The sequence below is a fragment of the Talaromyces proteolyticus genome, assembly GCF_021365285.1.
Source record: "Talaromyces proteolyticus strain PMI_201 chromosome Unknown BGW36scaffold_5, whole genome shotgun sequence".
NCBI classification, from domain to species: Eukaryota; Fungi; Ascomycota; class Eurotiomycetes; order Eurotiales; family Trichocomaceae; genus Talaromyces; species Talaromyces proteolyticus.
Window position 1 is genome coordinate 2579075 of NW_025764281.1, and position 264526 is coordinate 2843600.

Consider the following 264526-nt stretch of genomic DNA (forward strand, 5'->3'; position numbering starts at 1 on the left):
GGGTTCGAAGAAAACATTAGCGTTGGTGGAATCGGCAAATAGTACCTTTTCAGTTAAGGACTGTGGTAAGGTGAATTGAAAGGATGTCATGACTGCAGATTATTATTTGTTATTAATCGCAAACAATAATATGGTGAATACAATGATAATTTCGATTAGATTGAGCAGGTTGACAAGATTGGATGAATAATGTAGAATCGTACAGGCACCAAGGTTACATTGCTTATAGTTGCTTGTTGCTGCCTTGACATGGAAAGCTCATGTAAGCCGAGGAAAATGAATGACGGGCCGGCCAACTATGCGATGTAGTTAGCCCAGGTAGTAAATTGTTTCTTTATTACAGGTAAATTTAAATTGAGCTGAAAATCTTCAATAAATTGAATCACGCTGATACATCGAGGTACTTGAAAGGTCATTCAAAAATAAGAAACGAAAAGAGAAGAAAAATAACAACAGAAAGCTCCACGTTCATTCATCCATCGTATCCACATATAGCTCGTAACGTGAAGTTCCTTCGAATGGAACGTATCTACATATGTACTGAATGGATTATCTCGGGCGCAAATACTATAGCTCCGAGTATGCTGGCAATTCTTCCATTCGTTCGAATTCTTGCATTGAAATGTCATAGCCCAAATGACGCTTGAGCAGTTCATGGGTGACAAATCGTTCTGGACAGTTTCCCTGCGCATCTACAAAGGAAACGTGGTGATTGAAATCACTGATCCTTTGAAGCTCGTTGGCATGCCTATGGTGATGAGGGCATCCATCAACGCCGATGAGAAAGATGGTAACATGTGCCCACGAGAGGCCGAGAAGGTCTAGTTCAAACTCGTCCATATCGGTGGCCTCTCCATCAAGTAAGAGTAGTAGTCTGAGAATCGGGGTCTCAGGTCCGGCTTGCCATCCATAAACAGGGTGGTGAATAGCCGACTCGGAGTGGTTCTGGAAATGGAGTTCCTTCACCTTCTGCCATCCAGTCATGACGCGAGTTCCTCCGCCAAAACGAACATTGTTACACCACATCGAGTCGAAATTCATATGACTAATTTTACCGATATAATGAGACGTGTTTGCAAATGTGACCAAGTCGTAGCCCTCATGTTGATGGTCGTGATTTGCCATTGCGTCCGCAAATCTGCGGATGATTGACCTTGCTACGTCTATATATGGTCAGTAAATAAAAGACATGTTACCATTTTTGAATTCGCCTTACCTCCATTTTTAGGCTGTGTTGATCTACTAAATCCCGTTATCAGATATTGATCATAGATTGGCCGAACGGGATCAAAGTCCATAGATCCAGAGACATCAAGGAGGATCATAGTATGATCCGTCGGTCTTTCAGGCCGATCATACGGTTGGAAAGGAGCAGGCATAACCTGTTTGCTGTACCCAGACGATGTGTGCTGAAGATGGCAGGTGTCATTAGCCGAATAATACAGCGGGGGGGGCTCAACCGCTCTGGCCATTCTTGCTTGAGCCATGTTCATTTCAGATATGAAATCAGGTTTCATTCTCGTTCCGGCGCTTCCTTCTCGGTGGTTCAGCACCCAGTAAAGTCGCTCTTCTGCAAGATCTTCAAACCCTCTCCAGCTGGGAGTAATTCCCCTCCACCCCGATGCAGCTTCAATACTGAATTTTAAAGGGTTGGATATTTGGTTTGCCCATGCGATAGGAATTGGCTCGAAATAGCCTGCTCTTAGGAGATGGAGGTATTGAATAGGTCGAGTAGCTCGAAGCTCCGCAATCTTTTTGGTCATACCGACTTTGTGCTGATATGCTGCTACGATATAGCGCCACTCTTCGTCTGGCCATCGCCCACGCTCTTCTGACAGAATCTTTTCGCGGAGAGATATGGCTTTTTCGATAGCCTTTTCTTCCGATGATCTGATGCCGACGGCCTTTTTTAGGCCTGAGAAGCTTAGGCCGGTTTTTAACTTGGAACTATTGGATTGAGTACGGTTGTGTGATCGTTTATCAGTTATATCTTCCGGTACTGTTTGGTTTGAAGCCTTGATATCTCGGGCAGGTGGGCTCTTATCTGCTATTGTCATACTTTCCATGGAGACGGATAAGTTGTTGTTCTCCCAGATGCTCTGCCTCGGCTCTTGTGCATCAATTTTGGCCTGGGCTTCAGAATTAAGCTGTGCGTTTAGCGCGATAGTTTCGCGTATCGACCGCGCGTGGAATAAGGGAATGGGCCTTTGCGGAGCCCAAAGACCTTGTTGCCCGTATCCGTATGGAGAGACAACCCGAAATGTATAAGGGTTTCCAAAAACCCCTAAGCCGTTTTGTATGTCATTGTAGTGTCTCTCTCCTGCGAACGAAAATCAGTATTTTTCGTTGTGGGTGTCAACTTGCACATGGATGTATGTTTCCGAACTCTCTTTTCAGTACCTTACTTACCTGGATACATGATGGCTTTTGACCACATCTCTTGAACCCCGCGCCGATTCCATTTGCGTTGTTGATACTGGTGTATTGGACAAGAGCACCAATAGTCCGCTTCATGCTCAGGCTCAATATCGCTGTTATAAATGCGATACTGATATTGGAGACCCTGTAGCATCTGCTGCATTTGTTGCTGTAGAGCAGTCAGCTACCAGAATCACCAGTCTTGAGCCGCAACTACGGCCACTTGAAAACGTACTTCGTCTTTTGCTCGCCATTTACCAGCTTCAATAACAGAGTTCGTGTAATGATATGGCTCGGAATTGGACCTGCTACTCGTGGTCCGTGGAGTATATGATGGTGGTGGATTTGATGGGGTTGTGGAATTATCAACGTTGTCCACATGGTCCCGGAATGATGCCGACGACGGCTTACTGTCCAGTTTTTTGGCCTGGTGATTCCCAGGCTCTTTGCGCCGCTCAAGAAAGGAGGTGATAAATTCTAGCGACTGCGGAGATTCGCCTAGTAAATTTCCCAAGTGCGTGGCGGCTTCAGCGTCGTGCAGGTTGTTAGTATACGATAGAACCTGCAGAAGCTCGGCGTCGTTCAAAGGCAGAAGCGCTCTCAAGCGGGGTAGCGCCCAATCATCCATGTCGGCTGTATTCTGTGAGTTTGTATATTCAATATCACACAGATCACCCTTCGGAACACATGGGTTGAGCTGCTCTCTATGATGAGAATGACAAGTGGGCAAGTCCAGAGCACGACATGTCAATCTACTCCAAAGATATGCATGTACGTGCGTGGTCATTGCGTCTTAGCGGTGGATTTGGTGTGTGGACTGCGGCCAGGCCCAGCCAATAATGCTCGCGGACCCGGGGCTAAGCCTTGCTAAGCCTCACAGTGATCTCTATGTCGGCGTCCCGCGACATGCCTAAATAGTAAAATGATAATCGCGACCAATCAAACACATTTCTTGTCGAAGCTTATCAGTAGTATTGGGCTGGGGCCGCTGAGCGAGTAGTTATGGGTACATTAAATAAGCCTGAGAAGGCTTATGGCTTTGGATTTTTTTATTTTAATTAGTAATAGGAAATCGATAGTTAATACATAACTACGGTTAAAGTATGGACTTCTCATACCGTTTTGTTTAGGTACCGCTCAGGTCTATCAAGCGAAAAGCCGAATCTTCGTCAGCTTCCGGGCGAAAATCATAAGTAATTATTAGACAATCCTGGCTCCTTTCTCCCGTCTAGCTGTAGTAGACTCCTTATGAGACGAGTCCAGGTTTTCAGACTCTCACTAGTGGATGTCTCGTTTCGCAATGAACGATTGCCAGTGTTTGAGGACTGGCTAGTGGCGACAGACGTTAAAGGAACCCAAAGCTTGTTGTGGCGACATGAAGCCATGGTTGCATGTTAGATAGGCAAGCCGCAGTAATGCCCACCGCAGGCTCGATACACGTCCATACCGAGCTTTGGACTTGGTTATCTGAGATTTCATTAGTACTGGCTATAGAAGTGGAACAGCAACACTTCTGGACGCTCTATCAATATAATTAAAACCGGACCGCAAATTTTGATAGAATGACTGCAAAACATGTAGCTGTGATTAATACATATCGTAGGTATCAGTCTCGCCATTGGGCTAAAGGACACACTGATATAGACGTTCGGATTTACGAGGCACTCGGATATCCAGATATCGGAGCGGGAATGGCTTTGCATAAAAACGCAATCGATGCCATGGAGCTTCTAGCCACAGGCATGGAGAGGCATATCTTTCGCGCGCCAATCTCATGGCCAGCGATGAAAGCATTGAATTATCAACGCAGGTCATTCTGGCCCAGGGGCTACACCAAGTTATGTATTCGGTCGTCTTGACTAAGCTAGAGGAAGAAAGACCAGATCGAGATCCGATTTGATCGATACCTGGAAGGAATTGCTCCCAGACAATTGAATCGTGCACGGAAAGAGATTTTCAGGTATTAAACAGCATGATGGCAAGATTAAACTACAATTTGGAGATGGAAGCACCGAGGAAGCTGACAGTTTGACAGAGCCGAAGGAGTTGGTAGCGTTAGAAGGAAGTATCGCTTGGGTGAACAGCGCCTTGCAACAGCACAAAAGAACCACGATGGATGGCATGTCTATTCAAGACAAGTTCCTATGTATGAGGCTCGTGAGGTCATCAGTGAAGAATGGACGAGAAATTTCCAATCCTTTGTGGACCAAAAGGGTACATGTGTTCATTGCCAATTCGAAAGGGGAAAAACTCTCAGTTGCACTTTTTCAAGCCCCAGGAGCCCTTCTAGACTGCCAGCCAGCATCGTTTTCGAGTGAGCAGTTATAAGATTATAGCGAAGACGCCCGCGTGATTGCTAGAGTATGTTTTAGATGACATATCATTAGCATTGAAAATAACGAGTATGCTAACAGCCTCAACAGTTGATAAGTGTCGACCCGCAACAAAGCTGGACAATATATGACCATGATTCAGCTCATTGTTATTTTGATGGTTCTATTGTAATTATTGGCGATGCGGCACACGCAATGGATCCATTTGCTGGTAACGGAGCTGGTCAGGCAATCTAGGATGCTGCTGTGCTGAACGCTCTATTCTCTAAGATCAAGGATGTCAGCCAGATACCGGTAGCTTTTCTGCATACGATGAGGGGCGAAGGGGTAGATCTCAGAAAGCGGTAGAAATTTCCAGGAATTTTGGCCGTTTATACGCTTATTCCCTCCAAGAAGTCGGAACAGACCCTCAAGCTATGACTGGTCATATTCGCGAAATGGGATCGTTTCTCAACAACGTTGATTTGCAGGGACAAAATGTTCAAGCCATTGATATATTTGAAAAATTCACACGCAGACTCAATTAGATATTAGATGAAAAAAGGCTATTTACACCTAGTTATCAGAGAGCTGCATTCATGTTGCAATAGGTTTCTACGGTTTCCTGTCCACACCGAGGGATGAAAGCGTTCTACTACAAATTTAATAAGGCTGGAAATGTGTTTCGTACAATCAATATTAAAAAATGGCGCTCTTCATTCTGTCCATTTTTAATATGGAAATTCGCGAAAGGGAAAGGAAAAGGAAATCAACCTGCTCATCCCGATTCCCGATAAACTCTCGGGAATCTATTGCCGAAATTGACGTACTTATTTCCGATCAAATTCCAAGTCTTTATTATCATCCCTTGCGATTTTTAATTAATAAGATAAATTGACTATCTCTTTTGTCTACCTTAGTTACCTATTTCTTGACCTAAACCCAATAATATTCTTGATGTCACTTTGGGTTATCTTTCTTCTACCCCCAATTTGCTCCAAAATCAGTTCTTCCCACTCATAGTGCTGAGCCGCTATATCCATTACACTGATTTGAATTTATCTCCCACACTATGCCGTCATCTGAAGCTTGCTCTGGGCAGTCCATTTTAAGGTACAGCTTTGTGGACGATTATAGCGAGGGAGCACATCCCCTGATTCTGGACTCTCTTCTGCGAAACAATTACACACAACAGAGGTCTTATGGAGAAGACGAGTACTGTATTCGTGCCCGAGAACTCATCCGACAACACCTCGACTGCAGAGAAGATGATGTCGCGATTTATTTCGTCCCAAGCGGAACTTCAGCAAATTTGATATCTATAGCCAGCTGTCTACGGCCTTTTGAAGCAGTCATTGCTGTCGACTCGGGCCATATTGTGTGTAAAGAAGCCGGGGCAATAGAAGCAACCGGGCACAAAATAATTCAAGTACCAGCCGTGGCGGGAAAATTGACCCCGGTGACTCTCGAAAAGGCATTCAAACTGAATCAATTCTCACCTCATATGGCCAAACCTCGCCTCGTATATATTTCTAACGCTTCCGAGATCGGCACGGTTTATACCAAATCAGAGCTTACACAGATTTCAGATACATGCAAGAGACTTGGTCTTTGGTTGCTAATGGATGGTGCCCGGATTGGAGCTGCCCTGTCTTCGCATAAAAACGATATGAGTTGGAGAGATATCGTAGACTTGACGGATATCTTCTGGATCGGTGGTACAAAAGTGGGCGCCCTACTGGGTGAGGCGATTGTGATTAAAAACACTCAAATCAGACAAGACTTTATCTACCATATCAAACAACATGGCGCCCTACTTGCAAAGGGGCGAGTGATAGGAATTCAATTTTCAGAATTTTTCGGCTCCAACTTATTCCTTGATCTGGCATCGCATGCGAATAACATGGCACAGAAAATCGCAAGAAATATTACCTCGCTCGGCTATCCATTGATTGCTGAGACGGAAACGAACCAGGTATTTGCGAAACTACCACTCTCACTTATAGAGTATTTGCGCGAAAGATACGATTTTTACATTTGGGAAGAAAGTGGAGATGGTGATGCGGTGATAAGGCTCGTCACATCTTGGGCCACTGAAGCGCTCCAGGTTGACAAGTTTAATGCCTGTATATATCAATGGTCTAAAAAGTTCCATTTGAATGACTCGTGACGTGTTGACTTGCCGGACAAAGTTGACGAGATAGAATGTCCGGACGCGTGACCAAGTGCGAGTCTGATATGAGCAAATTTGATTTTTAATTGCGTTAACAGATCATATATGCGTGTTCATATCGAAATACTTCTAGATAGCAGGCAAGATTGAAATTATTGGGCTTTTCGTGCTGCTATTGGCATATACAGAGTAACATTGGACCTCAACCAGGACAATTTGAGAAAGGCCGGGCTTCTTGTAGTCAGTCGTCAATACACCTTCGCCACTGGACTGATAAGCGGTGGATTGGTTCATAGCATATCGCTATCATAATAAGTAGTCTTTTATTGATGTCTGACATTAGGCATGATAGTATGTACGTTCTATGATAGATTAATAACAATGAGTTCGATATGGTTGAGCCCCACATTATTTAATTGGCCACCATAAGTCGATTTCCGATGCTGCACATTTTTCTTACATTGTCAACCACCGGCCATGTTATCTCAAGTATTATGTCCTTATCTATAATTATGCTATTCGCTTCCCGAAGAGATTTCCCAAACACAAAGCATTAGTTGAAACAAGCCGGGAGAAACATATGATTAAACATGCGCCTTTCGATATCTTGCGAGCGTTGTCGGTGAGCACTTCATCTCAACTCCAAGTCCCAGGAGGTGGAGGCAGTTTTTTCAAATTCCAATGGTCTTGAAGACAAGTAACTTATATCTATATTAGACGGGCCAAAGTGAAATGCATTCATCAAGGGCAGCCTCCTTGCCAGCGTTGTCAAAAAGGTAATATCCAAGGATGTATTCTCACCAGTCCTCGTTCCTCTTCCGGAAAGATGAAAAGTGCAACGGGGAAACATAACGTGAAAAAGATCTCAAATACTCGATCATCTTCTGTAATATCAGACACATCACTGAATGCAGCTATACCTGTACAAATACAAACCGCGAATACACAAGATCTGCGAACAAATCCAGTTTCAGGCATATCGCAATCCACTATTATTAGTGCTTGTGATGTTTATAGAAAACGATTCCCGGTTGCAAACTTCCTCCACTACCCATCGTTAGTGGCCGATATTTCCTCGAACAGGTCAAATGTCGACCCCGTCTTTATTGCATCACTGTTATCAATGTGCGCACGTTTCATGCCTGATCATGAAGTCCAAAACGAAGAAGTCTATGCTCAATACGTTCGATCCGAGCTAGCTCAGCGTGCATTTGAAGCCCCTTCTCTTGATATTGCCCAATCATTGGTGATAATATCTTTCTATGAATGGGGGTGTGGTAATTCATATAAAGCTTGGATGTATATTGGTAATTTCTTCACTGAGACCCCTACTCTCGTGACTGCGAAATTTTAGAGTGTGAAATACTGATCAAGCTCTAGGGATGGCTATGTATATGATCCAATCTTTGCTGAGAACAGCAGATGACACCATGGAGCAGAGTCCACAAGACTTTCCTGCGTTTCAAACACAATATGAGAAGCTAGTTCGCACCTACTGGGTGTGCTTCTCTCAAGATTGTGAACTTAGCTCCGGGGCAAGGCAACACTTTGCGCTGGCTTTCCACTCCATTTCAGTGCCATTGCCGATCAGTGACCATCAGTTCATATTCAATCAATCCGCGAAAGAACGTCTAATGCCTAGGAATCTAAGCCTGGACTGCCTTGGCTCGCGAAGGCTTGGAATTGACTATGGTCCAGCGATAATTGCACGTGGTTTTGATATTTTCGTACGAATTCTAAGATTCGCAAACGCAAATCGCCGAAATGATCCTGTATCGTCCTGTTTTGCGCCTCGCCTATCGGTCAATGCAACATGGCAGGGTTTGAAAAAGGAACTGGACGAATGGCGACAGCTTCAAGACATCACGGTTCACTTTCCAATAACTGGTGTTCAGGCGCATGTGGCATTTGGGTATGGTGAAGTATTCACCTATATAAACCTCATATTTTTTATGAGGTGCGTATTTTTCATTGCTATCGCATTGTTCATTGAAATATTAGAATGAGTCGAGAAGGACCCTACGGGCTGACAATACAATAGTGTCCTTTTCCTTTATCGCGACCGATTTTTATCTGGCTTGAAACGCTACTCAGAATTGTTTGAGAATAGCAATAAAGATTCTAATAACGGCACAGATTATAGTAACGATGACGACGAGAACAATATCATTTTTAATATATTCGAGGCAGCGAAGAATGTTAGCGAGATTCTGTGGGAAGTGGAAGCCTCACAATCGCCAGTCATCACTCCATATTCCGGATTCAGTGTTTTTGTCACTGCTCATGTCAATATGTATGCTACTATAGTCCCTCATCATTACCCCGGAGGGCTACAGGCCGCAGAGGCAGAAAAGAAAAGGAATATGGTATACCTCGAGCGCCTGACTCGGTTCTGGCCCGTTGGAAACCAGTGGGTGAGTTTTTCCCATCTTAATTGCTTATATGAAGCATATGAAGGAATTACCTAGAATGTCACTACTAAGGAGAAATTAGTGGAAAGCAGTTCAGGAAGCGGATAAGTTTTACGTAGCCGCAAAAGAAAACGAATCTCTTGAGGTTCGACCAGGCCATTTCGCCCTTGCCAGCACACTGGATGAATATGGAGACATTCGCCACCAACGTCCCAGGAATGACCGACAAAGGAAGGCCACCACTGCGAAAACCGCAAGTATAGATTCTTCTTACTCTCAGGGTCATCATAGGACAAGAAGGAGTGACATAGACCGAGCGGGTTCGGATGAAGTTGTCAACAATCCCACGTTAAACGAGGTTGAAAACGGCAATATTTTATCCCATAGCTTGGAAAGCGAACTTTTACAATGGCCATTCATAGATGAGACTTGGACTACCAACCTTGATTACAGGTGGTTCACTTGACTGTCATGTTTGGCACTGTTGAAATAATGGTTCCGAATTAGTGGAAAATAATGCCTCTTATAGTCTGATAGGAGAATGTTACAGTCAAAGTATAATATTTATATATTAGCTCCCAAGAAGAAACTATACGTAAATAGTAACTATTTGTATAGATCCCCCCTAGTTTCAGCTGGCCTTGCGAGTGTGAGGTGCCTTGCAACTGAATGCCCAACGCAAAACCTTCTATTTATGCTTGATACATCAATAAATTCAAATAGTATGTTTAGTATTGCTTAGTTAAATGATTTGAATGACAACAAAGCTGGTGTACGATAAATATTGATAGCCCGATTTTTCAAGTCAGTGAATAATCCAGTTACGGCATTTTTGATTGGCCCATCTCTCTTGTTAGAGTGGATCTAATACCTGCCTCTAATTGGCCAAGTGCACAGTCAAGCCTATCAAGGAGCTAGTGGTGGGCCCCATGGGTCGCTAAATTCCCGACCCACTATTGAATGATGGAATGTCTGGCAGAAATTGTTAACAGCATCAATTGATCTATACGACGGCACAATTCCTCTCCGCCCGGCCGAGTTCACGACAAAATCAGCCTATCTAAAATGACGGTCATAAGTCTAGGTCTACTGTCAAATTTTACACAGGCGCGATATGTCATCCATCTTTCAAACGGCAAGCGATTAGTGTTGTTCCGTTTGCTGACCATTGACAAGTCCCAGCAGAAGGCCAACGAGAGCCTCGATGGATGGTCTTACTACGCTATGGAGGCCGAGTGCCCTCATGCGGGAGGACCGATGGCAGAATCGAATGTCGACATTGAAGACTCGTCCTATGTGGTGTCATGCCCGTGGCATGCATACGACTTCAACGTAGAGACAGGCGAGTCTAGCGTAGGTATTACTACGTGCACATTTCCCATTGAGATTAGAAGAGAACAAGTGATATTGCGTTATCCGCTTAATGGTACCACAGGAATAACACTTACAAAGCTAGACCCCGTCAGCGAGAAAGTGAAATTCAAGCGCGATAGGGAACTTGTGTCTGTCAAAGCTAGCGTTGGAGACGTATCAATTCCTGGTCATCTAGATGAAAATACGACCGTGTGTGATTGGGCAGTGCATATCCTGAATACACCAAACCCGGAGAGGAAAATCGAACTTGCGACTAATTTGTTTTCCTGTTTTTCATCGAAGGAAGCCTCCTCTTCTCCCATGGAATTGGGTAGAGGAACCGTCTCTCCTCCTGATAACCCACCACGTGAGAATTTGATAGAGGTAAGCCCATGGTCAGTGCCAAACAAAGGAAAAGGTGGCTCTACAAAGAGCAGAATTTCGATTCTACATGCTCTTGCAAACATAGAGCTATGGGCAATTGATCTAGCCATCGATATCTGCGTCCGATTTGCAACTTTTCAAACCGAAGGAAATGGCAAAAAATTACCGCGGACCTTTTTCCATGACTGGTTAAAGGTAGCCAGTGATGAAGCAAAGCACTTTTCATTGCTTCGGGCTAGGATTGAAGAGATGGGATCTTATTTTGGTGCCCTCCCCGTACACCATGGCTTGTGGGCCTCAGCATTGGAGACAGCTCATGATCTCAGATCGCGAATCAGTATAATCGCGTTAGTGCACGAGGCTCGTGGACTAGACGTCAATCCAATGACAATTGAAAAGTTTCGCAAGGCAGGTGATATGGAAAGTGTGCCTGTGTTGGAGGTGATTCATAACGATGAAATTACCCATGTCACCACCGGCCATCGGTGGTTGACTTGGATTTGCGAAGAGGAAGGAACCGATCCTATCCAAGTTTTTCGCAATAATGTCCAAAAACATTTCCGAGGTTCAATTAGAGGGCCATTCAATGACGACGCCCGGCTTCAGGCTGGCATGGATAGACGTTGGTACGAAACTCCCGACAGCAATACTAGTATGGTGGCTACGTCCTAGGGAAAAAGAAATACATTGGCCCGGGAAATCGTTTATTGATATTCCCTGCAATAATCTAAGCTTTATTTCGGCAATATCCATCCGGATACAGCACACTAAAACAAGTCTCTTAACAACCAATCCATGGTAAATCAAAGGAAAGAAACTTTATTTTGTTTTAGGACTAATATTAGCCTCAGGATGCTATACAAACGATACATTTGGTTCTTGGATAACGATATTCATCGCCAAAAACTGTTTGCTTATAACTGCTTCGCTTGGCTCATTTCCATTTTTGTCGGGGATAACCAGTGTTTCCAGCAATACAGGCACGTTTTAAACCCAATATGGAACTTCTTCCAATCTTATTTCCTGAGCTTTCTACCTCGATGTTGTCGGTTATAATGATGGCTAGGATACCCCTTGGTATATCTCTCTCGAGTAGGCGATTGATGGCGTCGACCAAAATAATGCGGTAGAATAACTAGGATGGCATAGCGTCTTGGATCCTTGTCCTGGGGATCTGGAATATCATTGACTGCTCATGATAGCTCGTTGAAGAATTGCTCAATTTCCGATCGAAGTCTTGCGGAATAACCGATGACTAAAAATTCATACATTCGATACAAGGATGTTGCTGGCTTGTTACCTTTAGTCAGCCACTTCTTTCCCTGTCTTTCCTTTCGGTAATTTAGGAGCCATGTGACATTGGGGGTACAAAATTCCTTGGCTGGGTTTTTATTCTCCTTTAGGCGTATCATTGGAATCAGCTCCAAGAACCGAGGCGTATGGGGACATTTTTGTGCTATTATTAATGCTATTTGATGATTGTGATCTCAGAAATGTGAACACCGACGAACAAAGCATAGATACTTTGTGATTGTCCACTAGGAGAAATGTAGATTTAATTATATAATTGGTCTTTACTTGGTGGCAAGTCTACTTTGCAGCCAGACGTAATCTGATCTAGGAAGAAGGAAGAGATCTGGCTTATCCGCCCATTGATCTTTAAGCCATGACGCATGATTTAGCTTACATTGGCGTTGTTGCGATATCTAGCCAGTCATAAGAAATTATTTACGACGTTTTATCTGTTTGGATGTATCAGTTTGGGGACCAACTGCATGATGCTACTCATACAAAGTTTGGTTTATAGCAACAATATATCATCCGTGGCAAACATCTAATTGAGAAAGCTGAACTTGTATACCGATTCCAGACCCAAATTTCGCCAGCCTCCTGTGTTTTAGCGTTTTTCCCTTCCAACAATATGCTACTGGTACTAGAAGTCACTTGTTGAGTATAGTTTATACACAATTAGCTTTTCGGTATCTATTTTCTGTCGAAACTTCTAAGTTTGAGAGTCAGGAATGACTCTGTATGTTCTCTTTCAAATTTATTATCCATAAAAAACTCTACTTGAGTTATTCGATGTCGAACTATTTAGAAGATTTATTCTCACTCATTTTTTTGTGGTCCTCTGCCAACGCATACTGCAACCTGGGTTCCTTCATTCTGTCTCATAGTTAAGGGAAGGGATAAGAATGTTTCTTAATAATTCACAATAATAAATGAACTGCAGTTATATGCCTAGGTCTTTATTTGATACGGATTTTACAATATTTAGAATTATTAGCAAGATCATATCACAGGCAGACATAGTGTAGACAACCGTTAAGGTTCTGTGCACCATTCGGTAAACAGTCAATTACTTTCATTGAACTTTGGATTTCCCACCTTCTAAGATTGGGAATGTCACAATAATCCCATTAAAGGAAGGAATTTTGACTATGTTCCTTCCTGGGCCGGAGACGGTTACTGATTTACCTTGAGTGGTCGACAAGATGAGAACGCCACTCGTACCAAGGACCGTTTCAAAATTTCCACCAATTCCCGCTGAGTTTTGCGACCATGAAGTCGAAAACTGTCCTGTTGGGCTTTTAAAACCTGCTTCGACGCTTTATAAGCCACCAAGTTCAGGCGCGTGAGCCAGGTTTTACCTCCAGCACCGGTCAACTGAATTCCCGCCTCTCAGGAAGTAAGTGTAAATGCTGGGTCTGTGGCCCAACATTGTTCACGGCTGACTCGTGGATCATTACTGTACGGGGCATAACGAAGACTGCCATTTGTAGAATGGCCCTCAATTAAAAATCTATTGGTCATACAAGGGCCTTCTAGCATGGAATCACCTCTCTCTGCTGAACCATGTGTTCCATATTGAGTATTTATAAGGGCATAATATTCATGTTCTTTTGTTACAAACTCTCCTTTTTGTGCAATCTGTTGAATCTTGAAATCACAAAGCGGGCGAGAAATAATATGAATGCCTTAGTTACTTGATATTTCTCTTATATTCGTTGTGTGTAGTGCTTAGCGTTAATGATATCATGGATTCACATTAGATTGAAGTTATTAGCATTTGAAATTCTCAAGAAGAATGTACCCTCTGTCAATGTGCTCCACCCAGCCATACTTGATTGTAATGTATGGCTAAGAGTAATAACTCCGGAACGAAACCTGTCAAATAATCACACCTGCTATACATATAGAGCTTCATTAGAGGTACCCAATAATGAGAAACATCATTTGGGACTGAACTTGTATTTTTCAACCATCATATCACCTCGATATGAGTTTTGATATACCGCATAGAAATTTTATAAGGCTTAGTTGCAACATGAATAGGCTCATGTAAATTCCTGGGGATAATTGAATATCAACTAGTCGTTAAAGTGTTGGAGAACGGAGTGGAGTCTGTCTTCCATCTCCTGGGAAAGATTCTGATATTGCAAAGATGCGGAACCTATATATTATTGTTAGGCAGCATTCTGTTCTGTATGACTGTAGTCTGGAAGGGACGAAACTGAAAAAAGCAAAAGAAGTCACCTACCCATCGGTGTGGGTGCATGATCCTCTGAGTTTTGACCAATTAATGTATCGCTAAGTGTCATGCATGCTGGTGGAACTCCGTCGATTCTTAGTGTTCCACTACTGGGCGAGGTGAACACAACTTGGGACTGGTTCAATTCACTCTTGCATAAGCTACCAGCTGGTTGAGGAAAGCTTGCAAATGCCTACCATGATGACGTTACCACGTTTGAAAATTGTAAACCATGGAAGGATTGACTCACATCTTCATCGCGCATCTCAATTTCTATATGATTCCGCCTTTGCAACGTTTTGAGAGTAATCAATACGCCTGCAGGAAATGCTCCACTTGTGTTGATTATATTTAATCAGTCAAAACGATCGCACTATTTCCATAGCATTATAAGGACACACGCGGCACCTAATAGGACTCCTTCCAGTATAGCAGGAGGTGCCGGACAAAATTGAACCATGAACATAATCATAGCAACAACCAGTGCGCCTAGATAGGTTGGGGGCTTCATTGTGTCAATCAAGAGCCTAACCAATCTAGTTAGGCGTTTAAAAGTTTGAAGATGAATACGTCGACTGTAAAGTAGAGGAAACATTGAAGATTACCAACCACACACATTCCAGTGGTTACATATATATAGCGAGACTCAGACTGTTCCCATGTTCATAGATTTCCGAAAGTCATATGTGCAATAGTCAGAACAAAGATTGCAAATATGTTTCGCAATGCTACCTTTTATTCAAATAGAATAGGGAAGCCTAAGACAAAATTAATGGATGACGAGAATGGCATAACAAAAGGTTTACTCCATTCCGTAGAAAGATTGAATCTTGGTGAAAGAGTCTACTCATATTAAATAAAAGGTATACCATTAAATAAGAATCCCGAACAAAAACTAATTCCGGGTTTGGGTATGAATAAGGCTCTAACAAAGTACTGTCAAAGCCACTAGTCTATTGTCGACCTGAATAATTAGCTAGCGAGAGCGGGACTCGACCTAATTATTTCCCTGGAGTACATCTATAATAATTCCGATGGACTGTATGATGTCTTTCCAGCTAATCACAACGCGCCCTAGTCTTTCTATAGACCGTACAAGGTACTTAACCAATCTCCGAATAATAGGTGAGTTTATATGTATTATATAATAACGTATAAGGCTCTGGTATATCATGAGAACAATAAATATCATATCTGAACCTCTGGAGCTTGAGGAGTTGAATTTATTAGAGGCATGTCTTGAAAAGCTCAATGTGTTTCATGCCAATGCATTAACATATAAATTTGGAAATTTTTATTTCTACAATAAAATATCAAGTTATCACAATCGAAGTATTCTCCTTAAATTCCAATACAAAATAGTTGAAAACGACCTTTTTCAAGAATTCTGTAGCATAGATTTATCATGAACCTCCGTCTTTGGTAGATTAAACTTATCCTTGCTCCAAAGATATATGGCAAATCTTACAGACCTAATCAATGTGTAGGAAAGTAGACCTGGAGAAACGATATTACGTTAACTGGAATCAACTTTACCCCAAGAAGTTTGGGGTTGAAAAAGATGCAAAGGATGACTCTAGTAGTGCTAGTAAAATTTGATGATAAAATAATAAAATTTATGTAACGTCCTGATTTCTCAACCATGTCGTCAATAGCATCACCGGTGATTGAAAAGCTTCTCATTCTAACTGGGCCAGCACGCTAGCAGACGGTGCAAAGAAGACTGTACCAGTCACTGGTGTAGAAAAGTCCAAAATGCGATCATGTAGCCCAGGCGGTGATCCAATAAACATTCGCTCGAGCATTTTCTCGATGACCCAGAGTCGTCTTGAATATCCAATGAAGTAGGTACCAAACTGACCTGATCCAGGTGATCCAAAGGGCATGTTATCACGAAGGATGCTATACTCATTGTCATCTTCATCTGTAATGGTAGCTAAAGACTTATGTGATTGTTGCTGGTCAGCCGCCGCATCATCCAGTTCTATGTTGTCGATCTTAGTTCGGCCAACTATTGCCTCTTGTTTTTCACTCGAAAGCCCTTTCCATGCATTCAGGTCATGTAAGTACTTCTGTACAACCACATAGCTCCCACCAACGTGTGCTGAATCGTCATCCTCTTGAGCAACGAGTGTTGCAGGATGCACTGATGACCCTACAGGATTCGCCGTGCCATCGACGAAGCCAAGCAGGTCTCGCGTGTCGAAGTACCGGAAACCAGTAGTCTCGTCAACTACCGCAACCGAGTTACCGAGTAGATCAAGGAGCTGCCGTTCGAATTCAAAACACAGGTCTTGCCGTTCTGCGCGAATATGGAATAACAAGTCCCCCGGCGTTGAGACCGCGACATGGGTTTTCCCCTTGATAACGGGGAAAGGGTGCAGTTCCGCCGGCCGTGGCAAACCTGTCAACCGATCCCAGACACCACTACCAATAGCAGCAACACATGTAAAGCCCGCACCTGGGTCGCGTATTGCAACATTCTTCGACAGGTCTTCAATGCTTGCTAGAGCCGATCGCACCGTATTAGTGGCGTTATCAGTTTCGGCCACAGATAGCACGAGAAACGTTGCCGATGCAGTAAGCGGCGCGTCAACGCGTTGTGTAGACACAGACATGCTGGTATTTCTGTTGCTATTTGTTGTGTAAAACTTGATTGGTGTAGGACTCACAGACCACGTATGCGATACGTGAGTTTTACCGAGCGCCAGCAAGTTCGGATTCGAATATATTGATTGCAGTGAAGGCAAATGACACCAGGCCCTGTTCCAAAATATTCGATGCGGGGCAGAAGTACGCCACGATTTTTCGAGGATAGTTCTGTAATTATTCATCTCTCAGCCAGTCGTAATCTGACGAGGATATTTTAGTGAATAGCGGGTAAGCGATTATTAATAACACAGCTCTTCGCGCAGGGTGAGTAATAGACTATTGGAAACTCAAAATATATTTACTGCTCCATCGCTCGATGCCGTTTATGGACCATTGCATATGGAGCGGACGAATAGACTGTGTTTCATGCTAGAGAAGCCGGGTCTGTTGCGGGGCAAGTCATGAGGTCAGACATAGAAATCGATAAATGCATTCATCCCTTGACAGGAAAAGCGACTGCTGATTGGTGATACCTTATCACCGCTATCAGCTCTACCCAAGCGTACCAATTGATATAGCCATGCGGATAATACAGTAGTAATGTAATTGCCAGTACATGTTTTCAGTTGAGTTGAAGAGTACATTACACGAACACAGAATCTGGGTTGGAACAAGTGAATTAATTTCACCAAAAGTTAATACAATATACTATTTTAGGAACAAATCGTAGTGAATTATTCCAACGGGCTAGCCAGAGGAATTTGTCCCGATAAAGCATCTGATTGGTCATCTACTATTACCGGAATCAGACCCAATGGATCTTGAGATTCCAATGGAATCTACATGGTAATAATTTGATTTGACAAAAATTCAAGAAAAGAAAAATTCGAGGCGCAGAATACTGAGCACTTCATATCTACCATAACTGTCATTAAGCCCTAACTATGTCGATCTGTCTATAAAGATTGACAGTCGCAAAGTAAAATTGGTATGTTAGATATTTTCGGAGAATGATATTTAATTTCTAATAATGCTGTTAATCGGTTTAGAATGGCAATTAATTTATGTCAGCATGAGATCGGCACGTTGAATGAGCTACATATGGTGTGTTACTCGGTATGTACACGGAGAAGTGATGTTCAAGAGGGAGTTATATGGGAAAGTCAGGGTTTAGATTGACTTAAATGCCTGGATTCTTCCATTAAAATCTGAAGTATCGTTTTATGTACATTGGAAATTTTGATATTATGTTTGGGTAGAAGAGTAGTCATACAAGAGGAGACTGAGCATTAATCCTCTCTAGCGTCGCTGGGATTAGACAGGGGAAGCATGAGTTTTGAGGATGCGATTGGACCAAAAATTGAAAATGTCGTGCTGGGATAGCGAGGCCTCCCATACTTTTTGTTTGACAGCACTTGCCACTTCTGGCCGTTATAATATGCCGTCAGAGCTTTTATAGCTCATTTCATCTCTCAGCAATTGAAGGAATGTATGAAAAGACGTTCCGTCGCTGTCACTACTGACTGACGGTGGTGATGGGATTGAAGGTGAATCACGGCCCAGTTCAGTGATTCCTTCAGTTGCGGATATAAACTGCGCTTCGCCTTTACCAGGAGAAGCTATTTTCGCCTAGTTAGCTATTGCATATGTATTATACATGAGTTTTTCTAGTCTTGAAAAACGTTGTGGGATCATTATGATTACCTTGTACGCGAGGGTCAGCGTCAAAATAATCGAGGTTGACCTGGAGAGAAGCAGTGTGCCGTTTCTTCTTTGCAGGAGATTTTAAAAGTGAACGTGAAATGGCACAATTATCATCTTCTGATCTTAGATCTTTTTCATTGGTTTCCAATATACCCAGCTCGTTCTGAGGGTTATGACTCTCATCCTTACACGGCGCATTGGTGTCGTCATTGCCATTGAGGTGACTATATTCGTCATCCGTTATAGGATGTAGGCCAAACACGAGGTCCATTTCGTTCGTCTCAAGGCCTAGGATGTCATTTTGTGAGTGTCCAATAAGAGCGGAATTTGTGGGAGAAGAGACGAGTGTCCAAGGAACTCTAGTCCCTAAGACGATTGAAGGTACGTGACGAACTTGTTCAGGAAGAGCAGTTTCGTTTGGAAGTCTGCCAAGTGAAAGGCCGTATTCGACAGATTTGGAAATGTAAAGATACGCACGAGGATATCGCAAATATGCTTCATTCCAAGTGGTAGCTCGCGGCTTGAAGGATGAACGTCGCAATATGGATTTCCTAGATCCCGAAATATATTATGTTATTCGAAATACCATATCGATATCGTAGATATGACATACCCTTTTCTTCGAAGAAAAAGCTCCTTTATAATGGCGTACGCCAACTGGAGAATCTGGTTGGTACCCGCTGCGACGAGGTCAGTCACCTCGTAAAGTGATCGAGACTGCCGAATAATCTCCGCAAACTTATTAAGGCGATTTCTCCTCACAAGCATTTGCGAATATGAAGGGGATAGTTTTAGGTCGATTGCAGAAAGTATGAGGGGCATTCCTACATAAGCCAGTCTGCGGGAGTCTTGTTAGAAAGATCAAGCTTAACAACATCTCACACAGGCTAGCCTTACACGCTCAGTGGTAACAGTCCGCCCCCTCTTCGCGCGTTGAAATAATCGATAACCAAAATAAGGCCATCGATGGCCCTACGTAAATCTCGTGCAATTTCCTGTATCCGAGTAGTGTAGTTTATCTTGATATCCCAATCTTCATTCTCGGCGAGTAGAGCCTCGTGGTGAGCAATTGATATTTGAGCCGTGCTGGATCATTTAATATTAGGTAGGAAAATTGAAGCAAGGAAGGGGTTTCATTTACAAGTAGTACATAGACGTAACCTGAGTTAACAGTATGACCGATTCATGAAGTGCGGAGGTTGATTCGGGGTGAAAAAACGTTGATTGTTGACTCCATTGGATCAGTCGATGCTTTACCGCTTGGAGGACAGACATTGATCCATTCATATTCGTGGATGAATAGGTTTGAGGCAAGGGGCCGGGCGGAGGGAAAATAATGGACAATCCATCATTCAAAAGCACAGCCAGCTGGCACTGTTCCTGAAGAGCCGCAAATAGTTGACGTTTGACGTCTTCAGAAAAAACGTGTGAGTTTCTAATTTCGTCCTCAAACTCTTTCTCTACAAGGCGATTCGAATCTGCCATGAAATTGACGGCTGTTACTTGAGGATGTCGCCGCAACCCCAGACACAAGCTACGGTCACGAAGAATGATTGACCACCACAGCCGCTTGGTCATTGATTTATCGATTTCGTCACCTGGTAACATTGGATGAGAGTCCAATGTCATCGCAATTCGAATTCCAACAGCCAGCCAGATGCTTGCTGCTTGTGGGTCTTCAGCAGAGCTGTGGTGAGAAAGCAGAACAGCCCCCTGTGCCTTAGCTAGGCTAGAATCTTCTGCATTAAGATCAAACAAAGTCTGTTCAGGATAATTAATTGCCAATGAATTTTGAGCTTTGACTCAGGTTGTGCTTGCCTTTGCCCTTTTGTATAGCTCTCGCCTTGCAGCACGCTTGTCATTGAAACCGCAGGCACGCAGCGTTTCTAGGGACACAAACTACACGGGTTATAAAGTTTTGATCAGTGTTATCCGTGGAGAAAGATAAATCATGAGTCGTACCGCGCAGCAAGAAAATAACATAGCCTGAAAGACGAATAAGGACAGCTTTTTCACGTTTCCATGGCCCAAATACAGACGCCAGAACTCGGCCTCGTCGATCATTGGAACAAATGGGTGTACTACGGTGAAATACTGCTTCACAAAATCGTCGAGGGAATCTTTGAGCGGGACATGTAGACACCGCTTTAAAACGAGGTAGTCAACATCATCCTTCGGAAGAGATGAAAGACGGTTGACATCCAGGAACCCGTAAGACGAGTATATTATGTTACCATCTGCAGGAGCATTATCGAAGATATCGCTGCTCGGGTCATGTGAGTTGTGAATTGTATCTATCGTATGAATATCACCTGAAATATTTTCCAGAGATGCCGGAATACCCAGTTGGTCAGGTCTTGGTTGATTTTCATTTTGTGTAATTTCATCTAAAGCTGTGCTAGATGCGTCTGGTGTATCTAGTGGGTTAGTGGCGTCGTCGGTCGCAGCAGCTTTTAATCTATTTGCAATATTCAGTATGTACAAGGTTCCATCGAAACAGACTCAAAAATCAAAAGTGGCAGAATCTGTTTCATACCCATTGGAGTTTTTGGAACGAAGTGCGCAGTCATCCCGGCCATCCATACGGCAATTTGTGCAGGGCAATCCATGAATTAATGCATCGCATCTGACCTTCCTTTTGTGACATGTGTAACATGCTGCAGCCGCACGGCGAGTTCGCCGAAGTATGGGTTGGTTCCGTGGTCGGTAATCAAGCATCATTGACCTTCTGCCCTCTCAGGAGGAGGGAAATTGCGCAGCTGGTAAAATGAGCCTGGTGTGCGTGAGCGTGAGAGAGAGATGGGCATATGCAATGCGTCTAACCCAACCCGTTCCCCCGCTAGGCTCGGCCTCAAGGTGGCTAAGTTGGCACTGAACTGCCCCGAAAAAATAAATCCCAGCAAAGTTGGGGTAAGCAGATACAAATCAGACAGTCCCTACACTTCGCTAATGATGTTTTTTGATTATTGTCTGGGAAAAATATTATTCCTAATTGCTAGACAGTGGGCTAACCATGGAGTGTCTTATCCGATGCAATCTAATACATCGGCAAGTTGGCTGTATGAAGCCAAGTTCCCGCGCAAAACGCATATAGCCTATTCCGCGAAGTAGCCTTTTTGCGCCAAGTCGAAACAGTAACACCGTAAGCAACGAGCCCTCTTTCCCTTCAATCATGAAGGGGCGGTATAGCAATGACAAGGAAGAAAGAAGGTAGAAAGAAGGAAGTAAGAGATAATGAGAAAAAGAGAGGAAAGACAAATAAGACAACATTTGAAAAGAGCCTCTGTATATTATAAATGCCATATGATGCTGCACAATTCGTAATCTATCTTGAAACCAGTGGAAGAGAAATAGCAACTTCTATCTTCACGTTCGTACTATGAGATGACTATTCTCGGTACTGGTAGAAAGGCATATTCATCTAACAGGCAGCGTAGCAATTTTAATGCTAAGACTTGTGGCCATTTTTAAAATTATAAACAATAATACTATTAAGTATTATTGTAACCCGGGCTTTGGCTTCTGCAAAATACCCCGCAACAGTTGGATGGAAAAGGGAAGGCGATGCGGAAGGTAGAGTTCCTCGGGATCTCGGTTGCAAGCCTATTTCTCCACTTCCAACTAGTCTACGTAGCTCTTTATTTTGTTACACATAGCTAGAGACGGAGCTCACTTTGGTGCAAGTGTGTGCTTGGCTGTCATCCACGTGGTGATGTCAGCTTTCGACTGTTATTGCTGTGGAGGGAGACCTTGTGAGGGGTAACCTGTAATATACCCTGTGCAAGAGGTATATAATCAAATGACTATATTTTTCACTATTATACCAAGCATACCCACGCTAGCTGTTTTGTGTAGACTACGAATTAAAAAAATATAATGTAGATGTGGCAAGAAATTAATTGATAGTGCACTAACCAAGGGCTGAAACATATCGTTCTATTTAATTTGCCAATCGACGTCGCATATCTTTCAAGTAATACCGCTTGGGATACGTGCGAATGAACCTTGGTAATGCTGGGTAGATTGCACGGGTGATCCCTAGCGTTATTTTGTAGCCAACTCTGCGAGACCTACTAGTTTTCAGCCCAAACTCCTCACGAAACCGCTTCGGCAGCATCTCCGCTGTAACCAGACGAACGAAAGGAAGAGTAGCACGGACTTGCAACGGTGCGGTTTTGTTATAGAGCAAACCCTTGGCTACATTCTTGGCATTCTGACTGATTTGCAAGGTCTGGATTTGCTCATCCCAGTATTGCCAAAATGATTTTCGGTCCTTGGGCCACATCGACGGTGGAACACGTAACGAAACAGCTAGAATGGCGTATTCTCTGTAGATTTTTTCAGATGTCTCTTCATCTAGATCTCCAAATATTCTTTGATACAAGTCGATTCCCACTGCATAGAGTGTCGCAGCAACCCATGTCTGCAGAACAGGGTCGTTGGCAGAGTAGTCTGATCCTTGAACAGGGGCATGGGCTTTGTTGACTAGATCAATGATGGCGGCTTTCTCCTGCTTGGTGCCATAAACCATACAATATATGTATGTCATAGTGGTCCGTAGCCGGTCCAATGGACGGTATGCGAAGTTGCTATGCTCATCAACTCCTTTCGCCACCCCAGGGTTGGCCACTTGGAGAAGAATTGCGACTGCCCCGCCCGCAAGAATAAGCCCCTCTTGCACAATTTTGAGGATTTCCTCGGGCCTTTCCAAGGCCTCGAGAAGCTTTTCGTCGACTGCTGAGCTATCATCTACCGCGTTTGAAGTTTGGTGGGTAATTGCATCTGAAGCCGACTCATTTTGCGATTCTGGTTTTTCCTTTAAAACGCTCATTTTCACCAAGTTCGTTATATGTCTAGACAGTGATAAATGGCGCGTTCTTTCTACCGTAAAATTAACTGGCTTAGAGTCTAGACAGAAGAATATGAAGAATTAAATGTCTGGATGATCATATATAGCGATTGATGCAGTTCCTGATACAGCAATGGATTGACGTAGGTATCAGAGGTAATTAGAGCAGGCCGAGGAATGTGGTACACATCATCGTGTAACCCGCTCCGATTTGAACGCCCCGGTGCATATCTTCAAGATGGTGTACAAATACACCCCTTACCTCGGACTGTTCTACCGCGGTTCGTTACAGCACAGCGAAAATCACAAACTTTCTCAGTTGATTGATTGGCTGCTCTCACAAAGTCATATGTTAATAATATCCCCATTATGCTCCTCCTCTATTTAGCGAGCATCTGTTCGAGCGACTAATGCCTTGCGACTTCCACTCGTATAGTTCTCCGCACTTTCTATAGTCAATCTCAAAGTCGAATCAAGTAGTTTTTAGGGTAATCAATATGAAAATTAAACTGTGCAACGATGGTGGTTCATATAAATTAACTTTATGACCTTCAAACTGAACCAGCCGGGCTAAGATGTTGTAAACTCCAATATTTGCCCGTTATATACCCGTAATACTTTTCAGTATCGGTCAGGGACCTCTGACAGAGGTAAACAGTGCAATCCTTTGAAGATGGCTAGGGACGTCGGAAGCAGCAATACGGTGTCGAAGAAGTGGCTCCAAGACAATAAATATACCATTGGTTTCAAACAGACATCTCAATATCAAGCGGCGGTACTCAAATCTAAAGGGAGTTTGCATAATACAACTGGGTCATTGGAAGAGGGTAAAGAAATTGAGCATATTGAGAAAGTCGAAAATATAAGGGCTAGTAACACAAATTCAAAGTGGAAAATTTTCAAAAGACATTGGAGGAGGTTTTGGTGTTGCTACGTTGTTGCTGGCGTGGTTGGTCTGGCAATATTTTTGCCCCTTTTGTAAGCTTTCATCAACACGTCATCGAGAAAGATAATAAATAGGTTGACATGAACCAGCTTTATATATGCCTTCCCAGCCATTGCACAGTTGATGGTAAATAACGCTGATCTTCCAATCTATTCGGTTATGATCATGTCACCTCGACCGGATAATGTGATAGTGTCATTGCAGGCAGGGTTAACTGTACCAGCAGGCATCTCTGTCAATCTTGAATCGATTACTCTCAGTCTATTCAATCGCAATGTTACGCCCTTTCAACCCTATGTGGCTGTCAACGTGCCGGGCCAGCATTTGAAAGGCAGGTCGCATGTCGACATCTCTAATCAAACAGTTACTATATTGAACAAAAGCCAATTCGTTGCCTTCTTAAGAGAGGTAGTGTATAGCAAATGCTTTACATTGTCAGCAAAGGGCTCTACAACCGCTCATATTGGGGCACTGAAGGTTCCCCTAACACTCAACAAAGATGTACAGCTTAATGGTTAGTATTATCCAAATCCAGGATTGGAGATAAACATGAAAAATGACATAGTGTCAGGGCTGGATGCCCTGTCAGGATTTTCCATACAAGAAGCTAAACTAGTTCGACGTGAGAGCGACGGGACAAATTTCCGTGGGGTGGCAGTTATACCAAATTATTCCATTGTTTCATTTGCTTTGGTAATTCCGAGTCCAATGTTAATTTTCAAGGTACATCTTCTGACACCCAACAGGGAAATGTCACTCTGAATTTGAAAGCGGCAGATTTTGTCCTCGGACAAGGAGTGATAGAAAATGTTGTGCTCAAGCCAGGAAATAACACTGTTGATATCAAGGGTTCGCTATCCATCGCCACAGTGCTTGATAACTTGATATCCATTGCAGCAGCGGAGAAGTCAGCAATTTTGAAAGGTAACTTGGAGCTGTCCGCGTCTGGTAACGCCACCATCTATGAGGGTGTTCATATTACATACTACGAATCCGTACTCAATAGTTTAGTTATGACGGCTGATGTCCCCATCCTGGAAGTACTCTCCGATACAATAAGTGGCCTTGTGGGCTCCAATACTACTCTTTCCGCGTTGCTGAATGGAACAAACAGTACTCTTTCTAGACTGCTTAATGGAACACTCGAGTCTGTCGGCCAAAGTGAAGTCTATGGGGCATTGACGAAGTTGGGCACAATACTGGGTTCATAATGAAACATATGTCATTTTATCTCATGCTCCAAAAACATCACAATAAGATTACACCATAACATCTTATGTCGACAATGGTGGTTTGTGTTGGAATTATCTCACTGTAGCATGGGTGCTATGGCTCGGGGCTCAGGCACCAGGTAAATAGATGCTCGTGGCCCTTAGGCTTCCTTTATTTACTCACCAAACAAGCAACCTAGTTAATACACACGTTCAATATCTGTTATTATGTGCCCTCGTAATGTATTTTTAATATTTCAGTTCCAAGATTCTGCTGAGCCAAGACTTCATACGGGGCTAAGTATGTGCAATATTGGTTGACTAGATTGAAGGATTTTCTGCGATAAACTGTATTTTTTAATTACCTTTTCTAGTATCTATTATATTTGCCAATATAACTAGTAAAGTCCTCTCTGCCTGTATATAGATAAATAAAAGAGTTACTGTGGACATCCAACATCTACAGCTTGGGCGTAATCTGGCCGGCGTAATAGTCTTTCTTACTGTCCTCCCTCAAAAGCCTCTTCAATATTTTTCCACTCGCATTTTTAGCTATCGTATCCACAAATTTCACCCCCCCTGTCAGAGATTTGTATTTCGCAAGACGGGTGGATAGGTACTCCTTCACTTCTGATTCAGTCAGCTGGGAGCCTGCTGGGCCCGGCCTACGCACTACATAAGCACGAGGCAACTCGCCATCAGCTCCAGGGATACTTAATCCAATGACTGCGGCATCGACAATCTGAGGGTGTGAAAGCAGAACAGCTTCAAGCTCTGGAGGAGCTACTTGAAAACCGCGTACTTTGATAAGTTCTTTTTTGCGGTCCACAATATACCATTTCCGCGTTACCTGGTCGCAGTATCCAATATCGCCTGTTTTGAACCAACCATCAACATCAAAGCCCTCAGAGTTGGCCTTTGGATTGCCGAAATACCCCGGTGTTACCGTTGGGCCACGGACACAGATCTCTCCGCGAACTCCGTAGGCGGAAATATCGTGGCCCTCATCATCCACAAGCCTGGAATTATACAGTTAGTATACGTCCAAATATTATCACCAAGTTATGAGCATACTTGAGTTCAACATTGGGAATTATCCGGCCAATTGAACCTGAATCATCACGTTCATCGTGAGGAAACATGGTAGCGATACAAGATGTTTCTGTCATTCCCCAAACTTGATTGAATGTAGCTCCCTCGCCCATCAATTGGAGAACTTTGGCCTGCAAATCTTTATCAAGGGGGGCAGCTCCGCACGAAGCGTGTCGGACGGACTTCAAAAAGGGCCTTGTTCTCGTATAGGGCGACATTAGAATGGCAATGACAAGAGGCGGCACCAACGCCATTTCAGTCACCTGGTATTTCTCAAACGTTTGGAGGAACAACTGCAGCTCAAACCGACGCATCATGTAGATGACCTCCCCCCCAGAAAGTGCACCAACGTGTGTTGACGGAGCTGCGGCAGCATGAAAGATCGGGATAGCAACAACGCGCGATACCTGTGGAATAACAAAGTATGGTCACTAAGCTTACCAGAATATAGGGACTTGAAAAACTTAGACAGGGATATTCCTACACTGTGGGGTCGCGGATGAGCTTTGGATGTCAACTCTTGTTGTGCAATTAAATTCAGGTGCGTGATTGTCACTGCTTTGGGCAGACCAGTAGTACCACTGCTAAAAAGTCGTGCTGCTGCAGTATTGCGCGAGGCATTCGCGTCCTCAAAACGGACCCAGTCTTGTTCGCCGTGATTCAGCAAGCCTTTCCACGACCGACTACCAGGTGGAAGTGTTTGTCCTTGGGTGTCAAATATCCATATGTTCGCCTCTGAGATTTTTCTTTCTTTGGCAGCTACAAGAAGGGGAGCTAGAATCTCAGGTTCTGATATGAGAAACTTGGCTTTAGAAGTTTTTATGTGATGAGCAAGCTCTGCAGCTGTGTAAGACGGATTAGTTCCTGTGAACACACCACCTGCACCGATGATGGCGAGGACTAGCATGCAATAGTAAATCTGTTCAAAATATCAGTTTCAATGGCAATATGTGCCTATATCTATTACTGCTCAGGTCTTACATCGTTGAATGAGTGGATGGCGATGCAATCCCCTTGCTGGACTCCCGCAGCTCGCAGGCCAGCGATGAGCTGGCGAACGATCTTCCGCGCCTGGTTGCAAGAAATAGATCGTGATGTACTGTGAACATCGATGTATATCTGGCTTGGTTAGTTTTACTGGCCGTAGATTTTATCAGGGGCTTCAGTAATTAACGCACTGGCTTGTCCTGGTCGTAGTTAGGGTTGTCGAAAATATAGGAGAGAATATCCTTAGTCGGAAGATCGAGCTGTCTATCTGCTTGAAACATAGCGACGAATTGACTGTCCAATGTGAAAATATGGTTATTCCAATGACCTTTGAAAGGCCTTGACAAGTATGTACTTCAAGAAAGAATGCGGAGAGGAAGGTTCGTATGAGAAAACCTGGTTTATGCAAGTAGGCGCCAATGACGGTCCAACGGTCCGAGGACGCGTCTTGGGGCCAGGCTCCTCGACGGGTCGGCAGCTCGGGAAGCCTATTAGTTTGGGCCAGAGGCGGGGGTTGCGGGGGTTGCGGGGGTGTGCTGAATGTGGTTCGATCACCAATTGGACTCGTCTTACGTGCCACTAAGGTCACCAAACATGGTTAGCACGCAACTGGAGGATTGTGATTCAACAGATTGCTGGCAAAGCTATCTTGTTGGTTTATCCTGCATGTAACCTGGTTATCTCCGCTGTTTTCGACCGGACCACTCGGCTCCAAGTACTTACGAGTCGAAAAGCCGATCAGATTGGCCAATTAAAAAAAAGGGGGAAAGGTAGGAAAGGAAGAAGAGGAAGGAATGCAGCACAGGAGAGGTGAAAAGTGAAAATGCAGAGTGCGAAAGTGTCGGCATGGAAAAGCATAAAACGGCCCTCTTCTTTGCTTCTCCCCTCCCTTCCACAATTTCCTCGGCACTTAAATACGTAGTCTCTCGGTCTATTTTGGCAGCTGTCAGTCGATATCAGTCTTATATCTCAATTGTTGCTGGTAACTTTTCACGTATATCAATCCCATTTTGCTTTATTGGTTATCGTAGACTAGTGCAGCAGCCTTTGGCCCCGATCCTACAGGATGGCCGCTTATACATCGGACGAAGAGGTCGACAAGTCATATACTAGACTGCGTGCCACTTTTCTCTCTGGGAAAACAAAGTCTATCGCTTGGCGCAAATGGCAATTAAAGCAGGTCTGGTGGCTGGTAAATGACAACAAGCAGCAACTGCTAGATGCACTGCATACCGATCTAAATAAACATAACTATGAGTCGTTCTTTACGGAGTGCACAGGAGTTCTCAATGACGTTTTGGATCATCTTGAGCATATAGAGGTGTGGACGAAGCCCAAGCATCCAGAAGGGTCCTTGGTCATGAACTATCTCATGGGTGCTACTCTCAGCCCAGAGCCACGAGGTTTAGTGTTGATAATTGGTCCATGGAACTTCCCAATATCGCTTATTCTACAGCCGCTGGTTGCTGCCATTACAGCGGGCTGCACTGTACTACTTAAACCATCAGAAATGGCTAGGGCAAGTCAGGCTTGCTTGGAAGAGCTCATACCACGGTACTTAGATAACGATGCCATTCGCGTGATTACAGGTGGCCCAGCGGAAACAACGAGGCTTTTACAGAGACAATATGACCATATCTTTTTCACAGGCTCACCAGGAGTTGGACGCCACATTGCACTTGCTGCCGCCAAGCATCTGACGCCGACGGTGCTCGAACTCGGTGGACAAGGTCCATCAGTTGTTACTGCATCGGCAGACATTGATTTTGCAGCGAAGAGTATTGTGTCAACAAAATACATCAATGCTGGCCAGATATGCCTTGCCGTTAACCATGTATTGGCCCATCCTTCCATCGCAGCAAAACTTGTCGAGCGTATGCAGTATCATCTCAAACAATTCGACTTGGACGGGTCCAAAGCAATGACAAAAATAATCAACAGAAAGAACTTTGATCGCTTGAAGTCTGCTATTGAAGCAAGTAACGGAACCGTTGTCTACGGAGGAGTGGCAGATGCCGAAGCGCTGAACATTCGACCAACTATCCTGACAGATGTAAAGGCTACTGGTCTGGCTTCCTTTCTTTTGGTTTCCTTCCTTCCCTTAACACTGGAACCTTTCTCTAAACAAACCGTAAAATTGCGCTGACTCTAGCATGTATCTTGCTATGTGCTGATTTTTGATGCGATAGATCCGATCATGAATGATGAGATTTTTGGCCCTATATGCCCCATTTTGATTGCCACAACTGCGGAGGCCATTCAGTCCATCAATAGGTAAGAAGACAGCATAATCTAACATCAACTCACGGCCCTGACACTCATAGCAAACCGCATCCGCTTGCTATTTACATTTTTAGCCATAATCAGAAAGAAATTGACGAAAGTATTTGCGCCTCAATTGAATGACTAACAGCATCGGCATGCTAATAAGATTTCGCAGTAATTGCGTCAACTATATCCGGTGGTGTCACCGTCAACGATACGTTACTTCATTCTGCTGTCCCTGGTGCCCCATTTGGTGGTGTTGGGGAGTCAGGCTACGGAGCCTATCATGGAGCATACGGCTTCACGGAATTCTCCCACATACGCATTATTTCACAGCCGGGCCGTCTTGTTAGGTCCTTTTTCTCCCTTCGTTTCCCGCCGTATTCAAAACAAGATTTAAACAAAATTGATATTAAAAACCGTCTAGGTTTCAAACGGGGTGAAACAATGGCAGATCAGACAATACGGCTTGAGCAGGCCCTTTGGAATAAGGGTGGCCAAATTTTGCGGTGGACAATTGTATTTTGTTTTGTTGTTCTAGCAGATAAGTGGTCCGGAAGTTGGCTTGGTCTGTGGTGGTTGACGACTCAGGCTGGTCGATTAGCTAAACAGCTGGAGCTTTCAAACGCAAGTATCTTAAGTTTTCATCGGCGAATATGGACTTAGTTTACACATCCTTTATGTTTTAGTTGCTAGAGGGCAAATATATATATATCAATTGATTGGATAGAACATTGAAAACCATCTAAATCATTTAAGGAGATTATTTCAAAGTCTTATCCAAGATATAATTATCTACACGTAGTTTTGGATGTTCCATAGAATTAAATAGGCTTAAATACATGTGTTTCAAACAAGGATTCCATGTTTAGAGTATCCTTGATTGCCGCTGTATTTGAGCTTTCTCGGATCTAACCACAAATCGCAAAATCAACATCGCTACTACCGCTGAATCTTATCAAGCAATCTTGAATAAGCCATACCTCCATACGACATTGTCCTCGGAAAAACTTTTCAAAGTAGTTAGGTTTCAGAAAGGACAACCTCCCTTTCTATTCCTCCTTAAAGTTGCCATGGTCTCTTCCATTTGTGATACACCCTTACCTTCAAAAACTCTCGGGCCAACGCTCCAGCTTTGATATCCTTGCGGACAATATTTGTCACCGTCGTCACCAGGTAGAGGCAAACCAGTCAGCCGTCTACCCCAAGCGCCGATACCCCATCGATTCCATAACGTGGGCTTAACATAGTATGGAAATGCGTCCCATATCTTGAGGAAATTTCGACCCTGATCATTTGGTCTTTCAGTGAAAACGTCGTAGCGCATAAAAAAGGGTCGTGGAAGAGCTAGATGACGGAGGAAAGCCCTTCTTATGGCCAGCATCGTTGAGAAAATAATTTTATAAATGCGATGTGGGGGTTTGTACCTATACAGATGAAATTAGCGCAGTCAATAAAACAAACCGAAGCACTCACATCATGGCATTTCGCAATCTGTCATCCATTATGAAAGAAACAAATGCGACACCTGTCGGCTCCAAGAAGTGCGGTAACGTGAAAACCAAAACATCGGTAGTCTTATCAGCAACTTCTTTGTTTTTCGCATGGGGTTTCATATTGGCAACTTCATATGCATCGCTCCACGCACCAATCTCCTCCAGCCAGTGCAGCCCATCACGAAATGTGTCTGACTTTTCTTTCTTTCCCGACGGGAGACACTCGTAACTGATTCCAAGGGCATCACCCAGGCTCTTCCAGTATGTACCAAGAGCGCATCTCTCAAGTTCAGTCAACTCACGCCATTCGTAATTCTTGATAAAACGGATAGGCTCGAGTGCAAAGAGACTGAGTGTATAAAGCATATCCTCTTCGAGAATCTTGCCACTATTTCTATATCCAGTGTGCAGAAATTTGGTACGAGCAATAGCTTCGTGCGTGCGGAGAGATGATGGTTCAAATGCCATGAACTCGCCGATCAAGATAGCGGTATCAGCATAGCGCTTGAAAGATGTCGCTGTGCTCGAAAGCTCCGTTGTCCTGGCTAGCAAACTCGATATCGTCGGGATGCCGTATGTCTGTGTCACTATTAGCTCGAAGAACTCCAAAAAAATCGTAAAGGAGCGAATATGTACCCGGAATAGCGCGAATTGTAAAGATTTCAAACTGGTAAAAGGGAATTCAAGCTGCAGAATTGCTTTTTGGATTTCCCATGCGTCATGGTCTGTCATTCTCCAGAAAGTATCCCGTGTATAAGGGTATTTCTTTTGCAAGTACCGAACTCTGGAATAGCGAAGAGAGGCTACGATAAGAAGGTATAAAACAGCACATGATATCCCATATATGAGAAACTCTTTTGAAGAATGTAATTGAATGTTTTGAAACTGGCTCATAATCAAACTTGCTAGTTCACCAGGGGTTGGGTCGTTGATCTGGGTTATTTGCGGCATCGTAGACGTGGTTTAAACAGCAAATATGGGTTGGTTGATAGGTCTAGAGGTTTCTACAACGTCTCTTCGTTGCTTTAATTGTTTTTTTATTGACTGAGGGTTCCTTAAATATTATCTAACATTAAATACTGCCGTTATAAATGTCTATGCTCTTAGATGGTTTATATTCACGATTATAGAGGCCGAGGTCAAAAAATGAGACATAAATTCGACTTCTTGCATTTTTCTGGAAACCAACGTCCCAATAAGCCTAATTGAGGTCATAAAAGTATCCGGCCATCCGGATAGACAACTTCGCAGCATATGAGAGTGCGGAGATACTACCGTGATACCGACAAACCGAGGAACCGCAGCCATACATTGGTCTAAGAACAATTAAGCCGTAACCGATACACAAACGTTTCATCGAACATGTTTGAACGGGTTGCATAATTATTAAGCCAAATAAACTTTGCAGCGCCGTAATAATTTGGATATGTGGCGGTCCTATATGAAATATGGTGATTTTGATTCGCCTGAGACCGAATATAGATCGTTGTTGGTAAACCGAGGTTGGAAATAAGTATGCATCAATGACCTGCGAAAGTTAAAGCTCGTCGTTGTGGGTGCTTCGGATGAGTACTTTCCGGATCGCATGATAGGGTTCATACTCCTCAGGATCCCCGGATCTCATTAAGGGCCAAATATTAAGGGTGAGCAGGGCAGTCTGACTTTGGTCATAGGTGGGACTCCAGTTGACAGTGCAGGTGCGGGGTAAAAAACGCTATGAATATCTCCTCTATCACAATATTGTGGGGGCCAATATCATAATGCCAGCGGCGTTTTAATTTTAATTTTTGTGAATTTCAACAGCCATTTTAATCTTGATTTACTCATCTCTATCTACGAAAATCTACCTCATAACAGGTCTCGCGCCTAAAAATTGTAATGGGACCCATATGTCGGTACGATTTCATTCAACACGTTAGTCATCTCTCGGTTAGAATGCTATATCCATCGAAATACAGAGAATAGCAATACAAAAATAATAATATTACAGATGAATGCTAAAAGAAGGTAACGGCTACATTCCACTCAGCATTCTGAGGTAGCGGGTCAAAGTCGGTGAGCTACTTAAATAGGCTGTTTTATTCGAAAGAGTTGTGACAACCTTCCCACTATTTCAATGTTACCATCCAATTGTCACAATCTATGGGATTCCTTCACAGTGGATCCATTCTATGCTATGGATAGATGCTCTTTACGTTATCTGGATACCTTCGGCTATATATTAGAGCCCTAGATCTTTCATAGCACCAAAATGCACACGTTCCTTAATCGTTATATCAATTGAATTAAAATTGTAATGACCATTCGATGGTGAATATGTAGCACTTGAGGTGAAGACAAGCTCTAGATGCATTATTTATAACCAGTGATTGAATTTGTTGAGAGCAGCCTTTGGATTATATTGATATACTGACAATATCTCTCACCTAATAAATACATTTAATGACATTGTCATAGTTCCAGATGGAACCCTTCAAACTTAGCAGTAGTCTCGATTGTATCAAGGAGCACCACCAATTAAACGAAGTAGGCATGATCTGAGAACCGCAATGAACCGCAAAAGCAGAAGTATTTCGTGCCACGAGGGTAACAATACGCGTATCATTTAAGATTGTCCCAGGATGGCGGCCGCAGCCAGCGGAACAAGACAAATAAGGAACAAAATTACAACGCAAAAGCCACCAGCTCCGCTGAGGTTAGGATCAGCGTGAGAAAACGATTTCATTAGCGATGATCTTGGCCGGACACGAGCAAGCCATCTTATCAGATTGATCATTTATAGCATGCCCACCGGTATCGGCCCCTAGTTGACTTCTGTGCCAATGCTGTTTAGCCGTATAGACCCTAGAGGATTTCTTGAAAGGTACAACCGCAAGACACTAGAAAATGTCGCAGTGGGCCAAGTTTGAGGATTTCGCCAATAGATCTAAGATCTCGATCAGATAAGATTACTTTCCCTTACAGATGGCCACGCGCACTGCCCACACCGTATTTCGTTCTTCTCCTGGAAGTCCACGGCCCGATTTTTCAATTTCAATTCTGCTGCCGTAGTCATTCCTTGCTATATAACGCCGCTTTCCAGGTGATGAGCCGATCTTCCCTTTAACTAGCTTTTCTGTCACTCTCACTTCCCTTCATACGTGACTTATCTAATAAATGACCGACACCGTTCATGATGCGAGGATTTCGATTCCGTAGAACTGGCATCCCAGAGGCGGTCGAACCCCCAATAGAGGCGACAGCCGAGGAAAATACAGCTGCAGAATCCAAGTTGGAGTTTGACGACAGCAACTCAATCGACCGAAACGCGCAGCACGGTGTTCGAAGCGCCCAGGCAGTCATTCAGGTCTGGACTCGCAACCAGCTCTTTTTGCCTATGCTAAGTATGACCCTACTATACCCCTCAGATGAGTTACACTAATCGGAACAGTATCTGGTTCATCGAATTTATCCTAGCGTATTCTTCCGGGGTAACAGGCACTCTTATCCCTTATGTCACCAGCTCCTTCGAGGCCCATTCGCTAACTGCATTAGCCTCGGTCATTTCAAGCTTCCCTTTGCCAAGCTGATTGATATATGGGGCCGTCCTCAAGGCTTTGCACTCGTTGTCTCGTGCATGACACTAGGGTTCATCATGATGACTGCCTGCAATAATGTGAAAATTTATTGTGCCGCCCAGGTATTTTACCTTACTGGCTACAACTGTATCGATTTTTGTTTGACTATATTGATCACCGAAACCACCTCCTCGCTGCGGAACCGGGCCTTGGTGATCGCTTTTACCGCATCACCATGGATTGCTACCGTTTGGGTGTATGGTCCCACAGCTCAATGTATTCTTGCCACCATGGGTTTTCGTTGGAGCTTTTGTATATGGGCCATAGTAGTCCCCGTAGTTTGCAGCCCGCTCTTTGGTTTATTCTACTACAACCGGCGCAAGGCTGAGAAGGCAGGGATATTGAGCGCCACGCCAAGTGGCCGCACCTTTACTGAGAGCGTCATTTACTATAGCCGTGAATTTGGTCTAATTGGCATTTCCTAATTGCCACTGGTCTGGCCCTTTTCTTGTTATCATTCAACATCTACGCCTACCAGCCTCATGAGTGGAAATCACCATTGATTATCTGCTTCATTATATTTGGTGGGCTACTAATAATATCCTTCGCCCTATACGAAAGATACCTAGCACCAGTGACATTTATTCCATGGGCTTTACTGAATGGCCGCACCGTTTTCTTCACTTTTACGATGATTGCCAGTCTGTACACAGCGTGGTACATATGGGACACCTACTTTTACTCCCTTCTTGTCGTTGTCTTCGACCAGAGCGTTACACACGCTACCTATATTCAAAATATTTACACTGTCGGTTCAACATTTTGGTCTTTGATCATGGGCGTGATAATCCACTACAACGGGAGGCTAAAATGGCAAGTTCTCTACTTTGGTGTGCCCAATACGATTCTTGGTGTCTGTCTCATGATCAAATTCCGACTACTTGACATCAACATCGGTTATATAATCATGTGTCAGATATTTGTAGCATTTGGTGGAGGCACGCTGGTCATTTGTGAGCAAATGACTGTCATGTCAGTCACCACGCAGGCACTGATCCCCTCTATTCTGTCAATGGAAGGTATGATGAGCTCAATTGGTAATGCGGTTGGTTTTACGATCGCCGAGGCAACCTGGAGTAAAAAGTTAGTCAAATATTTGCCTGCTGAAATTGCCAGGAGGATCTCTCCAAAATCTATGAGTCCATTACAGTGCAATCATCTTATCCAGTCGGCAGCCAGGCCCGTGATGCAATAAACCATGCCTATGTGGACACGCAGAAACTAATGCTGATTGCGGCTACATGCCTATACAGCATCACCTTGATCTCGGTACTCTTACGGAAAGACATTAATGTTAAAAATATCAAGCAAACTCAGGGTCTCATTTTTTGATCGTCCAGTCTTTGAGCAGCCTCGTGGTTTATTAAAGATAATGCCAACCGGTTGACAATGATTTGATATATTTTGGGAAATAATATAAACGGTTCTTTGATTCCTAAAGAAAGCCTTCGGAATATATCGGTAGAGAATACTAGCTTCTTTGTGCCATATGCACATGCAGATATCAATCAATATATTAACCCTAAATACAGCACTGAGTGTTGACAATGTCTATCCAGACTGTTTGTAACCTTAACCTCAACATTTGAACTACATGGAGTTGCGGCCCTGTTTGCTTCCGCAATTCTCACCTTATACCACTATAAACATGTGGAGTCTACTTTTCCCACAAGCGAAAGAATTCGACATCAAAAACCTCCGTAATTTCATATACATCTTCTTCGCGCTTTAACTACAATTTAGAATCTCCCTTGTCATTGACTAGTACATAACGATATCGTGCCTTCCCGTCGTACATATCAGCAAGAGCTTCATTCACTTCCTGCATCGGTCGTTGCTGGATCCATGGATAAACACGCTTCTCAGCGGCCAGATTCAACATCTGCTTGATATCCTTGGGCGACCCAATATTAGACCCGGTCAGTTGAATGCCTTTTTGGATCAGTGACCATGCGTGTAGTTGTGGTAATGGTCCCTCAGGTGCTCCCACTTGAACAAAGGTGCCTCCAATTTTGAGCAAACGCAAATATTGCGCCAGTGGCATTTCAGACCCGTCGACTGTACAGATAATTAGATCCAAAGTGCGCGAGTTCTTGCGGGCCCATTTCTCCTCCTCATCCGTTGCGATAAATGCATCCGCACCCAAGCCATTTCCATTTGCCCCCATAGCATCCGTACGTTTCTTCGAGCTTCGCGAGATTGCCACGACACGGCTACAGCCGAGGGCCTTAGCAAACAATATCCCTAAATGACCCAGACCGCCAATTCCGACGATACCCACTGCTTTGCCCGGTCCAGCTCCGTATTTATTTAGCGGCGCAAACACTGTCACTCCACCGCACATCAATGCTGCGGCTTCGGCGGATGGCAAAGCGTCGGGAATTTTAAAAACAAAGTGTGCAGGACCGCGCCAACGCGTCGCATAACCACCATATGATCGACTACCATCAGGATACCGCCCATTATACGTGCCGACTATGCGTGAACAGTAGCTCTCTTGTCCGTCAGCACATGCCTCACAGTCAGCCTTCAGACAGGCACCACTTTGAGCGCCGATTCCAACCCGATCCCCAACTTTGATTTCCGAACGAGCCGGCGATAAGCCAATTCGCACCACAGTTCCGATTATTTCATGGCCCAGGACACAAGGATAATCCGTGTTGCCCCAGCCAGACCGAAGAGTATGCAAGTCGGTGCCACAAATACCGCAATGCGATACGGCAACTTCGATGTCCGTGGGAGCAAATGGTTTCGGTTGAAACGTGGTGAATGTGAGAGGACTGTCAGCTGAGTGAGCAACCCAGCCGTTAAAGGTGTCGGCCATACCCAATCCCTGTTGTTTGGTCTAGGTACTGCGGATAATTCATATAATGGCAGGCGAAGGTAAAGGAAAAGTTGGGGTAATTATTAGGAGGTACTTGCTCGAAGAATGTGGAGAAAGAGCTTTGCCGAGGTCCTCCAAGATCTGCAACAACCGCGTCGCCAGTTAAAACTAATTACAATATGCCCATAGGAGTACATTTATCCTATTATCCCTTGTAGATCCGTTGTATGGATGGAAATTGCATGTTATCGAGATGAGGCATATTACAACTACCAATTACACCAAGCAAGATTCAGTTTACTTCCCTGAAAAGTTTGTCGCTGTGAGAAGGAGAGGAGAGTTGTGAAAGTATATTCATTAGCCTTGGATTTAAGCCTTTACCCCTCTTCATTTAATCAAGCGTGAATGATTCGGTCTCGTGTATCTTATACGCTGACTCAGCAAATTTCAGCCCGAAATAAGAGTGGTTGGAATTCTTCATCTTAGATTATTCCTGATTTATCGTCCATAGGTGCTAATTTCAACGCAGTACTTTTGTGAGTGGAGGATTGAGCTCCAAAGGGGTACCGGATTTCGGATTATCTGCAAACTGTATTATATCACAGTTTGCAGATGCTTGGTACTCAAATGCATTACTTTTCTACTCAATTGCGAGTGAAGAATTCAACACTGAACTTGGGAATGATTGTAGACAACCAGCACTGGGTATTCGAGAAAATAAGTAAAGTGGTTCAGAAGAGCATATTCTATCGTGCAGAAACAATTCACATAGTATATACTAATTTTCTCCCACTCACGGTACCTAATCTCAGCGCATCTAACCCCATCAAAACTCCCTCTAGACCGCCTGTTCTGGATTCGTTTTCATTCACACTTATTGGGTGGTTTCTTAGCTTCCCAAGTTGAAGCAGCCTTTCCGCAAGGTGAGTTATTTTGACACCAAAGTCATGGTCTGACGGCGTGGCGGGGAAAATATCTCCTTCAAAATAAAACTTAGAACCAAAGCAGGAGTAGCCCAAAAAAGCTCGTTTTTCAACTTCGACAGACGTGTTCATTGGCATTTCCGGGTCCAAAAGGCATACATATAGTCTAATATTCGAACCTGAAACTTCTGCACTGCTCTTTGGCAAAAAGGCGAACGACCCTACACAGATAGCAGCGGTAGAATCTGTAGCCACGGTATCGAGAGCATATTTAAGATTAGTTGACGTAGCCGTTCTGATTAAGGATACTATCTGTGGGTCTTTCTAAGCATCCGCCAAGTTTTGCTATCATTAGTATTATCGTTCTCTTAGACCTTCCTAGGCGACTATAAGGGAGCTTTATAGAACATACATAATCGAAAACCGCGTCAGCACCGAGACTCATCACGAGCTCAAAGTTCCTTGGAGAACATGTTGTGACAACCTTATATCCAGCCCTGTAAAATAGGTCATCAAAAACTAAATCTTTAGGAGAAAGTAGAAGTAGACTGACAGTTTTGCAAATTGTATTGCAATGCTTCCTGTTGCAGTTGACCCTCCATAAATCAGAACCCATTCTCTATCGTCACTGTAGTCATCATTCTCTTCCTGGTTGCCAGTGAGACTGGTAAAATAAGAAGGATATTTCAAGTTCCCAACGTGAAATAACCCCATCCCTGCAGAAAGTACACCAACTCCCAAACTCGCCGCTTCTTCAAATCCCATATGATGCGGTATGTGCATCTGTAGATCTATTTGAACAACGATATAATCCGCAAAGGCACCGGCATTGGGATCCAGAGCATTACAGCCATACGCACAACCACAGACGCGATCTTGAGGATTGAATATCTTGTTTGTTGTCATATTAGAAGTAGCCCTAGATGCACCAACTGGCTCAACTCGCACAACGATGCCGGCATAGTCGAGACCGACGACAGCGCCCTCATATCGACTTTGGCTGGGGGTCACATTAACTTTAGATAATTGTACCTCGTTTGGTCCGGCATAATCAATGTCAGTCCAGTCGGCTGGATTTAGAGCTAAAGCCTTAACCCGGACTAGCATGAAACCTGGTTTGAGGGCAGGTATTGACTGGGTGGTGATTGAAGCCTGACCAGGAGACATCTTGACAAGAGCCGTACGTGTTTCGGGAATTTGTGCCATCGCTGACTTTTCCACTGCGTTCCTCTTTCTGGACTTTGGTTCTGAAAAATATAGAAACTGCAATCCGTTGATAGATAGTATGATGCTGTATTTGATCTGTTACCCCGGCTGGAGAATCACACCTTAAACTCAATCCATTAATAGAAATATATAGAAATAAAACTACTCATGGTTCAATCTGTACTACAAGTCCTACAAAATAATAAATTTGTCGCTATTTATGGTTTAATTCTTTGAGCAGGCAGGCCACCCCGAATTAACTCCGACCATTCGGGGTTTCACGGAGTTCCACATCTTGTCGCGAGAATTTCGAGATACGAATCAATGTAATTCTACGGTATGAATAATGTGCCGAGATTTATTATATTGCGAATTACTTATATATTGGTGAGTCGCTAGAAGCTATTTACCATGCTTTACATGATAGTTAGACTGGATGGCACGCAATCAACAATCATACCTATTTGGTCAGTTATATGTGTCGGTTCAAGTAACACGCAACAACCAAGACTTCGGCATTAAAGTAACATTGAAAGACTTGCATTTCTCCCAGGGAACCCTGCTAGGCTTTGCTGCTTCAGTTTCACCCCGCGACCTTCAAGATTACAGACAAGAAGGACACAGACAGCAATCAAATATATACACACATTTGACTTGTCTTTTCGCTTTACAACAATACTTTATATGGTGGCATTTTAATTACAAAATAGAATAATTCGTGATGCTTTCGGATTAAATAGCTGGAGTATGACCATCCATGGATTTCCATCACGGTTTATTTTGAGATAAATGGCGTGTATTGTGACGCTTAGATTTTTTTATTATCTCAACACTAGTCTAGACTACGTGCATGCCTTGTTATCGTCTTGACTGAAAGCATGCTTATAGCCTAATAAAATCAATTCTATGGCACGGCTTCCGTCCAAAACCACCGAGCTTCGAATCATCTCGACGACGAACAACTGGTGATAATCACTGTATTATTAATCATCATCTGGCAAGCCCCACCCCTAATTTCCCCCTACCCAGCAGCAGTAGGATTGTCATTAATTGTCGAACTGAATACACACTATACTTTATACTAGAGCTATTAAGGTGGAAACCCTTTAGCCTAGTGGGCAAAAGTTTGACGTATCTCATTTGGTTAGACGGCCTGGTTATGACGAAAAAGAAACAACGATAATCTTTCTGGAATAATCGTCATTTGGCCGCACATAATGGCCGAACGAACTATCAGACGCCGTGTGATGCTATCCAAGGCCAGAACAGGGTGTAAGACATGCAAGTATGTGTCCTATCCGAAATATTGACCATTCCAAAAATTTCCTAATGCTTGGGTAAGGGCAAGAAGGGTTAAATGCGATGAGGGCAAACCGATTTGTCAACGGTGCATTACAGCCAATCGCCCATGTGCTGGTTACGCCAGTATTAAGGAAGCTTCGGAGTCGAAAGCCAATTCATTGAGGATAACATACTACGTTCCTGGCTTGCTTTCTACGACCAAAATCCTAGGCCAGGCAGTCATGCCGGCTGAAGATATTCAAGAGCAACATGCACTCAACTGTTTTTACCAATGGACCATAAAATGCTTTCCACCGGAGCTAATAGCACCATTTCAATACCCAGGAATTCTCCACGAACCCGCACTAAAGCATGCTATGGCTGCACTAGGCTTGTTACATGAAATCTATCGACATAAGATAACCGGCAAATTGCAAGTACAAAAGTCTATGATAGCCTTTCAACATTATGATAAGGCGATCAATTTGCTGTTGACACGACAGCACCCGGATTTAAACGAGGATGGCATTTCTGTTACATTACGTGCATGTTTCCTCTTTGTATGTCTTGAGGCTGCCCAAGGCCACCATAAGTCGGCCCTAAGCCATCTGCAGACCGGCTTCAAGCTTTTCCAAGAACTCAAAACCGAAAGACTGTCAAACAATAAGAATAATCCAGCAAACTACTTTGAAGAGTCTACGATACGTTCCCTTTTTGTTCGTCTACTATGCCAACTTACCAACTTTGATTCATCGGATTGCGCGCGATTCTTTGGCCTGCCTAACATTGCATCTGGCGTGATACCCCAGAGTTTCGTCGACCATGATCAGGCACAAACTAGCCTTTTTGCAATTACGGAAAAAATAATTCACAAACGAAGTCTATGGATGTGTAATTTTAATCATATCAGTACTACCGTCAACAAAAAAGAGCCTCAACCTATGAATAAAGATGCTATCAGCTGTTTAGCTGATGAGATTCTCGAATTAGACAGATGGATTCTAGCATTCAATCTTTATCTAAGTCATGGAATTCCTGTCTCGCGTATATGCGACTCTTACGTGCTTGGCATATGTGGGTTTTTTCTGAAATTCCGTACTACCATGGAATACCGCCGCCATTTAATGAATGACATGGGGAAACCCCTAGACATTGATTTCTCGCACATAGCGAGTCTTGGTGAGATTCTCGTTAATGAAGACAAAACCTTATCAATGTATCGAGGTAAACCGACTGTGGATGTCAATGGGGATCGTAAAGAAATACAATGTCCGCTCCATCGGCTTTTTGTTGATCGTGACATGCCACAGCCAACATCCGACAAAGAACCCTCTAGTGGTGTCTGCTTTCAGAGCGACGGGCCTTTTCTCTTCCTAGCTGTATTTTGTTCTTTGTTCGTCGCATCGATATATAGCACCGACTCTATCATCCGTAACAGATCCTCTGATATGGTTTCAAATATTTGCCGATGTGAGAGGGGGTGGGATTCGACATTAACACACTATATTGCTCGTCTTCTTTCTCTTTCTCCAGCTACAAATACACCAGAAAGTACCATGTACGGCAAACCGCATGGTGCGAATACAATATATGACGGGAAATTTTCGTCTCCTGAAACTGACATGCTACTTTCTCAACTACAGTTTTTCAGTATGCTATGACCGTTTTTATTGCTACGGTGCTATTTAACTCCTTTAACCGACATTTCTTTACACTTTCAATCATCGTCACATGCCGTTCGATTCCACACCACCTGACTCACAAACCTTTTGTCCTGTTCCATTGACGAACTACATCACTAGGATCTTGGAATGTCGAATTGATTTTGACTGTGCCATAATGCTTGGCAGCCAATGCAGCTTCATATGCCAGGCGGTATTCCTCAATGCCCTGTGTGAAAGAAGGACGTCTCTCGGTCCATCCAGTAATGGAACGAACCTTTTCCGAAGATACCCACTGTGTGTACTTTAGCAACGCCTCAATCATTCCCGGAACAACTTCGCCCATAGGCTTTGGCTCGGCGAACTCAACCTTCAATCCATACGAGCTTGCAAGTGCATTGCAAATGTCTCGAAGGGTCTCGTATTTAATGTTTGATATATTGAAAGCCTGGCCGCTGACTTCCTTTCGCTGAGGATGCTCCGCCAATGCAACATATGCCGTCGCGCAGTCATCAACATGGGCAGAGTGCATAATATTCTCAGGCTCAGCCTCTATTCGCAAAATACCTCCCCTTTCCTGGCTTTTTGACGCAAAGGCAAATAAGGCGCCGTAATAGCTAGATCCATATCCATATACATTTGTGGGGCGCAAGACAGTGACATCAAACGGTAGCGACGTATCTGGCTGACGGCTTTCTTCCATAAGGTTGGCCGCGCTATTCGTTCGTGGAAGAAGAATGGGGAACGCGGTGAGGGGACTTGATTCAGTATGCGGCGCAAGGTCAGGATCGCCATGATAGCCTGTCATGCCATAGTCTTTGCAGCCACTGCTAAGTAAAACGAGAGGCCGGATACCAGTTTTATCCAAGGATTGTTGGCCCAGATGCACCAACATCTTCTTCACATCGTTGAAGTGGGTTATATAATCGGACCAGTCTTCCGTATTTGAAACGATCACATCGAACGTGAGATCATCGGGGATGAGGTTCGCTGATATCACCTCCTTCGGACTACTGATGATGGCGTGGATTTCATGTTGTTCCAGATCAGATGCATCTTCAGCCCGACGGATCAAGCCGTACGTTTTCCATCCAGCTCTGTTGAATTCCTTTGCCACCGCGTTGCCAATATATCCATTGGCACCTGTGACAAGAACTGTGCGACGACTCATGTTTTTCAGTATGTTTCTTAACAAGTTTAGTGTTTGATTCGGGATGAGGGTATTATGTTTATTCTCTCGAAGAGGAGACTAATATCTACAGGTATTTATACTTGCAAGTCGGCCAAATATCATACCGAGAATTCACAGAACTCTACGAGAAGATGGCGATGACTGTGCATAAATTTCCGTGAAAGAACTGTTGATAAACCGCTTTCATGCGATAGAATGGAGAGCTTCCGGCGGGAATAGTGAATAGCAGCATGGTCAGCACCGTAAATCAGACATCTCGTGTAAGTCTAGCCATTAACAGAGAAGCGGGTTGATCGAAATACGAAACAAATGGCATTCAAGTGAATGTTGGCCTGCCACAAATAGCATGATTGGCCAGGTAGGCTCTACATCTGTATGCGTGGAGAAATCCATTTGCGGTTAGTTCTACACGAGCTAGTGGGCCCATGCGGATTACTGATTCATGCATGATACCGCAGTGCTGTCTCGTCTATCGACTAGCAATCGAGGTACATTGTGATAATATTCTAATATTTCCTCTAAAGGATTTATATCTAATCTAGCCAAAACTGACATTGTCATGGCTTCAAAACGCAGATATCGAATCACGTTGCAATAGCTTAAAAGCGATGTTTTAAACCAGACCCGAAGGTGTCTTGGGCGGCGACAACAGTAACTACCTTACCATCTCCCTCCAGCCCAAGATCCGCAGCAGGAACCGCCTCACCTTGCTCAGCCTGTCCCTCGGGCACAATCTTCTCGGCAACCTCCCATTCAGTTCCGGCTGCGACTTCAAGATTCTTGCCCCGTGTTTCCTGGGCGAAGAAATAGGTGAAGACGGTTGCCAGGATATCAAAGCCCATAAAGATGAGGAAGGTGTACTCGCTGATGTTTGAGATCATATATGGACTGGAAAACGAGAAACAGAATGAAGATGCCCAGTGGGCGAGCATACTGAAGGCTAGACCCAAGGCACGGATGCGAGTTGGGAAGATTTCGGGGACGTAAGCCCATGGCACGGGGCCCCAGGAGCAGTTGTATATCTGCAACGTTGCTGTCAGTCTTTCGATAACATAATCGACATGATCCAGTTATGGGAGTGGGAAAGACACTCACCACAATGTCTAGGTATATCATGGCTACAGTAGCTCTCCCAGCGTTGGTTACAGACCCAGTAGACTGAGTGGGAATGTACTTGACAATTAACGTGATGATCAACATGCAAAGGGCCATGAGCGATGATCCACCCATGAGGAGAGCGCGACGCGAGAATCTCTCTGCCATCAACCAAATGAAAAATGTGCATCCAACGACTTTGATGGCGCCAAAAAGACCAGTTAGTAGCAGATCACGGTTTCCCGAGTTTCCGACAATGAGTTTGAAGTACTGCGGCGCAAAGACAGCCAGAGCACTGCTGCCAGTGGTATTTTGGAAGATAAACATGGACGGTCCAATGATAAAGCGCAACCGGTTGGAAGGATGCCAGAGCTCGCGGATTGTGAAGTTGTCGGTGGCCGCTTTCTCAGCTCTTAGCCCCAGTTGCGTCTCATTGAATTCAGCGAGCGTATTCTCTCCTTCGTCACCCCGAATCCAACTGAGAGACTTCCAAGCTTCGTCGGCCCGTTTCTGACTGAGCAGCCATCGGACTGATTCCGGGAGGGTAAACATGCCGAGGAAGAGAAGACCACTGGAGACTATTTGCAACCCGACAGGAATCTGCCATTCGCGCGATGTTCCCGCAATGCTATTGCTTGATGCTACACCCTAAATTCCAACATTAGACTTCCACATTAAAATATTGCAGGGAATGCCTACGTAGTCAATCCAGTAAGCGGCAAACACTCCCCACGTGTACATCCACTGATAGAACGAGCCACACCGGCCGCGAATCTCCTTAGGAGTCATCTCCGCCGAATACATAGGCACGACGATGCTGAGACCACCCATGCCGACACCAGCAACGACTCGGCCGACGAACCACCCGCCAAGTGACCCCGTCTTGATTGTCTGGATCACGGCGCCAACAACAAAGATCAGTGCGGAGGCGGCGATTACATATTTGCGCCCGTACTTGTTAGTGAGCGGGTAGAAGACGAAGCACGACAAAAACGAGCCGAGCTGTTCCAGACCGATGGTTAGTGAGCTCACTTTGGACTCGCTGGAGGCAGCATATTTAAAGTCCGACTTGAAAGACTTGTAGGTGAGAACACCACCAGCCACGCCAGAATCATAGCCCGCGAGGAACGAGGAAATGCTGTGAAAAGTCTCCGTTAGTGATATCGCATTGAACCTTCTGTGCCAATTATCGCGGCGGATGGAGAAGTACTCACAAGACGATCGCAGCTAAATTATAGGCGCGCAACGTGCCCTTGCGCGTGTTTAACTCGGGTATCTCGAAGAAACCCATGGCAGCGCGGAGTCGTCGACGCACCACATGCTGTTTCTCGTCGCCGATACTGGCAGTAATCTTATACAAAAATTGCCTTTTACGCGGACCCTGCGCCAGCGCAAAGAAGCTAAGGCCGGCGTCGTCAGCTGTAGCAGCAGTGGTGTTCCTACAGCCTATCGCGATGCCGGCGGCGCTAGAATTGCGTGCTGGGGTCCCCGCAAGCACGCAATAGCCCTCCCGCGCAGCGTTGCAGTGTTGGTTGGTTTTCTCTTCACTGGCAGAGAATATGAATACAACAATGGCGGTGCAGCAGCAGCAGTATATACTATTATATAATATAGTAGATAGTAGTGCTTACCGCCACACGATATCGTGATAGAAGCTTGTCTAGTTTTCGTTAGACGATTTCTTCTATCTCCCCGATCGCATCTCGCCTCGCGGACATCGTGTTGATGTCTGACATCTCGACTGGACACATACGTAGATGGTGGTGGCGGTGGACGTCTGTCCAACATAACTGGCGGCGAAGAGTGGCATTATTGTCTCTTCACAGGAAAAGCGCATCGTGGAATTCACAGTTCAGGCAGCTCGCCTCTCATGTTCTGCCACCACATGCTCTGTTTCCACAGCTCGCCATCCATGCCAATCAGCAACCGCCACTTTCGCAAAAACCAGGGAGCAGCCTCCCAGCTACGCATATCCCATGGCTGACCACCAGGGTCTTTCTTTGTTCCCCAGCAAACGAGGCCGCCACTGACGATATCCTTCTTCAGCTCAAGCGGATCAAACAACTGCGGTGAAGTTGCAGCCAATGTGATCGCGCGTGCTCTGAGACCCGGAAAGGGGATCAAATCAAGTATCGGGTGATGAGGAAACAGGATCTGAGGTAGCGTTGGTCGCAGATGAGTCGGGGTGTATGGGCTTGAAACTGTGGCTAGAAGCGCCATGGGATCATCTTTAACGGTCGTACCTGGCCGGTAGAAGGGCGAGCAGAGCATCATGCAATCCCAGCCAAACATTCCAGCAACGTCAATCCCTAGCCAGCGCGCGTTATGAACACAGATCCTAAGAAGTGATACTTGAGACAATTCAATACTGTTTGTATATGGGTCTGCAACCTGGGCAGCCTGCATATCGTAGTTCACGAAGCTGTTGCTGCCGGCATCAGGCAAGATACTAGTTTGCTTTGAAAGACTGCTCGTATCGCTTGATTTCATAGTCCCGATTTCTTCAAGGCCCATAGCGTCCTCTAGGTGGTCGTGTTCAGAGAACGTGGTTGGTGGTATGTTCGGATCCGCCATTGCGTCGAGTGTTGAATCCAGCACGCCCAATGAAGGTACACAAGCATCTAGCAGTCCCATTTGTACGGGGCCTATACCCAGAGATGTCATAGCACCCCAATAGTCCAGGTCGAGTTGGTTCGCTTCAGCCACAAGTGGCTGTCGATGTGCCACAGATTGCGAGGACGTAGACTCGTCATAATTTGAGTGCAGAGTTGGATTCCATGATCCGTCACTGTGACTGGGCTGCCCTGCCGCAGTATCAATGTTAACTTGATCCTCAGCGTCTGGGACAGGCTGCGGCCTAATCTCCAAATATCTGGGCGAGACATTTCTCGTTTGCAATTGCTGTTCTCGGCGTTCCTTTTGTCTTTGGCCTAAGCTCACATTGAGTCATCACAACAAACAGAAAGTAAGAGGAAACAAATTTGGGCCGCAAACACATCAAATGAGCTAGGATAAAGAGTACCTACGGTATATTCGCTGCGCGACTCGATTTTGCTCTTTCCGAGCCGGCGTATTCATCCGCTTGTGACGTTTCTTGCCATTGCTAAGCTTGCCTCGGCCTGTCATATCACCTAGATAACGCCGGCCATTCAGCTAAAACTTTGCGACTCTAAATGGTGGTGATGATGGACTGGGGGGAAATCTCCAACACAGGCAAAGTGCACGACGTCCCATAAGCCCCGGTGCCAAGACCATTTGGTGGCTTACGCTCTTTGAGCCAATCAGCGGCTCTGTTGTCAGTAAGCCAACACGAATTACTCACATATACAACAATATACTAAGAATGATGGGATTAGAGGAGCTTAATGCTGCCTGGAGTATAGCTTTGGGTATATATATTCCTCTCAGCAGCGTATTCGGAAAACCGATCAATCAATCCTGCATTACAACACGGCTCATCATCGATTGATACAGCCAACTTTTGGCTGCCATCTGAAATTTCATCATACATATATATATTTCGGTATTGCTTTAAAAAGCCAGTTTCTCTTTGCTTTTCCAAGTCGACGAAACAATGGCAACCACCAAGACTATCGTCGTAGTCGGCGCCACGGGAAATCAAGGATCCTCTGTTGCCCACACCTTTTTGGGCCTGCCCAATTGGCAAGTACGATGTATCACACGCAACCCGTCATCTGCCGCCGCCCAAGAGCTAGCAGCGCTCGGTGCCGATGTTGTTCAAGCCGATTTGTCGGATATAAACTCCCTCCGAATCCCATTCAGTGGTGTTCATGCCATCTTCCTCAACACTGATTTTTGGGGTCCGTACGTCGCCTCGCCCGATGGACAAAAGAGACCTCCCGATAGCGACAAAGCTTTCAATATCGAGGTAGATCACGGTCGAAATGCAGCCATTGTTGCTGCTGCTGTTCCAACTCTCGAGCGTTTCGTGTATTCCGCCCTTGGGCCGATGAAGAAACACTCCAAGGGTAAATACTCTCATTCTTACCACTGGGATTCCAAAGCTACGATTGTCGAATATATTCAGACGGAGCAGCCGGAGCTTGCGAAGAAGACTTCTTATATTTATATTGGCGCTTTCACGAGTAATCCGTTGGTCAAGCCTCGCAAGTTGGACTCAAACACCGGACGGTATCAGTTCATAATCCCAATGAAGAAGGAGCAGATTATGCCGATAATCAATCCCCGTGAATCTACTGGACCGTTTGTACAAGCATTGATTGAGACTGAGGACCCAGGCGTCAAGCTGCTCGCGTATGATAGTCTTCCCACTTTGGGTGAGATTGTTGACCTGTGGTCCAAAGCCTCAGGGAAGCCGGCCGACTACGTTGAAGTGACAGCCGAGCATATGAACCGCGAGTTTGGAATTCCAATGGAGGTACTCGACGCAACGGGGTATTTGCCTGAATTTGGGTATATGGGGGGAGTAGATGGCTTCATAGAGCCTGATCAGTTAAAGGTCAGGCCGAGGACCAAGCCATTTGTGGAATGGCTGAATGAGCAGGACTGGGAGAATATTTTATTAAACTAAACACTACCAATCAAGGGAACTGTTGGAGAAGTATAACGCAATCTTCATTTATCATTTTAACATTAAAGTTTGTATCGTAAGGCATATAAAACATATGGAGCACACTGCGCTCAAATAGTATACGATAGTATATCCGACGGATTTTCTCGTGAACAGACTCCTAACAATAAATATCAGTTATAGAATTATTAACATTGCAATTGTGCTGTCTCTTAAGCGCTACTACATGTAACGGATACTTTCAAACTAACGTCTGTCAGACACAGAAGATTCTCATAAGATACAAGTATAGATCATCCAAGTGTTAATTAATAAAGGTCATACAAATTACTAGGAGTACTACCTAGGTACTAAAATAATCCGACTAGAATGATCATCTATTTGAATATAATTATTATTAATAATGATACAACCATGTGTTGCTATGTGCCGTGAGGTATTTCGCTTTCTTGAACGGAAGCGGCGACAGTCTCAGTTCTTTGTGAAGAAAAACGAGAAGGAATTCCATTCCCTCCCATTGCTAACATTAGGGGTGGACTTTGAAAAGTGAAAAATCGGTGATGATCTTTTGGGGAAGATTAGTGGCCTTGAAGCTTCAACCAAACAGCAAGAGCGTGCGCGCAGTTTGCCTCGCCGGTGTCGATCATTCAGAGAATGAAAGGAGAGCGACAAAAGCAAAAAGACAAGTTATCAGCAAACAAGTCCCCTATTTCTCCCTCGTTATTACCCCAATAATCCTGAAAATAGAGCAAATAGGACGTCCTACACTAGTAATGCACGTGGCTTCGCATGCCATTAAAACAACAAGAGGCCGAAATGGAAAAGTTAAGTCACCTTGCGGCTAGGAAATTGAGAGTACGTATTCATGGTGGTACGTCCATGTTATCTCGTCATCAGCAGTCAGTATAGTTCTGTACTATATACTATACGAAGAGGTCAGTCTTCCAAGGTCTTGGATTCCTCGACTAAAGCAACTAGACTATTCCGGTCGCGATCATCGACAACCGGTCAAAGCTGAGTTACATAGTTGAAAATTTAAATCATAGATTTCAACCGCTATGTATTCGTCTGCAACATTGCAATTTAAAAAATCAGAGCGTCGCTGATCGTTGTCGAATATTCACTGCAACATTGATTTTAATCGCAACTATTATGTTATTGTTCGGCTCGGGTTTGTACACGTCCAATATACTTACCAGAGTACATTGGGCTAGAAAAACCCAAGGAATTGTCGTGCAAAACTCTAATGTGCATCAAAATGGTTTAGATGCACAAATGTTACGACTATTGATTCCGCGCATGCTGACTAGAGAATATGTCGTGATTCTTCATATTCGCGATTCGATTCACTTTCCACGATACCTGCCACAAGTATTGCGCCGTTGATTGGGAGAGTCAGCAGCACAATAGCGACAATGATGGTAGATAAAGAGCCATTGTTACTAAATTAGGCTAACACGACATCGATGTATAGTATTATTGACATTTTGTGTCACTGATGTAGTGCACACCGCTTGATCGTTGAGAACTGATCAACCATCTAAGGCAGGGTCTCATCGCGCTTGAAACCTCTGCCACCGATATTGTTTCGCAACTACTAAACCTATATACAGAGAGTTTATAAACACCGGCACCGAACGTCACAAATGTCGCTGCAACTACCGGGGATAAATGCCGGTAAGCAGGATATATTAGTATGTGTGTGATACCGTTCACGCGATAATTCCAGCCTACAGTCAGAGTTAGCTATAGAATTCATGGACTCCTGACTATATTGCGCAATAATGAAAAAATATATCGAGCCACACCAGTATATACTACACAGGATGGCGATGGGGTGGGCGATGTCTCGAAACACAGAACGCTGATGGCTACGAAAGAGCTAAGAGATTCCAAACTCTAATTAATCCCATCCGATGACGCGTCGGAATAAATGTTTTAACGCGATGAAATATCATGTTTCGAAGGTCTAGACTTGAACAGAGCCATTTTCTCTTTTTGTGCGAACCCCATCCAGAATCAGCCATTGCATGGTTCGCGTGGGTCACTTTCAATGACCAGGTCTGGCAATCTGCTGCGTCGTCAGTACATGGCACACAGTGGAGATCGCGAGGCCTGAAACTTGTAAGGACCCAGAACCATATGTGACATTGGTGGGAGTAGAGTGATGGACAACGGGTGCCCACATCTGTTTAGACTGGGGCTGTGGGCTAGTTGCCTCCGATAAGTTACGGCTCAGTGAGAGCGTGTTTCAAGTGCGGCCACTGGAGTTCAGCAATTGCCTCGCCTGAATTTGCCGTGGTCGTTTTAATTCTGATCTACAAGATCGTTTTTCTTCTCGTAGGCTCGAATCGCCAGCAGAAACAAAATTGGGGCAGAAGTATGCCCAGTCAGTACCGAGATTACATCACACGAGGTCAATCATCGGGCTATTCAGAGGCGACCTAACGCTGATATAGTAGCAGTCGCTGTATCTATTCTAGAGTCCAGGTTTCTAGAGCCAGCCACTTGGTGTCATGTATGTTTCAACAAGCTTTTTTATGCCGTCGGCCCGGCCCCCGGCAATTGGAGTGGCCTTTCGTACAGGTTTACGAGGGAAGCAAATTCTGACGGTCGAGTGTTAGTTTTGGGATTGACGGGGGCCATTTAATGGCAATTTACCGGCAGGCCCTGGCCTATAATGGCCCCTTTAACATGGTTCCCGCCAAATCATCTCATGTTCCTTTTCTGCTCTCAATGCTCTGTTCCTGGCTTCGGGGCTGGTGGCCAATTACATTCAAGTAGCCCGGCCGTTTAGAATGATAAGTCTATAATTTGCGTCTGTTAAACGTTTCCGTGTTTCTTCTACCACCACAAGCGTTGATGATCTTCTGTTACTGGTTAAAGAGCGAGACGCCCGGATGCCTAGATGCATCTCCATATACTATTGGCTGGTTTTCATGATCGAACTGTATCTCTCCCACCCACCAGCGCAACCACACCACCCAAAAAGTCAAGCACGCTCTTGATAATGGAATGGTGGGCTGCTTGTGCTCTTTGCAGATCCACCTTGCTCGCTCGGTTATTTCGCTTTGATTATCGTGTTGACTTCTAACTTAAGCAAGATGGCCCTATCTGGCCATAGGGTCGCTGGGATATAAGAGTGATGACCACCTGGTTTTATGATCTAATCCTCTATCCTCTCCGTTCTATCTCCCCAGCTTCCGGCAAGCGTGTACATAGTCGGAAAGGAAAGAAAATAGAGACCATAAATTCTTTCATTCACCATTCTCTTTGAAAGTTCGCACGGCACCTTACTGACAAAACAAAGGATAAAAAAACGAACAGATAAGAGAACACTCGACAATGCACTTCTCTAAAATCATCATTGCCGCCACCCCGTTGATCGGGCTGTCTGCAGCCAGGCCTAACCAGCAACCATCTGACAGCATGCCTCCTTGGCCATCTGACAGCATGCCTCCATGGCCATCTGATAGCATGCCTCCTTGGCCATCTGGCAGCATGCCTCCTTGGTCATCTGGCAGCATGCCTCCTTGGCCATCCGATAGCTTCACTCCCCCACCGCATCCTAGTGGTACTCCTCCCCCAGAGTTCCCAGGTGGTAGCAACGGATACCTCGACAAACGTGAGGACGACGACCACCACCGGCCTCATCCATCTCACTCCCACCGACCCCATCCTTCTCACACGCGTCGCCCTCACACTAGCGGAACAACTAAGCCAGTCCCTGGAGGCGCCATCACTAGTCTCCCTACGGGATTCAATACTGGCTTCCTCGGCGGTGTCCCCTTTTAAGTTATGGATGAGTATGAGATCATTACGGGAAATTGAGCTATTTGAGCCCAGTAGGTACTCCACGTCTCAAAAAGTCTGTTCATTCTCGAGAATAAGTACTAACTGTAAGACAATAGCTCACTCGATATCTCGATCTGTTCAACTGGTAGTCGGTTTTCAATTTTCTTCTGCTACTTGGCTATGGTGACATTTTTTTCTTCACTTTGCTTTCTTTCGGCAGCAATGATGTTATGTTATAGATTTAAGAAAGAGCCATTCGATATCCGCTTCTTAAATCGATGTTCTTTTACGTCTTCCTGCATTTGGATAACAGGATGGGATATATCTACGGCCCGTCTAGTTAAGACCATATGTTGAACTTAACATCATTGAATTAATTGTCTTTTCAATATATTCCGACTCTCAATATGTAAAAGAAACGATAAGACTTCTAGACCAAGGCTCGTAAAGAACCAACGCTTTCAGATGCCGTAGCCAAAGCACAACTAAGTTCTAAAACAGGGAATCTTCCGTTTGTGGTCACCATTCCACAATAAGTGGGGACATTATCGGTAACTGCGCAACACTATATTTATTCCTAGTAGTTTTTATTCATTTGAAAATCTTAATAGTTGAAAGAAGGCCTGTAAAAATTGATACCACTTGCAGTCACGTGATATCAACTTGTGTGCCTAAGGCACACACTCGCCGCCTTTTTGTCGCAAACTTCGTACAAACGCGCAACGTTGCCATCAATTTTAGATGACTGTAATAAGTCAAGAAATCTTTTTTTTCTTTGGATATCAATTTAGCGCCGAATCCCCTGTTTTCACCAACAAACCCAGCGCTTCATATTGAAGACTGACAATTATCTCATGTGATCAAAGACAGCAAACAGGACAAACATACAAATATCCGATGTTCCTCCACCTTGCTGCTTGCATATGGTCGTCGATCGAAAACGCATACTTTGATAATAAGGTCAATTCACAACGCAAAAATGGATATAAGGAGACTCATATCATGTCTCATCATTCTAATTCAAGTAGCACACGCTAAACGATGCATCATGTATCTTACAGGGTGAGATCGTCATGTTCGTCCTTGTCCCAAGTGGAATCCTGATTAACTATCTAGCCAACATAACGTTGTCCCCGAGCCGTCGCTCGTATCAAACGTGACACACGTTGCTTTGGCTTTCATGCCTTCGTCGGCATTTAATGTACCCAATGCATCGAGTTGGCCCCTATTCACCACTGTTGAGGACGTGCGTGCTAAATTCCCTGAAACCACTGCGGTTATGATTGCTATCGGGGGATGGGGCGATACCGATGGCTTTTCAGTGGCAGCCGCCAGTGAAAAGAGTAGAAAATTATTTGCTCTGAATGTAAAAGCAATGCTCCAGCGAACTGGAGCAGATGGTAACTAATTCCATGCCGGTATGGTGTAAATTGTACTCTGACTCTACGTTAGGTGTGGATATTGACTGGGAATATCCGGGGTAATCTTTTTAGCTACACCACTCTTTCCAGACGCTGACCAATTTACAAACAGTGGGAATGGAGAAGACTACAAGACTGTCCCAAATACCAGGAAATCGTGGGAGATCGAAGCGTATCCTAAATTGATTTCTGAAATTCGGAACGCCCTCGGTCCAGATAAGTTGATTTCAGCGGCTGTACCAGGATTACGGCGAGACATGATTGCTTTTACCAGAGAGACTGTTCCAGTTCTCAATGAGCTATTGGACTTTTTCAATATTATGACCTACGACCTGATGAATCGACGTGACAAAGTCACCAAGCATCATACAGGCCTGCAACTATCGTTGGATGGAATACATACTTATCTTGAAAACGGGGTTCTGCATGAAAAGGCAAATCTAGGTTTCGCTTTTTATGTGAAGTGGTTTAAAACAAGCTCCCAAGGAGGGTGTTCGGTAAACCCCGTTGGATGCAAAACTGTGTTGATGGAAGACCCGGTCACAGGCGCTGATCTCGGGCAAACAGGAGCGTTCTCCTGGCATGATGAAATCCCACCAGCACTAGCCCAGTCCTTTGCCAAAGCTTCAGAACACGGCCGATATGATACGAAAGGCGGTGGGTATTACTATTGGGACCAGGTAGAAGACATTTTCTGGACATGGGATACAACCGATGCGATATCGAAGAAGATCCCGTTGATAGTCGACAAGAGTCAACTAGGAGGAGTTTTTGCCTGGGGGTTAGGCGAGGATGCTCCTCGATTCGACCATCTAAGAACACTAACACACAGCCTAAAAGAAAGATCGCAGGGACTGAGATTGCAAATGAGTGATGGATTGACCGGCGGGCTACCTCTGTCGGAAGAACACTGGAGAGAAGAATTATGAGAACCGGCTTTTTATCCCTTGAATGAATAATTGAATACGTGGCACTATATTCCGGGCCACAACTGTTATATTTGTTGGATCGAATTACTATGATATCTTTGCCTGATGGCATAGCAATGCATATGATCCATATCCCAAAGACAGTAACCTGACAGCATTATCTGGTATAGAACAGATTGCTGAGTGGAGATTAATTCAAAACACATGGAGGAACATTGCAACATCAACCTTGTGACGGACCGGTGTTCTTGGCATGAAGAGAAATGAACCATCGTGCACCAAATACGTATGAAGAGTCTGTTCCCGTTTTCAGAATTAGTAGTCTTTCTGATAGTCACAACTAAAGGCTCATCTATGAAAGAAGAGCATCAGATCTATCAATCCTTGAGAGAAGCGAACTTAGGAGCCAAGATTTTTTCAATGGCCACCTAATTACAGTAGACAGTCTACATACACGAACCTGATTGAGAGGTCAATTTCTCCAGGACTATCTCTACACCCGAGATTCCAGAATCAAAGTTGAAACAGGCCCTACTTATTCCTCAGCATCTGAGCATACTAATGTGGCCGCACGGAATAACCTACGCGGTGTGATTGGCTGGGTGATTCCGAGCTCCGAAAGCCGAGACGACATCTCAAATTTCGCAGATGCTCGAACAGCATTTGATACCGACGTGGATCGCCTAATTGGGTACTATTGCAGTAGGACGGCGACTGTAATCTGGCATTCATTAGACCTGGGGGAATATGTTCTCATTTCACTCCGAATCTGCTACCACTCGTCGGAATGGCAAGCCCCAGTCCTGCGAACCATGCCGCAAGTCAAAACTGCGATGCGACCACACCCGCCCTGTTTGTGACCGGTGCACTGCCAGAAATATGGTACAGCATTGCTTCTACCACCCTTCGCCAATGACAAAGAGACCCGCGCCTGGAAATACTGGGGTTTTAACTAAAAGTCAGGGGGACGCGTCATACCGTAGTGATGATAGATACAGGATTCACAAGGTCCTAAGTCCTAGGTAAATACTTTCCGATTCATGATTAGTTTGAAGGCTTAAACCGCTATTATTAGCTCTGCAGTTTCTAGTCCTGCACTTGCGGCTCACCTAGCTCCTACAAAATCACCAAGATTGGAATTGGCCACATCACCTGGCTACTTGGGGTCCACGAGTTATTCGGCAGTGCTTGCTGAACACCAGAAAGACATCCCTATTGATTCCGAGACTCCCATGGGAACCGTTTCAGCTGCCGTTGACCCCGAGCGTGCACAAGCCGGATTCCGTGTCCTTGCCTTGCTATACAACCTAACTTTTCTCGATCATCTAATCACCCGCTCCTACGCGAAGAAATGGTATAGAATATATCCGTCTTCTGTCATTGAAAAAATCATATCTTCCACGCGCCGGGTTTATGACAGTTTCGAGGCCACTGAGACAGAGACTCGATTGAGTGAGCTTGCTGTTCAGGTGTTTCGCAACTCGTTTAGACCTATTCCCCGGTCAAAGACGATGACTGTTGATGAGTATACCGATACGTTCACTGGCGAGAATATGCGTTGGGAGACAATTGCACTCATATTAGCCCTTGCAGGAAATTCAGTGCTCGCCTGCTATGAACAGGATCCCATTTTTGCTGACCTCAAAGGGAATGGTGATAATCAGAAGGGAAGCGCAGAAGTGAAGGACCAACTATTATCACAGGTATCTGACGCTACAAGTACGTGTCTTACATTTTGTGACCATGCTGCCTCTTCAAACGAAATACTCGCGTATGCGCAGTATACCGATGTGGTGATGAAAACACAGCAGTACGGTGACTCAAGTGAGTTTATACATCTGAAAAGGATATATTTTTTCGGGATTAATACGATTTCACTAGGCTACCAAGCATGGCGACGACTTAGTGAGCTCTCGGCGACAGTATACGCCTCTGGCCTTCACAAGATCGATGGCCCAGCTGATGAGAATTGCCCATTCTTTTTGAAGCAGCTACGACGGAGCTGCTTCGCTGCTGCATTTTTCGTCGACAAGAGCGAGGCAACTTTTGTCGGACGACCACCTTTGATTAATTTCCGATATTGTTCTCTTGCTCTCCCATACGACATCGATGATGAGGTGCTCCTTACACCAGGTGATGCTGAGCAAGAAGTTCTCAAACGTGTCGATGTCAATGGATGGGACAAGGATGGGATTAAACACCGAACGAGTATAATTCGCATTAGACTCCAACTTTCGGTTTGTCGAGAAGAAATTCTCGAGTTGGCGTTGGGGGATGGCTATCAGCGAGATGTTCCCCGCAAAGCAGAGTATGTTATTCGTTCTTTCTCCATTCTTCTAGGTTTTATTTGTTCTTTTCAATTTTAATTTTATGCTCTCCGTTTGGAACCAAAAACTAATAAGTCGAGGGCGAGCAGGGCAATTTTAGAACGTGCCAGGAAAGCATGGGAGCAATGTCCTGCGCATCTTCGATATGACTATCTCTCTCAAGAAGACCTAAATCACCCGCTTTATGATCAACATATGGGAATATTCCTCTTATATGTCGACTATCTTCACAGTCACTTTCTTTTACACCGCACAGTAGTGAAATACACTGAGGCTAGCCCAAAGCCTCTATTTGATACCGCCCGAATTTTACTTTCCACCGTCCTCCGCATTTGCAACGACCGCGAAGCTACTACCGACAGAAGTAAACAAGTTTCGTGGATTGTTCTGTACTATGGGCTGCCTAGCGCATGTGTGCTTGCATTTGAAGTTTTACGACAAACTCAAAACCCAGAGGCACATCGTCTTCCATCTGTCCACCTTCCACGATCAGAAATCATTCGTAATCTCAGTGTCTTTGTTTCATGTTTAGCCTGGGTGGCCAGCCCAAGCCCAAGTCACGGTAATTATGCCGTATGCAAGGAGGTCGAGCAGAAGCTATCACACATCCTTGACCAGATTCTCGACCCACCACGACGCATTTCTGCGCCGGTTGAAGATTTGAGTTTTGTGCAAAATTTTGCGTCCGGGTTAGAAGGGTATTTGGATTGGAATCAATTCAACAATAATGCCTATGACTTCAACTCGGATTACTTTGCATTTTAGAATTGCGCCTTCCATCATGTTGAAATGAGAAAGGTGAAAAGGGTATCTTGCATACAATTGCAATAAACTACTCAAAGTTCTATATCACACCATCCAGATAAAATCCGATGTAGAACGACGCCGTTCCTGAAAAAAAGCTTGGTGACACATTGGGCACGTGTAATGGCTCCGCAGGTACCATCTCTCCAGGCACTGCTTGTGAAAGACGTGCAAACATTTTAGCTCGTGGATCTCGTGCGTACGTTCAACCTGGTCGAAACAGATGACACTGCAATTGTTATCATTCCCTCATACATCAAATATTGAAGCCGGGAAAAGATTACCAGACAAAATTGTCACACCCCTGCGACAAACCCAATGACTCCTTAACTGTTGGCCACCATTCTCCCAATTTACGAGTCGACGAGACAGCCTCGAGCTTTTTCAGACGTTCTACCGAGTTCTTGTCGCCGTGGTCATCGCCTTTCTTACAAGCACGTCGGTTGAGGTACACTGCAAGACTATTTATTCCGGGTTAGACGGGTTTATTCCATCAAATGTGGCCGGGAATAAAGGAGCACGAACATCATGCTACAAACAAATAATAGTGCAATCCCTAAAACAGCCCCAAGCAATGCTGACACCGATTGGGCTCCCGGGCTTGTATTGTTGTCGCCGCTCGCTTGGCTATCATTGCGCCTGAATAGCGAGATCGCCAACTCAGCATGGTGCAGATCATTCATGCTGGGCTCTTCGGTTTGCAACAGGTACCATTGGTTGATCACGAGCCAGCATTCAATAGAAGGAGGATAACAAAATGGAATTAAATACAAAAATCTCCCAGTTTATAAAAATTAGATGTCAGTTTGAATATCACACAAGAAAGTAGAAAATCGGCAGGTTTGGTTAAACTCCCAATCGCTGTTCAAGTGTTAGTGGTCGCAATGCTAACAAGGCCCGTGTGCTAGGTAAGGGTCCCCCGCCTGTGCAACGGACAAACAGACCGGATTCTTCACCAGCGCCAATGAGGCCAAGTCGCATGATTCATTTTGTTCGTGTTCCTTTTAATTTAATTCCACAAGGCGGTTTTCGTTTCTCTTGGGGTTTCCGATTCATATATGACGATAGAAGGGATTCGTTCGATTTATTAAACTTCGAGACTGAGAAGTGGCGCGATAAGCGCACATGCCTGTACCAATAATGAGTCTCCTTGTATCACTACATATTATTATTGTCTAGTTAGCTCCAGATACGACGCTTGGGGCACGGCGGCGAAAGAAAGGCGATTGTGAGTTTGGTTATCGTCCAGAGGGCTCGTGATCTAGACTCCTCGGGTGGTCCTGTGGCCTGTCAACTGGTCATACCGTGTACAACTAGTTCTCTAGCCTGGCCAATCCAACAAACCTAACGGCAAATCATCGTCTCCACCTCAATCAAGCTTTCAATGCCAGTGCAGCGTTGGCGTGACTTGCTTGCTGGCAGCTTTTGTCGTAATTGACGCACTCAACTCATGGTGCAAGGATTTTTGACCAGACATCATGCAAGCACACATACTACGTTGGGGGCGGCCATCACTGAATTAATATATGGACGAGAACAGGTGTACTACTCGAAATACTCCATATTTCTGACTCGGATTCTTGACAAGGGAGATGGTTGGGGCTTCGGCATGTTCTCCTACTACGCAGAACTTATTTCAGGCCAAGACAGAGGGCAAGAATAACAGCATTCTGCGGAAAACTGTCAGACTTCGCCGCTTCCGCCTGCCCAGTGCAAGCAAACCATCAGCTATTAACTAGCATTGCTGCTCCCTCCCACATTAGGACACCCGACAGTGCGGGGATTTGACGTAGCACCGCAGCGATCGACTGCGCATATTTTTGTGGCTTCTCTCAGTAGAGCAAACGCGGCTTTAAAAAGGCCAAATGTAAAAGCCTTGAGTTTGAATTGTCTTGTTACTTTCTTTTCTTCGTCCATGTTGCTTCCTATAGACCCCGAGAATACTCCGAGAATTAGCGGTGGCGTGGCTGGATTCCCACGGCTCGTGGTGTCATCGACTCTGTGATGGCGACCACTGATTCGCACAAGCTGATCTCCGGAAACTAAATACAATAATGGTTTAGGCTAACATTCGATTCTTGTGTGAAGTCGCAGAAGCTTTTAGCGAGAGTGAAGTTACACATCATAGCTTTCCTAGCTTTGAAAGCTATACTATTGACTTGTCAATCTCGGCAATTCTCGGGTGGGCTCTGAAACTGGGTGAGAGACTATAAATACGGATCTATATAAACATGATTTTCTAAGTCCAGTACAGCATGCATACTAGGATAAAATTCCATGAAATTTCTGATTACGTTACCCTCCAACACCAAACCGCAAAATCCGTCTTACATCTCTATTCAGTTTAAATTTATAACTACGACCTCCATCGTGGCACACCTATTCAGTCCACGTAACTGAAGACCTTGGTGATCAATAGGTACCCCGGCTTTTAAAATTTGTATGTTTATTAGACAGCATTGTTGTGCAAATTTGTCGTAGTAGGAATATTTTCAACGCTTTATTCTAATGTGCTAAAATTTTAAGAATACATAGTTGAATAATTACCTATAGTGGCAGACAAGAATTCAATCGGTTCTCAGTGCTATCATAAGATCTATCTTTCTCGCAAACTATCAAGAGTCATGGAGTGTATTTATCATGGGATCATCATGATATACATTCGGTACTAGACATCAGTTGAAGCCATCCAGCAAAATGATACCATATTAAATTAATAACAACAGTTAAAGCTAGTCAAATTGATACTAGACTATGCTGTATATCATATACATCACAAGTGCCCCAAAGTATTAGTTGTTACATCATACTTTTGAATGGTTAAGAAGGCCGAAACCGCCAAATTTCTTACATTCAAGCGCTCTCACGTGGTCAGAATCTTGTGTAGCTATGGCTTCTATGGCATCCATACACCCTCATTATAACATATCTAAAGTATGTACTTCGTAACTGGATATACTAAAAATTCTTTAAGAGCGTATAATTTAGAGTTGGGATATCAACCGTAGCCAAAGGCATCATTAAATTCTTCAGAAACGTTATGTAGCCAAAGTTAGATTACACGTGATTTTGCGTCTGATCATCAAGGAAGGAGAAAAACAAGAAGCAGGAATAAAAAGAGAAAAAAGAAGTAAATTTTGAAAATAAATCTCATCATAAAAGAGGATAGCGCATTGAAAGTCATGATGTGTCTTTAAGCATAGCATTCACTAATTTGTTGCTCAATCTCAAGTAATACCTGAATTATGTAATACATATATCTAATAAACCGTTCGATGCACAACGGTCCTATATATGAACGCTTGTAGTTAGCTATATCGAATATATAAATGAATGGTCTCATACTATTGCGTCAACACGTTTGATGCAACATGTCTAACAGAAAAGGTGATACTATCGAACGTTAATTCCATGAGTAGCTATCTTGCTAGGCTCGATCACACGGTAGTCTGTTATTTAGACCACGAAATGCCCCTGCTGACGTCCCTTTCCAAGACACCATGATGGATGCAAAACTGAATGGCTGGTTCTACTAACATAGCGCTGAATAAGACTTAATTCAGCAGGCAGATGATTTGGCTCAACGGATCTCGGTGGAAGGATCGGCAACGTGAGGTGTTAGAGCCTGCACTAGTGCTTATGCTTATTTACAAAGAAGGCTTAACTTGGATATAATCACAAATCCTACGGAGTACTGCGTAATCTATTTTTCATTTAATTGGGTTTACAACCCTGGGGGGTTGCTGTGTCCCCGACACAAAGTGTTACCTACTCAGTCAATTAATGGTATAGCAAGTTTCAAATATTAAGCATGCTGCCAATATATTGGCCTCTTGATCAATACACACAGACTAATTTAAAAGACCGCCTTTCTTCAATTGGTGGACTTTTCCTCGTTTAGCATGACATCACATGTGCTTATCCTGCACAGTCACCAAAGATCCGACTTTCTCTCGAATGCTCAAACTATAAAGGTCATTGCTTCCCCCTTGCAGGTCTACTCCGTATTTCCATCTGTTTTTACACTTTCATATCAGTTTCAAAAACCTAAATATCTAAAGGCGATACGAAATCAACATGCGCATCATTTCGTTTCTCATTATGACTCTTGCTGCAGTTGCAGTTGCACAAGACTGCTGCGAAGACCCACCTGGCTGTGGCTGCCCTGACAACTGCTCTGGTGTAAGGCCCAAGTCCTGTTATATATAAGCACGGTTTTATCAGAGACTCATTCTAAATCTAGGACTGTGCTGGTTGTTGCCCGGCAGAGAATATGCTCAAGCTCAATTAGCTTACTTCGTGAACGGCTCTTACGAAACAGCGGTTTTGAGTTGTAATCGCCTGCCATAATATGTTTTTCTCGGTGCATCTCTTTCTTGGGTGACTAGCCTGATTACCGTCTTTCGACATGGATGGTGCGACGATATGGTTGGAGATTAGCCCCGTATGATCTCAGCATTACGAGCCTGGCAGCAACTGATATTACTGTACCTTCTTAGCCATTCATCTGGAATGTCAATACGTTAAATATCCAAATTCCTTTCCCTCTCGATCCTGTAGAATCTACGTAAGAGAGTCGCTCCTTAGGGTTAGGGTAAGGGCACGGTCTGCTAAGTCCGCGGATATAAATCACGTGTCTCGTTGCTCCGCCCACCTCCATCCAGAAGCAAAGAACCCACGACACGGGGTATCAATTGTTTTATCCCATTTATCCATCTAGTGCCTATGAATTCTCAAGCTTCTATGTCAGCCGTCAAGCGAACTTATAAACCAGCCCGGCGCTTCCGTGTCCCACTGTCATGTGACTCCTGCCGCACTAGAAAGTGCGTATCAATCTTCGTCTGTATGACCAATGCTGACGCAGTTAGACTAAAATGTAACCGTGAGAGACCCTGCCAGAACTGCACAGTACGACAGGAGCAGTCGGATTGCAAGTACGAAAATTCTAAAAATGCATATCCTCTCACAGACCGCCGTGATGAACATAAAGATAAAATGCAGCAACGAATAGATCACTTGGAGGATCTGGTGAAGAAATTTATAACAAAGAATGAAAGAGTGCCGCCATCTAGCAGCAATACGGTTTACAGTTTCGAAAATTCAAAAAAAGGGACCAAATATGCTATCCCTGCCGTAGAGTCTGATGTGTCATATAGTACCGATACAACAGTAATAGATGAAGCGCATTCCGTATATGGAGGTGCGAATGATTGGTATGATGTGTTGCAAGAGGTATGCTTGTCTCTTATAAATGTGAATACAGCGTACCTCAACATCCAGCTAATCATCCTTCAGATAAACAGCCTCAAGAGGATCTGGAATCAAACGCAGGATGATCAAGTGTATTACCAAGACATACACCCCAGTATCTCGCACAATGTTGACGGATCGAGTCTACTCTTTGCTCAGGTCAAGCCGATAGAAAAAATGGAAATTCTATCAACTTTACCACCTAAATCTGAAATTGACAAATTGATATGCCTTTTCTTTGATCGCACGACATTCCCTATATCAGTTCCTCGTGAGCCAAAGCCCTATCCACATGCACAGGACTAGCATCTCACATCTTGAACAGCTATTCTACATGAGCCAACCTTCATGCGCGAAGTAAGTGCCTCCTCCATCTTCACCCAAATCTTGGCGTACATATTCTCCTTGCTAACGTCATAGTTAGTATTCTACGCACTGGAAAGACCCTTCGGAGACAAGCATTATATGGCTAGGTCTTCTTTTCTCTATCCTTGGCATCAATATGCTTGCTTATCATCGATTTGGTGAACCACCGGAGTATGAGGGAATCTCAGAGTCACTTTTTCAACTGTACCGGATGCGAACGGCTCAATGTCTATTAATTGGTGACATTGCCAAATGCTTACCATATACACTAGAAACATTGCGCTTCAACGCCACCGCAGAGCTCAATCGTCGAGAGGATAACAGCCGTGGTCTCTGGATTATGACAGGTGTCATTGTTCGAGTAGCAATAAATATGGGCTACCACCGAGATCCTTTTCAAAATTCCACGCGCTCCTCCATCTCGGCTTTCCATGCAGAGTATCGTCGTCGAGTCTGGCTTTCCGTGATAAGTATGGATAATATGGCCTCATTCCTTGGCGGATTTCCTCGCATGATTCCTGCCATTTACACGGATACTGCTGAACCGCGCAATATTTATGACTGGGAGTTATCCGACTGCCATGATATCAATCTTCTGCCGCCTTCAAGGCCGCTAACGGAGCCCACAGCCGTGACTTATTTGATTATCAAGGGGCGTCTATCACAGGCTCTAGGTCGCGTTGCTGACTTTAATAGCAATCCCCAGTTGACCTATGACGCCGTTCTTGATATTGACAGCACTTTACGCGAGGTACATCAATGTATACCAAACCACATGAAATTCAGCAGTGATACAATGAACTCGATTAAATCGTATAACGAAGGAACTTACATGGACTTTTCAAACTTGAATCTCGAAGTCATGTACCACAAGGGAATGTGCACACTACATCGGAAATTTATGGCTAAGGGTAGACAGGACCCTCGGCACAGCCTTTCCCGGAGTAGATGTATCTCCTCAGCTCTAGCTCTCATTGGCTGCCAAAACTTGTTAGGGCCATCGTGGTACCAGTTTGCGCATGTTAGGCAAACAATCACTCTCGCTGCCATGGTACTGTTTCTAGAGCTAGAACTACGACGGCGAGGTTCAGCTAATGTCGATGTGTCTTCCCATACCAGCTCCGCTTTATTACAAGCGTTGGAAAAATCTTGTGCTCTATGGGAAACTACAAAGAGCTCCTGTAGTGAGGCTTGCAGGATACATAACATTCTTTCCAGAATGCTGTCAAGCTTCCAAACTGTTGAAGCTTTGTCGAAGATCAGCGATGCTGCTAGTAATACTGATATTGGTCTATCTCAGAAGATAATAACCCCGGAACCATCTTTAGAGGAGTTTCCTGCATCGAGGAAGGCTTCCTTACAGCTGATAAATGGTATTGATGGTATTCCTTGGGAGAAGGATTTCTTTGCGATGCCGAACGAGATGGATTTTGATTGGGTCAGTTTCTTGACATTTAATTCAGTTAAGCATACACTGACAATGATACAGAATACTTGGGATTCATTCATCGAGGAAATGAATTTTGAAGATAGAACCATACTTTAAGGCTATATTCAGCATCGCGAACCCACGCATTCCTGCGATGAAAGAAGACCAAATGCCCACTTTTTTTTAGGAGGACTTATGAGGGTCGCGATTATAAGCCTCCCTAACGTAAAGAATTTTCCAGAAATTTATGCTCAAGTGTCGTATTCCAAGCCCATATTTCCAGCATTTGGGGCTTTCATTGAGAGTTCATTACTGATTAGATAATAATATGACACCGCTTTTGCTTGAATAAAAAATGGCGAGCGAGTCCCTCTATAACCGTCTTATTTGGTTACTAATTTATTATTTGCGCAATAACGTTCCAGGGATCGTATGTAATCATTTTTCCATGACTAATATACATTACCTGCCTCGCCTAGCTTCGTAGCTAGTTGCATATACTAACTAAAACCAACTAAAGAGCAGGGCTGACCAGCTGGGTGCAGTCCGGCCACCGCTGTCGCAGCTGAAACGACGGATCGGTCGGCTGCTTGTTTGATGTTAGCAAACATTCCGAGTCAGGGCAGCCGGAATGAGCGAAAGTTATTATGATTCTAAGGGATAATATTATGCTATTTATATGTATAACCATTGCGTGAAATTCGCTTGTCGAAACATACGTGTAAGGGAAAAAATGTGCCGGACTAGAGGAATTTCATGTAAGCTGCCATTCATACGATGCATTGTTAGAAGTTTGCCGTTGATTGTCGTAGTCAGATCCCGCTGTTTTCATGTAAAAAAAATAGGGAGTAGGAATTAACCGAAACACCAAGCCCTCCTTGTACCCTAACTTTTAGCCCATATCCATCTAAAACTCCAAGTCAATCAATATTCATGGGTCAAATATAGATGTGAAAATAAAGCCCTGCGACCGGCGGAGGGATTATAATGTGAAGTGAACACCTTCCTGGTCAAATTGAATATCCAGGTTACTCTGTACACCATGCGGCCAACAACCACTCAGCGAACTGCTTCGATGGACTGTTAACAAGCTGGTGAGGGCTCACCCAACTGTAGTCATATCGATCGTGCAAGGTAGCCATCAAATGATGAAGGCGATATTGCTGTGAAATGTTGTCCGTAGCTACAGCATATGAAATGGCGTTTCTCAGGGCATTTTCGTCAACATATTGTCGTTGAAAATCAACACCTAACAGCAAAAGCTAGTTAAGATAGAAATCCAAAATATAAAAGATAAAAATAAAAGTTGAAAGAGAGAGGATGCATACCACAAGCCAGTTCCGCCATAGTCACAATATCACCTACTTTCATTCTCTCGGCTGGTAAGAAGAATTCCCTCGGCCAGTCAGGAAGATCAAGCGCAGCAACAACGTAACGAGCCACATCTTCGGCTGAAGTCATGCGTACATAAACTTCATTGGAATGGCTAAATGGAATTATTGCCGTTCGTTGTCTGAGATTCACAATATAGTCTCCTTCTCCAGAAATATGCGTTCCAGCGCCAAGCTGCAGCGATGCCATCCCTTCGGGGTAGAACCTCTCGTAGAATATGCCACAGCTAAAAACTGCAAACTGCATGCCATATAGCTCTTGCTTCTCGACTAAGAGAGAAAGTGCGTGCTTTTGCCCGCGATCAAGAGGGTCACTTGTTGACGGGCGCTGATAAAGAGGGCCTTCGAATTCGGACGGCACAAAACGCCGTACATGTACTTGGGCAGCAGCATCGATGAGAGAGTGTTGAGCTTGGCCGGATACGGTCGATATAACGGTGTCGACGCCCACGAGCTTATACCGCACGTCGTTGAGGTTACCGTAATCCACAGGGAGGACTTGCCACCCTTTTGCTGTAAGGCCGGGGTTCGGCTATGTGTCCATTAGCTATGAATCTATGATGGCATATCGCAGATATAACAAGAACTGACGTTGCGTGATAGGAAGAAAAATTGGTGGCATGTCTGCGTCGATATATAGTGAGCGATGTATTGTGCGAGACCACTCGTCCCGGCCAGTGCAATCTTAATCATCTGGTACAACGAAGGCGGACAAACAAAAATTTATTAAAAAATATTTTCTTTCAGAAATTGGCGAGATAAAAGGGAAACGAATGGGATGCCAATTCCTAGAATGAACGACATGGAGGGGGGGACAACAAAATACTGAAAAAATCAAATAAGACAGCCATGAAATGAAAAGTTTCCTGTCAAGTCAGCAGGACAGCGCTTCTGCCTGCTGAAAAAGACACGAAAGGTGTTGTAGAATAATACAGCACTAAAGAAAGGGAAGACTAGAATAAAGGAAAACGGATAGAGTGAAGTAAAAATTGTTTGCAGATAGAGGCAGGCATGATAAAATATAAGTCTCTTTTACAATTTCAGGAATAGTACGGAACAAAGATTCTTAATGAAATTTCCACGGCTCATTTAAACCTACATGACCCCCAACCTGATATGGTCAAGAGTGTCATCTGCACCACAGCAGTGGGCCCGTTTGAGGGAAGATTGCATTTCAGTCTTCGGGAGTTAGTCGAATACGTACGTATACCACTGGGTCTGATATTCTTTTTCATTGGCCAGGAAGAGCGCACCTTGGTATTCTTTGTGCATTTATGGACAGTTTGAGCTTTTCATTGGTACAATAATTAATCAAACCAAGAAACGGTCGAAAGACCATCGGACTGCCGCCTCGTCGAATGAGGAGGCAGAAACGAGGTATAACTAGTCAGCCCATGAACAGGGTTGTTGATCATCTCACCCACTCCGCCCTGACCCGGGTGTTAGGTAGTGGGCACTGGAACTTGGGGCCCCCTTTGGACGATGAACGGGGAGAAAGTCAAAGTCATCGGGCTGAAAGCGGGAATACCGATTCGCAGGGCCTTTTCTCCTAGCTCGAAGAATCACTTTAAGAATAATGGAGGGGGGAAAGACGGGCGTGCAAAGCCGTCCATGTTAAATGAGCCGGCCTGCCAATATGGACAGGAGGGCGATGACTGATTAGTCCCGCGGACCAATTGGGCCAACCCTTTTTTTCCAACGGGCTTCGCCTGGCGTCGCACTATTGTTGTAGCGGAGGCATGCCGTAGCCTAGCAATAGGCTCGATCCGGATTCCGTCTCATGAAAGAGGGCTGGAGCTGGAGCTGGAGCTGGAGCTGGAGCTGGAGGGGTTGGCCGTTGAATTCCTTCAGCCCTTCCTAAACTGGCGGTCTGACGGGTGGGCCGTCTTTCAGCCGCATCTTCTGAAGGCCAAAAGCGGCATAGACCATGTTACCATGTTACCTGCGAGTAGTGTGCACGTAATCGAAATAAGAATGTTTGATCTTAGGCCTGGAGCAGCTCACAGTACACTGAACAGGATATCACTACCGTGCAAGATCAGGTTCTGCGAGTGTGCCAGCCAGGTTGCCCAACTGTGCAGATGTCGACGGAGTCTGTGTGAGGCTTGTTCTACGAGGCCATAGCGATCAATTAGTCCCGGGTCACGCACTGAGTATCATCGATCATAGCACAGTCTGTGAAACGAGCAAGTGGAAGCAAAAGTGGCCGAGTGGGAGGATGTTTCGCAGGCAGCCAGACGGCAAGGCAGCAAGGCAGATTCCACACGTGACGCGGCGGAGACGCCGGATCACGGGACTCCGCGTCAGTCACGTGTCCTCAGTCGCGCGCAAAAGACTCGCCGTCAAGTGAGTGACTTCCCATTCAGCGATCCCAGACGAGTATTCGCGACATTGAAAGCCAGCGAATTGCGAGGAAGGAACGAGTGCTAGCCCTTGTGCTATTACTTACTATACAAGAAGAGGACAAACCCCCCCACGCGCATGGCGTGGTTCAAGGAATGAGGGGGTAATGGTGTGCATGCACTCTGTAGTCTCGTAGCATTAACCAGCGGAGTGGCTCGTCTGAGTAAACCACCCAGTCGGACAGGCGAGCGGATTAAAGGCCACATAACAATGTAATGATAATGATCAAGGAAGACCAAGACAGTCCCGATGGCCATGTCGGGAGCCGCGCAGAAAAAGGCGCGTCGCGGGTCCCCATAGGTATAGACCGTGCAGGCCGCGTGCAACACCGCCCACGCGAGTAATATTCCACTCACGGCACGAAGCACTCACTAACTTCCTCCTGGTACGTGGTGCGTGTGGGATTTCTCTTACCATCACCCACACCTCTAACCTCAACGAGCTCCAACATCGACGACCATGCCTACGCTCGGCTCGTCGTCGACCACAGCTGGTTCATCTTCGCCATCGCAGACTCAGGTCTCCGAGCCCGCCAACCTCAACTATGCCTTCCTCATTCATTCCCAAAAGACCTTGACCCAGAATCTACCGCCTCGCGTTGACAACAAGCTACTGGCCCGGCAAAAACGCAGGCGTACGAGGTAGGCCTGCTGTACTACTTTTATCTCACTGGCATGCGCTAATAGCGTCCCTACGTAGTCCCGAAGACCATGCCATTCTGGAGGCAGAGTACAAGACGAACCCCAAGCCTGACAAAGTCGCCCGCGCAAGCATAGTCAGTCGAGTGGCTCTAGGCGAAAAAGAGGTGCAGGTACGCGTCCGACGCGTCTTTCTCGCAAAAGCGATATTGTGGTCTCGCTAACGAAGAGCTCCTAGGTATGGTTTCAGAACAGACGACAGAACGACCGACGGAAGTCAAAACCTCTAGAACCACATGAACTCGTCGGACCCCGTGCTTCCACCAGCAATGCAGACAGTTCACCAGACAATCGGAACTCGGGGCCACCAGAGCCGAGCTTCTCGTTCGGAAGTGTTCCAAGTGACGATCCAGTCGGGTATCTAGATGTAGACGGGAAGGCAAAACTAGATGCCAGCAAAGTGCCTGCGGATATACTAGTCAGTAGCAGTGATGGGCCAGAAGTAGACCTTCCAAGCTCTCAAGTGCACGGCGAAATACCCTCATCCCAAACAACTCGTTCACTCTGCCACCCGTCTGAGATTCTGCAGGAGACTCCGCAGGAGCTTTCACTTGACATTGTCGACCACAACAAGGCTGTCGGAATTTTGGCAGAGCTTACAGGTCTGGGAGTGGAGTTGAATCCAAGAAAAAGGGCATTGTCCACCACTGACGCTGTGCCACAAGCGATCGATGTTGAACAGCCGCGAAAGGACTTTAAATCCCCCCCTTCGCTTCGCATTTCCATGTCATTCGACGGGGAAGCCCTTGTCAGGCATGATGGGGAGCCGACGCCATCCCCTCCGAAGCCGCGTACTGCGGTACGAATCTCCCTATCTTCAGATGGTGAAGCTCTAGTTCGCGGTGAAGACGAGCCATCGCCCTCTAAAAACCGCATGCGCATGATCCCCAGTCGTACCAACCGACAATCTGGACTAAAAAGAAGTACAAGTGCCGTTACCTTTGGTTCCTCCCAAATTATAACGGACCGAGAAGGGTTTAACAGACTCTTTGGGCGATCTCGAGACGCTCGTATGTGGGAGCTTTACTGCGACACAGATGCCCGAAGTGCGTTATCAACCCCAGGAGGCTCTCAGAGCGGAAATTCAGCACCCACACCGGGACTTAATCGATCGGGAAGCAATCGATCGCTTGTCCGAACGAACTCGTTTTCCAAATCCTTGTGCTCTACCCGGCCCGAAGCTGAGAGTCATTCAACGTCTGTCGAGTATTCAAGCAAGAAAAGGAGGAAGCTCGGCCGTACCGTATCTTCTTTGGGGCGATTGGAATCGGTCCAACGCGTCGTATTAGCAGATCACAGTGCTAAAAAGCCGGTTCTCTCGGATGGAAAGACATTCAAGGACTATGCAAAGGAAGTCGATTGGGAAGCAGGCGATTCGGATAAAGAAAATTGGGTTCCAGGCACACAACAGCGGGCAATGCCAGGCCGTCACCGTAGGGTAAATTCTCATGCTCCTCGTCCCGTGCTGAGGGTTAATGGCGTACGAAAAAACACCGCGGTTGACGATCTGGCACTAGCTGCTAACGGGAAACGTGGTCGAGTGTCGCGTGGCGGGCATTGTGGCAACAAGGAAAATGAACTCTATCATCCTGCCAAAATTGATGCCGAAGTGGCTGCGTTCATGTCCAAAACGAGTTCCTCCAGTCGAGAAGAAGATTTGGATTGCATACAAGGACTATTGTCTTTGAGTCAAGGAGCATGGAAGTGAGGCTGTGGTTAAGGGCAAACATTCATGTCCATGACCAAATCTAACGTAGTTTCTTTCCTTTGTTTCTTTCCTTTGGTTCTATGTATTTTGTCGCGCTTCATGATGCCTCGAGAGCTGATGTGGGATCTCTGGTGGTTGTACAGTCTGCAGCGAGCGAACCTCACCCTTTGTCTTCTTTTCATCTGTACAATTACGATGAGATGTAAATGGTGGCAATGAATGAATACGATATTAATATTATTCCAGTGCTGGCAGCGAAGTTGATTGGATGAGGGGCATTGCCCCTTGCTGGCGATGCGCCAATGAGTTAACTAGTAGTACTATAGTATGCCTGCGCCAATTCCGCAAGATATCACACTTTCACTTTTGCTTTTAGAATTCCCCCATTTTTAATGATTGTGCCATCTGCATGTCGATAACAATACCAAGCAAAGCCTCGCTAATTCACCTTTGACCATGCCGTTGATTTTTTTGTCGGAACTTGATTCAATGACACTTCCAGTCGCTATTCGAAATGTCCCTCTACCAGTGCTTGCAGCATGTCCACAATGCAATCGAGTTTCTTCCCAATCACTTTTGATTGGTGGACTTGGGCCGCCGCATAGGCAAGCAGGACATCGTTATCAGAGGCCTTTGGAGCCTGGCTTCCATGGACATGCTCAACTTCGCTGTAAGCATATTCAGAGCTATGGCTCTCCTCCTGAATAGAATCTTCAAAAAGCTTTAGTGGCTTTCTGATCTCGGCATCAAGTTCCCCATGCGGAGAAGCTTTACCCTTCTGCATCTAGTCAGTTATACAATTTAGCAAGTCGAAAGCTAGAGTATACCAACATGGTGGTGCAAGCCCCCGGTTTCGTCTTTTGGCTCCCCATGTCTTAGCTGGTACCTCTAGTGCTAATGACTGGAGGATGGAGAGAAGAATGAGCGTCTCGCAACTTGCAAGAATGCTACTGAAGGATTTCTGCAAATGTCGTATGGGGTGAAGGTGAGAGAAGAGAGTGAGAGCGAGGGTGAGGAAGGAGGGGAAAGAGGGACAGAATGAAGGATGGAAGAATACAGAAGAACTTTGCGAACGATGACGACGACTTGGGCTCGTCATATGATGTTCTTTTGTTGATGGCAAACGAGGAAGACGCCCGCCCCTTCTCTATCTACATTGTCTATATTGTTTACATCGCTGACATCATTCACGGCCAGTTCCTCTTTCTTTTCCTTCGGGCCAGCCCTGACCAGGCACCCGGTAGGCTTTCCCTCGGTCAGCCCACTGTCTGCTCGCTTCTCCATCGTCCAAGTCGCAGTACCCGAATGTCTGGCAGTTACACATCTTGGGCTCGAGACAGTTCTGTGCGGGCTTGCCAAATATTACTGCATCTAGATCAGTCTACTATCTAAGACCGACGAACCAGTGTGAAGCAGAATCCAAGTTTGGATATTGTACGTTCGGGGCGAGACAACTTACTGTGCCATGTGTATTCTAGAATTTGTCCATCAACCTCGTCCTTGAGCGACCTTTCTATCGACCACTATCGATATTTGATATAGTCTTCTCTCGGTCTGTCCAAGATCGTCTCCCGAGATATTGCAAACTGGTTACCTGCCGGTATTGCGACCACCTCAAGACAAGTCCACACCCGGAAACAACTTCGTGAATTCGAAGGGTACTGCACTTTGCTCATCACCCTCAAGATCTTCTCCAACGCAACTACGTTTTACAAATTTGGCTACGCCTCGGGGATAGTTGGGAGCCTTTTCTCATTGGCCGTGAGGAGTGAATTCTTTCTTCCAGTCATGCTTCGAAACTGCTTCTTTTTCCTTTTATCGGTTCATCAATTAGACAGTAAAATGTTAGATATATAGAACACTTAATCAGGTCCAGTGACGCTAGAAATCCGTCGCCAGGACGGTGTATACAAAATTAACAACTCTATGGATGCAATGGAACAAGAAATAAGAATGATTAACAAATCAGTGCCTTGGGCACCTGGATTGGATAGAGAAAGAGAGGCTATTGCGTCCATAATGCTCTTTCTGCAGGGGCTTTCTTATATACATATCTACGGCATATTTTTAGAGACAAGAAAACTATTCTATGAAACATGCGGCGATAAACAAAGGGCATGCAAAATCACTAGTCGTCAAGTAGAGTGCCCAATGGTAAAACGAATCAAAATAGAGAAGTATGATTGTCGGCTGCGATTGGCTGGGCCAGCTCGTAGACCTACACTGCACGGCCTATGGCGATCAAATCAAGCATTCTCTAGTCCATTGAAGAATAAAAAGTATAAAAAGTAACAATAAAGTGATAACGGTATCCTCATTGTCAAGATTTACAAGATACCTGCCCAGTATTGTATACTCATACATAATCAGCGCAGGTTGTGCTGGGGCCTGAGGAATCAGGCCCAAATAGAACAGTTCTAGCCCTGGTGGGTCTTGTTGGAGAAGAGCTGATTCGCTGCATGAGGGAGATGCCAGCCGGTGATTGGGTGCGTGAGAGGACCAATCACAGACCGGACAGAGACAACATGTGTGGCTCTTAATAACGATTAATTAATTATGAAGGTAACCCTCTCTCTTTTCTTCTTTTTCTGTGCCCCGTCTCCTCCAGGTATGCATATCCAACATCAATATCATCATCATCATCATCATCTTCTTCTTCTTCCGGCACGTTGCGCAACTGCTCAAAGCCAACCTGTTTCAGTCTGCACCGTGGGGCCCCGTCACAAGATCCGATTCTTATCAGCCCCCCCCCGTATCACTGTCACCAATAATGTGAGTGGCACATTTCCCCTCTCATTCTTGATTTTTGCTTTTTCCTGCATAATCCGGCTCTGTCGGGGCGTTTGTGTCGCCGATCCTGAGGCGTCCGTCGATGTCATCCATCGCCTCATATCGAAGCAAGGGCAAGGGCCAGGGCAAGGCACCGAATGAGAACGATGCCCGTCGCTGGAACTGTGCTTTGTCGCGGTAGCCGCGGAGCTGCCCACGCTTCGAGCTTTGTTTCGGTGGAATCGATGCAGTCAGATGGGCCCGTATGCAATTGACGTTCGATCCTGCGGGCTATCGGGCTGTACCTGCCTGATCCATCGTGCGTGTCTGCACGCCAAGCGCCAAACTGGTCTTGAGGTTATGCTGTATGCATAGCCATGGAAGCATGCTTCTTGGTTACACGCTGCCCTAAGCTACTGGTCTTTCTTCGCTTCCAGGGAGCTCCGAGGCTTCATTGTTGTGAAGAATACCAACAGAAGAATTGCCTTCCTGAGAACGATTTTCATCCAGCCTATCTCAAAACATATCTATCCAATACCCTACGTTGAGACCATTTGAACCTTGACCTACATCACGGCCATCAACAGCAGCTACAAATATGGAGTGTAAAGCTAATAGATTGGCCCAGCTTGCCCTCCAATTCAACTATCCGATTCCTCGAAAACACCGTGCCAGTGCCAATCCAGCCTGTGTCGGTCGAGAACTACCACTTTCCGCCCACGTGTACTATCTAGCTCTCATGGGCAAGATTCCTCATGTCGGTATCATAGGTGCCGGGGTGTCTGGGCTTAGGTGTGCCGATATCCTGGGCCAGAATGGTGCCAAAGTCACGATTCTGGAAGCGAGAGATCGGATTGGAGGCAGGGTATATATAAATATATATATTAGCTCCATTAGGAAACATCTGCTCACTATCTCTTGCAGATAACGCAGGCTGAAGTTGGTGGGAACTTGGTTGATATGTTCGCTCTCCATTTCGACTTCTGCTAGCAGAGAGAGTTAACAATTTACGATAGAGGCGCAAACTGGATACACGGGACAGAAGGGAATCCTGTTGATCAAATAAGCAGAATATCAGACACGACAACCTGCGAATGGGATGGTCGAGAGACAGTTTTTGATTCGTCTGGTAAGTTGCTCGACGAGGCCACCACTATAAAAATTGCAGAATGGATGTGGACGACAGTCGACAAGGGTTTCGACTACAGTACCAAATCTAAAGATATTATCCCACCCGATATGAGTCTTTTTGACTTTTGCTGCCAGCAGCTCGAAAAGACGAATTTCACTCCAGAAGAAAAGTTAGCGTGTCAGGAGTTTGCGAAATTCTGGGGGGCATACGTTGGTGAGCCTGTTGAGCGACAAAGCATGAAATTTTTCTGCCTAGAAGAATGCATAGAAGGGAGTAAGTGGCTCAAAATTTGATACAGTTCTGGCTTTCATAAAACTTACATACTGCAGCGAATTTATTTGTGGCTTCAACATACAAGAACATTCTAGCACACATCTCAAAATTAGCCCTAAAACATGCAGACCTTCATTTGAACTCACCTGTGATCAATATCGAGGCATCACAACGAGATTTTAATATTGACCGTCAAATAACCGTCACAACAGCCGGTGGGCAAAAATATCATTTCGACGACGTGATTGTCACGTGTCCATTGGGATGGCTCAAGAAGAACAAATCAGTCTTCAAACCGTCTTTATCTCCTCGCCTTTCTTCTGCTATCGATAATATTTCATACGGCAGGCTTGAAAAGATTTATGTCACTTTCCCACGTGCCTTTTGGCATATTCCCACCGAACGCAAATCTATGGGTGGTATTGGAATATCAGTTACAAATGGGCCGGATATTGTCTTTGACAGCAACGCAGAAGACTATCCTCCAGTACACACACAATGGCTACAACCAAACTATGTTAAGGCTCCTTCAACGGAAGGAAGCTGGAACATGCAGTGTGTCTCGCTTGCCGCTCTTCCCCCGAACTGCGCCCACCCAACACTCCTATTCTACATCTACGGTCCCTGCGCTGCCTATGTTGTGTCGAGCATTAAAGATTTAGAAGAGTCGTCCCTAGAGTATGACGAGTTTCTCGACAATTTCGTCCGTCCGTTCTACTCACTTTTGCCTGGCTACTGCGCTTCATCGAATGACTGCAAACCAACTGGCTTCCTCGCATCGAAGTGGATTTCCGACGACTACGCCGGCAATGGATCATATGCGAATTTCCAGGTTGGTCTTCAGGCTGGTGATAGAGACATTGAAACCATGCGCATCGGCATGGGTCCTGATCGCGGGATATGGTTTGCTGGGGAGCATACGGCTCCTTTTGTTGGGCTTGGCACCACAACAGGTGCCTATTGGAGTGGGGAGCGCGCGGCAGGCCAAATATGCGATCTTTACAGCTTGGGTCAGTTGGGACTTGGGATAAGGAAAGATGACTCGCTACCAATGGGATCAAATTCGGGCATTGGGTCTGGGAACACGATGTTTCACAAGGGAAATAATGCTGTTAGCCCCAGAGCATCGACCACGGTTTTGGCGACTGCGGTTCAGAGTCAGTAGTAAGATTATTGTGTGATTTGCATAATGTCGGCGTGTTTGGGGCTGATAGATAACCTTCTTTGGTTTAAACTGCATTTACTCGACACATAGTTACCATTATATAAGAACTCCATCTACAATTTCAGTATTGCTATATGCATACCTCATAATACAATCTGCATTGTTGAGTTGTTACAGATCCATATTGCAATCAATAGAATTGAATAAACTGATACATTTACATCTGCATTGAGACAGTAGTCAGTTGTCTGTAACACATGTCAAGAAAATGACAATAATCTCCCATCAATTACATGTACACATGTCAACTGGTACATGAATGATTACAAATTCATATCCGCTTCAATGAAGAGTACATGTACTAGTTTATTGGTAGCTTTTACATATACATGTAGCTGAAGTGCATTAATTGATGTATACTGGGAGGTCTTAGAATTCCTACAGTCTCGATTCGATTGAGAGTCAAAACTATTTATTACTCTTTCACAAACGAATGATAAGCTACTCGAGAGCTACAGAACGGACTTCAATGGCTTTTGAGCCACCTGCTCAGCTATTTTGATTCCTGCTGTTCTTCCTGAAAAGATGCATCCACCCAAGAACGTTCCCTCAAGTGAGCTGTACCCATGCACCCCACCACCACCAAAACCAGCGACCTCACCGGCGGCATATAGATTTGGAAACACTGATCCATCTGGGCGAAGCACATTTGAATTGAGGTCGGTTTGCAGGCCTCCCAATGTCTTTCGAGTCAGCAGATTCATCCGTACGGCGATCAATGGCCCGTGGTTAGGATCAAGAATCTTATGAAGTTTGGCGACCCTGCTACGCTTTTCAGGCCAGTAGTTGCGCGCATTTTGTATCAGCATCAACTGTGAATCTTTTGTGTACTTGTTTTCGGTTTGAATATCCCTGAGTTTAATTTCTCGTTCAAGTTGCTCAGGTTCGAGCAAAGGACCATCTCGCTCGTTGGCCAGTTTGTTCATCCCAGCAACCAAGTCTGGTAAGGACGACTCAACTACAAAGTCTACTCCGTTCTTCATGAATGATTGAACAGGGCCAGTAGGTGACGATCCAAAGATTCGCTGCAGCGTTCCTAGAATACTTTTGTTCGTCAGGTCTGGATTCTGTTCTGATCCCGAAAGCGCGAATTCTTTGGCGATGATAGTTCTATTCAAAATAAACCAGGTATAATCGTAGCCAGTGCTGCAGATGTGTTTCAAGGTGGCAAGGGTATCGCACCCAGGGAATAAGAATGAAGGCAATCGGTGACCTCTAGCATCCAGCCAGAGGGAGGATGGACCAGGAATTACTCGAATTCCATGCTGGGGCCATATAGAATCCCAGTTACTCAGTCCTTCGGTATAGTGCCACATACGATCATCGTTGATAACATTAGCTCCTGCTTTCTTTGTGATTTCGATCATTCGTCCATCGACATGAGCTGGTACGCCGATAACAAATGATTTTGGGGGAGCTCCGAGCCTTTGTACAGGCCAGTTCTTTTTAACCAAGTCAATATCGCCGCCAATACCACCGCTTGTTATGACAATATAGCTGCCATACAACTCAAAAGCGTCGATTGTCTTGCGGCTGCTTTTAACACCGCGCGGTGTTTCAGATGGCTCAAGGACGTGGCCGCGAACTCCAATCGCCGCACCAGTGTCCTCGTCAACGATAAGCTCATCTACTCGGTGCCGAAATTTGAACTCGATGATTCCTTTCTTCGCTGCATCGCGAACTGGCTTCTCGAACGCCTCCACAACTGCTGGCCCTGTTCCCCAGGTGGTATGAAACCGGGGGACTGAGTTCCCGTGGCCGTTCGCACTCCCACTGCCACGTTCTGCCCAGCCAACAGTTGCAAAGGACAAACCAGCCTCTTTCACATAAGTTTCCAGTTGATCCGTCGCAAAGTTCACGAATGCCTCCGCCCACTTCCGAGGCCAAAAGTCTTCTTCCCGGTCGAATCTAGCAGTGTTTAACCAGTCCCGCATCGCCAATTCGCGACTATCGTTGATTCCTAAACGACGCTGGTTGGCCGAGTTGACGCAGAAGATGCCTCCTAATGACCAAAATGCTTGGCCACCGAGGTTTGATTCGTTCTCTTGATCGACAATGATTACACGGACTTTTCTTTTGGAGAGTTCTGTTGCAGCTACGAGCCCCGCAAGACCTCCTCCAACGATGATGACGGGTGCTGCCATCGTTGCTTGTCCTCTCTGCTGCGCCTGATTTTGTCGATCTGTACAAGCAAGTAAAGGCCTGGAATTGGAAAAGCACTATTAATGCGTTTCAAATGGCAGTCAGATGGCCCGGTGGAGAGAGGGACCTACTCTACCTTCCCTGTGACAGCCGTGATTCGGAGATATTTAACCTCGGCACTATTTCATACAGTACATTGGATCAAGCAACCTGAGAATAAGCAATCTCTCAAATGAAATAATTGAACACTGTATTAAATTTGATTTCTTATATAAAATTGTTTAAAATTCTGGTTTAAGGTAATTGATTTGTTTTTGGTTCTTTTTGATGTAAAATTATATAGTAGTAGATACATTGCTAAGCTTATTTGATATTACAAAAATTTATTCTATTTTTAAAATAGAAGAAAATTTAGTCAAAAGAAAGTGGAATGCTATTCTAAATTTTATTTATAGTCTTAATTGGTAATATAGTTATTAAGTAGATTTATTAGCTTTGAAAATTCAATATTTATCAATATATTTCCTATAACATAGTTACCTCAGTTGCTCTCTCGGAGAATGGGGCTCGGATAAATAGCAACACTTGATGCTTAATATCATATATGTATATACCAGACCTGTATGAATCAATTTGATAGCTGTTCTAATACAATCCGAACACTGCAAAGATTCGGTGATTGATAGCGAATCGTCGACGTATTTGAGAATGGTGAGAATTCCAAGGTAAGCCATATCAATTGATATTAAGTACATATATGCTACCTATTAATTGGCGCATAATCACGGTGCATGACCTGCGACCGCTCGTAAAAGATATAGCAAGATGCACAGGAATAGAAAAGAGACCAGCCCGTTGAGAAAGACCAAACTCCTAGTGACCCAAGTACTGCTCCCATACTCCCAGCGCGAAGGAACATGCACGAGTAGCCTCTCTCGTATCTGGGTATCAAGGCACGATGCATTACCAAACGCCGTCGCAAGATGAAAAAAACCCCCGCTAATAAGAAAGAAGTAACAGAAGATATTTTTTAGTAGAGAAAGAAAACGTGGGAACAGGGACATGATAGTGGTTTCTCGTGTCCTGTGTTTGATGACGCAGCGTATTTCTTCTGGAAGAAGTCACCATTCCAGATGAACATCAATGCGTGCGGAAAAGAATTAACCAGCTCAATCCTCCCATATGGTCTCAAGATCTAGATCTTGACGTCGTTCTGCTCCACATACACTCCAGCGCTTGCGCTTGTCAGTCCTTTGTCCGTAGCCACGTGCAGTGGTAGAGGGGGAGTTTTCCAAATATGAACGTCGACGCATACCGTCTGCATCAGCACTATCCGCTGCTGCCTTCAATCGCGCGATTTCGTCGGCTTCAACCGCTTCTTCCTCTGCATCCGGGATATCGGGTATTGTCTCTAGAGACGAGATGCTGGGACTTCGCGAGCGTAGGCTGGTTGGCGTAGACGGCATCGATGAAGTCGACGAGGTAGGGAACCCCGGAAACGGCTCGTTGAACTTCGTAGCTAGCATGACCGGAGAAGAGTGTGATGAGGATGGGCTATTGCTGGCTGGATTGCTTGTGACGCTGGAAAAGGTGGTATGAAGAGGAGCAGTATGCGGACGCCTGGAAGAACGGGGAAACGTATTGTGCATTGGCGGGGGCAATGATGGAGATGGCGGATATTCCGAGGGTACTGGCAAAGGCGTTTGCGACAGCTCAAGCTCTGCGTGTTCTGAGATCGTTTCCGAGATGTTGAGTGAACCCAAGCCTATCGTCCGACTATCCTCCACAGCTCGTAGCGGGCTATGTCGCCGCATCGCACGTTCCATTGGACTCTCTGGCCTGGATATATTCGGGGGTAGGACGTAGCGACCGCGCGAATCCAAGCCTGGCGAGGAGTGGGCTCTGGTCATGGGGTGCGGTGAAGCAAGAGAACGAGACCGGGCGTGAGTTCGCGATAAAGGCGAGCGGTTGCGAGGTGGGACCAGAAAGCTCGCAGGTAGCGGTGGGATGGCAAGGAAGTCGTCGGGCGTGGGTTTCAAACTGGCTGGAGGGCTACCTGGCAACGACGACGGTGTTGGGCTGGGACTCGGGCTGGAAGGCAGCCGAATTTGCTCTGGAGGCAGCAGTGACTCTGACATGATGATGGTTACGTATGATGGTTATGACAATGGCGGAGATGATGAGCCGATGGAAGAATCAAAGGAAGGAGAAGTCTGCTCGCATGCTGGCTGCCAGTCCGCGACGGATGGTTGAGGCGGAGGCGTGTCGCTGCGCTGCGAGAAGAGTCGGGGTGGTGGTTGTGAGGCTCACGACGAAGCAGAATCAGCGTGAATCCATGCCACTGTGCTTGCAGGGAGAGGAGCCGTGCAAGGTGGTCTGGGACGAGGAATGGATGGATGGATGGATGGATGTAGTTGGAGACAGAGAGAGGTGAAAGGGGTGGGGGGGGGGCCGCCGATACGATCGATTCCGGATAGCCTAGGCAAGTCTAGTTAGGCCTGCAGGTCAGCTGCGCGACGCAGATTCCAGATGGTCCCTTAGTTCCTGTGTCTGGCTAAGGCTCTGCTCTACTATTGAATATTACTGGCAACAATAGCGTCCTGTCTATTGAGATGATTGTCACTTGGGGCTCGTGGACCGCGTTCTCTAACGCCCTCTCGCTGACCGTTTGCAGCTGGAACAGAGTGATTCTAAGCTATGCAGGATTGATCTACACCACCTCAGTCAAGCAGTCAGAATCGGTTCGATTTGGCCATTATGATCTCGCTCGCATCGGTAGCTGCTACTTAACATACATACTGGCATATCTAACACCAATCATGGAGGGGATGGGCAATGCAACATGGTTTCTGAATAGCACGGACTAGGACCAGAAACGCCTTCCTGGTCAATTAAGATAATGCTTGAGTTCGAGTAGACTTATGCTTGTATGTACTGCGGTAAGCATATTCATGCCAATTGTCCAGAACGGCAGACGCCATTGCCAGTCTCTTCGATTAGCAACGGCCTGCCTGCCCTCTTCATGCCTTATCACGGGCTCTTCCAACGGTAGCGTAAGTATACATCGCAAATGAACAGATGAATTATTTACATTTCTCTCCCTACTTCCCATCGTCGACTTCAGTCTTCTTTGCCTTTTGCTTACGAACGTACGTCGCTCGGACTACGTCGTCGTCGTCCCTATGGACCACCCATTCTCCAATTCCGTACTCAGATGGTGCTCGTCGGACACCACGGCCACCGCCTCCGATGATCAAGTTGCCGGGTCGGTAGGTTGGGTCATATTGGAGACGCCGGATAGCTGAAACGTGAATCTCTGCATTGTTGGGAATGTCGCGCACTTCTCCGCACGGCAGCGGCCAGCGGATAGGTTTCCATGATCCATCAGGCTGCAAGTCCATTCGGCGAAATGGCAGGTATTCCATGATGCGCCAGGACAGTACCGAGGACCATGGCAGTCCCTCACCATATCGAAGACAATCATGGAGCCGGCTCTTTGTGCTCGAGTGCTCGAGCGCACTGCGGAAGCGATGCGCTGCTTTGCTGGAGTTCCATCCGTTTGTCGGGTTACTCCCAGGCAACTTAATGTCGATTTCATCGGCGCCATTCTGGTTATGGTCATGGCTCTCATCCAAGCACCAGTCTGGCTCTTCTTCATACTCGTGGATAGGAGAGTATTGTCCCTCATATTCCTCAACGCACTCAAACTGCTTCAATTTTTTGGCGTCAAAGGCGAGGCCAGCTTTGATTGCTTCTTGCACCATCCAGACCAGGGGAGCATGGCTAAGAGGCCAGACCTCGCCTTTCTCCAGCTTCCAACCGCCTCCAATATCAGCATGGCCACCCGGAAACCAAATTTCGCGAATATCCTGCTGAGTCTCGTCGTTTTCCTCCATCGCCAAGTGGGGAACCTGTAAGGATGTCACTTCACTGTGGGTCGACGCAACATCATCTGTTGACGCATTGCGATCAGGTACCACCAATTTCTGGCTCCAATTGGGAGTAGGTGACGGCGCGCGATATCGATCAGTGTTTGGATTACTGCCAGCACTTGAGTCACGAGGCGTTCGGTAGACCGACTCAACTTCATCGCGACCGCGGTGGTGAGATAGCCGAGGGGTGTTCTGTCCGTCTCCTGTATTTTCCAAGTCGACACCGTCACCTTCGTTGTTCAGAGTGATCTTTGGAACCTCTTCTGGCTTCTCTTCCGGCTTTTCGTGATGGAGTTGATGGATATGCCGCCGGAGGTAATGCTCATGATGTTTGCGGGTGTGCCAGGGTTTCGACTCTGAAAGCAAATCCTGTCGGAACTTGGCTCGACGCTCATCGATGCCCACTGCATGCCGAATCACCCTAGCCGAACTACGGGCAGTGTAGGGGAACTTGCTTCGCTGCATCCACGCGGACTCGAAACGAGGCACACTGTTTACGGTGTCAAAGAGCCCCATAAATCGGATCCTGCTAATAGGACGACTAAAGGTCTCTCGGAATGCTTTCATATAATGGAAGAGTTTTTTCTTCTCCTTCTCGTCCTCCTCAGTATGGCCTCTTCGCTGTTGCCATTTGGCAAATGTTTTCCACGCAAAACGGATCAGTTCTTCATTTCCGGCTTCCAAAAGACCGATATAGTCCAGCATCTCAGCCAAAAAGCGCGCGATATAGGCGCCACGACTGAAACCGAAGAAATAGATATCATCGCCGGGGATGTAATATCGCATCAAAAACTTGTACCCGCCCATGACATGTTGGTCGAAAGACGAACCGACGGCCGAGTCCTTAGCCTTTAGATACGCTGATTTAATGCGATGAAATGTGCCCGTACTGGACAATGATGTTGATGTTACATATGTGCCAATTCCAGGCTGGTAATAATGAAACTGGTGACCGCGGCTGCGATCAAGCATCTAGACAAGTCGACAGTTGGCATCGTTATGGAAACCAAAAAAAGACAGAATGGGTAAAAAGGTCAACCTACACGAAAGATTTTCAAAACATTGCTGTCGGATTCATCTCCGGAGAACTTATTCCCTGTGCCGTCGAAACACAAAACGAATGTCTTAGGGGCCTGCGGTGGTCCTACGAAGGGCTCCATGCTGGGGTTGTGCTGCAATTGAAGACTTGCCTTGGGTGGGGATACAGGAATGGAAACCCTAGGAAAAAGCCGCGTGGACAAACAAATATGAAATCTTAATGGCAATATTATATAGATAGCGATGGGCGAGAACGTTTGGCTCATGCAAATCAGTGACCCTTTACGTAGCCAGGATCACAAGCATCAATGGATACTCTTCGATGACGGCAAACCCTGCACGTCACCCTGTCAGAAGCCAGTTTTGATGAGCGTGTAGCTGGTTCGGCGGACAGAGAATGGAGACGAGAATTCCAGGGATAAGATCGAGCGCGATAATCCCTAGGATGAAAACCGGCCGGTGTAGGAAATGCTATTTCTAGCTTCGGGCAGTACGGTGCCGATCAACCTGTAGTGGGGGCCTTGGTCAAGCTGGCTGGCTGTGTGTCTGCTCTTGTGCACGTGTGTTGAGCATTGAAGGGTTAGGAAAGTGAAGCCGAGTCACGGCCGCAGCTGATAATAGCCGGTTGATTGATTAATTACCAACAATGTACCGTTATAACGGGTTTCTGGTCCCAGTGCACATGTTGTAGCCATGTAACTGCAGCATCCAAGAGCTCTAGGGTCCAGCTCTTTGGTTATGAAATATGGCTGGGTCCTCCCATTTCGAAAGGGTTCGACAGTCTCTGAGTGGTAGTCCACTGGTGAATGCATGCTACTTAGTTCGTCCACTTGGCGGTATAGCTGCGCGATCCGCTCGTGCCTTGTCCGGGTCCATGTCACCACGGGTTGCCTGGAAATTTTATGATGGCTCCATTTATTGGTACGTGTTGCATATGTGTCAATACTAATACGAAGTGTCAACTTGGTCGTCCACCGGCATGGACGAGCATGATAGGCTGGCCAAGAAGAGCTAGCTAATGATAATGGGGATGCGCGGCCCGTGACAGTCGGTGGTGGGGACGAAGAGCTTCCTGAATTTTGGCTTCTTCTAACCCCTTCAATCTTGTCATTTTGAACTTTGAGCGCCGACGGGTGGAGGCAGTACAACCGACGGGCTTAGTCTAATCAAAAGCCGGCGACGTGAAGACCTCCGCATCTTATTTCCTAGTGGTGGCCTCGCTGAAGAAAGCACGCTTGGGGCAAGTTAGACTACTTAGCACGAACCCCGGGGGGGGGAGGAAGAAAAAGCTCCGCCCGTCAGTCGAGAGTAGTGGGCCAGCCCGGCCAGTAGTGAGACCACTTGAGGATTCGAGGACTCGAAGCTAAGGGTAGCACTCGGCAACTGCATAGCTTAATCTGTTTGGGATCTTAATAGGCACTGCTAAGGTTCACTCACAGACCAGTCACCCAAGGGCCAGGGTATTTTTAATTTTCACTAGTTCGTCCGTCCTGCTGGCGCCACCCCACTGGTGTTCATTCCAGGTCCCTCGGAAGAGTCAGAACCAGTTGTGACTTTCAGGAATTGCGCTGAGCCAGGGGTGTGCTACTCTATGTGTGTGTGTATGGCTTAAATGATTGTATCATCACATCGCATGGATACGCGATAAAAAGAAGAGGAGGTTGTGTCTGTGCTCCCTGGAACTTGGCGGGTTGATACAGACACAAGTGACGACTGGCGACAATCTTGTGACGTGACACGGATTCTTTTGACAGCAGTAGTGAGTGATTACTGTTCTGGGAGGGGTGGACTGACTGGGTTGGCGAAGGCCTATGAGAGCGACGACCGGCGCAGGGAGGAGTGTCAGGTCACGCCGTCATGAAGGCAGCTGCAGCAGCACGGTGGCTAAGAAAGATCCACCGGGATTGCGGTGTGGGATCAGCGCAATATTAATCAGGATGCAGGGGAGCAATGATCATTATCGGTAGGAGGACAGAGTAATTTGCAGTGTTATCATTATTGTTGATGCTGAGTTGACGGAAGCTGGAGGGAAGCTAATTACCAGCAACGAGGAGCAAGCATCGCCCGGGCGGACCCGTGACTTCCCTGGGTCGCTCCTTCCTCTTGGAACTGCCTTGTGTCGTCTACGTATGATTAACCATCCTCGGCGCTGGTCCTGCCTTCCCCCGCTTCCTGTCTCTCTTCCTGCTTCCCTTTCGACGTCGTACTCTGCCGACTTCATCGTCAACTTGTGAAACCGATCGTTTAGTTGAAGGCTTGAAGTTCGCTGTTCTGCTCCGTCGCGTCGCCCACTAAGGATTGGCTGTTAGTATCATCACTAATGTCTCGACCGAGCATCGCTAAGGCTGGCCTATTAGGCACGGATAGTGGCCCGCAGCCGCCCGTCCGCCCGCATTCTTCGCCAAGTTCGCCCATCCCATCGCCAATCGCCATCGTCGCAATTCGCGAACCACTGGTCGGTACAGGGTACTAGGTTCCAACTACCCAGTGGTTGAACCCGATCTCATCATCTCAGATAATTAGTGGGTTCGCTCTCGGGTCTCTGACCATTCCGCCGCTCTTTATTTGCTGCAAAACTGCACAAATTCATCCAAGCCCGCGGGCCATTATGCGGGCCTTGGCGCCGCCTCCCAGCAACCACCTTGCACCAAGGTCCAGCACGCTCGAGTACCAGTGGCCCAATTGGCCAAAGTACGTATCTTCAGACTTCTGGGCTATATTAACTGTGGAAGTTTGAATACCTAGACGCTAGCAGTGGTAACTGTGTGCTTACTCCGTCTAGCTCCGGGCCAGTCCAACATTTTCAAAATCCTTCGTCACAGATCCCTGCCGAGCTGCCGCTAAATCTAATCCATTGTTTTGGCTTGCCTTGCGGGGACGAGGTCTGAACCCCACTAGCTCAGCGTCACGCCGTCACAACAGAGCAGGTAGCGTGTCTGTGGCGGGCTGAAAAACAGTCTCGGAAAGTAAACACTCTTGTGGGAGTCGTACATACGTATTGTTACATATTGATCCACCATCATCTAACTTTATGCCGCGATGTAGCCTCCTCGCTTCTCCTGCTCTCAGCATTATTTGTGCTGCATTCTACGGGAGGAGATGGCCCCTACTTTTTTTGGAGTCAGTGATAGGGAGAAACTCAATTACTCCACAGTCGTCTTCTAAACTACTATCAGCGAATGCAATTGTGTATTGTTATTGGGCAGCTTTGTACAGAGTAGCCCCTCTGTTTACCGCGAGAGTAAATAATACGGTCAATGGAGACTGCATAATTGAAACGCCAAAGATGATGTCCACACCGATTGGCGGTGCTCTTCGTGTAGTCTATTGAGAAGTCACCTGTATGGCGTCGCACAGAAATTCCTGTCTTTGTAGGCCGCCTTCCGTATTGGTAAAGGGATTGCGACCCGCAAACCTCAATCCAATTTGTGTTATTAGTGAGTGTGATCACCTCCAGACACTGGTGACCGTTCTGGGTTTACCGGCCAATTTTTTTCCCACGACAGCTACCAGAGTGGAGCTAGCCTCAATCAAGCTCGAGAAAAATTCAAGTACGTACTGACTTTTCACGGAAATCCGATCTCTCGTTTTTATGGTGAATGTCTCCAGCGGCATCGACTAGCCTACACCAAAGGAAGCGGCCCGCTCCACTGCAAGTTACGCCTCCGACTGAACAGCCCGAGCTGGACCCCGGCATGAGATGGAGAGTAACGACTGGCTGGCCAGCTGGCTTCGATCTAGGGCGGGGTCGATATGCGGCACCTACGACCCTTTCTGTTCTTCCTGACGGACTCCGGGCCCACAGCTCTGCGTCGATCGACGCTTCGACCTATATTGGTGCGAATTGGCCTTGGATCTATTGGCGTTACTGCAGCTCTTCAACAGAGCCATTGGTTTCTGACCAATCTCGCGTGTATTATTAGTAGCATTGTGACTTATGTCGTTCCGTATGCCCAGATATTGGTCCCGATACGTGCGATCTGCTCGGAGTCAGGAGCAAAACAGGACCCACGCTTTGCGGAGACATCATGAATCTACTACGTATGTCTGCACAGAGGGATGTCTCGCCACGCGCTGACAAAAGCTTCGGCAAGAGTAACGTGGTGTACAGCTCCTCCTGGAGCTCTGATACGCTTTTAGGACCGGGCTGAAGCTCGTGTGGCTCCCTTACGCAAGTCCCACTGGGCTTTTGTTTTCTTTTTCTCCCTTAAATACGGTTTTTCCACCAGAGCTACTGTCTTGCATTCATCTTGTCCTCTGACACTGCCTGGGTAACTTTTGGATCTACTCTACTTGTACTAATCCTAAAATTGTCGCCATGATGCGCAGGCTCTCCACCGCCTTCAAGAAGAAGGACGAAGGCAAACCCAAAGAAAATGTTGTTGCCAATGGAAAAGCCAATGGCAAGCGAAATTCGAAGGCCTTTTCGAAATCATCTCCTCCAGAACCGGAGGACCACAGCGCTGCGCGCAATGAAGTGGCATCCATTTTCGAAAAATATTCGCAAATAATCCATGCTTCCCGGCGTCCAATGCCTACTCAGAGCGGTGATGGTACTTACCTGGAACACGGCCATGATCAATCGACTACCTTATTCCAGGATTTGCGAACGCTGGGCTTCAAGGATTACGGTACCTTGGTTGAAGTCGTGAAGAATAAAGCATCAGGTGAATTAGTGGACGACAAAACTTACCTAATGGAACGCATTATCCAGCTTGTCAGCGGTCTTCCATCCAATTCAAAACACCGGACGGAGTTGACCAATGCTTTCCTGGACGAACTCTGGGAATCTCTTCCACATCCACCTCTCGCGTAAGAGCTATGATCATCTACAAGCTCCGCTTTTACTGATAAAAAAAATAGATTTCTGGGCCCCAAGTATGAATATAGATCTGCTGATGGCTCTTATAACAATCCTACGCTTCCCTGGCTTGGCGCTGCTAATACTGAATACGCTCGCTCTATCGCTCCATTGACTATTCAACCTGGTGGTCTCCCAGATGCGGGTCTTATCTTCGACAGTGTCATGGCTCGCCAGAAATTCACACCACACCCTAATAAAGTCTCAAGTGTCTTCTTTGCCTGGGCCTCCCTCATCATTCACGGTAGGCATTTCTCGGGACTTTGCTACTTCTCTCTAATTGGTTGCAGATCTTTTCCAAACCGACCACCGGAACCCGCACATTTCGCAGACTTCTTCGTATTTGGATCTCTCAATTCTCTACGGAGACAATCAGGAAGATCAGGATCTTGTCCGTACATTCAAAGATGGCAAACTCAAACCAGACAGTTTTTCCGAACCGCGTCTCCAAGCATTCCCTGCGATGTGTTGCGTTTTGATGGTCATGTTGAATAGGTATTCCGCACCATGTTGATGTCAGGCCCTAGGAGCTAAAGTATAATTGCAGGTTTCACAATCACGTTGTCGAGCAACTAGCCCTGATCAACGAGAATGGAAGATTTACCAAGCCACGAGCTGACCTGCCACAAGAGTTGGCGGAGAAGGCTTGGAAGAAGTATGACGAGGATTTGTTCCAAACTGGCAGATTGTAAGTTGGATAATGGCCGTCGTTGACCACACTTTCTAATGAATCATAGGATCACCTGTGGCTTGTACATTAACATCACCCTATACGACTATCTCCGCACGATAGTCAACCTTAATAGAACCAACAGCACATGGTGCCTGGTAAGTGAAAAAAAAAGGAAACGGGTCTTCTTATTAACCACAAGCAGGACCCTCGCGCAAGAATGGAAAGTGCCCACTCTACCCCATCTGGCCTCGGAAACCAATGCTCCGTGGAGTTCAACCTTGCCTACCGCTGGCACTCCGCAACTAGCGCCAAAGATGAGCTCTGGACCGAAAATGTTTATAAAGAGCTGTTTGGCAAACCAGCTGAAGAGGTTTCCATGCCCGAGTTACTGATGGGTCTTCACAAGTACGAACAGGCTCTTGATCCTGATCCATTGAAGCGCACTTTTGGGCATCTTGAGCGTCAGGAAAATGGTTACTTCAAGGATGACGATCTTGTGAGGGTTTTAACGGAGGCCGTTGAAGACGTTGCAGGTATGGAAATATACCACCACTCTCCTAGATCAAATACTAAAATTGTGTAAGGTTCATTTGGCGCCCGCAACGTACCCAAGGCTATGCGTTCAATCGAGATTCTTGGTATTGAGCAGGCTCGCAAATGGAATTGTGGTTCTTTGAACGAGTTCCGGAAGTTTTTCAAGCTGAAACCCTACGAGACTTTCGAAGAAATCAACTCGGACCCGGATGTAGCCGATTCCCTCCGTCACTTGTACGAGCATCCTGACTACGTTGAATTGTACCCTGGTATCGTTGCGGAGGAAGCCAAGGAGCCCATGGCTCCAGGTGTTGGTATCGCTCCTACGTACACAATCTCACGTGCCGTTTTGTCTGATGCCGTCGCCCTTGTCCGTGGCGATCGCTTTTATACAGTAAGTTGAGAGAATAATCATAGCAGTAGCCGTATGTTGGATACTGATAGAACAACAGACCGGCCAAAATCCCAAAAACCTCACCAATTGGGGGTGGCAAGAGAGCAACCACGACCTCCATATTAACCAAGGATGTGTATTTTACAAACTTGCTTTCCGTGCATTCCCGAACCACTTCAAATCAGACTCCATCTATGCTCACTATCCAATGACCATTCCCGACGAAAACAAAGTCATCATGAAGGATCTTGGGCGTGAAGCTGAATACAGCTGGGACCGGCCGATATACACCAACCCCCGTACTGACCTGACTTCTCATGAAGCGGCTAAACGGGTTCTTGAAGATTCCCGGAACTTTAAGGTCACTTGGGGTGAGGCTACTGCTTGGGTATTTGGTGAGAAAACCGGTACAGACCACATGTTATCAGGCGATACTCCCTTCCATAGTCAGCAGCGTGAGCAACTCGAGAGAGCTCTCTACCGTGATGGTTGGGAAGCCCAACTAAAGGAGTTCTACGAAGAAATGACTCTTCAGCTACTGCACGATAAGTCATGCACTCTGGGCGGGAAAAAGCAGGTCGATATCACTCGAGAGTATGTTCACGTCCATAGCGTTGGCTTTGACCAAATTTGATTTAACATTTTTAGTGTTGGAAATCTTGCCCCCGTCCATTTTGCGGCCCATGTGTTTGGTCTTCCTCTGAAAACCAAAGGAAACCCACGCGGCATCTTCACCGAGCACGAATTGTACATGAGCATGTCGGTCATCTTCCAAGCTATCTTCTTTGATTACGATTTACTGCGCTCGTACCCGCTTCGTCAGGCTGCTCGAGCTGTGGCTGCAAAGATTGGCCAAGTCGTCGAAGCTAATGTGAAATCTATTGGCTCCACTGGCATCCTTTCCCACTTCATTGATGGTCTTCGTAAGCAAGATAATCCTCTATCGGAGTATGGTGTGGACTTGATCAAGAAACTTCTTGATGATGGTCTCAACGCCCATGAGGTGACCTGGACCCAGATTCTGCCAACTGTTGTCTCCTTGGTGCCCAAATTGGGACAGGTAGTAAGTTATCCTTTCATTGCTACTTTGGGAAATTTTTTGTGCTTCGATAATCATGTAGCCACGTTTTTACTAACCGTCATACAGTTTACCCAAATCATTGATTTCTATCTCTCTGATGAGGGCAAAGTTCATTTGCCTGAAATTAACCGACTTGCCAAATTGAACACACCGGAGTCGGATGATACCCTGGCCCACTATGCACTAGAAGCTGTCCGTCTTAACGGCACCTACGGCGCCTACCGTGAAGCTCAGCGGGATGTAACTGTTAATGACGGGGGCAGGGAAGTTCAACTTCACCAAGGCGAAAAAGTATTTGTTAGCTTCGTAGGGGCATCTCGTGACCCTTCCGCTTTCCCCGAACCCGAGAAAGTCCGTCTAGACCGTCCTCTGGATTCCTACATTCATTACGGGGAAGGCTCTCACTCTTGTCTTGGACGTGATGCCAGCCGTGTTGCTCTCACTGCCATGCTTCGCGTCGTTGGTCGTTTGGACAACTTGCGACGTGTCGCCGGCCAACAGGGCCAGTTAAAGAAGATCCCTCGCCCAGGCGGCTTCTACGTCTACTTGAGAGAAGACGGTGGCAGTTACTCTGTTTTCCCTGCTAGTAAGTTCTCCTTGACTTTGGTCCAGGAAACACTCTCTGACTGGTTTCCTTTCATAGCCTTCAAAATCAACTACGATGGTGAGCTGCCTGCTCTGAAACGCCGCGGCACATGGTAAATAAGACACCAAATAGCCCCCAATTCCCGTTGTAATGATACCGAAAGTTGTGTAATTCAATGATACCTGGCGAGGAACAGATTGATTTTGTCTACTCTGGCGGCGATGACACTGAAAGTTATGGAATTAACACCTGAAATTACTAATTTTATGTATTTAGCTGATCTCTCAACTAATATCCTATAAATTATATAAATATGTATCGATTCATCACACTAAAAGTGCAATCTGAGCACAACTGCACGTAGAGTTTTCGATCTGTTCAGCATTGCAAGTGTGGCGGTAGCTAATTATTTCAGTATGCATGCCCTTCGTTTCATAACATTTGAATGCTTCATATTTTGAGCGTCAGTATATGGATATATACACATTGTAGTCCATCACCGATCAATGTTTGTCTATAACAACAAGATATACATTCAGCTATTCGTACACTATACACCGATTTTAATATCGTCCTATCTACTATCGTTTCTTAATTCATGGCATCGTCATCTTTCTTCGGTTCTTCAGGACTTCTCCTAGGCTTAACGCGGATCAAATGACTGTCCTCTCTCGAGCTTGCTGGCGATTTGCCCGACGAACTTCCATATCTCCAAAGCCATTGTATCCATGAATTCCCCTCCTTGGCTGGTCGTGCTGAAGGCTCTCGTGTCTCGGCTAAAACAGTCGGCGCGAAAGGCAATAAATGGGCGCTTTGGGGGGAATCGTATGCCTGAGTATCTAGGGCAGGTTCATTTTCAGGTGCCTGCCTAGGTTGAGTTTCTTGCCTGTCGAGGGGTTTCACGGTGTCAGCAGTTTCTGATGTCTAACTACTTCAAAAAAAAAAAAAATGCCATTTCCGAAGGCCGTCTGGGGAGAGGTAAGGCTAACTGACCGCTGATCTGTTCTCTTCTCGGTTTGCAATTGTTGGAAAGCTGGTTGGAAAGTGTAATATCCTGTTGCAGGCAATTAGCCAGGAATACCGGCTGAAATATTGCTGAAGGACAATTGCGTGCCTGTGAAAACACCGACTCCGATGGCTACTGTTGCCGGGACGAGACCTCGCATTCCACTCATGGCTGATTGCTTGTTTGAGGGACGATTGTGACCCAAAGGCGTCTTCTCTGCAGCTAACAGGGGATCCGCATTTGCGCGAGGCAAAAACATGAGGTCACACTTCCACTTAACGCGGGCTCGTTCCCGAATCGCCCGCCGCCGGCTGCCCCACAAAACGCGTCGCCTCTGGTTATCAGCATCAAGTCAACACAGCACCATTCCACTCTCGTGGTTCTACCAGGTTTACGACGCACCCGAATATGGCACTGGGATATCAATCCTGACCGCTTAAAGACATGGGCTGCAATTATCACGAATCCAAATGGAAACATGGCGGGCTAGTGGGTTCGTCCCGGATTCAGACGATGTCTTTACCAGCCAAGGCTCCGGGACCGTGCCTGCAAATGACGCACACGCAGAAAAATTCATCGATCAGGCGCGATTAGAGGATGACCGGCTGGAATTCGAGACAAATCAGAGCTTTGAAGATAGAGAACAATATTATGATGGGATCGGACAGGCACAACTGCGACGCTCGGTCGAGTTTGGCTCGGAAAGTGAGGAGCTTGGTGAGAAGACCCAACGTCCAAGTCTTGTCAATGCAGAAGAGCCTACTTTTTCCTTCGATATAAGGCCAGTCAAAAAAGACAGCCGGCACCGTTGTGTGGGAGATAACTTAAATTCTTCGGCGGACGAACTCCAAGTCTTCGAACATCCTCGTCTCAATCCAAGCCTAGTTCATACGCCGAAGAAGCTTGCTCCACGACTTGATTTCATCTTACAAGATGACGACAGCCTTTCCTCGCTTTCCTCCCCTCCATCGGCTATATCCACCCCTGGGCCTTCGCAGGGAAACTCTCAGGGGTCATCGTCACCAACAAATCAATTTTCGGAGGACGAACTGCAATTCTTCAAACATCCTCGTCTTAATCCAAGTCTAGTTCATACGCCGAAGAAGCTAGCTCCACAACTTGATTTCATCTTACAAGATGACGACAGCCTTTCCTCACTTTCCTCCCCCCCATCGACAATATCCACCCCTAGGTCTTCGCAGAGAAAATCCCAAAAGTCGTCGTCACCGACAAATCAGTTCTCGATTACACTATCTCCACCCGGCCAGCCTCGTACGGAACAATCTAATACTGGGAATACTAATGTTCTTGCCAATGAGCCTAGAATATTAAATGCTTCGGAGGATCTTCATTCCTCGCTAGGTATCCCAGACGACATTCTGCGAGAACTCTCTCAACCCACGCGGAGATCTTTACGGCAACGAAATCCTATACAACTGCATCCATATTTAGTGGAAGATGTGAAATACCGTGGCCTCCTCAAGGGTGCTGGTATCCAACCAGTACAAATAGCAGTTGTGAACTCTAATCCTTCTCAACCACAGAATGACAGCCAGGAGTTCACTATAGACTCCGTTGAACCTCCTAACAGCTCTCCAGCCGATTTCATGTTCCCACCATCACCACTACCAGATTCTAACAGGTCACCTCGGTCAGACGAGCAGAACCAAAGACCTCTCTCGCTCTCGCAAAACGCCTTGAAAGATAATCATTTAGAGTCATACGTCTCAAAAAGAAGAAAGATGTCGCACATCAAGGGATCAAAAACCCATGCCCCAAAGCAGATATCAGTAGAGGTTGTCATTGACAACACAAAACGGCTGGAAGACCTAGAAATGGCAAGTATAGATGCACCTACATCCCCGCCTGGTTCAAGGGGTTTGTCTGCCGGCGGTATCGTCCACCCTGTTGGATTCCAATTTCCTCAGGGCTTCGACCCGCCGCTCTCTATGTTAACGCCAGTGCCTGCAATACAGACTGATCTAAATGATGAAGTGGAAGTTGATACGCCTGTTGAAGTGCTAGACGAGGCACCCATTCCAGAAGCTGGCAGCACCTCTGGAGACAATACGCAGTGGGTGGTAGATGATCAAATGAAGAGAGTGCAACGTCGGATTAAGGGCATCCTACCGGCTTCGTGGTTACGCTTAGACTTCAAACAAAACAGTGATAAACCTACTAAGGGCTTTCTTAAGAAGCAACAAGAACCCCAAGCATCTCAAGCGGGACCAGCCAAAGGCGTTGCAAGAAAGATAACGAGGACGAAAAGCGAGGCTATCGACTCTTCGCTACAAAAAAGTCACCATGAGATCTCGGTTGATTCGTCCAGTTCGGGAGACGAATTTGTGCGACAAGGTTATGCAGAAGAGGCCCCTACCGATTTGGTTGGCTTTGATGATTATTCTTTCAATAATATATACGACGAAATGGATTATGACATCCCTGAAGACAATCACATCGATGACATATTTCCACCTGTGCCCAAGTCACCTTCCAAGTCAAAGAAATCCCGCTCAAACAATCTCAAGACGTACAGTGCAAGGAGAAAGAACCAATTCAGTCGAATAGCTCTACAGCAGCGTATAAGAACTGAAGCGGCCTTACCACGACACCCTCAGCCGAAACGGAAGGCGCAGGCACCTATATTGGGCGTACTCGATGCCCCTGACGTAGCCGAGTGTCCCAGAAAAGAGCAACCTCATTTTCTGAGAATTGCGGCTAGACAAGCACGGTCAAGACTAGATCAGGGCAGGTCAAACCCACACCACAAGGTTATCAAACTAGTCAGCCGAGAGGACACGGAAGATACGAACAAGGTGCTACAAGCATGGAAAAGTGGCATCATAAAAAAATCGAGACTGCCGGTTCCCAAGATTCAAAAGTCAGTAGTACGCAGGCCCCGTGTTGGTATCTTAAAAATAAAAAGACACAATACCAAGGATCATCAACGTTCCTCTGCTGGAGTTAATCAACCCACTATCCCAGCAAGCTCACGAGAGTTGGCAGAGTCAGGCTCAAATTTCAATCGTGAAACTCCTGCGCTCCCAGTGGTTTCGCCAGTTCATAACCGCTCTGACAATACAGTTAGTGCAAAGACTAGTTATCCTGGGGGCAAATGGGTTTTCCCTCGGGAATTTGGGATTTCATCTTCAACCAGGAATTTGTCGAGAATGGCGGAATTCGAGAGCAGTTCACAGGCCGGCAATTCAAATATCCCGTTCGGCACTCCATTGGCTGCTTTGAAACCAAAATATCGTTATCCCCAGAGCCGAAATAACTTTGGGCAAGGTCCCGCCTTAAATCGCTTTCTGACAGCTACTCCATCAACTAAGCCAAGTCCTGCTGAGGATACTAGACAAATTCGACTCCTATCTAGAAATCGAAACGAGAAAAGAGAGAGAATACCTAGGAAACGAACTCCGACTCGTTTTGAAATGGAGAATATCGATAATGGACCTAATATTTATATTATCTCCGAGTCACGGAGTGATTCTGCGGTGTCTTCCGATGGATTCAAAACTTCTAGCGTTTTGGGGGAACTAGAGAACTACAACACACTCCCCGTGGATTTTAATATCACCCCTCTTCGAGCGGGGACATATTTTCACGATTCGACGTTCCTCCGCAATGATTTTGCGCGTACTTTGAGTATCGGACACCGAGATTTGAATCAAAACGCAGGCATTGCTCCGATCCACCTTAAAAATCAAACATTTCGCTGGGGGGCGTGGAATGACACAGTATCAACTGAGCTAGGCTATGTTTTCGAGGTAATGATGCAAACCAGCATAGTGCAAGACTCAAAGTCCGAGCCTTTGTTGACAATGCATACCGAATTGCAAACCTTTGAGTCCGTCATCCGATATGTCACTGATAAGCTCTTCTTCATTGATTCTTTTGATCGAATAGCCTTTGTGGATCGCGCAATATACCTTTCGTCCAAGTTAAGGAATTATGTTCAGGTGGCCTTGCCTCTTAAAGACGACGTACAAAAGCGATGTTTAAAATTAGCAAGCCTGAATATAGTATTTGCTAATCAAATCCGGCAGATCGCTGATCATAGTTTGGTCAGTCGTTCGAATTTAGAGAACACCTTGAATCTAGTCAAAGACCTCAGTCAACAAATTCTTTTCCTCGTGCTCGATAAAGCTGGAATCGTGGAAATTCTTCAGCTATACAAGGACAGCAAATCCACAGAGCGTCGCGATGCGGGAGTACGTGGTAATTTTACTTCGGTGGAAGGCTATGTTCTCGTATTCCAGATCTTAAAGTCATCCGATATGTTTAAGCAATGGTTTCAAGAAATTATACTGTCGGTCACTGAGATAATGCACTTTCCGCAAGATGTTCACTCCCTGGAAAACACATGGAGAGCGATATTTACTATACTCCCACTCAATGAAATTGATATATTTGGAATTGGAAGACCTGGATCCCGCTTTCATGGCAAACATGATAATTGGCCAGTGGTGCAAAGGCTGGTAGGCAACGTTCTAAGCGCTTATGATCCAGATTCAAAATTTCCAGCCTCTTACATTAATTACTGCTGTCTCCTCTTTCACCGATGTTTTGCTTTGATGACATCTTGGGGCTGGCGTGACTGTAAGCCCATCCTGGATACGTTATTCGATTTCTTTACGAAGCATATGATGTACAACCTCAAGAGTGAGGAAACTTTTGGTTCGCCGTCCTTTCTCGATCATCTTGAGAGCAACCCCTCTTTGGATGTTCAGCCGGGTGATTCATGCTTCCACATATTTCTCAAGATCCTGGGCTGTGGCCTTAAATATCTGTCCGGAATATATGACAACAAAAAGATATCTAACATTTCCTGGCGCTTTTTACCGAACCATGGCCGCGCGTACCCAAAAGAAAAGCCCCTTCGCTACGACGACCTAGATGCGCTTCGGAACCACCATGATCTCCTATGTACCCTTTACTGGGCACTTCCAGATGACTACAGGCCCCGCCTCGAAACTCTACGAGGTCTAGTAGATCCGGCGACTTCGCATTTAGAAACCTGCAATTTGAGTATCAATTCATGGAGACGACTTTGCTTGTTTAAATTATCTACAGGCGAAGATATCTCTGGCTTGGAACCATTTGCTAACTGGTACGAGCATTTTGCATCAGAATTGGTGCAACAGCATGTACTCGCACGAACGGAAGCGGAAGAACAGGCAAATGGCCAAGTTCTTTTTTCGAAGGAGCTTGTAGAATTGACGATTGCTCAAAATCAAGGTCAAATTGAGTCATTGCTATGCTTCACACTTACGGCAATGAATGCATCGATTAAGTCAGCAATTTCACTGAAACATGCCAACTCTCTGATAACTGGTGTGCCTTTTGGGAGATTTTTGAGTTTATTCAATCCAGCACAGCCTAGAATCGATAGAGTGATTAAAGATACTCTCCAGCTTATCGTCACATTTATTGATAAAGATCCGGCTCTTGGCACTACATTGGTGGGCTCTGTTGCGAACGATGACAGCCGAGAGTACGGAGACTGGTCGGCTACTGAGGAAATCTACGATATGCAGAAACATAATGACGTAGTTTCGTATCTGAAAGACGTGGTTCAGCCTCATATTTTGCAACTCATCTCGAATTGCTTTGGAGATGATCGATGTCCTGAGGATACCCTGCTCCTGAAAGTAACTGAATGCTGGTCTTGTCTGGCTTGTGTGCTTGTTCGGCATCGTTTGCATTCTTGGGATAGCTATCTCAATCGATATGGCAAGCACTCTTGGACAGCTCTTCGAACAACCCCACAGACACAAAGATTTATGCCTCAGTTCTTAGCGAGCTGCATAGCCAAAGATCGCAGCTTTTATACCGAGTGCAGAATGAAAATACTTGTGATGTGGATGTCGTGTCTAGTGGAGAGAACGTCGTTGCTTAAACATCAAAATTACCTTACTGAAACAGTGGTGAATGCGAATAAGACCTCACCATTATTTCAAAATCTTCCTTTCGCCCGCGACATAAAGGATGATTGCTACCGTGTTCCACTTTCCGACTTCACAAATAGGCGCATAACACTGATATCTACCCTTCTATGGAATATGCGTGAACATTTGCACAATCTGGAAGACTCCGATCAAGAGTTAAAAAATGCACAGGAGGAGTATAGAGAGCTTATAATAGCACTTATGACATCAATGAAAGAAAAGTACCAGGAGCTTGAGCGGCTGGATAAATCCGCCCAAGGGCAATACGTCGAATTTGTGCATCGTATCGTTGGTCTTATGCAGCAACATAGCCAAACGATGTGTCCAATTGACAAATTCTTCATGGATCCGATATCCTTCCCACAACCAGTGAACGATCCTACCTATATTGTAGATCGTTTGAAGGGTTACGGATTCGGTTTGAGGCTTTCCCCTGAAAAGTGGGCTAAGCAATTGATAATGTTTGTGCAAAGTGTTTCGGAAAAGACAGCAGTGGACGGTCAGCAAGATCGTCTTGTTGACCAACTTTGCACATGCACTGCTGAGACTTACGAAGCGGGCAGTGCTGAAAAACCTTCGCTTCGCTCATTTCTTCTGCAATGTGTCTTTCCTGCTTACATCGAATGTTCGTTACGCAAAGCGGCATGGATCTTTGCATGGCCAATACTAAAGGCAATATCGCGAATTTTCGATGATTTGGTTTATGAGATGGATGCGAATGATTCGAGCTGTATCTTGTCCGTCAACGGCATGGTTGAAGCGATTTTTCAGTCAATCTACGATTCAATGAGCCTTATCGTTGACCATCCAGGATTGGTTGAAGAACCATATGTGCTTGTTACTCTGCAGTGCTATGTTGATGTAATAACCTCGTCGCTTCCAATCATTGACTATATGAAACGGACCTCGGTCGTAAATATCCGGATTATCGCACTAGTCAAAATGCTGCACAAACATATACTCTTCGCAGTTACGACACTCATCGACCCCTCTATGGCAGTGGATCCAAATGCTGAAGATGCTTTATTGGAAGCTCCGTCAAGCGAAAGCTTGTGTTCAGCATTTTTTGTGAACTCTCTCTCGTTTGCCGCTGAAGAATTTCAAACTTGGCTCAACACAAAGTGGTCTATAAATGAGGGAAAGATCTTCTTCCGTCAAGGTGACCTGTTGAAAGAGCTAAATATCGGCATTGTCACGTCAAGCGAAGTTGGTCATATCGAGTGTGCCACAACAGCATTATTTGATACAATTGAGATTTTTCTAGCTCGGATAAAGTTACTAGATTTGCTTGATGGAATTGATAGTAACCAAATATGATTTAAAGGATCAAGAATCAACGGTTACAACAGTATTGAGATTAACATTATTCTTGGTTATTTTAAATGAAAAGCTTTCTTATAATATGATAAGTATTGATAGATGAGATGATGCATGGCATATGGCGTTTTTGGAAGGGGCGCAAGTTGATGTTGGCATTTATGCATGAGTATGATAAACTACTAAATTCAAGGATGTTGCTTCTACTGTTCACTGTCTTCATTTTGTTGGTTTTTGGGAAATCTTGATTAATCATATTTTCAAATTATTGTAGTATGAAACATCTACCAGATTGACAACATGAGATGGTTCCTTAAGTTCCCATTTTCTACAGTATTTTTCTGATTTTCTCTTCCAAAGTCACAGTACACCTAAGAAAGCGCCATCGGGTGGTTTAGATTAACTCCTTGGGCCTCCTTTTATGAGAGTATAAGTAGCTTCACTCGTTTAAATTCAACGTGTCGCCCTTAGCATACAAGCCACATTCCTAGGATGAAATACTAACCATATAGCGGGTGGTCTGTAGGCGTATACGGGTCGATTCTTATCCCAATCTGTTCAGGCATCGAACTACTAAACTTGACAAAATTCGCCTCCTCATTAACACACTTGAACTCAAAGGCAAGTTTTTCATCGCATTGTTTGGCGTGGTTGTAAGTCTTGTATAGTATCGCACCGCTAGATCCAGCGAAATGACTGGGTGCACAGATGCAGATTTCTTGCTGTGTGCCAGCTTTTATCAAGTCGGGTAGGACGCTGCAAATTGTGCCGCTTCGAATTTTGGTGTCGACATCGTGGAGGTCAGTGTCAAGATAATTGTTTATAGTGAGTATGGTTCGGTACGCAAGAGGCATCTTCCACTGTACTCAAAAAAGGGAATACCTCTGTTAATATCCGTATGAAAATGAAGATAACGTTGGAAAAAACGTGATAATTGTATTTTAGTTAAATTATGAAATCATCTTCACTGCAGATACATCCAACAGAGTAGCAGTGGCGCTCTTGATACGTATGACATCAGCGATATTTTCCAGCAGCGACAATCCTGTACGTAAAACGCAAAACCGCAAATGGCTCACTGAATGCTACGTATATAACTGCCCAGGTAAAGTTACTCTAGTTGCTATATTGAAGTTCTTACTCTTTCAATATTGTAGATTTTCTAATTAAAGTTGAATAGTTAGATTTAGAAGTGAAATTTAGGAATCGGAATAATCAAAGCCTCTCGGTTTCACACCTTCCTCCACGAAATCTGGCTTTGATATAGTATACGATGCTGTAACATGAGTCATTACCTTGACACATCTCTTCGTAAGAGTCATAGAAAATATCTTCAAGGCACTCACCGTATAATGGTCGGTCGTTTGGGGCAAATGGTTGAATGTGGACATTAAAAGTATCCTCCTTTGTACATGCCATTTCAACTTGATTATCTTCATTATTGTTACATATAAACTGAAAGGCGACGCGCTCGTCAGTCCCGCCAGCTTGAGCGAGGTAACTCAAGGTTCCTTCAGATCCGTGGATTTCTGTAATGACAAATCATTATTACTGCCTCTTAGGTATAGGACGGGACACGAAGAGAGTTACCGTTTTCGATATCTGTTCCATCTATCATTATTTCTTGTGTACTTCCACAGGAAATAAGCCGCGGAATATTTTGGGATGTTGAGCCCTTAGCTATGGAGAGTTGGCCGTCCCGAAGATCCGTTTTAAGGTTGTTGGTAACGGAGACAATAGTATTATAGGCTGTAGGCATTTCAGTAGATAGGCTAGGTCTCAATATATAACAATATTGACTTCATAAAAATTGCTGGTGTAATAAAATTTTGGGCAAATGAGACGGATCTTGGTCCAATACGACCTGCTTCATATAAGCGGAAGAATTTCCAATATTTGAAGTAGCAACCAACATGAAATTCGATAATCAGTTTTCATGGGGCTTTTGAGCAGTAGCTCTAGTTTGATGAATGACATATTTGCCATACGCTAAATGATGCGAGCGTTGTGTAATCGGTAGGAACTTGAGCCCGGCGGTTAAACTACGTATGTGTTATTTTTCATGCTTTAAATAGTGGCCAAGAACGTAATTCAATGTCGAATAACGATTCATTTCCCTAAAATTTCAATGATATTGCCTTTCTAATTGATTTCTCATTACAGAAACCCATTTTCTCATTGAACATATTTTCGATCCACTAACAAACATGCCCAGTGGGAGTCTGCATAGATAGAATTTATTCTTTTTGATAGATTTGTTCATTCCTCAATCAACCAGTGTACATGGAGGAAATCAAAGCCTGATTTTGCGGTCGTCTCCTGATTTAGTTGCTCGCTCATATAATTCTACCGTAGAATCGTGTTGAGAATGAGTTTATCCATCAACATTTGAAGCGATTTTGTCTGTTTAAAGTTGACGGAATTAACCTTAAATCGTAAACGCCAGTAGTAGAGCTAAATATATTGAATTACTCGAATGCATATCATTCGATTGAATTTTTATAATTGTTGTTGATCACTGCTATTTAGACATCCGCATCCTTGAAATCGCCAATCTTGAATAATTTCCTCGCGTTATCTTTTCCAATCTTCCTATAATCGATGTCATTCAACTCTAAATTTTTATCAAACCAGACACACGCATCCGCGAAATTTTCAAAGGGGTAATCAATCGAGAACAAGATACGATCCGCGCCGACCTCATTGATACAAAATTGCAGTGTTGGTGTCGAGAAATTCCCACTCGTTGTAATCCAAATATTTCGGGCAAAATACTCGCGAATGGTCTTTTTGCATGTCTCTTTCAAGCCCAAAGGTTTCTTGACATCCTCAAACCAGTGGTTTATGCGCCAAAGGTCAAATGGAAGATGTTCACCCAGGTGCCCGATAACAATTTGCAGATTTGGATGGCGATCAAAGACGCCATTTGTGACCATTCCCAAAAGATGGAGGCTGACTCCTTGAGCAAAGCTCAATGGCGGGCCAATCAGCCATTTTCTTTTGGCCCAAAGCTTTTCGTGGATGGTACCGGTAGGATTACGAGGATGAAGATAGAAGGGGACATCAAGTTCGGTTACGGTCGACCAAAAGACATCCCACTCAGGCCCGTCATAAAATATCATATCGTCACCATCTGGCCCAGCACGCTGGGTGTCGTTGACCAATGCACCTTTGAAGCCGTATTGGGTGACAGTTCGGCGCAACTCATCAGCCGCCTCCTTGGGATCATGCATTGAAAGTGTGCTTATAAACTAATTAGCGTTTTCCTATAATTTAACTCCAGGAACAAGGGATCGTACGCAAAAGCTCCAAAGCGATCGGGATGCTGCCTAACAATTGGTGCAATATAGTCGTTTATCTCTGTAGCCAGTGCTTGTGCTTCTTTCGGATCCCATATATCCTGTACACCCGGTGCAGTATACGACAGGATGGTGTATCCAACCCCATGCTCATCCATATATTTGATACGTTGGTTAGTGATGTCGGTGATTTCGGCGGCGTGTTTTTCTGGATCGATAGCAAACAAAGAAGCCCACCATCTTGTCCGCTCCTGAAAACGTGGCAGGGCGAATGCCTCTTCTAGGGCAACTTTTCCCAACATATTGACTTACTTCTCTTCAGTGAACGAGACAAGTTTCCACAACATGAATTACGACACGGATAACAGTCAAAATGGGAGAAAGGGGCTTTTTTATACGCCGCCATCATGTTCCCTGGTTTAATAACCGGCCGCCTGAGTCGTGAGGGGGGGCCTGCTGAGGTGGGTGAGGGCATCCCTAAGAACCGGGCCGGGACCACGGCTAAAGCACCACAGTTACACAATAGTACCTAGAGTATTCTTATCCGACGATAGCCGGGCCCTTATCGTAAGGCCTCCTCCGCACCCCGGATAATGCACCTCGCCCTCCACCATGTTCTTTCTTCTCTTCGTCCACACCCCCGAAAATTATTTGTTGAATCAGAATCCCCCGGTAACTATATTCAATGACCCGCTATTGAAAGCACATGCCTCGCCCCAAAGTCAGACCAGAAGATCGCCAACGCTCATCTAAAGCATGTTTGCCATGCCAGGCTTCCAAAATCCGTTGTGACTCGCAGTCGCCATGCATGTCGTGTATGCGACGAGACCGCGCCTCTACATGTTCGTACAATGAAACCAGTAGACGACGATCACATGGACATGTTCGCGATCGCCCTCGCCCAGTCAGGTTTGTCTCTCGGAAGACCACTAGGTCTACGACCAGTAGTGGTCCTTCTTCTGCACCACCCCGACAGTCAACACCGATAAATACTGTAGATTGTAATGACGACTCACACGCAAAATTGTTCCGAGGGAATTCCCCGCAGTCTGGCCCTGTGTTGGATTCACCTCAATGCACAGAGAGCCGGCTACTGTTAAGTTCTAAGGGTGAGAAAGGTATTGTCTGTTCCATTCCATATTTATTCATTTCAGCTGAATGGTAGATGAAAGTATATGTGGGGGAGACTTCGGCACTATCATTCCTGCAGTTTCTACGTGGAATCATGAAAAAATACATAGGACCTTCTGCATTTACAGAAAATGGGCGCGTAAATTTCATGCTAGAGGCCGACACAAATGAAGACCAAGAAGTGGCCTTGGAAGAGAGTCTCGAAGAAAAAGAAGACCTGATTCAGACTTTTTTTGAAGCAGTGAGGTGACCCAAAAGGTTTCGTTTTACCATTTACTAACTCACCACAGTCTAGTGGCTTTTTGGATCTTTTTGATCAAACTGATATATTGAGAATTCTTCAAACCGAAGACTCTTCCCAGAAGCGAAGACTAAGCAAAGAAGAGCTAGGCATTTTATACCTCGTGATTGCCATTGGTGGGCAATGCCGGGGGCTAAATTCCATGGACTCTCATTATGCAGTCAAATACTTTTCAAAGGGCCAGCAGCTAGCCTTCGACGGCATGCTTAGAGACCCTAGTATCAATATGGTACGGATATTTCTTCTGATGACGTTCTATATGTTGGGGGCATGCCATCGAAATGCAGCATACATGTACCTTGGGGTGGCATCTAAAGCAGCTGCCACTTTAGGATTGCACATCAGCAAACAATATCAAGGACTTTCAGAGAATGAACATCTACTTCGGTATGTTTCTTATATCACTTTATCTTCCTAGCTGAACAACTAGATGGCGGGTGTACAAATCGCTCCGAGTTTTCGACATCTTAGTTAGCACCCCCTTGGGTCGACCGGTCAGCTCACTTCCTTTAGACTACGACGAATTACTTCTACAAAATCGAATTCATACCCAGAGTATGACTGCTGTCTCGGCGGCATTCTCTGGGTCCGCAATACTAGAAGACATTGTCCAAAAATTGAGAGCCACGGGTAATAACTTCGATAGTCCTACTGCCGAACAGTTTCTTCATCGTCTGCGCCAGTGGACTAACAGCTTGCCCCTAAAATTTCGCCAGTTGGCCGCTGATTATGATACAGTCGCTGTCATTCGTGAAACAGCTATCGGCAGTGTTCACATTAGTTGTATATATTATTTCGCCATTATATTAACTACGCGGTCTTTTTTAATATTACATCTGATGGCCCGCTTGAAAGAATTATCGATTCTGGCATCTAGTCCGGTCAATAATCCAACTCTACAGTCAGAGCCCGATATGAAGACCTCCCGGCTTGCCAATGTTTGTATTCAAGCCGGAGCGTACATGGCAAATATGTGCGAGAAGGCGATGCTCTCGGGGCTTTTGTTGAAAAATATGTGTATTGTGAAGTGAGTCGCTAAATTCTTGCAATTCGTATAAACTCCTTTATATATTTTATATTTACTAACTAGGTCCCAGAGCATGGGTCTTTGCCGCCGGTCTGGTTCTTGGATTTTCGCTCTTCGCCTATGACGACACGGAATCTCGTCGCGATACTGAGGCTAGCTTCCAAAGTGCCCGGCACGTCCTACGTAATCTAGCAAATTTGAGTCCTCAAGCGAAGCACTACGATGAAATATTGACTTCCTTTGCCGAGGCCATTATTAATCACCGACAGCAAATCCTATCGCATAGACAGAAAGTAACGAGCAAGTTCATTGACTGCATTTTGGATATTGATATAGCGCCAACAGACAGATTGATGTCTCAGGGGGGAGATATCAATTCGAGGATAATAATAATGACGTCACTGAGTATTGTTACTCTGACTATGACAAGACGTCCCAGGCATTGCCGGGGACTGCAGCACTTGATAGTGGCAGTGTCGAATTGGCAAGCTCTGATGATATCGGGGATGTTGGCGTTGATCTTGATGGATTTAGTGGGTTCTCTTTCCAGGATGGGGGTAATTGGTCAATTGATTATGAGCCTTTTGGATTGCTCTTTGACGGAATGTAATTTGGTTTACATAAGGGTTTTCACTGGCGAACATGTTGTAAATCCTTCGCCTTCCGTATACTAACGATAGTTATAAAAAAAGAAATAACATCAATCAATTAATCCTGTAGCCTGGTTCCCGACGCCATTTGATAGGATTAATGTGTTAGCCGAACTCGCTCGAATTAATCAAAAACTCGGCAAATTATAAGGACCTTGTAGCAAAAGAATTGTTTTTTTTTTTTAAATATCTGTATCCTTATTGTTCCATTAAACTTCGTAGATAAAGGTCATAGGTTGCCTGTTAGAAGATCGACATCTTCAACCGGACAAAGTGATGGCTTTACATTTCCACTACATTAACGTTACGGTGGTGCAAAGAGCAAAGAGGGGCACAAGAGCTACGTTTTGCGAAAGATCGACGGTGTCCTTTCTTTTTCTGTTTAGTCTACTGGATCGATGCATATGAATCACAGATCGCCCATCAAGAAAGCAAGGCTATTCATACCAATTGATTTTCGAATTTCGTTTCATACTTTCAGTGTAACCAAAGACACGGCTACTCAGAATAGGAAGAGCTGCATTAAAGTAGAAAAGACGCTAAGGATCAGGTTATCATGTGCACTTTTCGCTACTTCAGGAACCCGCTTAAGCTCTCGGCACCCATTCAATCACAGCTATAGTCATAACAGCGCAAAATGTCTCCTGTCAGCGAATCTACTCAACACGTGCCGTTGATTATCCATGGGCAGGATGAACCCAGTCAGAGTGCTTTCGAGGTAATCAGTCCATATACAAACAAGGCCTGTTGGACAGCTGCATCTGCAACCCCAGCTGAGGCCATTCGCGCGGTTGACTCTGCCGACAGAGCATTTCCAGCATGGTCGAACACCAAGCCAAGTGTAAGGCGAGACATCTTACTCAAAGCTGCGGATATTTTAGAGTCGCGACTTGAAGAAAATGCGGAGTTTATGCGGGTAGAAATGGGCTCTGACGTTGCTTCGTCAACCGGCTTTGTTGTCCCGCTGAGTATCAAAATACTGCGCGATATTGCTTCGCGGATTACTTCCATCTGTGGCCATGTTCCGGTAGTCGAAACAGAAGGGCAGAGTGCAATTGTGTACCGAGAGCCTATGGGGGTGGTCCTGGGTATAGCTCCTTGGTAAGCGGGTATTTGATGATTAAGTTTGGAGTTTTATTCTCAGAAAACCGAACTTAGGAATGCGCCATACGTATTTGCCATCCGTGCTGCTGCCTGTGCTCTAGCAGGAGGAAACACCACTATTATAAAATCCTCTGAGCAGACACCCCGCTGTTATTATGCCGTGGCACGCGCCTTTCTAGACGCTGGGCTGCCTGCTGGCTGCTTCAACCTGATTTCAACCCGGATTGAAGATGCACCTGCTGTTGTCAACGCCATGATCGAACATCCTGCAGTTCGTAAAGTTAACTTCACTGGTAGTACGGCAGTTGGTCGAAAAGTGGCAGCCTTTTGTGGAAAGAATCTCAAGCCGTGTTTGATGGAACTCGGAGGCAAAAACACCGCTATTGTGTGTGAAGATGCAAATCTGAAGACGGCAGCATTGGGTATCTTGATGGGCGCTTTTATCAATGTAAGACAGCCGCAGCCAAGTTTTGAAGAAGGGCAAAACGTCGCCCATAAGCTAATCCTTCTTGAAGTCGGGGCAAATCTGCATGTCGACTGATCGCATTATACTTCACTCTGCCATTGCTAAAAACTTGAATGATACTTTCAAAAAGACTTTCGAGGAATTTTCGGACCCTTCTTTACCAGCTCCGACCCTAGTAAGCATGGCCTCCAAAAAGCGTGTAAGTGATTTAATATCCGACGCTCTATCAGCAGGGGCAGAAGTGGCCCATGGAGCGTTCAACAACGATATCACGTCCGACCTGGCAAGCGTGCGCATGGCTCCGGTAATTCTAGGGAATGTCAAGGAGAACATGCGTGTTTGGAACGAAGAATCGTTTGCTTCACTTGCAGCATATATGGTAGTTGATAATGACGATGAAGCCATTCAAATCGCTAACTCAGGCGGCTATGGTCTGTCAGCAGCTATTTTCACAGAAGATCTTCGCAAAGGGCTGGCAATGGCGAAGAAAATACAGTCAGGTGCGGTGCACATCAATAGCATGACTGTTCATGATGAAGCAGCCCTCCCACATGGCGGAGTAAAGAATAGCGGATGGGGTCGTTTCAACACTGATGAAGGTTTGAAGGAGTTTTTAGTGACGAAGAGCGTCACATGGATGGATTGATACGTCAGTTGATCACCCATCTACTGGACAGTGTTCAAATATTATAATTGTGACTTAACAATCACTTGGGCTCGGAATATTATATGCTCAAACTTTTTCGATGAGATGTTATCCCAAGCCGAATTTAAGGACTTCGTCAGATAGATATTTTCATTAGATGGATAGGGTGCTTTTCTCTAGGATATTTAGAGACAAACATCCCTCGTTTAGTACCATACTCCGGCTTGCGCCACCTTGTGACGCCGATTTTCTTCTTAAAACACTATTTTGTTCCCGTACAAACTCTTTCTCTTCGTGACTTTGCCCCCTATTTCATGGCTTCGATGCTGTATATGCAGACCCTTCGGCGTCAAAGCATCAACCATTTGTTAGACTGTAAATGGGTCGAGAATTTATGCCAATATTAGGCTAGAAAAATTGCTACGTAGCTTTTTAGCCTAGAGATAAATTCGAACACCAACTACGCCCCACCCTAATTGTCTCTCTTTTGGTTTTTTTTTTGGCCCAAAGAAAGAAGGAGGCCTGTAAAGATTTATCGTTGGGATTGCCTTCGTGTTCTCAAATACCAAGTGTCTGACGCTATGAGTTAAAGATTACATTGAGTTCCAACTTACTCAAGTTAATTAGACTTCAAAAACAATAAAGATAAACAATGAATCATCAAAGGTGTGGAATTGACAACAAAAAAGCTGTGTTTAAATCATCTGTGTCCTCCTTGTATATAAAGAACAGCATATCAAGGCTCCCTACCATGTAGAATGAGTCTTTTGATCATTTGGTTCTTCGACTTCTTTAATTGTAGGGCACTTGATAGGGTATTTGAAATAAAGATATCGTTCCATAGGCAACATTCCGTATTGTTGTATATCTTCTTCAATGTTTTTATGTATGTAGCGATCGACAGTCGTCGGTCTACTAGTTGGAAATGTAGCGAGTTTGTAAAGGTTCGCCCTCACGTTCCAGTCGCTCCGCATCTGCTGTGATTGAATCCTCCCAAGTAATCTCGCTAGTTTCGCTATGTGCTAAAATGTTTTGGTTAGTCAACGCGGCGGTGAGGAATGTTTTTTCAGGCCGTTTCAATTTTATCGGTGACACGGGATTGGTCTGACCAGAGTATGGCTCAGGCTGGGCAGCTAGATAAGCATGTAATCTAGGTGAGATCAACTGTCAGTATATACATGTATGTTACATATGAACTTAATTTACTGGTTTGCTTTATAGTAAAATAAATAGTTTGGATACGCTGAAGATTGTCAACTTTAATATACTGAGAGCTATATCTAGTTGGTTGCATTTGGTCCTTGAAGACTGCGTGGTTATTTTGTTGCTGTATTGGACTCATTTTGGCATATTTAGTTTGATGATTTAGGGGCTGTTTCGAAACTGCAAGATATATTCTCTAGAGAGTTGCACCTTAGGCGCTGGATGTAAACCGGAGACAATGAACTTGAAAGCGTGAAAGGGTTTATATCCCTATAATGTAATTAAAGCAAGGAAAGTCATTTGAACTTAAACAAGGCGAACATCATAGAATAGACTAAGTTATAGAATAGACTAAGTTCTGGTGGCAATTATCTTGTGCAATTTTGCATAAGGGAAACCACAAACGCAGACTGGATAGTGTGAAATGACGAAGGTTCATGGAGCTTGACACTAGCGGAGGTGACACAAAAGGTATATCGGACATATAATAATGCCAGACATTGGGTTTAAAATTGCCAGGTAGTAGAATAAGATTAACAAATCTTTCTTTTGCGGATACAACTATAATAAACCCTAACTATTTAATACAGATCCCACTATGATAACCAGCATGGTTCCATTAGAAATGTTACTATAGAATAAACGAACAACGAGTGGCCCAGTCACCCTGGGGGGAGCTACTGGAAGCCGAACCTGAAATCATTATTCCTACGTCTAGTTCAAAAAAAAGCCTGGCTGTCCACAAGGATAGCACTGCCAAATAGTATAATGTTCTTGGATACCACATGTATTATTGGGAGGTGCGCCAGTGCAAACCAGTCGATCAGAGGAATAAGTGTGTAAGGTACGTATGTAGTATCTAACTAGCTTGCGGCTCTTGCTGAACCCAAGTCCCGAGAGTTGGAAATTCAACACCATATGATGGTTACCAAATGCTATTCATATGCATTAGCAATTATGTATTATGCACTAGTTCTGGCTCAGCACGAGTCAGTCATGTCGAAACCCTGGATTTAGATGAAGCACAAAGCGGTGATGGGCCGTCCAAAACCACCAAAAAGTAGGCGTGCGTGTGTTTCTAGGTAATAGAGAGATAAAATAGTATGCTTAATGATTGCGAATGATAGTTTCTGGTGGCGATACTGCATTACTATGCAGAACTTGTGCCTCAATTGCAACCTTGTACTCGAACCCACTCGTACATTACAGGGAATATCCCTGTCTCATCACTGACTGGTACTCTTCGCTGTCTCCAGACACTGCAACACTTCATGGATGGCAGTTAGGCGACAACTAAGGACATGTCCGATTGAGAATATGCATGTGGCCAGGGGAGGCCGTAGGGGTCGCGGAAGTTTTCGCAGCAAAGGAGTGCCCGCTCAATAATAATCAGTTACAAGTCAATAGGTTGATGTTGCCATTGTATGTGCACAAATGAAACATGCAGAGTGAGATGCTTCAGCCAGAAACCAGAAGGTCCTTTGATTGTTTTTCACACAGCCCGGGTAGTCAGATTAGCACTACACCCAGGTGTTGGGTTTGTGGGAGACCGGCAAAACGACAATACCGCAAAATGGTAGCTTGGTGTATTTCCAATCAATTACACATGCTTATGATGCTTCATCTTGGGTAAGAGAGTGAGTGGCGTTACAAGCAAGTATAGCTTACGGTTTTAGGCTGCAGAAAACAATCGAAACACATTATCCGGATACGAAACACAACATAGATACGACGATGATGAACTACATCTGTAAAGGAAGCCGTTCTCCTTCTGCCTTAGAACGGCTATTATCAAGCAGGATTCGGTTTCGCCTCCCGCGTTCCATGCTGACTACCGCGGCCTTGGTGTGATCCCTACATAACTGGTCATGCTTATTTTTGAGAACAATTAATTAATTAGTTTCCTCAATAAGCAACAATCTATGGAAGCTGTCAATGTCCTCGGAATCTTTCACGTATAAGGCATAGAGTCTGTGATGAAGACAAGAAATAAAGTAAAGGTGTTCACATTTCACTTGCTTGCTGAGAACCGCTATTCGAGTTTGGACTAGCATCGAAGGGCAACCCGTCATCAGTCATTGTAAGGCAAGCACAATCCTGAATGGTTGAACATGTGGTACAGCAGTTGTTGTAGCAAATCGATTGGATGATCGACTAAGGTACCAATTGTCAATTCATAAGGCCTCTCAGAGGTCTCTCGGAAACGCGCGTGGATACAGGGCATGGCTTGACTTGTTAAACTTTACCACGCAGAATGAATTAGTAAAACCATGTTGAGCATGAATTTAGTAAAAGGGTGAGCGTTGAACAGTATCAAGCTAGGAAATTCGATTATTTCGAGAACTCGGGAGCTGTCTATCTATTGCGATGTAGCTCAACGTTTAGGTATGCAGGTGTGCATAATATCAAAGCATTCGAAATACAAATGACTGTAGTTCTCTTTACATGCGCGGTCGATTCATTGACTAAGGTACAACTACGCCACTGTAATAATATATCGATATCTATTAGCGCACCAATCCCATTCCATATCCAGCGCCATAAACAGAGTCACACACATGCTGGGAATAATACCAATCCTAAACCTCCTCAATAAGCTTCCCCCCTGAGAAGCCACCAAACGGACGGCCAGATGGAGTACCTAGTATCTCATCAGGAACGTAGGCCTTGCAGCCATCACGGCCACTAACCCAACGTATCATGGTAGGGTCTGGCTTCTCGGAGTCGATTGGGAGGTCTGGTGTAGCTTCTCCGACAGTCTCGGTCGCCGGAATACGGCCGCGTCGTTTAGGGGCTTGTTTTTTAAGCAAACGATTGATGGTGTCCATCTTTACTTGTGGTCAGATTGATTCGGTGTATCTATCGTAAGATGATCAAAGGTACCTTTTCTTCCTCATTGCGCTTCTCGCTCAGATTCTTCCTCCGTCGAGCCATCTCAGCACGTCTCATCGCATGTTCCTCTGCGGTAAGATGTTTTTTGACTTGTGGTTCTACAAATATATTTTAGCAGCCGTTAACTTGTGTGAACTAGGACAAATAAATGGACTCACCCATGGGAAGCTGTAGAAAGTCTTTGCCTAATGAACCTCGCTGGCGTTTCGTCAGTTTAGTCAAATCCGGGGTGCTACTGTCATCATCACTGCCTAAATCGTCTTCTTCATCGTCGTCGTCGTCTTCGTCGTCGACTTCTTCCCCTTCCTCTTCCTCCTCGACGCCATCACCCATCTCTTCGTCTTGCAGCATGGTGTCATCGACTTCGCCCTCAGCATCGCTGTCCGGTTCTGATAAGTCTTCGTCATCTTCCTCGTCGTTACGAGAAAGCTCCATTTCTTTCTCTTCCACTGATTTGACAGCCTTGTTTTTAGCCTTGGCCGCAGCTGCAGCTGGCCGGGTGCTCCTCTTCGACACCGGAGGCTGCGGCGTGACATCTTCCATATCTAGATCGCCGTCTGCGTCAAGTTCTTCGTCATCTTCGCCGGTGGCATCTTCAGAGTCTTCGATTTCCTCGTCCTCCTCTTCATCTATTTCATCGTCATCCTCGCTATCTTCTTTGAGATTTCTGGTGTTTCTGCTACTACGCTTTCCAAGAACAACCGGATTATCGGTGAAGATGTTGTGGCGATTAGACGCAGTGCCACGACTACTTCTACTGTTGGTTACCTGGCGAAGTTTACTAGAAGACATCTTGACCGTCAAATGAATCGATTTTTTGGATCCTTCGGCCAAGCTCGGCGGTGAGCGCGAAACCGTCACCGAAGAAGCGGGAACACCAGCAGTTGCTCCGCGTGTGAGTCGACCAGACCTGGTGGATGGGTTAGCAGCTGGTTGGCCAGAAGGTTGAATCAACATCATAGGCGTAGCGCGCGAACGAAGTGTCCGAGACGAAGGCATATTTGATGAAGCCGTATCGATTGTGCATGAAAAGAAATTACACGACACAGGTCAACAGCAGATGCACGATAAAATAGCTGGGGCAGGGCATTGACCCACGAAGGCTGTCATACGGGGGCGCGGGTGGGGTATTTGGTGGTTGGCGACAGTTGAGGGTAATGGAATCGATCAAGTTGAGCGATCCCCAGGCCCAGCAACTGGCCGCGTTTGTGCGGGGTGGGCGGGTTTTGTCAACAAAAAGGAAAAATCGCAATATCAAAGAAGCACGGTGGAGGGGATTGGCCACGATGATTCTGGAAAAAAACGCCAGTGACAAACGGCCAACGGGGTGGTTGAGGCAGGACAAGCTAGTGGCAGAGGGCTAAAATAGAGGCATGCATCAAGATCATCCCAGCGCTGGCAGAGAATGACAGCTATTTATTTTTTTTCCGCCCCTGTGATTCCCTTCTGCTTGAGCTGCTACCGGTCGAGGAATCATGGACACGGGGACATGGAGCATGGTCTCGCGACCGTCCAATATTTTTACTAGCAGGTACCACAGCAGCAGAGGAGACCGAATCAGAAAGAATGGCTAGCAGGACGGTGATAAATGAGAATTATTGACTTGCGAGGGCGCAGATGCCAATCCGACAAGGGCATCCCCATGGGCAGAAAAAACAAATAAGCCAAGGGAAGAAACAGAGACTGGTCGGAACACTCGCGACAACGGCGACAAACGCAGAGAGCGAGCTTACCTGGCGCTGGGTCGCGACTGGCGGCGACTGTGATGATTGGGGGTGTCGGGCTGCCAGTGGTCGCTGTCCTGGCTTTCCTCCGAAGACTCGCTGTGCTGGTTGTGGTGGTACAAGGGTGGCGACAGCGGTGGTGGTGCAGGCTGCTGGGTCTTGGGCCCCTTTGCAATAATAGCAGCGGCAGTCGGGTTTGTGGTATTATTATTATTGGCGTCAATATGAGGGACGGTAGGATTATTGCGAGGGCTATTATTGGCACTTTGGTCGCTGCTGTCGTCCTGCCCACGGTGGCGCCGGCCGCGAACAAGACGCCGCACAGGCGCCATGCTCGGTTCAGAAGGCGGTGAGGCGGCACGAAAGACAGAATTATTGCAGCAGTTGTAGTAGTAGTCGTAGACGAAGTCGCAGCAGCAGTAGTGTGGCTGTCGCTGGTGTAAATATTGCGGTGGCCGTGTACGTTAACGATGCGGCAGAAACAATTATCTCCTCTGATGCTGCAGGGCCGTCATAGTCCGCGGTGCTGCTGCATTTTGGACCGTGGCCAGCAGCAAACAACCGGCCTACGGCAGCAGCCGAGTCGAATTGGCGATCAGATGAGATGGGATGGGATGGGATTGAAGAGGAAAGGAGAGAGGGAGGAAGAGAGAGAGAGAGAGAGAGGATAAGAGAAGAGAGGAGGAAGGAGCGCATTGTCGTGGCAGCAGCAGTCGTGGTTGTAGTGCAGCCTTCATACTAATAATGATGAGGCCTGACAGCCATGTAGAGTGACTCCGACCGCCTGCCAGCTCACTATTACGGCAGAGGTACCGATACACCCCCGGCGCCGCATTCCCCGCGTCTCGTGACTCTCTCGGCCGGGCCCACTTCCGTAAAAACGGTAAAATACCTTGCATCACGTGATGTCGTCGGCTGCCTGGGTGTGTAATCATAGCGTATTGTAAGGTTGCGGCCGGGCCGAGGCATGTCACTACAACTACAATTAAAATACTCAGATCTACAACATTCAGTCTTCCTCAACAACTCCGAGTAACAATCACAAATATATAACTGGCCCTGATCTTTCCTCCCATGAGCTGTGGCTGGCACTGAAAGCAAGCATCAAGCATGACTGGCGACTCGAAAGCAGCAATCCCCGAATGGCAGCGCAAAGCCTCGTCGCTGAGCGACACCACAAGCTCCGACGACTCCTCAGCGGACGTTGACACCCCCGGCAGCGAGACACCGACAAATTTCTCAGAAGACAGCTCTTCCGAGGCCAAGTCCAGTCTCCTAGAGCAAGCAAAGACTTTCCTCTCTGATCCCTCTATCCGCAATGCGTCGACCACGCGCAAGATTGAATTCTTAGAATCAAAGGGCCTTAGCGGCCACGAGATCGAGGCGCTGCTTGGTGTCACCCGAAACGAGGAGGCTTCTTCAGTAGCTTCGGCAAAAGAAGACAATAATCGACATCAAGGCCGCACGACTGCGCCGCCGGCAGAGAGTAGCACAATCTCTCAGACGCAAACCTCAACCATATCCAACGCCACTGCCGCTGCGACCGCGTCATCTTCCACTCAACGAGATATACCTCCCATCATAACCTACCCCGAATTCCTTGTAAATTCCTCCGCCCAAAACAACAAGCCTCCGCTTCTTTCCCTCCATGGCCTTCTCTACACGCTATACGCCGCAGCCGGTCTGGGCGCAACGATCTATGGTTCAAGCGAGTTCCTCGTAAAGCCCATGTTGAAGACATTGACTGAATACCGCCATGAGCTGGCCGAGTCCGCCCTGAGCAATCTCGCTACTTTGAATGAAAAGCTGGAGCAGAATGTTTCGCAGGTTCCTCCGTACACGACCTCCAAGTCAAAGTCTGGAGACAATGACGATGTCGACGACGGCGACGACACCGAATCAATAACATCAGACCCGACAGAACTTTTCCACAGAGATGTTGCCACACAAACATCCGCAGACTTAATGACTGACGAGGCTGCAACAAAAAATGACCCGAGTTCCTCAGAAGAATCCAACACCAAAGTCATTGATACCCATACGCAAAGCCTCTCCGTCCTCACCTCCCATCTCAAAGAATTTCTTTCCGACCATACCTCCTCACGTGAAGTCGACGACTCTGCCCGGGATAAAATATCGGATTTACAATCTTATCTGGATGGATTGACATATTCGTCGTCAAGCAGCTACCTCGGGGGTAACTCCATGTATAACATATACGGCTCTTCCGGTGGCGATGCAAATCGGAATAGAAGTGGGAGTACAGGGCGCAAAGAGGAAGACGCTATTGCAACTTTCAAGGCTGAAATCAGAGGCGTCAAAGGCGCCCTACTGAGTGCTCGAAATTTCCCGGCAGGAAGAGCTGGCATTACTAGATAGGCTGTTGTTGGATTCCTCCTACTTTGGTTTATTTTAGCTATAAGATATTATTTTGTATAACTACGCTACAGCGATCAAATGTGTGACCAGGTCAATCTCTTCCAATAAGTGTATATCATAAAACAAACATAAAAAGAAATAACAACCACGGCTACAAGTAACAAGAAAGCTTTTACTAACCCCATGGGTATAGCATTTACATTGGTTTATCGTCTATTATCAACCACTCACGGAGTTGCTCTGCTCATGCTGATCAATCGTTTAACTCCAACCTATATGCATATTAGTATTTTATTTCCAACCACCCTATAGAGCTCGACTCGAAGTACGTACCATCCAGTTCCCGCACTCATCTGTTCGGTTCGTCAGAATTTCCAAATGGATATTCTTGGCTGTCTCGTAGTCCTTCGCCTGTATCGCCTTGGACAATTCATTCATGTCCGCCACTGTGTTCGGTTTCAACAAGTCTTCATTGTTGAGGTGGTCAAATAATATATTGAGTCGTCGTTCGGCGTCATCAACCTGGGCTTTGAATGATGAAGGGGCGCGTGATTTCACCCGTTGCATATCATTTGAGAGTAACTCATAAATTGGGACTGCATCTGCCGGGATATGGGATCGGTCACCAGGCGCTATTTGTTTAGTCAGTAATGTATTCATATATTGCCATGATCAAACGCACGGTATTTTGGTGGCGGTGGAGCGGCTTTCTTCTGCGACTGCGCTGTTCCTGGTCGAGAACCGGTTGCAGGAGGCGGTCCTCCAGGAGCTCCCGCTGGTGGTGGAGCAACACCAGCAACTGGAGCATACGGGCTGGGAGCCGCCGCTGGTTGCTGTGCATATGGTCCTGTAGGGGGGGGGCGAGTTTGAGGTGCAGCTGCCTGGGCGGCAGGGCTAGGGGCATATCGATTCGTTGGTGGTGGCCCTGAAGGAGGCGCGTTGTAGGGAGAAGGGCCTCGTGGAATTGGTGGGGGCATGGCCATACCCGGCACAGTGGGCGGTGACTGAGTCACCGGAGGTGCATATGCATTTACGGGTGCTGCCGCGTTAGAAGACACTGAAGGAGGTCTCGGAGGTCCGACTGGGGGAGAAATGACAGGGGGTGGTGGAACACTACCAGCCTTTGGTGGAGGTGGAGGGGGGGCTTTTTGACTAGCAACAGGAGGTCCAACAGGAGGAGAAGTTGGTGGCGCCAGAGGAGGTTGACCAGGGAATGGAGAAGCCACTGCTGCAGGAGTACCTCGCCTAGATGCAGGTTTCGCAGTTCCAAATCCTTCGGGCAAGTCATTCCACGCAGGGAGATCGGTTCTGTTTGTATATGTAGACACTTGAGGCCCGGAAGGAGACTGATTGAATCCTCTAGGTGGAGGTGGTACTCCTCCAGGACCTGGAGGAGGAACACCGAATTGTTGCGGAGGGGGTGCAACAGGTGGTTTCGCTGGCTGAGCAGGCTGGTAGCCTCCAACAGGCTGGTATGGGTTGGATCCAAATGAAGCATAAGGATTAGCAGGCTGAGGAGGCGCAACAGGTGAGGACGTATTCGTTGCCGGAGCATATGGATTACTAACAGGTGGTGTCGGGCCGTAAGTGGGCTGAGGTGGCTGGAAAGGGATTGGCTGGGGTAGCGAGGTGGTTCTGGTTTGAGGAACTTGAGCGGACTTCTTCACAGTAGGAGCTTTCCTGGTGGCTAAGCTGATTCGGTTTCTGGCAATCTCAGCTTCACCATGCTTCTCGGGAACGAGGCCAAGGTAACGGTCCGCGACGTCCAGACGGCCATGTGTCGCAGCAACATCCGCATACTCGACGTACTTATCATAGAGTACACCAAGCTTCCAATCTGCATCTTTCTGGCAGTCGGTATCTTGGTAGTTTGTCACCTGACGAAAAATAGTGACCTTCTCAATAAATCCTTGCAGAGCACGAACGTGAACAGAGAAAGTAGAGCCTTCCTCGGCTTGGTCAATGCCATGTTTCTCATTCGCCTTGAACTCGTCAAGCCAGATACCAACCACCTTCTCCAACTTAGATCCTGCTAGGTAACAGAAAGAGACATTCTTACGAACAGCCCTATCAGAGGTACTCTGAAATTGCTCTTCTAGCCGATCACCAAGAGCTTCACAGAGATCAGGGAATTCCTTCTCGTCGGCGAAGGTGCACAATGTTGCCATTACTTCCTTCCAGTTCGATAAATCAGCGTTGTGGACGACGTCCCATAGATTCTTTCCAACAATCGATGCAAGGAGACGGACATAATTTGGTCCTCCATTCTGTTTCGAAAAGTATACCTCTTGTACCTTTTCAATGCATTTGTCTCCACCGCAAACAGCGATCATGAAGGCATCTGACAACCTGTCCTCCTGAAGAGCAACATCCAGGGCATGCTCAAATTGACCTAAAAGAAGGGATCTCGTGATCTTCTTGTCTGACTCAGATTCGCTTCCACTGAAAATGTTGAAGGGATTGTTAGTCCGTGCACCTTTAGACGCAGCAAGATCACTCAAGAAGTTATCTGGTGCGTCAGGTCCGTCGAATATTGACTGTAGACGCTTGTGCTTCTTTTTCGAATCAGCAGCTGGCTTGTCAGCCTCACCATTCGTTTCTTCCTTGAGATCTAATTTCGCCAGCCCATCCGCAGCCTCATCTGCAGTATCATGAAACCCAAGGTAGGCAGCAAGGCCCTTTCGCGGATTCTCCGAAAGAAGCGTCTCAATGACTTTCCAGTCAGCTTTCTCTTGCTCACTTGAGGCGCTCTCAATACGAGATTCACAGATATTTTTGAAATTTCCTTCCTTAAGGTCGCTTTCGAATTGCTCAGTAGCACTGCCAACTGCGGAGTCTATCTGGAAAGGTGTGATCCTAACCTTGGAGGAACGCTTAGTGCTGTCAGCTAGGGCCACTGATACAACTCTGCCGCCAAAGCCAAATGATGCTGATACTGGTCGTTCAAGCCACTTGGGAGTCTTGGACAGCGAAAATGTCGATGCTTGCGGTTGGGTCTGCGCTTTTGCAAAAAAGTCCTCCCCATCCAGTGTCTGGTTCTGTGTGGCCACATTCTGGACAGCTTCTTTACTGGTATTCTGGATAGTTTGTATAGAGATCCGGCCATCGAAGGATGCGGTAGCGAAGAAGTTGGGGTTGTGAGGGTTCCATCGTGTCTGAAAGGTCCAGTTTGTAACAATAGGGAATTCTCCATAATTCTCACCGGTTTGAGGGTTCCAGCAAATAGTTCGGTTATCCTTGCCTGATGACAAAAGGAGGTCAGGGTCTTGAGCACACCATGACAATGACAGGACACCCGATTCATGTCCCTTGAGAACCTATAGAAAAGTCAGAGCGGTTGCATTGCCAGATTAAGTGGCACTTACACGTTCAGGAGCATGCGAGTTTCGAAGGTCCCAAACTAATATTACAGGATCAGACTCTAGTGGTATGGAAGTGACGAGTTTAGTTGGCTGTTCATGTTAGCTAATAGTAAGGAGACGAGCGATTTGCGACTTGCCTTTTCTGGGTCCCAAGCCACAGCACTGACGGGTTTCCGACCTAGATTATTCAATGTCAAGCTTTCCTTCTTCGTCTTAACATCCCAAACGGTAACAAATCCCGCGCTAGACCCCGTAACCAGAATGTGAGCAACTTTCTTGTTCCAGTCCAGACATTCGATGTCGTCAGCGCGCGCGGCTGTGTTTCCCAAGCGGAATGGGTTCTCGACATTATTCAAATCCGTGATAAACAGCTACGCATCGGTTAGAATTGAGTAGAAGAGAGAAGGCGAGATGAAGTAACAAACCTCTCCTTTAGCTCCGCCAGTGGCGAGAAGATTCGAGTGCTTCGGATTGAATTGCAGAGACTTGATGGCACCGGAGTGCTTCTGAGATGACGCTGTCAAAGAGTTGCTACGAAACATTAGCAGCGAATAGCTTTGCTTTCCTCGGCACGACTAACCCTGTCCCACTAAGAAGTTTGTCGGCATCCCAGAGTTTGAGCGAGCCATCATCGAGCGCGCCAGCAATGATTCCCCTATTGTTGTCGTCATACGGAGCCCAGGCGAGATCATTAAATCTATCACGAGATCAAAGAGTCAGCAAAGTGTGAGATATGTGAAGAAGAAAGAATGGGGACTAACCCAGAGTCCGTAGGAACCTTAACTAGAGGCTGCGGCTCTCTGCCAATGTCGACACTTGTATTCAAGCCCAAATCCCAGAGCTCCAGGTTAATCTCATTGGAGAAATCAAAATCGACAGCACCTGCTCGGGTTCCAGTAGCTAACAAGGGAGCCTGGGCGCCGGGAGACCAGGCGAACGTGGCCGTTCGAGGAATCTCCCTAACGCGCACCATGGCGATGAGCGGTGGGCGTGCGTATCTAGACTATTTCGTGAGGGGCTCCGGAAGTAAACAATGGGTTCATGAACGCAAGTTGCAGGAGGCAAGAGAGGAGTGTGCGGGAGAGGAAAGGGACGGAATTGCAAGTTGCCTGGACGGGGAGCACCGACGCTGCAGAGAAGAGGGAGCAAGAGAGGATGGTGGATGTATGGGACGAGGGCGTGAAGGTGGCCACCACACTCCGCCGACATGTCTCCAAGTGGCCTCAGGGCCTTAGGCTTATTTGCTCGGGCCACACTGGGATTAGCGGGTGCCTTTCGCGGCCTGAGGCAGCAAGGACGCACGTGATATCAGTGGACTGCGGGCGAGAAGTTAGTACGCTACTACAAAGCAGCAGCGTCTGCAATACTAACAATGCGATGCGAAGAGTCCGGCCAAGCGAGCTGCGAGACACCACAGCCAGGCTTCTGATCTTGCGGCCACGACACACAGACCACACGTACACACCACAATCATGAGCGAAACTGCTCGTTTGAAAAGCACCGTCTATGTCGGCGGTCTTGACCAGGCCGTCACGGCGCAAACACTTACGGAGGCTTTCCTGCCGTTCGGTGAGGTCGTCGACGTCTCGCTTCCAAAGCCTGATCTGCCGTCTTCGGCAGACAATCACAGAGGCTTCGGATATGTCGAGTTTGAATTGCCGCAGGATGCAAAGGAAGCAATCGACAACATGGACCAAAGCGAACTGTACGGACGTATCATAAAAGTTGCGGCCGCCAAGCCACAGCGAGATGCCAATGAGGGTCTTGGAAGCAAGACTGCTATCTGGGAACAGGTGAGTCATCAGCATACAATGCAGGCTGAAGCTGGCGCAATCTAACTTCCACCTTTACACAGGAGGGCTACTTGGCCAAATACGCAGTGAGCGAGGAAGACCGGAAAGGAGCAGAAGAAGCTCAGTTGACAGCCAATGGGAGGCCCGAAGACCCCATGCAAGGCCTTGAAGGGCTTGACGTCGCAGGGCCGAAGCCAGAATAGCAATGATACTAGAAAACTAAGAAGAGAAGGACAAATGAAATTCTAGGTGCACAGCGATATCTTAATATTGCTACATTGCTTTCTGCAAGCCGTTTTCGAAAATCTGGGAACCCTGCGTATATACAGAAAACGACAAACAATCTGTGAAGCTATCGGGTTTGCGCAGGGCTCGCCTACACCTCCATCCGACACTCTCTCCTTCTACCACGCACCAAAATTTGATTCCAAGGATAAGCCACTTAGTGGCCCCGGTCCTCGGGTTTGTTGCGGCTCAGGCGAAGGGTCTTGTCGGTGAAGAGCTTGCGGCCACTGGAGTAGATGGCAGCGCCGACGGCAACGCTGATGACAATACAATTAGCTCGGTTATTGAGAGCGAAGGATCGTATCCATGTATGTAGCTGATGAGAACTTACCCAAGGACGACACCTGTAGACACTGTTAGTTGGCTTTATCAAAGGAAAAGAATTAAAGGGATAAACAAATAGATAAACAAGTGGATAAATAAAACAAATTCTCAATTGGCCAAGTCTTCAACATACCGAGGGGAATCAACTCGGGAGGGATCTTCTTGAGCTGACGGATCCGTTGTGAGATGGTGTGGGCTGGCAGCAGTCAGTCGACGAGCTTCATCGGCTTGCGTGGTCAGTAGAAAGAACAATCAAGGGGGCATGTACCGCTCATGTTCTCTTTCTGTGGCTACCGGTCAGCGTACATCACATTACGAACATGCTGGGAACAGCCGAGCACGTACCGGCACCGCCATCATCGGGCGTGTGGCGCGCATGGCGAGAGGTCGAGTAGGAAACATCGTGACACGGTGCCAATGGCTGGTAGACAGCAGTTGGAGGACAGCAGCAGCGTGGTGGGAGCAGGGTCAAGGCAATGGGTGATAGTGACGTGAAGCTTTCGCAGGGTTGGATTGTCGGGCTCGGGTGGCATGGTCGTAGTGCTGGACTAGTCAGTGGCTCGGGTATGGCCTGACACTCGCGCCACGCGTGGCTAGGCTCGCTAGGCCGTTCCCGGCGCAGCAGCCAAATCTCGCAACGTCCCGTTCGCCTTCTACTCAACCACGACCACGACTCCTCCAAGCAGGACCACCACCCCTCTTACCCAGCCCAATTGCCCTTGCCCGCTTGACAACCCATCCGCAATCCATTTCAAAATGAGCGCCATCCCTGAGGCTGACCCTGATGAGCCTGTCGAGACCAAGCCCTTCAAGTTCGTGACAGGTTAGTTGCTCCCAGGTGTGGCATGGTGCAAGCTGCCGCGTCACCGGCCTTGGAAACGACGCCAATTGCTAACTACTTCACAGCTGGTGCGTTATTCTGGAGATTCTGCATGATGCCGAGCCCAATTGATCACCAATGCTTGCATCCGACCGTATCTTGCCGTCACTGCATCCGCTGACCGAGGTTATCATATAGGCTACGACGCCCGCTTTCCTCACCAGAATCAGTATGCAGCATTCCCGTCACCCATCACCATGTACTGTGGACGAGAGAACCATTGCTAAGAGCTTCTAGGACCAAGCACTGCTGGCAAAACTACGTCGACTACCACAAGTGCATTCTCGCGAAGGGCGAGGATTTCCGTCCATGCCGCCAGGTACAATCATGTCGAATGCACAACCCCTTCAGCCAAGCTAACAACCCACCAGTTCTTCCTTGCCTACCGCTCTCTTTGCCCCAAGTCCTGGACTGATCGATGGGACGACCAGCGTGGTTAGTAAACATGTCTTCTAATTGGCCGAGCGACTACTTATCCTAAACAGAGGCCGGCAACTTCCCTGCTCACCTGGAGCACTAAACAATGAAGATCTTCTCCGGCGTTTAGCTATCAGTGTGACCCTTCTGTATTCTACCGAATAGATTGGCAGAGCTTCACGTCCCGTGCCAGGGTCCATCATGAAAGCGGGAAAGTTGTACATAAAGCAGGCTTGAGTCTAAAGAATAGAATGATGTCTTGAATTGGAACTACGTATCTGACGTTCAGTTTATCGACAACATTAAACTAAGAAGTATGCAGCTTGTAAATGGCTCATACAATGGCATGTTCTATATAGTATCTAAACTCCTACCCCTCACAATTCACCAAACATGCAGAATATCAAATATGTAGGATATGAGAAATCGAACATCAGTGATAAGGACATGAAACCCCTTCCAATCAGTTCTAATCATTTCACTCAAAGGAAAGAAGAAATAAAGAAGAAATCAATCAAGCCAAAAGCCAACGTCTATATAGTATCTATCTACATTCAATGTTATTGTCCTCGGAATCCAATCGTTAGACATGCTATGGTATCAAAATGTACGAAAATCTATAACCCTTTAATCTTGCGATATATCTTCTTATGTTCTTCCAAAAATAGAAATGTTGCAATGGTATGAGGACCAAGGCGCATGAACGACGGCAACCAGCCTCGGAACATCCAGGACACGCCCTCTTTGCGGTATATTTCCTTGAGCAAATGCATGATACCGCTTTTGCTCTCGGCAGGAGACGCGCTCATAACACGGGTCTTGATGACATCGACGGGACTACAAACGGTGGTAGCCACGAAGCCAGCTGCAATTGAAGCTGTAAAATGCGCCGACAGACTATCAGGCATACCCAAGCGGTCAGTGCACATCTGTTTGAATATGTCGTACGTGACAAGCTGAGAAGCGGTCATGAGCACCGCTCGTGTAGAATTCGGCCAAACACCACGAAACAAGCTCGTGACACCCTCATCGCGAGTCATGCGAATCAAGCCATGAACGGCATTTTTATAATTTCGTCGTTGCTCAGGAGGCAAAGCTGCATCGGACTGCATGCGCACGTTGAGGACGTCAGCGGGGTTACCAGCGATGCCACCGAGAAACCCAGAGAAGCAGCCCATCCATAATAAACTGAGCAAACCCGGAGGCGCATCAGGACTGGTAAAGCGGGACTTCAACTCCTCGTAGACACCGAACCGAGTTGTTGAGTAGGTCATCTGTCGCAGAATGGCTGCGGAAAGCTGCAAAGGACATGATCAGATAATGATATTAAGGAAGGAAAGCTGCCAATCTAGCCCAAGCATACGCCACTGTATAGTCCCAGGATACCACCATTCTTAAAAACATGCACGAACGTGCCCAGCATGGACTTTGGAGATCCGGGAGCACGCGTTTGTAAGCGGACCTTGATCGGAGATGACTTGTTAGATAGTGATTGCGCAACGGCGACGGTTTTGCGAACGATATTCCTACCTTGACTATGATGAGAAACGAAAAGTCAGCAAATTTTCATGTTCAACCCTTTTTCAGAAGCCAGATCGAACGCACCGAGATCCAATGGATGCGTGACCGCGGCGGCAAAGCATGAGGCTGAGCCGCCGAACCAGAACGGGTAGTGGATTTTTTTGACGGCAGGCTTGGGTTTGCGCTGTTGTTGAGGTGCAAGAGGCGTTACCTCCGCGTGGACACTGGTGCCAACTGCCATTGTATGCCGCAGGACACAGTACACATTCCGAATGCCAGACTGCTACTTGGTAGTTATGGGGGAGGAACAACAGGAAGTAGTATTGCGGTCATAAGAAGCTTGGAAGTAGGACGACGGGCTTGAGGTGTCGGCAAGTTCCAGTTAGCCCGAGCCGGCTTCCCCCACCGAGTCGGTTTCTCGCTCGCCAGATATATGGCCGACCCAGTTCTTCAAAGACTGTCACAAGAATCGATTATCATAGTCAATGGGTCAAGGTAGGAACACGCTACATATGCTCGCTATACGTAACAAATAAGTACAGGAGTCTGCCAGAAAAGTAGATCTGCTCAGCGCGCACAAGGTGAACACATAACCACATTAGAGCAGCGACTATGATATGGTATAGTGGAGATACGAAATAAAACAGAGCAGTGCTATGATATTTATCAATGCTCTGAAGTAATATATCAGGTGATATAACAGACTAGTATATATTGACACTCAATTACCACCACACATTTAATCTCCTGTGTTATCAATCGATATTTTCAAATTTAATAGCATACTATTATTTGGTATTCAACAATCTTTATTATGATTGCGATAATATCAATTGATCCCACTTGTTGGTATCGATCTTGCAGGATTCCCCTCTTGTTAGCAGGACATCCTTAGTGATCTCCGATCCCTGTTAAGAAATGTTGACCACTTTGACGAAGATATTACAATACCTTCATCTTTTATGCGATTCCCCTGCTATCGAAGTGACCAGAATGTCCGCCCAGGGAACAATTTTCTTATTTACCAAACTTTAGTGTAAAAGGGAATTTTTTCGATTTGGTTTCCTTGTCTTTGGTTTTTAAGCTTCCAATACGTAGCCTTTCATCATATTTCTGTAACGTCGTTGGACGGTGATATTTTCGGAACTTTTTTGACGCATCTTTACCCGCTACACCTTTGAGAACTTTGAAGATCGTTGCTTAGCATGGGGTAACCACCTGAGAACTAAAGAATATACTCACTTTTTCCACCGCCTGGATGCTCCGCTAGGAAGCTTGTCACATCATACACGTTATCATTGATGATCATCCAGAAGTTGTCTGGGCCATTATGCTTGGCGACCTCAGCAGCTGTGTATGTCTTCAGTTCGCTCTCAGTGGATGGACTCTGTAATGTCTCATCTGTAGGTATAGGTGTCGCGTCATCCATGCTTGATGGAATACTAATGACTAGTAGTAGCGAATAACAATTCGAAACTTGGTATATTATCAAACATAGCTCGATTATGTTCTTCGTGACTTGAACCATGTACGACAAATGGTGGAAGAAAGAAGGGCAAAAAACATAGGAATTCACAGACGAAGAAACAAGGGGGATGAACGGCTTGTTTTTACCAACAGTAATACAGTCGGCATTATTGCTTTAACAGAACATTGGATTGCGGGGTAGACAAAAATGCGATCCGAGGAAAGTATAAACATACTACTTGGTAATAGTGCTTTCCAGACTGGGGTAGAAATCCCGACATGTAGGTGCGTAGAATTTACTTTATTTCCCTATTGATTAAGTCTTCGGGTCTATAGGCTGGGCCTTTCTCAGTAAGAAATGATCCAACATGCCATAGGGAAGAGCTGTAGTGGATGAATGAGACTAAATTCTAGTTATTAGATTAGTTCAAGGAGCCTTCATGATCTCTACAGCTATAGGTAGTGAATAAAACGTATGTAAATCAAAAGTCTTCTGATCTCATTGGAACCGGGCATTTGATATTAAACACCTTTATGGCTTGGTAATTGTTTGCCTTCCTTCTTGTTCCACCTATTAATGCTAATGGGGTAATGCTATATGTCTCGCTTAAGAACTATGAAAACATTTTGAGAACAATTTTATTAACACTTCTAGGATCATCACAACGACCAATTTCAATCTTTGCCTCGGCAGCGTTGAGCAAATAGAGCAACTTACCGATGTCGCCGCTACTACACCACTTAAGATTCGCCCACCGTGCGCTACCGGTGGTGAAACTGATTCTTCCTATAGCTTAGTCCAAATTTCTAAGCCGCTATAGTACTATCAAAATACGAAAACGCAAGGTGGGTAGACTAACCAAACATTTAGGAGGCCACCAGGGGACTATATTAGCGGTCCGAGGTTAGCTAACCCTAAACTGACTCGATATCCATCAACCCAGAGCCTACATATTGCAAAATAAATGATTGACTAGGTGTACACTGACATAATCCGTATTAAGCTCGTTCGAATGTTCCATATGGAACCGTTAATATAGACGTGTCCTCAATATATGCCGAAGCCAAATAATATTGTGAGTAAATAAGCAATTCCTCGCTTTTGTATGGTGGTACAAGTGTTTGAATCGAGTCATATAGCTCCACGGTCCGAAATGGCTCGGAGTAATAAAGATCTAAATGCGGGGATCTTTGTAGAGTACATGAAGAGGAGGAAGGAATGGAGATGGTGTGCTAGCCGGCCGATTTATAGAGAGGACTTAGTACTCCATTCATGATATCTTGATATTGTGATTAATCTTTTACATCTTTGAAAGTATAGACATACTGCATTACCAATCCTGTAAAAATATGGAACAACTACGCTCGTCTGAGTCAGATGGCTCTTTTGCTATCACTATTGAAAAAGAGTCCAGCAAACCGGAGATCTCACAATTAGAATTATTGGAACTCAGAATGGTTGCGCGTGAGAGTATTACATTGGTTGGTGGTCCAGCAGCCATCCTGCTCCAGATCGCACATCCTCTGGTCGGCCAGGGGGTCGCGGATCATAGCACATTTACTACAAGAGCCATCAGCCGAGCCGAGTACACTCAGATGTATATCTACTGCATGATATTTGGATCAACTGAAGAAAAAGCCGCCATGAAAGCCTACGTTGACAAATCCCACTCACGAGTTGTTGGCCAATATAAGAAAATCGCATACGATGCGAAAGACCCCGAACTTCAACTTTGGGTTGCGGCGACAATATATGCTTCTATGATAGGCATGTACGAATTAATTTACGGCCCTATGTTTCCCGCAAGAGCCGAGCGAGTTTACCGAGCTTTCTCAGTCATGGGTACTTCACTTCAAGTTCCACGAGAAATGTGGCCGAAGAATCTCGGTGCATTTAAGAGCTATTGGGATGACATGATTAACAACAAGCTACATGTAACCAGTGATGCTCGCGCGGTGCTGAAGGACATATTCTATCCAACCAAAAATTTACCGCTATGGGCACGACCACTTGGAATAATTGCCATGCCGTTCGTACGTTGTATTACCATTGAGCAGCTGCCGCCTCCTGTTCGGGACGAGTTCTTTTTGAGATCTACCAAAACATCCCGTGCTATATCTAGCCTCTTTATTAGTGGGATGGCGGGTGTATACCCCTTTATGCCTCTATTTCTGCGTCAATTTCCGAAGACAAATATGATGAGACAGATGAGAAAGCGTATGAAGAAACGTGGAGGCCAATTGACGAAACCTTAACATCATCTTCCAGAGCAAGTCTGTACATCGAATTTCTATGGTGACTTGTTTTTTTTTGTTTTTTTTTGGTTTTCTGATATTACCTACATACCTACATGCATGCACACTTACTGTGTTGTTTTCGGTTTTTGTAATGATATATAATGGTATGAAATTCATATCATAACCTACATATTTACTCTTGATGAAATGGCAATAACAGAACGTCGTAGTAGTACATGTTTATATATACATCAATCTTCTTTGAATTGATATATTTGTATTACATAAAGCACTTTCAACACTGTAAAGAGCTATAGATGTAATTTTGATAAACAGATTCGGATGTGAAATATATATGAGTTGTATTAATAGGCTAATTTTTAATGTGTACGTAACTTGATTTGTTGACATTTGTATCTCGACTAGTGTGAAATATAATTATTTCTTGACAGACAAAACAGTGCATAATAATGCACATCTCAATACCGTGTATAGGGTAGATGTCACCCGAGGGTCAGTGACTTAGTGGCAAGTGGCGCGGTCTCATTTATATAGAGGCCAAGATTGATGTAAGTAATGGCAGTAACTAGAGAAAGCAAATATGTTAGCATTGATAATTGAAATCTTGGAACCAGTAAGCTAAGATAACTTACTGCTACAACAGCTTTAACCAGCGGAATCGCGTTTTTCACTAGCGATGTGAGAGTATTTCCAGTAAATAGAGGCAATACTGCATTAACAAGCGCCGGTATTGAATTCAGTATTTCGCCAATGTCGTTGATGAAGTCAGGTGTCAAGATACCGACTAGGTCATTCACAAGTTTCGAAACGTAATCACCATTGAGTAACGGCAGAATACTGTTGAGAATCTTTGGCACTGCATCAAGCAATGATGACACTGCCTTGCTGCTTATGACGGATAACAAACTAGTGAGGATTGGTGGAACATCATTGAGTACTGAACCAAGATCTTTCACGAATGTCTGTGTTAGAAGATCCTTGAGAATATTCTCTCCTGGCTTAAATATGTCGTCTTCAAAAAAGGCATTATATCTTTTAGAAGTGGCGGGACCGTATTGATCAGAGACCCAACTTGACCAAGGAATTCAGTGGTCAGGAGAGTTGAAAAAACGTTTTCAATTGGCGAGAGCAGCTCATTTCCGAAAACAGGGATGATACTACGAAGGAGTGGTGGAACTGCGCTGAGTACCGTACCCACGTCATCAATGAATTGCTCAGTAACAAGGTTCGTCAAGGCCTTTTCAAGTGCCAGAATGGTGTCTACTTTCAAAATAGGAAGTAAACCCTCTATGATCTTGGGCAATCCGGCAAGGAGATTCTTAATAGTATCGCTTCCGAGAATGGGAATAACGCCTGTGACAACCGGAATTACCGCCTCAATAAAGGAAGTGAGATCGTTGACAAGTGTCGGTGTTATGACAGTGGTCAGAAGTTTTTCTACCGCATGTATGAGATCTGCACTGAAAATCGGTAAAATATCGTGCAATAGCGGTGGAATGATTCCAACGACAGTTCCAACATCGCTGATGAATTGCGGTGTGAGGAGTTGAATAACTATGTGCACTAAGGATGCAATGAGATCGCCATTTAGTAATGGCAGTATTTCCTGTACGATTGACGGCACTGATTCGATCACCGATATGATGGAATTGATAAATTGTTTTGTAAGTATCTTCAGGATAGCGTCCTCAATTGGTGGGAGAAGTGGCAAAAGGGAATTTAATAATCCAGGAACTGCAGCAAGGACATTTTGAATTCCTTTGATGAAATCCGGTGTTAAAGTCTGGATAATGAGGTTTTCAATTGATGGAACCAATGGTAGCAAGGCATTGATGACTCCTGGTACATCATCAAGCACCATTTCGATGGTCTTGATCATGTCAGCGCTAAATATCTTGGTGATGAGACCCTCGAGAGCCGGAATGAGGGGTAATAGGTCATTGATGATGCTGGGAACTGCATTGAACAGTGACTTGAGTGTCTTGATAAGCTCTGGAGTTAGAATATCTATAATAAGATTCTCAATTGACGGTAGAAGAGGCAATAGGGCATTGACTAGTCCTGGAACTGCATCAATCACTTGACTAAGTGTATTGATTAGTTCTGGTGTAATGAGATTCTTCAGAAGATCTTCAAATTTAGGAACCAGGGGTAAAAGAGTATTCAGAAGACCAGGGACTTCATTGAATAAGGATTTAAGCGCATTAATGAGATCTGGTGTGAGTATATCTTTGATAAGCTCTTCAACAGAAGGAAGAAGAGGTAAAAGAGCATTGACTAGTCCTGGAACTGCATCAATCACTTGACTAAGTGTATTGATTAGTTCTGGTGTAATAAGATTCTTCAGAAGATCTTCCAGTTTAGGAACCAGGGGTAACAGAGTATTCAGAAGACCAGGGACTTCATTGAATAAGGATTTAAGCGCATTAATGAGGTCTGGTGTGAGTATATCTTTGATAAGCTCTTCGATAGAAGGAAGAAGAGGTAAAAGAGCATTGATAACTCCTGGAACAGCGTCAATTACTTGGCCAAGCGTTTTGATTAGATCAGGAGTGATAAGCTTCTTGAGAAGATTTTCCAGAGATGGAATCAGGGGTAATAGAGTATTCAGAAGACCAGGGACTTCATTGAGTAACGACTTGATCGCGTTAATGAGGTCTGGTGTGAGTACATCTTTGATAAGCTCTTCAATAGAAGGAAGAAGAGGTAAAAGAGCATTTATAACTCCTGGGACAGCGTCGATTACTTGGCCAAGCGTGTTTATCAGAGCAGGAGTGATAAGCTTCTTGAGAAGATTTTCCAGAGATGGAATCAGGGGTAACAGAGTATTCAGAAGACCAGGGACTTCATTGAGTAACGACTTGAGCGCGTTAATGAGGTCTGGTGTGAGTACATCTTTGATAAGCTCTTCGATAGAAGGAAGAAGAGGTAAAAGAGCATTTATAACTCCCGGGACAGCATCGATTACTTGGCCAATCGTTTTGATTAGATCAGGAGTGATAAGCTTCTTGAGAAGATTTTCCAGAGATGGAACCAGGGGCAACAGGGTATTCAGAAGACCGGGGACTGTGTTGAGTAAGGACTTGATGTCATTTATAAATTGAGGTGTTAAAATGTCCTTGATGATTTCTTCCAGTGGTTGAAGAAGTGGCACTATTTCTTGGATGATTGGAGGCAACCCGCTGATTATTGACCCTATCTCCTTGATAAAGTCTGGCGTTAGAAGACTCTTCAACATTGTGACAATTGGTTCAATGATATCTGAGGTCAAGAGAGGCAGCAGGTCATGAAGGATTGGCGGTATGTCTTTGAGCAATGTTTGAATGTCACTGATAAATTCTTTTGTCAGAAGACTCTTCAGTATGTCTTCAAGAGGCGATATAAGAGGCAACAAGTTGTTTATAAGTGATGGAAGTGTCTTCAAAATGGACTTGAGTTCATCAATAAATTGAGGTGTCAATATATCAGCAATGAGTTCCTCAAGTGGCTGGATGAGAGGTACAACATCCTTAATGAGTGGTGGCAAGGCATTGACTATATCCGAAATTTCATTGATGAAGTCTGGTGTAAGGATATCCTTGAGCAGATTCACCAACGGGTTGAGTATACCAGTGTCTAGAAGAGGCAATATTTCCTTCACGATTGGCGGCAATGCTGTTAGGAGCGAGTCAATTTCAGTGATAAAGTCTGGAGCCAAAATAGACTTCACAAGGTTCCCAAGTGGCACCATCGTACTATTTTCAAAGACAGGTTGTAGGTCATGCACTAGTGGCCGTAATGCACTCAGAATTGATGACAGATCATTGAGCAATTGTGGAGTTATATTGGTTGTTATAAGGGATTCCAATGCTTTGAGTGTGTCAGTCTTCAATATCGGCATTATACCATCTATTAGTGATGGGAGAGCCTGAAGGAGCTCTTTGACATCGTCACTAGTGAGGATTTTGAATATCTCTTCGATTATCGGTGGCAGTGCAATGATATCTTGGATTATATTCTCTATATCATGCAGGAAGGTTCCATTGCCAAAGAGAGATGTAGCATCATTTCCAATCGACGAAATAAACGGTTGGGCATCCGCAATCATTGCTTTGGTGCTGTTGATAGTTTGATCATCAAACAGATTCGATGCTTGGCTTACAAGCCTTGTAGCATCTTGAATGAAAGTCGATGTAAATAGACTGTTGAAGTTTTTCAACCCATCCTCAATGTCGGATATGAAACCGCTCGAGACACCAGAGCCACTTCCTCCCAACAGACCCGATAAGAGGTCTCCGAGGTCTCCATTACTAGCTGAAGTAGTTGGTTGCGCCTGATTACCTGGACTTGCTGACGAGCTCGGGAGAGACAATGATGTCGTTGACGTAATTCTAGTTATAGAAGCAGAAGACAACGGAATCGTGGTAGGTCCTGTGGCCTGTGTGGGTTGACTTAATTTGTCAATGACTGAGGATATTATAGTTGCCACATCTGGTTCGTGTTGTACCGAGGAAGATTTATCTTTTTGGGCCACAGAAGTCGACAAACTGGAGGTATCAGCTACATTCGGGTCATTGCGTGTACCATCACCACCAGATTGTGCTGTCGCAATTGTCGTCGATAGACTAGCTGACGCAGAAGCTGTCCTTGGTCCTAGATGTTGGCTCGAGTCCACAGATGCAATAACTTGATCCGTAGACAGCAAGGCTATGAGAACAAGAGGTGTCCTCATCTTGACCAAGAGTTTGCAATGGCCAAGGACAATCCCACGAACGTGTAAAATCCGAAGGTAAAACTGGCTTGCGTAGTCAATCGTGGGCGTAGCTCTCTAGCTAAAATATTGATCTATCCTGAGCCTTACCGAGGAGCGCTTTAGTAGTATCAGCCTTTTTCTGGTTCTGCCGTGTCTACCTTTGCGGGAACCCGGCACGAAATGTCTGCTACGAAAATCATAGTCTAAAATATAATGCGGGGGAATATTTTGAAAGGAGTCCTTCTGTCCCTACTCATAGTTAAAATGTTTATTAATGTCTTAACCGCTACGCCGTATTACATTTCGGTGCAATTTTAATTTCAATATCGTCTTGGGCGGGGCGCATCCACAGCATTCTGCAATATTTGAAAGGGTGAACCGAGATAACGAGGTTAAAAATGGTCCTGGGAGCAACCTAACAGTATATCCATTAGCGCTTACCTCGTAGTCTAGTTACATGGAAAGCGTTGGGTAGGCGAGTCTTTTGGTCGGCAGCTTTAGCAAATCATGCCAACCTCGGAGCGCAGGCCGAAAACTGCGGGTCGTGCGGGGAAGGCAGGGGAAGTCCTGAGTTTATTTTAACGCTACCCAACTTTCCGGGTAGACGTGTTGCGGAGCGAAAACTATACTTGCGCTGGTGCCAGCGATATTCTATATATGGTTAGGATCAGCCTTGCCACCCAGCAAGAATATCCTAAAGTAGGAGAGATATTTACGAAACATGGCCAATAGCCAATAGCCCACATTTGCCTTCCTGTAGCTTCGCTGAGGTATAGAGTGCAACAAACATTAGGTTAGATGGCCATGAATGAACAGAAACTAAACCCAGTACTTGGTCATTTCAGCCTGTTAATGCGGGTTATAGAAATTACCACCAAGACTTGGAGGAATGAAGTATTATTACTGGGAACTAATCACATCAATTTGGTTCAATAAAGTCCCACCCTTGTCGAGAAAAAATTGTCGTTGACGAGTATTCACCCATTAGTTATACGACAGGTCTGTTTCTCTTAGTATGCTGGTAATATTCTGAATAATCCCAGAATTAGAAGAAATTAATCCAGTTATTGTTCCCAATAAAACCTGCAAGATTGGCACTTCTGTGCTAATAGTTAAGTTGTTCAGGACCTTTTCGAAGTAGGGAATATGCTGGCCATTGTAAATTGTCGAATTTCCGGATGCCGAGAGCGAAAGGTTACCATGAGTGAGAGCACCGCTTTCTGCCGATAGCAGCTTGCCAAGGTTCTGAATAATATAATTGAGGTCCAAGTTTCCACGTAGTGGCACTGTATTATTGCCAGGTCTCAGAAATACGTTCTGGATTGTTCCGTTCCCAAGAAGCATATCTCCCTCCTTCAAATTGAGAGTTACATTTCCCTGCGATGGAAAATCAGCGCTAGATCATTCACCAAGTCAAATGGGCTTTCGTACTAGACCAAATGTTACTAGCGAATAATTCGGTAACGTTGCACTTCCTATTAGGTTCGATCCGTCTTCTTTGGGCGGGAGAGCCAAACTCGCTGAATCGATTGAAAAGCCACTCAGCAAATCCAGTCCTTCAAAAACAAACAGTTAGTATACCGAATCTAAAAACGTATCAAAACAGCCTTTGTAGAAAGGCAATTACCGTTGAGTTCCACATCTTTATTCAATTTCAACGGAGCCTTTAACTTGCCAAGGCGTGCAGTTGTGGAACCAAAGGCCGATAAGGTGAAGGTTTTTGAGTAAACCGCCTCAGACAAAAATTGAGTAAATTGGTCCTCATCCAGAATTTTCGTAGTCTGATTGGTAATGGTAATATTGGATTTGCCCTTAAGGTGAAACCCTGAGAGTGGTATTGTCAAATATGGCTGCATTGGCTGTACGTCTCTGTTGAAAAGGCTGAGGTTGAACGGATCAATATTAACAGTTAGGCCAAGTGGAACGTCCAAGGATGCAGAGAGAGAGAATGTGATGCCATCCAGGGTGGGATCAAGGACTTCCACTGAATAAATTGGAATGGATGCATCATCGACTAGCCTTTGCGCAATAGCCGGGAAAATGACAAGAAAGCTGGACACAATATCAGGATCACGAAACGGAAAGGAGCTCCATGGCTTTTACTTACAAAACAGGAAGAAATACGGCCAGAAAAACAAATCCAAGGATTCCATAGCAGAGCCAATATCGTTTGAAATGCCTCCAAATCCCGGGCCAAAACCCTCTCGATTTCTTGTATCCCAGTCCTCTGCCTGTTGATTCTCTACCTTTTGATCCTACACCTGTACCACCATTGTTGGAACTGGATTCTTCTTGGACTTGCTTGCCCTTCTCAGAAACCAGCGAGTCAACTGAATTTTTCCGTGTTCCTCCATTATCGTATGATCGAAATGAATCACCAATGGGCATGATGAGTCGTCTTTTTCTGTGATTTATTTCCCAGTTAAGCACTAGTATGAGTCATTAAAGGTCGCAGGAGTTTTTAAAAGGTTTCAAAATCCTCCATCTAAAAGTATTTTATAGCTAGGGGATATATGCATCTCTGGATCTAAAGTAAGCTACACGTCTTTAGGATCTAGTTAATTCAATTAATTCCGAATTCATCACGAGTTTTACGAGCGGTCTCCTTTTAGGCTTAGTGACGACAGTTGTGCTACGGAAAGAAATAAAAAGGCAAACTGAAATCATGTAACATTGATCATCGTTCACTGCCGCGGTAGGCGAACCTCGGTTAGGCACCACTTCAACTGTCTATTCCATTATGGCAAGGTTTACATGGAATTTCTTAAATTTATACGAAACATAATCCAGTCATAAAAGAGTTTTTCCATGCTACTGAATTTCGCTCTCACTTCTAGCAACTTCTCCCAAGTTATAACACGAACCAGTTAATTGTCAATCTGTTCCATTCTATACTCGTTATTCAGTGTCCATTTCGATGATAAAAGAGCCCAAAATGGAGTTAGAACCCCATAAAATTCCACAATCCATTCAGGACAAAAGCGTGGAATCCCGAGAATCACATTTCAAAGAAAAAGGGTTGGACCTTGTGCCTAATGATGAGTTACTCAACAATCTCCAGGAGACACGAGAAGTACAAAAGGTCGTCCGAGAAGGAATATTACTTGCTACTGGTGCTGTAGCCATTTTGTTACAGGTAGCCATGCCTGGGGTTGCAAAAGGTGTCGATAATCATAGCAGTTTCGCTTATCGCCCGTTGCATCGACTTCGGACCACCCTGACATTTGTCTACTGCATGGCATTTGGAACAAAAGACGAAAAAAAGGCCATCATTGAATTTGTCAATCGAGCCCATGCTGAAGTTAAAGGCCCTGACTATTCTGCTGATGATCCGGAGCTTCAGATGTGGGTTGCCGCTACACTTTACGCTAGCGGTATCTATATGTATGAGGAGGTATATGGAACCATAGACCCCAGAAGGGCAGATACTATATACGAGGAGTACTCAGTCCTCGCGATATCTCTCCGTGTCCCGCCTGAGATGTGGCCCAAAAACCGCAAAGCATTCTGGCAATACTGGGACACCACAGTAGCACAACTTGAAGTCACTAGTCACGCGCAAAACATTGCGAAAGACCTCCTTTACAACAAGCATATGTTTCTTCCATTAAGGCTGGCCTTGCCAATAGTCCGATTGATGACGGCTCAAATGCTTCCTGATCGGGTGCGTGAACAGTATGGCCTGAAAACAGGGCGCATCCGGAGAACTATGTACAAATCCATCATGCTAGGAGTGCAAATCGCATACCCAATTACACCAAGGTTTATCCGCACAATTCCTATGAAGTATTACATGAGAGATATGCGTCGCAGAATGAGAAACATGGTTTGAAGGCTGATGGCGCTCGCTCCGGCGCTTGTATGGATGGTAGACATGTCTTGTCATCATACGGGGTTTTTGTTTCCTTTTTTCCTTCAATTAACTGTTTCTTCTCAGTCTTGTATGTTTCAACTAGTAACCAGAGTACGGAATCGTTTGTAATCAATTGAACATTTAGAACATCGATCAACCCCCAGTCGTTGTTTCTAGGGCATGCTCGAATCACATGAGATCTTCTGCGGCCAAGTTACTAACGGCAACGCCGTCGTACCTTGGCCTTCTTCGATCCGCGACCAATAACTGTCGGCCATAAAATCGACTGTCACCGCAAAACAGACACACTTGAATTCTTAGGGCTTAGGTCATAACTCGGCACTTATGTGAGCCGACCACCACAAGTACTTTACGTGCGGGGTAGCCAGCCGCACTTCCGAAACGGTCAGCAAACCTTGGATTACTGAGTTGTGGGGGAAAAACAAACTAGAGCGTCGGATGTACCACGTTCTTGGCTGGGGCGGTGCTCTTGATCAGCTAGCGGCTTGCATGATGGCCGTGCGGTTGAACTAGTAATACGCCAATAAAGCCACTGTCAAAATGACGAAAAAGATTCAAATATAACAAAAAGATTCGGTCAATTCCGACACCCAGCCACTAACTTTAGTCTACACCCGCCAGCCCTCCGAGACACCCCGCTCAACCTCAACCCGCAGTCACGGCTCTGAGCTTGATGAACTAACCGAGTGAGCTGGTCATATTATACGGTATCATGTGGTTTTTTCCGAAAACTGAGATCTTAGCTAGCTCTTTCGCCTTTTTCTTCGGCTTGTTGTCATGCTTATTCTCATCGAAGGAACTTGCATCAGGCGGCCTGAATGTATCTGGCCTGACAATTAAAATTCCCTAATTAGATACAATTGCAATTTTCGGTTCCAGCTTTAGGATCAGACACCGATGACCCTTAAGAGGGGTCAAAAACATTAAAAGCTTAAACTACTCTCATTAACTATCTAGATATTTGATTTGCAATGTTTCTTTGGCTTGGTCATATATAGATGGAGAAAAGAAGAAGTCATGTTATCTCGAGGATAATTCTATTTCCACTTCCTTCCCAATACGATGAGTCTCGCAGACTCTTCTGCGAAATACATTCACACAAAGCGGCTTATTCAACAGTTGTTGTTCAATTCATTGGGAAGAGGAAAATGCGTCTCAGACCGACTATGGCCACCAGAACAGAAAAGACTCAAAGTATTCAAGAGGTAACTATAGCAATGATTAGCAGATCTCAATCCACTGTAGATAACGACCATAAACATACAATATAGGACGACAACTGCTACAAAAACGATTACAGAGCACATGTAAGCAAGTAATCGTTCCAGCAGACTTTTCACCGCATCCCATCTGTATCTTGAAAGGCCTAACGTGTACGGCCCATCGGCCGCCTCGAGATCTACACCACTCTCCTTGCGAGATAGGAGCAAATCGAGCTTTTCAGAGAATTTGGTTACTTCGAGTCTCTGCATAGTCCCCCAAGTCTTCGAAATTTCAGCTTCATTAACACTTGGCTGATGTCGCACTAAGTCTAGTGGTTAATCCCTAGAGTCAGGTGGACTTTGGTGGTATTATCGAGATACAACGGCGGGGTTATTGAAGTGAAGCTGAATTGCAATCTGTGTCGTCTAATTCTTAATTTTCCTCCGCGGAGACAGGATATTATCGATGGATACTAATTGATATATTGGATCCCCATCATGATACTATCATAATCCATGAATCACATGCTACGTAGAGTTATAATATAGAGAGTCTGGGCCAACCCCAGCCATTCCTGTGCCATTCCTCGGCTTTCAGAGATTTGAACCTAAGTCTAGCTACCGAGTAAAGGTATTGTTGTGAGTATGTCTATTACTAAACGCGGCGAGTTTCTATATTTCTTAGGACGAACTTCCGCATGCGGTACCGTTTTAGCTCAGAGGATTAAAGTTTACCAACAGGGGCTCTAGCTAAATTGCCATGCGGGGTTACGATGAACATGACTCGACTCGAACGCCAAAGTTAGACAAACCGAGAAAACTGGTACCTAAAGTGGAAAAAAATACTCCGCGCGACTAGTGCTTACTGCTTGCATGGAGCGGTCCGAGGCAAGCATGCATAACTAGTGTGGTGTTTCCGAAATCCGCGCATTCAATCCTGAGTTGCATCTGACAACAAGGGAAGAGAAAGCACCAGAAAGCACCTTACGAACATCTCCGTTCTAGCCCCCCTATTATTAGTGTTGTGTTGGATCAAGATATACAGATAGTTTTGAATCAAGGCTTCCTTTCAGTATCAATGACCCTTTATCTCTAGTATAAGCGCATCTAGGAAGCGACTGCTATCATCCATATCTTGTACGTGAGATGGATCAGGAGAAGATTTCGCGGCGAATGGAAAGACGCATTCGCAGAGCTGCTGCAGCCTGCTACCGCTGTCACTATCGCAAGGTTCGCTGTGATGCCGCGATTCTAGGTCACCCCTGCACCAACTGTGCTCTGGACGGAAGATCAGATTGCACTTTGCGTCCCAACGCAACATCACGTTACAAAAATCTTCATCCGGAAACTCGAGATTTCTCACAAAAGTCACCAGCTATGGAGGGCTGCAAGAGCCAAGCCCAAGGACCTATAAACAACGAAAACGAACGTACATCTAGATCCGTTGCACCTACATCGCAACCTCCTATCGTTTTTGCATCAGCAGCGAACAACGATCTTATACCTACATCTCATTTCAAAATCATTCAGTCAGAAAATCATACCGCCACACAAAGTCCAATTGTCGCTGTTGATAGCTATGAGCACCAAACCCAAGATTCGATAAGTAGCGAACACGATCATACTTCTGAATCAATCACACACACATCACAAAACTTTACCCATTTCGAATCAGTAGTTTCTAACGACCATATAACAAGCGTCTTTCCGCTTGACCTTGAAATTGCATGCCCAGAACTTCCTATATCCGATATCGATTTTGTGGATTTGATACCCGAGGATCATGACTCCATTTTCTCTGGCCAGCACTTCTTGGACTTCGACCGTCTATCTTCTCTTCCAATGGAAAATGTACACAGCCTTGCGATAAATGGTTGCTTGGAGATTATACCAAAAGCTGCTATCGACATATTTGCCAAAAAGTACTTTTTACTAATCCATCCACTTGTACCCGTCTTGGATGAGGCACATTTCTGGAATATTTATCTGAAGTCTCATAAGAACTTGGTGCACTCGCAGAAAATGTCTTTATTTGTTTTTCAGGCAATGCTTGTAGCAAGTTGTCCAGTGCGTGTCTCTTGGTTTCTCTCAGTCTACAAGTCATCCGATTAACAGAAACTGAATATTGTGATATAGTATGTACCTCTTGGCATCATACACCAGTGCGGTTTTCGCGGGATTCATGACGCACGAAGAGCGCTTTACAGTCGTGCTAAGGTTTGTTTTCTTGCCTGAAATACGCTCGTCATATCGAAATAACTATTTTTAACATCCTATAGCATCTCTATGACACAAATTTCGAGAGTGACCCTCTAGCTAGAGCGCAAGGAGCGCTGCTGCTCACATTTCATACCACTGCCGAGGACCCGCAAGCTACGATGACTTGGAACCTATGTGCACTCCAAAATGCTTTGTCTACCGGAAATTATCCAAACACATCCATTCATTATCCCATGAAGCCAATGATCAAACGGTTATGGTGGTCTATATTCGTACGGGATCGGATTCTCTGGCTGGGGCGACATCACTGTCCACGATTTATTTCCGCAAACTTCAAGTTGAAAATTGGATACCCAGAAGAAGATGATTTCAGAGACGAAATAACGACTTCTCAAGTTTATGATCCAGGTGATAAGTGTCTTCTTGTGAAGATTTTCCAAGCACAATGTCGCCTGGCAGTTATCTTGTCGGATATCATTTCTATTGCTTTCCCTGCCTCTGATGGTTTTGTTCCTTCTTTTTCTGGGGAGGACCTCCGTAGGGAGTTGACAAAAACCAAAAAGTTAAAAACAAAACTTTTACAGAATGAACAGGATTCCTTTCCTGCGCAATACCAGACCAACCTGCCCGAACATGAAAGCATCACAATCCTTGTTCGTCTAACTTTAATGCATTATCAGTAAGTGCGCTATTGTTGTCCTCTGGAATTCATGAGGAATGATACTAAGCGTTTATAGAACAGCACGCATTACATTGGCACACTACGAAACTCTCCTCGTAGAAAATCACCTTAGCTTACTAAAAGACGAGTCGGCCACAATGTTAATGACAATCGCAGCAGACTTGAGTAGCGCAAATCATCAAATCGTTCAAACTATGGAATATTTTGCCTCTGAAAATCTCCTTGAAAGCATACCCCTTAGTGTGTAAGTATCAATTCCACTACCAAGCACCCTTTTGTTCTGGATTCAGATGCCTCGAGTGCGAGTAGCGCGGTAACTTACAGTGGTCATAGACTCGCTTACTGCGGCACACCAATGGTTTTAGCAGCAATTGATGTGAAGCTTTCAGCATCATATTCAGAAATGGCTGACCGGAAGCGCTCCCTAGATAACTTTTCTGAAATAATCCGCCGATCTCGAAAAATTTACGATGTCACTGATTTCTTTTCCGAAGGCACCAACAATATTCTGCAGCTAGCATACGCAATCACAAAGGAACTCTTCATTCAAACAGAACCACACAAAACATCATCAATAACAACATCAACCGAATATTCTGATCGCTTGGCTACTTACCTCAAGCCACATGACCAATTCAGAACCTCTTCTCAAAGCCCTCGTGTCAGCAACTGGACCGAAGCCTTTCTACGATACCCTCGCGCCTATCTGCGTATATCCACGTGCATTGATTATAGCCTTGCGACTGGTCGTCTTCCACGAGATGAATGTCTCCCCCCGCTGGTCCGTCATACAACCTCCATGATACTAGGGATTCCTAAGCTTCCATGGACCCTGACATTGAACGATGAAATGAATGATGATCAGACTATTTCACCCACCCGAAAACCCAGTGGCGGCTCGTCCATGAATGACCCGTGGTACCTGACAATGCTACACAAATTGAACACCGAAACTATAGATGATAAGATTGATTCTCCTACCAAGCAATTTAATGGTAGCTATTCCAATGATGACGACTGGTGTCAAGTATTTTTACGAAACGGAATTGGCAGTTCTGTTGGGCTACAAGGTGGTAATATTGTGGAAGAAATTCCTTATAATAGTTCCGGTGGTATCATTGAACAATCTATTGATGAGAGCGACCATGACGAAAATGAACCAACCAATACATATTTGGACTATTTTGACTTCAACACTGCTAGAAAAAAGCTGCAAAAATAGTTTTCAAATTAATTTTAATACCCTATGTCTGGCCCGAAATTCTTTTGTCGACAGAGACATTGAGTCGTGAGGATACTTGGACATTATTTATATGTATTCAAAAAAAAGGATTCTATGGTCTACTTCAACTCCGTGAAGCAGATATTAGGCCTAAGTATAAACACGGTATTAGCTGAATATTCATTGTGATTTACGTCAACTTCTACTAGAACTTCAGAACCTCAGGGGTAGTACAGCAAATCTTTTAATAATATAGTAGTAGGATAATATTACTTTCCTACAACATTCCTTCAGTTGGATCGGGCATATATGACTACGGAATGTCTTCTCTTTCTGGGGCATCGTAAAGGAGGAATCGTGCCGTTAGGCCAAGTACTCGGGATTACTTGCCTCGGACCACTCTGTAATCTGGGGTAATATTTTTATTCAGTGAGCGTCACTCTAACCACACTAAATTAGCTGCTTTATTAGTCTTGTTCCTTGCCTTGGACCGCTAAACTGATGGTCACATGAGAAATGGATCACGCAGAATAGCCAACATGTTGAATATACGCTAGTAGTGCACAATATAATTAGTTTCTGAGATTCTATTTCGGAATGTAATACAAACAAAAATAAATCAATTTTCTTTATACTATTCTAGACTATTATACCGAGCTTCATTACACCACAAAGTGCTGACTGAGAATGATTCTCACGGCACTCTCTGTGCTTGCGCGCCTGGGCGTACTTGCTGCATCAATCATTGTTCTAGGCTTAAATGGCAAGTTCATTCAAAATCAAGCATGGGCCACAGGACCTTTGATATACATCGAAGTGATTGCTGCAGTCAGTGCCGTGGCAGCAATTATACCACCTTTTCCTAATTTTCTATTCGATTTGATACTTTTTGTGGCATTAATATTAGCCGCTATCTTTGCACTGGTTGTGCAAGTATGATTCCTCCCTTTACTTATTCTCTTGAATATAGTCAGTATCATATTTATGGCACTCAATAACAATTTTGTTCATTAGGTCTTCGAGTCAACCTGCTATGGATTCCGAACGGATAGCGGATTGTCTTGCGCAGCGTACAAAGCTGGGACTGCTTTTGCATTTTTAGCGTCCTTTGCATGGCTTGCAAGTGCAGCTTTTGTTCGTCTGGTTCCTTTGTAGATCTTGTCACATCTACAGTCTAGACTGATATCCATAATACTTCAGGGAGGTATCCGCATTTTAGGGAGTATATTTAAAATTAGTTCGAACATAAACCGACCGTAAGCCAAATTTACTTCACATGATTGTAAAAGCAATGACATATGCAGCTGACAGCCGTTTAAAAACAGTATCCATATCGGGGCGGATCGACGAATTGAAGATGGAAAATCCCCTAGTAATGATATGAAGAAGAAAATAAAGTCAGATGATCTTATATAATAAATAACATGTGTTTAGGGTCCAACTAACTCGTGAGAAGAGGACTTGGAAACAACCATATTGCAAAATATTTTGTGTGTTATGGGCTTCTTGCTGTCGTGTTAGTTGCTGTTGGACTTGCAATGCTGTGAGTGACATGTCAGGGCTTCCATAATACAGAGAAATTCTGTATCCCTCCTACTTCAGCAGCCTAGACTCATTCACTTGCAAAAATAATACAGATTTCTCTTCGCAGCTCCTGCATTTGGCGAGTATCTTCTCGCCCGAGTACCCATGCCGAACGTGAATATAACCTTATCACACCCTGCCAATAACAGTATCTCTTTTACTGTGACCAGCAACGTCACTGTGCCAGACAGGCTAAAAGTTAACGTCGATTCAACTACAATATCTTTCTATCAGGAAGGCCCTGAACCAGGCACCTATCCCTTCGCAGTAACACATTTGCCACGCCTAACTTGGGATTCTAACCAGCGGGTCGGAGTTGAAAATCAGACACTTATTTTACAGAATATTACCGAATTCACAAAACTGATTTACCAGGTAGCCTACTATCCTACATTCAGGGTATCGGGTCGAGCTAGAGCCAAGATTCATGTTGGTCCATTAAATACTTGGGTGAACCTGTACAAGATTGTCACGTTGAATGGTGAGCACAATGCCATTAATCCATGCAGAAGCTACAATGATTAACAGCAATACAGGGTTCAATAACTTCACTGGATTTGATATCAACAAAATAGGAACACACAAACCCGATGCGAACGGCTACGACGTAGACGGCCAGGTCATTGTTTTCAATCCAGCTCCAGCAAGCGTCACATTAGTAAATTTTTAACACTCTTCCCTGATGTACCGATGACACTAACTCCATATTACTCCAATCAGGGAAACATGACGTTGGCAGTCTCAGTTGGTGGTATCCAACTCGGAGAGGCAGTCGTAACAGTGAACAATATCGTACCTGGAAATAACACAATTAACGTCAAAGCTAAGCTAAATGCTACAAGTGTGCGCAACAATATTCTTCCTGTACTCCAAACAGAGATGCCATACCTCCGACAAGAACTTGTAGTGGCCTCTGCATCCGGTCTGTCGGTGGTATACGAAGGACAGCATCTACCATATTGGGAGAAGGCATTCCAGGCGTTGACGATTTCTGCTACTAATCCCGTCATACCACTTCTACAGCTTCTTGTCAATGGTACTCTAAACAATATGCTTGGGGAGAACCAGTTTCTCAGTCCGATACTGAATGCATTGTTGGGTACGCTTGTTAGCTCTATCAACAGTATACCGGAAGAAGATGAAGCTGGATTTGAGGAAGCTGTGAGCAGCCTTGGAGAACTCATTATCAGAGTATTGTCGAATTTAGGGTTAATATAGCTACCCCTAGCTGGACTTATTACATACCAATGTAATTGTAGAAAGTATATATCGAAATAGTGTCATTCGTTCAACATAATCAGTACAATGCTTCCAATAATTGCCAATACATCAATAGAGATAGATAAATGCAACAATATACCTAGGAGGAGAAACTTTTGAGTGTTCAAACTCGCATGAAGTGATAATTCCTGTGAAAACTGGGGATACCAAATTCTTTCCTATTTGACTCATCGCACATTGCTTCCAATCAATTATCTATGTTACTCCTACTGCGCGCTTGAAATCCGTACCCATTGCGTAATGGCGCTGCGAAACTGTGTTCTGGGATAAGGTAATCGCGATCGGTTGGCGAGCTGCCAGACACAAACGAAACGGTTCTCAAAGATTGTGATTGATCGGAGAAGCAACAGTCTGTTCTTGGAGACGGAAGTGAAGGACTGACCAAAGCACTCTTTCTTTCCGAATCAGATAGAACAGTTTCCAATGGCAGCATGATTATTTGTGAGTTGGAACCATTTTGATTCTTGACCTTTCTTCCTGATTGGGATTTCAGAAGTTGCCTCCAACCTTGAATCATGGATGAACGAAAGGTCAAAATGATTCCCCATATTCCACATATCTAACTTCACGTTAAAATACTGAACGTATAGTATTAGGAAAGGTAAACGAGTGCAACAGAAAGATCTAGCACTCACAGCAAACAGGAAGAATACGCTCACAACGAGGTGCTCACTTGGACTGAGCCCAGCGATATACATACTGCAAATCTTTTCATCTCCAAATTTCGATAGGCAGTTGATCCATGGGATGATTTTATCAGTTGGAGAGGTATAAATCTTATTCACGCTGAGAAAAACTCCGGAGAAGAGTGCCACATGGAGAAGTGCGATAAGAACTATTGCAATAGAACGCCATTGCATACCAAGAATATTTTTGATCCGCAAGAAAGCATCGTGTAATTCATGATGTCCATCTTGCCGGGGTGATGAGTTTGGGGCCCCCGGAAATATCTTCGCGCGATCTTTATAGATCTGGTGAATAACGACTCGCACACAGTAGATTAATGTCCATGACTGAAGTATGATAATAAGCCCCGCGAGAGTGAGAAGTGGAACCCAGAATGTTCCCAAGCTCTTACTTGGATTAACGTAACAGACATTGCCCAGTTGGTAGGAGACCCCAGTGACGGCAATATCCAGCACAATGAAGACAGTCGAAAAGAGTGAAATGCTTGCTAATGAGACAAACATGAACTTGCGACCGATTCCCCTCTCCCAAACAACGTGCAAATGAAATGATAATGCTCGAAAGAAACCTAAATATAGATTAGGGCCAAGGCTAGATGTATAAAATATTATATGCCAAGGAGCCTTTGCATTAAAATGGTAAGACGGCAAGGTGTGCACTTACAGGTAAAAGCCACTATCCAGATACCCAAAATGAGCAATATCCCAGTGGTAGCACACATAGTGTCAGAGTAATTGTCATTGGGGGTGATATCGTCATAGCATTGCTCTGGAGAGTGCGAGAGAGAGACGATAAATGCCATCTGCATGCAGGAAATTAATAAGTGCCTAACTCGATTGATGTTTTTCAGGTAATGGGTTGCCGTACAGAGAATATCACGAACCCGAAACCAGCCGAACTGGTGAGATAGTGACGATGGGTCACTTTCGGTGGCAGGACAACGAACGTAATGGCAAATAAAATAAACAAAAATAGGATGGCAGCGGAGCACCAGCTAGCGAGATCCAACTTCTTTGTAAATTCTATATTCAAAGAGATCATAGTTAGAATCCCTTTTATGAGCGTGAGGAGATGCCTACCTTTGGAAAACCGGAAAGCCGCAGCTGGACATGGCAGGCAGCATGATACGGAATTAGACTCAAATAAGAATTCTCTACACCAACGGCCAGCTATGTCTAAAAAGTCCAGCATATCAGAAAATATTTGGTTTAGACACGACTACCTTGCTACTCACATCCACCCATTTTTGGAAACTTTTCCTCCCCAACGAAAGGAGCAGGGCAGGCAATCTCTTGGGGAGCGTGAACCATTATAAAACAGCTTATGCTCCGCGGGTAGAATATTATTTTATACAAGGATCCGAGGCGAGGGCTGAAATCCCGGTGTAGAAAGGTGCAAAGCACTCTGCCTAGGACAGGTTTAACCTGTGTTGATACAGTAAGGCTGAACAAGTATCCTGGTGTTCAGATTTGTAAAATCTTTCTCATTACTTTTTCGGATATTTTACGGTCAGCCCAATTCATAATCCAAGTCCTTACCTACTTGAACAGGTGGGGGGATGGTGCACAGCCAGCTCCCCCGCGTTATGCTTCCCCGGATATCAAAAAGGCCATCTGGGGTTGACGAAAAGCTTCGTCAACATAGCAGTCTAGGCCCCCGAATCACCGAAAGAATCTACAAGACTCTAAAATCACAAAGGCTACCCCGCTAACGGTCATGCAGGCGTCAGGAAAGTTTCTTGAGCGGTCCGAGGTCCACGGACCCCTATTCCATCGGGGTGAGTTCATAGCAGATTTCATCCAGCCAGCGTAGAAGACCATCTACGTTATTTACATGGAAGACTGGTCAACGACCTAAGGGGTCGGAATGCATAGATTTATTACTTAATACCGCTAATATTTTATTAAATTATGATAATTTGATTTTTAATATCGATGTAGACTTTAATTGTACATCATGTGCTGTTGCTGTTGGATGGTTTCAACATGGTGAAGCCCCTTAGACCATGACTAGAACTTCTACTATACAATACATCAACCCTATCGAAGCTCAACGCCGATCAGTTCTACAAGACTCTTTCGAACTTTTTCGTGCACCTCGTTGGCTTCTTCGTTTGTTACCGTGTGCTTCAAGCTTCGATAATTGATTCGATAACAAAGGCTTTTCCTGCCAGTTTTGGGATGCACAAACTCATCAACAAGTTTGACGTCTTCGGCCATGTCTCCGGCACAATCACGCACTATTTCCATCATGTCATTGTCGTGGAAGGGCATAGCACCGCCGGCAGCGCTTGCCCCTGTACCACTTGCAGTTGCTGATTGTAACCAGAAGGCGACGTCTTTATAGCACCCAGGATATTTAGAGAACGGTTGAAATCGCACTATCTTTCCCTCTCTGAATTGGTTAATAAATCGCGGGTCTGCCGACCAGAACAGACGAATATCCGGGATGTTGAATAGAAGCATGGCGATGCGCTCCAGTCCCAACCCAAACGCCCAGCCAACGCGGTCAGGGACGCCAGAATTGTTGAGTAGTTCTTGTTTGATGACACCACAGCCGAGTACTTCTAGCCAGTCGCCCTGCCAAAAAACCTCCAATTCCCATGACGGACTAGTGAACGGAAAATATGCTTCAACCCACCGGATTTTCAAAGGCTCCTGGAGTTGTTCTTCCCCGGCTTTCATGGCGTTACTAGTAGCCTTAGAAGCCTCTATGAAAATCTTTACAACGACATTTTCCAACGACCGTTTGAGATGGGCTGCAACAGCTTCCACTTCCTCTTGGCTGTGGAACTGCGACTGAAGCGGGTTGCGCTCTGGGTGCGTCACTGGGTTTGGGTCTTCAACCTCAACTCCATGCGCAGGAAGCTTTTCAAAATCCTTCAAAATCTGCGCGGCACTTTCGGCGGCCGACATTCCCTCGTGACGCTTCCACAGCCGAGCCCCCTCCATTTGATGGAAAACTGGATAGTGACTGCGATCAATCGCATCGCGACGATAAACGTCTGCTACCACCGTATACCCTTCCTCTTGATTCTCATTGCTACTCATCCGCCGAAAGTAATCTGCCTGGTGTGCGCTGGTATGAGTTCGAAGGACTGTTTTCTCGTTCAGGTAGTACGTATCCGAGCGACTCCGTCCGGGGTGGTCTGAGGGAAATCCGAGGACATCAAAATTCTGCTCGGTCGTAACGATGGGGAAAGGTTCTGAGTAATTCCCATAGACAGGACCAGGAAATTGACTTTCGATCAATCTTCTTGTCAGATCGAGTGGATGGTTTGGTTGAAGATAGATATGGCGATTAATGTGAGACAGAATATGGGGAGGAGTGTTTGTCCATTTATCGACGGCGTAGCTATTACCGTCAACCTTTGTTGCTTTCCTATCGTGCAATTGTGTTGAGTCGAGCGCAGAATGTGTATTGGCGCTCGCTTTGTTGGGGGCGGTGGTAGTGATAAATCGAAGAGCCGAGTCATTAACAGGCGTAAACAATGCGAATGTCGCTCCCCTACTACCGCTGTAAGCAGGCCCAATTAACCACCTAGCGCGGCCCAATCTTAGGGCTCTACCCGTAGCAATCAGTCGCATTTTTGAGGGGCCTCCAATCGCCCAGAAATCAGGCAGAGATTTTGGGTCTTTGATGCTGACTTGGGCTCCGCGTTCTCGGGACTTTTTCCTCCTACGGAGCTCGGTGCGGGTCAACTATGACACCGATCTAGTATGAATTTTGTCAACAACTTCTTTCGCGGTGTTCATATTTACAAAGTCAAGTGGATACATTGGATTGACTTGAGCATTAATTGAGACTACATTAAAACTGGTATATGATCGATCTATTTCCACCTTCATAGTAAGTCGCCTTTTGTTCCCAGCATGAAACCCTAGGTCTATACCAACAACTAATCGCTCATAATGAACAAGATATCAAGCCAATATAAGTAGTAATAGAAATTGATACACGGCAAGTATGCCACCACCGGCTGCTGCTCACATGTCAATGCACCGCCAGAAAATAAGGATGTTCCAAGGACAAAACAGATATTTATGATGTCACAGAGAGGAGAGTGTCGTCAAGAGCAGGATAGTGTTCGAAGATAATTTACACGTCAAACGAATTAATAGATGCATATTCCACGCGATATAGTACACCACCAGGCCGTCCATAGCCAAATAGGTGGATCTTTGATGTTTCAAGCGCAGCCGAGAATAACGCGGTATTCATGAAAGGGTTTCCATAAAGTAATCATGCCGTATTGTACAGTTCAAGCAAAAAAAAAAGCCCGTTATATCAAGTTTCAGAAGAGAAATCGGGTTGTAAAGGTATCGAAATCGAAAAGTTTTCTAATCGTTCTTGACAACACCAACCTTGGCGGCCTAAATATGCTCGAGTCAGTGACTGGGAGTGGTATGATAAGAAAGTAATGACTTACGCGCAGCACTCGCCCGTTCAAGCTGTAGCCCTTGCTTTGAACATACATGATGTCGCCGTCCTCCTTATCAGCGGCTTTGGCCATGAAGGTGGCCTCGTGAAGCTTGGGGTTGAACTTTTGAGTTTTGCCTTCAACCAGCTCAGCAGGGTCAAAGCGTTCTAATCCATGCTTCTTCAGTGTGCCCATCAAGATATTCTCAGTCATTTTGAGACCTTGATGAAGATCTTGAAGATCCTTGTTGGCCTCGGCCTGAGCAGCAGTGAGCTTGTCAGCTGGGACAACAGAGAGAGCACGATCAAAATTGTCAATGGACTCGAGAAGGTCGACAGCAAATCTCTGGATGGCAAATATGCGAGCACTATCAATATCACGCTTAGTCCGTTCTTGGAGATTTCGGAAGTCGGCAACCGAGCGTAGGTATTTGTCCTTTCGACGCAAGTTAGCTCATTTTGTATGAGAAGCCTTTACAAGTAGTAGTGCAAGGGAAATAATTTGCCGCTTACTTTCAAATCGACCACCTCCTTGTTCTTCGCTTCCAATTCTTTTTTGAAGGCATCTTCGGGGCTCTCGGCTTCTTTTCCATTGCCGTCACCATTGTCCTTCTTGGCCTCTTCCTTGTTTGCGGTCTCGTTTTGCGTCGAGTAAAGGCGAAGCGGAGAAACGCTGAAAGGGGCCTGCTTAAGGCAAAGCTGTTGAAGTGGTGACGCTTGCCTAAACGGCGCTTGTGATGAAAATGTGGAAGGGGATATTGACCATGCAGATTGCACTGCTCGGCGCTGTCTCAGGATGATGCGCTGCAACATTGTTGGATGCGGATTGGTTCCGTTAGTAATGGGTATTAGAGCAGATCTTGGATTTGCTCTTTCGCAAAGTAAAAGAAAAAAGCCCAGGTGATATGACAAAAATGCTGTTGGGGGAGCTTGCACCGGCGGCGTCGCATGACAACTTGCTCCAAAAATTAATTACCTGCTGGAAAAACGACGGGCCGAGTATCTAGTGTTACGTAATCGACAGCTGCTTTGGCCCAACAAGTTATGTTCAAATGTTCAATAATTGCGAACTCGGTAATTGGAAAATAAATTTCAGGAGGCGTGGAGAGAGGTAAGGGCCTACTTTCTGTCTATCCAAAGGAGGATGTAGGCGGTTCCGCGAGTTTCGATAAGTATATATCACCATTTACGCCGCTACATATATAACATGTATGTAGTCGGTTAGCTCAGTTGGTTCAAATGTTCAAATGTTTAGAGCATGAATGGATCAATCTCCTATTGATAAACGATAAATAATATAAAAATAGTCCTTCTAGGCGGTGCTAATAGCCTTGTTATACGCCAGGATCGCGGGTTTCCGCCCCGATGGACGAACTTGCGTACTGAAAGTCCACGGAATGTATACATTACATGTATTGACGAGAAGTAGCAGTGAAACAGCCAGGGATTGCCTGCACTATATCATCAATTGATGCTGGGGCAAGTCAGGACGAGCCCCTGTAAACCCGAGAAGGGTAGTAACTTCCCAAAACAGCAGGTGGCGGTGACAAGTTATGTCATCGTTGATACCACCGCCACGGTTACTGCCAGTAACTACCATCTGCCTCTCGCACTTCCACACTCGACTTTTAACCACCTCCAGATTCCAGCCTTCTCTCATATCGGTAGTGTTCCATTACCCAGCCAGCAAGCCCTCGCCAGCATGACAACCTTCGCTGCGCAGCCGTCGCCGTCCTACGACCCTTCCTCCACCTCCTCAGAATCATCCCACCTCAAATACCTGCGCAAATGCCTCGCGCTCGCCGAGAAATCCCCTCCACGCCCTACAAATTTTCGTGTCGGTGCTCTCCTCGTCCTTCGTCATGACACACCAGATGCGACGACCAACGACAAGCTACTATCTACGGGATACACACTCGAACTTCCAGGTAACACGCATGCCGAACAAAGCTGTTTGAGGAACTACGCCGCCGCACACAATGTCTTCGAAGAACAAGTAGCAGATGCATTCCCCCCAGAGAATGAGCGCGAGGGCAGGAAAATCATATTATACGTGACTATGGAACCGTGCGGGGTGAGGTTAAGTGGGAATACGCCATGCGTGCAACGGATTATCCAAACAAGACAGAACAACAACAATAATATCCAGAAGAATAACAATGGAGGAAATGGGATAGACAAGGTTTATTTCGGGGTCAAAGAGCCAGGCACATTTGTGGGTGAGTCGCAGGGTTGTAAAATGTTGACGGCGGCCGGTATACAATGGGAGTTTGTGCCGGGCCTGGAAAATGAGATCCTCGCCGTTGCGACAGCCGGGCACGAGCAACAGCAAAAGCGACAGGAGGTAGACGAGAGGGACAAGAATATAGACGATATCTCACAGGAAGAGAGGGAAAAACAGCCAAGGAATCCGAAGAAGAGGATGATGGATACTGGTAGGCCGACTCTTTTATACTAGAAAATCACCTTTGTCGGCGTACTCACAATGCAATGATCCTATAAATTGCGGCTAAGCAAAAAGGTAAAAATGGTTATTAATGTTTACAAAGAGCTGTACTATTATACAACAGTGTTTACACAATAGTATATATATCGCATGTCACGTGACCATGACCGCTTTCACGATCCGAGGAATCGGACAATCGCATAGTCAAGCACGTTGATTCCATCAAAGTCAGGCATATTGCGATACAATGAGCAACCACCAAGCTAACTTAGCTCAAGCGTACTGTCTTAATATCAGTCGAACAACGGCAATTTTGTCAAAAGAAAAATGACCACATGGCCGAAAATGCCTCTGCCGCAAGCAACACCAACACTGTCAATGAGAATGCGAACATACCCTTCTATCCCGCGTTCTGTTTTCAGGCCTCACCCACGCATTTCACCTGGGTGAAAATGGGTATAGCCGAAATCCATCGATTACGCATAAAGAAAGGATTTGAGGGTAATAGCAATCACTCTTCACCGGCGGTATTCAAGCTGAGATGACTGTGTTCAGGCCAAAATATATTTTTCTACCAAAACCATCCTATACAATTCGTTTCCGTGGCGGGCATCGTCGTGACACGCGAAGAGTACGAGCGACGAACTGTCTTAGTCGTCGACGATAGCAGCGGCGAGAATATCGAGGTAGTTATTCTCAAGGCGACAGCCGAGAGTTCTCGCATCGCGAGAGATATTAAACATGATATCAATGAATACAATGGTGAAAATGGCAGTCTAAATGTTGAAAATATCGTTCATGTGACTTCCACCACTCGAACCTCCCTGGACATAACACAGATGCAGATTGGGGCAGTTGTAAAAATAAAGGGCACGCTATCGACATTTCGAAAATGCATGCAGATTGTTCTCGAGCGGTTCTGGGTTCTACCAGATACGAATGCCGAAGTAAAATTCTGGGATGAGCGGTCTCGCTTTCTTGTTGATGTGCTTTCTGCGCCATGGGTGCTGACAAGTGAGATGATTGAAGCGCTTCGAACACGAGCTCATGAAGAGGAAATGAAGGTAGCAAAAGAAAGAAGGATAATAGTGGGGAGACAGAGAATAGTGGAGGAAAGAGAGAAAAAAGACTATAAACGGATTATAGAGCGGTGGGAGAAGGAGGAACGGCTGCGAGAAAAAGAGGCCGCGTGGATTAGAGAAAGCAATAAAAGGTTCGAGCAATGGTGGGCACAAAGAAAAGGCAATGAAGGCTCAATACCTGAGAATTAGTCGCAAAGATGCGTGAGACAGAAGAATAAAATAAGTGCTATCAGACTATATTACATGAGATAGCGATCCAAACTAAAGACTGCAAGGTATCTCAGAAAGAAAGATCAAACTCCGAGCTCAATGCCTTTTCCATCACACGTCAAACCATATGTTAAGATAAGTAGAAGATATACAAAATTATTACAGCTCCCGGGGAAACTAGCGATACTTGTAGTCATGACCACCCACAGGGCCACTACCCTGTCCACCCAATAGTCCACGGTAGTAATCTTCATCGCTCCAGGTAGCCCGACTATTCAAATGGTCGTGATGCCGACGTTCTCGGTCACGTTCTCTCTCGCGGATAAATTCGTAATCTCGGGCATCGTCTCGGTCATAGTCTCGATATCGACGATTGTCGTCATATCCATCGCCCGCTGTAGAACTTGTCCTGTAATGACCACCTGACCCAGAGCCCAAGTAATCCGAATCAAATGAGTTGAGATCCGGCTCCGAATGTCGATAATCGCCTGGGCCACCAACTCCAACCGAAGAGCTGCGTGTGCGGCCACTCTTGGATGAAATAGTCCCATGGTGGGTGTGGCTATTGTATCCGCCACCACTAGTTGTCGTGGTTGACTGGCTGCCGGTGCGCATGTGTGGTGCGTCTTGGCCGTATGTGTGGGATTGTCGGTGTGTGGCCGTGATAGGTGAAGTAAGGAAATCCTTGCCCTTGCTTGTTTCATTTTTAGAGGGCTGATCAGCCCCATCGTCGTAGAATTTACCTCCTCCTGGTTGAGCGCTGTACGGCTTCCTCTCCCGTTCAATTGGACGTGGAGAAATCGTTTCCTCTTCGTCATCATCAACTACCGCTGTGCTTGATGAAGAATAAGTCTGCGGTTCTCGCTCTTGAACAGGGGGAGGAGGCGTAGGTCGTTCGGTTACAGTTGGTACTCGCGACGGGGATTTCTCTACGGGTACTCTTCGAATAGGCGATTTCGAACGCTCAGAAGGAGGACTCTGAGGAAGGTCAACTTCACTGTGCGTAATTATGGAAGCTTCTAGCTTCTCGAGAAGTTTCAAGTCCGCTGACTTGGGGAATAAACGTCGAGGAAGCTCTTTTGGGAACCTTTCCTTTTTGTCGTCCGGATTGCTGATTGGCATATCTAGAACGGTCTTCTTGAGGCGTGCAAACTCTCTGTCTGGGTTGGCTAGGATCATTACGGTGAACCATCGTTCAAAGCCACGCGGAGTCAATCCCGGTTTGTCTGGGCGAGCATTAAGGTTGAGCGGTCCTTGGACTAGATGATGCTCGGCTTCGATGTCACGGTAAATTCGTGAGATGGATGAGGCTTGATCGTCAAAGATATCTATAGTGCTTAGCAAAGTAATTTCAAGGGAGTTATAAATACCAACCATGAAAAGGGTATGTGTCTGTCGAGACCTTGGTATCTGCGTAATACTTTTGCATCTTTTCTGGAATCACTACAAGAGTATTCCCTGGTTCGTAGTCTTCAATCTGTCCACTACGTTTAGCAATGCGCCGTGTATTGAATCATAATGAGCTTACCAAGTGAACAGCGATTCCCCGCAGTAATTGGCCAAGTCTCGGAGTTGGTTTGCCATCCTCGAATAGTATACCCCAGATTCTCTCCAGTGTTGTCAATTCACTCGATGCGGGGGCCCGGTCAGAAATGACTGGTCGAGCTTCTGGTCGAGCTTCTACTCTGATGCTGTCGGCCTTGTCCGGACTCGGCCGCGGTTGGCCATCTCGTGCTTCGAGAGGCACCGTATGAGCCGATTTGAGCTCGCGGATCTCCGGAGACTGGCTCTTACTGTACTGCGCTGAAGGAGGAGGCTTGTAATATGTGTTATCTAGTGCGGAAGGTACAGACTGTGGTGGAGGCGGTGGTTGTTGTGGCTGCTGCTGTTGGCCACCTTGCGCCGAGCCTAAACCATATGCGTGGAGTTGCTGGATCACGCTTGCGGTGACTTGCTGGATGAGCTCGGGGGAGAAAGTGTTCGTATGATCGGCCTGGTTGACAGCGGAGGCGACAGCATCGTCGATTCGGCCGCCTGTAGAACTGATAGGCGCTGGGCCTTGAAAGGAGGGCGACGGCATGCGGGGCTGAGGCATCTGGACCTGATCGGACATGTACTGCGAGGGGTATGGAGGATGATAAGACGAGGGCACGTAGGGTCTTTCATCAGGGAAGCTATTGGTATTGGCACTGCTATTGGTAGCGCCATTGCCATCCCCGGGCTCGTAAGCACCTGGTGGATCGCGATAGGAGTCGTAAGCCATTTTGTACTATCCTGTTCAGGTTTCACCGCGCAAGAAGACCGCTGAAGCAGCCACTCGCTTGGTTGCCAGAGGAAGCGGGTTGCCAGAGGAAGCGAGAAGACGGCAGAACGCAAACGGGTACAGAGCCGGGACTGGCCCGAAAGAGCGTCGAAGGCCGGTGTGAGTTGGTAAATCTCTGACAGGTCTGGGGAGTGGGTGGGTTGAAGTCGGATGCCGACCAAGCGTTTTACTATAATTATTGCCGTTGACTTTTGACGCCTGACCAAGAGGGGCGAGTCGACGGCTGGGCTTGCGATTGGGACTGGCTGCCAGCTGCACCGTTCCGCGCCAGTAGCAACCCGGTGCGTTGTGTTCTCTTTCCAATAATTAATAGCGACTAGCAACGGAGAAGAGCGAGCGAGTGAGTGCTGTTTTTTATTTGTTGTTTGTACGGTTCAGCCATGACGCAGAGAGAAGAGGGGACAAGGGACAGAGCCGACGACGTCACGCTGGAGCCGCTAGCGCTAGCTCCTCCATCATCATCCATGTGGCTGTCGGCCTGACTACTATCTTATATTAATTCGAACAACCACAACCGCAACAATATTGTTATTATAATTATGGCTGCTTTTGATTAGTCAATTGATGTGTTCGATGTCATCATGATTGGCATCCGCTTATTGCCGGTTATTGCTCTGCTCGAAAGATGTTTTCAATAGTCCATGTAGATCGTGGTTGATCCTACTCTGGAACCCAGCGCAACTATTACGGGGTAGTAGCCTGTATTATCCTGCAGTCCGAAGGAAATCTATGGATATTCATTGCCATTTTGGCAACGCGTGCTAACAACAACAGCTATCCACCCACCCATCATGTGTCAGATGCGCCATGAAAGCAAGACAAAACACATCTACCCCTTCTTGCTACCCAGCTAGAAAAAGCTGCTAGACTGAGCAACGGAACCACCAAACCCACTACGAGTGTCATCCATCTCGGGGCTTCTGCGCTCATGCATTTGCATTTCTTTCGCGCTGCGGAAGGGGTCATGAGCCTGGATTTCAAATCCAAAGAGTCAGTTCGGTTACAGGCACGATTGGCACATAGAGCACAACATACCTTTATTTTGGCCCATTTATGTGACTTTGTATTTGGCAGTTGGCCGGGCTTTTTCTGGTTCAACTGCCAAGCGTATTCGTCATTGCCAGCCCTGCGTCCCATGGCAGTACTAACTTGGCCTTCCGCATGAACAGTAGAGGAGGTCTCTTGTAAGGAGCGGACGTCTTCAACAAACAAACCGCCCTTAACAGAGTCATCCTCGTCATCATCGCTGCTTGGGTGTGATGGGCGTGAGAACCGGCTTGCTACCTCGGTACCGCAACCCTTTTCCTCGAATTGGCCGAGAGCCACTCCACCAGCAACGCTCTGTTTCCATTGAGTAAGCAAAAAGGTCAGCTAAAGACGGTGATCATGGCCTACCTCGGTTATGACAGATTCATCATCCTCGTGAGAGTTGAATGCATAGAGGTCCTCACCCCTATCTCTCAACTCATTACTTTCGTAGGGGGTCGACAACAGGCCATCCGAGACACAGTTGACGCACATCTTCAAGAGTAGTAAGGTAAGCAATCCAGTATGGCTACAGAAATTTAAAGGTGGGGCATACGGCAGTGTCGATATTGCGGCGCTGTTTTTTGGAGAAATCGCTGATGGGTTTGCGCATAGTACACCGAACACAAGTAATCTCAACAGGCGGTTCGCCTCCAGTGCACTGCCGGCATCGAAGAGGATAGGTATCGATAGCGCTCCGGCCCTTGGAAGAAACCTGTCCCTTGAGACGAGTAATCTGGGCATTTGAAAATGCAACAAGAGGACGAGATTTATTGCAGCCACAGCATCTAAGCCTATATCCATCAAGTTAGTCGAGCTCATATACATTCCGAAGACTGACTCACGTCTGCGGAATCATAGCATTTCTCACCCTTCATCCCCAGAGTTAGTTTCGATAAGTCGAGGGAACTGTTCCCATCTTTCTCACCTATCGACCTTGGAAGCCGACCACCCCCCAGCCATAATGAATGAAGCCTAATTCTTGAGTGTCAGCTAGGATAATGCGGCCTTGGCGGAGTACATGTAGAGACGTCTGATCTGTCCTTGGATATAGTCATGTTTAAGAGGCTGTGGGCACGGAATAAAGTGTAGACAAGATGGTTGGGTTGGATCTATATGGATAAACCTACAATCAATGATGAACTTTCAGGGCTATGTGATGTTATGCAGCAAGAGCTCCACGATGAGCGAGGTGATAAGCTATGTAAAGAAGCAAGAAGAGAGGTGAGATGACAAACGAGCTGAGGAGTGAGACAGTAAGCAGGATAATGACTGATATGAGAAGTCTGGTCAGGTGAGATGAGGTGGCAAAGGAAAGAGCGAAAGCCAGCAGGAAAGAAGCTGTTGGCAGCTGTGGGGTGTTTTAGATGCTGTTTGCATATGCACATACACACATCACATGCACAGAATCAATGGGCGGTCTTGTCTGGCAGTTCAAGGGGGCTGTATATATAAGCGGTGGCTGAAAACAGAACAGTTCCTTGTTTGGTACTAATGAATGTTTATATATGTTTTGGTGGCTGATTACATCATCTTGATTGTATACTGAAGTATATATGTCAGTCTTATTATATATTTATGCTACAAATTTATATCATTATATAAGTATCAAATGATCTTTTAATTATCTCTTAGGTTATAGATACTGTATGTAGAGAACATAAATAAAATGGAGACTTATCAATTCAAATATTGATGTTGTGTGGTAAAACTATATCAAGAGAAGAGCACTCTTAACAATTGTTATTAATCTTAATACATATGATATAAAATTGTCTTTCATCTGTTCAGGGGGTTGAATCATGAGTTGAAGTATTGTGACTTAGCATTACTAGATATTTCTTAAGGATTATAAATATGCTACTATATAATTTGATGAAAACTGTTATGATCTATGGGATTCCAATATAGTAGATCCATTCTGTACTACAGATAGATGCTCTTTATATACCTTCAGCTACATATTAGATCCCCAGATCTTTCATGTATCTCTAGAACACATCTTCTCTATATACCCAGAATGCACACATTCCTTAGATCATTACAGTCATGATCCAAGGGATATCATCATAGTGAACCCATTCTAATGCTATTCCTTTATCCTAGATAAATTATTGTGTACTTCTGGCTATAAGGCCCTGCTTGTCTGATGTGCCTAGGGAACCATTTCCCTTGTATTATCGGAATGCGCACACTTCTTAGGTTGTTACAATCACCCAAAATGTGGACAAGCAAGAGAAGACCTGGTGGTAGACACATGGTCTGCCCATGTATTCGGTGATTAGTATGAGCTCCTTAGTATTTGCCAGGGATACCCTATGCTGAGTCGTTTGGCGATTTATTGTCTGGATACTGAGCAAGAGATCATCAAACATCTGACCCAACAGCATATTCCACCCTGCAAACACATTTCCGAACAGTTCACCATCAGCCTCGGCATCGATGATTCAATACTACTACTAATAATAACAAGTTTTCAAAAGAGGCTGCCGCTCTGACTGGCAAAATATCGTCGGGGCTTGAACCCTGACGGCAGCCAAACAAAGCAAACGCCGTCTGTCCTCTGTACCAATGGGGGGCCGCATTAGCCAGGAACACTCGTTATTTGCTATTCCGGCAGCAAATAACTGTGGACTGCTGCTGCGATGCTGCCCAAATCGTCCTGGAAACCTGCTTAGGTTTTTTACTAGCGAGAGTGTGGCATTATTCTGGTGAGTCGTTGCTGCTTTATCATCAGAATCGATTCTCTAGGCTGGTCTTGACTCTCGAGTTGAGACAATTGTGCATATTATTGCAGCGTTGCATATATGGAGCAGGAGTGTCTGATCGTCAAACATCGCAAAGGACTTTTGAAAGACGGATATAATTATTCAGTTTTTTTTATTTATTAGCTAGTTGGCATCGGAGTAAATGGAAAATAAGTACTGTGCTATATTAACTACAACGAGCGAAACCCCAGCCTTCTAGTGACCTCTTCGAACCCCGACGAACTAGATATAATATACATGTACTAGTTAGTAGAACTACTGAGTGTAGAGCGGAGTAGTAAATAATACATCAGTGGGAGGTGTACCCATGGAGTCAATGATTATTATTATTGATAAAGCAACTGTTAAAACCTAACGTAAACTACGCTGTAGTGTCTGGCTTGGGCAGCAGCTGGCCCAAGCTATATCGGAGCTTTGATTGAACAAACAATCGCTATGATTGCTGTTTGATCTCCCGGTAGCTTTGATCAGTGATTTGTATGAAAGTTTGACCTGTAGGTCATGCGGTAGGATTGGGATTTATGGGGTTCAATTGCATCGCTGACTCGCACTCCGAATTTCAACTTAACCTCTTCTCAGGCTAGCAACAGTCCAGCAGCGAATAAATAATGGTTCGAACTTCGAAATCAGTTTGGGAGACAGCCAGAGAAGCCCCATCGTCGGTCATTACCCAACTAGTGGTAGTTCTTCCAAGAGTCCAGATAGGCATGCAATTTTCTTTCTGCCTGATCTGCACTATCCGAGCTAGCAGTGAAATTGAATTTCCTGTCTGGAAACGAGGGTGACGCTGAAGCTACGCGTGCATGGGGATTGTGACGAACAAATAATAATTACTTCAACGGATGTTGTCGACCTTCATGGACTGGAGTAAGCCATGGGAGTACGCAATCTATTGCTAGAAATCACTCTTCATTGAGTTCTTTACTAATGATGATAGTAATAACAACCAGTATGATGGCGTATCACTGCTGATGATAGATTATTAGATACCCTGTCGCCCAATACTGACCCCCACGAACTGGCCGTTGGGCTCCACACGTCTGGATGGATGGATTGGACAACGACCAGTGCAGGACTCGAAAAGAAGGATTTGGCATGCAACAGTCCGGAGTAATCATAATCATAACCATAAGACCAAATAATACGGAGTACACTCACTACTGTGGACGCCGGTTGGATCGGATCGTGCTGAAAGAGCCGTAGCTCGCTGGTAATTAGTAGTTAACTTGTAATAATGTTGAACGCTAACAACGCAACAACAGCAACAATAATAATACCCTCGGATTATTGCTGCCGTTGGGGCCTTTCTTTGTTTGGGCCCCCTTTTCGTTTTTGACTAATTTACTTGCTCAGTCATGTCCATGTTGATCGAATAGCTCCCAAGGAGCGATGGGCAAACCATGATCAGTTATGAACATCATTATTATGCGTACTGCAGGCAAACGAAAGACATGCAGTGCAATTTCTAGATTGATGATGTCGACACATAATATTAATAACCTGACGCGCGCAAAGTCATCTGCGAGAGCCGAGAGGAAAAGGCCGGGACGTGCATGTACCCGGTCGGACGTGGGGGGAGGGGACGGTACCTGACGATACATTCCGGACGCGGATTTTGCAGGCGCCTTGGTGGGCGGGCCCGTACCGCGGAAAGGGCGTCGTGTCCCGGCGGCTGGGGCGCCGTACGGGACACGCTCTTGTGCCATTGGCTGGAACGACACCATTGGCTGAGGCCAGACCGACGCGTCTTAAATTTAACAATAACAAGATCGTATTGTGACTGATAATTAACACTATGGAATATTGGCTAGGGAGGCAACACTAACAATTACCACTGAGTAAGTTAACAGTTAACAGCGGTGCATTAGGCAGGTTAGGATTGCGCAAAAAATTACTCGTAGAACATACTATTATTACCGTAGTATTATGGGGTCGCCCCTGAGGGCTGACCGCTGACGGCAACCCAGCCCCTTGCGAACGGAGATGGCCCACTTAGCAATGTATTATTAATTTATTACTAGTGGTTACTGTGACTATGTACCAATCTGACGACGTCCTTGGTATGGGTCGCGGGGCGGAGCGAAGCGCAAACTCTGTGCCCATTATTGTAACTTGTGAGCAGTCACCATGAAATAAACCCGACTCATAATTAATACCGGAGGCATGCAACGAAAACGATAATGTTAATGTGGCGGGCTTGGTCGCCTGGTTCTTTGCACATTGCGACGTGTATTATACTCTTATTGAGTCATAATAATAATAATAATATTATTATTATTATTGTTTCTATTATTGAGTACCATCATATCATGGGCTTCTCCATATCCCTGCGCTACGAGCAGTCCTATTCAGGATTAGTAGTAATCTAGCACGCATGAAGCATGTCGTCAACACTAAACACTAAACATGCCGGAGACGCCCATAGCTCGCTGTGCCCAACGCGGTTAGGCCGCCGAAATTGGGTCTGCTCCTTCCCCCTAGCTCTGGCTGCTGCCGTTCCTTCCTTCCCAAGCTCCTTCCATGCTTAGCTCTTCCCTTTCCCACCCGTCAAGGTACTAGTAAGCCTACTTGGTAAGTTACTTGCTACTGCCTCCTTCCGAGTGGTGAGGCCCCGTCCGTCCCTCCTACACATCACACTCAAGTTGGTTACTAAACGCTGTAAACACTAAACAGTGACCTCTGGAGATTCGAGAATATCTATTCGACATGCATCGCGTATCACTGCGCTGTTAAGTCATCGGTCTCTTGCTGCCAGTTGTGCTTTTCTCCTGCTGCTGTTGCTGCGGCTGCGTCTCGGCTGTTCACCGTCAATTGAGCATCCACTGCTAGTTCACTAATAATTATTCCTACTTGCCTCCTTTTCATCATAAAGGTGGAACCCAACTCTCTTTTTTCCATCCGCTGTCGTCCATCCTCGCTAGGGCCGAAACCTTTCGTGGCCTAGTCCCTCGTCCCTCGTCGCGCTCGCTGCTCGAAAGTCTTCGACATCAGACGGGTCACGGGCTCACGGCATCCACCTGTGCACTGAATGCTCGCTCATCCATAATAATTTACATGCGTTGTCGTCGTCCTCGTCGTCCCAATCGCCTCTCCCCACGCTGCGCACTTGCTATTATTAATGCAATAATTCCGCCGCAACGTTGGCTTCCTACTCAAGCTTCAACCATAATAATCCAGGTGCACCCTGCCTGTGCCGTCCAGTCCCACGCCCCCTACCCATCCTGTGTGGATCGTCCGAGATACCCGCCACTGTGTTCTTCCTGCTGAGCTTCCCATACTGTTGGAAGGCTGGCGCATCTCTTGTGCGCTTGATCCGTGCGAGAGCAAAAAGAGGGCCGTCGTCTTGCCGTTACGCTTGAGTCTCCACGAGCCCCGTCCATATCCTATTAAAGGCCCTGTCATTCATCCAGGGGCTTCCACATTCAGTTTGGACCTTGCTAGCGCTCCTCTGGCTCACGATCCGTTTCCGCGGCCGTGGAACCTTCGCCCACCGTTCCAAGATCTCCTTTCCCTCCACCTCTGTCCCCCATCTTGCAGGAAACGTGTACAACCCGTCAACCACCCTGTCTTATTCCATCAACTTTCGGTGTGAAATCAACCAGTCTCTCCTTAATATAACTTTTCTTGTCCTTGTGTTCACCTGTCATTCGCTTTCGGTCTTCAGAACCACTTATTACCCTCTGTACCTCAAATCATCCATTGTCTCTTTGCTATTCTAACCAAGCTTAACTACCTAACTCCTGTTCATCGTACCGCCCCCAGAGAATGAACAACGCGTCTTGTTGAGTATTTCTGGAGCGAAGGACAACCGGCCTCGTTTGAAAATCAGTGGTGGTAGGCGTTGTGTCAGCCTCGCTTGTGCGAGCATCGCTGACCCGTACTAGGTCATTCGTTTTCTCTCATCTATCTGCAGGCAGAGGAAAAGAGTTCGGTCATGGCAATCTCTCATGAATATTCCCTCCGGGGAACGTCACAGAGCACAATGGCCTTGGAGGACCGCTTCGAGGTTATGAAGGAAATCGGGGATGGTTCTTTTGGTAGCGTTGTTCTCGCCAGAACACGGACTGCTGGATCCAACGTGGCACGCCGCGGCACGATGGTAACGCGGACTCCCTGCCTAGAATTTTAGAACCGGGTGAACTAACAATGGTGTAGGTTGCTATCAAGACAATGAAGAAGACCTTTGAGTCATTTGCTCCTTGCCTTGAGTTACGAGAGGTCATCTTCTTGCGAACGCTTCCTCATCATGCACACTTGGTTCCAGCCCTTGATATCTTTCTCGACCCTTTAAGCAAGAAGCTCCACATCTGTATGGAATACATGGATGGTAACCTGTATCAATTAATGAAGGCTCGAGACCACAAATTTCTAGAAGGAAAACACGTGAAGAGTATACTATATCAGATCTTGTCAGGTTTGGATCATATCCACGCCCACCACTTCTTCCATCGCGACATCAAGCCAGAAAACATTCTCGTCTCCACATCGGCACCCAACGATTCGGCTTTTACTCGATACTCCAATCTAGTCACCCCGCCTTCGACGCCACCTACATACACCGTTAAGATTGCCGACTTTGGCCTCGCACGTGAAACACATTCAAAGTCTGCATATACCACGTACGTTTCAACTCGTTGGTATCGGGCGCCGGAGGTACTTCTCCGCGCCGGTGAATACTCTGCCCCCGTCGACATTTGGGCTGTTGGCGCAATGGCTGTTGAGATAGCGACCTTGAAGCCACTGTTTCCTGGTGGAAACGAAGTTGATCAGGTATGGAGGATTTGTGAAATTATGGGCAGCCCCGGAAATTGGTACACCAAGGGTGGTGCAAAAGTCGGTGGCGGAGAATGGCGTGACGGTAACAGACTAGCACAAAAGCTCGGATTCACGTTCCCCAAGGTATGCTCTCGCCCTCGTGCCGTGATGCTTTGGATATATGGCTAATAAATGTAGATGGCTCCCCACTCGATGGAAACAATCTTGCAACCTCCCCATTGGCCTCAATCATTGAGCAATTTCGTGACTTGGTGTCTGATGTGGGATCCTCGTAATCGACCGACATCCACTCAAGCTTTGAATCACGGGTACTTTGCAGATGCTGTTGACCCATTAAGACCTAAGTCATCTACTGCGAGACTCATGGGACGCAAACTGTCAGATAAGAATTTCAAGCCTGCCGCCAAGGATGTCAGCGAGTCTCCTGCCTTGTCTAGCAAGTCTTCTTGGTTCCGCAGGTCATTAGTAGTACGATCCGACAGCCCAGCTCCCATTGTCGAACCCGAAACTGCACGGCCTCCGGTTGTGTCTTGCAATACGGCACCCGAGATGCAGGCATCTAAAGGACGACCGGCCAAGCGAGCCACGTGGGCCAACGGCGCACCTATGCCTATTCTTCCTTCTATCAGACCTGTATCCCCTCTTTCAAACGCAGTCACCGCCCAAGCGAACTCGCGTGTCACGCACAACCATCAAGCATCGGCTACACAACAGGCAGAGACAGGAAAGTCCAAGAAGATTGGACGCCAGCTATCTGTCAACTCGAACGGAAACCATTACGCCGACATTCATCGACAAGAGGCCGAACGAGCTTTGAATGGAATTGGTAATGGTGCTCATTCGACCGCCCAAAAGGAAAGCTTCTTCTCGCACCTACGGAAGCGTGCTCGAAGACTATCTGGTCGCAACCAAGCCGCCGCAGCCAACTACGACGTAGAGGCTAATGCTGGGTGCTCTCCGTGGCCCAACCGTTCGTCTGTTGCTTTGGACGCCAACTTAGTCGACGCAAAAAACGCTGAGTTTGCTGACATGGAAAAAGCTGTCCAGAATGTTAAATATACCACAGACTCGAAAGACCTCCCGCCCCAGCTCACTTCGGTACCCAACCATGTGTCTTCGAAAAGACAATCTGTTCCTCAGGCATCTGTTCGGGGTATAAGCGAAATGCCTACACCAGGCGTCAATGGGCCTGTCTCCAGTCGCACACGCAGAGGTTTGCAAATATCGTCGTATCCAGTTCATCGCTACGAGACACCTGAAGAGGAGGACGAACTTCTCGATGAAGTTCTCCATTCGGCCAGCAAGGCCGCTAGACGTCTTGCACAGAGGTATGAAGAGGATTCAGCATCATCAATTTACAAGGAAGACGGCAACGTCTCTGACTTGGTCAATGACTCTACACGGGCACTCAACCCATATCCTACTCCTTCGCCATCGGCTAAGCGTGATGGAGTCTCATTTGGCCAGATCAATATTACACCCACCAGACAAAGAGACCCGACCAAGCTGCATGATGAAACCCCGACAAGTCAATGGCCTACTCCGCCATATGGCGAGCAAGAGTGGGCCGCCTCGGTAGCTAATTCCATTCTTTCAGGAACAGTTTACAGGTAGACCCCTGATGTCAAGTGATTTCATGCGGATATATCACCACCATCTATCGATATTCCTTGCCATATTTCACCTTTGTATTTGTTTTGGTGGTTGCTAAAACGAAAAGTAAACGGTTCGAGGATACTTGGCGTCTGGTCTCTGCGATTTTTTCCTTTATGCTCGCGTGAATCTGAGTATTCCCCATGGATTGCCTGGGCTTTTCCCGTTTCATACCCTATGTTGTGGCATATAGATGTATCATTTTTTCGCTCCCCTCCGTTTATATTTCGATTCTTTCATTTTATTCTCTTCCACATACCCCTATTGTTTGTGTTGCTTTACACATCACATCAACGCCAGTCTCTATTACGTGGTCCGCGCTAGACGCGAGAAATATCTGGGCATAGCGTTTCTCCCCAGTTTCACGTTCCCGTCTTCTTTTTCTTGTGTTGTGCTATTACCTATCTTGCCTCTTTCCTTGTACATTTCGTGTACGGCCATTTGATATCTCACCCTCTTCCCCCATGTGGGAGAAACACAGCATTTGCAGGGCTACCGATTCATTGGTCATGTCACTCATTTGCTCTGGCAGCAAGGAGGACTCCCTCCGTCATTTATAATTTGTAATTATATTATATGCGGCAGTCAATACTGCTCTGAACATAATACACTCACTATTGCTATCAGTCTCCATCGTTTCATTTCAATACCGCCTATCGCACCACCTAGCTGAGTACAGTGTGACTGCGTGATAGAATTCATACCCTGAAACCCTATGGCTCCATACGTAACATTCAATAATGGGCTCAATATTAATAATAATAATCATAGTGTTCGTTTGCATCATGAACTCGACGCAGTCCAGACGGTGACAAGGACTAGCAGATCCGGCCCCACTTTAAAAGTTTCCTGGCTTTGACTTCATCGGCGCAAAACCGGCCTTGTATTCACTCTCGACTGCACAAGCCAGCGGATTTCTGGGACGGCAAATCTTGTGCCTCAATTCGACACCTCATATTAAATATACATATTGCAGTGGCACAAAATCGTGTTGGGAAACGGCTGCCAAAGCGAGTCTTGCCTCGCTGCATGACTAGTACGGCGTGTTACCATCACCGCAACATTCAATAAACCCAACTGCCATGGCACCTCCTCAACAAACCTCAGCGTCCCAGACACCTCTCATATCGCCCGCTGAGCTCTCATATCTCTATACCTCGCTTTCACTGCCCGAAGGGCCAATCCGACCGGACGGGCGGTCTCCCACCCAATTTCGCCCTCTAACCGCTGAGACTAGTATCGTACCTGGTGCAAATGGCAGCGCGCGTATCGGCTTTGCTGACGGCACGGAAGCAATTGTTGGCGTGAAAGCGGAGATTGAACGAACGCTAGCTACGGATGCGCTCGATCTGCGGCAGTTACAAGAGCTAGAGCAACAATATGATGGTGGTGGGGGTGAAGATAGTGGTGCTGGGGAAGGATCGACAGCTGGGGTTATTGGTGGCCAGAGCTCGTGGGTGCAGATGTCAATCGAGATCCCTGGATTTAGAGACGACGATGCTTTACCTGTGTTTCTGTCGGAAATGATGAGAGAGTCGCTTGTTGGGGCATCAGTAGCTGGTACCGCGAATGATGGGGAGAATAACAACAAATTGGTTGGTGGTTTGAAAGGAAGACTGGTGATTAATCGTCGATGGCATTGGAGGTTGTATATTGATGTGAGCTCCGTTGATCATATTATTAATTCCAAGTGTCTAATGTTTTCTTTTAGATACTTCTCTTATCACCACCACAATCCTATCCTCTGCCCTTATTATCGCTAACAACACATCTGGCTCTGCTATCGACACGACTACCAAAACTAAAATCTCAAGGCGAAGAAGACCCTTTTTTTGAAGATGACTGGAATCTCGCTGAATACCTTTATCCACGCGGGGAGCATAATAATCTACGAAACCAGGCCCGTCCGCCCGTCACACTACTTGTGATATCGGCAGACAAGAATGTGATATTCGATCCGACACGAGAAGAAATTGCCGTTGCCGATTTCGTGCTTGCTGTTTCTATTGGTCGTGAAATTGACGAGACGGCCGGAGGCGGTACAAATGCAAACCTGAAACTGCTTTCGATCCGCACCATCGACCCTCCATCGCGGTTGACTCAACACGGTATTCCAGATTCTGAAAATGCAGCTACAATGGGTGTTGCTACGACAGACATTCCGGAAAGAACAGACGAGGAGGTCGCCGGGGTATGGAAACCTCGAAGAGGTGGCGTGTCGAGGGGTGTGATATCCCACATGATTAAAGTGGTGTTGGAGAGGGGGGGTGTTGGGGACGAGGTTATGGAAGGATTGGAAAGAGTTGACGTTACCTAGCATGAGATAGTAATCTACAAACAACATATACTAGTTGCTTCAGCATTGAAGTTTCAGCACGATTGATCTTGAGCTCCAGCCTCCGCGTACTTGCAAACCAATACTGTGCATAGTATGTGGAATATTGGCCAGTTGTATTTGTTCAGCGGTTTACTGCGAAAACTAGAGATATTTCTTATACTTGTCCCAGAAGTCAAATATTTGACTTGTCTATACGGCGTGACGGGGATGATCACGTGACCAAAACGCGGCTGAAGTCGGCAAAAATAAAACGAAAGCTGCATATTCACCCGACGTCACACCACTATCAATATAATCCCCGGTGGTATTAGCCCTCCCAGAGGGTTCAATTCGAAGATAGAAGATGAAATTATCACCTAGCATTCCTCAATTCCTTCTCCCTCGCGGCATTTCATCTCACACATTGCGATATGCCGCCGCAACGCGAGGCTTTTCATCCTCGTTCAGATGGCAACGCAGCCGGACGGGAGGAAAAGAAAAGGAGGCAAGCGACAAACCTCGGACTCTAGCCCAACCCGACAAATTCAGGCCCCCATCGCATCCTGCTCGTCGTGTGCTGCCGACTCGCAATGGCAAACCGGTCATAGTGAAAGAGCCATTTAATTATCCTGGCCCGCCACAATCGGCAGTGGAGAAAGAAGCACAAAAGACGAAGAGATATCCAAACATGTTTCCACCAGAGGGGACAGTGATGCATAAATTCTTGACGACGCGGTGGATACATGCATGGATTGCAATGGTGTGTATAATGCGCTATACATCATCTTTGTGAAAAGACGGATTCTAACATTATGCTAGGGCGTCCTAACTACCCTTGCTACATTCACATTCACTGAAAACTTCAAACGTACCTCCCCTTTCGCTCATCTTCTTCCACCGTGGTCCGGCTTCCTCAGTCACCCTATCAACACCGTTTCGCAGGCGGTATCTGTGTGGAAAATGCACGTCGAGCACAACTCCGTTGTGGCGCGTGAAAACCGGCACAAACGCATTGACGATGCCGAGAAGCGCCGCCAGTACCGGATTGCGCATGGGTTGGAGGAACCGGCTCATGCTGGGGCTTCTGTAGTTGAGGATGACCAGTCGCCAATTGCTGCAGGCGCTGCAGATACAATGATCCCCATGCAACAGATACAGACGGAAGCTTCGGGTGACAGCCAGCAGTTTCGAGAAGGCCAGAAACGGCCGGTGAAGAAGTGGCTGGGGATTTGGTAGTGAGATTGGCTACATGTTATTATATTTCTCTTGCAGCTTGGGCATATACTGGCACTGACTCGACCAAATAGTGATGCCATACTCAACTATGATGGCTGCAAAAAGACCCGAAACGGAACATAGAAATATCAATTCTAAATTATCTACAGCATGATTAATATTGTAGAAACGATATATTATTGTTATTAAATATGATGTTAAATATACTTATTAAATATTGTAAAGTTAAGTTTAGTTACTATAGAAGTTTACAAAACGTGTTCCGGTTGCGCCCGCGGTCCCGTGACCCGGCTGCAAATGGCCGTGCCGTGATTGGCTGGGCTGCATCCTTTGATGGCTTGAGACCGCCTGTTGTCTTCGGCCCGCCGAAAAACTTGCTCGTCCTTTCTTTTCTTCTCCTCTTCTCTTCATTCCTCTCCCTCTCGCATTGATTGAATATTATTGAATCGATTCCCTTTACAAAGCTCAATCTCCTGCTTTATTCTTTAGCTCTTTTGCTCATCTACGCTTCTCCCTCTCTCACAATGCCTAAGGAAGCCGCCAAGTTCTCCCCAGGTAAGAAGCCCGCAGCCCCTTTCGTTGTGCATACGTTAGCAATTGCCATCGCATTCTGCTTTGCAATGTTTTGATCCGCTGCCATGACCGCCAATCTCTCTTCTTCTTGCGCTCCATTCCGCGAATCCCGCGTTACAGTCTCCGTGTCTCCCGACTGCAGTGTGACTGGGGATGTCGGGTCGGCGGAATACCAAGCTAGGAACTGCGATAGGGCGGCGCATGGAATGCAGAATGAGATGCGGATTGCTTGCAATGCATTATTCGATGGCCAATGCGGCGTATTGATCGATTGTGTCAACCGCCAGAGCTTCCTGTATCAACAGCTAGCTGACGCGACTTTGCACAGGTGACGCCGGAAAAGGCGCCAATCTGTTCAAGGTATGTTTTCCACCTACCATGGCTTCTCCTGCTTCCTCCCACTCACGCATCATCAGACTCGTTGCGCCCAGTGCCACACTGTCGAGGCTGGCGGTGCCAACAAGATCGGTCCTAACCTGCACGGCCTTTTCGGCCGTCAGACCGGTTCCGTTGATGGCTACTCCTACACCGATGCCAACCGTCAGGCTGGTGTGACATGGAGCGAGGATACTCTAGTATGTTGATTGGCATATGCCTGTGGAGTGGGAACGATCGTGCTGACCACTGTAGTTCTCCTACCTCGAGAACCCCAAGAAGTTCATCCCCGGAACCAAGATGGCCTTCGGTGGTCTTAAGAAGGGCAAGGACCGGAACGATCTTATCACGTAGGCTTTAAATCCCAGCGATCCCGGGATGCCAGTCACGCTAATTTTATTCTTCAATTCATAGTTACCTGAAGGAAAGCACTGCTTAAACAACACACTACCAAAATACCGGTCCCCGGCATCGCCATCTTCGTGGATCGTATAGATGGTTCCAAGACAACGGGAACGGGACATACAAAACCTGTAACAATATATTGATTCTCCCATACATGCGATAGAATTGGGATTTCCTGCGCTGTTTTGAGTCGGGAGAAATTGGTCGAACGAACACAGAACAGTGGGGGGAAATAAATGGCGGTTGATATAGACTCTCTTCACCTTGTACCCTTGTGGATATTTTTATTTCTTTTCCTTTTGGTTTCGTTTCTTATGGTGTACCAATTCTACCTAGACCTGAGGGCGCTTAGAAATGTAATGAAGACAAACGCATGATTCTCCTCTCTTCGTCTTCGGCTCTCCTCATGCTACTGTAGTATACTTGGCTTGGTCTGTCCCACTGTTCTTGTTAAGCGTACATATGTACCCAGATATGGTTGACGTATGTAGTAGATGTATACAGGCGCCTGGGCCTGTTTTCTAGAGAAGCCTGCAGCTCTGCATTCTACAATTATTACATTATATTTTTTATTGTATCATTTTGATTTTCTTTTTACTTTCTCTTTTATCTTAATTAATCTTAGAAAATGTTCCTAGATTAATATGACGATTTTCTTTAAGAAATAGTAGAAACGGTAAAATAGTGATGACGTGCTCAATTGAGGAATATAATAAATAGAGCAAATTTGGGAGCCAACGAAAAAGCACCGCCAAGATTATTATTACAAAACAACATGGTTGGCTGGCAGTGAGCGTTCTGTGACTTCTGCAAGAAGACTGCAATTGCCGGCGCCGATTGGACCAGCCACCACTATTCTTGCTGATCGCCCGCCCTCCCCTCCACTGGACTGGTTGGCTGAGCTGTGCCAAAAGTGCTTCGTCCTGTGCCGTTGAACTCAGTTCGCTACCTACCTTATCGCCAGTTCACCTGGTCGCTCTCCCCCTCCCTCAACACTGCGGAGCTTTTGAATAATGCACTCTGGCCCAACCATTGCGTCGCCCCCTTGCTCTGCCATCGTCGTCCCTCTATCGCATCGTCGCAGCCTCCTAAATATTTATAAAGTCCCCGACTAACCCTGTCAGGCACCTCTGCGGCATCAGGCAGCCCTATCTTCTCGTTTCAACTGCAGCATCGCCTCGCGACTCGACATCTCGATTCTCAGCATAAGTGCCGACTGGGACATCCGATTCGAGGCCCTGGGACCCTTTCGCGCGAGAATGTCCCTGCCGCTCCACGCGATATCCTGATATACCCTGATATAGCCAGATTCTAGACCACACCTACCTGTCTGCATGACTACACCAGTGTCGGCAGAGACAGATCTGAGGACAGCCATGGACGACGAAATGGACGCTCTTTTCGACGACCACCCGTCTCTATCGGCTTCGTTGGAAGACTTTGCTGCCTCTAACAGACGATCCCCTTTGCTCGACTTGCCATCGCAGCATTCCGGCTTCCGATCAGAAGATTCAGATGACGGCCGACCTGGGCCTCAGGAGCGGTGGTCACCGCCCGCCCTACGACGGCCAGAGTCACTGGCAGGAAGCCAGTGGTATCGTCATGCGCCCTACGACCATTTACACATGAAGCCGACCTTACTACAACACAGCGCCCCTCAATCCCGCGAGGCAAGCCCTCAGTATGAAGACGCCCGGGAGGCGCCTCCTCTGCCGTCGCAACTGAGGAATCCGATTGACTTGGGTGATATCACGCTGGCGGCCAACGTGCCCCTGCCACCCGGTACTGACTCCCCGCTGAAGGGGCGATCGGTTTCGCCAGAGCCTAAAGTCAAGGGACTTGTGCAGCAGGATTTGAATAGCGATGGTCCAAGCTCAAACTGTAGGTGACAATTGGCATGCTGATGTTATCGGCCACTTTTCAATTGACTTCTTTGTTTCTTTGCCTGTCTTAGATGTGCGGTTCAGGATGTCAGCCGAAGTAGCCCAAAGAGAACCACTGCAGGCTGTCTGGAATGCCATCCGACTACCACTCGACAGGATGCATGTCGCCATGTTCAAATCCACAACTAGCACAATTTTCACCGTGCTCGTTGCCTTCTTGGCCATTTTGCTCATGCGTGTCCTCACACTTCCTCCGAGCTCTCAATCAATTCCAAATCTGGTCAAGTTATGTGCCTTTGCTCGCAATTTTGAGCCTCTAATATATTACTCTGAAAACGGAGTGCAGCATATAAGTAATTTACAAGAAACTGGCATCGCTGTCTGGGATCTGGGTGAATCGGTGAGAGGAAGCAACATGACTAGTGCACCAATCATTGTCAAACAGTTGGATGAGCTATCCGGGTCATTAAAGGACTTATCTCTTGAACTGACCCGGTTCTTCGCCAATGTCGACTCGGACATCGACTCGATTTTGCTGGTAATGGACTGGATACGACGAGAGCTTACGGCTATCCACTCACAGCCGCCTGCTACTCTGCCTGGCATTGTAATGGACAATATCTACGGCATGATATCTCAAGTTGCTACGCTGGAAAAACTGAATACACCTACATCTCCACCAACCACAGACGGGGACTCTACGTCAGCCAGCAGTACAACGCCAACTATGCTCGGAGCTGTTGTGGCAACTGTCCTGGGACCAACCTCAGCCCAGCGCACACGCGCAGCACTAATGCGCACATTCACCGAATTCCTAAACGTGCTGGAAGAATCCATCAACAGCGAACTCACTCACTCAACGGCGCTCGTTGCACTCTTCGAGTCCATCGACCGTCAATTCCTCAATCTTCAGCGCGTCGTCGTGCGCGAATCCGATACCCAGGAACGGGAAGAAGGCGAAATGCTCAGCTCCTTATGGACCCGAGTTCTCGGCCCTAACGCGGTGGTGTTACGCAAATACGAGAAAAACCGCAAACTGCTGGGTGACGTGCGTCGACGAACAGTCAGTAACAAACATCAACTCATGGACCACCAAGCACGCCTCCTTAACCTTAAAGCCAGCCTCGAAACTCTGCGTCGCAAACTCGTCAGCCCGCTGGTTCGCCCGAATGATTCGTATATGTCTTTGTCATCGACAAGGACAACTAGCGCGGTTGATAGCACGAACAATGTGCTTGGCGCTATTGAAGGTCAGATCAAAGGCGTCGACGAAACCTATGAGTATCTCCGAGGACTGAGAGAGTCGCAAAAGGCGAAGTTGATGGACATGGTATACGGAGCGGGGCGGAATACAGGCAACAATAACAACTATCTTGGCCTTGAGGAGATGAATGAGAAGGGGATGTGATGGTCTTGATTATTACCGCTTGGAGAACGGAGTTGAGGTATCATTTTTTGACATTTGCAATCATTTTTCTGCTACACTTTGTCATTACTTGTCGCCACTGGTCCCATTATTTTTGCTTAGGGAAGAGATAATCACTTTTGTGCGTTTTAGGGCTTTGGCGAAAGGCATGCTGTCATGATCTATGTGTGATGATCTATCTCTACCATTGTGAGACTACTCAAAGTAGATATAGAAGGCTTTTATATGCTGTAGGCTATATATATTAGGCCTTTAGCCCCCTATGGATTCTATGCATAATCTCCTTTATACATTCATAATGCCACTGATATTTAGATCATTACATGTTTTATACAGTTTTCAATGTTTGGTTTATGGGACAGTCTAAACATACAAATGTAGTGTGTAATGTATTTTACATGCCTGATTTTTACATTCAATGTTATTTCCGACGGTCCTTAATAGCACGCTCAGATATTCACGCATGGCATAAACTACTGCCGACATGCCAAGAGCTATAATACAGCAACAAACCAGCTGACATGTAATTACTACAATCCATAAAAACCAGAAACTCTAGACAACTATGAACATGCTTTTATTACTTTGTACACTCTCTTTGGTTAAGCCTGCCGAGATGTTGCTGCCTTAGGCTAGTCTGGTACAAACCCTAATTCATAACCCTAACCCTACCCAGGACATGAGTACATAATCACTACCGGGGTAGCCTTGGCAAATATCAATGGGCCAGACAGGACTCAGGCGAAACCGGCGCTGATCACGAAGCTCACATCGTCGTTGAATGAAGCAGCGGCATCAAAGAAATGAGGACCACCGTTGCTCGCAATATAGCCCAATGCGTTGAAATGGCGCCAATAGCGGGTTGGGTAGCTCCAAGACCGTATCGAGTTGCCCTGGCCATTGAGGCCGGCCTGCGAGCAGAACGTGGCGTCTTCAGAGAACTGCTTGCTGCCATCATTAGCGTTAACCATAAGCTCGTAGTTAGAGTGGCGTATGAAGCTGCCGGGAGTGTCATTAGACTCGAAAGAGAAACACGCGCTATTGCCAAGGCCGGTGCGAACCGTCCAGCTGGCCTGCTGTTTAAGGGCGGTGCTACTGGATGACGAGACAACCTGGGTGTTGACGGTGGAGCCAGTATGGGCGATATAACGTGTTGTGCAGCAGGCTGTTGTGGCTCGCAGCGAGATGGAGGAACCAGCAGTGAGTTCTGGGCCACTATTTAGAGATGTGGCAGCATATCCAGCGGCTACGATATTGGCCTGCACAGAATTCTCAGTGTCATCAGACGGGTAACCGCTGGTCATGACGCCCTCGTAGAACGTGCCCTGGGCGCTATCACTATTGTCACCGCCGATACCAAGAATAATGGCACCCTCCTTGCTCATCGGATTATAACCACCGGATGGGCGTACGCCGCTGTAAAACGTCGACAAGGAGCCGGACGTAGCGTCACCGCCGCGGATCGCCCACTGGTTCGGCTCCCCCTTAACAACCGCAGTTACGAACCGGGAGGAGATGGTCGGGTCCGCCGGGTTATTGATAGGATCGACACCAGAGAACAGACCGTTCTCGAGGTCGGCCATGATCCAAGGACCGCTGCCGGAGCCAGTGCCATGGCCGGAGCCATCACCGGTGCCAAAGTAGATAGCCTCCATGTGGCCGTTGCCTGTATCGTGACTGTTGACCTCAGCATTGCCGTAGTCGAAGCAACAGCCTGTATTATAATGAGTCCCATCCAAGACCGCATACAAGCCCTGCGGTTCGTCGCCTGTAGCAGTACCACTGACGGCGTTGTTGCGGTAACCAGTGAATGGTGAGATGAAGACCCCATACGCCTTTTGACCGTTCAGCGTGACCGGTGCGCCAACAGCGCTGGCCAAGTAGTCATAGCCATTGGGATCAGGACCGCTTGCAGCACCTCCAGGTGGAGCCTGAGTGAGGTGATTACCGCGGCCGGACTGGTCGTAAATGATGGTGATGAGACATGTCGTGCTGGCACAGAACGAGTCTTGGGCGGTGGCATTGGCAACACCGCCAGCCGACAGAGGTGTAATGTCGACAGTGGCACCATCAGAGCCACGAGACACTTGGTAGAGTCCGCCGGTATAGGCGTCGTATAAAGCGCGAGTTGTGCTGTGCGCGGCAACGCATGGCGCGCCGCCAGAAGAGTAGATGTCGCAGGGCCCAGCGTTGACAAGGGAGCCTGTGACAACAAGGCCTAGGGCGAGTACGCTATCGAGACTTGGTCGTGAGAACATGTCCGATAAGGTGTATTTTTGATAGGATAACAAATGAACGGGCACGTCTGTGAGTGTTTGGAACTCTCCAACGACAAGTTCAAATGGCCATCGAAATAGTAAAGGCACATAGTAGGTTTTTAAGCGGAGTGGTGCCTCTACTATAAATGATAACGTGATACCAGCCGTCCGGTTTGCTGAGTGTTACATCGCATACGACAAACATATCTGTAACATAGACGAACGTCTCCCAAGATGACTGGTACTTCTCTTTCACAGTAGGCAGCTAAGATTTGCGCTAAAGGCCTAAATGGGTCTCGGCAAAGCTTGGCCCTGGATAGGGTTGTAGTCAAAAGTGCAATGGGGGTAAGGACCGCTTTGGCCGCTGAACATGCATTGATGCTGACAGTACCGTGAAGGTGACTCCCTACAAGGCGGAGATATACACCGGCACCATTCATCCCAAAACTAGTAGCAACACGTATAATCGCAAATGATTCAAGATAGGCGGCTATATGAAAACCTTCCTATCTAGTGGGAACTAGCCCTAACCTGTGTTAGCAGGGTCATCGAGGAAGACATTCCCAGGTGGTAGGAATAAACCTTCAGGACACTGCCTACGGCGTTACTAACTCATACATAGTAATAGTGCCGCTAGACGTAATTTATTCTTGCAAATGTGGGCCATGCTTACTTTTTGTAATGCTAGATATAGATACTAGCAATATAGAGTCACAATCTCCAAGCCACAACGGGCCGCATGCCCACCAACATGCTCATTCGAAGGCTCATAAAAGTCATCACTCCCTCATTTCCACCATTATCAATGCTTTTTTAGGATATCCATTCGAAACTAACTTGTGCAGGATCGTCGACAGAAATGACATCTCGAATTTTGTCCACCAGGCCTAAAAAAGGATTGTCGTTGAGCTACCATGGATGCAAAGTAGGAGTTGGTCAATCATATTATTGGCCAAAGGAGCTATTTTATGCTGTTGCAACGCTCTATGATTCATTACCAGCGTGCTGGGTCTAGGGCTGTTAAAAAATCCCGTTCGATTCACGAGGTTCCAGTCAGGCAACTCATCAACCAATTGGGGAGAAACACGTTTTTTTAGTGAGGGGCCTGAATTCTTCAATCTTGAGGATTGAGGACGGCTAGCCAGATGAGAAAGAGCACGAGGATGTCATAGTTAAGCAATAATAAGAATAGGTTGAGGAAAGTAATCAATATTAATATTGATACGTATTAATATTAATATTTTACTCGATTTCGTGGTCAACCCCTATTAGTGATCTTTTGCGAGTCCACGTGACATCTTCAGTGCTAAATCGGACCAATGTCGGACCGACATCCGTGAGGAACACTGTTATACATTCAAAAAAATACAACTACGTACCATCACTATTCTTTGACAGTGCAAAACTTCCTTAGCAGGTTGTTTGCATACTGTTATCAAATTAATGCATCCTGATATAATATAGACGATGAATCTCTAGCTACATAAGGATCCTAAGAATCTAATATATAGTACAAGGTACATAAAGAATATCAATTGATCTGCATGTATCTAATGGAAACCGACAGATGGTGACAAGGCCCTTAATCGATCTGCCCTTTTTTGGTTTATGCCTTGTCCTATAGAATGGTTCCCAGAGGTGGGTAAGAAAATGTCTGTCTTGAAGATCATCAATTCATTTGAAACTATTTTCAATATTTGTGTATATCAATGCTAGGTATAAAGAATTTCTTATTTTTCAGACTGTCCAGGATTCCTACCAATTGTAGGCTAACTGGATTATTAAAAATGCTCCTTTTTGTTTTGTGCTTCGTTTTGAGTCAGAAAGGTGCAATACAGTGGACATTGTCCCCCATGAAACCATAACAAAAGCCAAGAATATAATAAGATTCGAAGAAGAAACGCCGATGGATGCTACACAGAAAACAAAAAGTGAGTAACAAGCGGAAACAAAGTTCCAATACGACCCAAAAAATGATGAAAACTCGGGGACCACTCCAATCTATATACCCGGATCGTCATTTGTGTTAATATCCACCGTAGTTAGTCGCACCGTATGGAGTAGCCCCATACGGTGTCGCTCCACCTCCCCAAGCACTTCTATTCCCGCCATTTGCTGCCTGACCATACGCAGTGAACCCGCCTCCTAAAGCCGCATCAATTTCAGGCGGCTCGTATGCATCTGGCGAGCGAACCCCGCCCAGTGCCATGTCGTCCTCTGTATCACCCAACCCGTTAACCTGAGCCCCGGGGCCGCTGGGGTTCGTGAGCGTGTCCATTATTGTTGCTAGTTTTGTTTGCAGCGTGTAGATGCCTTGCTGCACAATTACGTCTGGCTCGAGGTTGCCGATAGATTCCACGTCCACGTAGAATGTGCTCGGCTGCGCATCGTAGTCGAATGGCTGATCGGGAGGGTTGGGTGTTTCCCATTTTCCATTCTCTGAAATAGGCCTAGTCATGTTAGTGACATTCTCAAAGATTTCAATATAGAAAGACGAACCATTCTTTGACCGGGTCCTCCTCATACCAATAATCGATATGCTTCAAATTATTGTGCGGGTCATACTCGAAACCAATCGCAGAAGTGGGTGCCCATTTCGAATGCTCCTTCGCAATACCTTTGCGAGCAATGCACGACAATTTAAGCTCTTGCCCTTTGATCAACTTGGCAATCAACGGGCCTTTGCCTTCCGGATCTGTGATAACAGGGTTGCCAACCCATTCATTCGCTCTATCGCCGGAGACCACCAGGTCGCGTGAATAAACTGCCATGACCTGGTCGGCTTGATTGCAACGAGCGTGTAGCGTCAGCCGCACACTACATCGCGAACACCAGCTCTCACATGTGCAGTCGCGATTGTACTCCATGTCCTGATCACAGTTCCTGCTGTTCAGTGGGATCAAGCCTAATCGGTGCGCGAGAAATTCATCTGGAAGAACAGAGGTGTTCGCTTCGACTTCGACGATGTCGATGGCAACGGTGGGCACCTCGGCGAGCATGGTGCGACGGAGGGCATTTGCAAGAGAGAGGTCCACGCTGGCGAGTTTGAAGTCGACGCGGTAGGGCTCGGCCTGTTCGTTTAGTTCGTGGGCGAGAATTGATGGGAGGAGAAAGACGCACTTCTCTAACAGTAACTTGGGGCCCGGTGGGCTCGATATCCATTTCGTAGTCCATGGCGAGGCTCAGCGGGAAGGGGGAGGGGGGATTTCGGGAAGCTCTATCAATCGACATGCATCGGTTGCAGGACAGATGTGCTACTATTCAACATTCAAGAATTGGTATAAAGGCAGGAAAAGGCGAGAGCGAGGTTGCGACAGCATAGCAGAGCAAAGCAGGTGGCGGAGGCCGTTATCAAAAAAGAACCAGCCTCGGCGACCCGCTAAGCCCGATCTGGACGCTACACTCAATATTATTAACCATCAACTGAACTACCAATCGATGCCCATGGATCATGCCATAACCATACATACAGAGAAGAGACTACGTCGTTAGCGGAATCAAACATCCCCAGATGTCGTTGCATTGGCATCGTACACGTATTGTACAGTTTATTTACAGTGAGTAGTAGGTATACTCCGCAAAGCATAGCAGTTTTCTATCAGCTCCCAACTATGCCAGATGATGCGATAGTCCAGGCTCCCTCGGACACGCCAGCTCTATCTTAGGAATCACACAGCAACCAAACAGAACAAAACACACAAGCAAAGACAGACACAACTTCACGCAGAGTACACATGACAAGAATGACCATAGTCACACAGTTAACCAGAAAGGCATCATAGAATGCCTGCTGGTCTTCTGTTTTCCATTATGCGCAGAATCTCCCACAAAGACATCTTCAACAACTTTCGCCATCGCTCCGCAAAGTATGCTGGATTTCGTATGCCCAAATCCCATATGCAATGCCATACCATTTAAGCCGCCGGTATCATGCGTAAACCCCTTATCACAACATGGTTGCAAGGATGTATGTGGAACTTAAATAAAATAGGTCCAAACCCCCACGCGTAGAGAAAACGGTCCGAAGAAGATAGGCAAGATGAATATGCAAGTTGGCAAGAATTTCACGTAGCCTCCCTGGAATGTAAGAGAAATAAAGGTGATGATAAAAGAAGTACAGCGAGATAAAATCAGGCGAAAGCAACTTTTCTAGCATGTCGGTCATATCAGGTCGTCATCTGCGGGCCACAGAAAGTAGTGTGGCTAGCACTTGCACAGTAAAACCCAGGTACTGATTAACGTCGCAACGAACTCCGATTTAATGCTTCGAGCAGCTCCGGACGACCGGCCAAAGCGGATGCAGCCTGAGAGTAGGAAACCCACTGCCGTCTTCGCTTGTGCATCTCGGGCCATTGCGCTTCTTCCCGGTTCACTATGGCTTCGAAGAATTGATATGACGCTTTTGGCGCATGAGTGGTCAGAAGGCTCATCGGTCGCATGTCTGGAATGACGCCGAGGTCTCGCTGAACGGTACAGATGACGCCTGCTTCCTCCCAAGCTTCCCGCTGGGCTGCCTGTTGAGCAGTCGGCTCATCCAACTCCCAGCCTCCCTTTGGCAAGACCCATCCTCCAGGACCAGCAGATTGAATCATCAAGACCTTGGTTTTATCTGGAGACAGGGGGACAATGCCGGCGACCAGCCTTTCACCTTTGGCGCCATACCCTAGAAAAAGTCGTCATGTTAGTTTCAAAACACTCTTCAAGTTAGATCAAGAGAAAAAGAGACAATCAAAAGAAAATTAAAAGAATAAAATAAGAAAGCTATAACACAATAATTGTGGTATGCAGGGTTGCAGGCTACCCCAGGAAATATGCACACGTGCTTCATGGGTCGAGGCAAGACTCACTCTGATTAGTCCGGCCAACACGGGACTCCATTGAATGCGTTGTAGCCGCCATTTTATCTGTCTTACGCCACGCTTGCGGCGATGCGAAAGCTCGAAAGAAATAGACAATTAGACAACCAGGACAACAGACAAATGGTAAAACCCAGCGACGGAAATGCTGACTGACGCAGCGGAACGGTGGTTGGGATGATGTGGTGGGTGGCTCCGGACGTGCGTTGGAGTGGAGGGACAGGCTCTCTCCGCACGATGCAAGACGGCACGATCTGGAGCGGAGCGAGGAGAGAAGGTGGAGAAAAGGAGGCCGGGCAGAAGACGGTGTTCGTGACCGGCCACCAGCGCAAGCGGAGAGGGAGGAGGAAGAGGAGGACGAGGAGGACGAGAGGGCCAGGCGAGGAAAGTCCAGAGTCAGAGAGCCAAGTTAAGGCCTGGCGGATAGCGGACCAAGCCTGGGAGCTCGGCGGTGTCGGCTAGCTCTCGGGGGGTGTTTGGAGGGGGCGAAAGGGAATTTTTCAGGGCCGGGTATAAAGTGGCGGAGGACAGGACAGGAAGGCGAGGACGAGGATGAGGACGGATGACTAGGTGAGTCCCCCGGCGAGGGAGGTCGTTGAGGCGGAAGACATCGTAGAAAGAAGAAGAGGGCGTCGAGAGAGGAGAGAGACAGAGGATCGGAGGAGGTAAAAATTAAAACACGAAGAAAAAGGATGAGATGAAGTGGGGAGAACAGTCGGTGCAGTGGAGGGGAGGTACCAAATCACAGCTAGTGGCGTACGGTACGGTACGGCCGTCCCAACGAGTAATACTGTCGTTGTCGTGCGAGGGCATGTCCGGGGCGTGTACCATCACGTCCTGCGTATTGTATCGTATTGTGTACTAGAGTACAGAATATACACATCGCAAAGACAGGTGTATGGAGTCTAGGGCTGGGCAGGGACTGGAAATATCTCTTTCTACCGCCTCAAGCGCCGCCTGTGATCCCTGTCGTCTGTTGATTAAGTTCATCATGCAGATCTGGCTGGACTGGAGACCCCGGCCTATACATGTACAGACGCATGTGAGGACCTATATATGCACAGTATTGAGTGTCCGCTGCAGGCCGAGCCTTTTGCTGTTGCGCAACTATTAGAATCATATTGTTTCTTGATGACATGACGCTCACTCGCACTTGTTGCCTGTATGCATGTATTTATGGACAAACCATGGATTGAATACATGTACCAGATGCAGTACTTATAGGAGTACATAGGACAAAGTGTAACCATGGCAGTCAAATCTGCGTTTCGAACACCTTATTAATATTATTCCTTACGAGGCACGCGTTAATAATATCTTATTGATAGTAGTGAAGTGTCTCTTCTAGAAGCACATATGCAGCTGCCAGTGCTATTGGCCGGCGGCTCCATACATCAGGATAACGTTATGTCACACGTATTCAATATTAATATTATTATTATTCCCACAACCAACGACCAACGACCAACAACCACCCAGGACTTCTCATCTCAGCAGCAACCCGCATCTGCCGTGCGTCCGCGAGCATTTCTACAGGGTTTCTTTCTTTGCTTCACGGCTGGTCTCCTAGTGGAATCGTACGCAGAGATCGCTGTGGATCGTTGCTCGCCCCTCACTCGGCCGCCCGCCACATCGACTAAACAGCACTGAACAGTATTATTAATATCAACAATAAAATTACTGAGCTGTGATCACCGTGTTACCCTCGAGAACAATTCACACTCGACAATTCAACCAGGAGCAGCCGAGCGAAACAAGACAGCACACATTCAACAACATGGACGCCGAGACGGCCAGGTCGCTCTCACTCTTCAGGCCTCTAGGTAATGATTAACCAGGACATCGGCCAGTCGGAGTTTTGCACAGGGCCTCGTGCCGAATCCACTGGTTCGCACCGTGCCAATCGTCCGGCGGTATTGGCGATACGAAGGGTGAACTGAACTGCACGCTGACTCGGACCGCTCTTGTAGGCTACCAGCGCAACTCGTGTGGCTACTGCAAATCCGACAACGGCAGTCAGTCTTCTGCTCCTTCTTATTATTTTAAAATAATAATAATAATAATAATAATAATAATTATAATTATAATAATTATTATTATTGTTCCAGCTGACAGCCCTGTACAGGCGCCTCGTACTATGCTAGCTCTGTCGCCGTGCGGCCGGAGCATTATGAGATCCTCGTCCGCCGCGGATGGCGCAGGTACTGATACCATATGCTCGAAGAGCACCTGACGCTGACGACACTGACGGCGACCAGATCAGGTACCTTGTATTACAAGCAGAACCTGCAGCGATCATGTTGTCCCCATTACACGATGAGGTACGGTCTCACTTGTTCCTTTTTTACGAATGCGATGGAAAAATTACATCCGTATTAACTACCGCAGGCTGGAGGCATCCGAGTTCAAGGCCAGGCGCGATCAACGCAAAGCCATCAATCGCTGGAATAAGTATGTGCTGGGCCAGGAGTATATTCAAAAAGTTGCCATGCTGGCCCCGAAGAGTCGAGAGTACGTGGGAATCAACATGTTCGTCCAACGCCAGACTAAACCCTAAAGTGAGAAAAAACGAGCAAAGCAAGAATTTGACCTCGTGAAAGCCGTCCACGCATCAGAGTATTCTTCTTTACAACGCCCGCTCGACCCCAAGACCAAGCGACCCATCGAGCCCGCCCATAAATTCGAGGTGACAATCGAGGGCGACTCTGTATCACAGAGAAAGTGAGTTTGACTATTGACCCTCCTTTTGCGATATTCATGTTCCTCCCAGGTTCGATGTGTTTCTTAAATACCAGAAGGCGGTGCACAACGAGTCGACCGACCGATGGAAGACAGCAGACTTCAAACGTTTTCTCTGTTCAGGCCTGAAACGCAATGACCCCAAGCAGGGCTCTGACGAGAAGAAGCTCGGGTCTTGGCACCAATGCTACCGTTTGGACGGCCGCCTCATTGCTGTTGCTGTGCTGGATCTATTGCCGGACGGCGTCAGCTCAGTATATTTATTGTAAGTCTTTGCGACAGGTATGTTGTTCTGTTCCTCCGATTGACCGTGGCGATAGCTATGACCCGGAATTTGGCGACTGGGAGTTTGGAAAACTGAGTGCATTACGTGAAATCGCATTGGCTACGGAGCAGAAGTACAAATATTACTACATGGGTAGACTCTTTTCATCGATACTCGTATTGAGTCCTCCATACTAAAGCATGCAGGTTACTACATCCACTCATGCCAGAAAATGCGGTACAAGGCCCTCTACAGACCGCAGTACATACTTGGTATGCAATTTACTCAACATCCACACAAACGGTCACTCCGGCGTAGTTAACGTGAAATAGACCCGGAAAGCATGACCTGGGATCCCCTTGACGGCGAATTGTGTCAAAAACTCGACAAACGCAGTTATGTCTCTCTCTCGCACGACCGCACTCACCCAGACGAGAAAAAAGACGACCTCCCCGAACTGGATAATGAAGAAGAACTGTCCCTTTTTGATATTGACATGCCCGGCGTTATGACGGCCACCGAAGTGTTATCCAAGATAGACCTTGACCATTGGCTGCTGCTTGTGCATGGTACATTCGTGCATATGATTGATTTAGTAGGATGGGAGGATGCTGACATCAAGGATGCACAAAGTGTCAAGGGGATTGTGGGCGAGCTGGCGGCGGTGCTGGGGGAAGAGGTTGTGCGGAACAGCGGGTGTGTGCTTTTTGACTAGAAGAGAAAAAAACAAATCTTGTAATGTGTGTAAAGATGTAAAGAACAGACATAAGCGAACTGAATTAATCTATCCATCTATCTATCTGTTTAGATGACAGTATCCAACCTGAGGTATGCAAGAGGCATATGCTATCCTATCCAACGCCGGAAATAGACCAACGACTGCTACTAGCCCACATGTGTGTGTAAATGCAAGACATGGCAAGTGAAAACTAGACTATGCACCAGACCAACCACAACTCCATACAAACATCAAATGTAGATTACATCAATTCAACGGGCGGCCGTGCCGTATGCGCGAGGATCTTCCTTTCAGACTCGCCATCCACAGGACTCGGATCTATCATATCCAAGTCAGAGTCTGTGCCCAAAATCGACGTATCCTCAACCATGACAGCCGGCAGATTCGGCGAACCGCCATGGTCGCTAGGGTGGTAAATCAATGTACTCGAGCGGCTGCGTCCGGCACTGGCCGACGACCCAGAACCAGCCGGCCACGAGCCCATTCGCGCAACGACGGGGCTTTGTTCTTTGTCGGATAATGGTGACGGAGGACGGTCATTATTGCTGTTAATCTCACTTTGCGTGGCACCTGGTGCCTCACCAGTCGTGCCTAGACGAGAAAGCGCCTCGGCCAGGTCGGTGGCATGGACTTCCTTGTTCGGGGGGTCCTCTTTGCGCATCACCCAGCCATGCGGCGGACTGGGAGGAGGGCTGATAAAGAACAGCTTCTGCGCGTGTGGCGCCTCGAGCAGTTTCCTGCGTTTTGCCACCTCAGCACTCTCGATCGGGGTGTGTTCGCCAAAGTAAACACGTGAACGCACGCCGGCCTCACCGAAGACAGTAGTGGTGCGTTCGAGATGCTGGCGGACTGCGACAGCGTCTTGTGTAGAGAGGAACGAGCAGACGATACGCCGGAAGCTGGGCAATGGGGAGAAGGAGTTGAGCTGCGCAATTGATGTGATGGCCTGGCGGATGGCGGCGAGCGAGGATGGTTGGAAGAGCAGGATGTTGTGCAGCTCGGTGATGATGAGAGTATTGCTGGGAGGCGACGGCTGGGAGAGCGGAGGGAGGTTGGAGAGGTCGATGCTAAGAGAGGGTCGCGATTTGGCGGGGGCCGAGGGAGCTGTCGAAGCTGATGAGGCCATCCTCTTCGCGGGAATTTGAGAGCGGGGGGAAGATGACGGCGGAGTTTTGTGGATTTTCAGGCGGACTGTGGAGTGGGAGGAGGAGGAAGAGGTGGTGGTGGTGGTGGTTGAGGAGGACGACGGGTGAAGAAGAGTTGCCACAGTCATGATTTTAAGTTTGCGTTGTTAACCACAGACGCCCTCTTCTGACAATGTAAGACCTAGTCCTGGTTTTGCCGACTACCTGATTGATTGCTATCAAGAACAATGAACTAAATGCCGGCCGCGCCCTCTTATATCTTCTTCTGAGCCCGTGGAAGCAGCGCATCCGCCGCGCAACAAGCCAGGCCGACCGTGGCGCAGCGAGTATAGGACAAGAGCCTGCGTCAGGCATTTTCCCCGCAAAATCGGCTGTGTCCTGCCCGCCATATCAATAATAGGGGATATTATTTGATTTGCGACGTAATCCGACTTGCTCAGCCCAATAGAAAGTGTCTGCCTACGCTGTGGGTGGCTGATGCTATGGCGATATGAAGTCCTCTCGTATGATCCCCTATGTCCGTATCGCGTGAACCATAGTAATAGCCACAGTAACGGCCTTCTCCGCTTGTCTGAGAGATCTACCTGTGTAGGCGTAGCATCGCCTCCCTCGCTAGGTATATTTCTAACTAAGCACCAGTAAGAAATTGTGCTACCTATGGTGATGGACGTGCAACTGTATGATTGCCGTGTCGCTGCGTGACAGAAACCAGCCGAATATATCGCAATCAACGTAATTATCCGAAGCAAAACCTGATAAGACAGACCTGGATCTATCAGAGAGCACTGTCCAAGAACTTACGGGGCAATGGTTGCTGATGACATGGTTCCTGTCTACTCCTGGTGTTGTGGAATCCATCAAGTCTCGAAGTGTCGGAACGCAATCCGGAATAAATAACAATACTCTCAGAGCAGGACCAACATGACTCAACCTCCATAAGCTAACGTTGTTGTATCAGAAAAGACACTGCCTTTTCCACAGTTTGTCTTTATTGCTGATATTATACGGTGGGTTTTACGAGCATTACGATAAGCAGTCGCCATACTGCGCCGCAATGGAAAACCCACCTCCTGCGAACCATGCCGGATAGCAAAAGTGCGCTGTAATCATACCACCCCACTTTGTCGTCCATCTCAGCTGAGGAAAACAACTAGCCAGGTATACGCAACATCGTTAACTTACTGAAAAGGAATGCCGCCTGCATCTTTAAATAAGGTAACAGCGCCAGTGGATGCATTACTATGGGTAATTACAGTAAGATACTTTAACTATCTCTATTTTGATTTAGGCCGATTGACTGATTCTTAAACTTTTAAAATCCACCAACCCCCTCCTTTATTAGAGAGTAACTGTATTCAATCTTAAATACTTAAAAATATACATTAATTAATTCTTACTGCTTCTCCACATATTCAACCACTGATACAGTGTGAAAATCTTAAAAAGTCTTAGCATAGCTTTCAAAGTCAATCTGTCATCTGATCCTATAACCTATACATTAGTACTGAATTTAATATTTTGAAGAAGGTCTGTAATAACCTTTTGATGTTAGCAACAAACCTGCTCTATAGAGCATGGGGATACGCCAATAATTTTCTCTAGCCAGGAAATAGACTTGAAAGATCAGTACGTCCCTACTACTTTTCTTTGCTGCGAATAGACTAAGAACGAGTCGTTCACAAACCATCAAGTAAATATTCAATACTTTCAAACCTTCCCAAATTGTTCCAGCAAGTGAACCTTTCTCTTGTAGCCAATGGCTCGCTAAGGCTCTCAAATTCTCATTACATAGTATCCCCTCCGTTTTTGCACTCTCTCGGTTCTTGAACCATTCATAAAACATTTTCAAATTTGGCAGTTCAGCAACAAGTTGAACCCCGTATAATATGTTTGCAAAATGTAACAAAGAGAACAAGACGCAGTCTCCAATGGTCACGTTGTTTCTACTCTGTCCTGTTTCTTCCATCTCATCAGAGATCTAAAAACGCGAATCACCAAGATAATAGAGATTAATGAGTGCCAGGGTCTTGTTGCAAGAATCCATGGCAACTCTTGCAGTAGCAGGGCTCTGTTTCTCCCGCAATGAAAACATCGCGCTGCCTTTATGGCACGCCAGAGAAAATAGCTGGTGGCCTCATCTGCCAACTGCATGACTTCCCTCGTCTTGGCCCTTTCTTCCGGTGTTTGTCCCCGCATGCTGCATCCCGCCTTTCTCATTGCATCTCCATCTGGGATTGTATTTCGTGATCAGGGGCCTCCTGGTGACGCTGGAAGTTATCACACATATCCTCAAGGTACTCAAGAGTCGCGATGGATTGTTTAATAAAAGTCCCCTTGTTCAATGCAAGAATCGCCACACTGCCAGGACGTTTACCTGGAGCGGCCATTTGGAGAGTGGCCATCGTAGTGACCGGGGTAATTTTCATTAGTGCAGCAGGATCGGTACTTGTTGTGCTAAGATGTTTTTCTGAAAGATAGATTAGTACTTGGCGCGGATATAGGCTGCTAGGAAGAATAAAGAGTTCTAGACGCACTATAAGCCGAAATGACGTCTCAGTGAGGAGCCCATACCAGCATCCCATTACGGAGTATGGCGCAGCTAATACGGAGTAGCTCACAACATTTAACGTAAGGGAGTCAGTCATGGAGCAATGAGATCTGCCTGTGATCGTCGGGCATGTAGTTGCATTATATAGAAACTACAGCAGTTCACTGTAGTCAGAGCACAGACCACAAAAACCTGCTTAAATTTTGGAATCTCTGTGCTTTGAAGATTTGGGGTGCTCACTTTCACATTTCTCCTTTATTCCCTTCGCAACCTCAGTCTTTTTTGTGAAGCCCTCAAACAAAACCAGGATCCCGCCGCCAAGTGTGCGAATATCTATCAGATAGCCCATCTTAACATCTATATATATTATTAACCATTTAACTTCAGCAGCAATAATCTACAGCTTCAATAAAATATAAAACAGTAGAATAGCTGTTTTATTTCGGCGGTTAACATATCATACACGGTAATGTCAAGCTACTACCTCTCCAAAAGCCCACCAAAAGCCCCCCAGAATGATAATTAATAATATCTTCCTATAGATCGTTAAGAGGCGAGATCCTGTTCGGACTAGGTCTGCGGATCGCCTAAGCCAAAGCCGGAAGCGGAAACGGAGTGTTGGCGTTGCTCCGGTTGCTCCGCGCAGGACCCATCGATGGATATAAATTGATACAGTTATATACGGCTTCAATTTGGTTCAGACTGGTTTACCTTCTATCCTAGTTGTTGGCATGTTGCCGTGCTCATCATAGCTATCACGGTGTTTATCACAACTGGCTTCGTACTATCTAATGATGGCTCTGCCGCCACGCAAGATCCTGCTGGTTGTCACAACTGGTGGCTTTACTCATGCAGGTACCTACTATCTGGAACAAAAAACGACAGAGTTACTCACTGATTGTGATAGCACCTGTCCTCGATGTGGCAAAGGTCCTGGCTGACCGCGGTCACACGATCGAGTTCGCCACGCTGAATGGGCAGGGGCACTACATCGCCAACTACCCCTTCGTATCCAAGTTGCATCTGCTCGGTGAGGGTCCAACTGAACAGCAATATGAGGAACACTACCTGCGAATGCGTCGCTGGAACCCCGACTATCCACTTGCCGGAGCAATGCCGTCAAAGTACATGTTCGATTCATTCTGGCCGGTCGCTTACCACGGGTTGAAGAAAATCATGGACGATCCAGCCGACCGACCAGATTTCATCTTTGGCGACTTCTTTGTTGATGCCATCAAGGACATGCACATCCAGTATAAAACCCCCATAGCCATGATGTTCCCGCAAATGCCGGCCCTCATGTTCCCCTGTTCGTATATCCCAGGGGAATCGGGGTTTCAGTTACCGGGAACTACAACTTCTGAGAATGCGTCGATGTGGCTCCGAATAAAAAACGAGTTGGTTGTCGTTATGGGACTTCCAACAATACTGCCCTTTTTTAGATGGACCAAAAATATGCGCCGTCAACACGGCGTCAAATACTCATTTCCCTCGCACAGCAAACCCGATTACCTTGTTTTCATCAACTCATTTTTCGGCCTTGAGCCCCCTCGCGATCTACCCCCGATGGCTGCAGCCATTGGTCCTATACTCAGCGATGAATACGCGCTCCTAGATGAGGCTTGTCGGAAGTTTCTTGTCGCACATGAAAATGTTATATATGTCGCGTTAGGAACACATGTAATACTGTCCGGTAATGACACCGCCAAAATTATAACCGGGGTGCTTCAGCTCCTAGACGACAAGGTCATCGATGGAGTGATTTGGGCAGTTAGCAAGAATGGTCGTCAGGACATGGACCGCAATCATTGTTTCACAGACCGTCAAGGCACCGTCCACAATTTGGGTGATCTCCTCGACGGGAAAAATCCCTCCTGGCTGTTCCCATTCTTCGCGCCGCAACGAGCCGTGCTGGCTCACGAATCTACAAAGCTCTTCTTTACCCATGGAGGAGGCTCTAGTGCTAACGAGGGAGTGTATCATGGCAAGCGCATGCTGACTATGGGGGTATTCTTCGACCAGGTTGCCAATATGGAACGACTAGTGCACGGAGGTGTGGCTGAGCCTCTGCACAAGTTTTACTTCACCCCCGACGAACTGTACACCAAAGCGCGGCGAGTGCTCGAAGACAAGGACGGAAAGTATTCGCGAAACTCGCTTCGAATGCAGCGCATCGCGCACGTAGCATCACGGCGGAAATACCACGCCGCCGATCTAATCGAGGAAGTCCTTTATGATAACGAATTACGGCTTCAAGACGGCCGCGAGCTGCGCCCCATGCATCTTCAAACAGCCGATATGCGAATGCCAACGTATAAAGCGCGGAACTGGGACCTGAAGGCTGCTACGATACTTAGTATGGGGGCTATCGGTTGCTCATTGGGACTGGTCGCGAAATATGCCTGGAGAAATCGGACCATTATCCAGCAAGCGGTCAGCTCGGTACAGTCTCGAGCCTGATCAAATGAACACGGCGTATATTGAGCAGAATTCAACCAACGAACCTGCATATTACTAGAGCCATCAATTTGGCGAAGAAAGATACTGTAATTAGACTATTGACCATATTGTACATGTGTGGAGACATTCATATATACACACACCCCTGCAGGGTTTAGATATGCAGGAGATGGATTCCGTCGTAAATAGTGTTCATAACTGGCCGCCTAAACGGAACTATGGATGTTCTCATTAATGAATATGAATATGATATTGATATTAAATGGGGGCGACTGGACAGGTTCTCGATAAGGTCTAAGTATCGCAGTTCACTGGAGGTCTGAGCCTCAGCTGGCCCGCAGGGTTAGTTCAGGCCTCCCCCACTGGATGATGCGATTACGGATTCGTTATCATCTAGAGCTTCAAGGATTCGAGGCTAAATGGAAGGGAAGGATCGTACCCCTTGATAGTAAGGCTTTTGATATCGCAGTTCTACCTATGTAGTGCCCGCTTCAGCTAATGTTGTCCACAATGAACAAAATTCAATGAAATAAAATCTGAAATAAAATCAATAATGACTATAGATACGATAGTAATTCAAACACATCAAACGATCCCAAGCAGCAAAACGCAAAGGTCGGAAACTCTAGCAAGGTTCAGGGTTTGGCGTGTCGCAGTGCATGCATAAATGATGAATCAATCGAGAAAGATGGGCATGATCACATGAACTGACCACAATCGGGTCATCCATCATCCACAGAGGATACTGGGCTGATGGCGACTGAATTTTGGCCCAACTATACTTAACTATAGATAGTTCGTACGGCTATCCACTCGCGCATTTCTTGACTTGATTGGGAATGTCGTATAAGCCCGTTGAACCGAAAGGAGGGGGGAATCGGATGATTATAGGCGAGTTAAAATCATTGATCACTTCGAGAAGAGAAATTCAAGACAAAATAGGTAGGAGATCTATCTAATAGCTCCTAGATCAAGATAAGCAAATTTAGCGTCTATTTCTCTCTTTTGCTCTTCGGGGTGGTGTTTTCTAGAATCGTCAACCGGACTCGCGTGTCAATTAGGATCCGGTTAGTTGCTAACGGCCATCGCGAACATGCAGAATGGAAGTGCCGTCGACGGACGCCTACAAGCTTGTATAGGTTAGTCCATCAACTGAGACACGTCGTGAGTGAGAAATTTGGAAATACCGGCTGCTATTCTCGAGAAGCTTAAGATGTGATACTCCTGTCCATTGCATCATCGCCCAAATTTAGATGTGATTAATTTATATTGGGTTGGAGATCGGGCGAAACATACGACTCATTGATCGCTTCTCAACGTCTCTGCCAGGGGTAAACTTGCCGATTACGCAGTATTTGTCAAGTAATACAAGTAATACCAAAGTGGTCTGGCCGTGCGGCGGACATGGGTGTGTTACAGACCGGCCCCTCATGGTGAGACGAACACCCTTAGTCCTGAGGAGACTAGACCAGAGCGGGGAGCTTGACGGCCTAGTCCATCTTAGCATGTTCTCACATTTGGTCAGATTCCCAATTAATACTAATCTAGATGGCTAAGGCGTTGGAGCATGGCCTGCGTAACGCGTACAGAGCAGGTCGAAATCAGTTTCAGCATACGCCAGCTCCTCTAGTACTACGCCTAATATGTGATGTGTCATATCCCCGAATCAGGAGTGAAGGCTGAGCGGGGCGACCGGAATGGTTTCGCGTTTGCGTTCCTGGGGAAGGGGTCATGGAAAGCATGATTTCGAGTTTTGCGACAAACTAGTTCGATTTCAGAGCTGGTGATAGCGGGTCTAGCCCCAAGCAGAACACCGGCCCGGAATCCTTCGCGGTGTAGTTTATTCGCTCCCCGAGAGCTCTGTGCTGGTGAAAATTTCGATTTGGCAGGCGACGACGACGATGCTGCTGCTGCAGATGAGATGATGAGATGGCGATGGCAGCATGGCGGCGGCGAGATAAATCCGACCTGAGACGAGTCTGGAGCAACAGTTAATTAATACCCACAGTCTAATCCTCGTGGCGGGGCGTGGAGGAGGGGTAGAACTAGACAAGTCTAAACTAGGATGGCGATGTTAGCCGTTTATGGCTGCCAGACACCGGCACCCTCATACGGGCAGTGTGATGATCGACGAAGGGGAAAAGGGTGAGGCCGCGACCGAAATTGAGAACGGATAGTCATGGTTGACACGCGCTAGGCTGGATGTGGGCAGCCCCTCGCCTTCCAGAACAGGAAGGAACCTCTTTCCCTTGGGCTTCCCCGTGCCTTCCCTCTCCCTTCCGCTCCTTCCCAACCAGCCATCCTTAGGGTTACTTGATCCCATCAACCACCAGCATCCAGCAGCATTCCCTCTCCAGTGCCATCGCCAGCGTTCTCCAGGCGCAAGTACCAAGTACTAACCCCGCTGCTGCCTCTGAGTCGCGACTGGTTAGGCTGCCTGTTGTTGGTGCAACCGGATTGGCTTCCTGTACTGATAACCTTAGCCTGCTGCATCTGGTTTCACACTGCTACGCTTAACACGAGCACGGGGCGCCTCACTAATATACAAGATTCCGACGCTCCCTCCGTCATGTGTCTGGAGGTGCGTGTGGGCGTGCTAGTCACAACGCCACTGCTTGATCGTGGTTGTCTGAAGATATTAATCATAGTCAATTGCCATGGATAATACTTTAATCCCCCCGCCTCCCCCCATGGACAGGTCGACCACGGCCGAACAAGACATGGAACTGCCCGCCAACTATGTCAGTCTTGGCCTCAACAACATCGTTGCCAGAGAAACTCGCGTCGAGGTAGGCGGATCGTCGTCATCTCATGGCTAGCAGAACACTTACTGTCGACTAGATTGAAAACAATAAAGTCCAATTTCCCGATGCCTACTGGAGGGCCGGCAATCCAGCAACAGAACGGCCAAAGCATTACAACTTGTGGCCTGTCTTGAAGAAGGCTGTCTCGGCAAATCTGGTAGAAGGAGCCAAAGTCGCTCGCAAGTTAACGGAAACCCACTTCAGCACGTCTTTGCCAGCCACATCGACTCAATCTCCGCCCAAGATACGCTCCTTATCAGCCAGGCGAAAACTTAGCTTCCCAGAGTTGGGCAGAGGAATCATGGTTGCCGGTCACCATCCTCGAATGGATTCTCGTAAGTATACGTATCGTCGAGGCCGAAATTCTACTGCTTCGGATGCTAAATATTGCCTTCTAGCAACCATCCCAGGGAGGTTTCCCGTGCATGAAAGGTCATACAGCGCCCCCGGTGGGCCATCAACCCCCTCTATATTGCACGAAGAATCAACGTTGATTCCTGTTTCTGAGCGTTTCATCTGGTTCGCAGATAGCGATGATGAAACCAAGATAGCTGCCGCTACTCCCTTCAACGACAAGCTGAAAGAGGCCGCCGAAAGAACACCGACCGCAGATAAAACATCCCCTTCGGCCAATATCGTTGGAAAGTCTTTTGAACTAAAAGGAGACTGTGATGAGGAAGAGAAACCCCCGGTGCCACCCAAGTCACCTCGCTTGACTACCCGTGCTGCATTGAATCAAGAGGGACGACTAGCCTCCAAGTACAATTTGTCATCACCGAAGTTGCCCCTGAGAATCGACACAAATATCGCCAAGGCCGAGCCTTCAGTAAACATAGTGCACATTACCCATCAAGCACGCCCACTAGTAACGCAGCCTCGCGCATCCACTGCAATGGACTTCTATCCACCTGCCCCTATCACTGCTCGGCTTCACAAGCGAAGCGAGAGCGCATCCGGCTCTGTTATGCCAACAAAGACCGAATGTCCAGAAAAAAACCGAAAGCCGATCCCCACCAAAGAACATGTGAAATATGTGTCGACTGAAAAGTCGATCATGGCACGTGGCCGACCGAACAAACGCCGCGCCAAGGGCGAAATAGTAACTAAGCAGTCTATCTCTTCGGAGCGGATTAGCTTCGCGACAATACCTCCGGGATTTGATGTAATAGATGCTCCAGTACAATTTCCTCCGTCAGATGTCGAGAAAATACAAACCCAGGCCAAGATTCAAGCACAGAAATTCAAGGTGCTGAGATATGATGATGTTAAAGCTATGTCGCAGGCAAGATTTCCCACTCATTAACCCGAGCCTTGACAAAGTACTCATACTTTACTAAAGGAGCTTCGTGTTCTCGACGAACGCTGCGATTACCTTCGCAACACTCATAAATCTCTTCGCACAGGGCGCAACCGTTTACACGAGCGGATGATCAACTTTCTTCGTTCACCACGGTCGACAATAAACTATCGCGAGAATATGCTGAGGCAAGGTGAGGCTCTGGCGGAGCTGGATCGTTCCATCGACGAATGGATTAACAAGCTCGAGCAAGTTGAGCACAGGCGAACTTGTGTTCGTCAGAAGCTGCTAGAGCATGTTGCCGCCTCTCTAATATTATCGGCCACGGCATCCTCACAAGGTCCACCGCTACCACACCATACTCCACCTCAAAGTCCTTTTAATTCCGAGACTGGCTCCGACGCTGCTCGGGAGTCAATAAAAATCTACGCAGATTCTGGAGTCTATGCGGATGCAGACATAGAGGATCTGCTTGCGGATATTCAACGACAAATGGACGACATGAGCCCATCCCGAGATCCCTCTCCTTGTCTAGAGAGTGCTGTGACAGCTTAAACACATAACGATATGATGGAATAATTGAAACATACTAATGATGTTGAACGATGTTGTATGACTAAGATGAACCGTCAAATATAACGTGCACAACGCCACTTTACCCTGACAAGACTCTTTGCTCATGACCGTTATTTGCTTTTCCCCTTTTTCCATTTCCGACGTCATGCAAATCGACGAAAATATTTCAATTACATTTCTTCCAACCAGCTACTCCACGGGCGAGACCTATATTTAATGCCACCCTGGTCTTTCGCTTTTCTTTGTGATATATCTATATAACAACGGGGTGGTGGTGTGGAAACCCATTTGAGACCACGACACCACCCGCGTGTTGCGGATTAATACCGAGATATTGGTGTAATGTGAGATGGACCAGGTAATATTGGATAATATTACTGTCACATTTACTCGAATAGCTAAGCACTGAAAAGGAATCTATACTTCGTGAAATTTTATCTATCGTGTGTGCAAACCTGACCGCTGCCTGAGCGTGTAGGCAGCACTGGCTGCACCCTCACATATTGCATCCGATCCTTTCTTTAAAAAATTTATTTCTATATAGCCTAACCTATCCTCCTCGGTTGCGTCATTTCGACAGGTTGCATATTTTTGCTAATTAACATGACAACCACCGATTGATTGGATGTTTACACGAAGAGAGAATCTGCGCTAACCTTCTAAAGGAACATACGCCGCCCTAATTTTGCGAGATCTCCACCGTGGCATTTTATGGTATCGTAGTATTGCTACGTCGGGGAGAGGGATCTGCAGGAGTCGTCAACGCCGGCAAACACGTCTAGGGCCTGTGATTCGCTTACAGCCCTTAAACAGAGCTATATGTTCCTAGATTTCTCCACCACAGTAATCAAAGTTGCCTATCATCCGTCGATCGCACATGTCCGGGTGCAAATCCCCCGATACTCAAACAATCTAGAGGAAAATCAAGGCAGCCGCAATCCTGTCCCAATAATGTAGTATATAATTGCACTATCCCGCTCCTTTGTGTCCCATTCACGCATCCAATTAATCGAGAAACGCCACAATGCGCGGCCTGACTGTGTTCACATCTCTCGTGGCTGCGGGAGCTGCCCTGCAGAGCAACCCGCACTCCCTCGCCAGAAAGGCGGGGCCGATGGTTTCCACAGCCAACAAAGGCATTTTCGAGGCTGAGGCCGAGTCGGCCAAATTCCAATTCCTGACCAATTCAACGGAGAGTAAGTAGATCGTGTTCTGACTCGCTATGGAATACGAGTAGCTGAATTGAATTTGGCAGAATTTTTCGTCAACGGCACCAACTTTCCTTCGGTCCCCTTTGATATCGGCGAATCGTATGCCGGGACTCTCTCCAACACACCACATGGCAGCTCAAGCCTCTTCTTCTGGTTTTTCCCGTCAATGAATCCGGCGGCAAAAAAAGAGATCACCATTTGGCTGAATGGTGGACCTGGGTGCAGTTCCCTTGACGGACTACTGCAGGAAAATGGGCCTTTCCTCTGGCAATCCGGCACATACGAGCCAGTTCGCAACATGTACTCATGGAACAACCTTACCAACATTGTCTATATTGACCAACCTGCTGGAACAGGCCTTTCCCCGGGACCAGCCACAGTCAAAAACGAACTCGATGTATCTAAACAGTTCAATGACTTCTGGCGTCGGTTCATCGATACCTTTGCCATGCAGGGCTACAAAGTGTACATAACTGGAGAGAGTTATGCTGGACAGTATATTCCATACATCGCAGAGGGGTTCCTTGACCAAAACGATACCAAACATTTTAACCTGAAAGGTATCCAGATTAATGACCCATCTATTAATGATGACGCTATCCTCATCAATGGTGAGCTGCCTTTAGCATCAAGAGAAATAGTGACTAATAGAACAAAAAAGCCCCGGCTGTTGCAGCACTCAATCACTTTTCGTCTGTCTTCAATCTAAACAACACATTTATGAAGTACATTAATGCAAAAGACGAGAAGTGTGGTTTAACAAAATTTCTCAACGAGGCGTTGACATATCCACCACCAAAGACCTTCCCGATTGCACCTGATATTTCGAGTAACGAATGTGCCCTCTGGAATGAGATCACAGCTGCGGCTGCACTCGTTAACCCGTGCTTCAACATATACCATCTAACTGATTTTTGCCCTTACCCCTGGGACGTCATGGGCTTCCCATCCCTTGCAGGTGGTCCGAATGATTACTTTAATCGCTCTGACGTTCAAAAGGCGTTGCACGCACCACCGACAGACTATTCAGTCTGCGTGAATAGCGTTCTCCCAGAAGGTGATACCTCTGTACCCAGCGCTCTGGGCCCGCTACCAAAGGTTATCGAGGCTACCAATAATGTCATAATTGGCCATGGGTGGTACGATTACCTACTATTTATGAATGGAACTCTGGCAACGATCCAAAATATTACTTGGAATGGTGTCCAGGGTTTCCAGAAACCGCCTATTGAACCATTACTCGTTCCCTACACCTCTGGTATACTTTCTGACCCGAATACCTGGGATGGTGGCGCGGGTGTTCTGGGTACGGCCCATACAGAGCGTGGCTTGACATTCACCACCGTATATGGTTCGGGCCATGGTAAATCCCTTTTCTCTTTTTTAAAGATTCCAAATTTAATGGATTATCATAGAAATTCCACAATATGTCCCTGGCGCAGCATATCGCCAGCTCGAGTTTCTGCTCGGACGCATTCATAGTCTTCACGAACCGGGTCCATTCACGACGTTGCAGTAATTCAGGACATGTCAGTTCGCTATATATCAATGGACGTAAGTAGAAACCTGTGAGACGTGACGATTCAGTCGATTCCTGTACATGTACTGTAACAATCTAAGCATGCTCTGTAATCCAATAATATATAGAAGATGGTTATTTGGGTACATGAGGAACACAGAGCTCTAATATATGGCTTAAGGTATACAAAGAATCCATATATCGTAATGGGAATGACATTAAATGGTTCCACTATGGTGGAACCCCATAGATAATGACACTGGTCCCTCATCGCCCATTACATACTTCAACTTTCTCAATTTACGTTCCTCGCATCGGAGCTATTTCGTAAGACCACATTTAAGGTACATGGCATGTTGTCGGCTACCCTGATGATCAATTTCGTATCGCACCGTTTGACCGCGCAAGCAATTACCAGAGATCATTCGCGAATAAGTATCTAGCCGACCTTAAAACTCAGCGCAACCTCACTAATGATCCAGAAATTGCTCAGAGATAGTTCGTTACCCATCTCAAAATATTATGCTGAGAACAATAGACCATTTATACTATTACGCAATAACATGCAACCGTCGAACATACTTGTAAATCCAGAAACGCCAATATTATTACCATGCTTGATTTCGAGTCTACGAATGCCATGCCGGCCGAGTTCACGTATGGTCCGCCTTGGTGGTGTTGCGTCTGGACCGGAAATGTGGCTTGAGCTGTAACGATCTAAGGAATTTGTGCATTCTAAATATACAGGGAAGATTTTTTCTAGCAGTACACAAGAGACCTAGGGCTCTAATATATAGCCAGAGGTACACAAAGAATATCTATCTATAGCTCTGGATGGTCTCACCATGGTGAAAACCCTTATATCATGACATGAGTGTTACTCTATGGATAAACTTTTGGCCCTATACGAGCCCAGAATGGATCAAGTCCTACAGGCGCTGGTACAAGTGGAAAGGAAAACAACATTAAAACAATCTAGAGGATCGGTCATCTCTTGCTACTCGGATACGCGACTCGTGGAGGACTGGGCGTTTATGGTTCGCTTATGCAGCAAGAAAGTGCTTTGATGTGGACATCATTTATTAGGCTGCACTGCATGACGACAGTGCGTGCCTCAATCTATTAGATTCCGTACTATAGATCGAAACTCTTTATGTTCTTTGTATACCTTCGACACTATACTAGAGCCTTATATCCCTTTTATATAGATATCTATACTATCGTTTTTTTTATATATTTACGATCTATAGATATCTTAGATCATTATATCTATTATTCATAATTTATATATAATTCATAATTTTACATTTTTAATAAATAAGCTATATATAATTATAGTAATTAATTATAATATTAGTATCTTAAAGATGATTTCCTTTAACCTCATCTTATCCTCATGCCAGTTGGTTTCGTAACACTTAGGGGTCTGACTCATACGCGGGTGAAATACGTTATTAGCGGCTACATTAAAAGCCCATTTTATTTTGACGCCATGATTAAAATACAGCACTTTGATTTGCTAATTCGTAGCAAATCTCTCCATACCTTATTTATAGTCGAAAAGCCACTTCAGCAATCATGGGACAGTCCTCAACGCGTATCGAGTCATAACACTAGGATACCGCGGGGCCACCACCAGAAATTGCATCTACATAACCTCGTTCCCAGATCAATCATATAAGACTTATAAGTGTCTTTTATTGAGGTATTATCACACGACTAATTTTGAGTGCTCTTTTCCAATCCTCATTGTTTCAGGCCCGCTGTGCGCGGAGCGCGTCGAGTAATATTAGTCGGCTTAGTTGTAACAGTCGGTCGGTCGTAGCTTTTCTGTGAGTAAATTAATCAGCCTAGATCGGGCTTTTTATTGGCTGAGTTTTTCACTTCTGACCTTAGCCTCTCATGGATTTCCCGAAAAACAAAGACTAGCGTTAATTAAGTTTACCTAGCATTAGAGAGCTGAATAATAAAAACTCAAATATAGTCGATATGGTCGACATGGTCATGTCTTTTGAACTCCGATTTTATTCTTAAATTAGATTGAAGAAGAGTTTAGCTGCCATCGTAAAGGTCGACGAAGCCTATTTCGGAAACCCATTCACAAACTATTCTGTAATGAGAACACGCTTCTATCTAAGCTCAGCTCGGTGATTATATTCTGTTGAAATTGGGGTCCGTTTCTCTGGGAGTTTACATTGAAGGGGAAAATCGATGAGGAGGCTTAAGGGACCCCACCAGAATACTATTATGCACCTGATAACATGGTACAGATTTAGGGTCCCTAGTGTGCTCTTCTACATTTGATTAAAGACCGCCAAGGTTGCTCGACTGATACCTTTCTCTCCTTTCTCTCGTCTCTCCTCTTCAAGACTTCTATACGGACTACTTCCACGATCTGATTCCTTCTCGCTATCTAGATAGATCGACTTGGCATTACAGTATCACCGTGAACATGTCTGAGTCCACCGAATATCAGCAGATAAAATTAGCTCTACGAGACGCAAAATGCGCGGCCTACGTCGAAGGATTCAAGCCTCCGTATAACTATGTCCCATCTCTAGGCGCTGGAGTGGCCTTTTGCGTCTTGTTTGGGCTTTCCTTAGCAATCCACACAGCACAATTTTCCTGGAAGAGGAAATGGTCCTATGTGCTATTTTCCATTGGTACCCTGGGTAAGACTGGACATTATGAGCAACTGGAGAATTTCAAGTTTAGTCAAATGGCTTATCATTGCATAGTTGAAATACTGGGTTGGGCAGCCCGGACATGGTCTGCACATTGCCCCTACAAGATGACTCCTTTCTTGATGCAAACATCGACTCTTATTCTTGGTAACCCCGCCTTTGCAGTCATTTCGGTTGGAAATGTTATTAGAAGGAAAAGGCTGACTGAAAGAAGCTCCGACCTTTTTTACGGCTGGTATATACATCATTCTCGGGGAATTCATTCGCCTCCTTGGGCGTAAATCTTCCATCCTCAGTCCTACGCTATACCTATGTATCTTCAGCACCTGTGATGTCATCTCACTCGTCATACAGGCTGTTGGTGGTGGTATGGCCTCTTCTGCAACCAACAAGATCAACGGCAATACTAAACCTGGCACGAACTTGATGGTCGGCGGCATTGTTTTCCAGATGGCGTCAATAACCGTCTTTGTCATCTTCGCCATCGATTTTCTGGTTCGCGTGATACGACTTGATCTGTTGCGTACCTTGCAGGGCTCAGTATTGCCGTTATTCAGCGCCACTGCCTTTTCTGTACTGTGCATCTATGTCAGAAGCATATACCGAACGATTGAATTGTTGCAAGGCTGGTCCGGTCCTATAATTTCAACAGAGAGATATTTCATTGTTCTGGATGGCTGCATGATGATCTTGGCTGTCGCCATATTCAATGTGTTCCACCCCGCCTGGTTTCTACCACACCGAAAGGAGGTCGATTTGACGAATGGGGAAGCTGATAAGGCAGACACGGTTCGTGTCTATATGAGCGAGGCGAAGACAGCATAGTCAAGCCTCATTGCATGAAGAATAACTCTAAAGGGCTACGCGTATGGAGATAGATAGGGTTAGCTACGCGTATGGAGATAGATAATATCTACCGCTTCGGACGTTAGAAGGATTTACTTGAAGGCTGTACGGGGTAAATAGAACTAGATATCTCTTGACTTGTACGAATTGGGCTCGCTTCTATCGTTCGAACACGTGGGTCCCGAACACCCACATCTCCTGGTGAAGAGGGGTCTATGGCAGCACCGTGATTAGGAATGTTGTAGCAAAAGCGGTTCTACGTGATGTTATTGGGTTTACCTTCTTTACTTAAAGTTGTTCAGTAAGCATCTAAGTGAGTAATACTAATAGTACCGTTTATAATTTTTCTTAGTTTCAGCGCCATATTTTCCTCATTTGACAAGCCATGTTGGAAAGCTAACTCTAGATGGTTTTAGAATTAGGTTCCTTAGAGGCATTTATTCCCTTGCGGGAATGACAGAACTCCAGATCCCGGCTCTCAAGTTGAGGAATGGAAGCAATCATTGTATATCTCCACTCCCAGTAACATCTGCCGTGAACTACGCCAGCGGCTGGTCGAGTTTTTAGGCATCATTTAGATACCTCCTGTTGGGGAGGCAGGTGTAGTTATTGCCACAACAGCACGTTGCGGCATCTGATTCTCGAGGACAGGTGCGGGTTGAGGTATAGATCAATGTAAACGAGGCGGGCATGAGAATACTTATCGGGATCTGTAGCTGAAATGAGTGAAACTTTACTCGCAAGCGCCTGAAGTTCTTCAACGCCGCGACGTTGAAAGTGGGTGAAACTGATTCGCTGCTCGGGTGTGCAATATGGGGCTCTAGAAGCTTTGGAGAGAAATTCCAGGATGTGGTGTGAGACTCGCATTCTGATATGGATTTGATGGATGTATTGATCTATAGAAAACTGGCCCACTGGATCAGTATCACTGCACAATACCAATGGCGGTTCTATAATATAGTCCGTGATGGGATTCTCATGAGATAAGGGGTACGTTTCCTTTTCGAGGTATTCCATGTCTTGCAGGATAGAATGTGAATCAGATAGCACCTTTTCAAGGTTTCCTAGATTAAGGAGGCATCTAATACGACTGCAAAGGGCTGAACAGTGATAGGAGAAAATAAGATGTCGAACCACGGGATATTCTGATGGGTCACAAGACTGGTAGAACCCTTGAATCCATACCAAGATAGCTTTGGGAGGGGGTCGGCCAGTTACGATAGCTTGCATTAACTGGGACAAATGTCAACTTGGTTATTAAATATAAGGTGAATAGAGACAAAATTAGTCTTACCAGCATATTATAGAAAATTACGAGCAAATTTCGCTTATCCGGTGTGCTAAAATTCTCCAGACCTCGTAGTTGAGTTAACTGTATCAGTCCAGAACTGTGGACTTTCCATTCAGAAGATCCAAGAACAGAGTTCACGGTGGTTTGTCCAGTTGAAAAAAGCTTAATATTAAGCCACTTAGTAAAATAAATGATGTAAAAAAGATTTTATTCCTGCGGCTCACCTTATACATGGATAATAGCAAGATGCCCAAGAAAGTATTGTCGGTTTTGCTTTCTCCAGCTTTATGGAGGGCTAGATTTATAGCAGTAATAGCATCTCCGTATGCCCTTGGTTGATGAGAGAGAACCTCAATAGACATAGTTGTGTTTGCCATATAAGAACAACCAATGACGTTACAAGCCTGGTAGAGAACAGACCCTGTTTCTGCTTTAGAAACGACGCGTAGAATGGTGCTGTAGATGCGTTCATCCAAATAAAGGGATAATTTAAAATTATGCATGGCCAAAGCCATAAAATGATCCTTCATTGGTTCAGCTAGACGATACTGGAGAGTGTAGCATCGTTCAGATGAATGAGGAGATGGATCAGCTGGCGTTGGATGACATTTCAGCTGGCCCGTGACCGCACATTGAAATCGGGTGTCAATCAAGGCAGAAGGTTTACCCTCATCTTGATTGCTTGTTCTACGGCGGTCTTTACCAATATGCGACTGAAAGGAAGAAACGCTCTCCACATGGAAACGCATGTCCAACTCATCTCGATATCCTGGGCATGGCAGTCCTTTTCTTTGACACTGGTTACACTCTGGTCGTATGAGGTCGCACTACTCGGTTCAGATCCTATTAATGAATTGTACATTCTAAAAAATTAAACAGGTTACTATACCTTAACGCGTCGTTTGCGACATGCATAGCAATCGCGGCTAGGTCGTCCCACATTAGGCATGTTATCGTGTGGTGAGAATGAATTACTGTACTCTGTAGATGTGAAGCAGACGTGGCCATATACGATTCACCTTCTCGATACGGAAACAGATTCGTACCTCTCAGTCAGAATGCAAGATTTAAAAGTATTTCCCAGGTCTTATACTGTATACTAGCCAAAGATGTGTCAACGTGTGATTGGTTAAGCTACTGTGGTCCACCGCCCAGTGCACGTTCCCGCCCAATGCACGATCGCGCGAAAATCGACCAATTTTTTAAAATTGAACAACTTCTCCAACATGGAACCAACTAGGCATTCTGACATGAATTGAGTGCTGTTGCTTATAAATAGGGTCAGATGGCATAAAAAAACGATTTCTATATATATGGTACTATTCATTGCTTTAGATCAGACAGTGGGAGTTGGAAGAAGGGTTCAACACATGAACAATAGTAATGAGTTTTAGGTGCGGCTGTAATCTCGTAGGCTCTTGGCTGCTTAATCCATTTAAGCTTTGACCTGTCCCTGGCCCATGACGACCACTTTTCAAGCCGGTCTTCAGAGTCTTTTCGGAGTGGAGCCGTTTCTAGCTTAACGTATTTGGGAATTCCATTCGACACTAGGAAATTGGCCCCTTATTCGAACCTGTACCCACTTAGTGCAATGATTGTGCCAAAGTTAGGAGTAAGGAGAATAGGTGGTGGATTATTTGCAACTAGGCTAGACTCACCTCATTTATGAGTGACTAACCACGGCCTAGTCGCAGGTTAGTACTAAGTTCTAACGTATTTTTTAAACCCCACGAGCTACCCAAGCTGGCACCATGTAGTGTCTTAAATTTGGTTATCCGATTCTATACACAGATTCGACCCGGGAATAATGAATGATCTTCTTCTGCCATTTCAGTTCTACAATGGCACACCGTTCAACAACACTCTCAAGAGTAGCGAGTCCTTGATGCCGTCGGCACGAGCCTTCAGTTCATCCACATCCCAGTTGACCCAGACGAACTTCCCTTGAGAAATTCGGCTTCACGGGATGCAAGTCAGACGTGGAAGTGAGCAGGGAGTTTTACTACAAATAGCAATCAGCCAACGCAATAAAGACAGAACAATTGAACAGTGGAGACACAGAGATGGAAGAAGTGGGAGAATGAATGGACATCTGCTTACTATCATCTTGTCCCACCCCTGCCATCTCTGTATCGGCATTGATCTCGGTGTTCACGACGCCGGTTGGACGTTGACAATATGTAAATCCGGATGTTCAGCCTGCAGGTAGTCGAACATCTTAGTGTTTGCCGCCTTGGTTGCGGCGTATTTCCATGAGCCAAGCAGGGGACTGATGTGTGCAATACACGACGAGACGTTGAACACCTTGGCTTTGGGTGCCAGCAGGGGCAACATCGCCTGGGCCGTGTTGAACGCGCCAATCATGTTCAGCTCCAGACCTTTGCGGTACTCCTCCTCGTCGTAGCCGGCGACAGTGCCGAGTGTCTGGAGGATGCCGGCGTTGTGTATGAAGACGTCAATCTTAGCTCCGCCAGCCTGCTTGACAGCACTGGCGAAGACGGCGTCCACTGCCACATGCTGGCTCAAATCAACACCGTCAAAAATCACGCTGGTTGTCCCATTGGTGTTGGCCTTACGGATTTCTTCGGCAGCCGACTGCAGTCTGTCGTTACGACGCCCGAAGATAGCGATGACTTTGGCACCGGCATGTGCGAAGGCGATTGCGGTGGCCTTGCCGATGCCGCTACCGCCGCCCGTAATAAAGACGAGTCTGTCAGTGGTCCATAGCTCGGGGCGGACGGGAGAGATTTGGGGGTAAGACTTGTTGTGCCATGTCTTGGTAAAGTATTTAAACAATTCATTTCCTGGATAAAGCTCGGCATTGCTACCCATCGTTGCGTTGGGTTCACGTAAACTGTCTTCACAAGGGATATTGAATTGTATGATGCTTCCAGGATACGTCCAATTTGAAGAAACTTTCTGGGCATAAAGTGACTGACCAGTCTATATCCTTTTGAAGGAGAGAACTTCCCTCGACTGGTGGCGTTTGAGATTACTTATATACGCGTGCTACCATTCCGTATCTAACTAGCAGCTAAACAGTCCGAAACTGGACCTTCTAGCAAGATGGTGGCAAGGAACATCTTTCCTTGGAATGGACCCGCGAATATTGGGGCATCATACTAGTTATTTAAAATTTAAACTTCTTCCTTTTTATAATTTAGTAATATAGTAATATTATATTAAAAAATTTATACTAAAATTAGCTAATAATTATAAGCCTAGAATGATTTATTAAATATTAATTATTTAAATAAAAAATTAAAAAAATTAAAATAATAAATTTCTATTTAATTATTTTTTAATAATAATTCAATATATATTAGATATTATGAAATAATTAAGAATAGTTATATCTCTTCTAGAATAATAATATGATAGTTAGCTTGATATATATATATTTAAGATAGCTAGGGTTTAGGTTAGTAAGGTATGTGCTTTGAGGTATGTATGATGTATCTCATACTGGTTATATAACTGTGGCGCACAGCTGTACATAGTCAATTCCTTTCCTCATGCTTAGTATTCTAGTCAAATGATACCATATACTCATCTATGTGCTGATCGTAATACCTCTCCCTGTCATGATATTCTCGTTCGATAGCTACCTGGATAGGAATACACAGTCATTGAATTGATTGGTGTAGATTTATACGTCTAGACCGAGCGACCGTGACAAAAAGGCCATGGAACTTCCATGGGCGGCGTTGGGCATGGGAGTTGGGAGCGACTTTTGAAAAGTTCCATGGGAGATGTCCACGCCTACCTGTAAACGACATAGATCACGTGGTATATACTGTCACCTAAAGCTGCTTTTTAAGTGTGAGAACAGCATTTTAGCTTCGGCTAGAAGGTCTTGGTCTTTTTGGCCGTACGGTTTAGTGCGACTCGGTGAAACTTGAGAATGCTCCCTTAGGTGGAACCGTAACACACTTCCATGTTACTCTTTTATGGTTACATCTGCCTAAGCCTCGCGTATACCCATGGACTACCCATTACCCATTTCTTGACAGGTAATGGGTAGTACCTGAGTTGGGCCATGATATGCTAAATAATATCTATAAGTGTTCAAAAATAATATATTTATTTTATATATATTCTATATTATATTTAGAAAATTTCTATATTTCTAATTCAATATATCTTAATTAGGCTTAATATAAGTATTTTATATAGAAATAGGTATTTAGTGAGTAACCTATGGGTTACTCACGATAGATAATAGGTAGATGGATATGGATCTGGGTAGCAGGATTGGACCTGTGGGGCCCGGTCCGAGTCCTGAGATCCTACCCACGGGTGGCCCATGTGAGGCCTAAATCTGCCTCTGGTCGTCTCCGTTCTACTTCCTTGGGAGGAAAAAAGTTAGCAAAGGGTTTTTTAATATACTCTTAGGATCAACATAAACGGTCCGATAAAAGACACACAATTTCCTAATCCCAACATGGCCGACAAGAGCAAGTACGCACAAGTCGACGACGATGCCAGCGACTATGGGGAGGAATACCAAATGCCTGTGCGGCAACAGCGGGGATGGATTTCAATATTGAGCTCATTTCTTCTTGGCCTCCTCACAATGGGAGTCTTCATGGCTTTTTATTTAGCCTTTATAATGCCAGAACCGTCACACGCACGCAACCTACCGGACGCTCGCAACGGCTCTGATCCCGACACTGGCCTTCCCTTATCCTGGTCTCATGGCGACTGCGGTAACTCGCCCGAAGACGCAAAAGCACGAGGCTGTCAATACAGCATCGTTCTTCACTCGTGGCTGCCAAAGTCTTGCCTTACAGAAGCTGATGTTGAAGACGCCAAGGACATGTACAAAGACCGCAATTGGCCCTATGAAACTGCGTTGGGCCACAACCTTACCATGCAAGAGCTTGGCGCTGGCGATTATGGACACTTTACTACTACGTTTGACTGGCATGTCACGCACTGCATGTATGTCTGGAAGCGGCTACACAGAATCATGTTGGATCCGACGCAAGAGCTGGATACATACACGGCCAACTATCATCATACAAGCCATTGCGTAGAGATGATTGGCGGCCATCCAGAGGGCATGAAGGACTCAGGCACAAAAATCTTTGTAAAGTATCCGAAATGCGCAAAATAGAAGTTTCCAATTTGGGAAAGTCGCATGTGAATAATTGGTACCGCTTCAGCAATAAAGTAGCAGAGTTACGAAGTATAAGACTCATCAACAATAAAGAAGTGGAAATTTTATATTCATGGCTGATTACCATTGCCTTTGGCCATGAAGCCATATTGAGGCTGTGCCTACAAAGAAGACTTGGAGGGCCTCTAAAATGACAAAAGTCCCCATTCGCCTAACACTTGCTTAATATTATTTATCTTTTCCAACTGTCATGATATTCATAATATCATATCGTATATTACAGCCTTGTACTCTAATCTTGTCGTATTGGTGCTCCTTTTACATACTTAAAGAAGTCCAAATCGGTCTGGGCCTTATGCTCTACCGCCCAATCTCTAATCTTTTCAAAATTCTTGCACGTATGCGTCGTCCTCACGTTCCCAAACATTTTCTGCTTCTTCTCACTCCATTCCCAATATATCGTGCTGATATCTGACGAACATTGGAGCGACTGTCTCAGTTGCTCGTAGCAATGCTCCATATGATAAATATTGTCAGCAGCTTCTTCCGAGCCTGATGTCAAATCAGTCTTGTAGACGTCGGGATATGCCAGCTTGCGCAGCATATTAAGGCAATGTAGTTGATGAAAAACATCGAGTTCCACAATGTAGCGACTAGCATCGTTTGTGAATGGGGTTGTTGCGTTGGGGAGTTTTGCAGCTGATTCGGCAGTAATTTGGGATATTAACACTTCTAAAAACCGATTAATTAGTTTTCATATCACGAAACTAGGCCATTTAGGGGCGGAACAAACGATTGTAAAGTTCATCCCATTGAGCGTCTACATCGCTTGAAGAGCCTTGGAATTTCGACTTGTCATCTCGCAGACCACCACTGAAAACAACTGTTTGATATTCAACCGCAGATTGTGCAGGTGCTTTTGTCGTATTAGAGATCTGGTTGTTGAAAAAATTACGGAGTTTCTTACAGTATATCTCATTTGGAATATACGCCTTGTTCGAGTCGTGTCTTTGCAAGATCCATGTGGCGAGTAGTACTAGTAGTAGCGTTATGTTCAGCACGCCAGAGTAGGGCAAAAGATGTGCCCATTTTTCTCGTCTCGACAGTCGCTTCGAAATTATAAAGACGTCTTTCTCCTCGTCAGCAAGAAAAGGCACCTCATCCGAGGTTCGATCAGTCGTCTTGTGCTCCATCTAATTCAATAAGACTCAAAATCTCAATGGGAACTCTCAAAATGAAGCCGGGCTCTGTTGACGCAGAACTGGAATGTCTTGCGGCGTTGATTATTTTGCTGAGCTACTACGTACGAACGAAAAGTCCTGTGTGAGGTGGTTTGCCGCGCGTGGACCTTCCTGTACCATGTACCGTGTACTGTGTGAGGAAAGTAATATGATGAAAGCCTGTTCCTGCTTAGAATCCACGAGTGATCCTTTAGGAACGTTGCATTTCTAGTTTTAGAAGGTTACATTTTCTTTTAGAACCCATAAAAACACCTGGTACCATGCTGACATGAGAATTGTCAGTATCATTCAGTTTGTATGAGCGGCTATTGGCCACCGTAAGTAAAGTCCTAGTTGCATCAGATGGCGTATCACTCAGATACCTACGCATGATAAATCACTAGCTCAGCCTACATGCGGAGGAAAATCAATAAAAAAACGCATTAGTGACTTGGTTGGTTGGTTTGTTGGTTGATAGGTTGATAGGTTGATTATTTCAATTATAGTGTTGCAGCCCCCAGAGTTACTTTTAGTGCTATGCAGAGTTCCCCACAGATTAAATACACAGATAGTGCCCGTCGTAGTATCACTGGTGTCCATTTCTTTCCTTAGTTATTTAGTCACTAGAGCTATACCCCACGTAGAGGCGCATTTTGATATCGATGAATCAACCTGGTAACGTAAATGTCAAGCAGGACACCTGCTAACGCTGCATTGTAACGTTCCGAAGTTAATGCTCTACTTTAATACATTAGCAGTCAGATATATAGATATCCAGTACATCCATGCTATATTTATAAGAGCATCCTCACACATTAAACAACAATACTTGTCTCAAAATATCTATTCATTCTGACAAATTTCAAGATGAAGACTGTTCTTCCCATTGCCTTCGCACTATTCAGTGCTGCCATTGCTGCACCAATTCAGCCACAGAGCGCTGACAGCAGCAAGCGTTCTGAGGCTGAAAGCCCCGATATTCTGTACAACAACGGAGCCGGTTGGGGGAAGCGTTCTGAAGCTGAAAGCCCCGATATTTTGTACAACAACCAAGCCGGTTGGGGGAAGCGTTCCGAGGCTGAAAGCCCCGATATTCTGTACAACAACCAAGCCGGTTGGGGGAAGCGTTCTGAAGCTGAAAGCCCCGATATTCTGTACAACAACCAAGCCGGTTGGGGGAAGCGTTCTGAAGCTGAAAGCCCCGATATTCTGTACAACAACCAAGCCGGTTGGGGGAAGCGTTCTGAAGCTGAAAGCCCCGATATTCTGTACAACAACGGAGCCGGTTGGGGGAAGCGTTCCGAGGCTGAAAGCCCCGATATTCTGTACAACAACGGAGCCGGTTGGGGGAAGCGTTCTGAAGCTGAAAGCCCCGATATTCTGTACAACAACGGAGCCGGTTGGGGGAAGCGTTCCGAGGCTGAAAGCCCCGATATTCTGTACAACAACGGAGCCGGTTGGGGGAAGCGTTCTGAAGCTGAAAGCCCCGATATTCTGTACAACAACCAAGCCGGTTGGGGGAAGCGTTCTGAGGCTTAAATCCTCGATGTTTTACATAACAACGCGACTAGTTGGGAAATAACCTGACGTATGAGCTTAGACTATCACCACCGTTATACTCATAGTTGTGAATTAAGACATAGTCTACTCGAATTCTACTTTATAAAACCCAAGCTCATGGACACGGCCCTATCCCAGGCCGTGTTACAGTATATTTAATTTATCTGTTCTAATTATTAAATACTAGAGCATATTTAAATGTACTGTTTAAACTGATCTATATAGAAATTTAAGCAATTTATTGGTGTTGGATGACTAAATGTTATAAAATTTAATTTGGGGGTGGAAAACGCGGACCGTTCGGGGGTATCATTCGCTAGTGAATACGTTAAGCACTACAGTCCGCTGGTACCGTTACATCCACTTATTCTATTCGTACGCAGTTTGCCAAACTCCTTCCATTATAACTTACTAGAGTCTCGAGATCACCATAACTCGCAAATTCTTGTGTGCTTTTGCCGTACAACCATGTATTCAGCGCGACCTTTGATGAAGGACCATGACCCTACAGATTCAACAGACACAGAAAGTCTCCTCACCGTAGAGCAATCGCAAGAAAAGCTCCTACATTCTGTACCATCTAATACATCAAAACGCAACAAAGTACTAAAGACTTACCTGCATATTGCCGCTATTGTCTTTTACAGCGTCATCACCGTTATACTATATACATGGAGTACAAGAATAAATGAGAAACAGTGCGGCTGCGATAATGCGGCGATCTATTGTAAGAAAACAGAGAGCTATCCATGGGTGAGAACGTGATGCTGATAAGATATGTTAGCTCCCGCGAGAACAGCTATAGAGTACGAGAAACAAACCATTGTTCATAACCTTGCCGACAATGGCAAATATAGAGGCCCACCACGACCAGAGCAGGATGCGGCATGGGAGGACCTTCTGAGATGTACTTGAAAATTGCTACTCCTGATACCGTCAGAATGCTAACAACGTGTCAAGATAACAACCTCCGCATACAAAAAGAAGACCTCGAAAAGGCAAACACTACCTCTGTACCCTTAAACGACGACCAGGGCGGCTACCTCGCGACTCTTGATGTCTTTCACACACTCCACTGCGTGAACAAAATCCGCAAATCCTACTACTCCGACTACTACCACGACCCCAATCCTCTTGTAGACCAACAGGAGCACTTCGATCACTGCATTGATTTGCTTCGCCAAGTTATCATGTGTCACGGAGATATATCTCTGCATACATACGAGTGGAAGGATGACTATAGATGGCCATGGCCTAGTATGCGGACGGAACATCAGTGTCGAAATTGGGATAAGTTGATGGTTTGGTCGAAGGAGCATTACCTTCCAAGTTTGACGGGTCCGATACTATCACATCCAAGTTTGGGTAAGCCGGTCTATACGCGGCATTTTCTACAACATGACAGGCCAAGTACTAATTCAGTGACAGGTATATCCTTTCGAGGGGATGAACCTCATAGTTGATACCAGTGCCACTGCTGTGACAGCAAGGCTATTCTACACGCTGAGAGTAGTCTTGATAGTGAATGCCAATGTGAACTTTCTACTCTAACTAGGCATTTATCATGAAGCTAATTATTGCTGTTTAGAGTTAGGGCTTAACCCTTCGATGAAGGGCTCTTAATGAACTTGGTTGAAATAGTTTGTGACATGCTCAATCCCAATAAAACATATTGAATTTACCCATAAGTCCGGTTTAAACACGATTTGTTAAACTTGAGCAAAGTGGTGGAAATAAGATGTCTAATCCTCAACTTAGAGGACATACATGTGACGGTTCAGTCAATAGATGCCTGATATATGCCTTGGAGCCTGGCATGTGGTCTCGCTAATATATCAATATCGCTCACACACTCTCATCCTTGTTTTCCGTTCTTCATGTTTGGTATTCTCGTACACAGCTACCATAGATAGGAAATGGGATATTTTTGAGTTCTAAATTGAGCAATCGTCACATAATACTAAAAATCCCTCATCCAAACAGCCCTTGACGGAGCAGAGACCAAAATTCTGTTCTATTCTTTTTCTCTGTTCTGTTTCTCTGTTTCGTGCTGTCTGTCTGCTCTGAAACTTCCAACTCTGCAATCGTACAACTACATGCGATAATCGGGTTAGATTTAAACTCAATATTCGCCAGTGCGATCTTCTTATTCTGTCTAACTCTCTCTGACTCTGAATTCTGAATTCTGATCTGTCTGCTTACCTAGATCTTATTTAATATAGATCAACTCGCCCATTTGCGCATTGAATTCAATGCTGCTGTCGAAGCCTTGCATAGCGAAAATCAACTTATTAAACGTCAGCTAGATTAATATACTCAGTTTGTTAAATCTTTTCGTCTAAAAGTTACATTGTTTGATCCCGAGAAAATTTCTGGACAATCTTTTAAATTTGATACCTGACTCCCAGTGATTAAAGTTAAGCTTTGCGTTAATAATGCAGCTATTGAAGATACCTCAGCCTAATTTTATTATATTTATCTTAAGCTATGATATTGCTTCAACTCAACTATGTAGAAGATAATGGCAATCAAAACTATCGAATGATATTAGGTCAACTTATATGCATCTATAACAATCTTAATAAGATTTAAGAAGCTGAAGATTGACTTTTAAGCTTCAAGCAAGGAGATAACAACCTTACAACCTATGTAGCTAAATTTGAGCGTATTCTTTACGAAGCTCACAGTCAAACCTGGTCAGATGCTGCCAAAATTGAAACTTTTTACAGACTATTCTGGTTTTCTATGTGTGATTCAATAACTAGCTGATTATTCAGAATGTTAGAACTCACTGGAATTTAATATTCTTAATGCTTCGATGTGTAAAGATATTTTCCTATTAAATGTTAAGAAAGTGGCTCTTTCTGACATAGAGCAATTCATCTAGTCTATGACAGCCCTTGGGAGACTCTTTCCTTAGAGAATCTATAATAGTTTATCCTTTATTATATAGTTAAAGGCGCCGGAGATACTAATAGAGAGGAGTGTGGCTATTCCTTATGCTTTCTAGATTATGTAGATCTGTTCTATTAGAATGTTTAGGACTGTATACATAGATTGGTCTTTTCATGCTTCCATCTACATTTCTGAAAGCACATAGTATTTCTCTGCTAGATCGTAAAGATATCTCACTGTTATTGTTTTTATCACCTTATCTATAGTGTTCAGTAGAGCTATAGATCTCTATTCCTCTGATCTAGAATATTCTGGTGTCCTTCTTTTCTTAATGAGTATGCGATAGGCATTTTGAAGACCCTAGGGATATATTTCTAATCTCAGCAGGCCTGGATAAGTCTGGCTAGGGTACTCATCAGTGGTTCTTTCATTGCTTATAGGAACCCTATAGGTATGCCATCTTCACCTAGGACCTTATAGGGGTACATCCCCTGCAAGACTTCTCTGATCATATCTTCTGTTGCTTAGACCATTTGTTTAGCCTTCCATAGCGATATTTACTATTCTAGGTTCTTATTATTTGGTTCTAATGGGTATAATGCTTTCTAAAAAGTATATACTTTTTCATTAAATAATATGGCCGGTGGTACTCCTTCTCTCTAATACAAAGGGGAGACCTTCAATAGCTATGAAAAGATATGGCTTCTATCTTTAGCCTATTTTGCTAGAAATCAGATGCCTTTCGCTCTATCTTTTATTTGTCGGACTGCCTCTCTCTATACTCTGATTTTAACTTTCTAAATGGCCTTAGTGCAGTTCTTAATTAATTATTTCATATATATACTAGAGAGTTTAGATCTTATGGTCTGTTTAGTTTCCTTAGCTATCTGATTAATCTCTGACAATCACCAGTTATGCTTCCTTATCTTTAGTCCTCTCTTCCGTTTTAGAACAGACTATTCAGTCAGTTATAAAGTGAAGTGCTTTGAATAGATCGTGTATTCTTCAATATCTTACCTTAAGATGAAGATTTTCTTAATATGGATATGTTCCGCCTCAGCTCTAACAGCTATAGTGTTTATCGTTTTCTATATAAAGCTGTTCTCTCTATTAATAGGGTTAGTTTCTATAAGTAAGGTTATACATATCAGTCTATAGTCTAATCTGAAATATATTATTCGGTTTATACTATATTCCATGTATCTCTTTACTAATGTTTCACTGACAAAGATAAGATGGATAAGATGTATTATGAAGCATTTTTTATCTTGAGGCCTCTTTGTCCACGTTATCAGGTCTCTAGGGATGAATAAGTGTAGCCTAGCTAGAGAGATAACTTCTAGAAGTCTTTTAACCTTTAGATTTCCAGCTCCTAAGTGTGATAGAGTCATTCTTTGCGTATCAGAAAAGCCACTTTTAAGTATTAATCTATTGAATAGAGAGCGATAAAGCTAGAATTAGAGTCATAGTAGATTGTAAATATGTCTGATCTTCCTGCTGGCTCCTATATCGCTATAATATCGTATCTTCCAGTCTCTTTATATGTTGAGAGAAGCAGCATGGTCTCTTTTCTTTGATTCATATTGTACTATCCAATTATTAATGACATTAATTATCATTAATATTTAGAATATCAGTATCTTCTCTGTTTGCTGTACTAGTTTGAGGTTGATTAGACGGGATGAACTGGGTAATAATATAATCTGTTAAGATATAGAGGGTAATCTTAGGTCTGCCCACAAGCCTTTTAGCTATCTGAGGGTTAACTATCGTGTCACTTATCCTCTTTTAGGGGCGCTCCTTGCTATAATCTCCATAGGGGGGGGGGGGTGATTAGGTTAGTAGCGAAGAATTAGGGTCTGTTTTCAAGGGCTCGCTGGGCTTACTAGGTCTCCTCCCGATGTCTCAGGCGGTCTTAGTGCTCTGCCATATGTTTTCCTCCATAATTTACGCACTGTTCCTTATCCTTCTTTACCTTAGGTCCACATTATTCATAGATGTATCCTTCAGCGCCGTAATATCCTCATTTTGTATTATACTTATAGCTTCTCATTACATGTCTATATCTCTGACAGTTATAGTAACGAGTGATAATACATCTTGGGTCAAATAGCTCTGTATTCTTGATGATAATGTCTACTACTAGGTCTTTACCCATGAGTAGAGTGGCTCCCTTTGGGCTTTTAATATTAAGTATTAATAAGCTTTCCTTTTTCTTTAATCTCAAGACTCGCTTTCTCTAGTAAAATCTATTTAATCTCACTTCTAGATCCAGTACTGGGTTCTATTAATCTTCTAGAATTCTTCATTTTGCTTTATATTATTGAAACTTTAAACCTTGACCCTATAAATCTAGACTGAGTACTTTTTAGATTAGACTGTCACATTATTTTTAATAACCTAGATTCAGACATTTACTTTCTTTTATATCTTAGCCTTACTCGTGATTGAGTCTACTATAAGAATAAGATTGCTTTTTAGAAATTTCTTTTCTATTAGAATTCAGCTGGCTTCTAGATGTTTAAGCTTCGCGTTAATATCTTTTATAATATCTGCGATCTCTTAGTCTTTTAATTTCATTGATAGCTAATCGGCCTGGATTAAAGTTTCTTATTATTCGCGTAGAGAGATTCTTCTTAAGGCTCAGGATCATGATGTGTACCGCGGACGCGTATGTCAGGGGGGAGTGCTTGGGGATATAAGGGTTTTACTGGGTTAGGTTCAGTATAAGCCTTTATAAGAGTTTGATTTCTAACTGATTGGTTGCAGTCAGTAGTTTGACATTTCCGATTGATTGAGCTTCGGTGTCAATGATTTATAGAAGCTCAATAATCTTATTATTCACTTCGATTTCATTGTTTTCGATCACGACTTATAAAGTAGATATTCTTATAATCAACTCTTTTCTCTTTCGTTTGGTTATAGTATCAAGGGTTGCTGTAATGATCTAAGGCATGTGTGCATTCCGATTATATATAGAAGATTGTTCTAATAGTACGTGAGAGGGACCTAGGGCTCTAATATATAACCAAAGGCATACAAAGAACATCTATCTATAGCCTGACTGGTTTCACCATGGTGCCTTAGATCATGACAGTTGCACCTAGAGGTATACCCAGATAGCAAAATGCGAAGAGTTTTTTAACTTCAATTAATACAATATTTAAACAGTATTCTTGTTATCTAATTATGTTCTTACTCTGATAAGATTGGATTATGTGATAGAGAATCTGACCATAATAAGAATTAGGATAATGGTTGTGAAAATCAAATATAAATGAATATAGTTAAGTGATGACAATTTACCCAGTAGTTTTATGATTAAATAGTAATTGAGACGGTTGAATTGAATTCGGATTATTGCTCTCTGTTCTCTTTGATTGACCCGTGTTTCTTGGGGCTTATAAAGTTATATGATAATATCGCTGCCTACAGGCTCTGAGAGTAGGGCGTCATTGTCTTACGTATGCCTTCATATGATTAGTACAGAAACTGAGCTTCATAAAGTTTGATCAAACCGACCTATCCCTATGATGGGTCGGGTTAGGTTATGGCGATGTCTAGTCTTGCTCATTCTTACAATAATTTTTACCACACACACACATACACACACATAAAATATGAATCTTAGTAAGCTTCATGGATCATATCTAGGGGTTATGTGCCCGAAAATTTGTATGCGGATATATCCATGTGTCTTAAATTTCATGGATCTTATCCCTGGAGAGCACTTAGATGTTCCACCATGATAAATGATTATCTTTTCTAAGCAATTTTACTCTTAAATATCTCTGTCCATATGGACTCAAGAAGTAGTCAAGGCCATTCTAGCCAAGAAACTATTAGCTTTAATATTCTTTGGCAGCCAAAAACTCGCTTGAAGCTGCGCTGACGGAGGCATCTGCCTTCTTGATATAGTATTCCGGGCGGAGGAAGATATAGGTAGAAATTCTGAGTACTTTAAAGGGAATATATTTGCTCGATCTGCCCGATGGCATCTGGTGCACGTCGGAGCTTTTTTGGTCTCAACTATTTTAAACCCATAGAGTACTCGTTTTGTGCTCGTAGCTGACTTATTGGATATTTGGATAGTTTGATTCAGGACTCAGCACGGTTCGAGAATGACCGTGGCCGAACCGGATTTCGTTTCAGGTGTCAATGGTGATGGCAATGGTCTAGTAAAAGAACCTCATTGCTCTCCTCGAGCTTCTTCAAGGCGTAAGCAAATGGCAATCCGTGAGAGGAAGTAAAGGAGTGACTGCAATAAACTTTGAATGGCGCTGAGAGTAATTATCATTGCTCCTGCACTTTGCGTAAGGCTTGGTGTGAAACCCAACCCCGTACAGTCTCGAACATTACTCCAGATCCATTATGGACTCATCGCGTCGGTATTATAAGCCAAATACTAGTGCCCAAAACTAATCATGACAACATGTACGGTTGAAATCTCCTTTATCTTCGTAACAACCCGCATGGCATGATCGAGTTTAGAAGGGACTTGGTAGTACATCTGTACAAGATGTCTTCACGTATATAGACGTTGCAATGTCCTTCATTGAGGCTATCATCCGACTGGGAGATCTGGAATGACTACAAAATGTACCATCAACTGTTGATGGGCTTAAATAGTTTATATGAGCAGCAAATCCTAATGTATATCTAATTTATTCGAGTCTAGATACCTTAACCAGTTTTTTCGGGAAATGTTGAAATTGTTTTTCGTGAGCCAAAACCGCTCGAAAAATTTTCTACTTATAGGTTAAACAAGCTCACAGTTAAGAAAGAGGAGGACAACAAGAAGATTTTGCTAGGATAAAAATGCTCCATGATTCTCACTGGAGTTGATGGCGCTTCGCTGCCTGTCCTTTGCTAATTCAAATAGACCAATATTTTGGTCCCCGAGAAACATCTGACCTCCGTCATCCTAACCATTTTCATTGACCATTTTCTATTTTAAGGCTGATATTTCAGGACTGACATTTGAACTTTTGATGCACTTTTCATGCACAGAACAGCCCGTGTATAATAGGCATAGAGCTTGAGGGAGAGAAAAGATATGATAGAATATCGATTTGATTGTTGTTAGTTAAGAAACTAGCTTGACGCTATAATATGCTTTCAGTCAAGCTATATGTTTCCTCTATATCGATAAAAATGAAGTAGCATTGACGGGAAAAAAGCTACAACGATGATGGGTCAACCCCTGTCAAGGAAGAAATGGTATAACAATCATCGACGACTCTGGTCAGCGAGAGTGCCACACTCCCCGGCATATACAGGGGATCATCGACATGAGAGCCTTCTTGACACCAGATAAAGGACAAGTTGGCAAGTGGAACGAACCATCCGCCATCATTTTGAACAAATGCGAACTTGGGGTAATAGACAGTAGTAGTGTTGTGATTCTCTAGGACGTCAAAACGCACACTGCCGGTGTAATTAGAATAAAGCGTATAGCCGAAGCGTGTCTCGCTGCTAATATCTGAGACAGTGGCTAGATGCCCTGTTGAATTATCAAAGAAGAATATCCCTGGTGCTGCGCCGGTAACAAGAACGCCCTCTGTATCAGTTTTGTTGTCGTTAGTGGCATATAAGGAGTCACCATTGAGTTCGTTGTACGGAGAAGACATGAAGAGGCTGAATTTGGACAGCTCGTCGTCGGACACATTGGAAGAGACCAGTTAAAGCTTAGCACTTGTAGATAAACTAAAGATTATAATGCTGAAAGAAAACCTACCGGCAGTGCATGATGCTACAAAAGCAACAAACAACAGAAGGGTGTTCATTCTGCCTGTGAATTGACCGTGACGTGAGATAATGCCGAATTGGTGGCGTTTTTGATGTTTTGTTGTTCGTAGCAGACCTAGTAGCTTTAATTCATAGCTTGTGGTCAGCCTTCACGTGAGATCACCCCTTGAGTGAGATTTATAGTTCCCGATGTAACTATGCAGCTTACATAGTTACAGTGAAATGAATTATGTTTGCATATAGCGCTAGGAATTAGTGCTTACATTGCCATATATTAATATCCCACTTGGCCAAAATCATGTATTGTTTATTAGGCACTTTATTGAATTTATTAAAACAACCTATCACTTCAATAATTGAAGTTATTTAAATGTGTCAAAATGCACTCTATAAGACGCACATCTAGGAGCGCATTAATCCTTTAACTACGCTCTTGATTATGCGAATTAGAGGTATATGGTCTCTCATCTACAAAAACTCACTATATTCACTCTAGTTATGAGTTGGCTTGGTCCGAATTTAACCGTGCCATCCTGCGCACCAACACTCCCGCTTTTGGTGCGCACCGGTCCAATCCAAATTTCAGTCCAACCCAAATTTTTTAGGATAAGCTAGAAATAAATTTGATTAACTTCTTTCATTCCTCTTTATCTATAATAAATGAAGTATTAGGAGTAGTAGAAAGAGCAGTATTAAAATTTAATTCAAAAACTGAAAATAATAGATCGCTTTTTATGTTCTAAATGGCTGATTCTTTTTGACATTTTTTAGCCTTGCATTCATATTATAGTCATTTTTTTCTTATTTCTTTTATCTTTTTGGCCTCAATTTAATGATTTATATTTTTAATACTCAATATATGTCCTGTTTTGATTTGATGATGAATTCTTTTTTAAGATTTATACTAATTGAGTGTTATAGAATGCTTAATATTATTAATAAATTAAGTGTTTAATTTAGTTTGTATAAGATTGCTGAAAAAGATCTTATTAAGTTGTTATATTTTAATAGAAGAGAGATTAATCTTATATAAGTTTTTTTAAAAATTTTTAATGTATTTATGAAGTTTTAGTAGGTTGTCATTTGGTTCAGTTCTGGTCCTGAGTTTCTGGACCAAACCCAAAAGTGGGTCGGTTCGGTTTAATCCTTAATATTGGAACCAGAATCAAAAACTGAACAGTTCTAGCTCTTTAAATCAAAACTGAATCATACTAAAAAAATATTATTAATTATAATTAGATTGGTCTAAGTCTAATCCAGTTTTTATTTAGATAATCAAATCATATAAAAGAATTTTTAACTATAGTTAGATTTTATTTTTAAAAATATATTAAAATCTCTCTAAATTTTAATGAATTAAATAGATAAATAATATAAAAATTATAATTAATTATTTAAATTATAATTTTTTATTTAATTGTTAAGATATACTAAAAAATAGATAGATAATAATAAATATTATAGAATAGATATAGAAATATATTAATATTTATTCTATTAGATATACTATATAATATAATTCAAAAAAATATATATTAAAATAGAAAAAATATTATCATTATTTAAATAATTCTTAGATTGTAATTTAAATATTAAGAATTTATTATAATATTTATAAAAATATCTAAAATAAAATTCTAATTTAAAAAATAAGAATTTAATTTATAAAAAGTTATTTTAAAAATAATTATATAATTAATAATAATTATAAAAGATTAAGATTAATTCTAAATATATTAATATTATTAATAGAAATTCATTAATATTTAGATATTTAGATAAAACTAAACTAAAAATCTAAACTAAATTAGATCTAAATAGACTTTAAAAAACTATATAGTTCTGAACTTAATAAATTAAATCACTTCAGTTCACTGTATATAGGACCAGAGCTGGACCATTCAGGTTTCAGATCAGTTTTGGTTCGGTCCGAACCGAACCAAATGACAGCCTAAGTTTTAGAGTAATTTTTAAAGATAAAATAGATAATATTATAGAAGAGTTTTAAATATCTTTATTTAGTATATTAATAATAGATTTAGAATTAAAATTAATTATATTTTTAATAGTGTTAATATAATCTTAAAGTTTAATGATTAAATGCTATACTGTATAAATTCTAAATGAATTATATATAGAGTGAAAGTTTATTATTAAATATTATGAAGTGTATATAAAAAGTTATTTTTATTAAATATTATATTATCTAGTTAGGTTTATTAATTAATCACTTTATTATGAAAATGCTTATATTGTTAAAAGATATAGAATTAAATAATTAAAGAAGATGTATTATATGAGTTAGAAAGCAATATAATATGATTTTTTATTTATTATAATAAGTAATGAAGTTCTATATTAAATGACTGTTATAATTATTTATAATAATTAATTGATAATTATTTTTTACTATTTTATAAGTTATAATATTAAAATAATAAAGCTATTCTAATATAATCTTATTATCAATAAAGTCTTTTTTTGATATAGTGACTAGATAATCACTATTAATATTTTTAATTTAAAATTAATGCTCTATATAATTTTTATTAAAAATAATAATTAGTAGAGAAATAATTATACCATTTATAGATATATATTTAATAAATATAATAAATTTATAATTAGAAATACTTTTAAGTTAAATATTAAATTTAGAATAAACTGTAATAATAATCTCATTTTTTTCTTAACCAATTTAGAAGTCTGTCTCGTTGAAATTATAGATATTTAATAGAGTAAGCTTATATATTTGATAGAGAATTTTTATATAATTATATTATATCTGGATAATATTTAAATCTTTGGAATGAAGATGTTTTAAATCAATTAATTTTTACTTAATTCACTTATATTAATTTAGTAGTTATTTAATAAATTGATATAGCTAATTTAGTCTGATAATAGAAAGAGGTTTTTTATGAGAATTTATTTATTATAAGATTAAATTTATATAATTTCTTACTATATTTATTATAAGAGGTACTTTAATATTATTTAGATATTTAATCTCAATTAAAGTAAATTATATTTAGTCTTAGGGGTGGGTTTAATTCTAGATATAGGTATTTATTTACTTACATATTTTATAGGCAAAGGCATAACCCTGTATAGTGGCGATAGTATGGAAGCTAGCTTTATCAGGTCAAAGAAATCTACTACTACTACTACTACTACTAATATACGACAGATAAATCTTATTCATACAGATCCATGGGAATTGGCCCTGGAAACAATGTATAGAGCTCCAGGATTACATCTTAAGTTCCTGGAAAGCAACACATATCAAGTTACCAGCGACTCCGGCCGAGATCCTGGAGAGCGATTATGTACTAATTTCCCGAACCACCGTTGCTCCACGGGATCTCTTAGCTCGACTTATCCCGTCATCCTGAATAACATCTTGGACATGGCACTCTCGATTAGGCCGTAAACCCCACACCCTACGAATATATTATTTCCCTTATACTCACTATAACACTTTCTATAATACTATAAGGCTAAAAACAGCTTGGACAAGAATGTCACAAGTTAATTTATAATAGTCAAAGTAAGGCTTTATTATTCGTGTACAAGAAATCCTCTATATGATAGTTTTACTCTTCTGATCATGTGAGAAAAAATGGAATTTCCGGCGTTGGTGGTTTTGGCGGAGTCAATCTAAGGTGCCACCGTAGAAGATTCCGGCTCAATGCAAGCAGCCTGTTTGACAGTGAGATGATTGCTACGGAAATGCCACAACGTAAGGCATCCTGACAGCTGAGGGGTAACCATTCCGTCTCCTGGTTCAGGCTTTCACAAAGAGGTTGAACCCCACTTTCATAGTACGCACAGTAGTGAGAATGGCGGTGGAAGCGAAGAACATGACTCCACACCAAACGATCAGACCGGTCCAGTTCCTATTATTGCTGTCCCCGAGAATAGCACCCGCTACAGGGCTGCCGATGAGTGCGCCGAGGCCAATGATGGCAAAACTCATTCCCAATCGTGTTGCCCAGACACTTTTATCGGGTGATAGGCTCGTCACTATCGGGATAGGAAGAGAGACGTAAGGGGCGGAGACGAAACCGTAGACGACGGTGAACGCAACGACGCCACCTGTGGTCTTAATGCCTAAAAGAGCAAAAGCCAAGGCACCAGAAATGACTCCGAAAATAATCTGCACATTCATGAGTCCATAGCGCCCAGCGATCCAGTTGGGGATGAGACGGCCTAAAAAGGATCCGGCGTTCAGGATGGGAAGGAGGTAATTGGCAAGACTCTGGTCGGTACCGGCCACTTCGGTGGCGTAGAGGGAAATATAGTAATAGAAGACATAGAGTCCCAGGAAATTGACGAAGAAGCTCAGACAAGCAATGAGGTAGAGCTTGTCCTTGAAATGTCTGAGGTCGATAACTTTTCTCTTTCGTGGATTCTTTCCAACTCGTACTCGCATCACGGCAGCGGCGAGGAGCATGGTACCGAGGACCATGAAGCCCATGATCCGTACCGTCCATGGAAATCCAATCTGTCCTGCAAGGCGTTTAAGCATTATGGGGTATATGACAGCACCTGAAGAAGACTTAATTGCGTGTTCCTTTCCCAGAGGACGATCAACTTACCAATACTTGATCCGCTCACCGAGATTCCAATTGCGAGAGGAGTGCGAGTAGAAAACCACTGCGACACGACTGACGAAGCCGGCAAGAAGATGAGACCAAAGCCAATGCCAGTCACGATGGTCTGGGCCAAAAAGAACTGGTAGTATGAATGGCACAAGCTGACCATCATTAAGCCGAAGACCGTGACTACGGTTCCAATGCCGAGAAGGAGGTGGAGGTGTCCCGTATCCAGAAGCGGACCGGTGAAAATGCAGACGAGGTAGCAGACGAGGAACTGGGCCGAGCCAATCCATGCGATTGTCGAAGCAGACTCATTCTTGAGAAGATCCGTCTCATAGATGTTTTGAAACTGACCATACGAGTTGAGCAAGCCAAGGACATTGAACATGATCGTCCAGGCGCCAGCAACCTGTAGCCAGGCCATAAAACCCCCATTTGGCGGTGTAGGGGGCTGTGGATCATCTTGCTCTTTCTCTGAAGATGGCGCGTCCGGCGAGGCCTGTAGCGCGTTGCTGTCTTCACGGAGCGTTGAAGGTTCAGAATCGTGTTGTTGTTCCTTGGAATCCATTTTAGAGGACTTTCCTAGAGAGGAGAGGAGAGGAGAGTTGAGGTTAAGCGAAATGATAAAAGGAGCGGGTGTAAATAAAAGATATGGTCGACAAGTGCCGGTTTGGTAGCAAGGGGCTGTTAGCTGTCAAATTAATTAGTAAGCTACGCCTGTAACTCCTACTGAATGTCCTATCACATGCAGGCACAATTAAAGGCACAGTTGAGGCACAGTTGAGGCACAGTTGAGGCACGGTTGAAGGCACAGTTGAAGGCGCGGTTGAAGGCGCGGTTGAAGGTACAACTGAAGGTATAATTGCTGTCTGGCTTGATTAGATGCTGGCTTAAACGCGGGCTTGAATGCTGGCTTTGGCTTGACTGAATGTGCGGAGAAGCACGACAGTACGCGAATATGCTACTGTGAGTTGTTAATGGGATGCACGCACTAAAATTGTGGAATTCTCTTATAGCGGCGGTGCTGCATAACTAGCATACCAGGTGTGCTGATGTGCGTGGACCCATTGCCGCGCATAGTGTGCTGCTGCTGTATTACCAATCTCACCCCTCCAATAACACAATCAGTAAGCCACCTGGCCATGTAAGCGACCCAGCCACCTATATCATACAAAATAGCCATTTTTCTATCCTTATATCTTAAGTAAGCTATATATAAATAGATAATATATGAAAAAATTAAAAAATTAAAAAAATTAAATAAATTAAATAAAATTTCTAAAGATATTTATATGAGTACATAAAATTATATAAAATACCTAAAAATATATTGTATTTTTAATAATCTTAATTAATTTCATTTTAATTTTATTAAAATATAAATATATTAATAATAACAATATTTAATTATATTTATTAGAATTTGAGCTACTATCTATATATAATTTTGTTAAGATATAAAAATAGAAAAATGGCCATTTTATATGGTGTATGGAGGTGGCTGTCGCAGTGGTCAACAACTTCGTCCTAAAGATCAGAGATCACTAGGGGTATTCTGCTAAAAAGAGGGTTTCGATAAGTGTTAAGCAATAAAGGGCTCTTTATCGCAATGATAATAGTAGAAATACAAGTATATTGAAGACTAAATAGTAGTATGCTATTAGAATTAAGAATGTAACACGATCAACTAAATACATTATGGTGAATAAGTGTCTATATATGTTAAGTTCCAATCATACCCTTGGTATGTCATGTCTGAGCCTAAGGTATAAAATATCATATCCTAGATATGCTATTTCATATCTTAGCTATGATGGTCACATGCGGGCTAAGACGTTGCCGTAGCCAGTGTCTAGATAACCATAGAAGCGTACACTCATTAATCCAGCGTGCTTAGGCCCCACTAGTGCATTTAAGGCATAATCTATTAATAGATTCCGCTGTAAAGCACTTCCCTTTGTTGCCATCATCCGCTAGTCCCATAGCGGTATTGTTATTTTATCTTTATTGGCTGTAACAATCCAAATTCTCACAGTCGTACTTAGCCATCTGTGACGGTGACCAGGGTCACTTACATGGCTGAGTGGCTTACCAATTGTGTTATACATGGGTTAATTTCCCTATATAGGTATGGCGACAGCTGTCCTAAGCATTGCATCATCTCAACAAATTTTCGTCCACTGATAACGCCTACCTTAGAGTGCTTCCTCCAATTAATTACATCATATCGATGTTATGAACTCGTCCTATGATAGGACTCCTATCATACAGGCTCGAACCCCTATAGGTAGCTGTTACACCTGTGTTGATCACCCGAATAGCAATCAATGCCGGATCTTTTGCCCTGTGGCGTATTGGTCTAGGTATTGGCCTTACAGTCGGGTAGGTACCATGTTAACGCACAGCACAAGTTGCGACGAGGTCGGTAAGATTTCCCCAACCATGAGGCGATTCCATTCAACATGGAAAGTAGACAATATTCAAAATATTGAATGCAAAAGTTCTCATACCACATTGCCTATGTTGATTTCTTTCTATTTATACGGCGTACAATCTAAATGCATAAACTATCATACGCCTCACTACAACCCCGCTAAAAAGAAATGACTGGCCAAAACGCTCTAAACAATCGAGTGAATTTGACGGTTCTCATCACCGAAGCCCATCGATTGGGCTTTCCAGGCCATGTTTGGTGTCATGCCCACTTCCTCTCTGACCTTCTGGTTGGTCTCTGCCTCGGTCTCCAATAGATACGAAGTATCATCCACGACGGTGGCACTTGAGCTGATATTTTGGGCTTGAGCAGCATCATTCTTCTCATCACCACTGAGCGATTCAGGGTTCTTACCGCCCCAGCCGGTCAATTCCCTAGCCTCGGTCATGGCGTAGGAGAATTGGATGTTCTCGTCTTTGTTGGCGGCGAGGGCCTTCTCGGCGGCACTGCTGTATTCATGTACGTCAGATATAGAGAGTGCGACGTGGTGGTAGAGTTGACCGGTTCGCATGCTCTCGTATACTTTGGCAATCATTCCGCCCATAGTCACACCTCTCTTGGAGTCATGATGAGGCTCGCCCCAAGTAAAGTCGCCTTCCTCATCCCTTGGGGTAGAGATGAATTTGTTACCAATGAATGGCACCCCAAGTTCGTGGCGGATAAACTTGTACATACGGCTGGATGCACTACCAATGTATGGAGTGGCTTCTGGGTTGGCATAGTATGCCTCTCGGTTCATCTTGAAAGTATCAAGTGCAGTGGCACAGCATTTCTCTGTCCATGTCTGCAGAGCCTGCATCGCTTCTGTGGTGGTCCTGATGTGTTTGAGGACTAGTGGCTGCAGGGATTCGAACGTAATCGCAAACCGCCTTGGCGAGTCGAAGGAGGTGTATGTGTCGAGCGATTTTTGAAAGGCTGCCCAGATTGCGGGCAAGAACACCTCCGCAGTTTCAGGCGTCAGCAGGTACCCCGAGAAGGCTTCGCTGGTCATATCCTTGAAGATCGGAGCCATCGTCCCCAAGTACTTGCAGGACATTGCGCGAAGATCCAAGGCCTGACAGCAGGCAACGAGGTGGGCGGCGGATAATTGTGAAAGTGTCTGGATGGCCTCCAAGGTATATCGGCCGGAGATGAGGGCTAGAGAGTTGATGGATTGGTTGCCCATTTCTGCTGTCTGAACATGGCTGCCAACCGGATTGGCTAAAAACCCAAGTTCGGCCTGAAGGGCAGCGATCATAATATCGGTACCTTTCCATATGAAGGATTGACTTGGTTCCTCAGCGACGAGATTTGGTGGAAGTCCACGATTGGTTGCAGGGTTAATGAGTTCTGCGCACTGGGAGAATAGCATGCGACCAATGGTCTGAAGTGACTGGCGGGTCTTCTCCATCGCACTGGTGACGGCACGAGCCTGAAAATTCCCTCCATGCATCATCTTACCGTCCCGGGCGGGGTCAATAAGAGGGTTGTCGGTCACTGAATTCATCTCAATACCGATTTGCTGGTGAGCCAAATGCAAATCTTCCAAGACAGGCCCAATCCATTGTGATGCCGTTCGAACCGAGTATCGGTCTTGGCGTAGCTCTCCCTCTTCCGTGTCGCTGTGCTGGACAAGCGACGACTTTGAAAGAAAAGCATGGATATTCCGGGCCGTTTCAACCTGGCCGGGATGGGATCGCACCTCTCCAAAGAATGAGTCAAAACTCTCATCAGTGCCGAGTAGGGCCTCGACACTCATGGCAGTCAAAATCTGTGAAAGAGTGGCTTGTCCCATGGCGTCGTGCAACGCCAGTGATCCGACTGCGCAAGAGACCGCAGTGCCGTTGACTAGTGCAAGACCTTCCTTGGCGCCCAGAGAGACAGGCTTGATGTCTTTCTCCGCAAGTGCGACGTCAGCCCTCTTGAGGCAACGCTCGCCATTGGTGTTGCGTGTCCAAACATTCAAACCGGGCTTTCCCTGGACCACACCGGCAATGTAGGACAGAGGGCTAAGATCCCCAGATGCTGATATGCTTCCCTTGACGGGCACTAGTGGCGTGATACCCTCTTCAAGGATCTGGTGCAAAGTGCGAATGGTCGTCTCTTTTATACCGGAGAAACCAGAAGCGAGGGAGTTGAGCCGGATCAACATGGCGGCTCTGACCCAAGATTCCGGCATCGATGTTGAGGCCAGTGGGTCATCAAGAGGGAGTGCTGATTGGCTGATGATATCGTTTAAATCTGTGTCTTGCCGCGACCCCGGAGCCGTGACTGTTCGCTCTTCTGCGATGACGCCGTATTGAAGCATGCGTAAAAGGTTTGACTGGAGTTCCTGAACTTGATTTGTCCGTGTGTTGGCGCTGCCACCGAAACCAGTGTTGACACCTGAGAGAATGTAAGCTTGAAAGTCAGAGTTTGAAAAAGACGGGTCTCACCATATATGACCTCTCCTTTGTCAATACTCTCCTGGACCATTTCGGCGCTCTTGACGACAGCCTCGATACTGTGATCAGACAAATGTGAGGATATTCCATATCTGGGGTTGAGTCAGTATATTGGCGTCAATACTCTGAGCAGACTGCCGTACCTGGCAATTGCGATTACGGTGGCCAAGTCAAGGCTCTTTCCGTCAATTCCTTGATTGGCGGAATGCCCTTTGAGTTTTGCAGCAATAGCGCCCCAATGGGACAGATATATATCGTTTATCGCTCCTAACGACATCTTCTTAGGGCTAGGGTTATGTCGGTGATTCTATGTTCAACGATTGTGCTGAAGAATGAAAAAAAGTGGTTGGTTAACAAGAGAAGGATGGCTGGAAGATGATTGAGGAGTTAAAGAGGAACTCTTGCATCTAAAAAGCAGGAAGGGAAGGGGCGGTACCTGAAGCTCTCTACCTGCTGACACGCCTTGTCCACCTCAGGCTGGCAGGACCTGGCCATGGTTGCTAAAAGATGACAGGCTGCGTAGCGTGTGCATGGCACATATTGCCCCCGTGATAACCCACACTTGCAGCCTGAATCCACGCACGCGAGCCGGGGATGAGTTTATGAGCAAGATTGATCAAATCACCAACAACTACGGCCTGCATAGCAGCCCAAAGAGGGAAGTAGTGGGTTCTGGACAAAAATGAGAAATAATAATGTGTTCTGTTATAACCACTGCTCGGTGATAAAAGAGGGATTTCACTGGCAATAGTCTTGCGTATATGCAGACTCCGGCTCCAGCTTGGTGTTCTGTGCTAGGCTCTGAAATCACGCAACCACCAAACGAATATAGGAATTGAACCTGTGCACAATGGTCGCACAGTGTAGGCTCATAACCACTTGACCAAAAAATACGAATCTATACCTAGTCATAATATATAGTGGTTTATATGCCAACTAGAAGAAGAAGAACTTTGGGTTGTGGCTAGACTGCCAGCAGTCAGACTTTGAAATTACATCGATCAGGCAGAATGAGATGGTCAATCATTCCAGAGAGTTTACCACCTGAAATCCTAGTGACAGCCTTGTGTATGTTTTCCGCCCCAAGCTTACCTCTTCAACGTGCTGATCTAAGTACTCACATAACCTGACGATCCAATGTAATGTATTTTTGGTATGACGTATTTCTTTCGGACGGCTCAAAGTGAAGCCGAAGCATATCGCAGTTGTTTGGACCCCTAAATTCTCGAACACGAGATCGTCGTCAGAACAATAGCCACCCGTCCAAGACGGGAAAGTCCACATTTTCAGCCCTCGGGCACACGTTGGTAAAGCTTTGCCGCGAAGTGCTGTACTATTCTTACCCATGCCGCTGCCATGAACCTCGGTAGAATCTTCTATAACGAGCACTGATAACAGAAAAATAGCCTAGAACAAGAAGGTAGCGTCTAGCCTGCAGGTAGGATCCTCTATGGCGAGCGCTGATAACAGAAAAATAGCCTAGGATGAGAAGGTAAGCGTCTCATCTGGCAGGTACAGTGGCACTGAAGTAGTTTTAATGAAGCGCTAATAACTAGTGCTTATAACCCATACTTATTTGGCATTAAGCCGAAATCATGTATGGTTTACATATGCTGCTTTAGCAAACTCATTATTTTGCTTCCAAATGTCAATTTTTGAAGTTATTCAAACGTGTCAAAATGCCCCCTATTCAATATATTATAAGGCGCGAATTAACACCTTCAATATATTCTTAACTATGTGAATTAAAGACATAAACCCTTTTTTTATATAAAGATTTATATTATATACTAAAATATTTCTATAAATATTATTCAACTTAAACAACTTTATAATAATAATAAATCTAAATCTTATTTAAGCTAATTATATAAAATTATTAAAAAGAAATAAGATTAGCTTATTAAATATATAATTAAATAAAATATTAAAAAAAATATTTAAAATATTTAAAAATAAATTTAGATCTTAATATTATATAAAATTAATTTTCTTATGTAAAGATCTTGATTTAATGTATGACAAAATTATAAGCTATATTATTTATATATTATATTTAAATTTTAAATATTTCCTTAATAATAAAAAAATATTCAATTAAATTATTAAAATATATATAATAATCGTTTATAAATAATTATTAGAATATATAGATAATATATAAAGTATTAGTAATATACTAAGAGATTTTTTAATTTTCAGCTTAGGGTTATTTATTAGTGTTGGCATTAAGGCACACCTTTTTTGCGTCTCATTAAAACTACTCCAGTGCCACTGTAGGATCCTCTATGGTGGGGCGCTGATAACGGGAAAATGGCTTAGGATAAGAAGATCAGTGTTTAGTCTGCACTAACTAATTCCTAGGCTAGTACGAGCCCTGCCTTTGCTCGATCTCGTATAATAAACATATCTACGTCATAAACTAGTTAACTCTAGGCCAATAATCAGAAAATCAAACTGAAGAGTAAGATTCCTTGGTGAAATCATAATTGAGCCATATGCGAGCCTCTATAAGCAATGAATGAAACTAGCCCTTCTCCCCTCGTACTTTGTTTACAACGCATATGTATGTATTGATAATATATCGATACATTGATATATAGGCATTCTATAACCCTAGTTCCGTACGAGGCCAACTATAGGGTAGGGATGTGCAGGGTTACCAAAGTCGTCCTGTCATTACGTCGCATTTTCTTATATCTATTAGCTGGCCTAGGGAACGCTACAGCTGCAATTTAATTTAATCCTCAGACTAACAAGCAGCCAGAGATAAAGTCGCCGAATTGCCAAACAGTAACAAGTACATGTAAAGTATGTAGTATTATGTAGTACTATATACAGACTAGAAATTAAAAGTTAGATAGGCTATGTTAAGCCAATCTACTTTGTTTTTATTTTATTTATTTATTTACTGTTTTTCCTTTCATATCATTTTGGGGAGTATAAGATCCAAATAATATACCCCACGTAGAGTATTATTGTATCTAGTATCTTAAATAAGAGTACGAGTTATACAAGACCTCCCTGCTTGCGTGCGTAATGATCCAGTTGAACCCTAATCGCTCCAATGGTTGTATACATACATATGTAATTTAATCAATTAATTACTGTTGCGGTTCAGGATGAGAAGGTCAGCGTTTAGTCTGCAGGTAGACTTAGGAGATTGGACGATGTGTGGTTGCGAAGGCATGCGGCACGGAGCGGCTGACAAGGCAGTGAAAAGGTATACCGAAGGGTGCACGGCTAGCATCTGTGCATGTCATATCAGCGTCTGCTTCCTGCTTACTCCGTGCCATCCTTCCGCGGAGTATTGGACAGGCAGAACGCGCTAAGAATCGACATAATTGCATAATTGAAGTCATCGTTGACCAATAGTACCGGTTTAGCGACCTCTTCAAACTGCAGCCGCAACGCACCACCAACTACATGTATGCTATAAGTGGCTTCGGCGGCAGCTTGAGCTTACGCATCCCTGTGCAGCCCCCAATCTATGACATATGTGGTTTCCAGGCACATCATCTATAACAACTCGGATATGCTACCTGCATTATTCCCTTTGTCAACACTTCACATCAACTGTGTTGCCTTTATCGATTCAAGCAGCAGTCCTTTCTTAACCATCGCCATGGGTGAGAACCTGATCTCTACCGTGCTCCGTGCCGACAGGCAAGATATTCTTCGATATGCTCCGTTTATGGGGATTGCCCTTTTGTCAATTCTAGTTATTAATTATTTTCGAAATCCTCTGAGGAATGTCCCTGGTCCATTTTGGGCCAAATTCTCGAACCTATGGCTCGTTTATCATACTCGTCAGGGGAGAATGCACCGTAAGATCATTGAGGTGCATGAGAAGTATGGGCCGCTGGTTCGACTCGGACCGCACGAAATCAGCACAGCGGACATAGATTCTCTCAGAACCATTTATGGTTCGTAACTCGATTTAATTCAAGAGTTCATGACACTAACAACCCCAAAGGCTCAGGCAACGATTTCCGTAAAAGTGACTGGTACATGCCTTGGCAAGGCAACCGCAAATGGGACTTATTTTCGGAACGTAACGAGAGCATTCATCGAGCACAGCGGCGATTAGTCAGCCATATCTATTCGCTATCCAATATGAAGAAATTGGAGCCTTATGTCGACAGCGCTATCTTATTCTTGCTCAAAAAACTGGCTTCCATGGAAGGTGAAAAGATTGATGTAGGCAGATGGACTAGGCTGTTTGCTTTCGGTCAGTAAATCCGCTGGCATTGTGAGACAAAACCTAATTTCTACAGATGTCATTGGTGAAGTCACGTTTTCCAAGCGTTTCGGTTTTATGGACGAGGGCATAGATGATGGTGCCTTCACCATGATCGATAACATCTTGCAGTGCGCTAATTGGGTGGGACACATCCCCTGGTTCTACTACCTCAGCATATGGCTTGCTCCTATAATCGGCAATCACCTCGCGATTACCCAACGCCAGGGCAAGCTTCTGCAGATATCCCAACAGAATATCAAGGAGCGTAAGGAACGAGGAACCGACCGGAATGACATGCTTGAACAGCTCTTTGAAGTTCAACGGGAAAAGCCAGACAAATTGGACGATATTTGTGTTGCATCGATGGCTGCCAGCAACATCTTTGCCGGAAGTGACTCAACATCTGTGTCTATCTCAGCCTTCCTCTACCACACCCTTCGAAACCCCGAGGTTAAGAAGAAGCTGATAGACGAGATCAATGAACATGCAGCAATGAACAACATTCCGCATGGTACCGTCTTTGATCTGGAAATTATCAACAACATGCCTTTCTTGCAAGCGTGTATGTATGAGGCTCTTCGCTGCCATCCAGCTGTGGGAGTCTCCCTCGGCCGAGTCGTGCCCCCATCTGGACTGCAAATTGGTGAACAATTCATCCCTGGAGGAGTAAGTCTAGTCTCTCTTAATGAGTATTATGCATACTAATATTGTGCAGTCTGGCATTAGCGCAAATGCCTGGGTTATCCATCAAAACAAGGACATCTTTGGCGAAGATGCAGACAAATTCCGTCCAGAGAGGTGGATGGAAGAGCCCGACCGTGTTGCCACCATGAGTACGCAATTTTGATCCATACGCTAAACCCCAGTAGCATTTTCTGACATGAAGACAGGGCGAAACTTCCTTAGTTTTGGTGCTGGATCTCGATACTGTATTGGACGAAGTAAGTCTACTCAAGGCTTACTATGCCACTGAATTTGGCTGATACCTGTTGTAGACGTGGGCTGGCTTGAGATGTCCAAGGCAAGTTGAAACTACCCTCTCCCTCTCTGGAGCAATATTAACAACATATAGCTTATGCCAACATTGTTCCACGATTACGAGGTCGAGTTCTGCGATCCTAGCAAAGACACGAGAGAAGTCGCATGGTAATTTCGAACACACAGAACCTACCACTTTTGAGTGCAAATGTAACTAACTTGTCAAAAGGGTTTTCATTAAAATTGAGGACCTCTTTGTGTACGTGAAACCGAGACCAGATAGTCTGCCAAACTAGGCTATCCGCGCCTAGCACTAGGGTTTAGGCGGGCATTTCGAAGGCGGGGAACGTCACTAAAACTTTGCAGGCTGGGAAGGAGGACGCGAGGTCGAGCAAGCTTAGAAGTTATATAATCCGTATAAGTACGGACCACCAACGTAGTTGTGTGGGGGCAAGGGAGATGCTAAAGCAGGTCTTTACATATATCCACTCAGATCATTTTGACACCTCTTCGCTAAAGAGGACAAAATTGTGGAGACAGGAAAGGTGAAATAGATTGACTAGAGTTACCTTGAACGACCTCGTACTGGGGAGACATATGAGACAGCTATGCTGTCTCAGGCTCTTAGACAAGAGGACTATCCTGCAGTAGGGGTACAGTCTGGCTGCATCCAATTTCATTCCATTTTGTTTTGTTCGTAAGGCATCTGGACTAAGAGTCCGTACTTTTTTGTAAATAGTTCTTAAGAACATATGAATTTCCTAGTTACGTTAAGATGGGATAGACAGGGATAATGACATGGCTTAGACTGCTCGCTTTAGTGGTTATTAGGGTCAAACTTCACCAATAAATTCCGCCCGTCGGGGTGTATTCAGACCTCAGCCTCAGTTATAGGCCGAGCTACCTAAAAGTCTCAAGTTTCGTGGATTCTAAGGAAAGAAATTCCATATCACTGCATGATACGTGAGCTCAGATAATGATATAAAGCTCTAGAAATATGGAGACATTACTGTAGTCTGAGATGGATTAAGAAATATATAAAAGTTAGTAACCTTCTAAAAGCTTCACTATGTTACCTTAGAAGCCATGGCACTGTGAATGCATGTATGTCTCGGAGAATATATAATGTGATATCTCTGCATTAGGCCTGCATGTTGACCGCGAAATAAACATGATGCATGAGTTCAGATAACAACATAATGCTGCCACTGTCGGTTAGTGTCCGTCTGAGAGAAAAAATCCCGTGAACAACTCAGACTGTGATTGGACCGGGGAACATGTCTGTAAGAGCCGGGGCGTCGAAGCTTGTGCTGCGGGCCGGCCCATGGTTTCAAATGCTGACAAAACCCTTCTAGCCGGGACAGCGCCGCATTTTTATACTCTATCATCAATGCATAATCAACCGACTAGTTGGTTAATTTAATTTTGCTGATAAATGTTAGCGTTGTGTTAGATAAATAAGAGTTGGTTGACTTATTTATTTAATTACTCCTATCATATTTATATTAGAACAGGGTTCTAAAATTTCATTAATTATTTATTCTATATTAAATATATATAAATATTATTAATTCCCTCAGGGCTCCCCCAGGTGTAACGCCCCTATTCGAATGTATAGAGGTTGGTGTTGATTCTATATAGTGCACGTGACGCAGACACTAGTGAGTCATGTATCTAAAGATATCGCTTATAAACACTAGGCTAAATCCTCATAATAAAAAGGAATAGCAAATAGCTACTCATATATAAGACATATACTAGTAAAGCCTTATTTAACATAGGAATCAATATATTTATATTCTATTAATTCTAATCTTTACAGTCTATTTACTCTTATATTAAAAAGAATCTATTTATATTAATTATTATATCTAAATATTAACTTTAATCTCATTTAACTCATTTAAATTCTTTATTTTAGATTAATAATTTAATTAATATATTTATAGCTAAAAAAAGATCTATTAAAACTTAGAAGATAAAAAATAATAAGATTAAATAAAATAATCTTATAAATATATATCTAACTAATATTATTAAAAGTATAATTAAATAATTAATTAAATTTAAATAAGACTTTAATAAATATATATTAGATAAATTATTTATTATAATATCTAAATAATTAGATTAACTAAAAATAGATTTTATAATTTAAAAGATATAATAAATAAAATAACTATATATTAAAGTCTTTTTTAGAGAATTAAAATATTAAGAAGTATTCTAAATAGTGACTTTTTAGAATAGAGAGAATAATTTATAAAGATAGAATTAGTTTTTTAAAAACTATTAGATATCTTAAATATAGATTAGAAGAGACTTTATGTAAAAATATATAATGATAATAAGTCTTTAAAGATAGATCTTTTAATCTTTAAAAAAAATTATATTATAAATAATAGATATTTAAAAATTATTTAAATATATATTTCTAAAGAAATTATTGATTTTTTAATAAAGGAAATATCTATAAATAAAAGATTTTAATAGTTATTAATACTTTTAAAAATAATATATTAAAAAATAAATTATTTATTAAAAAAATAAATTATTTATTAAAAAATAAATTATTTATTAAAAAAATAATATAAAACTTAAAGATATAATATAGAAATGATTTTAAAGATTTATAATAAATTTAGTTAAATTTATAATCTTAATTTAATAAAAGATAAATTCTAAATTCCTAATAGCTTAATAAAGAAAAAATTAGATAATAGCTGAATTTAATACTATCTTTTATAGATAAAAAGATTATTTAAATTAATAATATACTGAATTTTAAAGATAAATATATTTTTATAATAAGATTCTTTTAGTGATTTATAGAGAATTAAATAAATATCTAAATATTTTAAAGAATTATAAAGACTTTATATTTTATATTTAGATTATTAAAGATAGTATATTAAAAAGATAAATAATTTTAAAATAGAATAAGAAAAAGAATAAATTATTTAAATAAAGATATAATTTATTAAATTATAATATAAGTTTAAAGTTAATATAGAAGAAATAATATAAAAAGAAAAAAATATCTCTTTTAGATTAAAAAAAATCTTTAAAATAATAAAAATTTTATAAAAGATTTAAAAGAAAGAATATTAATTTAAAAAAAAAGAAATTAAATATAATTATTATTATAAAAAAAAATATTTAAAGAATAAATACTGAATTAAGAATCTATATTTAAGATTAAAGTACTAAAAATAATTTTTTAAATTAATACTATTAACCATTATAGTATTAAATATTTATAGGAATTAAACTAAAGTAAAGCTTTATATTGAAATATATATATATATAAAGATAGTAAAAAAAATTTAATAAATATTAATTCTAATAGATAATAATATATAAAAGAATTTTATAAGCTAAGAATAAGCTATAAAGCATTTATATTATAATATTGAGAATATAGTCTAGATATAAGCAATTAATAGCTATATAATTAATATTTTTAATAAAATATTATTAAATGTTATTACTCCTAATTTAGAAGATAGAATAAAGTTTTTTATATAAATATTTAATATTATAAATATAAAGAAATATAACTTTATATTAAAAATATTTTAATATAAAGAGATAGATTTAGATATTTAATATATAATTAAATAGTAATATTATTATTAATATAATTTAAATAATAAAGATTCTATATATTATTATTATATTTCAAAGAATAAGATTTAAAAATAGAATTTAAAGATAATTCTATCTTTAAATTTAATAAAGATTGAATTACTAAAATTAAAGATTAAAGAGATCTTAATTTAAAAGATAATATAAAAAATTAAAATAGGATATTTAATATTTATAATATATATATTGTTTAGAAAATTATAAAAAGAATTAGTTCTACTAGTTTCAGTTTAGAATTTAGAATTATTATTCTATATATAATGATATTTAGATATCTTTTTAAAAGAAGCTATAGATATATTACTATTAAATATAAAATATAATTATATTATTAATCTTATTAATAGAAAGAAATTATTTTATTATTTAATATATTAACTCAGTTTAAAAAAATAAAAAGTTCTATAAGAATATTTTATAATAAATATTACTAAAGAATAGATTTAGAAATTAAAGAGTCTAGCTGAAGTTTTAATCTTTTTTATATTTAAAAAAGATAGGACTTTAAGATTATATATAGATTATAGAGATTTTAATATAATTATTATTAAAAATTAATATTTACTACTTTTTATAAAAAAATATTAAATCAATTAATAAATATAAAAGTCTTTATCTAATTAGATCTATATAATATATATCATTAAATTTATATTAAATAGAGAAATAAATAGAAAATAGTTTTTTATATCTATTATAGATATTATAAATATATTATAATATTATTTAGCTTAGTAAATATCTTTATAATATTTTAATTTTATATTAATAGAATATTTAGTAATCTATTAGATATATATTATATAGTTTATCTTAATAATATTATTATCTATTTATAAGATTTAAATGAATATAGAAAATATATTTTAAAGATTTTAAGCTATTTATATTAATATAAGCTATATACTAAACTGAATAAATATATATTTAAAGTATAAACTATTTTATTTCTAGGATTTATAGTGAGCCTTAAAGAGATTAATATAGAGAAAAACTATATAAAAATTATTAAAAAATAATTTAAATTAATAAATATAAAAGAGATATTCTAATTTTTAGAATTTATTAACTTTTATTAAAGGTTTATTAAAAAGTATTTAAAAGTAATAATATCTTTTATAAATCTAATAAAAAAGATTAAATAAAAGAAAAAAGATTTAATAATAAATTAAAAAATAAATAAAAATTTTGTTTTTAATAGTAAAGCTAAGATTATATTTAAATATTTAAAAAGGCTCTTTTATACTATATTAATATTATATCATTATAATCTAAATCTATTAATTTAGATAGAGACTGATATATTGAATTTTATAATTAAAGCTATTCTATGTTAGCTTTAAGAATATAATAGATAATAATATTTAATTATATTCTTTTTTTAAAAACTAATAGAAGCTAAAGCTAATTATAAAATTTATAATAATAAATTATTAGCTATTATAAAGATATTTATATATTAATGATATTACTTAAAAGATAGTAAAAAATCAGTATTTATTTTTTTAAATTATAAGAATCTAAAATACTTTATAACTATAAAGATATTTAACTAAAGATAAGTATATTAAACTAAGAAGCTCTTAGTATTTAATTTTAATATTAAATATTAATCTAAAATATAAAATTCTATAGATATACTAAGCTATAGATCTAATTATATAAATAGAATTATAAATTTATATATTCTATTATTAATCTTATAAAAGAAGTTTAAATATAGATTCTTTATAAATTAAAATCATATCTTAGAAAAGAATATTAAATCTAAATTAATAACTAATATTATATATTTAAAAAAATAAATAAAAACTCTTTATATTAATAAAAAAGAGATTTAAAGTATTTAAAATATCATTTTAAAAGATAAATAAGTTATTAATAATATAGAAGATTAAGAATTCTTAATATTATAGATTATATTAATAGTAGTTATATAATTCAAGATAATCTATTCAGATATAAATAAAAATCTTATGATTATTATTTATTACTATTAGCTTTTAGATGTATAAGTAATAGCTATTAAAAAATAATTAATTAATCTAAATTTAAAAATTAATTATTTAGAATGATTAATTAAAAAAGATAATCTTTTTAAATTTAGAGATATAATTTATATTTTTCTTAATTATATTTTAAAGTAAAAAATATTATATATAAATCATAATAATATTTAAGATAATCATTTTGGGATTAAATAAATCTATGAAGTAATATAATATAAATATATATAGAATAGAATATATATTGATATTAAATACTATATTTATATATATAAAATATATTAATATATATATATCTCTTAATATTAAGAATTTAGATATATAGTATTCCTTTTAAAAATTAAGATTCTATAGGAAATTACCACTATAGATTTTATTATTAGTCTACTGAATTTAATATAGAAAAATTAGATATATAATACTATCTTAATAATAATTAATCTATTAATAAAATATATTATTTATAAATCTATGAAAACTAAGATTTTAATAGAGGATTTAGTAATCTTACTATATAATAGTTTAATTTATTATTTCACTATATTAAAGTATATAATAATTAATTAGAATATTATTTTTATCTTTTAATTTTAAAAAATGCTTTATTAGTATCTAGAAATCTAAAGAAGACTTTTAATAGTCTATTATTTTTAAATAGATAAATAAATTAAATAATAAAACTAAATCTTAAAATATTATCTTTATATCTATATTAATTTTAATTAGAATAATTAGATAAAATAGCTTTCTATAATATAATATATTTATAATAATAGTATATATAGTATAATAAATATCACTTTAAATAAAGCTCTTATAAGATTTTAAAAAGATATTTAGATTAATATAAACAATTACTTAAATCTTATAAAAAATAAGATTTTAGAAGATCTAAAGAAAGTAATTATAGTTAAAGAATATATTTTAAAGATAATAAATAAATATAAATTTCTTTAGAATATATTAAAAAAGATTTTTAAGATCTAAATAGATTAATTTAATAAAATATAAATTAATATAGTTTTTAAAATTAAAAATTAGATCATATTTTATATTAAGAATCTATAATCTATTTAAAAAAAATAAAAATTAGATAATAAATAGATTAGTTCCTTTTAGATTATTATAATCTAGAATATAAATATATATAAATTATATTTATTTTTATAATTTTAGAAGCTATATCTTATTTTTTATATCTTTTTACTTAAATTATATCAGAATATAGCTAAAAATATTATATCTTTAAATACAGTTCTTATAAATAATAAGAAAGAGTATAAAGTAAAAAAGATTTAATAGAAAAGAGAGTCTTTAAATAGAAAAAAATATTATATTAAATAGATTAATTATTTTAAAGAAAACTATATTTAAAAATTATTTAATAATATATAAGATATTATTATCTTTAAATAATATTTATAAAAATCTATAAAAGAATCTTAAAAATAAATAAGAAAATAACTATTTTTTATTTTTATTTAAATCTATCTTAATATAAGATTTAATACACCTACTTATATCAATAAATTAAAATAAATAAAGATTAAAGCCACTTTTATATTTAAAAAAAAAGAGATTCAATAGACTAATCAGTCTTTATAATAGAATTATTAAAAAGAATCTAGTCTATCACTATATAAATCTAATCTATAATCATAGAGTCTAAAAGAATAAATTTAAAGATAAAATTTATAATAAGATTAAAAGCTAGATTTATTAAAACTAAAAATATAAAAGAAACAAAATCTAAAAAAAATTTTAAAAAAATAATAACTACCATTATTAAATAAAATAAATAGAAAGCTTCATAAAAATTATTATCATTATCTAACTCTAATAAATTTATATTATAATAAGCTCTTTTTCATTTTTTTAAAGAAATAATACTATTATCAAAGAAATAAAAATAATAGTATATATAATACTTATTTTTTTTAATTTTCAACTTATTAGTCTTTATAATTTTTAACTCAGAAAGATTATTCTTAAAAATATCATTAGTCTTTACACCTTATATCTTTAAATCAAATCTTTTAACCATCTAAAAGCTAGTAATCATATTATTAAAAAAATATAGCTAAATAGCCTTCTAAACATAAACCATAAATTAAGAAAAAATCTTTAATATATTAACATAAAATATTATATAAATATAAAAACCTATTCTTAGATATTAATAACACTTCTATTTATATAAAATATATATCTTCTATATCATATTATTAGAATAAAGATTATCAACATAAAATTCAAAAATTCTAATTATCAAGCTTTAAATATAGATCTAACATCAAATAAAATATTCAAATATCTCATTACATTTATAAAAAAACTAAATATAAACAGAAAAAGATTTAATATTATCAAATATATTATAGAAATATCAATCATAAAAGAATAAATCTCTATAGCTATTAATTAAAATATATTTTATATAAATAACTTTAGTAAATAAAAAAACATAAAGAATAACATAAAAAAATAATATATCTAAATCTAAAAGATCTTTAAATTTTAAAAATATTTATTAAATCTCTAAAAGCTAAATACATCTTAATAAATCTAATTAACACACTTTTTCTCTTTACTCTCTAACAAAAGCTTCATATCTTTTAAAGATTCATTCATAAGAATAAAAATAGTCAATATATTAATAAAAATAAATATATAAATTAGAATCTTAGGATTCATCAATATATTAAAATAGTCAGAAAAACAAAACTAATAATTAACAGCTATAAAAGCTTACTTAATAATATATACAATATATTCTAAATCAATACATAATATCAATTCAGACCCAAAAATAACAGCCTATAAATTATCAATTTATTTCAACATTCAAAATCAAATACCTCTTTCAAAAAGAAACAAAAACACAAAAGAAAGATTCTAAACTATAAAGAAAAATTCAAAAAATAAATCCAATATTAAAACAAATAAAACTTCCAAAATATCATAAACTAATACCAAAATCAAAACACTCCCAAATATCACCCCAAAGCTCATTCGAATCCATTCAAATATAAAAAATAATAATCTAAGCATTAATATATTAAATACCCTAAGTAATAAGCAAAATAGACATAATAGAAATATAAAGAATAATCAAAAAAATAAAACAACATATAACAACCATTTATAAATACTTTAAAATACTAATATCTCTAAATATTATCTAAAAATAACATTGAAAATATAAAAAATATAATAAATAACCACTCAGAGATTAAAAATCAAAAAAATCCATTTACAATGACAGTAACAATCTTAAAGAGACTAAAAGATAAGAATATAAGATTCAAAATCATATTAAGAAAGAAAAATTATAAAATAGTAAAAAGATAAGATTTATATACTATCTAATAAGATATAAATATATCAAATCATACCTCTTATTATCAGAAGAAATGAATTCAATATTATAGAATATATTATTTTATATATAAATATCTCTATCATTACACTAAATTGACACCTATAATTTATATAGACCATAACAGTTAAAGAGGCCTATCTAATGATATTAAGTAGAATATAAGACTATACTCTTTAAAGAAGAAAGATAGCTATAATATCCCTATTTAAATATATAGAAATTAATATTAATTCTATATAATATATATAATGTGGGCATTAATAAGTTATATATCTAAAAACACCGCTTATAAACACTGAACCAAATCCTCATAATAAAAGAGAATAGCAAATAACTACCCATACACAGAACACATACTAGTGAAGCCTCATTCGACATAGGAATCAATATATTCACACTCTACCAACCCTAGCCCTTACACCAGGGGTCCCCAGTGTTAGGGTTTGGCAGGACGATTCCGGCAAGAGATATATTTCTGCAGGAGATCTTCCACCTCCCCATACAGATTGTGGTGTTCTGCAGGACATGCCCTGCCAAATGTAGATAAATTAGTTTGGGAGCTCAGGGATATAAACCTGAGCTTTCCCCTGCTTAGATTTAGTTCTTTAGAGTTCGTCTTGTTAATGAATAGACTCCTATTTTTAATCTCTCACTCTGGAACTCTGACATAGGCTGTCATTTGGTTCGGTTCTGGTCCTGAGTTTCTGAACCAAACCCAAAAGTGGATTGGTTCGGTTTGATTCTTAATATTGGAACCAGAATTGAAAACTGAACGGTTCTGTCAAAAGTTGTCAACAACTCGTTGTCACAAGAATCGATAAACCACGACCAATGAATGTTATAGCAGACGCTATTACATAAGCAGCCAATGAGAAAGTACATAGGTACTATATATACATATAATATGTGCACAGAACGGGCACCAAGTAGAGACCGCTCAGTGAGCAGCAGCGAGCACAATTATTATACAGTATAATTAAGTATTATAGACGCAAGGCTAAAAGCGGCTATACTTTCACCTAACCACAACTATTGGTACAATAATATTTGGCATTGTGAATTGATACCTTATTCCAGCATATGCCGCAGCACGTGACTCAACAAAGTAAATACTTCTAGACATAGAAGCGAGCAATTCTAAGTATAAAAGCAGGCAGTTCTAGATATTAAAACATGTGCTTCAATATCCTTTAATATATATAGACACTCATTTACCACTATATATTTAGTTGATCATATTTTATATTTATACTTGAATAGCATACTACTATTAATATTATAACGACTTACTTTACTATTCTTATCTTATAATAAAATAGCCTTCTCAAAACATTGCTTATAAGCTTCTTCACTACGTTAGCAGAATATCCTGAGTGACTCTCTCCGATCTCTTAGGGTTATTTACAGTACGTTTTGACATATATATGGTGTATATATACAATCTTATTGGATGCTTATGTAATAGCGTCCGCTATAACATTCATTGGCTGTGATTTATCGACTCTTGTGTAGGCTGTCATTTGGTTCGGTTCTGGTCCTGAGTTTCTGGACCAAACCCAAAAGTGGGTCGGTTCGGTTTGGTCTTTAATATTGGAACTAGAACCGAAAACCGAACGGTTCTGGCTCTCCAAACCGAAACCGAACCATGCTAAAAAAGAATTACTAATTATGGTTAGATCGGTGCGAGTCTGATCCGGTTTTCATTCAGATAATTGAACCGTATCAAAGAATTTTTAACTATAGTTAGATTTTATCCTTAAAAATATATTAAAATCTTTCTAAATTTTAGTGAATTTAATAGATAAATAATATAAAAATTAGAATTAATTATTTAAATTATAATTTTTTATCTAATTATTGAAATATACTCAAAAAATAGATAGGTAATGATGAATACCAATTATACCATAGAACGGGTATAGATAGGCTGTCATTTGGTTCGGTTCGGACCGAACCAAAACCGATCTGAAACCCGAATGGTCTGGTTCTGGTCCTATATACAGTGAACCGATGTGGTTCGGTTCACCAAGTCCAGGACCATATGGTTTTTTGGGGCCTATTTGGGTCTGGTTCGGTTTGGGTTTTCGGTTCGGTTTTATCTGAATATCTGAATACTAGTGGATTACCATTAATAATACTAATAATTTAGGGTTAACCCTAATTCTTTATAGTTTTTATTGATTAGATAATCATTTCTGAAGCAGCTTTTCATGAGTTGAATTCTTATTTTTTGAATTAGGACTTTGTTTTGAATATTTTTATAAATATTATAATAAATTCTTAATATTTAGATTATAATCTAGGAATTATCCGGATGGCGATAATATCTTTTCTACTTTTTATTTATATTTTTCGGATTATGTTGTACGGCTGATCTATCTATCAGAGAAAATATATATATATATTTCTATACCCGTTCTATGGTATTCACCATTACCTATCTATTTTTTAGCCTATCTCAATAATCAGATGAATAATTATAATTTAAATAATTAATTTTAATTTTTATATTATTTATCTATCTAATTCATTAAAATTTAGAGAGATTTTAATATATTTTTAAGAATAAAATCTAACTATAGTTAAAAATTCTTTTATACGGTTCGGTTATCTGAATGAAAACCGGATCAGACTCAGACCAATCTAATTATAATTAGTAATTCTTCTTTAGCGTGGTTCGGTTTCAGTTCAAAGAGCTAGAACCGTTCGGTTTTCGGTTCTAGTTCCAATAATAAGGACCAAACCGAACCGACCCACTTTTGGGTTTGGTCCAGAAACTCAGGACCAGAACCGAACCAAATGACAGCCTAGGTATAGAAATATATATTTTTTTTCTCTAATAGAGAGATTGGCCGTACAACATAATCTAAAAAATATAAATAAAAAATAGAAAAGATATTATCGCCATCCAGATAATTCTTAGATTATAATCTAAATATTAAGAATTTATTATAATATTTATAAAAATATTCAAAATAAAATCCTAATTTAAAAAATAAGAATTCAATTCATGACAAGCTGTTTCGGAAATGATTATATAATCAATAATAATTATAAAGAATTAGGGTTAGCCTTAAATGTTTTAGTATTATTAATGGAAATCCACTAGTATTCAGATATTCAGATAAAACCAAACCGAAAACCCAAACTGAACCAGACCCAAATGGGCCCCAAAAAACCATATGGTCCTGGACTTGGTGAACCGAACCACATCAGTTCACTGTATATAGGACCAGAACCGGACCATTCGGGTTTCAGATCGGTTTTGGTTCGGTTCGAACCGAACCAAATGACAGCCTACTCTTGTGACAGGTTCTAGCTCTCTAAACCGAAACTAAATCACGCTAAAAAAGAATTACTAATTATGATTAGATTAATGCGAATCTAATCTAGTTTTTATTTAGATAATCGAACTATATAAAAGAATTTTTAACTATAGTTAAATTTTAGTGAATTAGATAGATAAATAATATAAAAATTATAATTAATTATTTAAATTATAATTTTCTATCTAATTATTAAGATATACTAAAAATTAAATAGATAATAATAAATATTATAGAATAGATATAGAAATATATATATATATATTTTTTTAATAAATAGATTAGCTATACAATATAATTCAAAAAATATAAATAAAAAATAAAAAAGATATTATTATTATCTAGATAATTTCTAAATTATAATCTAGATATTAAGAATTTATTATAATATTTATAAAAATATCTAAAATAAAATTTTAATTCAAAAAAATAAGAATTTAACTCATAAAAAGCTGCTTTAAAAATAATTATTTAATTAATAAAAATTATAAAGAATTAGAATTAACTCTAAATTTATTAATATTATTAATAGTAATCCACTAGTATTCAGATATTTAGATAAAACTGAATCGAAAACTCAAACTAAACCAGACCTAAATAGGCCCTAAAAAACCATATAGTCCTGGACTTGGTGAATTAAACCTAGGCTGTCATTTGGTTCGGTTCTGGTCCTGAGTTTCTGAACCAAACCCAAAAGTGGGTTGGTTCGGTTTAGTCCCTAATATTGGAACCAGAACCGAAAACTGAATAGTTCTAGCTCTCTAAACTGAAACCGAACCATGCTAAAGAAGAATTACTAATTATGGTTAGATCAGTCTAAGTTTGGTCTAATTTTCATTTAGATAACTAAACTATATTAAAGAATTTTTAACTATAGTTAGATTTTATCTCTAAAAATATATTAAAATCTCTCTAAATTTTAATGAATTAGGTAGATAAATAATATAAAAATTAGAATTAATTATTTAAATTATAATTTTCTATCTAATTATTGAAATATACTGAAAAAATAGATAGATAATAGTGAATATTATAGAATAGATATAGAAATATATATATATATTTTCTTCTATATAATATAATTCAAAAAATATAAATAAAAAATAGAAAAGATATTATTACTATTTGGATAATTCTTAGATTATAATTTAAATATTAAGAATTTATTATAATATTTATAAAAATATTTAAAATAAAGTCCTAATTCAAAAAATAAGAATTCAATTTATAAAAAATTGCTTCAGAAATGATTATATAATTAATAATAATTATAAAGGATTAAGGTTAATCTTAAATATTTTAGTATTATTAATGGAAATCCACTAGTATTTAGATATTCAGATAAAACTGAACCGAAAATCCAAACTGAATCAGACCCAAATGGGCCCCAAAAAACCATATGGTCCTGGACTTGATGAACTGAACCACATCGGTTCACTGTATATAGAACCAGAACCGGACCATTCGGGTTTCAGATCGGTTTTGGTTCGGTTCGAACCGAACCAAATGACAGCCTAATTAAACCACATCGGTTCACTATATATAGGACTAGAACTGGACCATTTGGATTTCAGATCGGTTTTGGTTTGGTCCGAACCGAACCAAATGACACCCTAACCGTCTCACATAAATAAGATCTTAAAAGTTTATTTATAAAGCTTTATGAATTAATTATAAGATAATTAATATATTTAATCATATCTAATAGAATTTATAATAAATAATTATCTTTATAATATAATTAGATTATTCGTACTCTTTATTAATGATAGATTCTATCTATAAATAGACTTTAAAAATAGATAATATTTTAATTATTTATAAATTGGATTTATTAGTCTGGTATAAGATTTATTCAATCTTTTATATAAATAAATTGTTACTATTAATATCTTTATAATAATTAAATTAATCAAGAATCAGTTAAAAAATTAAAAGAAATATAAAATATAAAAAGTTTTAGATTTTAGATTTTAAATAAATAAAATATAGAATTAAATATTTAGATAATCCAGCGAGCACAGTTACACATGTTTTGAGTATAAATTTGCTATTGTTTTTATGTATTTAGTTCTCGGACCTTCAAACCTTCTGAATGTTATTTTTATGTTTGTATTGTTTGCATCCTGCACCTCCATAATTTTTGATACATCTGCTTACACACAAAAGCTTCAATTCTTGTCTGTAATATAATTCTATAAGCTTAGTCTTCTCGATAACAAGACACCAAAATGATGAATATTGAAAGGTCCATCTCAAGCTTAAGGCCTCGATTGTCAGATCAGCATGAACACCATATGAAAAAGTTGGTCGATTAGCTGGATGCTTGAGGCCGACAAGAGTATTATCAAATGGCTTAATCATCTACAGAGAGGGATTGAGCGGAGAAGAAATGCAGGATGTGATTCTGTCTTCGTCAACCCGGACATCGGATTATAGCGAGAGAAGATACCAAGTAAAGCAAATAGAGCATATAAAAGTTGGGTTCTAGTGGTCTTATCGAGTCTAAGGTCCACTCATAAATATTGCACCTTTTCGGACTTCCTTCGCCAGATACTCGATTTCTGAATCTGTGGGTTCTTGGCCGGGCGATTTTGCAAAGGTATATAATCTCTTTATGCCACTAGTCCCTGGTAGTGGAATCCGAAGCAAAAGGGTGACACGCAAGAATTGTTCGCGGATCCACTCATGTTGTCCCGGCCTGAGAAAGCTCGCCAAATACTGACCATGGCCTTCTGAGAAGAGCGTCAACAAGCGACTCAGCGGGCTCATAATATGCCATGGCCCTTGAGCAATGATGTGGCGTCTGTAATCTTCTCTTGATGTTTGGCCCTTCTTACCTTGCATGTCAAAGACTCCTTCATCCTCAACGGCTAGGGAGTGAGAGCTTGGAAGTAATATTCCTGTGTCGCCAAAGTCGGCAAGATTGAGAGGATTGGATCGATTACCGAGATAAAAGGGTACGCTGTGGCACACAGAATCCACTAGTTCCTGGAGAGTATGAACATACTCTCCCAGATGTTCATCACTAGCAGATACTTCATCGGCTCGATCATCGAATTTCCATGGATCTGGAATTGCATATGAGCTGAGGATGATCCTAAGAAGCAAGAGACGTTGAACGCGCCATAGGTTCCAAATCGTTCCAATCTGGCACGTAGGATAGACCTCGCAAAGGGATCGATAGGTTGGGATTGAAGAATCGACGTCCTGTCCACTTCTGAGCTTCAGCGGCTGCCAATGGTCTGGAACCTTTCTTGACCAGGCCAGTAATCGGTCGTCTAGGCGTTTTGCCTCGATCCGCCAATCTCTTGGAGCTTTCTGCGAAGAAGTGATAGAACCGTGCCGTGTTGCGGACTGCATATAACTAGCTTGTAACTCGGCAACAGTAGCCCCTATGGCATCAAGTCTAGAGCTTGGGTTATCTGCGGATACTATCAAATCCTTGCCCTTGACCCAGGAGTATGCAGTATCTTGCAATGGCCTTTCTTGGCGCATCGCAGAGCAAATCTCGGAATGAAGAATAAACCTCCGAAGAAGAATGTGGGTAACGCAGTCGGCTTTATCAGAACTTGCAAATGGGAGCAAAGACAATGCGCCATTGTGGTGTATGGATGTTCCAGAGTGAAGGCCGAAGATAGTGGCAATGTTCTCATATAACTGCAGTGACAACACAGCTGATATAGTTGCCGGCTTCTCCCATTCATTGTGATCCTTTAACGTACTCCGAAGACATTTGACGGCCTGAGTATATTTCTCTCGTGAATCCTGGCAGCGATCATGTCGCCATAGAGACAGTATTTTAGAAGCTACGGCTGACACAGCCAATATGAGAGGCGAATCTTGTGTCTGAGAACAATACACTGGGATGAGGACCTCGAAAAACCCGCGGGCGGACCCCAAACTCCGGCCCATGCCGGCGTAGTACTGAAGAAAGAAAGACACTGAGGTGTCTGGTTCGGCTAACGCTCGTGGACTAGACACCTGATTCTTGTCGCGAGTGGCTCTGGAGCTAGTGCTTTCGTTGCAAAACTTGTAATTCTGGTCTTTGAACTTTAGGTTGCTATATCTTGTCTGGTAGCCCTCACATTGAAGTCCTAGACGATGGCATGTCCGGCATTTGGGTTTCGCTTGGTCACATTTGACGCGTCGTTGTTTGCACGTAACGCACCCTTTGGAGCGTCCGCGGTTAACCATGGCGATAGCGGCGATGCCAAAAGGGATACTTCACTTGCGATGGTGAAATCATGAGCTGACTGGGGGGAGCTGGATTATGTACAGGTTCCACTGCGCAGCCACAGGCCAATGATAAGGCCCCATCGCAAACCCCATACCCAATAGAGCCTAATGCAGTGCGCCTCCAATCCTAAGCGAATCTGCCTGCGTCTAGATCGATACGATCTACATACATTTTACATCTACAACCCCATAACCATGGGTGAATTTACTTATCAAGCTATTATAATTTAGCTTTCAATTCATATATATAATTAAATATGAGCTGTTAAAGTTCTAATCAAGAGACATATCATCTGGATATGTTGACGCGTGGCCTCAAGACGTCCCAAGACGGTTCCCTAGAGCAGGAATGAATTAGATGAATTGACTGTAAGTAAGATGGTCAGAGCTGTGATTGCTGAAGGATCCCGTCAAATCATTTTTTTGGCCTTCAGCTGTATTTATTATTAATTTCCCCCAATTTTCCTCCTCTTCTTCTCTCTTCTTTCTATATTCATCTCCTACACGTCTAGCTGATTGCCTTATTATACTTATATCCTACGGTACTGTTCTCAACTCATCCAAGGTTGTTTGCATTCCCTCTCCTCCATTCCGCCGTACTGCGCCAGGCCGCCTTTCTCCGCGCGGCTGCCTTCCCGCTGCTTGCGCTGACGACAGTAGCCCTAGCGCACGGCGACGACAAAGCTATCAGCCATGGCCGCGGAGACATGAATATGGATATGGACCATGGAAACAACAACTCCTTCGAACACAACCCTGACGTAGGCGCCACTATTGATGCGGCTGATTGGCCTGAGAGCTACTTCGCACATGGTCAACATACCTGTGTCAATCTCGGCCATATTGCGCGGGAGGTTATTGCGTGGTTCTTTTTTTTGCCCATTGTCATGTTCTACCACCTGATTAAACCACAGATATCTTCACGTATATGTATTACTCTAATATGTTACCTGTCGGGGTAAACTTGTTCAGACTTGTCCGTATATGAATCAAAGGTATACTGACTAGAACAGGCGCCATGCATAGCATCACCCGCTCGCGGCTAGCGCTCCTTGTGCAATTTCTCTTCCTGGTAATCAACGTCTTTGGCTTGTTACTAGGCGTCATCTACAACGCTTCTACGCTATATTTGTACCCGAACAATATGCACCACAGCATTGGCTGGATCGGAACATAGGCCATGTGTGCTGAAGTCGTCATGGGCTTGCTGTTCACGTACTCGGACCGTAACAAACCCAGTAACACCCGTAGTCTCGACTCTGGCAATGCGTATGAAAATACTGCTTTCTTGCCTGTTGCTGTGTCTGAGCCTGCAGACGATCAGGATTCTAGCCGAATTTACTGTTGGTCCTGTGATAGTGGGCAGGGCACTGAACCTATGTGGTCAACATTGCACAGTCGACAGACGTTTCTCGAGAGTGGTGGCCTTCGACTATCGCCTTATGTGGATGACGACGATGAAGATTACGCAGAGAAGATCGGTGATGATCCTATCGATGGTTGTCTTGGCCAGTTGCTGCGGTTGGCGCGGGTCGATAGTTTCTTGTCTGCTCTTGTGCTGGGTTTGATATCCCGACGTATGATGGGCGCACTGGGTGTGATTTATGTTGTGATTGAGAGGATGATAATGCTGTTTAGGTTTATTGCTATTGCCACGGGTGCTGTCACTTATGGTGGCATTATAGTATTAACCACCTTTTCTGCCCTGCCCTTATATGACATTGCTTACTCCGTTTTCCCCCGCTTTTTATCTGTTTGCGTGGGGTATGACTAATATGCATGTGTTTTCCAGCGCGGAAGCAACGTATTTAATGGCCTAGCACATTTCATCAAAGGTGGCATATTCTTCTGGTATGGCATTTTAACCTGCGGCCGGTGGATGGGCAGTTTCGCCGATTTTGGCTGGGCGTGGAACATCAAACCGTCGCGCTCCGTGGTCGGCGAATGGGCTGCACACGCTCCTTCGGGCGAGTTCACCGAGTCCTTCGTCATATTTTTGTATGGTGTAACTGACGTTTTACTCGAGCATCTGTCTGCTTGGGGACACACGTGGTTGCGTAGGATTTGGAACATGTCTCTATATCTATTTTGTTCTTTGGCGGTGGACTTGTAAGGGCCCATTTACTTCTATTCTTTGCTTCACTGCATACACCACTGTCACCAGTTACCACTTCCTTCCCGATCTACAATACAGATTGGACTAACAGTGCGTTAATTTGACAGTGTGGCATGCTCATTGAATCACAAGGAGTCCACACCTGGATCAACACAGGAATATACCACAGTCCAACAGTCCTGACGCAACAATACTCCCCGCAAACCTACGCCCAACCACCAACTCAGCGCATCTCGCTCAACCCCATGCCCCTCTTGATAATCATGCTTCTCGGCTTAATGATGTCCTCACACCATCAGGCAAGCATGGTCTAGATCGTGGTGCATGCTCAATGGGGTATGCTTCTCTGCGGTTTTGCAATTGCAAGAATAGTCACATACCTTGTTCTTTGTGTGCGGCCGCCAGAGAGTTTGCTGCCGTATCGGCCACCTAGTGAGCTCGTGGCTAGCTTTTGTTTGATTGCAGGGGGGTTGATTTTTATGCTAAGTGTATGTCCATCCCTTTTCATTCCATATGTTGTAGATGCATAGATGCAATCAGCCCCATTTTTAAACACTTGAACTCTCCAACCTCTAACCCTTCCAGAAGAGGGGGAAAGAAAGCAGAGGCGGGTTGAAGGTGAAAAGTGCAGATTTGCTAACGCAGTTTATGAATACAGACAAAAGACATCATCGTAGCGATGGAATACGTCGAATTGAACGCTATATTCGTCTTCACCATCGGGATGGGCTTCAGCGCACTTGTCATGGCGTATGAAATGCTTTGTATTTCACTCAAGGCGTGGGCTGCACCAAGGACTCCCTTACCAACCCCCTCTACGTCTGCTGCAGCCGTTGAACGGGAACACTCACAGGAGTAGTATGGGTATGCTTTTTAGGTAGTGTCCAGTTAAGCTTGATAGGAATGACAGAGAGATCTCAATGGGGATGGAAGGGGATAAGTCTATTTGGATGTGAACGTGGTATATACGACGGACACGGAAACGAATACACCTACATAATTGACACAAAATGACGCGTGAATGTCATTTGTTTGGCTGTAAAGATAAATTATAATATAGATAAAGAAATTATAAGAAACTTAGGCTTATATTTTTAATCAACTTGAATTTGTTTCTATTTTTCTAGTTGCTTAATAAAGGCACTAGTCTGCCACAAAGCTCAACATTAACCCCAACTCGCCTATCTAGTATAATTTATATGCAAATCTACATGATAATTTGTCTTCAGGGGTAAATTGATCTAAAGCGGTATTTGTCATCTTCGATAATCTAAATTTCTAAAGGGTTTGCGCTTATCTGAACTCGGTTAGGTTGCTTCATTTTCAACATGTAGATATAAATAGATTCGGTTAGAATTCGAGGAGCACTGTATTAAACTCTATTAGGTATAGGGTTTGCGATGGGGCCTCATCATTGGTTAAGCGGGGATCAGCAAGAATATCGCAAAAAAAATCCTATATTGGGCCTAGCGCTACCACGGTTTCACGGAGCTCACTACAGAGGAGCAGACAGCGGGTTACCTCTGTGTCCGATTCTTTTCTATTGGCAGACAGCCTCTGCCCAATTAGATGGCTCTGCCGGCCAATAGGGCTTGCATGTGTGAATAAATGAATCAATCAATCAGTCAATCAATCAATCAAGCATGTTATTGCGCTAACCCACTATATCTGAGTCTAGCTTCTGTATGTTGTTGCCTGTTGTACGATTCCTTTTCCCATTGATTCGTTGCAAAGGGTACTGGATGCTCTGGCTTCTGTGCATCACTGTGAAGACCGAGAATTATACTGCCTCAGCCGCAGATTCACGTCTAGATTCAGAGCAAACAAAAGCCGTGAATATTTGCAGTTGGTAAAACTAATTCAGAGATAATGTCAAGTTCTTTGATTTCTCTACCGTTAGGGAGCACTATCCAGGTAAGGATCCAGAGCACTGTATAGGCGAGGATCGAATCTAATGAAGTTGAATGCTGTAGCTCTCATCTGTTTCTCGTCGAAGCTCGGACTCTTCATCGGATATTCAACTACCCTTACTGCAGAATGAGGCTCAGCAGGGCGCACTGTTTTCTTACGTCCAAAACCTACCCAACAGCTCGAATCCGATTTCGGCCCTAAGAAAATTCTGGGCACAAGTCAAGATATCATCCTACTCAAGAGGGCAAGCTCGCACTAAAGGTTTTAGACATGTTGAAATCAACGCCTTTCAAACAACGCCGCTGGTTGATGAACGGACCGGTAGACCATTCGTAAAGAACTGGATACGGTCTAATAGATATACCCCGTTGACGTTTCTGCCTAGGCAACTCTTCGCTCAATTTTCCAAGCTTGCAAATTTCTACTTTCTTTGTTTTGCGCTCTTGCAAGTCATTCCCGGACTCAGTACAGTTGGAAAGAAGACGAATATCATACCCTTGATGATTTTTGTTAGCATCTCTATGGCAAAGGAAGGATTTGATGATTACAGAAGACATCGATTGGACAGCCAAGAGAACCGCCAGGTGGTTCTGTCACTCGACAAGAGGACTCCAGTAATATCTGGGAGCTTAAATTGGCGGAAGACACAATGGCGTTCACTGGTATTTGGGGATATCATCAAGCTCCAGCGCGACGAGGCAGTGCCGGCAGATATTGTGCTATTGAGTTCAACAAGTTGTGGAGGGAGCAATGTCGCTCATGTCGAGACCATAGCTTTGGATGGGGAAACTAGCCTCAAGATAAAGAGGGTGGACAAGGCCGTAGCTGAGGCATGCGCTACGCCTGCCAAACTTGTCAACTGTTCAGTCAAGTTCATCATCGAAGATCCACATCCAGACCTCTCCAGGTTTAAAGGCAGGGTAACTGTCAATGACCAAGATTCGCCATTGAACAATGACAATGTTGTATATCGAGGCAGCGTTCTGCGAAACATCTCCGAAGCAACCGCAATGGTTGTGTATTCCGGACAAGAATGTAAGATACGGTTGAATGCGAATGGCGATGGACAGGCTCACATAAAAGCTCCCCGCCTACAATTCATGGTCAACAAGATCGTTTTTGTTATGGCATTATTTGTGCTTGGGGTATCATTGTTTAATACCCTTGCATATCAAACCTGGAAATCTGACATCGAAAACAAGCTATTTTATCTTTCTAGCGCGACTGTCCCAACTCATGAGTCGATTTTTGGTTTCCTTATTATGTTTGCTACAATGGTACCCCTTTCGTTATACATCAGCATGGAAATGATCAAGCTTGCACAGATCTTCTTCCTCAGCTCGGACCTCGACATGTACGATGAATCGTCAAACATGCCTTGCGAAGCCAGAACGTCAACCATCAATGAGGAGCTAGGACAGATTACGCATATCTTTTCCGATAAGACCGGAACGCTGACCGACAACGAGATGAAATTCCGGAAGATGTACGTTGCTGGAGGCATTTGGGCTCACGAAGATGCGGGAGATCTCGATCAAGACCACGCTCGAGCGGCGGAACGGCCAAAACTGTTTAATCCCATTTCAGAACAGCGATCAGGGTCCGAGAGGAGCACGAAAGAATTGATGAGACACTTGTCAGAAAAGCCAAACTCTGCATTTGGGCAAAAAGCGATGTTGATGTTGGTTTGTATGGCACTTTGTCATAGCTGTGTTCTAGGGATCTCACAAGATGGCATTACTATAGACTTTCAGTCATCATCTCCGGATGAGCTTGCATTGATCAGAGCCGCCCAGGCTATGGGAGTTTTTATGTGCAGCCGCGATCACGACACCATTATTTTATCGCTCTCCACCTCAAAAGATACATCCATTAGAACTGAGACTTACAAGGTTCTGAACGTTATCGACTTTTCGAATAATAGGAGACGTATGTCAGTTATCGTGAGATTCCCCAATGGCAGAATATGTATCATCTGCAAAGGTGCCGAATCTGTTGTCATTGAGCGACTGAGATTGTCGAAATCCACTACGAAGACCAGTGTTCGATCTCAAAGGCAAGGGGAGAAAGCCGACCAAGGTGGTAATATAGCGGCAGTACCGGATGGAGATGGCCAATTTGATCTTGAGAATTGTGTTTCGAGCGTCACCAGATTTGCGAACGAAAGCCTCCGCACTCTTCTATATGCGTATCGCTTTCTCGACAAGGCAGAATACGAAGAGTGGAGAGTGAAGTGGGATGCAGCTGCCGCAAGTCTTGACGAGAAAGAAGAGATCACAGAAAGGGTGGCAGATCTCATTGAGGTCAACTTCGAGCTTGCTGGCGCAACTGCCGTTGAAGATAAGCTGCAGTGCGGTGTGCTGGGTTCAATCGACAAGCTCCTCCGTGCCAATATCAAAGTTTGGATGCTGACTGGCGATAAACGAGAAACTGCGGTCAACATCGGCCATTCTTGTGGTCTTATAAAAGAGAATTCCACGATATTGGATCTCTCTGATGACAATCAATCTGGCAATATGGTGAAAGTGGTTGAGTCCCACATTTCGTCTCTCAAATCAGTTGAACACGGCGTAGTTGTTATTGACGGTCAAACTCTGACAACCATTTTCAACGAATCCATTGGATCTCTAAAAGCAAGATTCTTTGACTTGGTGGTTTTAGCGGACTCTGTTATCTGCTGTCGTACTCAACCCAGCCAAAAAGCGCAGGTGGTGCGCGGGATGAAAATTCGAATGCCCAACGCAGTTACTTTGGCTGTAGGTGACGGCGCAAACGACATAGCAATGATCCAAGAAGCTCACGTAGGCATTGGTATTACAGGAAAAGAGGGTTTCCAGGCAGCCCGCAATTCCGATTACTCCATTGCGCAATTCAGATTTCTGCCGAAGCTTCTTTTGGTTCACGGAAGGTGGAATTATGTCCGGACATGCAAGTACACTCTGGGCACGCTATGGAAAGAGGTCGTATTCTATTTGAGTCAATCTCTCTTCCAACGGTGGGTTGGATATACTGGTACGAGTCTGTATGAGCCTTTGAGTGCGACACAGTTCAACACCCTCTTCACATCGCTATCCGTCATGTGCATTGGGGTCTTCGACAAAGATCTTGCAGCCTCCACGCTTCTAGCTGTGCCCGAGCTATACATATCAATGGGCCAGAGAAACGGTGGCTTCAACATTTGGATCTATCTCGGGTGGACTGCTATGGCGGTCTCCGAATCGTGTATTGTGTTTTTCTCTATGTTCATTCTCTTTGGGTGTGCAGAAACTACAAAAGATAACACCCTGTTCTCGATGGGTGATCTTAACTTCGTCGCGGTCGTCATTATTGTCAGTCTGAAGCTTCTAGTACTCGAGATGCACAATAAGTCGATTGTAGCAGCCATCACTATGTTTTTGAGTGTCGGGGCGCCTTTCCTTTGGAATCTCATATTTGCTTCAGCCTATCCCCTCATGACAGCTTACCGTGTACGAAGAAGCTTCTTTACAGGTTTCGGACAAAATCCGACGTGGTGGTTGACTTTGATTTTCATTATCATTTGCGTATATATGTATGAGCTTAGCATCAGCACATTGAGAAAGGCGTTTTTTCCAACAGATACGGATATTTTTCAGGAGCTAGAGCAGGACAACGCCTTCATGGAGCGCTACAACAGGTTTACTGCGTTGGATTCGGAATGTATCTCGAATCGACATAGCGATGAGGTTACGGCACGAACTGTGGTCTGTGAACACAGAGATGTATTTTGAACGAAGACGACACTTGACTAATAGAATTAACTAAGAACATACAACAAGCCTATATTTATACACAGTATTCTAGGTGTCAAGTCTATCATGAATGCAAAATGCCCGTACTAGTAGGCGCATTTAATTTTGCTAACAAACGTTAGCGCTGTGCTAGGCAAACTAGAGTAGGGACATTTATTTCTTACTTATACTCCCCACTGTCACATACTTGGACCCACTGTATTTGTCACTGGCTGTGTTAAGCAGTGATATATAGAACTTTCTTAAAGATAACTAATAATTATTTGTTTATTTTATTTATTTATTCAAGTTTTACGGCCTTACCCAGCTATAAGCTATGAAGGTCACGTGCCATTAAAGCTTCTAGGGGTCTATTAAGGGCCTAAATTCTTAATCTCTTATATTACTGCTTCTAATTAGTTTTTGTGAGGCCCTACATGTTATAAGAGGTCTATAACCCTTCGGCGCCTCTGAGACACCTTCGGAGGACCTCACAGCGCTGCTATCAAGACACTAGCTAGCTGAGATACTATATAATCTGCATCTACGGCCATATATACCGTAGGTCAGCAATCAGTCTGTATCTAATTAGAATTCTACATTTGATCAATAAATCCCAATATTTGTTTACTTTCTAGTAACCATCTTATATTCTAATTATTCCAAACCTTAGAATAGAAGATTAGCAATTATTTAGAAATGATTATTATTAGAAGTATACTAATAGCTACTGTCTCTAAGTAACTCCTAAGCAAATTAAAGGGGATAATATTTTAATATAAATCTAAAGATATTGATAAACTTATAAAAATATTATAAAAAGAATATTAAAGATATAATTCTAAACTGATAATTATAAGTAAAACTTATATCTAATTTATTAAAGAATAATTAAATTTTATAACTCTTTCTAAGTTAGAAATGATTAATAAATATCTAAAGTAATAAATTTAAATAATAGAATTAAAATAAAATATACTATAGAATTAAAATTAAATTTAAAATTCTATCTCTAAAGATATAAATATAAAGAAAAAGTATCTCTAAATTAAAATACTAAAAAAGAAATATTTTTTAAGATTTAAATTAGATTATCTTTATAATAAAAGAAATTATAATAAATATAAAATATTTATTAGGAGAGTTAAATCCTAGTTTAAAAGATATTTAGAATGATATAATATATATCTAGAATATAAAATTAATAAAGTATTAGATAATTTAGATTAACTCTAATTTCTATAATACTTTTTATTCTAGAAGAAATATAGAGGTATAGTTAATATAAACTAGAATAACTTTAAGGGTTATCTTTATTAAATCTTTAATAATCCTAAATTCTTTTGAACTGATGCTCTATATCAATATATTAATATAAAATAATAAAAAGAATAATCTGTATATAAATTTATCTAGTTCCTTTAGATATTAAAGAAATAGATAGACCTCTAATATATAAAGAAATAGTAAATAAAATAATTAAGTATTAAGATTTTTTGAAATATATAGACAAAAGCTTAGAAATATCTAAAGAAGCTAAAATATTACAAAGAAATAATAGTATTTCTATAGAAAATAAAAGATATTATATCTAAATATTAAAAGATTAAAGCTAATAGATAATAAAAATTTAAAGATTTTATAAAAGGATCTAGAGAAAATAATAGCTTAAGAGAGTAATCAGAGTATAGGGAATAAAGGCCTCAAATGAATCCAGAATCTTTAAAAAAAAATCCTATAGATTTAACATAAACTAAAACTAAAATAAAAATTATATAAATAATTAAAATTATTTTAATTATAGTTAATCTAAGTACTTTATTAACAACTATTTTAAATTGAAGATCAAAGTAGATTAAAGAGATATAGATAAATTAAAAAACTAAAGCCTTAATTATTAAATATAATAACTATATTAAAGATTAAATCTAATATTATATTAAAAAAGAATCTATAATAGGAATAACTATTAATTATAATAATAAAGTTTTTTAATATATTAAAAACTTCTTTACTCTAGATATTTATTAATAATAATACTTAAAGTAATTTTATAGATTAAATTTTTATAAAGAGGTTTAGAATGTACTTAAATAAGATATTTTAAAGGATTAAGGCTACTAATAGATACTAGATCCAGTTTTATGGCCAATATAATATAGATGTTAAGATTATAGATACTAAAGGACTATTTAAAATTACTAGATATTCACTGAATATAATAAATATAGATAGATATAATATTATCTTAGATATATTATAACTTCAGATTATTAATCTAGATATAGATTAGAAAAATTAAATTTAGAAATATAGGGCTTATATTAACCTAAAAAAGATAAAGATTTTTATTATAGCTATAGTATAAAAGAACTTTTAATTAGATATTTAATTTATTGAATATTATTTAATATTTTTAAAATTAAAAACCTATAGTTATATATAGCTAAAATTAATAGTAAGGACTATATAAAAATATTATTTAATAAATTTTTAGACTAAGAATTAGTAGTAAAATTAGATTAAAAGATCTTAAAATATCTTTAAGAGTATAAGAATATATTTTTAAAGAAGACTATAGATA

The 264526-nt window shown here is 43.8% G+C and overlaps 93 protein-coding genes across 93 annotated transcripts; 44 read left to right on the forward strand and 49 right to left on the reverse strand.

The window, feature by feature from the left end:
- Window positions 1–567: 567 nt before the first annotated feature.
- On the reverse strand, window positions 568–3046 carry BGW36DRAFT_294761 (uncharacterized protein; the record flags this gene model as incomplete). The annotated part of the gene is made up of 4 exons (XM_046211125.1): window positions 568–1163; window positions 1217–2320; window positions 2410–2587; window positions 2654–3046. The coding sequence occupies 4 exons, from the start codon at window positions 3044–3046 to the stop codon at window positions 568–570; spliced, it is 2271 nt and encodes a 756-aa protein (XP_046073691.1).
- A 2756-nt stretch (window positions 3047–5802) lies between these two features.
- BGW36DRAFT_295000 (pyridoxal phosphate-dependent transferase) lies at window positions 5803–9780 on the forward strand (the record flags this gene model as incomplete). The annotated part of the gene is made up of 6 exons (XM_046211137.1): window positions 5803–6845; window positions 7621–8210; window positions 8284–8860; window positions 8945–9317; window positions 9397–9571; window positions 9632–9780. 6 exons carry the CDS (start codon window positions 5803–5805, stop codon window positions 9778–9780), a joined length of 2907 nt encoding a protein of 968 aa, XP_046073692.1.
- A 599-nt stretch (window positions 9781–10379) lies between these two features.
- Window positions 10380–11723, forward strand: BGW36DRAFT_396780 (uncharacterized protein; the record flags this gene model as incomplete). Its single annotated transcript, XM_046218213.1, has 1 exon — window positions 10380–11723. One exon carries the CDS (start codon window positions 10380–10382, stop codon window positions 11721–11723), a length of 1344 nt encoding a protein of 447 aa, XP_046073693.1.
- Window positions 11724–14422: 2699 nt separating this feature from the next.
- On the reverse strand, window positions 14423–15094 carry BGW36DRAFT_358733 (uncharacterized protein; the record flags this gene model as incomplete). The annotated part of the gene is made up of 4 exons (XM_046213996.1): window positions 14423–14505; window positions 14593–14776; window positions 14834–14918; window positions 14985–15094. 4 exons carry the CDS (start codon window positions 15092–15094, stop codon window positions 14423–14425), a joined length of 462 nt encoding a protein of 153 aa, XP_046073694.1.
- Window positions 15095–16262: 1168 nt separating this feature from the next.
- On the reverse strand, window positions 16263–17201 carry BGW36DRAFT_293289 (uncharacterized protein; the record flags this gene model as incomplete). The annotated part of the gene is made up of 1 exon (XM_046210987.1): window positions 16263–17201. One exon carries the CDS (start codon window positions 17199–17201, stop codon window positions 16263–16265), a length of 939 nt encoding a protein of 312 aa, XP_046073695.1.
- Window positions 17202–18606: 1405 nt separating this feature from the next.
- BGW36DRAFT_358735 (uncharacterized protein) lies at window positions 18607–21488 on the reverse strand (the record flags this gene model as incomplete). Its single annotated transcript, XM_046213997.1, has 7 exons — window positions 18607–18804; window positions 18833–19430; window positions 19493–19717; window positions 19777–19965; window positions 20021–20640; window positions 20842–21380; window positions 21416–21488. The coding sequence occupies 7 exons, from the start codon at window positions 21486–21488 to the stop codon at window positions 18607–18609; spliced, it is 2442 nt and encodes an 813-aa protein (XP_046073696.1).
- Window positions 21489–22786: 1298 nt separating this feature from the next.
- BGW36DRAFT_377544 (uncharacterized protein) lies at window positions 22787–23455 on the reverse strand. Its single transcript, XM_046216008.1, has one exon. The coding sequence runs from the start codon at window positions 23426–23428 to the stop codon at window positions 22820–22822; it is 609 nt and encodes a 202-aa protein (XP_046073697.1). The 5' UTR covers window positions 23429–23455; the 3' UTR covers window positions 22787–22819.
- A 946-nt stretch (window positions 23456–24401) lies between these two features.
- On the forward strand, window positions 24402–25885 carry BGW36DRAFT_426906 (uncharacterized protein; the record flags this gene model as incomplete). The annotated part of the gene is made up of 4 exons (XM_046220331.1): window positions 24402–24706; window positions 24764–25188; window positions 25246–25367; window positions 25421–25885. The coding sequence occupies 4 exons, from the start codon at window positions 24402–24404 to the stop codon at window positions 25883–25885; spliced, it is 1317 nt and encodes a 438-aa protein (XP_046073698.1).
- A 460-nt stretch (window positions 25886–26345) lies between these two features.
- BGW36DRAFT_293241 (uncharacterized protein) lies at window positions 26346–28245 on the reverse strand (the record flags this gene model as incomplete). Its single annotated transcript, XM_046210983.1, has 5 exons — window positions 26346–26904; window positions 26960–27384; window positions 27462–27896; window positions 27959–28096; window positions 28156–28245. 5 exons carry the CDS (start codon window positions 28243–28245, stop codon window positions 26346–26348), a joined length of 1647 nt encoding a protein of 548 aa, XP_046073699.1.
- A 785-nt stretch (window positions 28246–29030) lies between these two features.
- Window positions 29031–30895, forward strand: BGW36DRAFT_294957 (Aldehyde/histidinol dehydrogenase; the record flags this gene model as incomplete). The annotated part of the gene is made up of 4 exons (XM_046211132.1): window positions 29031–30030; window positions 30154–30238; window positions 30289–30347; window positions 30405–30895. 4 exons carry the CDS (start codon window positions 29031–29033, stop codon window positions 30893–30895), a joined length of 1635 nt encoding a protein of 544 aa, XP_046073700.1.
- A 160-nt stretch (window positions 30896–31055) lies between these two features.
- On the reverse strand, window positions 31056–32619 carry BGW36DRAFT_340713 (uncharacterized protein; the record flags this gene model as incomplete). Its single annotated transcript, XM_046213079.1, has 3 exons — window positions 31056–31656; window positions 31706–32304; window positions 32362–32619. The coding sequence occupies 3 exons, from the start codon at window positions 32617–32619 to the stop codon at window positions 31260–31262; spliced, it is 1254 nt and encodes a 417-aa protein (XP_046073701.1). The 3' UTR covers window positions 31056–31259.
- A 2281-nt stretch (window positions 32620–34900) lies between these two features.
- Window positions 34901–36674, forward strand: BGW36DRAFT_396785 (major facilitator superfamily domain-containing protein; the record flags this gene model as incomplete). The annotated part of the gene is given in 5 exon segments (XM_046218214.1): window positions 34901–35136; window positions 35156–35264; window positions 35291–35722; window positions 35821–36429; window positions 36459–36674. 5 exon segments carry the CDS (start codon window positions 34901–34903, stop codon window positions 36672–36674), a joined length of 1602 nt encoding a protein of 533 aa, XP_046073702.1.
- Window positions 36675–37074: 400 nt separating this feature from the next.
- On the reverse strand, window positions 37075–38166 carry BGW36DRAFT_396786 (chaperonin 10-like protein; the record flags this gene model as incomplete). Its single annotated transcript, XM_046218215.1, has 1 exon — window positions 37075–38166. One exon carries the CDS (start codon window positions 38164–38166, stop codon window positions 37075–37077), a length of 1092 nt encoding a protein of 363 aa, XP_046073703.1.
- Window positions 38167–38682: 516 nt separating this feature from the next.
- On the reverse strand, window positions 38683–40459 carry BGW36DRAFT_416568 (uncharacterized protein). Its single transcript, XM_046219347.1, has 3 exons — window positions 39643–40459; window positions 39502–39586; window positions 38683–39413 (listed from the first exon to the last, which is right to left on the reverse strand). The coding sequence occupies exons 1-3, from the start codon at window positions 40293–40295 to the stop codon at window positions 38931–38933; spliced, it is 1221 nt and encodes a 406-aa protein (XP_046073704.1). The 5' UTR covers window positions 40296–40459; the 3' UTR covers window positions 38683–38930.
- Window positions 40460–41818: 1359 nt separating this feature from the next.
- On the forward strand, window positions 41819–43023 carry BGW36DRAFT_426912 (uncharacterized protein; the record flags this gene model as incomplete). Its single annotated transcript, XM_046220332.1, has 2 exons — window positions 41819–42955; window positions 43015–43023. The coding sequence occupies 2 exons, from the start codon at window positions 41819–41821 to the stop codon at window positions 43021–43023; spliced, it is 1146 nt and encodes a 381-aa protein (XP_046073705.1).
- Window positions 43024–43334: 311 nt separating this feature from the next.
- Window positions 43335–44408, reverse strand: BGW36DRAFT_358746 (putative NAD dependent epimerase/dehydratase; the record flags this gene model as incomplete). The annotated part of the gene is made up of 1 exon (XM_046213998.1): window positions 43335–44408. One exon carries the CDS (start codon window positions 44406–44408, stop codon window positions 43335–43337), a length of 1074 nt encoding a protein of 357 aa, XP_046073706.1.
- Window positions 44409–44872: 464 nt separating this feature from the next.
- Window positions 44873–47092, reverse strand: BGW36DRAFT_157580 (MFS quinate transporter). Its single transcript, XM_046209557.1, has 4 exons — window positions 46739–47092; window positions 46224–46662; window positions 45519–46172; window positions 44873–45451 (listed from the first exon to the last, which is right to left on the reverse strand). The coding sequence occupies exons 1-4, from the start codon at window positions 46813–46815 to the stop codon at window positions 45029–45031; spliced, it is 1593 nt and encodes a 530-aa protein (XP_046073707.1). The 5' UTR covers window positions 46816–47092; the 3' UTR covers window positions 44873–45028.
- On the reverse strand, window positions 47093–48708 carry BGW36DRAFT_157574 (uncharacterized protein). The gene is made up of 2 exons (XM_046209556.1): window positions 48551–48708; window positions 47093–48454 (listed from the first exon to the last, which is right to left on the reverse strand). Exons 1-2 carry the CDS (start codon window positions 48648–48650, stop codon window positions 47370–47372), a joined length of 1185 nt encoding a protein of 394 aa, XP_046073708.1. The 5' UTR covers window positions 48651–48708; the 3' UTR covers window positions 47093–47369.
- A 186-nt stretch (window positions 48709–48894) lies between these two features.
- On the forward strand, window positions 48895–50112 carry BGW36DRAFT_377561 (uncharacterized protein). The gene has a single exon (XM_046216009.1). It carries the CDS (start codon window positions 49099–49101, stop codon window positions 50074–50076), a length of 978 nt encoding a protein of 325 aa, XP_046073709.1. The 5' UTR covers window positions 48895–49098; the 3' UTR covers window positions 50077–50112.
- A 3184-nt stretch (window positions 50113–53296) lies between these two features.
- On the forward strand, window positions 53297–54266 carry BGW36DRAFT_157596 (uncharacterized protein). The gene is made up of 2 exons (XM_046209558.1): window positions 53297–53921; window positions 53988–54266. Exon 1 carries the CDS (start codon window positions 53422–53424, stop codon window positions 53869–53871), a length of 450 nt encoding a protein of 149 aa, XP_046073710.1. The 5' UTR covers window positions 53297–53421; the 3' UTR covers window positions 53872–53921; window positions 53988–54266.
- A 653-nt stretch (window positions 54267–54919) lies between these two features.
- Window positions 54920–56221, forward strand: BGW36DRAFT_426918 (glycoside hydrolase superfamily; the record flags this gene model as incomplete). Its single annotated transcript, XM_046220333.1, has 4 exons — window positions 54920–54933; window positions 54988–55271; window positions 55324–55351; window positions 55405–56221. 4 exons carry the CDS (start codon window positions 54920–54922, stop codon window positions 56219–56221), a joined length of 1143 nt encoding a protein of 380 aa, XP_046073711.1.
- Window positions 56222–56891: 670 nt separating this feature from the next.
- Window positions 56892–59597, forward strand: BGW36DRAFT_157723 (putative C6 transcription factor). The gene is made up of 4 exons (XM_046209559.1): window positions 56892–57243; window positions 57297–58045; window positions 58103–58529; window positions 58638–59597. The coding sequence occupies exons 1-4, from the start codon at window positions 56969–56971 to the stop codon at window positions 59311–59313; spliced, it is 2127 nt and encodes a 708-aa protein (XP_046073712.1). The 5' UTR covers window positions 56892–56968; the 3' UTR covers window positions 59314–59597.
- Window positions 59419–59984, reverse strand: BGW36DRAFT_260922 (uncharacterized protein; the record flags this gene model as incomplete). The annotated part of the gene is made up of 3 exons (XM_046210068.1): window positions 59419–59581; window positions 59637–59813; window positions 59878–59984. Coding segments are annotated over 3 exons (447 nt in total), but the record flags the coding sequence as incomplete, so codon positions are not given.
- A 4064-nt stretch (window positions 59985–64048) lies between these two features.
- BGW36DRAFT_377578 (uncharacterized protein) lies at window positions 64049–66808 on the forward strand. The gene is made up of 6 exons (XM_046216010.1): window positions 64049–64175; window positions 64221–64584; window positions 64648–64873; window positions 64928–64959; window positions 65027–66406; window positions 66458–66808. Exons 1-6 carry the CDS (start codon window positions 64078–64080, stop codon window positions 66512–66514), a joined length of 2157 nt encoding a protein of 718 aa, XP_046073714.1. The 5' UTR covers window positions 64049–64077; the 3' UTR covers window positions 66515–66808.
- Window positions 66809–66989: 181 nt separating this feature from the next.
- On the reverse strand, window positions 66990–68481 carry BGW36DRAFT_449438 (uncharacterized protein; the record flags this gene model as incomplete). Its single annotated transcript, XM_046221785.1, has 3 exons — window positions 66990–67646; window positions 67726–68320; window positions 68380–68481. 3 exons carry the CDS (start codon window positions 68479–68481, stop codon window positions 67426–67428), a joined length of 918 nt encoding a protein of 305 aa, XP_046073715.1. The 3' UTR covers window positions 66990–67425.
- Window positions 68482–70650: 2169 nt separating this feature from the next.
- BGW36DRAFT_426923 (uncharacterized protein) lies at window positions 70651–72597 on the forward strand (the record flags this gene model as incomplete). Its single annotated transcript, XM_046220334.1, has 3 exons — window positions 70651–70832; window positions 70891–71002; window positions 71068–72597. 3 exons carry the CDS (start codon window positions 70651–70653, stop codon window positions 72595–72597), a joined length of 1824 nt encoding a protein of 607 aa, XP_046073716.1.
- A 3367-nt stretch (window positions 72598–75964) lies between these two features.
- On the forward strand, window positions 75965–77936 carry BGW36DRAFT_293837 (putative flavin-containing amine oxidase; the record flags this gene model as incomplete). The annotated part of the gene is made up of 4 exons (XM_046211032.1): window positions 75965–76231; window positions 76291–76328; window positions 76383–76771; window positions 76828–77936. 4 exons carry the CDS (start codon window positions 75965–75967, stop codon window positions 77934–77936), a joined length of 1803 nt encoding a protein of 600 aa, XP_046073717.1.
- Window positions 77937–78356: 420 nt separating this feature from the next.
- On the reverse strand, window positions 78357–80384 carry BGW36DRAFT_377595 (putative 3-ketosteroid-delta-1-dehydrogenase). The gene has a single exon (XM_046216011.1). It carries the CDS (start codon window positions 80138–80140, stop codon window positions 78449–78451), a length of 1692 nt encoding a protein of 563 aa, XP_046073718.1. The 5' UTR covers window positions 80141–80384; the 3' UTR covers window positions 78357–78448.
- Window positions 80385–81307: 923 nt separating this feature from the next.
- Window positions 81308–82276, reverse strand: BGW36DRAFT_396798 (uncharacterized protein; the record flags this gene model as incomplete). Its single annotated transcript, XM_046218216.1, has 1 exon — window positions 81308–82276. One exon carries the CDS (start codon window positions 82274–82276, stop codon window positions 81308–81310), a length of 969 nt encoding a protein of 322 aa, XP_046073719.1.
- Window positions 82277–82694: 418 nt separating this feature from the next.
- On the forward strand, window positions 82695–83127 carry BGW36DRAFT_157882 (uncharacterized protein). Its single transcript, XM_046209560.1, has one exon. The coding sequence runs from the start codon at window positions 82751–82753 to the stop codon at window positions 83003–83005; it is 255 nt and encodes an 84-aa protein (XP_046073720.1). The 5' UTR covers window positions 82695–82750; the 3' UTR covers window positions 83006–83127.
- A 112-nt stretch (window positions 83128–83239) lies between these two features.
- Window positions 83240–85230, reverse strand: BGW36DRAFT_358759 (uncharacterized protein; the record flags this gene model as incomplete). The annotated part of the gene is made up of 2 exons (XM_046213999.1): window positions 83240–85042; window positions 85114–85230. The coding sequence occupies 2 exons, from the start codon at window positions 85228–85230 to the stop codon at window positions 83240–83242; spliced, it is 1920 nt and encodes a 639-aa protein (XP_046073721.1).
- A 3962-nt stretch (window positions 85231–89192) lies between these two features.
- BGW36DRAFT_340750 (putative fatty acid oxygenase PpoC) lies at window positions 89193–93563 on the forward strand. The gene is made up of 11 exons (XM_046213080.1): window positions 89193–89920; window positions 89972–90213; window positions 90260–90464; window positions 90517–90657; window positions 90707–90797; window positions 90845–91175; window positions 91227–91570; window positions 91629–92164; window positions 92219–92633; window positions 92718–93237; window positions 93295–93563. The coding sequence occupies exons 1-11, from the start codon at window positions 89427–89429 to the stop codon at window positions 93351–93353; spliced, it is 3378 nt and encodes a 1125-aa protein (XP_046073722.1). The 5' UTR covers window positions 89193–89426; the 3' UTR covers window positions 93354–93563.
- A 104-nt stretch (window positions 93564–93667) lies between these two features.
- BGW36DRAFT_377603 (uncharacterized protein) lies at window positions 93668–94486 on the reverse strand. Its single transcript, XM_046216012.1, has 2 exons — window positions 94352–94486; window positions 93668–94291 (listed from the first exon to the last, which is right to left on the reverse strand). Exons 1-2 carry the CDS (start codon window positions 94410–94412, stop codon window positions 94137–94139), a joined length of 216 nt encoding a protein of 71 aa, XP_046073723.1. The 5' UTR covers window positions 94413–94486; the 3' UTR covers window positions 93668–94136.
- A 1097-nt stretch (window positions 94487–95583) lies between these two features.
- BGW36DRAFT_293451 (Mus7/MMS22 family-domain-containing protein) lies at window positions 95584–101511 on the forward strand (the record flags this gene model as incomplete). Its single annotated transcript, XM_046210999.1, has 1 exon — window positions 95584–101511. A coding segment is annotated over one exon (5928 nt), but the record flags the coding sequence as incomplete, so codon positions are not given.
- Window positions 101512–102011: 500 nt separating this feature from the next.
- Window positions 102012–102365, reverse strand: BGW36DRAFT_358762 (uncharacterized protein; the record flags this gene model as incomplete). The annotated part of the gene is made up of 1 exon (XM_046214000.1): window positions 102012–102365. One exon carries the CDS (start codon window positions 102363–102365, stop codon window positions 102012–102014), a length of 354 nt encoding a protein of 117 aa, XP_046073725.1.
- Window positions 102366–102710: 345 nt separating this feature from the next.
- Window positions 102711–103270, reverse strand: BGW36DRAFT_358763 (uncharacterized protein; the record flags this gene model as incomplete). The annotated part of the gene is given in 3 exon segments (XM_046214001.1): window positions 102711–102787; window positions 102807–103040; window positions 103102–103270. 3 exon segments carry the CDS (start codon window positions 103268–103270, stop codon window positions 102711–102713), a joined length of 480 nt encoding a protein of 159 aa, XP_046073726.1.
- Window positions 103271–104036: 766 nt separating this feature from the next.
- Window positions 104037–105112, reverse strand: BGW36DRAFT_426932 (amidohydrolase family protein; the record flags this gene model as incomplete). The annotated part of the gene is made up of 2 exons (XM_046220335.1): window positions 104037–104754; window positions 104811–105112. 2 exons carry the CDS (start codon window positions 105110–105112, stop codon window positions 104037–104039), a joined length of 1020 nt encoding a protein of 339 aa, XP_046073727.1.
- A 404-nt stretch (window positions 105113–105516) lies between these two features.
- On the forward strand, window positions 105517–107879 carry BGW36DRAFT_294939 (uncharacterized protein; the record flags this gene model as incomplete). The annotated part of the gene is given in 6 exon segments (XM_046211131.1): window positions 105517–105928; window positions 105983–106182; window positions 106232–106629; window positions 106673–107269; window positions 107340–107624; window positions 107639–107879. 6 exon segments carry the CDS (start codon window positions 105517–105519, stop codon window positions 107877–107879), a joined length of 2133 nt encoding a protein of 710 aa, XP_046073728.1.
- A 666-nt stretch (window positions 107880–108545) lies between these two features.
- On the forward strand, window positions 108546–110344 carry BGW36DRAFT_407070 (NAD-dependent aldehyde dehydrogenase). Its single transcript, XM_046219026.1, has 3 exons — window positions 108546–109020; window positions 109078–109471; window positions 109539–110344. The coding sequence occupies exons 1-3, from the start codon at window positions 108557–108559 to the stop codon at window positions 110133–110135; spliced, it is 1455 nt and encodes a 484-aa protein (XP_046073729.1). The 5' UTR covers window positions 108546–108556; the 3' UTR covers window positions 110136–110344.
- Window positions 110345–113917: 3573 nt separating this feature from the next.
- BGW36DRAFT_358768 (PAPA-1-like conserved region-domain-containing protein) lies at window positions 113918–115229 on the reverse strand (the record flags this gene model as incomplete). Its single annotated transcript, XM_046214002.1, has 3 exons — window positions 113918–114166; window positions 114222–114328; window positions 114389–115229. 3 exons carry the CDS (start codon window positions 115227–115229, stop codon window positions 113918–113920), a joined length of 1197 nt encoding a protein of 398 aa, XP_046073730.1.
- A 730-nt stretch (window positions 115230–115959) lies between these two features.
- Window positions 115960–116650, reverse strand: BGW36DRAFT_358769 (uncharacterized protein; the record flags this gene model as incomplete). Its single annotated transcript, XM_046214003.1, has 2 exons — window positions 115960–116382; window positions 116525–116650. The coding sequence occupies 2 exons, from the start codon at window positions 116648–116650 to the stop codon at window positions 115960–115962; spliced, it is 549 nt and encodes a 182-aa protein (XP_046073731.1).
- Window positions 116651–116947: 297 nt separating this feature from the next.
- Window positions 116948–118430, forward strand: BGW36DRAFT_377617 (peroxisomal membrane anchor protein conserved region-domain-containing protein). The gene has a single exon (XM_046216013.1). The coding sequence runs from the start codon at window positions 117065–117067 to the stop codon at window positions 118331–118333; it is 1269 nt and encodes a 422-aa protein (XP_046073732.1). The 5' UTR covers window positions 116948–117064; the 3' UTR covers window positions 118334–118430.
- On the reverse strand, window positions 118431–123029 carry BGW36DRAFT_377618 (uncharacterized protein). The gene is made up of 8 exons (XM_046216014.1): window positions 122457–123029; window positions 122276–122392; window positions 122121–122226; window positions 121833–122066; window positions 121699–121785; window positions 119016–121650; window positions 118667–118965; window positions 118431–118605 (listed from the first exon to the last, which is right to left on the reverse strand). Exons 1-8 carry the CDS (start codon window positions 122666–122668, stop codon window positions 118561–118563), a joined length of 3735 nt encoding a protein of 1244 aa, XP_046073733.1. The 5' UTR covers window positions 122669–123029; the 3' UTR covers window positions 118431–118560.
- Window positions 123030–123167: 138 nt separating this feature from the next.
- Window positions 123168–123691, forward strand: BGW36DRAFT_396809 (putative peptidyl prolyl cis-trans isomerase cyclophilin; the record flags this gene model as incomplete). Its single annotated transcript, XM_046218217.1, has 2 exons — window positions 123168–123488; window positions 123551–123691. The coding sequence occupies 2 exons, from the start codon at window positions 123168–123170 to the stop codon at window positions 123689–123691; spliced, it is 462 nt and encodes a 153-aa protein (XP_046073734.1).
- Window positions 123692–123930: 239 nt separating this feature from the next.
- Window positions 123931–124499, reverse strand: BGW36DRAFT_426939 (uncharacterized protein; the record flags this gene model as incomplete). The annotated part of the gene is made up of 5 exons (XM_046220336.1): window positions 123931–124030; window positions 124105–124117; window positions 124231–124293; window positions 124366–124381; window positions 124443–124499. 5 exons carry the CDS (start codon window positions 124497–124499, stop codon window positions 123931–123933), a joined length of 249 nt encoding a protein of 82 aa, XP_046073735.1.
- A 354-nt stretch (window positions 124500–124853) lies between these two features.
- Window positions 124854–125497, forward strand: BGW36DRAFT_426940 (cytochrome c oxidase polypeptide vib; the record flags this gene model as incomplete). Its single annotated transcript, XM_046220337.1, has 5 exons — window positions 124854–124920; window positions 125116–125146; window positions 125215–125296; window positions 125349–125412; window positions 125463–125497. The coding sequence occupies 5 exons, from the start codon at window positions 124854–124856 to the stop codon at window positions 125495–125497; spliced, it is 279 nt and encodes a 92-aa protein (XP_046073736.1).
- A 514-nt stretch (window positions 125498–126011) lies between these two features.
- On the reverse strand, window positions 126012–127156 carry BGW36DRAFT_396812 (putative mitochondrial dicarboxylate carrier; the record flags this gene model as incomplete). The annotated part of the gene is made up of 4 exons (XM_046218218.1): window positions 126012–126692; window positions 126758–126856; window positions 126925–126929; window positions 127000–127156. 4 exons carry the CDS (start codon window positions 127154–127156, stop codon window positions 126012–126014), a joined length of 942 nt encoding a protein of 313 aa, XP_046073737.1.
- An 836-nt stretch (window positions 127157–127992) lies between these two features.
- BGW36DRAFT_265746 (cytochrome b5-like heme/steroid binding domain-containing protein) lies at window positions 127993–128278 on the reverse strand (the record flags this gene model as incomplete). The annotated part of the gene is made up of 2 exons (XM_046210124.1): window positions 127993–128099; window positions 128158–128278. Coding segments are annotated over 2 exons (228 nt in total), but the record flags the coding sequence as incomplete, so codon positions are not given.
- A 1454-nt stretch (window positions 128279–129732) lies between these two features.
- BGW36DRAFT_358775 (uncharacterized protein) lies at window positions 129733–130638 on the forward strand (the record flags this gene model as incomplete). Its single annotated transcript, XM_046214004.1, has 1 exon — window positions 129733–130638. One exon carries the CDS (start codon window positions 129733–129735, stop codon window positions 130636–130638), a length of 906 nt encoding a protein of 301 aa, XP_046073739.1.
- Window positions 130639–131167: 529 nt separating this feature from the next.
- Window positions 131168–137761, reverse strand: BGW36DRAFT_396813 (uncharacterized protein; the record flags this gene model as incomplete). Its single annotated transcript, XM_046218219.1, has 23 exons — window positions 131168–131206; window positions 131274–131639; window positions 131693–131878; window positions 131906–131959; window positions 131993–132016; window positions 132044–132247; window positions 132278–132424; window positions 132455–132590; window positions 132615–132661; window positions 132698–132760; window positions 132788–132880; window positions 132920–132982; window positions 133010–133102; window positions 133145–133279; window positions 133313–133324; window positions 133367–133546; window positions 134144–135180; window positions 135205–135327; window positions 135627–135651; window positions 136457–136750; window positions 136805–136929; window positions 137001–137425; window positions 137481–137761. The coding sequence occupies 23 exons, from the start codon at window positions 137759–137761 to the stop codon at window positions 131168–131170; spliced, it is 4152 nt and encodes a 1383-aa protein (XP_046073740.1).
- A 547-nt stretch (window positions 137762–138308) lies between these two features.
- BGW36DRAFT_358778 (uncharacterized protein) lies at window positions 138309–139205 on the forward strand (the record flags this gene model as incomplete). The annotated part of the gene is made up of 1 exon (XM_046214005.1): window positions 138309–139205. The coding sequence occupies one exon, from the start codon at window positions 138309–138311 to the stop codon at window positions 139203–139205; it is 897 nt and encodes a 298-aa protein (XP_046073741.1).
- A 2390-nt stretch (window positions 139206–141595) lies between these two features.
- On the forward strand, window positions 141596–144573 carry BGW36DRAFT_426947 (uncharacterized protein; the record flags this gene model as incomplete). The annotated part of the gene is made up of 5 exons (XM_046220338.1): window positions 141596–142516; window positions 142586–142666; window positions 142729–143348; window positions 143407–143595; window positions 143685–144573. 5 exons carry the CDS (start codon window positions 141596–141598, stop codon window positions 144571–144573), a joined length of 2700 nt encoding a protein of 899 aa, XP_046073742.1.
- Window positions 144574–145260: 687 nt separating this feature from the next.
- Window positions 145261–147375, forward strand: BGW36DRAFT_426948 (uncharacterized protein; the record flags this gene model as incomplete). Its single annotated transcript, XM_046220339.1, has 8 exons — window positions 145261–145506; window positions 145588–145707; window positions 145774–145829; window positions 145899–145970; window positions 146030–146116; window positions 146211–146638; window positions 146694–146815; window positions 146878–147375. 8 exons carry the CDS (start codon window positions 145261–145263, stop codon window positions 147373–147375), a joined length of 1629 nt encoding a protein of 542 aa, XP_046073743.1.
- Window positions 147376–147842: 467 nt separating this feature from the next.
- BGW36DRAFT_426949 (uncharacterized protein) lies at window positions 147843–149435 on the reverse strand (the record flags this gene model as incomplete). The annotated part of the gene is made up of 6 exons (XM_046220340.1): window positions 147843–148016; window positions 148074–148693; window positions 148789–148927; window positions 148993–149147; window positions 149205–149300; window positions 149360–149435. The coding sequence occupies 6 exons, from the start codon at window positions 149433–149435 to the stop codon at window positions 147843–147845; spliced, it is 1260 nt and encodes a 419-aa protein (XP_046073744.1).
- A 580-nt stretch (window positions 149436–150015) lies between these two features.
- BGW36DRAFT_377638 (uncharacterized protein) lies at window positions 150016–151772 on the reverse strand. Its single transcript, XM_046216015.1, has one exon. It carries the CDS (start codon window positions 151710–151712, stop codon window positions 150165–150167), a length of 1548 nt encoding a protein of 515 aa, XP_046073745.1. The 5' UTR covers window positions 151713–151772; the 3' UTR covers window positions 150016–150164.
- Window positions 151773–152465: 693 nt separating this feature from the next.
- On the reverse strand, window positions 152466–153357 carry BGW36DRAFT_396815 (putative mitochondrial co-chaperone GrpE; the record flags this gene model as incomplete). The annotated part of the gene is made up of 3 exons (XM_046218220.1): window positions 152466–152498; window positions 152555–152980; window positions 153058–153357. 3 exons carry the CDS (start codon window positions 153355–153357, stop codon window positions 152466–152468), a joined length of 759 nt encoding a protein of 252 aa, XP_046073746.1.
- Window positions 153358–153860: 503 nt separating this feature from the next.
- On the forward strand, window positions 153861–155431 carry BGW36DRAFT_158460 (cytidine deaminase-like protein). Its single transcript, XM_046209562.1, has 3 exons — window positions 153861–154979; window positions 155094–155217; window positions 155269–155431. Exons 1-2 carry the CDS (start codon window positions 154016–154018, stop codon window positions 155126–155128), a joined length of 999 nt encoding a protein of 332 aa, XP_046073747.1. The 5' UTR covers window positions 153861–154015; the 3' UTR covers window positions 155129–155217; window positions 155269–155431.
- On the forward strand, window positions 155326–156261 carry BGW36DRAFT_293703 (uncharacterized protein; the record flags this gene model as incomplete). The annotated part of the gene is made up of 2 exons (XM_046211025.1): window positions 155326–155491; window positions 155546–156261. 2 exons carry the CDS (start codon window positions 155326–155328, stop codon window positions 156259–156261), a joined length of 882 nt encoding a protein of 293 aa, XP_046073748.1.
- Window positions 156262–156459: 198 nt separating this feature from the next.
- Window positions 156460–158545, reverse strand: BGW36DRAFT_396818 (uncharacterized protein; the record flags this gene model as incomplete). The annotated part of the gene is made up of 3 exons (XM_046218221.1): window positions 156460–157610; window positions 157657–157759; window positions 157811–158545. The coding sequence occupies 3 exons, from the start codon at window positions 158543–158545 to the stop codon at window positions 156460–156462; spliced, it is 1989 nt and encodes a 662-aa protein (XP_046073749.1).
- Window positions 158546–159098: 553 nt separating this feature from the next.
- BGW36DRAFT_377648 (Stc1 domain-containing protein) lies at window positions 159099–161152 on the reverse strand. Its single transcript, XM_046216016.1, has 7 exons — window positions 160762–161152; window positions 160560–160606; window positions 160477–160503; window positions 160188–160425; window positions 160001–160126; window positions 159641–159946; window positions 159099–159575 (listed from the first exon to the last, which is right to left on the reverse strand). Exons 1-7 carry the CDS (start codon window positions 161017–161019, stop codon window positions 159456–159458), a joined length of 1122 nt encoding a protein of 373 aa, XP_046073750.1. The 5' UTR covers window positions 161020–161152; the 3' UTR covers window positions 159099–159455.
- A 2486-nt stretch (window positions 161153–163638) lies between these two features.
- Window positions 163639–164169, reverse strand: BGW36DRAFT_158499 (uncharacterized protein). The gene has a single exon (XM_046209563.1). The coding sequence runs from the start codon at window positions 164121–164123 to the stop codon at window positions 163749–163751; it is 375 nt and encodes a 124-aa protein (XP_046073751.1). The 5' UTR covers window positions 164124–164169; the 3' UTR covers window positions 163639–163748.
- A 2164-nt stretch (window positions 164170–166333) lies between these two features.
- On the forward strand, window positions 166334–168789 carry BGW36DRAFT_294911 (putative meiosis induction protein kinase; the record flags this gene model as incomplete). The annotated part of the gene is made up of 3 exons (XM_046211130.1): window positions 166334–166498; window positions 166555–167298; window positions 167353–168789. 3 exons carry the CDS (start codon window positions 166334–166336, stop codon window positions 168787–168789), a joined length of 2346 nt encoding a protein of 781 aa, XP_046073752.1.
- A 116-nt stretch (window positions 168790–168905) lies between these two features.
- On the forward strand, window positions 168906–169343 carry BGW36DRAFT_158539 (uncharacterized protein). Its single transcript, XM_046209564.1, has one exon. It carries the CDS (start codon window positions 169022–169024, stop codon window positions 169271–169273), a length of 252 nt encoding a protein of 83 aa, XP_046073753.1. The 5' UTR covers window positions 168906–169021; the 3' UTR covers window positions 169274–169343.
- A 567-nt stretch (window positions 169344–169910) lies between these two features.
- On the forward strand, window positions 169911–171145 carry BGW36DRAFT_426956 (ribosomal protein S5 domain 2-type protein; the record flags this gene model as incomplete). Its single annotated transcript, XM_046220341.1, has 2 exons — window positions 169911–170486; window positions 170540–171145. The coding sequence occupies 2 exons, from the start codon at window positions 169911–169913 to the stop codon at window positions 171143–171145; spliced, it is 1182 nt and encodes a 393-aa protein (XP_046073754.1).
- Window positions 171146–171368: 223 nt separating this feature from the next.
- Window positions 171369–172636, forward strand: BGW36DRAFT_407086 (uncharacterized protein). Its single transcript, XM_046219027.1, has 2 exons — window positions 171369–171905; window positions 171965–172636. The coding sequence occupies exons 1-2, from the start codon at window positions 171510–171512 to the stop codon at window positions 172379–172381; spliced, it is 813 nt and encodes a 270-aa protein (XP_046073755.1). The 5' UTR covers window positions 171369–171509; the 3' UTR covers window positions 172382–172636.
- A 269-nt stretch (window positions 172637–172905) lies between these two features.
- Window positions 172906–173768, forward strand: BGW36DRAFT_396822 (cytochrome c; the record flags this gene model as incomplete). Its single annotated transcript, XM_046218222.1, has 5 exons — window positions 172906–172936; window positions 173283–173314; window positions 173371–173529; window positions 173585–173679; window positions 173744–173768. 5 exons carry the CDS (start codon window positions 172906–172908, stop codon window positions 173766–173768), a joined length of 342 nt encoding a protein of 113 aa, XP_046073756.1.
- Window positions 173769–175110: 1342 nt separating this feature from the next.
- Window positions 175111–177025, forward strand: BGW36DRAFT_426959 (uncharacterized protein; the record flags this gene model as incomplete). The annotated part of the gene is made up of 2 exons (XM_046220342.1): window positions 175111–175615; window positions 175689–177025. The coding sequence occupies 2 exons, from the start codon at window positions 175111–175113 to the stop codon at window positions 177023–177025; spliced, it is 1842 nt and encodes a 613-aa protein (XP_046073757.1).
- A 755-nt stretch (window positions 177026–177780) lies between these two features.
- On the reverse strand, window positions 177781–179301 carry BGW36DRAFT_396824 (glycoside hydrolase family 54 protein; the record flags this gene model as incomplete). The annotated part of the gene is made up of 1 exon (XM_046218223.1): window positions 177781–179301. One exon carries the CDS (start codon window positions 179299–179301, stop codon window positions 177781–177783), a length of 1521 nt encoding a protein of 506 aa, XP_046073758.1.
- Window positions 179302–181327: 2026 nt separating this feature from the next.
- Window positions 181328–182475, reverse strand: BGW36DRAFT_426961 (RNA polymerase II subunit 3; the record flags this gene model as incomplete). The annotated part of the gene is made up of 3 exons (XM_046220343.1): window positions 181328–181751; window positions 181801–182372; window positions 182422–182475. 3 exons carry the CDS (start codon window positions 182473–182475, stop codon window positions 181328–181330), a joined length of 1050 nt encoding a protein of 349 aa, XP_046073759.1.
- Window positions 182476–183536: 1061 nt separating this feature from the next.
- BGW36DRAFT_358795 (Nudix/MutT family protein) lies at window positions 183537–184200 on the reverse strand (the record flags this gene model as incomplete). Its single annotated transcript, XM_046214006.1, has 2 exons — window positions 183537–183964; window positions 184149–184200. The coding sequence occupies 2 exons, from the start codon at window positions 184198–184200 to the stop codon at window positions 183537–183539; spliced, it is 480 nt and encodes a 159-aa protein (XP_046073760.1).
- Window positions 184201–185934: 1734 nt separating this feature from the next.
- On the forward strand, window positions 185935–187876 carry BGW36DRAFT_396827 (arginine-tRNA-protein transferase 1; the record flags this gene model as incomplete). The annotated part of the gene is made up of 10 exons (XM_046218224.1): window positions 185935–185980; window positions 186008–186172; window positions 186283–186358; window positions 186416–186478; window positions 186546–186668; window positions 186717–186878; window positions 186928–187161; window positions 187217–187314; window positions 187368–187433; window positions 187494–187876. The coding sequence occupies 10 exons, from the start codon at window positions 185935–185937 to the stop codon at window positions 187874–187876; spliced, it is 1416 nt and encodes a 471-aa protein (XP_046073761.1).
- A 265-nt stretch (window positions 187877–188141) lies between these two features.
- On the reverse strand, window positions 188142–189026 carry BGW36DRAFT_396828 (Calcipressin; the record flags this gene model as incomplete). The annotated part of the gene is made up of 1 exon (XM_046218225.1): window positions 188142–189026. The coding sequence occupies one exon, from the start codon at window positions 189024–189026 to the stop codon at window positions 188142–188144; it is 885 nt and encodes a 294-aa protein (XP_046073762.1).
- A 1042-nt stretch (window positions 189027–190068) lies between these two features.
- On the reverse strand, window positions 190069–190888 carry BGW36DRAFT_358798 (uncharacterized protein; the record flags this gene model as incomplete). Its single annotated transcript, XM_046214007.1, has 4 exons — window positions 190069–190195; window positions 190228–190249; window positions 190443–190529; window positions 190606–190888. 4 exons carry the CDS (start codon window positions 190886–190888, stop codon window positions 190069–190071), a joined length of 519 nt encoding a protein of 172 aa, XP_046073763.1.
- Window positions 190512–191617, reverse strand: BGW36DRAFT_377717 (uncharacterized protein). The gene is made up of 3 exons (XM_046216017.1): window positions 191580–191617; window positions 190585–191512; window positions 190512–190529 (listed from the first exon to the last, which is right to left on the reverse strand). The coding sequence occupies exon 2, from the start codon at window positions 191260–191262 to the stop codon at window positions 190978–190980; it is 285 nt and encodes a 94-aa protein (XP_046073764.1). The 5' UTR covers window positions 191263–191512; window positions 191580–191617; the 3' UTR covers window positions 190512–190529; window positions 190585–190977.
- BGW36DRAFT_358799 (uncharacterized protein) lies at window positions 191259–191690 on the reverse strand (the record flags this gene model as incomplete). Its single annotated transcript, XM_046214008.1, has 1 exon — window positions 191259–191690. The coding sequence occupies one exon, from the start codon at window positions 191688–191690 to the stop codon at window positions 191259–191261; it is 432 nt and encodes a 143-aa protein (XP_046073765.1).
- A 697-nt stretch (window positions 191691–192387) lies between these two features.
- BGW36DRAFT_293279 (putative UDP-glucoronosyl and UDP-glucosyl transferase) lies at window positions 192388–194053 on the forward strand (the record flags this gene model as incomplete). The annotated part of the gene is made up of 2 exons (XM_046210986.1): window positions 192388–192448; window positions 192501–194053. The coding sequence occupies 2 exons, from the start codon at window positions 192388–192390 to the stop codon at window positions 194051–194053; spliced, it is 1614 nt and encodes a 537-aa protein (XP_046073766.1).
- Window positions 194054–196499: 2446 nt separating this feature from the next.
- On the forward strand, window positions 196500–199166 carry BGW36DRAFT_159002 (Up-regulated during septation-domain-containing protein). Its single transcript, XM_046209565.1, has 5 exons — window positions 196500–196634; window positions 196702–196842; window positions 196895–197192; window positions 197256–198139; window positions 198197–199166. The coding sequence occupies exons 1-5, from the start codon at window positions 196623–196625 to the stop codon at window positions 198707–198709; spliced, it is 1848 nt and encodes a 615-aa protein (XP_046073767.1). The 5' UTR covers window positions 196500–196622; the 3' UTR covers window positions 198710–199166.
- Window positions 199167–199754: 588 nt separating this feature from the next.
- BGW36DRAFT_426967 (putative serine carboxypeptidase) lies at window positions 199755–201460 on the forward strand (the record flags this gene model as incomplete). The annotated part of the gene is made up of 4 exons (XM_046220344.1): window positions 199755–199926; window positions 199986–200552; window positions 200603–201304; window positions 201357–201460. The coding sequence occupies 4 exons, from the start codon at window positions 199755–199757 to the stop codon at window positions 201458–201460; spliced, it is 1545 nt and encodes a 514-aa protein (XP_046073768.1).
- On the reverse strand, window positions 201282–201732 carry BGW36DRAFT_377726 (uncharacterized protein; the record flags this gene model as incomplete). Its single annotated transcript, XM_046216018.1, has 1 exon — window positions 201282–201732. A coding segment is annotated over one exon (208 nt), but the record flags the coding sequence as incomplete, so codon positions are not given.
- Window positions 201733–203912: 2180 nt separating this feature from the next.
- Window positions 203913–204969, forward strand: BGW36DRAFT_426968 (putative RTA1 domain protein; the record flags this gene model as incomplete). The annotated part of the gene is made up of 3 exons (XM_046220345.1): window positions 203913–204132; window positions 204199–204291; window positions 204359–204969. The coding sequence occupies 3 exons, from the start codon at window positions 203913–203915 to the stop codon at window positions 204967–204969; spliced, it is 924 nt and encodes a 307-aa protein (XP_046073770.1).
- A 352-nt stretch (window positions 204970–205321) lies between these two features.
- Window positions 205322–207327, reverse strand: BGW36DRAFT_159072 (uncharacterized protein). The gene is made up of 4 exons (XM_046209566.1): window positions 207171–207327; window positions 206506–207108; window positions 206285–206443; window positions 205322–206223 (listed from the first exon to the last, which is right to left on the reverse strand). Exons 1-4 carry the CDS (start codon window positions 207228–207230, stop codon window positions 205597–205599), a joined length of 1449 nt encoding a protein of 482 aa, XP_046073771.1. The 5' UTR covers window positions 207231–207327; the 3' UTR covers window positions 205322–205596.
- A 512-nt stretch (window positions 207328–207839) lies between these two features.
- Window positions 207840–209113, reverse strand: BGW36DRAFT_416609 (putative short-chain dehydrogenase; the record flags this gene model as incomplete). The annotated part of the gene is made up of 3 exons (XM_046219348.1): window positions 207840–208224; window positions 208382–208424; window positions 208451–209113. The coding sequence occupies 3 exons, from the start codon at window positions 209111–209113 to the stop codon at window positions 208118–208120; spliced, it is 813 nt and encodes a 270-aa protein (XP_046073772.1). The 3' UTR covers window positions 207840–208117.
- A 1503-nt stretch (window positions 209114–210616) lies between these two features.
- BGW36DRAFT_377733 (uncharacterized protein) lies at window positions 210617–211684 on the forward strand. The gene has a single exon (XM_046216019.1). The coding sequence runs from the start codon at window positions 210726–210728 to the stop codon at window positions 211398–211400; it is 675 nt and encodes a 224-aa protein (XP_046073773.1). The 5' UTR covers window positions 210617–210725; the 3' UTR covers window positions 211401–211684.
- Window positions 211685–211695: 11 nt separating this feature from the next.
- BGW36DRAFT_426971 (uncharacterized protein) lies at window positions 211696–212596 on the reverse strand (the record flags this gene model as incomplete). The annotated part of the gene is made up of 3 exons (XM_046220346.1): window positions 211696–212135; window positions 212197–212319; window positions 212371–212596. 3 exons carry the CDS (start codon window positions 212594–212596, stop codon window positions 211696–211698), a joined length of 789 nt encoding a protein of 262 aa, XP_046073774.1.
- Window positions 212597–213490: 894 nt separating this feature from the next.
- Window positions 213491–214162, forward strand: BGW36DRAFT_449514 (uncharacterized protein; the record flags this gene model as incomplete). Its single annotated transcript, XM_046221786.1, has 1 exon — window positions 213491–214162. One exon carries the CDS (start codon window positions 213491–213493, stop codon window positions 214160–214162), a length of 672 nt encoding a protein of 223 aa, XP_046073775.1.
- Window positions 214163–214651: 489 nt separating this feature from the next.
- On the forward strand, window positions 214652–215646 carry BGW36DRAFT_426973 (tat pathway signal sequence; the record flags this gene model as incomplete). Its single annotated transcript, XM_046220347.1, has 4 exons — window positions 214652–214910; window positions 214968–215090; window positions 215144–215548; window positions 215612–215646. The coding sequence occupies 4 exons, from the start codon at window positions 214652–214654 to the stop codon at window positions 215644–215646; spliced, it is 822 nt and encodes a 273-aa protein (XP_046073776.1).
- A 6612-nt stretch (window positions 215647–222258) lies between these two features.
- Window positions 222259–222708, reverse strand: BGW36DRAFT_426974 (uncharacterized protein; the record flags this gene model as incomplete). The annotated part of the gene is made up of 1 exon (XM_046220348.1): window positions 222259–222708. One exon carries the CDS (start codon window positions 222706–222708, stop codon window positions 222259–222261), a length of 450 nt encoding a protein of 149 aa, XP_046073777.1.
- A 3656-nt stretch (window positions 222709–226364) lies between these two features.
- BGW36DRAFT_319168 (putative monocarboxylate permease mch4) lies at window positions 226365–228403 on the reverse strand. The gene is made up of 2 exons (XM_046212607.1): window positions 227428–228403; window positions 226365–227377 (listed from the first exon to the last, which is right to left on the reverse strand). Exons 1-2 carry the CDS (start codon window positions 227993–227995, stop codon window positions 226614–226616), a joined length of 1332 nt encoding a protein of 443 aa, XP_046073778.1. The 5' UTR covers window positions 227996–228403; the 3' UTR covers window positions 226365–226613.
- A 1645-nt stretch (window positions 228404–230048) lies between these two features.
- Window positions 230049–232621, reverse strand: BGW36DRAFT_293473 (putative phenylalanine ammonia-lyase; the record flags this gene model as incomplete). The annotated part of the gene is made up of 3 exons (XM_046211002.1): window positions 230049–232285; window positions 232336–232436; window positions 232488–232621. 3 exons carry the CDS (start codon window positions 232619–232621, stop codon window positions 230049–230051), a joined length of 2472 nt encoding a protein of 823 aa, XP_046073779.1.
- Window positions 232622–235969: 3348 nt separating this feature from the next.
- On the forward strand, window positions 235970–237617 carry BGW36DRAFT_426977 (cytochrome P450 family protein; the record flags this gene model as incomplete). Its single annotated transcript, XM_046220349.1, has 6 exons — window positions 235970–236270; window positions 236321–236575; window positions 236622–237253; window positions 237303–237420; window positions 237478–237528; window positions 237583–237617. The coding sequence occupies 6 exons, from the start codon at window positions 235970–235972 to the stop codon at window positions 237615–237617; spliced, it is 1392 nt and encodes a 463-aa protein (XP_046073780.1).
- A 14401-nt stretch (window positions 237618–252018) lies between these two features.
- On the reverse strand, window positions 252019–254158 carry BGW36DRAFT_377738 (C6 zinc finger domain protein). The gene has a single exon (XM_046216020.1). The coding sequence runs from the start codon at window positions 254122–254124 to the stop codon at window positions 252433–252435; it is 1692 nt and encodes a 563-aa protein (XP_046073781.1). The 5' UTR covers window positions 254125–254158; the 3' UTR covers window positions 252019–252432.
- A 715-nt stretch (window positions 254159–254873) lies between these two features.
- On the forward strand, window positions 254874–257338 carry BGW36DRAFT_416614 (uncharacterized protein; the record flags this gene model as incomplete). The annotated part of the gene is made up of 8 exons (XM_046219349.1): window positions 254874–255055; window positions 255175–255268; window positions 255344–255850; window positions 255959–256180; window positions 256228–256275; window positions 256390–256565; window positions 256650–256770; window positions 256941–257338. The coding sequence occupies 8 exons, from the start codon at window positions 254874–254876 to the stop codon at window positions 257139–257141; spliced, it is 1551 nt and encodes a 516-aa protein (XP_046073782.1). The 3' UTR covers window positions 257142–257338.
- Window positions 257339–258151: 813 nt separating this feature from the next.
- On the forward strand, window positions 258152–261942 carry BGW36DRAFT_407108 (uncharacterized protein; the record flags this gene model as incomplete). Its single annotated transcript, XM_046219028.1, has 2 exons — window positions 258152–258196; window positions 258256–261942. The coding sequence occupies 2 exons, from the start codon at window positions 258152–258154 to the stop codon at window positions 261940–261942; spliced, it is 3732 nt and encodes a 1243-aa protein (XP_046073783.1).
- Between the last annotated feature and the right edge of the window lie 2584 nt (window positions 261943–264526).

Excerpts from the sequence above, each read along its gene's own strand:
- BGW36DRAFT_377603 (XM_046216012.1), bottom strand. The coding sequence starts at position 94,412 with ATGAGTGGAATGCGAGGTCTCGTCCCGGCAACAGTAGCCATCGGAGTC. Across the intron at positions 94,292-94,351 it reads CGGAGTCGGTGTTTTCACAG|GATATTACACTTTCCAACCA; the intron begins GCACGCAATTGT and ends TGCCTGCAACAG.
- BGW36DRAFT_157882 (XM_046209560.1), top strand. The coding sequence starts at position 82,751 with ATGATTGTCACTTGGGGCTCGTGGACCGCGTTCTCTAACGCCCTCTCG.
- BGW36DRAFT_377717 (XM_046216017.1), bottom strand. The coding sequence starts at position 191,262 with ATGAGAAAGGCGGGATGCAGCATGCGGGGACAAACACCGGAAGAAAGG.
- BGW36DRAFT_157580 (XM_046209557.1), bottom strand. The coding sequence starts at position 46,815 with ATGGGTTTCTTCGAGATACCCGAGTTAAACACGCGCAAGGGCACGTTG. Across the intron at positions 46,663-46,738 it reads AATTTAGCTGCGATCGTCTT|CATTTCCTCGTTCCTCGCGG; the intron begins GTGAGTACTTCT and ends GACTTTTCACAG. Across the intron at positions 46,173-46,223 it reads CCGCTTACTGGATTGACTAC|GGTGTAGCATCAAGCAATAG; the intron begins GTAGGCATTCCC and ends GTTGGAATTTAG.
- BGW36DRAFT_377738 (XM_046216020.1), bottom strand. The coding sequence starts at position 254,124 with ATGGTTAACCGCGGACGCTCCAAAGGGTGCGTTACGTGCAAACAACGA.
- BGW36DRAFT_159072 (XM_046209566.1), bottom strand. The coding sequence starts at position 207,230 with ATGCCTAATGTGGGACGACCTAGCCGCGATTGCTATGCATGTCGCAAA. Across the intron at positions 207,109-207,170 it reads GTCGCAAACGACGCGTTAAG|TGCGACCTCATACGACCAGA; the intron begins GTATAGTAACCT and ends TGAACCGAGTAG. Across the intron at positions 206,444-206,505 it reads TGCTATTATCCATGTATAAG|CTTTTTTCAACTGGACAAAC; the intron begins GTGAGCCGCAGG and ends CTTAATATTAAG.
- BGW36DRAFT_377544 (XM_046216008.1), bottom strand. The coding sequence starts at position 23,428 with ATGACATACATATATTGTATGGTTTATGGCACCAAGCAGGAGAAAGCC.
- BGW36DRAFT_158539 (XM_046209564.1), top strand. The coding sequence starts at position 169,022 with ATGTATCATTTTTTCGCTCCCCTCCGTTTATATTTCGATTCTTTCATT.
- BGW36DRAFT_157596 (XM_046209558.1), top strand. The coding sequence starts at position 53,422 with ATGCACTTCTCTAAAATCATCATTGCCGCCACCCCGTTGATCGGGCTG.
- BGW36DRAFT_407070 (XM_046219026.1), top strand. The coding sequence starts at position 108,557 with ATGTCTCCTGTCAGCGAATCTACTCAACACGTGCCGTTGATTATCCAT. Across the intron at positions 109,021-109,077 it reads GTCCTGGGTATAGCTCCTTG|GAATGCGCCATACGTATTTG; the intron begins GTAAGCGGGTAT and ends AACCGAACTTAG. Across the intron at positions 109,472-109,538 it reads TGATGGGCGCTTTTATCAAT|TCGGGGCAAATCTGCATGTC; the intron begins GTAAGACAGCCG and ends TCCTTCTTGAAG.
- BGW36DRAFT_157723 (XM_046209559.1), top strand. The coding sequence starts at position 56,969 with ATGTTCTCATTTCACTCCGAATCTGCTACCACTCGTCGGAATGGCAAG. Across the intron at positions 57,244-57,296 it reads CACAAGGTCCTAAGTCCTAG|CTCTGCAGTTTCTAGTCCTG; the intron begins GTAAATACTTTC and ends CGCTATTATTAG. Across the intron at positions 58,046-58,102 it reads ACAGCAGTACGGTGACTCAA|GCTACCAAGCATGGCGACGA; the intron begins GTGAGTTTATAC and ends CGATTTCACTAG.
- BGW36DRAFT_377617 (XM_046216013.1), top strand. The coding sequence starts at position 117,065 with ATGACTGGCGACTCGAAAGCAGCAATCCCCGAATGGCAGCGCAAAGCC.
- BGW36DRAFT_407086 (XM_046219027.1), top strand. The coding sequence starts at position 171,510 with ATGAAATTATCACCTAGCATTCCTCAATTCCTTCTCCCTCGCGGCATT. Across the intron at positions 171,906-171,964 it reads TACATGCATGGATTGCAATG|GGCGTCCTAACTACCCTTGC; the intron begins GTGTGTATAATG and ends ACATTATGCTAG.
- BGW36DRAFT_157574 (XM_046209556.1), bottom strand. The coding sequence starts at position 48,650 with ATGACAGGCCGAGGCAAGCTTAGCAATGGCAAGAAACGTCACAAGCGG. Across the intron at positions 48,455-48,550 it reads AGTCGCGCAGCGAATATACC|GCCAAAGACAAAAGGAACGC; the intron begins GTAGGTACTCTT and ends ATGTGAGCTTAG.
- BGW36DRAFT_377618 (XM_046216014.1), bottom strand. The coding sequence starts at position 122,668 with ATGGTGCGCGTTAGGGAGATTCCTCGAACGGCCACGTTCGCCTGGTCT. Across the intron at positions 121,786-121,832 it reads TGGCTTGGGACCCAGAAAAG|CCAACTAAACTCGTCACTTC; the intron begins GCAAGTCGCAAA and ends TAACATGAACAG. Across the intron at positions 118,606-118,666 it reads ATGAGTGCGGGAACTGGATG|GTTGGAGTTAAACGATTGAT; the intron begins GTACGTACTTCG and ends ATATGCATATAG.
- BGW36DRAFT_377638 (XM_046216015.1), bottom strand. The coding sequence starts at position 151,712 with ATGCGACTGATTGCTACGGGTAGAGCCCTAAGATTGGGCCGCGCTAGG.
- BGW36DRAFT_319168 (XM_046212607.1), bottom strand. The coding sequence starts at position 227,995 with ATGGATTCCAAGGAACAACAACACGATTCTGAACCTTCAACGCTCCGT. Across the intron at positions 227,378-227,427 it reads GGTGAGCGGATCAAGTATTG|GTGCTGTCATATACCCCATA; the intron begins GTAAGTTGATCG and ends AGTCTTCTTCAG.
- BGW36DRAFT_158499 (XM_046209563.1), bottom strand. The coding sequence starts at position 164,123 with ATGGTGTCGTTCCAGCCAATGGCACAAGAGCGTGTCCCGTACGGCGCC.
- BGW36DRAFT_377595 (XM_046216011.1), bottom strand. The coding sequence starts at position 80,140 with ATGGCAGCACCCGTCATCATCGTTGGAGGAGGTCTTGCGGGGCTCGTA.
- BGW36DRAFT_159002 (XM_046209565.1), top strand. Across the intron at positions 196,843-196,894 it reads CCAGAGAAACTCGCGTCGAG|ATTGAAAACAATAAAGTCCA; the intron begins GTAGGCGGATCG and ends ACTGTCGACTAG. Across the intron at positions 197,193-197,255 it reads CCATCCTCGAATGGATTCTC|CAACCATCCCAGGGAGGTTT; the intron begins GTAAGTATACGT and ends ATTGCCTTCTAG.
- BGW36DRAFT_377648 (XM_046216016.1), bottom strand. The coding sequence starts at position 161,019 with ATGTGCATATGCAAACAGCATCTAAAACACCCCACAGCTGCCAACAGC. Across the intron at positions 160,504-160,559 it reads TCGGCTTCCAAGGTCGATAG|GGTGAGAAATGCTATGATTC; the intron begins GTGAGAAAGATG and ends CTGGGGATGAAG. Across the intron at positions 159,576-159,640 it reads ATAAATGGGCCAAAATAAAG|GCTCATGACCCCTTCCGCAG; the intron begins GTATGTTGTGCT and ends TTTGAAATCCAG.
- BGW36DRAFT_158460 (XM_046209562.1), top strand. The coding sequence starts at position 154,016 with ATGCTGGGGCAAGTCAGGACGAGCCCCTGTAAACCCGAGAAGGGTAGT. Across the intron at positions 154,980-155,093 it reads GAAGAGGATGATGGATACTG|AGCTGTACTATTATACAACA; the intron begins GTAGGCCGACTC and ends ATGTTTACAAAG.
- BGW36DRAFT_377561 (XM_046216009.1), top strand. The coding sequence starts at position 49,099 with ATGGCAACCACCAAGACTATCGTCGTAGTCGGCGCCACGGGAAATCAA.
- BGW36DRAFT_377733 (XM_046216019.1), top strand. The coding sequence starts at position 210,726 with ATGGCCGACAAGAGCAAGTACGCACAAGTCGACGACGATGCCAGCGAC.
- BGW36DRAFT_377578 (XM_046216010.1), top strand. The coding sequence starts at position 64,078 with ATGAATTCTCAAGCTTCTATGTCAGCCGTCAAGCGAACTTATAAACCA. Across the intron at positions 64,176-64,220 it reads GACTCCTGCCGCACTAGAAA|ACTAAAATGTAACCGTGAGA; the intron begins GTGCGTATCAAT and ends TGACGCAGTTAG. Across the intron at positions 64,585-64,647 it reads GGTATGATGTGTTGCAAGAG|ATAAACAGCCTCAAGAGGAT; the intron begins GTATGCTTGTCT and ends ATCATCCTTCAG.
- BGW36DRAFT_416568 (XM_046219347.1), bottom strand. The coding sequence starts at position 40,295 with ATGGCACAAATTCCCGAAACACGTACGGCTCTTGTCAAGATGTCTCCT. Across the intron at positions 39,587-39,642 it reads GCAATACAATTTGCAAAACT|GGCTGGATATAAGGTTGTCA; the intron begins GTCAGTCTACTT and ends CCTATTTTACAG. Across the intron at positions 39,414-39,501 it reads CTGACGCGGTTTTCGATTAT|AAAGACCCACAGATAGTATC; the intron begins GTATGTTCTATA and ends GCGGATGCTTAG.
- BGW36DRAFT_340750 (XM_046213080.1), top strand. The coding sequence starts at position 89,427 with ATGATGCGCAGGCTCTCCACCGCCTTCAAGAAGAAGGACGAAGGCAAA. Across the intron at positions 90,658-90,706 it reads TTGTTCCAAACTGGCAGATT|GATCACCTGTGGCTTGTACA; the intron begins GTAAGTTGGATA and ends AATGAATCATAG. Across the intron at positions 91,571-91,628 it reads GTGGCGATCGCTTTTATACA|ACCGGCCAAAATCCCAAAAA; the intron begins GTAAGTTGAGAG and ends ATAGAACAACAG.